At 35.5% G+C, this 288,358-nt stretch overlaps 1 protein-coding gene and 1 pseudogene across 1 annotated transcript; one reads left to right on the plus strand and one right to left on the minus strand.

Moving 5' to 3' along the window:
- Positions 1–83,450: 83,450 nt before the first annotated feature.
- LOC149560882 (protein Dr1 homolog) lies at positions 83,451–229,176 on the plus strand. The gene is made up of 5 exons (XM_089824868.1): positions 83,451–83,879; positions 158,746–158,835; positions 178,679–178,773; positions 228,569–228,637; positions 228,756–229,176. The coding sequence occupies exons 1-5, from the start codon at positions 83,834–83,836 to the stop codon at positions 228,903–228,905; spliced, it is 450 nt and encodes a 149-aa protein (XP_089680994.1). The 5' UTR covers positions 83,451–83,833; the 3' UTR covers positions 228,906–229,176.
- On the minus strand, positions 117,210–135,250 carry LOC149560883 (uncharacterized; annotated as a pseudogene).
- Positions 229,177–288,358: the final 59,182 nt, after the last annotated feature.

Genomic DNA, 288,358 nt, shown 5'->3' on the forward strand with positions numbered 1-288,358 from the left:
TGTTGGAATTCTTTAGAATAACTAAGGTTGGGGGTGCAAGGGAGGGGGGGCAATGTGGGTGAATTAGTTATTCAAGGTCTAGATATATAAATAAAATATTTATCATCATGCATACATCTATAAGATTATGTAATCACTTAAAATTTGTAGGTTACTATCAAATCAACTTGCACAAATGTAAACATGAAACATAAAAAATTCAGCAACACATTTGACACAATGATTTATGTGGAAACCCAATTTGGGAAAAGCCACCAATAACATGCTACTCTTTTTCACTCTTTTGAAGTGATGCCCTGTGAAAGGCCAACCCTATTAAAGGTTACAATACACACTATTAAATGTGACCCTGTTAAAGTATTTCAATCGCCCTAGTAAGAGTGAGCCTTGTTAGAGGACTTTAGACCATTCACTTAGAATGTCAATCGGTTAAAGGATTTACAAATGACTATTATGTCAACATCCAAAGGATTTACCCTAGACTAATACAATTATCAAAGAGTAACAGTAAGGCTTGGTCTAATAACAAATTACAACTCCATTTGCAAATTACATATCTCTATTTCAATCCTCCATTATGCTTGGATTTCACATATTTTAGTTCTGATAGCATGTTCACCCTTCAAGCATTCATACCCTTAAGCCTTCTTGCTTAACATGTCCATGTAGAGTCTTCACTTAGGTCACTTGATAAAGCAATACCCCTTGACTCGTTCTCTTCCTTAGGTTCTCACACATGACAACCCTTGCTTCTAACTAGCCATCCTTATAAATAGAGAATTAAGATCTTCTATCATTCATTCTCCATCATCCAATTTAGGGTTAGGACAGATTAGATAGGATTCAATGAATGTACCCCTATTTCCACATCACCTGTAGAAACTTCTTCTTCAATCCTCTTTGAATTTTCCTCAAAATGGTTTACCATGAATTCTATGCCACCAGCTCATCAATCTTATATTCCACCTAGTTCACACAATCCAAGAAAACAAACTTTTTGACTTAGATCCATCAAATTCATGATATAATTTCTAATAATGTTGGCACTTGGCATTAACTTGCTTCTGATGCTTGGTATATACAGCATTGCTCGGCATCCACTAAAAAATCACTCGGCATGAACTAAAGTTTACTGATGCTCAACATAAACTAAACTTTACTCGGCATCCACTATTTTTCTTGGCATACACTAAGATTAACTTTTACTCAGCTCCAACTAATTTTTTGCTCAGCTTGCACTGGATTTTCTCAACACTGAATATTCATTCAATCAAGCTTGGTAGACAAACTTAGTTTAACTTGTTTTTCTAAACTTTCTTAGTGTAGCCAACCTTTATAGCCTTAATTAGATTATCAATGCACTATGATATCACTATCTTAGCTGATTCTTGTAATCCTTTGCATATCATTACTCAACCTTTCCTCTAGGTGCTTTTGTTACATCTTTTTTATCAAATAATCTTCATTAATCAAACAAGTGATAGTACTTAAATCGTATAAGCAATTGTCTTACTAGCAAATAGTAGGTTTGACATCAGTGACAAAACAATGATTGAAACACATTTATCATGCTTGTATCAATCTATTTTAAACACTTAACCATTATAGTTTTTCTAGAATGTGAACTATTTGATAGTTCTTTATCCTTGTAAAAATCCAATTAAGCATAGATTTTCCTTATGATTTCATGGAATGACCCTCTCTTTCCATTAGCAATTATTTTGGTGGTCAAACCTCCTATACTTATCTCACTCCAAAAAACATCCTTGTTTTTATAATTAGTTACACCTACCCAGTGAGTTCATTTTGAATTTTGTTTTTACCTAGGAATACCTTAGAAAAATTTTAACTATACATGAATTGCCTAGTGTATCTGCAAATATACTAGCTTGGTAAGTACAGATAGCTAGTTTGTGATTACACCATTAATATTAATTTTCTCTTTACTAAATCATAATTTCGATTATCACAATTATTTTCTTTACTAGATCACAATAAATTAGACTTCCCCCCAAGCTCAAATAGGAAGATTAATACTAAAAAAAAAAATGCAAATGAACTATAACATCAATAATCTATGAAGAGAGTCAACATTGAAAGATGATAGTCATCATAACCTTTGAGATAAACTACTCAAATGCTAGAAATGTGGCATCTCTCAGCTATGCATTGCCATGTGTGCTGAAAAATAACACAAGCTCTGAGTCCACAACATAAATTTAGATTATTTAGATGATACACCCAAGGTGACTAAGAGAAATAAGATACTCACTCACCAATATGATTGTAGCCATTTGAGAATGACCATAGAGTTCTCTTTGACACGCAAAAGAAATAAACTTGCATGTCATGAAAAAAGCCTCAAGCCAACTATACACAACATGCTAATATGTCAAAATGTTTATTATAGGTTAAACATAGGTACTTGTTAATATTACAAAATGATTATAAATTATGTTGAACAATCACTTTGACTTGATGAAATCTTCTCTCCGAAAAAGATATCAAAGTATTTGTCTTAGTGCTTATGTAGATACTAGCTATCAACATAGAAGGGATTAATGAACTAAAAATTCAATTGAAAATATTCCAACATTATGGTGTAGTTGTGAAGGGGGAAGAAAAATCCACTACCAAAAAGGATCTTAGACCTACTAGATGTACACAATATTCAAAATTCAAACACCATATTTACTTTCTTTCAATCAATAATATTGTACTATTTTGGAAAGTACACTAAACTATTTGGTTTTAAGATGTTAACCAAGAATGGCCAAGGTTCACAAAGATTGAGGAAAGACATTAAGATACATAGGTTTGGTACTTTTTGTTGGCATATAAGAGATTAGAAAACATCAAAAGAGTGGGGATAAGAAAACCTTACAAAGACAAGGAGCCCAAGCTAGTGACAACGAGAAAAAAATCCCACAAAATGTAACAGTGTCATGGTTATGGTCAATAAGGATGATTGAAAGCCTCAAATTATTATTTGGGTTGTGAGGAGAAGGGAAACCTAATAGTACCATAAAAAGAAAATATGAGATGGAAACGATGATAGTGGCTCCAATAAGGGAAATGGAAAATGTCATTTCATGACTACATGGGTTATTGCAAGTTAGCTCCAATGGTCATGTACCAAAATTAAAAGCACTCGACGATATTATAGGTTAGCTCCCAAGAGAGGCTAAAATCCTAGAACATTTTCATGTCATCTATGTAAATATTCCAAAGAGCAGCCCATGGAAGGATTAAGTAGAGTTCAAATATCATAATAGGAATCCAATAAGGAATGGAATAGAAAAAAATCTCTTGTTTTCTTTGATTTCAAAACAAGAGGCCAAGTAGATCAAGAGTATTAATATAATAGTCCACATTCATTTTATGGATCAAATAATCATTTCTTGGTAAGGTGTTGGATAAACAAATTCAAAATTATAAAGTGCTTATACTGAAATTTTGTTCCAAATGTATTAGTGATAGGGTCTCAACCAAGGATAACTTTAAGAAACCCCCCTTTGGAAAAAAGTATAAAATCTTGGTGAATCCAACATTATTTTAACTTTTTCACCCTTCAAGCATTCATCTTCTTAAGTCTTCTTACTTTGCATGCCAATTGCAAACTCTATAGTTTAGCCTCTATATGAAGCAATACCCTAGACTCATTGTCTTCCTTAGGTTTTTTGCAATAGCCAACTATCTAACCAGCCAACTTTTCTTCATGCCTTGTATTCCCTTATAAAGAGAATTTAGATCTTTTTTCGCTTCATCTCAATTGTCCATTCTAGGGTTAGGTAGGATTCATTGAATCTAACTATCTTTCTATTTTAGCTCCCTCTAAAAACTTCCTTCTTTAATCCTCCTTGAATTTGACTTAAAATAGTTTACCTTGAATTCTATGTCATGAACTCATCAAGCTTATCTTCCACATGGTTCACACAATCCAAGAAATCAACCTTGTCAACTTAGATTCATTGAATTCACAATCTTTCTCATAATGCTATCACTTAGCATTTAAATTACTTCTGATGCTTGGCACATACTGTGTTGCTCGACATCCACTAACAATTCACTCAGCACACACTAAATTTTATTGATACTCAACACCAACTAAACTTCACTTGGCTTACACTATGTTTAATTGAGACACACTGAAACTTCACTTTGCTTGGCTTCAAATAGATTTATGCTTGTCTTGCACTAACTTTTCTCAGCACCTATTGTGCACTTGGTCAAGCTTGGAAAACTCAATTCTTCTTACTTGTTCTTCTAGACTTAATCAATGTATCCATCCTTTACAGCCTTAAGTAGATAATCAATACATTATATCATCACTATCTCAACTGATCTTTATACTCCTTTTTCATATCATAACTCAACCTTTCCTCTAAGTGCTCTTGTTATCACATTTGGTCAAATCCTCTTCATCAATTAAACAAATGATAGTACTTAAATCAACTAAACAGTTGTCTTACCAACAAGTAGCAGGTTTGGCATCAATGACAAAACAATGATTGAAACACATTCTCATACGTGTATAAATATTTTCTCAATAATCTCCCTCTTTGACATTGATGGCAAACCAATACCAACAACAATACCAAAAAGAAAATAATCCCTTGTATTGATTTATCTCCCTTTATCAGTAGCTTCAATCTTTTGTATAGGCCACAAAACTCTATTTTGATTAACAAAAATCATTTTTTCCTTATGAATCCCATCAACTTTTATCTTGTAAGGCTTCTCCCTCTAACTTTCTTTGATTACTCCCTCTTTCTAATATTCAATTATCTATCTCTTTGTATTTACTTGTTCTCTGAGTAGATATATCATATTTTTGCCTTGAAGTATTTCTCCCTCTGAGTGTTGTTCTTCAGATTTTTGCCTTGAATTATTTCTCCCTCTGAGTTGGTATTCTTCACAATATCTCCCTCTAAGTATATCTCCCTCTTTTAAGATATTTCCAAAGACTTGTCATCTTAACATGTAGATGTTAACAATTTTAAGTTCTTCCTATGTCACCTAACTTGTGACTGATCTTTTGTTCCAGCTCTTGATTACTTTAGGCAGCTCCTAAAGTAAAGTCCATTGCATCAATGTGTAACATATTTCATTCATCTTAGTTGATGCAAGGCACAACTCTATATTTTTAAACAGCCTTGGATAGGGGTATGACTCCTAGTTTACCTCTTAGATATTCATGAGCATCCTTAGGAAAAGATTTTGTGAATATATCTGCAACTTGTTCTTTGGTATTCACATATTCCATCTTTATTTCTTTATCTTGAACCAACTCTCTCAATAATTATACTTGATAGCTAAATGTTTTTTCTTTATGTGGATCACAGGGCTCTTTGATATATTTATAGCATTTGTGTTATCACAGTAAAGAACAATAGGTTCTGTGATTTTCTCCTTCATTCCTTTGAGTAGTTGTTTGATCCATACAATGTTTTTATAATTTACTATAGCAACAACATATTCAGCTTCAGCAATAGATTGAGCTATGCAATTTTATTTCTTACCAGTCCAAGTGACTAGTCTCTTCCCTAAGAAAAATGCTCTGCCACTTATCTTTTTTCCGTCATCAACATTTTCAACCCAATTAGCATCTATATAGGCTCTCAATTCAAATTTCTCATTTTTCTTGTAGTATAGACCAAAGTCCTCTATTCCTTTTAGATATCTCATTATTCTCTTAACAACCATCAAATGATTCTGCTTAGGATTTGTAGAGAATCTTGCAACAATTCCAATAGCTAATACAATGTCGGGTTTGCTATGCACTACATATTACAATTTTCCAATCATAGACCTGTACAAAGTTTGGTTTACATTAGTAGAATCATCATTCTTTGAAAGTTTATGTCATATGACCATAGGTGTTTAAGAGGCTTTGAATTTCTAATCTAAAAGTTCTCAGTATTTCTTTCACATACTTAGACTGAGTGATGTAAATACCATATTGCATTTAATGTACTTGCAAGCCAACAAAGAATTTAATTTCTCCAAACATGGATATCTCAAATTCTTGCTTCATTTGATCAAAAAATTTCTTGCAAAGTACATTTTGTCCTCCAAATATGATATCATCAACAAAATTTTCAGCTAGTAAAATACCTTTACCACCTTTAGTCTTCAAGTATAAATTGTTGTTATGATCAGTTCTCTCAAAACCAATTTTCACAAGATAAGTAATATGAATTATCTCATACCATGCTCTAGGTGCTTTCTTTAAACCATATAAAGCTTTGTGCAATCTACATACCATGTTCTTATTGTTAGCATCAATAAATCCTGTAGGTTTTTCAATGTAAACCTCTTCCTCTAATATACCATTTAGAAATTCAGATTTCATATCCATTTTGTAAACTTTGAAACCTTTGTATGCAGAGTAAGCAAGCAGAGTTCTTACTCCTTCCTATCTTGCAACAGGGGAAAATGTTACTCCATAGTCTATTCCTTCTTCTTGAGCATACCCTTTGCAAACTAGTCTTGCCTTGTTTCTTGCGACTTCGCCATTTTCATCTAGCTTATTTCTGAAAACCCACTTGGTACCAATAACATTCTTGTTCTCTAGTCTAGGTACAAGTGACCAAGTTTTGTTTTTCTCTATTTGCTCAATTTCTTCTGTCATGCCTTTACTCTAGTCATCATTCTCCAATGCATCCCTGACTATTTTAGGTTCATGCATGCTCAGCAAACAAGTATCATTTCTCAATTTATTTCTTTCCATAGGTCTGGCCTCTTTATCTCCAATAATATGTATTGTGAGGTGATGTCTCTTAAAATATTTTGACAATGTTGGTTCTACTCTATTTTCTTCAATAGGTCTTTCAACTTCAAAATCATTATGTGCTTCTCTATCAGATAATTCAGCATCTATTTCATGTATATTGATCTCATTATCAAAATGTATCTTTGTTTCATTCTGCAACTCAGCTCCTGACTATAACTTAGTTCCTAAATGTAGCTCGGCATTCACTATTTGTAACTTGGCTGTCACTGAGACTTATTGTTCTTGATTTCCAACTTGATTCATAGAAAAATCCTCAATCATTTCATCATAGAAATGTACAAAATATTTGTAATACTTGAAACCAAATGCATGAAATGTATAGAAATAAACTCATAAATCACCTAACAGACAAGAACTATCTGCATAAAACATAAAATGTTTCTCAATACAACAGAGAAATGATGGGTGTGTGGCTTTCACAGCCTGAGCAGAGCTCCAAGAACTGGAAATAGAAAACCAACCAACAACCTTTTATTAGAGAAGAAGAAAGAATAAATATGGAGAAGACAATTCTTGGATTTAATTTGCAATTGACATGTGTCCCTTTAGAAATCCTTCCCAAGAAGATCAAAAACCTCTTTCTAACTTCTCTGTCTAACTGAAAATCAAACCCCCATCATTTTACCTCTCAAAGGCATCAAAATATCTCAGAAATCTGATGATGAAAGGATGTAACTAATTTTGGTGTTGAAATGAACTCGGTTTAAAAAGTGAAAATCAGTTCAAAGTGACCTCCAAAATGCAAGAAAACTGTTTAGAGTTTATTTTCTCCACATTCAGATCCCAACAAGCTTTTAGAACTATCCTCTAACCAATTTTGATGCTCCATGATCAAAAATGCATGTTCTGTTACCAATGCCCCAAAAATCACAAACTGGCTTATAGCTCAAACTAGTGAACACCTATGTAAAAACTGACTTGAAAAATGGAATATTTGGATTCTCCCAGTTCCAACGGTATATTGAAGTGCCCATTTTTGACAAAAATGCCCCAGATATGTCCTTTTGAAAATCAGGTCTTCATTCTTAATTTCCATTGTATTTGAAAATTTCAAAAATTTATTCCTTTATATAGTTTGAACTATATAAATAATTTCCAGTTTTATTTAAAAACTAACCTGTGCATGTGATCTTGAGGAGAAACATTTAAAAAATTAAAATTTTAAAAACTTTAAAAATTCCCTCATATGTTCCATTCAGGTCAAACTTGGTTTGACCATGCTTGATACGTGTCATCTTTTGATTGGCTCAAACTTGAGCAGCGCCACGTGTTACATTCTGACTGGACATCCTCATCAGCACCACGTGTTGTCTTCTCACTACTTTGCCATATTATCTTCCCTGCATCTTTCTTATAGCGAGTTAATGAGAACCCTCAGATCTGCCACGTGGCATGATCTGGTGCATCTCTAGACCTGCTCACCATATCACAACCTGCCTCAGAATCTATGCCATGTGGCACCTTGTGGGTGGTTTGGAACTCCACATTACCACCATGTCATCCCTGCCACATCAGTGTTGCTATCTCGCTATGGCTAACTAGTGAGCATCTTCACTTGACGAGATAGTGACATCCACACAATTCGCCACATGTCACGATCTTGTTGCAACTAGTCTGAACTCGCCATATCACCTCCTGCTCGCTACCACTTGGCATGATCTGATTCGTTGCTCATATTGCAAGCAGGACCCACTTAACATTTTGAATCTCACTAGATTTCAGAGTTTTTCGACAACCTCGCTATGTCGCTAGCCGAACTTTCTAAGATTTCCCAGCTAGCGAAGTAGCAAGGCACCAGATATTTGAATTTTTTGGTCGCCTTCATTCTGCTGACATCATCATCTTAGTCTGCATGTCTGGTCAAAATTTTGGTCCTCTTTCCTCCAGTCGGCTGGGACCCATGCACATGGCTAAGGCTTCAAAAGCCTTTGTCTTTGAGACACTTTACTTCAATGTGCTTTAGTATTTAAATAACAAAAACTCCCCTTGTACAAGCGATGTCGGACAATTCGTTTTAATTTTCCCTCTGCCCTGTAGATGTTGATTTCTTCTGGTGCATATGTGTGAGTTGTTCCAGCTCCTTTGGCATGAGTTGCTCATTCTTACATGGAGCTCTGGCCTTGTGATTGGTAGCTCCACAATGGAGCTTCATTTTTATATAAATATCCCTACTTGTTGGTCATTTTTTGCCATGAATCCACAGACTCTTCATAGTGATGGTCATTTCTTATGCATATCGTCATTTAAAATGAAGCTCCCCCCTTCTAAAAAATGTGATACTGTTGCTGGAGGAAGTCATGGGCTTCAAAAATGTGGATACATGCTTCCTTGAGCTTTGTTTCACCAACAAATCTGTACATTCTACTAAAAACGTGGATTGCTCCTTCCTCTGTGGATGCTTGTTGTTGTACTCTTTATGATTGGTCTGAGTTGCTTTGAACTTTTTTTTGGTCTACTCTTGCTGCAACCTAATTTATCTGCCTCATGTATTTAAGAAAAATGAAAAACTTAGCAAACTTATAATACAATCTTACTCCCACTATATTCTAATTAGCAGCCAAATCATTTGTCATGGAATGCTCTGCCTTATTAGCTAGTTACAACATTCTCCTCCATTTTCTGCCTTATTTTCATATGGCATCTCCCTTACAATTGTTTAAACAATTTCCCAAGGTCAAACTTTTAGCCATTCTCTAGTGCTCTCTTGTATCCATGGAACATCTAATTCTTGATTAAAAGATCTTGACACTCTGCCTGCTATTCGAGCATAAGAAGAAGAATAGCTCTATATGCTTTGATTTTCCTTTTTCAAATTTAGCATGAGCTTTTTAATCAATTTGCCTCTTATCATTCATAATGTAATAAAATTTATCAAGAATGTTTTGCCTTCCTTGATTCATATTTCCTTCATGATGTGTCTCCATTTACCCCAATTTTTCTTCATTTGAATCCCTCTCTGTATTTGAGAATTTTTTAATCAAATCTAAAAATTGTAAATGTGTTTGGAGGCCTTCCAGTTGGCCTTAAAAACTGACTCAATCCAGTAAACAGACTACAAAAATTGGCATGAGTGTTCAACCCTACACACTCTACCATATTGCAAATTCTCAACCCATGAGGAATGCCCAGTCAAAAGATTTTAACTACCGAACATCCATACTTCAAATATCCTGCAGGCAAACAATGTTAGAAAACATAAATTGGGCTCCAGTTTGGCATTATAAAATTGGGTTATTGATCGCTTGGGGTTCTGAAAACTAGGATATAAGTTCTTTGCCATGAAGAGAATATAATTCTATGGTTTGGGCTCATGACGAATCGCAGGATGCATTTGACAAATTTTCGAAAATAGGCACTTGGAAATTTTAACTGGGAAATGTGACAAAAAGTTGTTTTTGGCAAATGTACAGACATATGAAAGTATGCAAATGGATTTGTCATGACTTGGGAACTGGCATACTTCAAGGATTTTTAGGAGACAACACAATGATATAATCCATTTATGCTCACCAATCACAACATCAAAGTTATAATGTGTCGAACAGGGGTACGGATCAATCAGGATACCTTAGCTGTAACAAAACAATATAAACTGGGTTTTTGATCATGTTAGCAAACTGATCAAATGGATTCATTATGATCTCAAAATTGGAACATATGAAGTGTCTAACCCCTGGAACACAATGCAAAAAGAATTTTTTCATTTGGGTTAACTGGGTCAAAGATATGATTGGTCGAACAGGGCTTCCCAGAATTGTGAACAACTAGACAAATGCACAAAACAGTAAATGACCAACATTGGGGGGTGCAAAACCTAGTCAAACATATTCAAAATGACTTGAAAATTGAAACATAGGCTCTTTGTTATAGACACTAAACACTCCCAAAGTGGCTAGTCATGACACATTCCTGGGTAAAAGATATTCAAATGCAAACTGGGCCTCTGCTTGCTATTTGACACAAGTAGAATTGCAAATTTGGACACTAGCTCAAAATGGGACTTCACAGAATGATTCGAGGTGGCAAAATAACATTGTGGATCACATGCATATGTCAAATAAAAGGTGTTAAGCCACTCAAACACCATCTAGGCCTCAAACCGACAATCAACTACAAATGCATAAAAAGGCACTTTAGGGCATGATTCTTCAAGATTCACAATATGTGACTCAAAATTGACCATGCAATTTTCAGTCCCAATAGTTTACATATTACATTTTTGTCATGTCCCCTTTTCAAATAATTAAAAAAATAATAATCTTTGCTAAGGCAGGCAGGCCCAAGAAAGTGAAGTTTCAGAAAAAGGGGGTTAATCTTTGGAAACCGTTGGACTAATAAATGAAAATTATTATTAAAATATGTTTCATTAACCTCTCTTGGACGTGAGTTACAGTTATGCCCTCTTTTAAGGGGTTTTGGAGGCATTTTGGGCTCATTCTAGAACTTGATTTTGCTGATTTCTTTGTTATTCTTCGGAGGTTGCCAAACCTGTGGAGGAGACCCAAGAACGGGAGTTTGCAGGTTTCCAGGGAGACCCAAGAACAGGAGTTTGCAGGTTTCCAGGAAGGCTAAGGATGGGATTTTGAAGCCATTCCATGTGCATGCTCATACAGAGTTTTCCTTTGTGCTGAACAGTGTAGATTTGTGGGTTTTCGGTTGTGTTTTTTGCATGAGTTTGGTGTTTTCAGTTGAGCATTTCATATCAGTTTTGGTTGCTGCTGTATTTCAGACTTTAAGCTATTAAAATAGAGCTGAATATATGTATTGGGACGTGATTAAACTTCTGAGATAGTTTATTAGTGTTGTGTGGTGTTTCCGGGCGTTTTTGTGATAATTTCGGGAGCCTGATGAGCATAGTTTTTGTCCTACATTTGAGAACTATTGTGTAAAGGTTATATAGATCTGGAAATGTCATTTTGTAGGCTGTTATGCTGCTAAAATTTCTATAAAAATGGCCACTTTCAGATTTATTAATAATTGGTGAAGCTGTGAAGCTTTTGGCACAATTTCTGGCATACCCGATTTGGGGTTTCTTGAGAAATTTGGAGGATCTTTGTGATATCAGTTGTTTGATTTTGAAAATCTGATTAGAGGCATGAAATACCATATCAAATCAGAAAAGGGGACATTTCAATTTTCTAGTTTCTTCTATTTTGGCAAACCTCTGACTCTCTTTATCTTATTAATACTAGCCAAATTTTCTATGTTAACATGACATAGTCTTTTGTGTCATAGCCACACATCATCAAACTATACCTCTAGACAATTAGCATCATTCATATCAAGAAAGAAAAGATTACCTCTAGTCTGATCACCATTGCCAATTAGATCTCCATTAGCATCATAAATCTTAGCTTTCTATTTCCAAATTCAACCTTATAACCAATACTATTCAATTGTGATACACTCAAAAAAAATTAATTCAGTCCTTCCACATAATAAGCATTATCATAAATGATCTTATATGTCAACTTAATTTATCCTTTTCCTTTGATAAGACATGTTGCATCATTTTCAAATCTAACACTATTTCCATCATAATGCACAAAGGAATTGAACTTACTTTTATCTATAGTCATGATTGGAACATCCACTATCAATGATCCATCTATCACTCTTATTCACATAAGATACAAGTGCAGTTGTCTCATCTTGATTAGATTCATCCTTCATAGCAAAATAGAAAACTTCATCCTCATGATCATTGGATTCTTCTTCAGCAATATAGCAGGACTTCTTTCCTTTGTCTTTTTAATCTTTGTTGTTCTTATCTCTTTTGCTTTTGAATTTGTCTCCACTTTCATTTTTCTTCTTCTCTAGACATCTAGCAACAATATGACCAACTTCATTGCAATTAAAACATATGATAGGCATTTTACCTTTGTATTTCCCTTTGCCTCTATGAAATCTGCTAGCCAATAGCACTTTAAGCTAATCAAGATCTTCCTCATTTATATCACTGTCACTAGAAACATGTTTTCTTCTTTTCTTTTTCTTTTCAATAGGTCATTTCAATGAAAACTTAGCTTTAAAAGAAGATTCAACATTCTTAGATTTGAAGTTATCATAACTAGAGAGTTCAAAAGTAGTAAACCTACCTACCAAACCTTCAAGAGTCAGATCATTGCCAGGTATACATCTCAGCTCTTGTATGGAAGAAACTCTAATAGCATAGATGGGCAAAAGTGTCCTCAATACTTTTCTCAATACATCATCATCGTCAATCTTATGAGTACATCCTCTTATGTCATTTACAACTTCTTTTATTCTAAAGCAACATTGAACAATGTTCTCACCTTCTTCCATTCTCATATCATCGAACTTACCTTTGAGACTTTCAAATTTAGCACCCAAAACATTTTTGTCTCCTCCATAGATGGTCTAAAGAGCATCCCACATCTTCTTTGCAGTGTCACAACCCTTGATGTCATCAAACTCTAAGTAACTTAGGGCAGATGCAATCTCCAACATTGTCTGGCTGTGTTTTTTCTTCTTTTTTAGATCTTCAGTAGTGAGGGCTCCAGTAGGGTCAACATGTCCAACAAAAATGGTAGTTTGTGCATGATGTCTAGGTTCTCCTAGGTGTAGCTTCATGAAACTTTTCCATGCAGGATAGTTCTCCTTATTAAGCTTGGGTACCTCTCTCTTAGGCATTTTTATCTTTGACTTATAGTACCTTGAAACTATCTCTCACAACAAACCACTGCTCTCATACCAATTTTTGGAATAGTTTAGAATAACTAAGGGTGAGGAGGGGGTGAATTATTTATCCAAGGTCCAAAACTCCTAATTAAACCTTTTAGTGCTTAACACAACTCATACATATAACTCCTTATCATATATCTTACATGCATCCATAATATGAATCAAAAATTAAACTTGCAATTTTGTCCTAAGTCAAAATCATTTTGCTGAAATGTAAACATGAAACGTAATATAATCATTCACACATATGACACAAGGATTTTACACAGAAATCCAATTTGGGAAAAACCACCTATAACATGCTACTAATTCTCACTCTTATGAAGTGATGCCCTATGAAAGGCCAACCTTGTTAAAGGTTACAATAGGCATTGTTAAATGTGACCTGGTTAAAGGATTTTAATCACCTTGTTAGGAGTGAGCCTTGTTAGAGGACTTTAGGTCATTCCATTAGAATGCCACCCAGTTAAAGGATTTACAAAGGATTGTTATTTCAACCTTAATCCAAAGAATTTTACCTAAACTGATATAATTATTAGAGAGAAATAGTAAGGCTTGATCTAATAACAAAATACAACTCACTTTATTGATTACATATCTCTGTTCAGTCCTCCATTCTGCTTGGCTTCATTCACTTTAGCTCTGATAGCTTGTTTACCCTTCAAGCATTCATCTTCTTAAGTCTTCTTACTTTGTATGCTAATTCAAAATTCTATGTGTTGGCCTCCATATGAAGCAATACCCTAGACTCCTTGTCTTCCTTGGGTTTTTTGCACATAGCCAACTATCTAACCAGTCAACTTTGCTTCAAGTCTTGTACCCCCTTATAAAGAGAATTTAGATCTTTTTCCACTTCATCTCAATTGTCTATTCTAGGATTAGGTAGGATTCATTGAATCTAACCATCTTTCTATTTTAGCTCCCTCTAGAAACTTCCTTCTCAATTCTCCTTGAATTTGACTCAAAATAGTTTACCTTTAATTCTATGCCACCAGCTTATCAAGCTTATCCTCTACATAGTTCACACAATTCAAGAAATCAACCTTGTTGTCTTAGATTCATTGAATTTATGACCTTTCTTATAATGATGTCACTGGGCATTTAACTTACTTCTGATGCTTGTCACATACTGTGTTACTCAACATCCATAGAAAATTCACTCGACACACACTAAAGTTTATTAATGCTCGACAACAACCAAACTTTACTCGGCTTACACTATGTTCACTCGGCATACACTGAAACTTCACTTTTCTCAGCTTCAACTAAATTTTTTCTCGGCTTGCACTAACTTTTCTCGACACCTACTATGCACTCGGTCAAACTTGGTAGACTCAATTCTTCTTACTTATTCTTCTAGACTTAATCAGTGTATCCATCCTTTGCAGCCTTAAGTAGATAATCTCCTACTTATCAATTGATGAGCTTAAGGGGCTTTCTAATAAATGGTTCATAAGGCACAACACTTGGTGAAGGTTTTTCAAATCAGGTTGCAAGCTTTGGGTTTAACCATAGAGGAAACTCTGTAGTTAAGCATGCTCAAGCTAGAGTAGTACTAGGATGGGTGACCTCTCGAGAAGTCCCAGTGCTTCACCCCTGTGAGCATCACCTAGATCCAATGAGTGATAGGTGTTCCATTTATTCTCATGAGAGATGGATTCATGTTGAATCACTACTCATGAAACATGGGTCAATGAGTTTGACTCAAAAATCACACAATTAAATCCTTATAGCAATATCACAATTTGACTAGCTGTGGAATTATCTCCTACTTATCAATTGATGAGCTTAAGGGGCTTTCTAATAAATGGTTCATAAGTCACAACACTTGGTGAAGGTTTTTCAAATGGAGTTGCAAGCTTTAGGTTTAACCATAGAGGAAACTATGTAGTTAAGCACACTCAGGCTAGAGTAGTACTGAGATGGGTGACCTCATGAGAAGTCTCGGTGCTTAAACCCTGTGAGCATCACCTAGATCTAATGAGTGCTCAGTGTTCCATTTATTCTCATGAGAGATAGATCCATGTTGAATCACTACTCATGAAATGTGGGTCAATGAGTTTGACTCAAAAATCACACAGTTAAATCCTGATAGCAATATCACAATAATAACATTACTATAATTGTAGCAATTTTTATGTTGTCATTGATGTTAAATATTATTGGTGAGACAATTTTCTATCTTATCTAACTCTCATATCTATATGACTGATGAAGAGTATTTGAGAAAATGGTCATAAAAAAAATTACCTAGAGGAAAGGTTGAGTTATGAAAAGGAAACTACAAATGGAGACTTGATTAGTTAGACTTTGACAAGATAAAGTGATTATTTAAATCATGTAACAAGTGGAGAAGATAGTTGTACTAAAGTTGTGAAGAAGTGATCAAAGATAGATTAAATGTGTAGGCTTGACTAAGCAATAGAGCTAAAGATTGAGGAACTTGAAGTATATGTTGAGTGATTCTAGTGTTGACCAAGCCATAGTATAAAGCAAGAAGAAATAGTGTCAGAACATAGTTCTAGCCAAGCGATGGCATTATGATAGTTTATGAGAGATTGTAATTTCTAGCTAACAGAGTTGATTTCTTGAAATATGGAAAGCATTTTGAAGATAAGGATGGATGATCTAGAAGATTTAAAATAAGAGAAATTGTTTTTGTGTGTTTCTATGTAAGGATTCGTGAAGAAGTTTCTAGAAAAGAAGAGGATGGAGAAGAAGGTGGACAGATTCATTTTATGTGTTGAATATAATTATAACCCTAAGATCTAAGGTGGTGTTTGAGAGAAAAAATATTAGAATTACCTATTTAATGAGGTTATACAAGGGCTAACCTTATAAATTTGTTGAAGGTTGGAGTAATAGTTGATGTCATTGACTATTGAACTTAAGCAAAAGGCTGAGAAGAGTTAATAAGAGGAGAAGTGCAATTGCTTGAGGGATTTCCAAGTAAATCAGAGACTAAGATGACAATGAATGTCTGTCAATGGATCAACTTGTGAGCCAAACTAAGATTTGTATTTGCAAAGTGAGTTGTATTTTTTGGATCAAAACCTGTTGTTACTTTATAACCATTGTATTAGTTTGAAATCCTTTTATCAAGGTTGACATAATATTCATATGTAAATCCTTTAATCAAGGTGGCATTCTAATGAAATTTTCTAAAGTTCTCTAACAAGGCCACTCCTAACAGGGTGATTAAATCCTTTAACAAGGTCATAATTAATATTGTGTTTTGTAACCTTTAACAGGGTTGGCTCCTAATAGAGCTCAATTCAGAAGAGTGAAAAGATTGGTAACATGTTACTAGTGGTTTTTCTCAAATTGGGTTTCTACATTAAATCCTAGTGTCAAACTTGTGTGGATGTTATTTGTGGTGATTTAATGTTAATGTTTACATTTAGAAGTTTTGTTATATTTAGGACAGTCGACGACTAGTTGATGTTACTAAAATTCGACTATAGAGACTAAGATATTGAATTTTAAGATTTGAAGTTGTTTAAGTGTTTGTTAATTCAATTGGGACATATCCCCCCACCTTGCCCCTCTCAGTTATTCTAAACATTATAACAATTAGTATTAGATCATTGGTGCTTGTAGAGAAAAGTTTGAGGGTACTTAAAGCTAAAGATCATGATGTATAAAAAGGAGGTGCCAAGGTTGAACAAAGAGAACTTCCCTACATGGAAAATTTTGATGAGGCTACATCTAGTCGGAATTGGAGAAGGTGCAATAAATTTTTTGGAGATAACAATATTTCCTCTAAAAACTCAGCAACTAAAAGAGAAGCGAGAGCACAACCAGGATATGTTGGAGATTGCATCAGCTCTGAGCTATGTTGAGTTTGATGACATTAAAACCTGAAAGAATGAAAAAACAATGTGGGATACACTGTAGACCATCTTCGGAGGAGACAAGAATATCCTGAGAGAAAAATCAGAGAGCTTGAGAGGTAAGTTTGATAAATGAGAATGGCAGAAGGTGAAAATATAGTCTAGTATTGGGTCAAAACCAAAGAAGTTGTTAATGTTATATGAGGACCCAATGGAAATATTGATGATGACACTATAATCAGCAAGGTATTGATAACTCTACTTCCTATTTATGCTATTAGGGTTTGTGCAATACAAGAACTAAGATGTACTCTAGGTAATGACCTAACTGTGGAAGGTGTGATTGGCGGGCTTACTAATTTTGATATGTCAACTTTTGATAATTTCACTCCTATTTTGGTTGAATCTACTTTTAAGTTACAATTGGTTCTTAGTAAGAAAGGAAAGAAAAATATGTGAAAAGTGATCATGATACTTCTGATGAACTCGATGAGCTTGAAGCATTGATGGCTAGAAGACTTGAAAGAGGCAAAGGGAAATACAAAAGTAAACTTCCCATAATCTATTTTTCATGCATCAAGGTTGGTCATATTTCTGCAAGATGTCTTGACAAAGAGAACAACGATGATAAGAGTGAAAGAAAGTACAAAGGGAGAATACATGACTGAGACAACAAGAGAAACAAGAACTAAAAGGACAAAGGTAAGATATCTTGTTACATTGCTAAAGAAGAATTTGATAATGAATTTGAAAGTAATGATGAAGAACTAGTGTATGTTGCTATGAAAGAATATTTTGATGTAGATGAGAAAACTACATTAATTGCATATGTGAATAAGAGTGATAGGTGGATAATTGATAGTGGTTGTTCAAATCACATGAAAGGTGATAAAAGTAAATTTAAGAACATTGGACCATACAAGGGTGGTTTTGTCAAATTTGGTAATGATGCTCTATGTCTTGTAAAAGGTAAAGGATCAATACAATTGATTGACAAGATCAAATGTGACAATGTTTATTGAGTTAAAGGTCTTAATTATAATTTTTTGAGTGTTTCATAGTTGAACAAATTAGGTTGAATTCCATCATAGAAAGGAAAAGATAATATTTGATGTTGATGGTGAACTAATTGGAAGTGGTGATCAAACAAGAGGTAACTTGATCTATCTAGATTTATCTAGTGAGGCATGTTTGTTTGTACAATATGAAGATATTTAGTTATGGCACAAGAGGTTATGTCATGTAAATTTTGACAATTTGGTTATCATTTGTAAAATGAAAAGAGTAAGAGGTTTTCCAAAACTAAAGAAACCTAATATAATATGTGTAAACAATGTCAATTGGGAAAAAATGACAAAGTCTAGTTTCAAGAGAAAGACATATTCATCTGATGTTATTTTGGAATTGGTTCATATTGACTTATTTGGACCTATTGGTGTTCAAAGCTATTGTGGAGACAAATATTTCATTCTGTTTAATGATGACTATGATATTTCTTGACAAAAAATCTAATTCTTTTTAGTTATTTAAGCGATATTTGGCCATAGCTGAAAAGAAGACAAGAAAGAGTTTGAAGTGCTTGAGATCTAATAGAGGTGGTGAGTTCATTGTAAGAGTTCATGAAATCCAACTCCATAGTTCACCAAGCTCACCTGAATGCAAATAACCTGTCGAAGGGAAACCAAGAAGGAAGAGGTGGAGCTTGAAAAAACCCTAAACGGACATGAGAGAGAACATATTGCAAAACAAAGAAAATGTATTTACAATGAAAATGGAATGAGAAAATATAATGAGAGAGCCTAAAAATAAAGGCCTCATGGAAGCTTGTAGAACAAGCTGGAAAGAGGTAGAAGATAAGGTGACAACTAAGCACACTTCCACAAAAAGGTGGAACATGCTAGAAGGGAACAAATTCTCGTGTTGTCAACAACTCATCACTATAACTATTAACTACATGCATTAACCTAAGTAAGCTTAAGTAATAGAATAAAAAATTAATAAATAATTAATTATTTACTCTAACACCTCCCCTTAAGTGCAACATAAGGGAATGCCTTAAGCTCACAAAACTAAGATGAAATGCAGAATGGGTTCCAAAAACAAGGCCATGTTAGGTACCCATGTACAATGCAAAGAAATGCAACCTCTAAAAATGGGGAAAGAGGGAAAACCTCATGGGAAATACCCTCCCCCAAAAAGAGGTAAGAAAGATGTTGAAAAAACATGAAGGAAGGAACGAAGGCCTCAACAAGACCCCCCATGGACAACTTCCACTGAAAATGGCTCAGAGACTCTCTCAAAACCATAAGTACAACCAACCTCCCCATGAGATATACTAAAGCCCCCCCCCCAACAAATAATGGAGCCCCTAAAGTAAGGATCAAACCAATGCAACTCCAATGTGGAAGAAACAAGGGAACCCTTGAATGAGAGGTGAAACTAGAAGGCCGAGTTGATGCCCAAAAGAGAAAGTATGAGGATCCTAAAAGGGAATCCCCAAGGTAGGTGTGATGACACTATCATGAATGTCCTCTTAGTATCTACAACAAGTGCACCTGGAGACTTGATAAATGGAGCTAGAGGATCAGGCACAGTAGAAGAAGAATCTTGTAGAAGAGAAAAGCCCTCAACTAAGGGATCTCAGGAACAATACAAAGGTTCAAGTATCCTCACTGCACCACATGATGCTCCTATGAAACAGAAGAAGTATGCTCCAAAAATGGAGATGGTCGACCAAAGTGTAAAAAGGTATAGAGACAAGTGGAAGAATTAACTATCCTTGTAGCAATAATGCCTCATGTTACACGGTCCTGAATGAAGACTAAATCAGCACTGAACTCAACTGTCTTCCCTGATCCACTACATGTAATATGAGAAATTAAAAGAAGGTTGGAAGACAAAGATGGAACATAGAATGCATCATTGAATATACAATTGTTAGTACCCAAGGTGGTCACAGTTTTAAAACTTCAAGTGTGGAGTTTGAACCACTTCGAACTGAAGTTCGAAGTAGTTCAAAGTGGTTCAATGGTACAAATGATCCATTCTACACAGGAAAAGTTTGGAAATCCAATAGTCTAGAGATCAAAGTTTCAAAATTCAAGTCTTGGGTTACAAATTCAAGGTTCTGTAATTGGGGCAAACTGGCGGTCTTCTCTCCAAATTATCAGGAAAGTTTTAACTGCAAATTGCCTGTTTGATAACATCTCTCATGAACACAATATCAAAATTATATAGATCATAAGGGGGATGATTTTCATAGGGGCTCATCATTCCTCATTACCTTTTCAAGAGGTGGAAGTCATGCATTTGCAAATATTGCTGGAAGAAGTTGTTGTAATTTCTATGACAACAAATTTGTAGGAAGCCAGAATAATAGTCTTAGTACGGGGGTATAAATTTCAATATAACCATTGGATCATTCTCATTTTCAGATATGTTTTAGTAAAACTAGTTTTCTAAATCCTATCCAAAGAGTTGTTTCAGATTATTTATGGATCAAAATTTACAGGTTTGTGAGTGCGACACTATTGGATCAGCAATGACAGTGACAATATCCATATCATAGTAAAATAGTCATATTACAGGGGTTTTATCTCACAATCTAACCATTGGATTGATCTAAATATTGGATATGTGTTGTAAATTCTAGTTCTAAAAATCTTCTCCAAAGGGTTTGGTAAGATTCATTTTAGATCAAAAGTTATGGGTTCCTGTTTGCACCTATATCAGATCAGTAATGATAGTAACAAATATAGATGACAGGAAAATAAGTCTTTTTTCGGGGGCTATATCTTCTAATCCAACCATTGGATCAAGGTAAATTTTGGATATGTTTCAAAAATCTTAATCATATAAAATATATCCAAACGGTTTTTTTTTATTATGTATGGATCAAAAGTTACAGGTGTTTTAGTGCACTACTGTCGGATCAGCACTCTATCACCAGCAAATGCCACTTGTCAGCATGCATATATTATAGGGGCCCCATATTATCAAAAAATATAAGATAATGTTAATAATGATATAAAAACATTGAGAAAGGAGATATTGAAAATATTAAAAGTAAATGGGAAGTCATAAGGTTTTTCAAGATTCAATTAGAAAAATTGAAGAGTTTTCACGGGAAAATGAGAAGATAATAAATATGCCAATAGCAAAGGTTGAGAGGGTTCCATTCTTTCTGGCTTCTGGACTGCAGACTGTGTGCTACAGCAAGGGAGGAAAATTTCTAGATTTATTCCATTTCTTGTGAGAGAGAGTGGGCAAAGCTTATTTGCTAAACTTTGTGTTAGAGATAGGAGAACTTTTGATTTGTTAATGTAATGTTAAAGAAAAGAGTTTCAGCTTTCCTTTAGATAGTGATTTTTGGATTGTAAATGTATAAGAAGATCTTTGTGTCTTTTTCATTTAGAGAAGGGAGGTTGGAGGATAATTTTATTAGAACTTTGATTATGATGCAGTTTCCTTTCACTGATCACAATCTTTGTGTTGTTTTCAGTTTTCTCTTAAATACATTTCATGGTCACTGTTTTCATATTATTGTTATCATTTCAAGATATCTCCTAAAGCTCTGATTCCTCATTTTCTCAAAAGGATGGAAAATACTTCTTTGATCTCATTTACTTTGTAATGCAACATTTGGGCATGTGAACTTTGTGTCATCTAATTTTCTTTGTTGTTCTTTCTTTTCAATAATCCTAGTTTCCGCATCTACTTTGTACATACAGGTAGATGTTTGTAATCCTTTGTGCTTTCAAGTTAAAAGAATCCATATTTTAATTCATTATAAATCATATACGAGGAGCTGGACCCAATAAAATTTAGAGAAAAGTTATCAATCCAATGATAACTTGTCCAACTATTAGTGCTGATTAGTCTTCTCATTTGGGCATTCAGGGTTATATTTGTATATATTTTCTTGGAGGACAATCTGTTCACTAACAAATTTTTGGTGACTCTGCTAGGGAAGAAGCGAAGATTTAAGTGCCTAACAATGGCTTCCTCAATTTTGTGATTCTCTTTGTGTGCAAGAGATTGGCGACTCTATATTTTGAACCTGTTGAATCTTTGTTGTTGGAATTCCAACATGTGTTATGGCGGCAGTTGCAATACAGCCATGGGGGGCTTAGATTGGACCATTTTCCCTGGCTCGTTATTCAGCTTTACCTAAAAGGTCATGGGAATATCTTCCCAAGTTTGATGGAGACAAAGCACAATATCCAACAGATCACACCAAAGCAGTTATTATCGCATGTGGGATTCTTGGTGTGCAGGATGAAGATGTGTTCATCAGGTTATTTGTTCAAAGCCTCATGGGAAAAGTAGTGGAATGGTTTCAGCATTTGCAAGATGGATGTATTACAACTTGGGATGATCTTAAGCAGAGATTTCTGGAAAGATTTCAGCCCACAATTAATTCCCATCAATTATTGGTGAACCTTCTTCAAATTTAGATGAAAGATGATGAATCTGTAAGGGAGTTCATTGATAGGTTTAATCAGACTATTGGTAAAATTCCTCTAGCCAACCAACCAAATGAAAGAAATTAGGTATGCTTCTTTATTGATGCTATGGATGTTGAAGTCAAGTTTTGGTTACAACGCTTTGGAATGCAAAATTTGGTAAATGTGCAGAAAGAAGCAACCAAATTAGATGATGCTTTAATCCTTAGTGGTATGAAATCTATAAAGACTCCCCCAATGAAAGAATATCTTTGCAGAAAGCAACATTAAATTGATAAGAAAGTTACAAAAAGGAAGCATGTAATAAAAGAAGCCAAACGTATTCCCAATGTTTCTCATTTTCAGAATCTGACAATTTTTAATGATGGAGATTTCAAAAAACCCTTGTTGGCTGAAGATGGTGCTTTAAAGATGTCAGGATTCTATAGCATGCATATCAAAAATGATGAGGAGGAGCAAAGCAATGCTGAAGAACTTGTAAATTCAGGTAACAATGAATTATCGCAATATTTCTTTAGCCTAGAGGCTAGATCTCTCAAATCTACAGGTATGGAATGTTATCTAATTTCAAATGGTCTAGATAGTAAAGATTTTCATAATGGTATTCAGAAGTTTAGTCACACTGAAACAATGAACATTGATGATTCTTTGCATTCTGAAAATTGTAATCAGCAAATTAAAGAATCTATCATAGGTGCTAACGAAGCCATGTCATATTCTCCTATGAGAACTTGTACTAATATTAAGGTGACATATGCTGATAAGAATTTATCTTACTCTGAAAATTCTTTCTACCATGATGAAGTAAGATGGGAGAATGAGAATGCTTAGGGTGAAAATGATAATCCTTGCACCAATGACCAAAAAGGCGAAGAAAAGGCTGAAAATCAAGAAGGTAAAATTGTCTAGAGTAACCTCAATCCACTTTTCATACCAATGGGGTTTGATGAGAATACTACTATCATAGAAAATCCTCTTTTCCAATTTCAAGATTCACACTTGAAAAATGAAAATCTGTTCAATAGTCCCCGACCAGGTGAAAACTCTGCTAAAACACCATGTGAAAATCTCATCTATGAGGAAGAAGAAACCATAGGTATGTCTCTGCCATCACTTAAGTTGGATCATTTTCCTGATCATACCTTAGGTACCTATTCAAATCAATTCCAGAATGAAGAATATATTGAAAAATTTCGTTCTCATTCATTTGTGCATAATGTTGTTGATTTGGAATGTAAAAGAAATGCTGAGATATGTGATGACATTCTGAAAAGAGAGAGGGATGGGATTTGTGGTATGAATGATGATAGTTGGTTACTTGAAAGAAGTGAAGGAGATATATATCTGAGAGCTGATCCTATGCTAAAGGAGGCATCATTATGGCTACAAACTAGTCATGGCCATGAACAAGAGTTGAACTTGCATGACGATATTTCTGCGGATTACACATCATCTTTTGGTGAGGCTTTTCCATTTCATATTTTTCAGCCTGAAGTGGAATCAGATCCTGCCAATGTGAAGGATCAATTCTTCAATGGAGATGAGTACTATGATGAGTCATAGCTTTTTGGAAAAGAGAATTGGTTCAGCATATGCATGCATCTTTTCATTTTAAAGTTCGGTATTAAAAGAGTCATCATCGAGCAATGCTTTGGAGCTGTTCCATTGAGGTATGCTTTGCTAATTCAAAAAGGCTCCTACTTCCCTAAGCTGGTAAATGGATTTACATAGCTTCTTCTTTCTTCTGATTCTCTTGGTAGGTTCTTTTCCTACCTTTGTAAATATTGTAAATAAATTTTTTTTGTGCGTAGTGGTAGTTGGAATAATGTGCAAGCCTCGTGCTTGCTGGTAGTCTAGGTGTTTTCTTTTGGTTTTGTTTGCTTGTGTTGCCCTACTCCCCTCCACCCTCTCTGCAAGCAGCTCCCGGTCTTCTCTTCTTGTTGAATCTATTTTCCCATGGATAATGCACTATTCTTTTCCCAGAGATTGCTGGAGTTCTCTGATTTTGCATCAAAATCAGTCCCGCAGTTAGAGCCCCTGTTAGTACCCAAGGTGGTCATAGTTTTAAAACTTCAAGTGTAGAGTTTGAACCACTTCGAGCTAAAGTTTGAAGTAGTTCAAAGTGGTTCAATGGTAAAAATGATCCATTCTACGCAAGCAAATTTTGGAAATCCAATAGTCCAGAGATCAAAGTTTCAAAATTCAAGTCTTGGGTTACAAATTCAAAGTTTTGTAATTGGGGCAAACTTGCGGTCTTCTCTCCAAATTATCAGGAAAGTTTTAGCTGCAAATTGCCTATTTGATAACATCTCTCATGAACACAATATCAAAATTATATAGATCATAAGGGGGATGATTTTCATACGGGCTCATCATTCCTCATTACCTTTTCAAGAGGTGGAAGTCATGCATTTGCAAATATTGCTGGAAGAAGTTGTTCTAATTTCTATGACAACAAATTTGCAGGAAGCTAGAATAATAGTCTTAGTGCGGGGGGTATAAATCTCAATTTAACCATTGGATCATTCTCATTTTCAGATATGTTTGAATAAAAATAGTTTTCTAAATCCAATCCAAAGATTTTTGTGAGATTATTTATGGATCAAAATTTACAGGTTTGTGAGTGCGACACTATTGGATCAGCAATGATAGTGACAATATCAAGATCATAGTAAAATAGTCATATTACGGGGGTTGTACCTCACAATCTAACCATTGGATTGATCTAAATATTGGATATGTGTTATAAATTCTAGTTCTACAAATCGTCTCCAAAGGGTTTGGTAATATTCATTGTGGATCAAAATTTATGGGTTCCTATTTGCACCTATATCAGATCAGTAATGATAGTAACAAATACAGATGACAGGAAAATAAATCTTTTTTCGGGGGCTATATCTTCTAATCCAACCATTGGATCAAGGTAAATTTTGGATATGTTTCAAAAATCGTAATCGTATAAAATCTCTCCAAGCGATTTTTTTTTATTATATATGGATCAAAAGTTACAAGTATTTTAGTGCACTACTGTTGGATCAGCACTCTGTCACCAGCAAATGCCACTTGTCAGCATGCATATATTATAGGGGCCTCATATTATCAAAAAATATAAGACAATGTTTATAATGATATAAAAACATTGAGAAAGGAGATATTGAAAATATTAAAAGGAAATGGGAAGTCATAAGGTTTTTCAAGATTCAGTTAGGAAAATTGAAGAGTTTTCACGAAAAAATGAGAAGATAATAAATATGCCAATAGCAAAGGTTGAGAGGGTTCCATTCTTTCTGGCTTCTGGACTGCAGACTATGTGCTACAGTAAGGGAGGAAAATTTTTAGATTGTAGAGCTTATTTCCTAAACTTTGTGTTAGAGATAGGAGAACTTTTGATTTGTTAATGTAATGTTAAAGAAAAGAGTTTCAGCTTTCCTTTAGATAGTGATTTTTGGATTGTAAATGTGTAAGAAGATCTTTGTGTCTTTTTCATTTAGAGAAGGGAGGTTGGAGGATAATTGTATCAGAACTTTGATTATGATGCATTTTCCTTCCACTGATCACAATCTTTGTGTTGTTTTCAGTTTTCTCTAAAATACATTTCATGATCACTGTTTTCAGATTATTGCTATCATTTCAAGATATCTCCTAAAGCTCTGATTCCTCATTTTCTCAAAAGGATGAAAAATACTTCTTTGATCTCATTTACTTTGTAATGCAACATTTGGGCATGTGAACTTTGTGTCATCTAATGTTCTTTGATGTTCTTTCTTTTCAATAATCCTAGTTTCCGCATCTACTTTGTACATACAGGTAGATGCTTGTAATCCTTTGTGCTTTCAGGTTAAAAGCATCCATATTTTAATTCATTGTAAATCATATATGGGGAGCTATACCCAATATAATTCAGAGGAAAGTTATCAATCCAATGATAACTTGTCCAACTGTTAGTGTTGATTAGTCTTCTCATTTAGGCATTCAGGGTTATATTTGTATATATTTTCTTGGAGGACAATCTGTTCACTAACAACCATCTTGGATGCAAACTGAACCTTTCCTATAGACTGGTAGGGCAATGTTATTCCCCATGAAAATATGAGTAATAGGAGAAGCCTCAAGAGTAGAGAAGACACCTTGAGAAGATGTCATATGGTGAGAAGCACCTAAATCCAGTATCCAAGGAACCTATGAAGGAGATGCAACGGAAGCCTGTAATGCATGAGCCTTCCCAAGATTCGATGTAGATGGTGAAGATGTGGAAGAATACTGAAAGGAAAAACCCTATGAGGTAGAAGAGGATGGAAAAGAAATAGTTTTCTTCTGAAGAAGAGCTTGCAAATCTACAATTTGTTTCTCATAGCCATCAAATCTCTTCTGAAAACAATGTGCCTCATCATGAGATCCTTTCTGACAATAGGAACAGGGAGGAGTCTCAGTCTTCTTTTTTTCCTTCTTCTTCGAAGAAGATGATGAACCAGTAGAAGAGGAATCTGATATCTGCTTCAATTTCAGTTTTTGCTCCTATGTATCCTTGACAAGCAATGCCCGCAACTGTGAACCTGAAATTGAATCCATATGATTGATCTTGGATTGTTCATGAGTTAATTGATCACAAAATATCTCAAATGAAGGAATCCTATGTCTGTCACCCAAGGCATCCATAGTGGAGTAGAAAGTAGAAGAGAAGATCTGATACTATCCCCTCAACTTTTAGAGTATCAAAAAGATATAATCATCGTATGTCTTGGTTTTCCCACATCCCTGCAAAAGTGTACACAAAGATTTGAATTTCATCAAGAAGTATTCAATGGTGGGAAAGCTATTAGGTGTCAAGGAAGTCAACTCTACAACAAGTTGAAGTGTCTGGTACTCATTCACTGTGCCAAACAAAGCCTAAAATTTGAGTCAATAAGCCCATGGAGTGGTCAAACCATCCAAGTGAAATAGTAGATTGTCTAAAATATTCAGTGCAATCAATTCCATGGCCTCATCCATTTTATTCATGTGATGAAGAACCTCAAAAGGGCACATTAGAGTAGGTCAGTTCTCATCCAAACATGACCATAAGCCTCTTAACATGAGAAGCCTAGTCATTTGTGCTTTCCAGGTGTGATAGTTGTGTGACATTAGCTGGGTCACAGAAGGATCTGACATTGAGAGAAGAAGACAGAAGCAGAAGGATCTATTCTGAAGTAAATTATAGAAAAGAAAATGCTCCCCCCACAATGTATAAATTGGGCACTCTTTACTTAGTGTGATTACAATAGCCAATTTAGGGCCTATTTTTGAAATTAGTATTTCTATCTACACTTTCAAAAAAAATAGAACCTGATTATGTGTCCAGATGAGCCCGTACTAAGTATTTGAAGTGGTAAAATTTGAGAATTGCAAGTTGTAGAAAAATTCAAGAATAGATATCTCAAACCACCTACACCAATGTGTAGATCATGAAATCCTACCCCAAAACAAAAAAAAATTGCTCGAAAAAATGAGTCCATATGAGGGAGATATCGATGTTTGAAAAACACCTCTATAGTTATTTTTCCTAAATCATCATCGTCGCACCTCCAAAAAATAAAGAAAAAAACCCAAAAAATATTAGATCTATTATGTCAAACCCTCTTTCTCCTTTTTTTCCAAATACTGAAAAAATGCTCTTCCTCCCGATTGAAGAAAAAATCACAAACAAACTAGGGTTTGTGTCTCCAAATTGCAGCTTAAAAAAATTCTTCAAACAAGAAGCAGTAGAGAGGCTCTGACACCATATACAAGTTGATGAAATGCAACTCCACAGCTCACCAAGATCACTTGCATGCAAATAACTTGTCGAAGGGAAACCAAAAAGGAAGAGGTGGAGCTTGGAAAAACCCTAAACGGACATGAGAGAGAACATATTGCAAAACAAAGAAAATGTATTTACAATGAAAATAGAATGAGAAAATACAATGAGAGAGCCTGAATATAAAGGCCTCATGGAAGCTTGTAGAAAAATCTGGAAAGAGGTAGAAGATAAGGTGACAACTAAGCACACTTTCACAAAAAGGTGGAACATGCTAGAAGGGAACAAACTCTCGTGTTGTCAACAAATCATCACTACAACTATTAACTATATGCACTAACCTAAGTAAACTTAAGTAATAGAATAAATAATTAATAATTAATTAATTATTTACTCTAACATTCATCTCCAATGAATTTAACATATTCTGCAATGATAGAGGAACCAAAAGATAGATGTCAGCACCTAGGACCCCTCCTCAAAATGGAATAGCTGAAAGGAGAAATAGATCAATCATTGAATGTACTAGAACATTGACGATGGAGAAAAATGTGTCTCAAAAATATTGGAGAGAATTTGTACGTGTGGGAGTTTATACTTTGAACATAGTGCAAGTAAAGAAAGATACAAATACTACACCATTTAAATTATGGTATGGCTATGCACCTAATGTAAAATATATTTTTAGGATGAGAATACTATATACTTAAGGATAATAGAAATGAAAAACTTGATGCTAAAAATAATGAAGGCATATTCCTAGGTTATTCTACTAAGAGAAAATCTTATAAGTGTTTGAACTCTAACACTAACAAAGTTGTGGAAAATGCAAATGTGAAAGTTGATGAATATGTAGAAAAGAATGAAGTTGAATGCAAGATACAACCTAAAGACTATATTACATTCATATATGTGAGTGATAATATAACTAATTAAAACACTATAAACTCTATATGAGAATAGTCTTGACTCTAAGCTCTACAAAATGGTGTTTATATGTTACTAAAAATATATCATAAAAAATAGTATGAGTTATTGAAATGCCACTTTTCTAAAATAATTTAATTTCTTTAGTAATTGGATACAAACTAGTATAAAACATGCATTTAATAAACATTTCCAATTGGAAAAGTATGAGACCATATATAACTTAGCTAAAATGAATTTATCTTGATCATAGGTTTGAAAAAAAATTATTGTTAGATAGAAATACATAAATTTAGTCATTTTGATAAATCAGCCTGAAATGTGATACAACTTTGTACTTTTACCCCTGAGTCATGCAGTGTCACCAAGTGATTCAGTCACTATTGAGTTTCTCAGTGTAGCACACAGTGTTCACCAAGTTCTAGCTACTTGAAAGTGATCAGTATGAACCAAGATCCAACATCAACCGAGTGCTAGAGGTTTTTGAGCATTAGCAGTGGTTGTCGAGTGTCAGAACATCACCAAGTCTATTATTGGAACTTAAGTTAAAATAGTTGGGCCAACTTTGTGAGTTATGATTAGTCTGGTATTGTAGTCAACTCTAGTGAGTAGCTAATTTTATATATATATATATATATATATATATATATATATAATGTATTGTATCACATCCATGGAATAGAAGTTGTAATGAATTAAGCATATGAAGTATATGAGTGTGAATTGAAGGCTACAAATAGTATAAGGGACAACAAAGACTTATATACCACAGTCAAGTGATCATTTCATTACAAGAAATCTCAACCAACAAACCAATTTGCAGATCAAATATCAGCCACTGATTCATCCTAGTAGGTGCACCAATCAAATCCTTTAATAGGGTAGACTTAATAGTCTTGTGCCAAATCTCCTAATAGAGTTCATATTTATTGTATGTTTGCAAATCCTTTTACAAGGTGGACCTAGCAGTCCTTATTGCTCCTAATAGGGTAGATCATCAGAAGTGGTCAATTATAATTATTAGCAGGCCAACTTTATATTATAGTACTAAATCTTGTGGGTATCATCCACACTCCAGTTTTACTTTCTATTTGGAAGGTTTCTGGGTCACCATATCTTGTATCAAAGTGTTATGAATGTTGTATTTCTTTCATTCTTTTATGCATGCAATTAGATCATAATAACATAAAGGATTAATTGGTGAAGGAAGTTAAAGTTTTATTGGTTCCTGATTTACCCCTCCCCTCTCAGTAACCTAGTCTATCTTATTTTCCAGCAATTAGTATCAGAGCATTTGGTTCTCACAGAAGAAGTTTAACAACTTGAGAAAAGATCAAAGGCAATGGAGGTATACAATCTAGAAAAGGCTATTGAGAATGATAAGTTTTATTTGAAATTGGCTATTGGAAATCTCAAGAAAGAAAAGGAGCACCTCTCTCAATCTCTGCAAAGAAGGAAGGAACTAGCATCACAATTGAATGACAATCTCTACATTGAAGAAAGAATTGAAGACTTATGTACAAAAAGAAATTCAGATGAAGCTAATGCAACAATCAAAGATCTACTTGAGAAGAATCTTACTCTCCAAGAAGTCAAAAAGATGAAAAGAGATCAAGAAATCCATTCAGTCAGATTATGTGAAGTCATGGAACAAAAGGACAAAGCCAAAGAAGAGATAGAAGGAAAGAACAAATGAAATCAATCAACTATCCCTTCAACAAGTAGATTTTTATTGATCAACTCACTGGTGCAAATGAAGACCTCATGAATCTAAGATCAGAGGATGAAAGACTGCAGAATGATCTCAATATTGAAAAGCAAACCAATGAGAGGATGATGAAATCACAAGAAAGCATGAATCAGTTAAATGAGAAAAATTAGTATAAACACAAAGGAAAAGTAGGATTAGGTTATACAATAGAAGGTGAATCATCTAAGCAAGGATCTCAAAAGAATAAAAGGCCTACATTTAATCATTATGGTAAGATAGGTCATACATCAAATAGATGTTGGAGCAATGGTAAACCTAAATTCAATGAAAAGTGCTACAATTGCAATAAACATGGACATAGAGCAAGTGAATGCAAAGAGAAATCTAAGTTTGAAGGAAAATTCTATAGTTGCAATAAACAAGGACATAAATATTTTGAATGTAAGACTAAGAAATTGAACCTAGCATAATAGATTGTGAAAGCAATATTTGGATGGGACTACAACACATGGTGCAGATGCTACTATTGTGGTGAGTATGGGCAAATTGGAGAAAATTGTGTGAAACATCATATGAGGAAAAGAGATACTACAAAGAGATATCTTATTTGTACAAAACTTGGTCATCTTGCCAAGAACTACATGAACACAAGAAGAATTGAAGATGAAAAGAAGGCCAAAGCTTACAACATTAGAAATAAAATGAGGCAGCAGTGGGTACCAAAATCTCCTAAGAATGCAAGCCAAATTCATGAAGTGAATGACACCAAAGTCAATGAGTTGGGTGACTCAAACATTTTGACTTAATTCCCTATGAAGATCACTAGAACTGAGATTCAGAAGTAGACATCCTTCATCAGTTCTAGCTAGTTAGCAAAAAAATCCATATTAGCTTTCAAGATGCATAAAGATCAATGAGTGATTGTAGAAGTTCAAGACCTTACCGAGCAAGGTCAGGTTACTCATCATTTCGTAATGCAAATGATGAGTTCGTGACTCTATCGAGTACCAAGTTGAGACCAAGTGATAATGACCTTACTAAGTTCAAATTTTTCCTCCAAGCATTAAAGACTAAATTGAGTGGAGAATAGCCTATCACCAAATGAGTATACCTATGAAGCATTAATGGCGATTGAAAAGAGGAAATTTGTTAAAAGGAAAAAATCAAACACATTTCTTCACTGTAAATTTTTAGAGCACAAAGTGAATAGTGAATTTAGAGCCCCCAAGTGATTTGAGCATTCATTGTTGAATATTTATCACACTTGCAAAGACCCTACCAAGCTATGACATCATCGAGCAACAAAGCTAAGAAAGGCTCTGAAATGTTGATTGGTGGAGTGGACTACAAGTTTCATGCATTCAAGTTGAGTCTAGTGATCGCAAAGACACTCGAACTAGTTGATGCATAGTCTCAAATTCCAGCTAAGGTATTACTCATGCATGACATCCACTCATTTTACCATTGTTCTATCCAAGATCTCAAAACCCTAGAGATGAATGAGGTGTTGAAGGAATTGTGTGTAAATGGTGTACTAAAACCTGAGCATCAACATTTGAAAACCAAGGGTTCGATGCATGTTTCACATATGCCAAGGGACTTTCAAGTCAAATGGATTAGATTCATTCTAAGTCATGTACATAATGGACACTTTTTTTTGGATCAATCTATTTAGATTACTAAGAAAATGATTCATAGAATCACTAGTCTACCAATGCTTAACAAAACCAAGATGACCAAAACCCTAGGTCAAGTTCAATTGGCCAAGCAAACTCTTGCCAAATGGGATGGAAGAGGTATGAAGATAAATGGTGTGGTAGATATGGAGCTGAAATTTGCAATCCATGTAATTGCTCATAATATTTACAACTCACGTCGGTTGAACAACGTATCATGTGAAGTTGTGAAGAATAACCTATCCTTTGACCTTGTCAAGATGTTGTTGAACCAATTCAACAAAAACATGGAGAGCATCAAGGTATCGAAGAATAACCCATGTAACTTTGGTTCACTTTTGACATGCTTATTTTTCTTTGTTCAAAAAGTTTTTCCCTTCCAAAGGATCTATTGTTTGGAGAAAAGATGTTCCTATATTATGTCAAATAAATGAATATATAGCATAAATAGATGAAAATTTTTGATAGCATCATGGATAACTATTTTGAAATATTCAAACAAAAGATGAAAAATAGGTATAGAATACCTAAGAAGCTTGTAGAAGACTATGATCAGGGTATATGTTTCATGGTTGAATTTAACAAAGTGTATATACAAGTAGTCAGACCAATAGTGGCATGGGTTAAGCCTCTAGAATGTGAGGTTAACATTGATGATACTAAGGACATCATAGAGGCTCTACTAAATGAGCCTATGGATCCTTAAGCCACCTACTTTGGAACATATGATGAGGCAAAGGAAAGAATTGAGTGTGGGATCAAGCTACCTCAAGTAATAAATAGAAGAAAGAAAAGGATAGAAAAGATAATGAAAAACACAAATCATCAAGTTCCCCTCTAATGCTTACCGAGCGAAAAGGAGATGATTTTGAGGATGAAGAAGAAGAAGTGGAGGAAGTAGAGTCAGAGGATGAAGAGCCTCCAAAGAAAAAGGGAAAGGCTATTATAACCAAACCCACTAAAGCTTCCACTATTGTATTCACCAGAAGGTCAACCAAGACTATGAGAAAGTTGAAGATGGGAGAAGGAGAAGAAGATGAGAAAATTATCTTTTAGAAGATAGCTCCCACTCTTTAGGACAAGCTAAAAAGAAGGGTCTAGTATGAATAGTTTCAAGCCACTCAAATATGAAACCAAGAATCTTGAGGAGAAGAAGCAGATTGAAGACATTGTTCTATCAAAGTCGAGTAAGTGGAAGTACTCACTTGATGAGATTTTGCAGTAAGTTACTGATGTTCTCCTAAAAGAAATTAAGCCACAATGGGATAGTGCAATGAAAACTACCAATGACATTATTGAATAGACCCTAAGACAACTTATTTTGAGTCTCAATAACAAAGAGGTGAAAGAAGCATTGAAAAAGAATGAAAAGAAGATCACACCCAAGTTTAATACATGTGTAGTATTGATGAAAGACATTGAATCTGTGGTAAAGTCAACCACTACCACTTGGGAAAAAAATTATCAATTGTACAATCCCAGTGACTTCATCATTCAAGTTCATGACAAACATAATGAAGAAGATGATGACAAGGAAGAAGTGGAAATCAAAGATGATGAGATTGACAATGATGAAGAGGAAGAGTATGAATAAATTGGAGGAAGCCTTTTAGAAATTTAGAGCATTGAGGAAATTGATGCAAAGAAAATTGTAGCACAAGTCATGGCTTCATTTCCTCTCTCGCCAAGAAAAGCCTTAGTGTAATTAGGCTCAACTTCTACCAATTTGGTTGTGGCAATCACTAGATCTCCAACCACCAAGTCAATATTTGGATCCATACTATCAATTATTTCACTAACTAAAGTGTCTAGCACTTCATCTACCGAGCAGTTAGTCCCTTCATCATCAGGCTTGACCAAGAAAAATCAAGGTATTTCCATTGTTATTGTTATTTCTACATTTGTTGCTATTTCATCTATTTCCACTATTGTTTCTATTCCAAGTGTATCATTAGCCAATGAAATGACAATTGAGAATCAACCTCGACCGAGCACTAAAGGTCTCAATAAAGGAAAATATATTTTATCATCAATATTTTCAGCAAAAAAGGGTTTTGATGAAGTTGATCTAGATCAGGATATTGTTATCCCGAATTGGGATATCTCTAACCTTACTCCTGATCAAATGGATACCCTAGGAGAAATCTTGAAAAAAAGAGCTAAGCAAAAAAAGCTTAGAGAAGAAAGAAACAGGAAAACTCAGGTTCTTGAAGATATAAAAGGCATATTTATAGATGCTCTGAGTATTGAGGTCGATGTAAAACAACCCATTTTGGATCAATTAGCTAATATTGTCCAAAAGTATACTGATGAACTAGATGGTCAAGAAAAACTAGAAAAGAGAGATGAGAAGAAATTTGAAAACAAAGTGTTGGAGCAAGTTGCTTAGAAAATTGCAATAAATCAAGTAGAACTCTCCAACAGTGTTGCTTCATTAGAAACATTTATCAATAATGTTGTTTCATTGTTTGTAAAATTGTGTGACACATCTATCTTCACAAAGGAGATAAAGGATAAATTATCCAAGATAGATGAGGATATGAAGGCAAGTGAACACAAGTTGTCACTTGACCCAAGCTATAGCTTTGGAAACTACACCAAGATTAGATATCTGACAAATCTATAGGTAGAACTATTAAGGGAAGAAGCCATAATTAGGGCCACACTTACAAAAATTTAGGGCATGATTATTCCACACATGGATGTACTACAAAAACACATTGCACATGCAAAAACTCTCATCCATGAAAATAACTTCTCCATAGCTGACCACATAATGGAACTATCAACAAAAGTTTAGATAGCCTTGCATGCTAGTAGGTATTGCAAGAAAATTGGAACAAGGCAATGGCATTAATTTTGAAGGTACATTCTAAATTCTTATCACATTTTTGTATTAACGTATAGATATTATACACCTTCGGCATTTATGTCAAAAAGGGGGAGAGAAAGTATGAAATAAATGTATATCTATGAAGGGGGAGAACATTATTGATAAAAAGGGGAAAGAAGTATATGTGTGTGTATAGACAAAGAAGAATACTATACTCAAAATATATGTGTATAGGAGAGATATATGTATAGGGAGTAGTATAGTATTATGTAGATACATGGATAAATAAGTAGATAAGAAGATACAATGTTTACAAAAGCAATTTTGAAAAATCAGAAAAATAGAGTATTATAGTGTGCTAAAGCAATAGGAAGTCTAAATCGAGTTGAAGATACTAAATGTTGATAAAGAAGGTTTTGACTTATAATTTTGTGTATTCATATTTTTTTGGCTTGATAAGTGTTTTTGTCACTAATGCCAAAGGAGGAGATTGTTGACATTAAGGTCAATTTGTCTATCAATGACTCAATACTTAGTCAAATGGTTACATTCCTACCAAGCTCTACAGTTGCTACTAAGCTTATCATTCATCCAGAAGTGTTGACCAAGTGTTGCAATTGCTATTGAGCTAAACAGATAATGTGCAGTTCATGTCAATCTACATAGTATCCATCGAGCATCAGAGATAGTTTGCAGTATAGCCCAAGCATAGCAATGTCTACCAAACTATCTAGTGAAAGTGATGGAGACTCTAGTGCCAACTGAGCTTTGTAGTGTTAACCAAGTTCTACAGTGTCTACTGAGCTTGCATTATTAACAATGTGAATCTAGTGTTGACCAAGTCATGCAGTGCATGTCAACTGAGTGATTCAATCACTATCGAGTTTCTTAGTTTTCACCAAGTCACATAGTGTTGACTGAGTTCTAGCTACTTGAAAGTGATCAGTATGGACCAATCTCCAATGTTAACTAAGTGCCTAAGGTTGTCAAGCATTAATAGTGGTTTCTAAGTGTTAGCATATCACCACATCTTTTGTTGGAACCTGAGTTATAGTAGTTGGGCCAAATTTGTGAAGTATTATTAATTGGGTATTATAGCCAACTCTAGTGAGTAGTTAATTATATATATATATATATAAATAATGTATTATATCACATCCATGGAATAGAAGTTGTAATGAATTAAGCATATGAAGTATATGAGTGTGAATTGAAGTCTACAAATAGTATAAGGGACAATAAAGACTTATCTATAATATTTAGCTGATCATTACATTACAAGGAATCTCAACTAGCAAACCAAGTTGCAAATCAGAGATCAACCATTGATTTATCCTAACAGGTGCATCAATCAAATCCTTTAACAGGGTAGACTTAATAGTCTTGTACCAAATCTCCTAACAGAGCACATACTTTATTGTATGTTTGTAAATCCTTTTATAAGGTGGACCTAGTAGTCCTTTTTTCTCCTAATAGGACAAATCACCAGAAGTGGTCAATTGTAAGTCTTAACATGAAGACTTTATACTACAGTACTAAAGGTTGTGGGTATCATCCCACCTAAGTTTTACTTTCTATTTGGAAGGTTTCTAAGTCACCATATCTTGTGTCAAAGTGTTATGAATGTTTTATTGCTTTTATTCTTTCATGCATGCAATTAGATTAGAATAACATAAAGGATTAATTGGTGAAGTAAGTTAAAGTTTTATTGGTTCTTGCTTCACCCCTCCCCTCTCAGTAACCTAGCCTATCTTATATTTCCAACACCAACATCTTGTAGGAAGGGAGTTTAGACCTAATGCAATAATTGAAGGTAATTGGATGAATTGCATAGGTGACTATGATGTTCAAATCAAAAATTATTGTAGGACGAGTCTATAACTTGCAGAGAAGGCACTTAATTTGATTATACCCCTAAAGGTGTGGAATAAGAAAAACCCTGATGTATTGGATGTTAGCATGAATGTTGGTGGTTTTCCTTTGGGGGAGTATCTTAAGCATTAGACAGCATGGATCATGATTGGAATTTTTCATTTATGACTATATTTGTCATTGATGATAACATAGTATGGTTTATGTGAAGATTGGCAGAGTAGTAGATAGAGATGATGGTTGTATGGATAGAGTTCTGATGTCCATATGACATGTGGTTAAGGATGTGTGCTACACTATGTCCTGATGATGAGGTTAAGTGTGTATCACGTAAGTTGAAGATATACATAAGATATCTTTGATTTACAAAGAGCAATATAGAGACAGAGTACCTAAGAAGTAGTTTTTGATGATCAGATTATTTCTTCTAATAGAGATATAATCATGACATGCAAAGTTACACAAAGTTAGAGGATAGTCTAATGATGATGTCAATAAGTGTGAAAGTCCTAGAGTCGCATGTGTGAGAAGTTATAAATAGTGTGAGCCAACAGTGTTGTATGTTTGTGAAATAATTAATTATCTTAATGTGGTCCTATTATAATTAATTGGGAAAGCCTCAAGGCTAACTCAAGGAAATTTTTTGAGGACTTCGTATAAAGGAAAATAATTTCCTTGGTTGTAAAGGGTGAATGATGTGTTAAAGAAGTGTGAAATGTGCGAACAAGAGCGGAGTATTTGGAAAATGCGAGTAAATGATCCAAGGGATTGTTGGATGCAAAGTTAGTGATTTGGTATCAAGATCAGAAGGAGAAAAAGTTATGTTGATAGGATAGAGGAAGAGGACGTACAATTATAGTTCAATTCTATTATTTTACAAGGAATAATACAAAAATCATTTGGATAGTGGGTTCATTCCTCTTACCCTTGAAGTTGTTTGGCTAGTGGGTCCATTTGTGTTCTACAACTCCTAAAAGGGTTGGAATCTCCTAATAGGGATTCAAAATCTCCTAATAGGGACTGATATGTACTAAATATTTTCATAGACTCCTAATATGGTCTATCCTCTAATAAGAAATATTTATATTAGAAGATAATCTTGTGGGTACCATCCCGACTGAGGTTTTCCCTAGTTAATATATCTAGTGTTATTGTGTATGGATATATTGTTATGTTTGTTGATTATATTGCTCATATGGTTAAGATTTAATAAGGTAATTTTGATAATAGTTGGATAAATGATTCACACCCCTCCCCCACACACACACACTCTTAGTTATATTGGTTGACTTTAGATTCTAACAATTAGTATCACAATCTCATGTCCTTGAAGAGAAAACTTAACAACTTTGGGAGATCAAAGTCCTAAGTCAGATCAAGGAATTTTTGACCCTAAGAAGATGATAGAGCTTCTTGGTGAGATATCACAACTATGTATAGAACTGAGCATATAGTTTCCTAACCCAGAATCTTTTTGTTGCATAAAAAAGAATAAAAGCACAAGTAAAGACAAATCCAGATCTAAAGAAGATAAGAAGATCAAGGAAGGTATGAAATTTTTTGTTTGTTGAACATGTAAAGAGTTTGGTCATTTTTTCATCCATATTTCCTAAGAGAATAAGAAAATCTAGAAAGAATTTGTTGTCAGGTGAAGATGAAGAATATAACGCAAGTATGGAAAGATTCTTGAATGATAATGAGTCTAAAATGGTTAAGAAATATGAAATAATTGAAGAGATGGCTTTAGTAACTCTTGTTGATAATGAGGAAGAAGAAAATCCTAGAATAGTTTGAGATAATGCATAAGTTTTCTTTGAGACTAACAATGACCTATAGAATGATGTGCAAATTATTGAGCAAAGAGGAGAATAGAGATCTAAATGAAGAGAAGAGATAAAATTTGAGTTAGAAACTCCTACTTCTAACAAGAACCCAACAAAGAATCACCCTCCAAAGCAGATAATTGGAAGCCATGACAAAGGAATCATGATAAGGAATAGAGTAAATGAGGAATTATGTTTGATTTCTCAAGTTGAACCTAAGAGTGCAGATGAGGCATGCAAAGATGATCATTGGATTCAAGCAATGAAGGAAGAGCTAGTTTAAATTGTGAAGAATGACACATGGGAATTGATTCCTAGGCCTAAAGACAAGAATATTATAGGAACTAAATGAGTATTCAAAAACAAGATGAATGAACAAGGTGAAGTTGTAAGAAAAAAATCATGATTGGTATGCAAAGGTTATTCATAGTAAGAAGGATTAGATTATGACGAAACATATGCCCTTGTAGCTAGAATGGAAATAGTAAGAACATTTTTGGCTTATGCAAAAAATAAGAAGTTCAAAGTGTATCAGATGGATGTCAAATCAACCTTTCTGAATGGAGAACTTGAAGAAGAGGTATACATTGAGAAGCCTAAAGGATTTCCTTTGATAGAAGATAGGGATATGGTATGCAAATTGAAGAAATCCCTATATGGTCTAAAGAAAGCACCTAGAACCTAGTATGCAAGGTTGGACAAGCATTTGTCAAAGCTTGTATTTGCCAAAGGTATGACAGATAGTAACTTTTAATTAAAATAAATTGAGAATGGTTTGCTGATAATAGTGATATTTGGTGATGAGATAATCTTTGGAGGCAATGATGAAGCAACTGATAAGTTTTTTAAAGAAATGAAGAATGAGTTTGAGATAAACATGATTGGTGAGATGAAGTTCTTTCTAGGTTTGTAGATTATGCAAAACAATGATGGCATTTTCAATTCACAAGCTAAGTATTTGAAAGACTTGTTGAAAAAATTTGGCTTGGAAAATTGTAAACTTGTTGGTACACCAATGATAACCGGTCATAAGTTACCTTAGCAAGGATGAGACACCTACAATTGAGTAGAAGAAGTACAAATCCATGATTAGATGTTTGTAATAGTTGACTCACTCTAAACCAAATATAGAAAATTCAGTTAGGATTGTAGCTAGATTTCAAGCTTATCCTAAAGAGTATCATTATGTAGTAGTAAAAAGGATGTTTAGATATTTGAAAGGAACATCTAATTATGGGATATGGTATGACAGATCGAGCAATTTCACTTTATGTGCTTATACTGATACAGATTAGACGAGCAGTGTGGATGAAAGAAAAAGCACTAGTGCTAGAGTATTTTTTTCTTGGAGGAATATTGGTTTCTTAGCTAAGAAAGAAACAAATTGCATTTCATACAGTACAACTGAAGTTGAGTATGTAGCAATAGCAAATAATTGTAATTAGGTCATGTGGGTGAAGCAGATGTTGAAGGACATTAGGATAGAATTTTCAAAACTTTTTATTATATATTGTGATAACATGTGTACAATACATATGTCTAAGAATCATGTATTTCATTCTAAGACTAAGCATATATCGATTAAGTATCATCTTTTGAGATAGAAGGTTGCAAAGAAAGAGATCATATTAGTGTATGTTAGTACTAAAGATCAGATTAAAAATATCTTTACGAAGCCCTTGCCTAAAGATACATTAGGGTACTTAAGAGGAATGCTTGGGGTTAAGCCCATTCCTACATCAAAGTAGATGATGTAGAGATTGCATCAGTCCAATGGTAGAGAGCACTATTGTCTAATAGGATTGAATGTTGATGCTTCTTGTATGGGGGAGTATCTATGATGAGTCGAGTCATTGAGGACTCTTGGTAATTGGTCTTGAATAGTGCCTTTAGACACTTGAGTTGGTTGAAGACTTGGAGTAGATGGTTGGAATAATAAGGTCTTTTTCATTGATTTCAATGGGGGAGATGTGTACATGAAAAAAATCTCTTCTTTATTAGGGATATTTAGAAAGATTCATGTAAGTACAAGGAATATCTCTATGAGGGAGATACACAACATGAAGAGTTATTAATGCCTAAAGGGGAAGATAAGTACAAATTGATGCATAGGGAAGAAGTTGAGAATTGTTTATCATGTGAACAACTGATCCCAATCCTAAGAGATGCAAAATAGATTATTGTTCTAGAGGATTTTAGATTTGATTGATGAAGGGGATTTGAAGAGGTGACTATAGTAGTAGTTGCAATAGAGTATTGTTCGGTATTCTCAGAGCTTAGATATTTTTCATCTATGTTGTCATCAATTCCAAAGAGAGAGATTGCTAGCATGATTTTTTATGGTATTCCTTTGGGGGAGTATCCTAAGCATCGAAGATCATGGAGCATGATTGAAATGTTGCATTCATGACTATATTTGTCATTGATGACAATATAGTATGGTTTTTGTGAAGACTGGCAGAGTAGCAGACAAAGATCATGGTTGTAGGGAAAAAGTTTTGATGTTCAGATGATGCATGGTTAAGGATGTTTTCTATAGTGTGTCTTGATGATGAGGTTAAGTGTGCATGATGTAAGTCAAATATATGTAAAAGATATGTTTGATTTACAAAGAGTAGTATAGAGACAAAGTACCTAAGAAGCATTTTCTAATGATTAGATTGTATCTTCTAATAGATATATAATCATGACATGAAAAGTTACACAGAGACTTGATGATGATGTTAGTGAGTGCATAAGTCGTAGATTTGTACATGTGAGAAGCTATAAATACAATGAGCCGATAGTGTTGTATGATTACAAAATAATTAATTATCTTAATTGTGGTCCTATTATAATTAATTACGAAAGCCTCAAGGCTAACTCAAGGAATTTTTTTGAGGACTTTGTCTAAAGGAAAATAATTTCCTTGGTTGTAAAGGGTGAACGATGTGTTGAAGAAGTGCAAAGTGTATGAACAAGAGCAGAGTGTTTGGTAAATGTAAGTAAGTGATCCAAGGGATTATTGGATGTAAAGTTGGTGATCTAGTATCGAGATTAGAAGGAGAAGAGGTCTGGTTAACATGTTAGAGGAAGAGGAAGTACAAGTACAATTTAATTCTATTATTCCACAAGGAATAAATCAAAGATCATTTGGACAGTGGGTTCATTGGTCTTTCTCGTGAAGTTGTTTGGGCAGTGGGTCTATCTGCCTTCTACAACTCCTAACAGGGTTGGCACAACCCCTAATAGCGTTGGAATCTCCTAATAGGGACTAATATGTATTGAATGTTTTCATAGACTCCTAATAGGGTCCATCTTCTAAATAGGAATATTTATATTAGTACATCATCTTGTGGGTACCATCCCCACTGGGGTTTCCCTAGTTAACATATCTAGTCTTATTATGTATGAATATTTTGTTATGGTTGATGAATATATTGCTCATATGGTTAAGGTTTAACAAGGTTGATAATTTTGATAATAGTTGCATAACTTATTTACACTCCCCCCCCCCCCCCAGTTACATTGGTGGACTTTATATTCTAACATAGGACCCCCTCTATAATAGGGAAAAGATCTTTAAGTGACCCATAATGAATACAAAAATTGGACAAGAGAAGAATGATGATATTCAAAATAGGGCAAAGAATTTCATCCAACTGAAAAAGGAATGGGTTAAGGAGTCATTCTATTTAGAGTCAGTCCCAAATATGTCGACCTTATAGGGACCTACAAGGCTAAACAACGGTAAAGGGACTAAGGTCGCAATTCCAACATACCAGGAGAAGTCCTTGGTCATGCTAGAGACTGTGTATAAGTGCGTGCAGGAAGTGGCATACTTCCACAATGATAGAGTAAAGGGGAAGAATAAGAGGAAGACTACTTAGGAAGAAGAAGCCTAGCCAAAAGAGACTCAACTTGAAGAAGCCCCAAATAGAGGAATCCCCAATAGTGCCGAAGAAGGCCAAGATTGAAATGGTGGTGGTAGGCATGAAGAAGAGAAAATTGAAGAAGAAAGGCACTCCTTCACCCTAGATTCTTGAAACTATAACTGAAGTAGATGATGAAGAGAAATAAGAAGAAATATAATATCTCCCTCAAATAGGAGGGCTCATTCAGCAAGGACTACTAAAGAAGAGAGAAGGAGAAATGGGAATAAAATACCCACGTCCATTCAAGAGCAACCAATTTAGGTTGGAGAGTGCATTGAGTAGGAGTGGGAAGGGTGGACCAAGTCAATAGAGGGAGATGATTCAAATGTGTTTGATCTTTCAGAGTTTTATTTTATACCCATTGGGACTCATTTGGAATGATGGGTAATAACGGATACCCCTCAACAGAGAATCATTGGGTAAGGATTGGAACTAACTACCTCCACTCCTACAAGGGAAATTAGGTGTACCACCTCCACCTCCAAAATATCCACCATCTCCACCTCCTCCTCTTCCACAATAGGACACCACTCTAGTACTACTTCTAATAAGAGAGTTTGAAATCCAGATGGTAGAAGGGGATGAATATGTCCAACTACACATAGATGAACTCTCAAAACATGAGTAAATTTCCAAAGAAATGTCATCCCAGCAGAGTTGAGACCTTCCCCTCTGAAAACCATAGTGGATACCCTAGTAGTGGAGTCACCAAGAGCATAAAAGGCCTCAGAGAGGAGTGATAGAGGTAAAGGGTCGGCAGTGAAGATAAACTCACCATCTGGTCAATATATCCCTCTTATGGGTACTATTCTAGCATGGCTAAAACAAGAAGTACTAACTCATCAAAAGAGGTATGTGGAGTATACCAAGAAAGAAGGATGAAAGTTCTTGACGAAGGCAGTAAGAACACCAGTACCCATCTAGGGTGATCCTAAGAAACTAGCCTTCATCATGAAGAATCAAAGTGACAATTTGATGGTGCATATTGCTATTTCCCCCTCCCCACCATGCATATGCAGAAGATATCCTTCTTAAGGATTACTAGATGAAGGAAGTGGTATTAGGGAAGACTGCAAAAGATATCGTAAAAAATTTTACTACCATGGGCCTAAGGAAAATGTTCAACAACTAGATCAAGATGAGGTAGAAATTTTGACATTAAGAAAGCAAAATGGTCTATTGTGAGAATATGTAAAGGAGATAGTAGGTCCCTTGGAGCTTGATCACCATGAGATCACTTTAGCAGTTGCCCTCAATAAATAAGCTCCAGCCTTGGTAGTGAGTGATTCCTTTTTGGACATATCTAAGAGATGGTGTCACAGTTTTGTAGATAGAGGTGTATAGATAGTTGAAGGAAACCTAAACTTGTTGCATAATATCCATAATTATAATGACAAGTTAGTTATAGTGGTAGACAAATATTTTGGGTTGATGGATGAAGTAGCCACTCAGACCAATGACTTGGAAGCATTCAAGACCATCAAGGTTTAAAGGCACTTGATGATGTTAGATGTATATTTGATAAAGGAATTGGATAAAGTAGATAGTTGGATAGAAAAGATAGTGACTAGTAATAGGGTTATGATTGGATTGTATGAAGATATCCATGATGTGAAGAAGAGGGCTCTTGATCAATTTTTGGAGGTGGATAAATATTATATCATTGCTAGCTTGGAGATTTTTGGAGATGATTCTAAGATAGAATTGTGCCCAGTTGAAATAGTTGTGCAATAATTTTGAGCATTATTTGAAGCAACATCCTCTAAAGATGATGTTAGGCTCATTTTCAAGACTGATGAGAAACTAAAAGAATTGGACTCTAATTTGGAAGAATTTATAGAAATTAGGCAAGAGGTCAACCGGTACAGTTAGGAAATGAGAGCTAAGTATGAGTCCCTAGACCTCTCAGGTACTAAAGAGATCACCACCATTAACCAAAATTTTAAAGAAACACATCCAAACATCATTTTGGTATAAGGGTCAGAAAACCCAAATGCTGGAAATTAAAATTTTGATACTTAGACAAAATTTTCTAGTTTTGGTTGTCATCTCTAAAGGTGTGCAAGTGTGCTAGTTTTGCAAGTGCGCTTGTAACGCCCCGCCAATGGATCTAAAAGAATTAATCTAAATTTTTACTAAGTTTTCCAAAGAATTTTTTTTTACATGAAAGATAAACCATTTACATCGAACACCTAGTAGTAGAAGCAATAACACACATTCAACTAAAAGTATACATAACAGGTTACATTCCTTAAGGATCCCAAGACATTCAGTCACATTTAATTTAATTAACATTAGGTCTAACAACCACCACAATCCACATGCAAGAATAATTAAAAAGTCCAATGTCCATATTATACATTTGCTCCAAATGCGTCTTGGCAATTAAATTCAAAATGCTCAATCATCCACAGTACATGTCACAGGGTATGAAAATCTTAAAAGATTAAATATATGTAAAAATAAAAATACATCATACTCATCGAATCTATGATGGAAGTGCAATAAAGTAAATGAAACTATTAACATACATGATACATCCATCCATCAATAATGATATAACAACAATTGTAAAAGATAACCATCCATCATAAAACACAACTAACTAAGTGCATGGTTCCTCCCAACTATCAATAGCATCATTAGACCATCGTGGGCCCTAGCCATCCCTTTGCGCGTAACATCCCAAGCCATCAAAGAGATCATCGACATTATCATAGTAGGGATGTCACTCCTAAAACATACTACAACATATGCAGAAGGATATCTAGCATGCTACAACATATGCATAAAGAAATCTAACATGCAAGACTAAAGCATAAGATAATCCTACAAAGCAGATAACATCATCTATCACATGCTAATCATCAATATAAGGAAACATGTCAGTAAATAACATCCATCATAGGATCCAAGAATAGAATGAAGATAAATGCCAACAAAGAATGCTCCAGCCACAGTGTCTACAGACGGATCTCAAATGGTAAGAGCGAAAAAGTACTACCACCCAACCACGTGGAACTTAAATGGCCCACTCCCACTACACTGAGGAGATAGTCTCAAGTCCCAAATAGAATATCAAATCACATAACACTAGATAACAAAGCACACAACACAAGTACTCTCTAAGTCCAAGAAATCCTAAAAGTATACTAACTCAAAGGTTCCAAAATAAAGGGTTGACACCTATACCCAGAGGCACACAAGACATGTAGGAAACCTACTATGTAAGCGAGAAAGTGTCATCGCACGGATCACGCTAGAGTTATCCTGGTAGTCTCTCAATAGACCCCGACCCCCTAGTGATCCCTATGCGGCCACTAGTATCCTCTCGTACTGACAAGGCATACTACAGAATGCAAGGTCGCAACCAAGCATTCTCTTTACTCCCATCCTAGTCTGTACTAGCACTCAAGGCATGGGCGAGAATATACAATTATCTTATTAGGTTGATTTTAATCCCCATTTAGTGTAATGTTTTCACTTATTAATACAACTTACAATGAGTTACCCTGGCAACCACTTAGGGCCCCGACCCCCATTGTAAGCCACTTCCTGACACTACAAGTAGATAACCTACCCTAGGCTCAATAAAAGTACAAATCCATAATCACATAAAATCACCTCAGTCCTGAACAAGCAACTAGAAAGCATCAAAAGATAATCCATAATAATCACATCACTTCTCCACGAGCAACTTAAAAACATCAAAGATAAATCACAATATCCAACGGTTCTCAATGAGCAACCGAAAAGTATCTCAAAGTAAAATTGATCGAAGACCCCAAAATGGTCAAGTCAAGCATGTCACGACATGACATCATCAAGAACAAATCAAACACTTCAATCTCATCAGGGCAACTAGAAAGTAATCCAAGTATAACTGAACAATGACTCAAAAATGGTTAAGTCAAGTATCTCAAATACATACACCTCAACTTCACACAAGAAGACTGGAAAGCAATAACAATCAGTAAATACAAACATCTCATAGAGCATACCATCACATAACCATGGTTGGGTTATAAAAAGATCGAGACCAAATAACATCAACATGCCATCACATCTCATAAACCCCCGAGCCTTTGGTAGACGTCCTATAATTGGTCAACACTCTAGGACCACCCAAACCCCAAACATATCGCATAAAGAAAACAAGATGCAAACACATGATTCTGGTTTGCCTTTAGCATTCACATGGTTAAGCCAAATATTAGGTTTCAGTTTTCATTTCAAGTATATTTCAAGAGTATAAGATTCTTCATTTAATCTCCAAGTCAACCCATTTATCTCTTCAAATTAGACAATTTTCTAAAATAATCAGAAGATAATTATTTACTTATTAAAAACATTAAACTAACTCCCATTGACTTTTAGATAAAATCATTCACAATATTTTACTAAAATCCATGTTACTAATAATTCCAAGAAGCGTCTCCCATTATTCAAATTATTAGAATAATACTTATCAACCTTCAAATAATTAGTTTACAATTTCCTTAAAACACTTCAAGGACAATCATTTATTTAAAATAATCTTCATTGATTTTAAGTAAAATCAATCTTATTAATAATTCAATTATTTAATTCCACTAAACACTTATTAATATCTCTTTTCTTTTAATTTTCCCTCATTTAAAAATCCATTTACTAAAATTGACTAATAATTAATTATACCCTTTCTACTATTAACTAATCTTAATTAAATTTAATTTAATTAGATTAGTTAATAAATCATATAAAACTAATGCATGATAATAAGATTCTATTTTAATTTGAATCCAAACCCAAATCAATTTCCAAATCTTGATTCTACTAAGGGAAGATTACAATAATATTTTTAATTCCCATAACTGGATGAAACAATATGCATGCCCGAATTCCAAATTGTAAAATCGAAAACTCATTCATAGAAAATTATTCAGACACACATAACAGACACGATGAAGACAAGAAGAGAAAGAACATAATAAAATATGTGAAATAATCATGAGTGCTTACCTGGACATTGATGTTAATTCGCTACGCCTCATAAAATTGTAGAGAAGCTCCTCCTCTTAGAACCTTCTCCTTTCTAAAAATTCCTTCCTTCTCCAACATTGGCAATTCCTCCAAGAACTGAACCCCCCCCCCCCCCCCCCCCCCAAGTGACTAGGAGTGCTTGTAGAAGCATATAAGGATGTAGAAGCATATGAGCTTGTCGAAGCATACGAGCTTGTCCATACACACTAGGAGAGCCTATATATAAAGGCCTCTAAGATGCATCTAGAATGTGTCTAGAAAGAACTAGGAGATAAGCATGACAACTAAGCACATAACTTCCATGATAAGAAGATAAACATGATGAGGTGTCTAGAATGTTGTAGACACCATGTGCTCAAATAATGTGCTAACTCCTAAGTGTAGACAACACGTGCATAATTAGAGTGCAAACTCCTATATTGTCAATATGACAACTCATAAGAGTTTGCATATTCCTATGTGAATGAATATTAAAATAATGCACATTAATTTATTTAATTAAATTTCTTTATTTAATATTCTCTTGACTCCTTTTAAAATTAATTTATTAATTTTAAATCTCATGTACTCACTTTATTAAATCCACTTGTTTTATCTTAATATATTTTAATCACAAGCAAGCACGCATCATGTGATCTAGAATCTTTTAATAATTTAATATCTTTTCCACTTTTAAATTTATTTTTGAAAATTAATTGATAAAATATATATTAACTTAAATAATAATATTATTTAGCATTTATTTAAAAATGTACTCTAAATATATTAGTATTAAATTAAATAAATATTATCACATTCCAAATCTAAACTTATAACTTTTATCTTCAAATTTAATTCTTTTTATTTTATTAATTTACCAATTAATAAAATAAAATAAAATATTAAAATATTATTTTAATTTTCATTTAATTAATTAATTAATTAAATCTTCTCATCATACTTAATTAATAGAAAAATACACCAAAGACCCATAAAATAAAATATGAAAACCCATCATAGCAAAACACATACAAAATCATACCAATGGTTAATATCATGAATTACGTCATCCAACGCATTCGAAGGGTACTCGACTTAGATACTTGTCCTAATTTTCAATTAGGACAAATGGCTTAAAGGGTTGGGATTTGGACTTGAGAATTTATCTCCCCTCTCTTACCATTGAGATAATGCGATAGGGTACGCTCATCCTGACAATTCAGAGAAGTCAATACCTAGTACCTGCAACCTGCATAAAATTCATGCATGTACATACACAATATATACTAAGCTAAATAGGCGATGGCAGGAAGTGGTGCATCGTGTAGATCCCAACTAGTAGGTGACTACGACTCCCTTCCTTAACCACATCAGAAACACCATACATAAAGAAAACAAAAAATGTACACCATACACATGTAGAATGGGGTAAGTATCCATAAGAAAACACATTGAATAAACCATCTATCTAATCATCATCAATAACTGAAATCACTTGAATAATCATCACACATACATGAAATATAGAGTACCAAATGATCTCATCATATAATAAACTAAATCTAAAAAAATATCTGATAATCTCAAAATAATGTCACTAATAATAATCAACATAAAACTGTCCTAAAAGAGTTCGGCAACAATAGCAAAATGCAAACTAGGGCAGGCACTACAACACTAGTATGAAGGTGCACAAATGTGCCAACAGTTTTGGATCAATTGTGGTGGCACCAGAAGTTAACTACCAATTCAAATTTTTGAGTGTTTCATGAACTAAAAATACATTTTGGTGGTAGTTTAACTGATAGCGACACATAGTGGAGCCTAAGTTTGCATCTAAAGAAGTACCAAAAACTCCTAGAGCATCTAAAGTTTTCTCTCTTCTCAGCATCTTCTTTATGACTTATTGAGTCATGTAAAGGTCCATAAACCATGTAATTAATAAAATAAAGAGTGCAGGCCTACTTAACACCTAGTTAGGAGTATGTTTGTACATAATTTTTTTTAAATTAGTGATTTTAGCAGGCTTTTTGCAAGGAAAAATCTCTAGATCCAAAAATTGCATTAAGCATGGGGTTTCCTATAAATACATGGATGTAATATGTATTCACGGCCAATATTTTGATGCAATAAAGTATTTTATTTGTTCTCTCATTATGTGTGTAATGTTTCTTGTTGGAATGTGCATTTCCTTTATGAGTTTATCTTCATGAATAGTGATGGAGCCAATGGTTTTAATTGTGTTTAAATTCTTGTGCAATCTTTTAGTTTTGATGTTTTTCATTTGCTAACAAATTCCTTTGTTGTGATGAATTGGAAAAACGACCACCTTCAAGCTCTTGTATAGTAATTTATCTTGAGAACGTGCACTTTTCATTGCTATACAATTTGATGAATTGTGAAACATCCTTTAGTTTACATTAGCTCCCTTTGACAACTGCATTATTGGAGTTGAACATGTGTTGCTTCTAATTTCATTGGTTTCTACTCGATTCTTTTGAATATTTAATTTGTATACACGTTGTTTCTATGACTTATGTCCATTAGAAATTTCATTTTCAGAAATTTCCTTTAATTTCTTGTTACCCTAGCTCTATTATTTACTTTTGAACATGTGGTTAGAATAGGAATTCATATAGTTGCATTATTAGAACTTGCATTCATCATTAAAATCATAAAATACAAAAATGCATTGGTTTGTGCTTTCATTTCTTTAGAGTTTTGTAGATTAAAGATACTAGCAAAGGCCTCCTTGTGAACATTCACATTTATCTTCAATTTAGCTACCTATTAGGTTAAAAAAAACCATCCAAAACCTTGGAGTTGGTTATCTCAATCAACTTTTAAAGAGAGGAATTCGTAAGGATTTATGTGGTTGGCATTGTGCAAAATGACCACTCAACAATACAAAGGTATTGTTAAGTATTTTAGAATCTTTGGAAGCAAATGATATATCAAAAGAGATGATGGAATATGGAATTTTGATCTTAGAAGCTATTGGAACTCAAAATTAAAGGACTGATTTTGAGTACCATTCCAAAAATTGAGCCCCTATAAGAGATTTTCATGCATATGTAACCATCCGTCATTTTGAGGCCTAGGATGTGTTTCAAGTGTTTAACACCTTTCATTTAATAAATGCATGTGTCCCATAGTGATAACTTGTCATTTTGAGTCATTCTGTGAAGTGTCATTTTGAGTCATTCTCCAAATCTGCATTTTTGCCTAAGTGTCAAATGGCAGGAAGCGTAGTTTGTAATCGAATATCTTGCACTTGATAAAGTTTCATGACTTGCCACTTTAGGCATATGTAGTATGCATATTAGAGAACCTATACTTTAGATTCCAAGTCATTTCAATATGCTTTCACCAGGTTTTGAATTCCCCAAAGTGGATTGTTTATTGTTGTTGTTGAAATGTTCAAATGGGAAGAGTACTTCTGAGAGGGGGGTTGAATCAGGAGTAACCAATTTTTTTATCCTTTCAAAACCTTATTAACACATATCTAAAAAATAATTTGCATGCATGTAAACATATAAACAAAAATCAAATGGAAGCATGCATCAACACATAACACAAAGATTTGGTAACCCGGAAACCCTCTAGGAATAAGAAGGTAAAACTGGGGTCGGGATGACACCCACAAAAATCACTATAGCAATCAATGTTCAACCACTTCTGATGGTATGCCCTGTGAAAGGCCTACCCTATTAAAGGCTTTACACTATGTCAATAGTGACCTAGTTAGAGGATTTACAAACACTCACATCAAGTGTCACCTTGTCAAAGGATTTACAATAGGTTGTTAAACCCACCTAATACATAGGATGTTCAATCACCTTCTCCAAAGGTTCTCCTACCTAGCTGTTAAGCTAACCTATCAACATAGGATTTCAACCTCTAATACAATTGTGAGAGAGTATTAGAACATTATACCTAATTGAATGCAATCTCAAATTGCTGGATTTAGGTACTAGATCTGCTCTTCTCATTCTAATCCTTGCTTGATCTGATCTCTATATGTGTTCCTTGTCCCTTGTGCTATTCTGATCAACTTGATATGAAACTATTGTTCTATTCCTCTAAGTCTTTTCTCTTCACACTGAAATTTCACTATAATCTCCCCTTATATTGTTTTCTTCCACACATGCAATGGTGCATTCATTCTCCTTATAAAGAATGTGAAGAGTTAGGTATGGATCTACGATCCATATTGAATCTCAAATTCCCATTCATACTTTGCATTTTTCTTATTGATTGCATGCCTTCACCATTTTTTTGATTGGTTGCATGTAGATTGCATAAGGAATGTAAATGATTCATCCTTATCCTTTTTCTCCTTCAAAATTTCTCTAAGTCGGCTCTAAAAATGGTTCACATCTTAGTTTGTGCAAATACAAACTCTTATGTTGATCCTGAGTTACTCGACACACATTACATTACTAATGCTTGGCATGAACTGATTCCTAGATTTCTCAGCATCTATTACTTTCCTGGTTTGCTCGGCACCTATTAAACACTATATTGCTTAGTGCTTGTATATTATGTATTGCTCGGCATCTGAACATTTTTGGATTACTCAACACATGAACATTTCCTGGATCACTCAGCACATACTACATTCTAACTTGCTCGGCACCAATTGGAATTTTGGCTCAGCATCTATTGTGTACTCGACATGTATGATGAAAATGATTAAGTGTGTTGACACTCAATTGTCAAGACTATTCTTCTAACCAACAATCTCTCCCTTTGACATGAGTGTCAAAAACACTTAACTAAGCATTTATGAACTTAACCTCATTGAATACATCCTTTATTCGCTTGGCATTCATGCAAAATTTCAAAAATATTGTAAGTAACAATATACCTTATTACTCCCCCTGGGTTGATTATGCCTTGAGACTGAAATCCTGTGCTAATGTGCCTGATCCTCTCTTGTCCTTTGCCCTATTTCAGCATTCTAAGCCTGTGTGTTGTATCTGATCTGTATGAAGTTCAAAAAAATTTGCATCTCCCCCTTTCTTCTTTATTACATGACTTCCCCTTTTTGGCTATTTACAAACTTTCCACTATCATTCTCAAAAATGAATGAAAGAATGTACATCAAAAATGGTTCAAAATTTGGTATCTCTCATAGTATCTGCATATATCTCCCCTTACTTTATTATCTCCCCCTTTTTGACACTGATGTCAAAGGGTTCTATGGAGTAATACCATGCTTAGCAAAAAATGTGTTGTTTACCTCTAGAAGTATCTTCAGAGCTACATCCAAATTTGCTAGTGCAATGTCCAATGACTTATGTTGGATGGTAACTTCTGCTACTAAATGTACAAGTCCATCAGAGGTAGAAAGATTTGAATCTTTCTTGAAGACTATCTCTGCATACATCTGCTCCTTATGGAGTACCTCTAAGTGAGGGGTTATAAAGGACTAGATTTGCATCAACTTTACTTTTTTATTTGCCTCCTCTGCTGTTAATACAGCTAATTCTCTTTGTATGTGAAGCGTTTGAGTAAAATGCTTCTCACTCTAAGCTAGATTGGTTGGGAGTTGCATACTAGAAATCTTTAGATTTCTCTCCAAGCTCATTATTCTCTGGCTAGTCTCTTGTGTGAAGTTGGAAAAATTACATAACTTGTTGTACAAGGAGAATATATTTCCAAGTACAATTTTGACTTTATTTATTTTCTTGGCCAATTCAACTTTTGATAGTACTATATCACCAGATATTTTCTCATTTACCTTTCCTTGGAATTTCCTTTCTGACCACTCCATTAATTTTGCATTTGCATCATGGTCCTCATTTGTCACCTGATCAACTATGTTGGATAGTTGTTCTAATATTAGCCTTGACTCATCAAGTGTTTGCAAGCTGAAGGCATCCATTAAGATGTCCTTGATCTCATTCAGTGCTTTCCTATATTTGTATTCTTTTCTCAATACCTCTTGTCTTCTTCTATCCAGTGCATTATGAATTTCATTTATCTTCTCCTCATTGAGAGTGTTGGATTCATAGTAAGGTATTGTGATCTCCTCATCAAGCTCAAGAATTCCATAATGAAGTTTCCTGGCTACTTTTTTTGAGCTCGAGCCTGGTGCCCTAATTTTTAATGCTAACATTTCAGTGCTTGGCTTCTGAAGAGTTTGAGTGAGAGTACCTATTTTGGGTAGTTCAACCAAATTTTGGATTGTAGATTGCTCGTCATCTCTTGTCTCTTCCTTCTCTTCAACTGGTTTCTCCTTTTCACTATCACTGGCTAGGGGTGCACTTGTTGGTTGTTTAGTTCTCTCTTTGTCTTCCGTTGCTATTGCACTTGGCACTTGAAGTGCATCTGTAACTTCTTTTGGTGGAGATGGTGGAGGAAGGAATAGGATTCAAGTAGTTTGTATGATTGAAGGTGGTTCTTGTGTTTGCACCTTGACTTCCTTTGATTTCACTACTACATTTTGCAACTCATCAAAACTAACCAGTATTGGACTTGAACATAGTCTAGCTATTTGTGTTGATTGGTCAAGGATCTTTGCTAGATCCTCTATAGTTAATGGATTAATGTTTTGACCATAAGTGTCAATAACATCTTTGATCTTGATAATCTCTGCAAGTGTGATGGTGGCATGAGGAGGGCTAGGAGGCGATAGTTGTGTGTCTTGCAAACTTTTTTCTTGCTGCTCTTCTGCACCCTTTTCTTCCTTTGTCTCCCTGTTATTCTCCTCTTCATCTTTCTTCTCTTCCTCATTCTTCTTCTCTTCTACCTTCTTTTCCTCCTCCTTCTTCCTTGTTTCTTTCATTTCCTTTTTCTTGGCACTTGCTTCTACCTTACATTCTTCATCAAACACATCATCAAATTTCTTGTATATTATTTTCCACAATCTTGTGGATTTGCTGACTACATCTTCAATTTTATTTTGCAAAATACTGAATGCCCTATATTTTGGAGTAAATCTATTATTGTGCCTCTTAATTGCATTAGCTATTTGACCTTTAGCCAAACTAGGCAACAATCTTACTAAAGTAGATTATCTTATTTCCTTCTCCATCTATAGGCAAAAATACCATTTGTCTTCTACTATTTTGTATAATTCCTTGGGCATTGAGCCATCTAGCTGTAGAGGTGTGTGCTTGCATTCAGCCATCGTAGCATACACAGATTCCTCTAATTTATTTTGATCTTCTTTTGTGAGCTTATTAAAATCTAAATTCTTTAAATCTTTCAAGTCATCATTTCTAATCTTTGTACATAATTTATCAATTGAAGACTTTGGTGGATGACTTACCACTTTAAATAGACTGTTATCATCTATTTTAGTCGTTTCTTCATTAGATTCAGGTTGAGCCACATATTTTCTTCTCTTTCTCAGCTCTTCATCAGTCTTCTCAGTGGCTTTCTTCTTCTTATCTACCTCTTCTCTTGCCTTTTGTGTTGTGGCCCTAGTGGTAGCTTTGGTAGTGGGCTTCTTTGGTGCAGGTTTTGCCACTTTCTTAGCTTTGGGTTGAGGAGCAGGTGGAGCTTTTTCCTTCCTCTTGGTGACTTTAGTTCTGATAGGTGCATCCTTGGCTTCTTCTTCCTCAGCACCTTCGTCTTTATCCTCACCTAAGCCTTGTATCAATTGTAGAGGCTCTTGCTCAGGCTCATCTCCTTCATTTTCATTGTCTTCCTCTTCTTCATCTCCTTCCTCTTCCTCTAATGTGCCTGCCTCTTCAACACCAAATTTCTTTTTGATCTTCTTGACCAATTTATCCTTCTTCTTTACTACTATCGTAGTTTTGAGGCCTATTACCACCCTTGATTTAACAATGTCATAGGTTACAAAATGTTTTGCAGTTTTATCAATTTCCTCTGCAAGTAGAGTTAATTATTTCAACTAAGGCTTGATCAATATCAAGTTCATAACCTAGTGGCCTAAGCCATCTTACTCTAGGTATGACTGCCTGTATGTAAGTGCAATCAATGTCCACAAGAAAAAAAATGTCCTTTTCATGCTTCTCAACTAGTGAGACTGGTATCCTCATTCTTTGTTTCATGGACTTCTTGAAGTCCTCAAGATAGCTAGTCATTTGGGCATCAAAATTATCACCCATTTGATCAATGAATCTATTTATTTGGTCAACAATGGTCTTATTTGGATCCCATCTCACCTTGCCTACTGAAGGGAATTCAATTATAATGTAGAAAAACATGCAAACCAAAACTAAGCCAAATTTGCATTGAGCTCCCTTAGACTTCCTTGTAGCTCCCAGATTTCCATTGATCTATTGTAACATGAGCTCTATGAGATCATATGTATGATCTTTCTTCATCAATTTATAAGCAACATCCACTGCTATACGTGGTACACTATTTAGTATGCTTGACTGGTAGAATTTGTGTGATATCTCATAGCAAAATCTAGTAGGGGTTCTGTGATGGTTTCTATTGTCATTCCCCTATTATTCCATTTTGCCCCTGTATTCTTCTTTATGGCTTCCTTTTTGTCACTTCTTAGGGTCTTTGGCCAATCTAGGGTTGGAATACTAGTAACCCTATGTATAGTTTTCTTTGTAAACTTTAATGGCCCTATTTCTAACCAAAAAGCTCCATCATGGATTCTAATCAACACAATGCATATCCATTCCATTTTGAAGACAATAGGGAAAAATAGGGCTTTGGTTAGACCCTTTTTCTCAACTATGGAGAATTCATCTTTAAGTTTCCCATTTTCATAGAGTTTATCAAATGCATTAAAAATCTCCAAATCTCCTATGGCTCCAACTTTACAATTATAACATTTTCAAATATCTTGGACCATAACAACTTTATCAGAAAATTAAGGATAGGGCACCAGTGAGATCATTTTTATAAGTGACTTCATGGATGGGTCTAAACTCTGGTTGTCTGACTTCATTACTAACTAGTTGTATTTCATGAATTTCCTCCCCTTTGGTAGGTTTTGACCTAGATGCCATCTTTTCCAAACTAGGGTTTAAAATTAAATAGACTTTCAAATTCTGTGTAGCTCGGCACTTGGATGAAATACTTGTGAATCAATGGACTAGAGTTGAATCATGGTTGAAATCACTACAAATTGTTGTTTGATCACTGTAGAATCACCTCTTCATTCTGCTTGACTTCGCTTTGTGTTCAAATGATTCAAAAATGAACAATTTTTACCTTTATTAGGTTCAAAAATCTAGCATTTATTGCACTTGTGATTATAGTTATACACTCGGGTTCCAAAGATTTTATCAACTTGGCTTCCACTAAAGTTCATTTGCTTGGCATCTACTATCTTATTTCACTCATCATCAATTGAACCCTTTTTTAATCACTCGGCATCCACTATGTTGTCTGACCTGGCATATATTGGAGTTTTACTTGGTAACCAAAGGTAGCTTGACATCATCTTCTAACTTTTAACTAGGCATCCTTTCTCATGCATACTTCTTCTTTGCAGTACTTCTATGTTTTCTTGGGCTGATGTATGATACATCTTTGTATGTATCAGCCCCATTCATCTATCTTGTGCTTAATTAGATGAGGTGTGATCACTTGACCTTTTGGGTGAAGTGATCTCTCCATTTGATGTGTTGCATTCACCTTTCTTCTTCCAAGTCTTGTTCATTTCTCCTCTTATTTGTTCAAAATCAATCTTCTTTTTTCCTTTGTTGACTTCAGTCTTTGATGCTTTTGACTTTGTAGGATAGTTTCTATTGATATGACCAATCTTCAAACAACTAAAACATGTAGTTTGGTTTAGCCACCTACTGTAACTTCCATTGAAATGTGTCCTTATGCAATTTTCAAGAATGTGTCCATACTCTTGACAATAGTGACAGCTATACCTGGTATTGTAGTCCCAATTGTAGTGATGTGCATGATTGATTCCTCTTGCAGGCTGATTAGGTGTCCACATAGGCTATGATCTACATTCAAATGCTCTATTTCCATATTTTTTATAGTTGTAGCAGTGACCCTCAAATCTTGGTGTCCTCATGGTCTTGGTTCTACAGTCTTGTGTTAAATGTTCTTGCTTTTTGCACATGTGACATAAATTTGCATTTGTAGGCTTATCATGCTAATGACTATTCTTGCTTCTGCACACATTAACGGTATGCCCCTTTTTACCACAAAAATGAAAAGTAGCTTTAGTGTTCTTACCTTTGTTTCTTCTTTCTTCTGTAGCCTTGGATGATTCTCCTTGTTCAGTGCTGATGTAGCCAAGTCTTGTAGTGTCATTACTAGCCCTTGGTGATTTCAACAATTTCTCAAAGTACTTGATGGCCTCATTGGGTTTGTTGTAACTTTTTTCTATTTCCTTTTCTCTCTTCAATTTATTCTACAATTGTTCATTCTATATCTTCAAGGTGGAGATCTCAATATCCTCATATTTAGCTCATGATGAGCATTCATCATCTAGCTTGAGGTGTCTAACTACATGTTTGAAATCTTTTCAAATTCAATTTTCTTCTCTTCTAGCCTATTGGTGAGATTTCTCTTATCATCTTCTACCATGGCCTTGTCTTCAATAGCTCTTTTCTTTTGTTCAGTCACTTTAGAAAGCATTATGGCTTGTGATTCTTGTTCAAGCTTGAGTAATCTAATTTCTTTAGCTTGTGCTATGTTTTTCTCCATTAATTCTATTATTGCTACATCAAATTCCTTGGAGTCTCTATTGGAAAACACTTGTGAGGTGTCAATCTCCTTGTAGTGTATGTCATTTTCAGCTATGGCTATCTCCTTTCTTCTTTTCAAAGATTTTCTCAATTTCTCCCTGGCTTCCTCTACTTTGTGTAGAGCTAATTACACATCAATCACCTGATTGTCAATGATCTTCCCAAGTTTGAAGACTTCCATGACCTTTTTCTCCATTTTTTTAGGCTTCCCCTTGTCAGAACTAAGATTTGATACTAATTGTTGGAATGTTCAAATGGGAAGAGTACTTCTGAGAGGGGGGGTGGATCAGAAGTAACCAATATTTTTATCCTTTCAAACCCTTATTAACACATATTTGAAAAAAAAATTGCATGCATGTAAACATATAAAGAAACATGAAATAAAAGCATGCAACAACACATAACACAAATATTTGGTAACCCAGAAACCCTCCAGGAATAAGAAGGTAAAACTGGGGTGGGGATGACACCCACAAAAATCACTGCAACAATCAATGTTCAACCACTTCTGATGGTATGCCCTGTAAAAGGCTTGCCCAATTAAAGGCTTTACACTATGTTAATAGTGACTAGGTTAGAGGATTTACAAACACTTACATGAAGTGTCACCCTATTAAAAGATTTAAAATAGGTTGTTAAACCCACCTAATACATAGGATTTTCAATCACCTTCTCCAAAGGTTCTCCTACCTAGTTGTTAAGCTAACCTATCAACATAGGATTTCAACCTCTAATACAATTGTGAGAGAGTATTAGAACATTTTACCTAATTGAATGCAATCTCAAATTACTAGATTCAGGTACTAGATTTTCTCTTCTCATTCTGATCCTTGCTTGATCCGATCTCTGTATGTGTTCCTTGTCCCTTGTGATGTTCTAATCAACTTGATATGAAACTGCTACTCTATTCCTCTAAGTCTTTTCTCTTCACACTGAAATTTTGATATAATCTCCCCTTATACTATTTTCTTCCACATATGCAATGGTCCATTCATTCTCCTTATAAAGAATGTGAAGAGTTAGGTATGGATCTACGATCCATATTGAATCTCAAATTCCTGAACATACTTTGCATTTTTCTTATTGCTTGCATGCCTTCACCATTTTTTTGATATGTTGCATGCAAATTGCATAGGGGATGTAAATGATTCATCCTTATCCTTTTTCTCCTTCAAAATTCCTCTAAGTTGGCTCCAAAAATGGTTCACATCTTAGTTTGTGCAAATACAAACTCTTAGGCTAATCCTGAGTTACTCGGCACTCATTACATTACTGATGGTCAACATGAACTGATTCCTGGATTGCTCGGCATCTATTACTTTCCTGGTTTGCTCAGCACCTATTAAAAACTATATTGCTCGGCACCTGTATATTATGTATTGCTTGGCATCTAAACATTTTTGGATTACTCGACACATGAACATTTCCTGGATCACTCGGCACATACTACATTCTGACTTGCTCAGCACCAACTGTGACTCGACACCTATTGGAATTCTGGCTTAGCATCTATTGTGTACTCAACATGTATGATGAAAATGATTAAGTGTGTTGACAATCAATTGTCAAGACTATTCTTTTGAGCAATAGTTGTCATGTTGATGCATATTGCTCAGAATTTTGGGGAGCCCTATTTGACCAGTCATAATTTTGATCTAGTTTACCCTATTGAGAAAATTCTTTTTGCATTGCATTCCAGGGTTTAGACATATTCTATGTTCCATATTTGAGCCTATAAAAAATTTATTTCACTAATTTTCAAATGTGATTCCAAATGTAATTTTTGAAGTTTCACTGGTATCTAAAGGTGCAGATTGATTAATAGCCCTGTTCTAGATGTTATAACTTCAAAAATATGATAGACAAGACCAAATTGATTGTATTAGTATGTTCTTGACTAAAAATACTTCAAGTGTACCATTTTTCAAGTCTTGATGAATCCATCCACACTTTTCCCAAGTCCATTCCATTTACAAAAAAATGTTATTATGCTAGTGTTCCTAGTTATGCAATTCCAAGTAGCCAACTTCATGCACTTTCTGAATCTATCCTGATATTTGTCATGAACTTGAATCATAGATTTATATTCTCCACGTCACAGTGAATCAATACCCTAGATCTCTTTTCCCCAAGTGTTTGTTTGACCAATTTTCAAAGCCAAAATCAGAATGCAATTTATTGTTTCTAACATGGTTGTTTGCAGGACAATTTGAAGTCAGCAACTTTGACGGTCAATATCTTTTGACCCAGATATCATCAAAGGAAAGATTTTGTAGACTAAAAGAGTATATACTAGAGAACATAAATAATAGGTTTCAGATCTTAATGGTTGGATTTTGTCAAATTTTAAGGCCAACTCAGAGGCCTCCTGGCACAAAAGTCATAGTGTGCAAAAAGATGAAAATTGTGTTTTGACAGATCAATTGATGATTACATGTTTGAATCCAATCAATGCATTGAATAAGATATTTTGGTTTGACAAAGTCAGTAGTTTGAAATGCTTTTTTTTTTTAGCTGGACCCACTTTGGGGCCTGTCTAAATTCATCAGATGGATAAGACATTGGGATAATTTTTTTTGAACTATTATAATGATTCTAATCATTATAATTTCTTGGTATGTGCATATTATCTTTTGAAGTCAAATGACTATAGGACTTTGTACACATGATGATTGTTTCTTTGAGGGCCTATGCTAGTTTAAACATTTATACATCATGGAGAAACCACAAAAGAGGGAGAATGAATATATCAAAGAGGCCCTGAGGTTCAAAATTGATGGGATCCGCATTGTATAAAAAATTCATGAGAACATATTTTGCTCTCTTTATTAAAAGGATGAAATTTGAGTCCAGAGATATTTGTGCATTACCATTATCATGATTATATTTTAAAGTGAAAAGCCTACTATCGTTAACTCTCATTCTAATATCCTCACATGAATTTGAGATCATCCTTATGGAGCTTCTCATGAGAGCTAATTCATCAAATGTCTTCCATCAAGGAATGAAACCTGAGGTTAAGAGGATATGCACATCACTGTGAATTAGAACTGCTGAACAAGCCAATTGAATTTTTCAGATACCTTCATAAGTTTTTCATAGAAGTTATGGATAAGGGGAGATATTGTATTTATTAGTTGGAGGATTTCCAAATCGAAGATACTAAAATGGAGCTTTGATTATGGTGGAGGATATACATTCCTTTTCCTACCCACCAAGTTAAGAGTCTCCAAGTAAAATTCATTTTACATCTATTCACACATCGATCAAGTAGGAGTCTCAATGTTCCTTGTACGAGTGTAAATGGGATTCCCCATATTGTTTCCACGTTGGAAGACACAATATCAGTGGGCATAAACCTCTTTTTTTTGGTATAAACAAGTGATGGTTCATCATTTTAAATGGGAGATGTGTGAAGATGATGCATTTTGAGCTCTTTGTTAGTAGATGGAGTGATGCCTAGGAAGCTATAACCAAGCTCCATTTTTGAGTTCTTTGCTAAGTATTCATCGGTCAAGGAAATGATTTGAATACACATGGAGCATTGCCTATAATAAGAAAGGAGTTGTTTTAGCTAGTTGGCTTTCTTTATTTGTGTCTCTCATTGCTAATACATTCTTGAATCGATCTTCAAGACTAGTGGTCATTGTTGTACTCTGGGCATGAGAGTAGTGATGATTTTCAAGATATTTCTCATTGTTGGAAGAAGAGATTTTGCTCATGCCATTTAAAAGAAATCACATCTAATTATTTAAAAATGTGATTAATGTAAGGGGAATGAATGGTAGTGGAGAGTACCAATATTTCTCATATTTTTTGAACCCTACTTTGGCATCAGAGTCTCCCTAATAGGTTTTTTGTTTGAAGCGTAACTTGAGACACTATGATGAAAGCTCTCTAGGAATAGATAGCACTCTAGAGAAGTAACAAAGCAAAGACAAATAGGGAATAAATGAGAAAGGTTATGAGCATACATATGTGGCTCGTGTCCTATGAATGTGATCCTATTTGCTTGCATGAGGAATGTGATCAAGTTGGATGTTGTCCATATTTATTATTGATGGTTGTTAGAATAGAGTTACCTACAGATTTGCAATGACAAAATCTTCTCAATTGGTGCTTTGATATAAATATCAAGTTTCTTCTTTTATCCCACATTGGTTGTGGGTTGGTGTACTTTAATATCTTTATACACCAATGTATTGTATGTAAGTGTCTTAAAGACCTAAGCCTTTTGAGGAAAACCATGTGCACATGGGGCACAACTACATGGACCAATAAGATAATTTTGACTAAACATGATGACATGGTAGATAGAGGAATGAGCAAGTGACACGTGGCCCAGATTATGAGATGAGTTGACTAGGTAGTAAGGACACATGGTAAAATCTTACATTGTCACAAACTAGGTGGCAAATGATGACTCTAAGCGTGAGAATGTGATGGGTCACTATATGGAAGAGTGTTGAGGTGGTGTTGAAGATATGGCACATACTTTGAGGTGGGTGACGTGGCAAAAGTGGACACATGTCACATCATCACATTCTCATGATGACAAGGCTTAAAGTTGATTATGTATGTGAGAATAAGACAATGCGATACATAGTAGAGGCGATGACATGATAGGTTTTCAGATGGATGCACTAGATTGCACCACGTGGTGGAAATCAACAGTTGTTGTAAAGTCACTATGGGAAGATGCTAGGAAGTTAAGAAATGCAACAATGCAACAACCAATTAGATGGTGACACGTGACAGTGTATCATAGGCAAGGAGACAATTTGGGAGTGACTTAGATGTCTCCATGTGGCTCCTAGGTGGCAATTATGATGGTGTGGCAACTGACAGCATGTGACTATGTAGGGGCCAATGAATAGGATTGTGACACATGTCACAGGCTGGTCAACTCAAGATAGACCCAAAGAGAAAAGAGGGGGAAAATTCAAAGATTTCAAAAAAATAAATTTATTATTATTTTCCTATCTGAATGTGCAAATAATTTAAATTGAAACAGGTTTTAAAATAAAGTTTCAACTTTGATAAAAGATAAATATTTGCAAAAAAGAAAATGGAAGATGAATCAATTTTGAACCTAGTTTTCAAGTGGTTGCCCTAGGCATTTTTCTTAAGAAAGTATAGGCCTATCATATATTGAAGGAAAGCTCTTAGAGTCTAATTTACATATTTTTCATTCAATTTTGCATATGTATCAATGGTTAGAGATCATATTGGGTTTTTCCTAAGGTGCTTCTTATGCACCTGCATTCTGGTATAGGTAGTTCAAAATTAGTTTCTAGAAAAATGGTGAAATGGGTATTCACCAAATTTGGAGAGGGTCTTAGCAACAATATTATTTCACCTCCAAAATATTCTAGTGTCAATTTTGGAAACATTTTATAGAAGATCTGATAGTTTATCAAAAATGAGGTTTTCTCATCTTTCTTGGAGATATTTCCAGAGTTTCTTGGGCAGAATGATGGATTTGATCTGGTTTTTAGTTCTAGAGAGAAGATAGAGGCTTTGCAACAACATTAGAGGGATATTCAAGTGGACAAGTGTTGATTTCAGATCAGCTATGGGATTCCTTCCTCATCTATATCTTTCTTTCTTCTTTCTTTGTATAGGGTTGGTTCCCAAAGTTTTGAGCAAGTTCTCAACTGGGTTTCCACCATTCTTTCAATATTTCTCTCTTGTATGAACAATAATAATAAAGCATAGAATATAGTTCTAGTGTATGGTGTGTTTTATGAGTCTTTTGTGCATCTTGAATGTATTTGTTTCAAAGAAATGAATGCAAAGAGCAACAAATTTTAGTTTCATTTTGAGACTTGTCTCCTAGCTCTATTGTTTGCAAACTTTTGTAATTTGTGGACAAAGAACATAGGTCCAATTGCATCCCATTTTGAGCTATACATCTTGATGTGTTTTGCTTTTGGTTCAAAGAATCAAGTAAATGCTTGATATATTTTGATAGGGTTGCAGATTTCATGAGAAGGATGTTTGATAAGTATGAGGTTTAGATTGAATATAGATGTCTGATTCACAAAGTGATAGGATAGATCACCAATACTCGATGCAAGTTGTGATTTGTGGAACACCCAATGTATAGGGCACTGATCAGGTACATGATCAATTTAGTTTGTTGTTGCATATAGAGTTTTGTTGATTCAAAATCAAATATCAATTATCCATTTTCCTTTTCTATTTAGGAATTGAAAGTATACCCTCACTCATCTTGTGGATTTCATAGGTTTTGTAACTTTCTATCGCATGCCTTTGTCATTACATAAGTATAGGAGAAATAAGGGTTTAATCTACTTTGTATAGGTTTAGATGTATGCTTTAAACTAGTACCATATGAACAAATATAAAGGTCTACCCGCCTAGGTTTTGCAGAGCTTGAAGTAGAAGGAGTCCAACCTTATAGTTGGCTTGAGTTCTTGACAATTGTGTCCAGCATAGGAGATATCTTCCCTTAGATGTGATCTTTTCTTGGCTACCTGGTAGTTAAAATCACTATTAAATTAGGAGTGATGAAGGTATATTTATTGGATATTCTACTAAAAGAAAGGCTTATAGGTGCTATACATTGAGGTTAAAGAAAATGGTTCAAAGTGAAAATATAAGAATTAATGAAAGATTTCAAGTACAAGAGAGAACTTTTGAGTATGATTTAGATGATGATAAAAATTAAGTATAAGTTTCATATCTATTCAAAATCATAATTTAGAATATGAACTATTCTTTGAGTTTGATAATGAAATTCATGTTCAAATTGATGAATCTAGAGAAGAATAGAGAACGCCAAGGTATGTTTTTACAAATCATCTTAAAAATTAGATTAGCAGTAGCATTTGTAGTGGGGTGATGACAAGAAGAGGAATGAGAAATGACATTTGTTTCATAAATTGAACCTAAGAATATTAATGAAGCATGCAAAGATGATTCTTGGAATAATGCTATAAGGAAGAACTTGACAAATTGAAAAGAACAATACTTGGGAATTAGTCCCTAGGCCTAAAGACAAGAATGTTATAGGAACTAAGTGGGTATTTAGAAATAAAATGAATAAGTCAGAAAAAGTGGTAAAAACAAATCAAGATTAATATGTAAAGGCTATTCATAATAAGAAGGTATTGATTTTGAAGAAACCGTTGTCCACATAAAAAAGATTATAAGCAGTTATATTGTTTTGTCTAACACATCTAACAAGAATTTTAAAGTGTATCAAATGGATGTCAAATCAACTTGCTTGAATGGAAAATTAGAAGAAGTATACATTGAGCAACCTGATGGATTTCCATTGACATAGAAATAAGATAAGTTGAAGAAAAACACTTTATAGATTAAAGCAAACACCTAAAGCTTGGTATGTGAGGTTAGGTAAACACTTGCTAAACTTAGGATTTAATTAAGGTAATGCATATAATAATCTGTACATAAGAGTTAATTCAAATGGTCCACTAATTCTTTAGGCATTTGTGGATGACATCATTTTTGGAGGAAATGATGAAGTGAACAATATTTTTTTTGATAAAATGAAAGGAGAATTCGAGATTTCTATGAATTGGATAAATGAAGTACTTATTAGGATAATAAAAAACTCAACCAAAAGATGGTGTTTTTATATCTCAAACTAAGTACTTTATTGAGTTGTTAGTAAGATTTGGTATGTAAAATTATAAACCACTTGGAACATTTATGGTTAGAAGATGTAAGCTGACTAATTTAATAATAGTTTTCATAGAATTATATAAACAAGATATAGATCAACGATTGATGGATTATAATATTTGACTCATACTAGGCCTGACATAGCTAGTAGAGTTTGTATTGAGGCAAGGTATCAAGTAGATCCTTAGGAATCACATCTAGTAGTAGTAAAAATAATATTCAGATATTTGAAGGGAACTTTGGATTTTGTCTAGTGGTATGACAAATCAAATAACTTTATATTATATGCTTATACTAATGCTAATTGGATAGGAAATTTAAATGAAAGGGAAAGTAATAGTGGATGAGCATTTTTTATTGGAGGAAGACTAGTATCATGGTTAGCCCAGAAACAAGATTGCATTTCTTAATCTACATCAGGAGCAAAATATGTAGCTACAAAAAACAATTATAATCAGATAATGAGGATGAAACATATGCTAAAGGAAATTGGTATAACATTCTTTTAACCTATTATTATGCATTGTGAAAATATAGGCATAATTAATATGTCTAAGAATCTAACTCTACATTCAAAGATTAAGCACATTGCAACTAAGTATGATTTTTTGGGAGAGCAACTTCATTGAGAAGGAAATTAGATTGGAATATGAGCACAAAAGAGCAAGTAGCAGACATACTCATTAAATCTTTGGCTAAAAATACTATGAGTACCTTATATGTATGCTTAGGGTAATAGCCTCAACTTGTGCAGAGTAATTGATGTAGATATGGATCAAAGTACATTTGCTCATCCAAACATGATACATAGTACTACTCCTTTGGGGGAGTGGTAACATGGTGCAAAGATAATCTTAGAGCTCTTATGTAATGATTCTTTTGGCATAACAAGGTTTGTTGGCACTTGACTTTTTTGGTTGCAGATAGGCTTGATCCAATGTAGGTACTTTGATGAAGATCACCAAGAAAGGGGGAGAAAACTTTTAAAAAGGAGAAAATCTTGTTATTTGGCATATTGGCACATTTTCATCAATGTCAAAGGGGGAGATTAGTGAAAAACCTTTCGCCAGGCAAGGTATATGTAGAGAAGTATCAAAGATATCAAGGAAGGTATATGAATAGTGTTAGAGTAATAAAGTGTTCTGTTATTAATTAAATCATATTGATTTAATTATTAAATCACTTATTATCTCTAGTTTACTTAAGCTAAACTTTAGGCATATAATAATCAATTCTTTTATTAATTATTATCATGCAACCTAGGTTAGTTACTTGTTGGAGTTTTGATCTCCTTTTATAAGGATTGGTATCTTTATAATACATTCATTCACTTTTGATTATAGAAATTTCATTCATATGTGGATTTGGGAATTCCAGCCTCCATAACTTTATGCTTCTCTCTTTTTGTGACAGGTGTTTGCATGCAAGTGATTTTTTGGGAGTTGTGGGGTTGATATTTCATCAACTTTAACATGGTACCAGAGCTCCAGATCTCCATGCCCCTATTTTGTTTATGAGAGGTTTGGCTTGGATTTCAGATATGTGTTTTTCTTTTAGAGGGCTTCATTTTTTAGAGTTATTTTGTATTGAATCTGTGGGTCACTGATTTTTAGGTCACTTTGAGCCCAAACAGACATCATCGTTGAGCTTAGAGCGCCCAAAAACCTCTAGTTTCATATAAAATTTGTCCAATTTGGACACAGTTGGAATTTGATGCAAAACTATATTGCTCCTAGATTGGGCATGTTTCTTGAGGCAGTGATTTTGTGATTTCCAGCAAAAAAATGAAGATTTTTTTCTCAAAAATTGAGATTTTGGCATGAAAATCAAGAATTGTTTACATGAAAATCGAGGTTTTCTAGCATGCAAATTGAGATTTTTTGGCATGCAAATTGAAAATTTTTAACATGAAAATTAATATTTTTGAACGCAGATCAAGATTTATTGGTACACAATTTGAGATTTTTGGTGCATAAATCAAGGCACTTTTGCATAAAAATCAATGTAGTTTGGCATGAATCCTAAGGTAATTTCTGGTACTGTTGTCATGCTTCCCGATGCATTCTAGCATAGATCTTGAGGCAATGTTTTTTTTGCCCTTTATAGTTTTTTTCAACCCACCTATAGTTTTTTGGCCATAACTTGCTCATCCAGACTCTGTTTTAGCAAATGAGATATCATCAAAAATCTGGTTCCAAGCCCATTCAAATGGTGCGATTTATTTGGACTTTTAATGTTTTTTGGTTGGTAGTTTATGCAATCAAAGTCAGAGGTTATATTTTGCACTTCACAAGACATATTTTGAGACATTCCATTTTCTAGATTCTGCTTCAGGAACATCTTATTTAATTTTTTGCTTTTTTGCATTCTAGTGGATATCTTGGTTGTTTCAAGTCCAGGGATCAATTTCATTTCTTAAGATGATTTTTCATGGGTTGTACTATCTCTTGTATCAACCTTATGTATCTTTTTATCTTTATTGACATCCTATTGTAGTATTTTTGCAAACACACTGAGATAAGGTGCCACTCTATTGCATTTCAGGATCTTACACATATTTGTATTTTGTTATACTCACACTATATTATAAAGTGCCTTAGGGGGTTTCATGTTGGCCATATTCGCCATCTTCCTTTGTCCAGTGAGTGTTCCTTCCATGACATTAGCCTCATGATGTGTCGATGACATGTGCCATTATAGGTGTTTGTACTTTTTTTGCACTCTAGATGTTCCTGGTTCTTCTTTCTACCTAAGATATTGCATTTAGTTTCAGTGTTCATGTCTTACCTCTTAGCATTGTGGGGGGGTTATGTTGATTCTATTGCTTTCTTGGTTCGATGGTGTGAGCTATGTATTCAATATTTGATCCTATGTACTAGGCAATTGTAGTGGTTGGATACTTATGCATTTCGGTGAGATGGATCATTTACCATATAGACATTCTTTCATTCCCATTTTTGGAGGCCATAAAGATACCTTCCATCTTTGATTGATCACCTCTTCAGAATTAGTCTTCTCTACCTAGTCATGTTCTATACATTGGAGGTTCTTCATATCAACAATTTGATAGTGTTTGCAACTTCATGCTTCAGTGGTGTTCCTCAAGATCATCTTTTGTTCCTATCTTCTAGGACATTCCCTAGTTTGGAGGCTTCTTTAGTCCTTCACTAGTTCTTTTTAGCATTATTTCCATCTCTTTTTGGAGTAGGGTTTTTCCCATGTGATTTTCTCTATTTATCCTCTTTTAGAGATTTGATTGTGCTTGGGTACCTCATCAGGCCTAGTTGTCAGGACTCAAATTTCCTTTGAGTAGTAGTTTCCAGGTTTTTAGCTACTCCCTAAGGTTATCTTAATGGGGGGTGTTAGAATAATAAAGTATTTTTTTATTAATTAAATCATATTGATTTAATTATTAAATCACTTACTATCTTTATTTTACTTAAGCTAAACTTTAGACATATAATAATTAATTCTTTTATTAATTATTATCATGCAACCTAGGTTAGTTACCTATTAGTGTTTTGATCTCCTTTTATAAGAATTGATCTCTTTGTAATACATTCATTCACTTTTAATTATAGAAATTTCTCTTTTTTCTTATCAAGAATGTCTCATCTATGGATCTGAGAATTCCAACCTCCATAACTTTTTGCTCCTCTCTTTTTGTGACAAGTGTTTGCATGCAAGTGATATTTTGGAGCTATCGGGTTGACATTTCATCATCTTCAACACATAGGTGGAGACTAGACATGTTGAGGATATTCAAAAAATTGTATTATGTTATATTCATATGGATTGATGGTTTTTCACCATAGGTTTCCTTAAATGCCAAAGGGAGAGATTATTAGCAAGTAAGGCTTTTGTTGGCACTTGGATGAGTTGTAGGGATGTTTTATTGATGACAACATATATTCTTATATTCATGACATACACGAAATATGTATATTGTAGGTTATTTATCTATTCAAGAAAGTTGGTGACAAAATAATTCATGTGAGGTTAAATATACAATATACATAATTCGTGTATGTCATAGATAAATAACCTAGATATGATATTGAATAGATATGATATTGACATACATAGATATCATATCTATGTTCTTTATGCTTCATGTGATGATTTTGTTAAGTTACATGTGTTGGAAATCTGATTGAAAAGATCATTATTGAAGAACAAAGAAGGAGATTGATTACAAAGAGGGAGATTGTTGATAAATAATATTTTCAATAATTGTTTTGTCATTGATGTCAAACTTGCTATTTGTTGGAATGATAATTGCTTATAAGATCCAAGCACTATCAGTTAGTTAATTGATGAAGAGGATTTGATCAACAAGATGTAACAAAAGCACCTAAGGGAAAGGTTGAGTTATGATTTTGTAATGAAGTACAAGGATCAGTTAAGACAATAGTAAAATGATTTATTGACAATATACTTGAAGATATAGATGTTGGCCACACTTAGAAGAATAAGTTGTAACAAGGTTGTTTGCAAAGCTTAACTAAGTTCATTAATGAGTGCCGAGCAAGCTAGTTCATGCCGAGCAAATTTTTAGTTAGTGTCGAGCAAATGAAAAATCTAGTGTGTGTCGAGTGATACATAAGGAGCCAAGCAAGTTTAGGTGCCAAGAAAAGTAATAGGTGTTGAGCATCAAAAAACTTAGTCGATGCCAAGTGAATCTATAGTAAGTGTTGAGCATTAGTAAAATGCAGTTGGTGCCAAGTAACACAGTATGTGTCGAGCACTAGAATTTCAATAGTGTTGAGCTGCTGCATTATTTGAAAAGTCAAAGATTCACCAAATCTAAGACGACAAGGTTGTTACTTTGAATTTTATGAACCAGATGGAGGATAAGGATGATGAGCTAGAGGCACATAATTTTAGATAAATCATTTTTGGGTGAATTCAGGAGGATTCTTCATGATGTTTCTAGAAGGAACAAGATATGGGTTATATTCATTGAATCCTACCTAATCCATTTGAACTAAAATTAAAGGAGGGAAGAATTGAGCAGGAAAAAGCAATTCCAAACTTCTATTCAAGAAGTCACAACCAAGAAGCAAGAGTTACTGGTGTGCCAAATTGCAAAGTGGTTGAAGGGTGTCAAGGAGAAGAAAGAACATAGCATAGAAACCCCACTTTGATAAGTGGTCACATAGAAGATTATACTGGTATATCGAGCATGAAGACTCAAGGAGACAAAGCTTGAAAGGAGGACAAGTTGTCAGAGTTGCTGAGACTAAAGGCTAGGCAATGTTATGAGCTGAATAGAGATCTAAAATCTACAAGTTAAGTTGTAAGTTGTATCAAGTCAAAAGCCCTTGTTATTACTCTCTAACAATTATGTCAGTTAGGGTAAAATCCTATGGACTTAGGTTTCTTTAATAGCCATTTGTAAATCTTTTAATAGGGTGGTATTCCAAGTGAATGTTCTAAAGTCCTCTAACTAGGCCCACTTCTAACAGGGTGGTTAAATCCTTTAATCAAGTCACATTTAATAGTGTGTTGTAGCCTTTAATAGGGTAGGCCTTTCACAGGGCATCACTTCAGAAGAGTGAGAATTGAGTAACTTGTTACTGGTGGTTTTTCCCAAATTGGGTTTCCACATAAATCACTGTGTTATGTGTTGATTCTTCATGTGTTATTCTTACATGTTGATTTTTAGTAACTTGCTAAGTAGGATAGTTTAAGCTTGGATGAATGAATAGTTTGATGGGCTCACTTTACTTGATTACAAAGTTTTATTAGGATATTTGGACCTTGAATAACTAATTCACCCACTCTCAATTATTCTAAATCATTTCTAACAATTAGTATTAGAGCCATCTGCTGAATTAGTTTCAAGGTGCTAGAAGCAGGAAGATCAAGATGTCCAAGAGAGAAGTTCCCAAGCTTAACAAAGATAACTTCACTGTATGGAAAAGTCTAATGAAGTTGCACCTTGGATCAATAAGTGATCATACACAAACCTCAATTGAAGTAGAACATGTTGACCTAGATGTATCCATTGCAGAAGATATGAAGAAAAAGAAGGAGCACAAAAAAGCAATGTTGGAGATTGCCTCTGCCCTCAACTATGCTGAATTTGATAACATCAAGGGATGTAATTCTGCATTCAAATTGTGAAAAGCCTTGACTGATATTTATGGAGGAGATAAGAATGTTCAAAGAGCAAAGAGAGAAAGCCTCAGAGGAAAGTTTGATGATATGAAAATGGAGGAAGGTGAGAATGCTGCTCAATATGCCTCTAGAATGAAAGAAGTAGTAAGTGTAATAAGAAGTTTGGGTGGTCATCTAGAGGATGAAACTGTTAATAGAAAATTATTAAGAACCTTGCTCCCCATCTATGCTATTAGAGTTTCAGCCATCTAGGAGTTAAGATGTGTACCAGGAAATGCACTAACTTTTGAAGGGATAGTAGGAAGATTCACTGCATTTGAGTTGTCCAATTTTGATAACTATAGACCTAAGAATCGTGAATCTACTTTCAAGGCCAAGCTAACATTAAAAGACAATAAGGAGATGAAACCAAAGAAGAAGAAGAAAAAGACAAAGTATGCATCTAGTGATAGCAGCACAAACAAAGAAGATGTGGAACAATTGGAAGCACTACTGGCCAGAAGATTTCACAGAGGCAAAGGTAAATTCAAAGGTAAGTTGCCTATCATGTGTTTTAATTGCAATGAAGTAGGACATATTGCTACAAGATGTACTTAGTAGAAGAACTACAAAGAAGGAAACTAGTACAAAAACAAAAGAGAAGATGATAATAGAGATTACAAGGACAAAGGCAAAAAGTGCTACATTGCTGAAGAAAAAGATTCTGATGATAATGATGATGAGGTAGTCTATGTAGCCATGAACAATGAATCAGATGAAGATGAGGCAATAGCACTGGTAACATATGTGAACAAAAATGACAAATGGATCATACATAGTGGATGCTCACATCACATGACAGGAGACAAAAGTAAGTTTATTACCTTTACTCAATATGATGGAAATAGTGTTAGATTTGGAAATGATGCTCCATGCCAAATCAAAGGAAAAGGTTCTATTAAACTTATAGAGAAAATTTCATGTGATAATGCATATTATGTTGAAGGACTAAACTACAATCTGCTGAGTGTGTCACAACTAGGCAATATAGGTTGCAAAGTAGAATTTGGAAACAAAACTGCCAAAACCTATGACACTGATGGAAATCTGAAAGGAAAAGGTGAACAAAATAGGAGTAATTTGTTTTACCTAGATATGAAAGATGCAACTTGTCTCATTGTAAACTTGTTGATGTGTGGTTATGGCATAAAATGTTATATCATGTTAATTTTGATAATCTGATTAGTATCATCAAAATGAAAAAAGTTAGAGGTTTGCCAAAATTGAAAAAGCCTGAAAATACAATGTGCAAACAATGTCAATTAGGGAAGATGACCAAGTCAAGTTTCAAAAGCAAAACCAACATCTCCAAAGAAGTATTAGAGTTAGTCCATACAGACTTATGTGGCCCAATAGAAGTGCAAAGCTACCAAGGAGATAGATACATAATGTTGTTTGTAGATGACTACTCTAGGATGATGACTGCCATGTTCTTAAAACAAAAATCTGATGCATATCAAATGTTCAAGTGGTATTTTTCTAGAGTTGAGAAAGAAGTAGGAAAGAGTCTAAAGTGCCTAAGATCAGACAGAGGAGGAGAGTTCACATCAAAAGAGTTTGAAACATTTTGCAATGACAAAGGAATTAAAAGACAAACATCAGCACCAAGAACTCCCCCACAAAATGGCATTGTAGAGAGGAGGAATAGATCAGTGATAGGTTGTGCCAGAACATTAATGATGGAGAAGAATGTTGCACTGAAGTACTGGAGAGAAGTTGTTAGCACTGTAGTCTACACTCTAAATCGAGTTCAAGTCAAGAAAGGTGCAAATGCAACACCTTTTGAATTATGGTATGGTTACTCACTCAATGTAAAACATTTCAAAGGAATTGGTTGTAAATGCTATATTCTTAAAGATACTAGAAATGACAAGTTTGATTCAAAGAGTGATGAAGACATATTCCTTGGATACTCCACTAGAAGCAAAGCATATAAGTGTTTAAATACTAACACTAACAAGATTGTGGAGAGTGAAAATATAAATTGTGATGAGCATGCAGAAAATCAAGTTGATGAAATCAAGAAACTAGAAGAGTATAGATCCTTTGTATATTTCTATGAAGGAATGCCTACTGAAGAAGAAGCTGCCAATTAGGTTGGGATTCAACAACAAGTTTCAGTATCAGCCGAGTCACAACTAGTGAATGTCAAGTTGCATTCAAAAGTCAAGTTGCAAAATGAAAATAATGCACATTCTGACTCTAAAGTTAGTACACATGAGAGAGATGATGAAATACCAGAAGGAGATGTGCACAGTGACTCTGAAGCCGAAAGATCAAACATGGACAGAAGGATAGAACCAAGACTATCCAAGTATGTGAGAAGACATCACCCTGTAGAACAAATCATTGGTAACAAGGAAGCCAGACCAATGACAAGGAATAGACTAAGAAATGAATCATGTTTGATGAGCAAGATTGAACTTAAAACAGTGAAAGATGCACTACAACATGATGACTGGTATAAAGCTATGGAAGTAGAAATAGATTAGATTAAGAAGAACAAAACCTAGGCTTTAGTTCCAAGACTAGCTGATAAGAATGTGATTAGTACCAAATGGGTGTTTAGGAACAAGCTTGATGAGAATGGTGAGATCACAAGAAATAAGGCTAGATTAGTTTGCAAAGGTTATGCACAAGAAGAAGGATTGGATTATGGGGAAACATTTGCCCCTATTGCAAGAATGGAAGGAGTGAGAACACTACTTGCATATGTTGCTTACAAAGGTTTCAAATTCTACCAAATGGATGTAAAGTTTGTTTTTCTGAATGGTATACTGGAAGAGGAAGTCTATATAGAACAACCAGAGGGATTTGTTGATGACAACAAGGATATGGTTAGCAAACTGCACAAACCACTCTATGGTTTGAAGCAAGCACATACCACTCTATGGTTTGAAGCAAGCACATACCACTCTATGGTTTGAAGCAAGCACATAGAGCGTGGTATGAGAGACTGCATAAATATCTTGTGAAGATAGGATTTGAGAGAACAGATGACAACAATAACTTGTATATCACTGCAAAAAAAGGTAAAGAGATTATGATATCTGAGATCTTTGTTGATGACATAATATTTGGAGGAAAAGATATCCTATGCAAAGATTTTGTTGATTAGATGAAACACGAGTTTGAGATGTCAATGTTTGGAGAAATCAAATTCTTTGTTAGATTGCAAGTACATCAACTGAAACATGGCATATTTGTGACCCAATCAAAATATATCAAGCAGATACTCAAAACATTTGGCCTAGAAGATTCAAAACTAATCAATACACCAATGGTAATAGGACATAAGCTATCCAAAAATGATGAATCAACTAAAGTGAATCAGACATTGTATAGATCAATGATTGGAAAGTTGCAGTATGTTGTGCAAAATAGACCAAACATTGCATTAGTAGTTGGAATAGTGGCCGGATTTTCTACAAACCCAAGAGAAAATCATCTTATGGCAGTGAAAAGAATATTGAGGTACTTAAAAGGAACTGATGACTTTGGCTTATACTACAAGAGGAGTGAAAAGTTTGAATTGAAAGCCTACATTGATGCAGATTGGGGAGGTAATATTGATGACAAAAAGAGCACTAGTGGAGGAGCACTTTTCTTAGGCAAAAGATTGGTTACTTGGACCAACAAAAAGCAAAGTTGTACCTCACAGTTCATAGTAGAAGCTAAGTATGTTGCTGCTACTATCAACTGCACCAATATTGTATGGATCAAACATCTACTGCAATGTATGAAGGAAGAGGTAACTGAACTTGTGATACTCTATTGTGATAACACAAGTGCCATCAACATATCAAAGAATCCTGTGATGCATGCCAAAACAAAGCATATTGCAATTAAGTATCACTATGTAAGAGAATTGGTGGAAGACAAGCAAGTGAGAATGAAATATGTTAGTTCAAAGGAACAAATTGCTGACATTTTCAAAAAAGCATTACACAAAGATGCATTTGAATATCTTAGAGGTAAGTTAGTACCCCTAGCCAAGGCTACTTAAGTAAAAACAAAGATTGCCCTGCATCAAATGAGTTGATTGTTAAAATGATACAAATTGATGTAGAGGATATTTACTTTAGGATTTTGCCTAAAGTAATCAAAGTGCTGAAGTTCCAAAACAGTCACAAGGAAAGGTAACTAAGGGAGAAATTGGAGTACCTACAAATGCTACAATTGCATGTTAAGATGGGGAAACAATATTTCTTTGGCATTGTTGTCAAAGAGGGAGAAGTAGCAAGAAATTGATCAAATCTACAGGATCAAATGGATAGAGGGAGAAATAATGAAAGAGGAGTCAAAAGTAGTACAAGATCAAAGTGAAGAGTGGTAAACCATAGAAAAGAGGGAGAAAAAAGGATCTTCAGGAAGATATAGCAAAAAGGAAAGAGAAAGGAAACAATAGCTAAGAGGGAGAAGCAGAAGCAAAGTAATCAGGATAGTAGATCTTATGTAAAAATTGATGGTAACACAATTTCTTTTGGCATTTGATTTACTATTTTAACCTTGTTAGCATTTTGATAACTTGGTTGATCATTTTGGTTTGCCATCAATGCCAAAGAGGGAGATTGTTGGAAATCTGATTGAAAAGGTCATTGTTGAAGAACAAAGAAGGAGATTGATTGCAAAGAGGTAGATTGTTGATAAATAATATTTTCAATCATTATTTTGTCACTGATGTCAAACCTGCTATTTGCTAGAATGATAATTGCTTATAAGATCCAAGAACTATCAATTAGTTGATTGATGAAGAGGATTTAATCAACAAGATGTAACAAAAGCACCTAAGGGAAAGGTTGAGTTATGATTTTGTAATGAGGTATAAGGATCAGTTAAGACAATGGTAAAATGATGTATTGACAATATACTTGAAGATACAAATGTTGGCCACACTTAGAAGAATAATTTGTAACAAGGTTGTCTGAAAAGCTTAACTAAACTTGTTCATTAGTGAGTGCCGAGCAAGCTAGTTCATGCCGAGCAGATTTTTAGTTAGTGCCAAGCAAATGAAAAATCTAGTGTGTGCTGAGTGATACAGAAGGAGCCGGGCAAGTTTAGGTTCCAAGAAAAGCAATAGCTGCCGAGCATCAAAAAACTTAGTAGATGCCGAGTGAATCCATAGTAAGTTTCGAGCATTAGTAAAATGTAGTTGGTGCCGAGTAAAACAGTATGTGTTGAGCACTAGAATTTCAATAGTGTCGAGCTGCTGCATTATTTGAAAAGTCAAAGATTTTCCAAATCTAAGCCAACAAGGTTGTTACCTTGAATTTTGTGAACCAAATGGAGGATAAGGATGATGAGCTGGAGGCACAAAATTTTAGATAAATTATTTTTGAGCAAATTCAAGAGGATTCTTCGTGATGTTTCTAGAAGGAACAAGATATGGGTTAGATTCATTGAATCCTACCTAATCCATTTGAACTAAAATTAAAGGAGGGAAGAATCGAGCAGGAAAAAGCAATTCTAGACTTCTATTTAAGAAGTCACAGGCCAAGAAGCAAGAGTTGTTGGTGTGCCAAATTGTGAAGTGGTTGAAGGGTGTCAAGGAGAAGGCATCAAGGAGAAGAAAGAACATAGCACATAAACTCTGCTTCGATAAGTGGTCATATAGGAGATTGCACTGGTATATTGAGCATGAAAACTCAAAGAGACAAAGCTTGAAAGGAGGACAAGTTGTTAGAGCTATAAAGACTGAAAGCCAAGCAATGTTATGAGTTTAACAGAGATATGAAATTTGCAAGTTAAGTTGTAAGTTGTACCAGGTCAAAAGCTCTTGTTGTTACTCTCTAACAATTGTGTTAGCTAGGGTAAAATCCTATGGACTTAGGTTGGTTTAATAGCCATTTGTAAATCCTTTAATAGGTGGGCATTCCTAGTGAATGTGCTAAAGTCCTCTAATCAGACCCACTTCTAATAGGGTGGTTAAATCCTTTAACCAGGTCACATTTAACAGTTTGTTGTAGCCTTTAATAAGGCAGGCCTTTCATAGGGCATCACTTCAGAAGAGTGAGAATTGAGTAGCATGTTACTAGTGGTTTTTCCCAAATTGAGTTTCTACGTAAATCACTATGTTATGTGTTGATTCTTCATGTGTTATTCTTACATGTTGATTTTTAGTAACTTGCTAAGTAGGAAAGTTTAAGCTTGGATGAATGAATAGTTTGATGGGCTCAATTTACTTGATTAAAAAGTTTTATTAGGATAGTTGGAATAGTGGCCGGATTTTCTACAAACCCAAGAGAAAATCATCTTATGGCAGTGAAAAGAATATTGAGGTACTTAAAAGGAACTGATGACTTTGGCTTATACTACAAGAGGAGTGGAAAGTTTGAATTGAAAGCCTACATTGATGCAGATTGGGGAGGTAATATTGATGACAAAAAGAGCACTAGTGGAGGAGCACTTTTTTTAGGCAAAAGATTGGTTACTTGGACCAACAAAAAGCAAAGTTGTACCTCACAGTTCATAGCAGAAGCTAAGTATGTTGCTCCTACTATCAACTGCACCAATATTGTATGGATCAAACATCTGCTGCAATGTATGAAGGAAGAGGTAACTGAACTTGTGATACTCTATTGTGATAACACAAGTGCCATCAACATATCAAAGAATCCTGTGATGCATGCCAAAACAAAGCATATTGCAATTAAGTATCACTATGTAAGAGAATTGGTGGAAGACAAGCAAGTGAGAATGAAATATGTTAGTTCAAAGGAACAAATTGCTGACATTTTCACAAAAGCATTACGCAAAGATGCATTTGAATATCTTAAAGGTAAGTTAGTACCCCTAGCCAAGGCTACTTAAGTAAAAACAAAGATTGCCCTGCATCAAATGAGTTGATTGTTAAAATGATACAAATTGATGCAGAGGATATTTACTTTAGGATTTTGCCTGAAGTAATCAAAGTGCTGAAGTTCCAAAACAGTCACAAGGCAAGGTAACTAAGGGAGAAATTGGAGTACCTACAAATGCTACACTTGCATGTTAAGATGCTGAAACAATATGTCTTTGGCATTGTTGTCAAAGAGGGAGAAGTAGCAAGAAATTGATCAAATCTACAGGATCAAATGGATAGAGGGAGAAATAATGAAAGAGGAGTCAGAAGTAGTACAAGATCAAAGTGAAGAGTGGTAAACCATAGAAAAGAGGGAGAAAAAAGGATCTCCAGGAAGATATAGCAAAAAGGAAAGAGAAAGGAAACAATAGCTAAGAGGGAGAAGCAGAAGCAAAGTAATCAGGATAGTAGATCTTATGTAAAAATTGATGGTAACACAATTTCTTTTGGCATTTGATTTACTATTTTAACCTTGTTAGCATTTTGATAACTTGGTTGATCATTTGGGTTTGCCATCAATGCCAAAGAGGGAGATTGTTGGAAATCTGATTGAAAAGGTCATTGTTGAAGAACAAAGAAGGAGATTGATTGCAAAGAGGGAGATTGTTGATAAAGAATATTTTCAATCATTATTTTGTCACTGATGTCAAACCTGCTATTTTCTAGAATGATAATTGCTTATAAGATCCAAGAACTATCAATTAGTTGATTGATGAAGAGGATTTAATCAACAAGATGTAACAAAAGCACCTAAGGGAAAGGTTGAGTTATGATTTTGTAATGAGGTACAAGGATCAATTAAGACAATGGTAAAATGATGTATTGACAATATACTTGAAGATACAAATGTTGGCCACACTTAGAACAATAATTTGTAACAAGGTTGTCTGAAAAGCTTAACTAAGTTCATTAGTGAGTGCCGAGCAAGCTAGTTCATGCCGAGCAGATTTTTAGTTAGTGCCAAGCAAATGAAAAATCTAGTGTGTGCTGAGTGATACAAAAGGAGCCGGGCAAGTTTAGGTGCCAAGAAAAGTAATAGGTGCCGAGCATTAGAAAACTTAGTAGATGCCGAGTGAATCCATAGTAAGTGTCGAGCATTAGTAAAATGTAGTTGGTGCCGAGTAAAACAGTATGTGTTGAGCACTAGAATTTCAATAGTGTCGAGCAGCTGCATTATTTGAAAAGTCAAAGATTTTCCAAATCTAAGCCAACAAGGTTGTTACCTTGAATTTTGTGAACCAAATGGAGGATAAGGATGATGAGCTGGAGGCACAAAATTTTAGATAAATTATTTCTGAGCAAATTCAAGAGGATTCTTCGTGATGTTTCTAGAAGGAACAAGATATGGGTTAGATTCATTGAATCCTACCTAATCCATTCGAACTAAAATTAAAGGAGGGAAGAATCGAGTGGGAAAAAGCAATTCTAGACTTCTATTTAAGAAGTCACAGGCTAAGAAGCAAGAGTTGCTAGTGTGCCAAATTGTGAAGTGGTTGAAGGGTGTCAAGGAGAAGGCATCAAGGAGAAGAAAGAACATAGCACATAAACTCTGCTTCGATAAGTGGTCATATAGGAGATTGCACTGGTATATTGAGCATGAAAACTCAAGGAGACAAAGCTTGAAAGGAGGACAAGTTGTCAGAGCTATAAAGACTGAAAGCCAAGCAATGTTATGAGTTGAACAGAGATATGAAATCTGCAAGTTAAGTTGTAAGTTGTATCAGGTCAAAAGCCCTTGTTGTTACTCTCTAACAATTGTGTTAGCTAAGGTAAAATCCTATGGACTTAGGTTGGTTTAATAGCCATTTGTAAATCCTTTAATAGGTGGGCATTCCTAGTGAATGTGCTAAAGTCCTCTAATCAGACCCACTTCTAATAGGGTAGTTAAATCCTTTAACCAGGTCATATTTAACAGTTTGTTGTAGCCTTTAATAAGGTAGGCCTTTCATAGGGCATCACTTCAGAAGAGTGAGAATTGAGTAGCATGTTACTAGTGGTTTTTCCCAAATTGAGTTTCTACGTAAATCACTATGTTATGTGTTGATTCTTCATGTGTTATTCTTACATGTTGATTTTTAGTAACTTGCTAAGTAGGAAAGTTTAAGCTTGCATGAATGAATAGTTTGATGGGCTCAATTTACTTGATTAAAAAGTTTTATTGGGATATTTGGAACTTGAATAACTGATTCCCTCCCCCCCCCTCAGTTATTCTAAAGCATTTCTAACAACATGTTGTTTGGTGAAGAGTAACAACAAACTAGTGTATAAGAAATAATAACAAAGATAGTTGCAAGTATTTTGGCTATATCTTATTGGCAAATATGAATTAACTAAGGTGAGCATGAAAGGTGGTAGAAGACTTGTTTGTGCACATATGATCGAAAGTGGAAATGATTTGGATTATTCTAGAAAAGTCGCTAGTGTGTAACACATGGTATCTTTTGTTGGAAGCCAAATGCATTGTACAAGTGTGTGATTTATCGTTGAACCTTAATGTAATGGTTGTAATAATGCTTATGAAGTCGTACATGTCTTAGCATAGTCATATGCGATTATTTGTACATTGGGAAAGCTCTAACATGCCAATCCAATTAATTATATGTGAGGGTAACAAAAGTTGTTTTCCTTGCATAGGTATGGATCGTGAATAATGTAGCATAGGATGCAATATGGTATGTCTAGATACATATGATGCAAGCTTTTAGGCTAGATGATTAGAGCAGAGTAGAGTTGATATTGGTTGATTGAAGTGAACTTCAAAGGAACTGTTTTGGCAAGTAAGTTTCATATTATTTGGATATGTTATCCTAAAAGTATTGTCTTTCATATTTTTTGGAGTATTTAGACATTATGTCTATTTTTTCAAGGTCTTCCAACATGGATCTATCCTTTAACAAGGACTACTGTACTAAATGAGTTGTATTTGACTCCAATTAGGGTCACATCCTTTTACAATGAATATATATATCAGTACATTATCTTGTGGGTAACATCTTTTCCCTCTGATCAAGAGTTTCCATATTCAACAAATCATTGTGTTATGGTCTATGGTTTCTTGTTATTTTGCATCATTATTTTAGTTATCGGAGATCGGATTTATAAGTTTGAATGTAATTATATTTGTTCACATATGATTCACTCCCCTCTCAACTATTTGTGGACTTTACTTCTTAACAAATCATTTGTGAATTTAATTTGAATATATGTCATCCATGTGGAACTATGAATGATAGAATACAAAATGGTGCACAAGGGACATTTTACACCCATATTAGGAAGAAGTGAATAAAACTTCAAGGCATGAAAAAACTATCACTTTTTTTGCATGAATACACTAATTCAACACTGTGATGCACATGATCCAAAATACTCATAAGTAGAGCACATGGTATTAGGCATAGTAATGACTACCATTTGCTGACCAGAATACAATCAAATGAAAAAAAAAATTTTATGACTAAGAATACACCACTTAGAAAAATAAAATGAATACAATTATATACAAAAGACCTTTGTTACAAATCAAACATATTTTTGCAAAATAAACTAGATCAGTTATCTTGACCACAATAACCATAAATAATTCACTTTACACCAAATAAACACCAAATAATATATATTAAAAAAATACATTATACTTACAAATTAAGAACATACCATTTACATCACCCAAACCGAAGCCACAAGATTAGGAAGACAAAGGAGCAACACAATCGCACATTCAACAACACAACATATAACAACAACAAAATAGTGCTTAAAACATGAGGTAGTCCCTTTGAATTGTCCAATCTTATCTTGCAAATAAAAAGTGTAAATAAACCCTCCAAAAGGAAAATATAACAACGTTGCCTAGATAAGATCGCCTCCGACAATCCAACAGTAATAAAAATACTAGCTCGTGTTAACTTTTCTGTCGTAAAACCGTATCACATGATAATAATAATAATAATAATGATAATATTAAGAACACCATTCTTCAAATTGTAACATGGCTTAACAAATTTGAAATCCTATTTAATTTCATTTGCAGCCGTTGTTTTTCCAATGACGAATGCGGTAAGAATCCGTAAATGCAATTTTATGGTAAAGAAGCTGGCGAGTTCTAGCGAATAGAAATTTTCCTTCGTGTTTTGTGTAAGGCCGAGAAAGAGACGCAATTCTCCAGTTCAATGGAGATTGTGGGGAAGGCCAAGGAAGATGTTTCCCTCCCAAAAGGTAATATAATTTGTCCGTTTTTCTTTTTTTTGAATAAAAAGGTTGAATAAATATCAGGTTATCGGAGAAGGGTTTTTATTCACAGCCGTTGAATTGGGTTTACTTTTCGGGATTGTTGGCACAAATTGGTTTAGTAGTCAGGTAACATGAATTTAAGGATTTTCGGTAGAAATTTCAGAATTTCCTATTAAAATATTGAGATGAATTACAGAATAAAAAAAATAAAAAATTTGCACTGTTAGTACTACCAAGTTTTTTCAATCTGTTACATAGTCTCTGACAACAATAACTTGTTTTGTTATTAAATCAGTTGTTTAATATTTTGAAATTGAAAACTGAGGATTTAGATTTCAATTTTTGAAGATGATGTTTTGTTTTTCGTTTAAGAATGTAAGGATTTTCTGTTAATTTTTGAGAATTCGGTACAGAATGATTTTATTGTTTTTGTAATTCAATAGCCAAGGAACTGCATCATTTATTTTCTCATAATTTTTAGGTGTTATTGATTGCCATATTTTAGTTAGCGGTTAAAATTGAAGGATGTTCATTTGGCGGAGTTGGGTTTAAGACTCTAAATTTTGCAGAGTTGCCTGTAGGACTTATTGTCTTCATTGTAATTGTTATATTTTGAATGGAACTCTTTGTTATATTGTCTTCATTGTAATTGTAATTGTCTTAAAGTCACGACCATGAGCATTTCTTCTGTCAAATATATGGAGAAGTTTAACTTAGCCCTGTTCATTGAGAGTGCATCACAGTTCACACCCACCGATATAATATTTAATTTATTATGAACAAATTATTAGACCCCTTGAAGATTTGAATTTGGAGCTGCTGGACACACGGCAGGACTGAGGGAGGGAGGGGGGTGTCGGAGTGAATCAGTCTGGTCACCAATCAAAACTTCAATCCAAATTACCGTATTCTATGCTTTAGCGGGAGTAACTAACTTGAAAGAAATTATGAAACGTAAATCAGTAATAACACATATAGACCAGATTTACTTGGACTACCCCAAGATGGGAAAAACCATGGCGAGAATTTAACTCACTATAGGAATAGTTTGAATTACAATGATCAGGTCAATAGTTCCTGATGAATTCACACTTGTTATGTTTTAGCCCAAAAAATAATGATAAACAGCAATACAGAAGAGAATATACAATACACAAGGACTCAAGACATTTATCCTGGGAAAACCCTCCAACTAGAGGGAAAAACCAGCCACACCAGCAAATATGACTTTTATTCATAAAGAAATGTTCAAGTACAAGGCTTTCACTTGATTGTTTTAGAATATACCAAGCAATCACATAAATAGATTGCATTTAGACTCTTCAACTTACATATGAAGGTCTCTTCAAATTTCAAATACACAAAACTTCACATTTCCAAATATTCAACACTTCATATTTCCCTACGAATGCCTCTTCACATGATGTTTGACGTGTGTCTTTTTATATAATATTAATTTAAATAATACCACAAATGTCTCTTTCAGCTGTAAATGACCATAATGGTCATAACAAACATATTTCCATTTCATAAGATCAGACATAACGATCTCTATCGCAGCTACCATCTTCAACACTCCTTCTTAGCTAGAGAGAGATCTTTAATGAGGCAGGGACAATAGTTGCAACAAAAGAAGTCAATGATATATTCTCATCACATGTTATCTCAGCATAACATAATTGATCATAGTCACTTCATAGGAACATAAAATTAGAGTCATGGAGTCGTACACATGACTTTCACCATACCTACTTGCAGAGGGTGGAACAAATGTTTAAAACTTCTCCCAGAGAAAAATACATTTCCACCATGCCTATCAGTAGAGGGTGGTCCACCATACCTACTTGTAGAGGGTGGAATGAGGGCTTTCACCTCAAACTTCTTCTAGAGAAGAATTCATTTCCACCATGCCTACCAATAGAGGGTGGTCCACTGTACCTACTTGTAGAGGCTGGAACAAGGGCTTTCATCTCAAACTTCTCCTAGAGAAGAATGCATTTCCACCACGCCTTCTCGTAGAGGGTGGTCCACTATACCTACTCACAGAGGGTGGAATGAGGGCTTTCACCTCAGACCTCTCCCAAAGAAGAATGTATTAATAACTGAGATTTTTCTCTTAACAGAGACCCTCTCAATAAGTACAACTTTGATTCCCAAAATAAGATAGCTGATTCCAATTGTTTTCAATCACATAAACTTGCAAGGGTTTAGACATCTTCTTCTATACATAACTTCCCTTTGAAGCTAAAGCAACATTCATCTCATTACTTCTTTGTTGCACCCTGCAATCATGAGAGATATTAATAACTCATAACTATCAATGCTAAAAGCAATCACTATTTATAATCAATACCCACGAGATATAATCATAAATACTTATCACTTTGTGGTCTATAGCCAATGTAATGCTCATGGGGTCAATATAATTTTTCCTATAAAAGTTCTAACACTAACATTGTAAAATTAGAATAATACTTATCATCTAATCTTCCTCAAAATCCACCTGTTGGCTTGTTCACAACACGTATGTATAGCTTCTAAAGCAACATCACAGGGTTCCAATGCTGTGGTTAATCTCTTTGCATCAAGGCATGGTTAGAAATGAATTGATTTACAAAACTGAGTTAGCACTTCTATGTGTGCTGGCACCTCTAGCCATTTCTAAGCACTCACACAAATTCGGACGAACGTTACTTCACTTTCATAGTTTAGACATTAAACAACCATAACTTGAGAAATCTGTTGAGAGCTTTTAGCCACTATAAAATCCCTTTCATAAATGCATGATAGTTGCAACAGATTGTTGTAAGGACATCAAGAGCTATGTAGGCACACAAACAAATTGCTTGAACAGATGACCATACACAATAATACAGCCTCTTGCTAAATGAATGCAACCACACACAAACTGAAGATTCTCACAAAAAACCGAGTGACATATTCAAGTACAGCTGAATGTGCATCCATGACTCCACAACATCCTTAGGAATGGATGACATGATAAAATGACACCCAAAAAAACATCTTATGCATGGTTGTCCATGCAACTGTGTAATGTTCTGACTAGCTTCAAACTAAACGAGTTACAGAAACCCCATAATAGCCATACGGAAATGAACAAAATGCACAGGCTAGGAGGATGTACGAGATTGAATTGGAAGGGAAAAACAAATCCATACGGTGGTATCAGTATCAAACAATGGTATGGCCGTACAAACACTTAGAATGAAGGTCGTATAGTGGGAAATTGGGAAGGCGTATGGTGGCAATTGCGAAGGCGTACGGTGCAAACTAGTTAGGCCGTACGGTGGTGATTTCCAGGACTTACAATGAAGATGGATGTCATACGGTATACACTGGTGACAGGACAATGAAATGTGTAGGTGGTGCAAGGAAACAGGGGGTGGTACGGTGGGTGTGAAGCCTTATGCCTGAGTTAGAAGTCCGTACGAGGAAGGTAGCTAGCCGTACGACAGGATAAAGTGTAGTACAGTGAAGGATGGGTGATGGCCGTACCTAATATGGGCCGTATGGCGTCAGGGAAAGGCAAAGCGTGGAGTGTAGGCCAAGTACGGATGGAGGGGAGAATGCGTAGGAGAGTGAGAGACGTTGCCAGAATGGGAGACCCTTCAGATGAGGATGTAATGTTCCCTTTGGAACATTAGAAAATATTGAAATTTTATTTCATGCAATATTAAATTGACTTTGAGACTTGGGCTCAAAATATTAAAAGGGGTTGATTTAATGTTATATTAAGGACAAAGGGACAAGGAGGAACAAGACGAAATGCTTTGGAGAAGTTGAAGAGCCACCAGGGAATAAGACGTAACCAGAAAGGAGGTGAAGAGTCTTGGTTAGTGTTTTAAAAGGAGAAAATGGCTCATCGTCGGATATGCTTGATTTATTATTCAGATTTCCAGTTCTCTCTTGTGAGAGTTTTCAGAAAGCTTTAGCTTTCAGCCAGTGTGAGGACGTAGCCCCTCGTGCCGGCAGACAGTGGACGAAAACCCATTGTCAGGGGAGATATCACTTCAGGTGTCTCAGTTGTGCTTACAGGTTCTTCTCTTTAGTTTTCCAATCTGACTGTAATAATCTGTGTTTAAGATTGGATTTTTAGTGTTGGTTATTGTATTGCTGTTGTATAATACAATAACGTCTTAAGAATTGTTGGAAGTTACTGGATATTATTCTGTTTTTGTATAAGGCAAACATGCTACCGTTTTGTTAGGTTGCTGGTTCAATGCTTCGATTTGTGATGTATTTTCTTATGCTTGCATCTTTAATATCATTTTGGAAGACAAATTTAGTGGTGAAAGTTTGGGTTTACTATGCTGCTCATATTTTCATCTGCATGCGGGTATTTTCCTGAAGGTGTTATTTAATGAGTTTGAACAAGTATCTTTCTGGAATATTATCTTTCATCCATATTGTTTGGTTATTTGTTAACCAAATTCATACTCTAAGGGTCACTTAAAAAGGGGGGGAAACACGAAATTGGGTTCAGGACATATTGTTCATAGAGAAACTAGGAAATATCCGGCCCAGGATATTACAGAGCAGTGAGCAGCACGGGAGAACACACACAGTTAGGTATCTGAGATTGATACGAAACACAATCTTGTTTATACACAAACACAGAAAATGTTGACAAATCCACATAATAATAGAGACTCAAATGCGAATAATAATTTCCAGAAGATACTGTTTCGATTTGCCAAATCTGAACAAGGTATTACATGCAACAACGGGATAGGGTGAGGGCTGAATCCCACTGAAACCGCACGAGCCAAATAGGGAAGATCTTTCACTTCCTAAATGGCGAATTACAGAGAACTCCAACAGGAATTTGTAGTACAGAGAAATATATTCCAAAGCATACCTACAAACTTCCTACAAGCCGTGCTTAAATACCTGTCGGGAAACCCTTCTAAGGGTGTACAAAGATAGCCGACGGCGACACAGACTTCGAAGACAAAAAAAAAAATGGGTCCGAGACACATTAAATCAATCGGCCCGTTACAAAAGTTTAATCTATTATTTATTTTATAATGGGAACATTACAGTCCTCCTGTCCCAAAGTTTACTTGTCCTCAAGCAAATGCAATGCAGGGTGCTAGAGAATGTGCTCGCCTTCCCACGTTGCGTCATCCAACAATAGGTGCGCCAACATACCAAGTATTCCTTCACAGTGCGGTTCCATAGGGTCTTTTCACGTACTTTGAGGATCTCGACAGGTTCCAAAATGAGCTTTCCTTCTTCATTGAGTGGGGGAAGGTCGGTAGCAACTGTGACGTTTTGCCTTATGGCTTTCTTCAGGCAAGAAACATGGAAGACATTATGAATGTAGCTCCCCTCTAGAAGTTCCAATTCGTACGCTACTTCACCAACGCGACAGACCACGCAATAAGGACCATAAAATTGTGGCTTCAATTTTTCCTTTCGTATTCCCTTTAATGAAGACTGTCGGTATGGCTGGAGCTGGAGATAGACTAGATCCCTCACTTCGAAACTCCTCTCTATCCGGTGTCTGTTGGTGTACATCTTCTGTTGATTTTGTGCCCGATGTAGGTTTTCTTTCAGGCACCTCAGTATGTCTTGTCCCTCTTGAAGCCAATCCCTCGCCCTTGGAGCGCGACTATCACCCAGGACTGTGTCGATGAAGGAGAGGGGTTCGTAATCGTACATAGCTATGAATGGTGCCATCCCAATAGACATGTGATACGTGGTATTGTAGCAATATTCCCCTAGATGGATCCATTTTGCCCACGCTCATTGTTGTGTCAAGACGTAGTTCCGAAGGTAGCCTTCGAGCCATTTGTTCGCAATCTCGGTTTGTCCATCCGTTTGCAGGTGTTAACTCGTACTTGGTGATAATTCTGTCCCTGCCATCCGAAACAGTTCGCTCTAGAAGATACTAATGAATCATCCATCCCGATCATTGACGATGTTTCGGGGTAACCTGTGCAGATGAAAGATTTTTCTAAAAAATAGATCGACAACTTGTGCAACCTGAAGGTCCGAGGGGATGGCGAAGAAATGTGCATACTTTGTCAATCTGTCAACCACCACAAAGATACAATCCTTTCCGTTCACCTTGGGAAGACCTGTTATGAAGTCCATTGATATACTTTTCCACTTATGTTCAAGAATTGGCAAAGGTTGTAGCAACCCGACAGGAAGAGTATGTTTGGACTTGTTCTGTTGGCAGACTGTACACTCTCTTACATACTGCAACACTTCCCCTTTAAGTCCTTTCCATGAAAACCTCTCCTGAAGACTTCTGTAAGTTTTGAGGAAACTTGGGTGTCCAGCCAGAGGTGAGTCGTGTACTTCCTTCAAAATTTTCTGCTTCAATTTGGATTCTGGCACCAGGTATATCCGGTCTTTATAGTAGATGATGTCATCCACCACTCTGTACCAATCATCATGAGTGTGGCCATCCATTATTTCATAGGCAAATGTATTCTTGGAATATTCGACTAACAGATGTGCCTTCCAGTCAGCTGAAATTTGGTCTAGTGAGCAGATGGTGGGTTTCCTAGAGAAGGCATCTGCAACTACATTGTTCTTCCCTTTCACATACTCAATGTCAAAATCAAAAGCTTGAACTTTGCTTACCCATTTTTGTTGCCGTTCGTTCAAGTCTCGTTGCTCCAGAAAATATCTCAGACTGTTGTGATCCGTACGGACAACAAACTTGGCACCTACCAGATATTGCCGAAACTTGGTTAGTGCATGTACAATGGCCAACATTTCTTTGTTGTAGATGGAATATAGGCATTCTGCTAGTTTAAGCTTCCCGCTCTCATAAGCGATGGGGTGTCTATCTTGCATCAGTACCACTCCAATGCCTTCCTTGGACGCGTCGTACTCCAAAATGAACGGTCAAGTGAAATCAAGTAGGGCAAGTACGGGACAAGTGCTCATGGCCTCTTTTAGCTTATCAAAGGTGAGCTGTGCCTTTTCGTTCGACTAGAACGACCCCTTCTTCGTCAGATCCGTTAAAGGTCCGTTGAGCTGAGAGAATCCTTTAACGAACCTCTTGTAGTAACTGCACAGTCTGAAGAACCCTCGCAAATCCGTGAGTGATTTTGGGGGAGGCCAGTCAAGGATAGCCTGAATCTTCTCCTGAAGCACTTGAACTCTGTATTTACTGACAACATGCCCCAAGTACAATATTTCTGTCACACCAAATTCACATTTGGACTGCTTGGCGAACAAGGATTGTTCCTCCATGATACTTAGAACTTCATTCAGATGCTTCAGGTGCTCCTCCCATGTCCTGCTATAAATAAGAAGATCATCAAAGAATACCAAAATACTTACACAATTGCTTGTTGAAGATGTGGTTCATGCATGACTGAATGTAGCAGTTGCATTGGTCAATCCGAACGGCATGACCAGAAACTCATAATGTTCGTAGTGACAACGAAAAGCCGTTTTCTCCACATCTTCTTCCCTCATGTGGATCTGATGGTATCTGAAACGAAGATCTATTTTTGAAGAGTAGATCGCACCATGCAGTTCATCCAGCAGTTCATCTATCCTTGGAATGGGATATCTGTTCTTTATCGTTTTTTTGTTCAACGCGTGGTAGTTCACACACATGCGCATCGTCCTGTCCTTCTTTTTGACCAACACCACAGATGATGCGAATGGGCTAGAACTCGGATAGATCCATCCTCTTTCTAGCAATTCCTGAATCTTCCTTTCGATCTCATCTTTGAATTTCTTAGGGTGGCAGTACGGTGTGATTATGACTGGGTTTGCTCCTGATTCCAACTTGATAGTGTGTTCAAACCCTCGATGAGGTGGTATGCCAGGAGGAATATCCATGAAAACTTTATCATGTCTATTTAAATATCCTGAAGTTCATCATCATGTGGAGGTGTTTGACTCCTCTTTATAGGTTCCGCCAAGATAAAACAATGCGTAGCCCACGCCACGTCATCGTGCCGAAAGATTGCCTCCATCTGATGCGCAAAAACTTCCTTCGGACCTTCATTTGCCATTCCTTGGAGGACAACCTTCTCGTCAACCATAAAAGTGAAGTCCATCTGTTTGAAATTTTGAGTGTATTCATCAAGGGTCTCCATCCACTGTATGCCAAAAATAACTTCCATGTCAATCAGGTCCACTATGAAGAAGTCCTCAGTCACCGTGTGATTCGCCATTGTGATACTCAGCTAAGGAACAAGGTGCGTGCAGGGCAGGAAAGTCCCTCCGGCTACCTTGACCTTAAAGCCTGCGTGCACTTCCATAGGGAGACTTCTTCGTTTTATTGAGGATGAGTTTATGAAATTTAGAGTAGCTTCGCTATCCATCATCACTGTAACCCTTTGTCCTTGAAGGGTACCCCGTACACGAAAAATTGTGCACCTCGGGCTGCTGACCAAGGAAATGGTTCCTCTGCGTTGTACCAAAGTGGCAATTCTCTCCGCACGGTTTAAACTGACCATGTTGGTGTCATTGTGGGGTTGGTTATCTTCGACCGACATTTCTTCCTGTTTGTCCTCATCATTAGATACGACCTCAATGTAATGGATCTTCCCCTTCCGGAGGCATTAGTGGCTAGGCTCCCAAGATCCCTTGCAATTGAAACACAATTTCTTCCTTCGGAGTTCCTGTCTGGTAGCTTCATCCAATGATGGCTTCTTGGGCGGAGGTTTGTCCCTCGGAAGCGTCGGCGGTTTAGAATGTAACTTCGAGAGGATAATGACACCGATGATGATGCCATACTCTGTGCTTTATTGATTGCTTCCGACAAGGTGGCAGTATTGAACCCCTTCACCCAACCTTTCAAAGGTTCTGTTAGTCCATCCATGAAGAGCACTACCCGCCTTCTTTCAGAAATGCCCATGACCAAAACAGAGAGTTTTTGAAATTCTACAATGAATTGATCTACCGATCTAGTTTGTCTCAGTTGCGCCAAATCCTTGAAATTGAGCTCTGGATCTTTACCATCAAATCGTTCTATCAATCTCTTTGTGAATTCTGCATAAATAATTATTTGATCATGCCCTAATGTGATGGTGCCGTGGTGCCACTATTCATGCGCAACTCCCTCCAAGTGCAACGCGAAAAATTTGATTTCTTCTTCTTTTGGCATAGGATTCAGCTGGAAGTAGGTATCGGCTTTCATTACCCATGCTTGCGTAGATATGGAACCTCATCCGTCAAATGGAGACAAATTTACCTTACTCAACTTTCTTCTAAGATCATTGTTAGAGTATCCTCTGTTTCCTCCTCCCGAATATCTCATTCTCAGATTTGCGTAATCTTTGTAAGATATATCTTCTTCAAAGTTTGCATTCTTCCAGTCTTCTCTCATCTCTTTGAAGGTTGGTTGTCTCCCTCCATGTTCTGCCTCCGTACGTGGTGGAAAAGTTGGCAAGGAAGGTCGAGAGCATGCTGGCTGAGGGTTTGTTTTACCCGACACCGAGTCCGTGTTGTGACCATTTTGTTCTCCGGATATTTTGTTCTCCGCCAACTTCTTGAGAGTTTCTTCCACGAGTCGCTGCATATCAGTGATTTGTGCTTGATTCCTGGCAAGTTCCCTCAGAAGTGCCACAAGTTCGGCAGCGGTCGGTTCTCATTCATCAACCATTTGATCAACGGGATGTGTCCTCTTCCGGCTATAAACTTTCATTCACTGTCCATAGGTTGGCAGGATTGAAGCACTCTGATACCACTGTAATGTTCTGACTAGCTTCAAACTAAACAAGTTATAGAAACCCCATAATAGCCGTACGAAAATGAACAAAATGCACAGGCTAGGAGGATGTACGAGATTGAATTGGAAGGGAAAAACAGATCCGTATGGTGGTATCAGTATCAAACAATGGTATGGCCGTACAAACACGTAGAATGAAGGCCATACAGTGGGAAATAGTGGCCGTATGGAGGCAATTGGGAAGCTGTACGGTGGCAATTGGGAAGCCGTACAATGGCAATTGGGAACCTCTCAGATTATATTCTTCTTTCAAACACTTCAAAGATCTAATATTGACAACAACTTTCTGATATTGCTTAAGTAATCTTCAAGTTTCTTGAAGCTTTTCTTAGAACGTATATCTTGAGCAGCAAGAGCAATCTTGAGATCTATTAGATTTCCACAATCCATGCTAATGCACTTTCAATTTCTAGATTTGATTGTGTAATGTTTTTTTATCATCAATGTTTCAGATCATACTACATGATCCATCATTAGGGATGCTTCTCCTCCAGATCTATAATGTCCCCCTCTTCAAGTGTGCACCCATGACTAGAATAATGATTGATGATGATAAACAAAAAGGAGTTCTTCAAAAACATAAGAAAAGCTGTAACAGTGAATTTAAAGCATTAAAGGAGATAAGATGAGAAAGCTCTAGTTCTAGAAACTCAAGAAAGACAACACTTCCAATTTTTGGATTTGATTGTGTAATGTTTTTTTATCATCAATGTTTCGGATCATACTACATGATCCATCATCAGGAATGCTTCTCCTCTAGATCTATAATGTCCCCCTCTTCAAGTGTGCAACCATGACTAGAATAATGATTGATGATGATAAACAAAAAGGGGTAATTCTTCAAAAACATAAGAAAAGCTGTAACAGTGAATTTAAAGCATTAAAGGAGATAAGAGGACAAAGCTCTAGTTCTAGAAACTCAAGAAAGATGCTCAAATTCAAAATTCTAGTACCAACATCAAAGACATCTAGGTAGCAAGTAATCTAGTCCCAAGAATTCAATTTTCAAAGATCAAAGTTCAAATCCAAAAATCCAAGAACATAGTGAAGGAAGTTCAATATGAGGAAATTCTAAAGAGACAAAATCATCAACAATGGATTCCAATCCATTACAGGGAGATAAATTTTTTGAGTAGGTACATGAAAGATGGGATGTTCAAGGAGAGATTTTCAGAAAAGTCAGTCAAAGTTGGATCTTAGTTAAGAAATGATGCAATTAGAAAGGAATCAAGCTTGTGTCCTCCATCATGATTTTGTGGCACCCGGTTATCTTTACTGATGAGTTGAGATCTCTAAGTCAGACTTCTATGCATTCTGGGAATGAAATCAAGAATAATCTATTCAAGGAAGATTGATCATTTATTGAGGAATGGGCATGCGTAGTGGATATTTATTGCACCCCACTCTCTTTTTATGCAAGCATGCATAGTGGGAATTTATTACACAATATGGTTGTGGATTTCTTATTGCATTAATGTAGATTCCTTTGCTTTGCCCTAACCCTAATTAGGGCTGATGTGGCATGATCTAGGCCATCGGTTGTTGTGATCATCTGGGCCATCTGTTGTAATCGAGAACCTATATAAAGGCCTCACTCCTCATTTGTAAAGGGAGGATTGTTGCTATGAGCTATTGAGATAATAGAGTTTTCATTGGAGCTCGGTGAATATTTAATGTGTCTTAGTGCGTGCTTGCTTGTTCTCTTTAATTCCCTCATTTAGATTAAGTTACCTTAGTTAAAGTGTTGCGATTGCAATCAAGAATATGATGGTGTATTGATGGATTCCTTTGGTTCATACTTTTGACATTTTAGTGATTCTAAATCGTCATGCAAAGTTAGCCTGAACCCATTTTATGCATATGTTTAACTTCTATCATTCACATACATTGTTCTTTATGATGGTGTATTTGGTGGTTTGAAAGTCTTTCAGCATAACCCTTGAAGATTGCACCAGTTCACACGTAGTTGTAGTATAACTTGGCAAAGCAGAGCTCGATAAATTGAGGAGTTTGTCCACGAGAGTACCATTTTTTTCTTGGCAAAACTTAAATATTTATATATTATTTATAAAATTCAATTACATTTTTTTCAGGTTCAAAAAATAGATTCATGGAGGAAAGAACTCGTAAGAAAACCTCCACTTCGGCCCTAAAATGAGTAAACATACCTAGATACCTAAAAAACCCATCCCCCCATCCAAGGCTATTAATAAACCATTACAGATTAGAACTGCTAAGGAGCCATTAGATAACAAGATCCCAAAACCCAATACATTGAAGACATTCATGATAACCACAACCCTCAACAAAAAAAGACCCCTAAAACAACAAAGAAGACCCATCGTGAACATATGCCACTCTGTCAACCAAAAGATCCATCTCGAGCAATTGCCTTGCTAGCAACCAAAAAACTCATACATCCAATTCGAGTCATGTGGGAAGTAGTAAAGCCCGGACCAAACAAAGAGATGTGAGGCCAAAACAAAATAGTCGAGCCATAGCATCCAAGCACTAAAATCCCCTGACAGTGAACCAATGGAGCCGAAGAGCAGTGCGAGCGGAGCGTTAGATTGACCAAGTAGGATGCAGAAAAACCAGAGCCGAAGTTATCAAATTTAGAATGCCGCCCAAAGGGAACATATATGCAACTGCCAAAAGGGAGTATGGCAATCCTGCATCAGATTATTAATACCAAAAAAGCAAAACTGCAAGTAGGGCACATAAGCATTAGGAGCTAGCTTGCAGACCATCATCCCCAAGTTGAGTAGGTGGAGCAAGGAACAACAAGCTCCATAACCTATTTGCTTCATTTTGAATGAAGGAATCAAGAATAGCACCGTCCATCGTTTGTGCAAGGGAAGATGAAGACTCACCCTCACAAGGAATTGAGGGTCTCATAGAGTCACCCTGTAGATCACATGGTGTATTGGAAGAAGCAATACCGCCAACAGAAGATGCTGTCGAGCATGGGAAGGTGTTGGCCAGAACAACCGCATGTGAGTGAGCTAATAATCCCAGTGTAGCCTATGCTTTGGCAAAGGCCTTACCCTGATACCCAGCCTCAAAAAGAATTCTGTTGAGGGCAATGTCCAGAGACACAATGCTAGAAGAGGCAAGGCAATCTTTAATTGCTGCTAGCATTATGACAAACTTATTAGAATTGCACAAAAAATGCCATAGAAAATTCCCCCAACAAATGCCTCCCCCTACCACAAATGATAACTTTGTACAACTAGGAGTAAATTATCACAATGTAAAAATTGGGGCAGCAAAACCCAGTTAGCAACATGAAATAACAGTGACTAGGATTGAGACAAGTCAAGAAAGTTAGAAAAAAAATCGACACAATTTGAGAAGGGAAGATAACCCTTTTGAAATGCAGTGTGAGAATTGATTCCCCAATAACTCGCTGGATGCACCTTTCAACATTTAGGGCAGTGGATGAAAAACATAGCAGCCAACATATCATTTGTGATTACTCCTTCAAATGGGAGCTCAAGATCAGCGGGCGATAGCAACACTCTAAGGTTAAAAGGATGAAATTCATTTGCATACCTGGAAACAACCATAACTAATAACAAACAAAGGGCATATACCAGAAGTAGAAATAATGATACCAAAATAGATAAACATAAGTAGGGTATAAATAGACAGTTTGAATGTAGGAAGAAAAAACACTCGTGTTGAAAAACATCCACCCACTATTAGCAATGAGTAAGCAATTAAATCCATCATTCGTCATAGTACGAAGCATGAGTAACGATTAACTCTTAAAGAAATTTGATAGATAACCCACACGAGTACAAGCAGAAGAAATCCTTGGAAATTGATAAGCAATCCTTGCTAGCCTGCAAAAACAATTAATTGATAAGCCAAAAGGAAGTGCTTGAGACTAAAGTAATTATGATAACACATGCAAGAAATTCTCCATAAAGGTTCATCAAATATGGAGTACAATAAGTGGCAAAAGATGGGGGCTCTGTAGTAGTACTAAGTAAGAAAAAGACAAGTGCAAATATACGTGCCACATATGTTTTAAAAGAAGCCCACTTCAGGATCGGTAGAGCCACCAAATTAATGCTGGGCAAAAAAGAACTGAGTTCGGTAGAGAGTGAGGGAAATAGCGCACAAGGGATAAATAGCCAATTATACACAAACCTCGGAATTAATTGGATTGAAAATAGTTGGATGGGAGAGAGGGGAGACGTTTGGAGAGGGGAAACGTAGGAAACAATTCTCAGCACCCATAATTACCAGTGAATCCGCTATACAATTTCCTTCTCTATAAACATGGGTTAGGCAACATTCACTAAATGAATCAAGTAACAATCAGATCTGCATGAGTACACAATGTATTTGCCGTGAGTAGGAACGTCTATTCATACATGCATTGATAACCACAAAAGAATCACCCTCAACATGAAGGGATTTAATGTTTAAACGTTTAGTAGTAGTCAGACCGTGCAGTAAAGAACAAGATTCTGCCATAATATTAGTCCCCAGAGGAATGGGAAAAGCTGTAAAAGCAAATAGCACCACAACAACTATTACACAAAATTAAATCAATGCCAGATTTGCTTGGATTAACTTTCGAGGAACCATCAAAATTAAGTTTGACATAACCTTCTTGAGGTGGAGTCCATTTGATGTGGGATCTAGATTGCAGTCTATCTTTAGGTTAAAGAGGGAAAGATAGAGAAGGAAAGACAAGTCCCTCCCAATTTTTAGAGATAAGGTTATCCCACAATGAAAAAAATATGATTCCCCTTAAATTTCCTAATATAAGCATTGGAAACCTCAACAATAGATTTTTCTAACTTAGCCAGACAAGATAGAAAAGAAGGGGAATAGTTCCTGCAAGATCGTAAGTTATAGGTCAGATTTTTAATCTGCCACCCTACAACCAAATCCAACAAGGTTCTCCACGATCCAAGCCTCAAGAACGAACTCTGCTTTGATGCCACCTGACGCAATGCTAAGGTATCTCAAGGAGAAACTCCAAGCTACCCTTGCTAAGAGTTACACACGAAAACTTAATCAAATACACAACAAGGAACAAGAGGCCATACACAACCTTTTATTAGGTGTAATTATTTATCTTTGCATATAAAGACAACAACATGCTTGACTGTGAGGCCTTTCGGGTTGCGGCCTTATACAGAGTAATAATTACAATTTAGAGTCTTAGCTCGCATCTTCTATCGTCTACTACTACTGATCTATCTTTCCTACATCTAACCAAGCTTTTTATATAGCCAGTGATGCCACAAGTCGGCTAGTCACATTACATTATTGGTTCATTTTTGGAAGAGTAAATCAGAACCCAAGAAAAGGACGACACAAGATCGCACGCACAAGAGTTAGGAGTCAGCTCCCAACTACGCAAGATGCCATGTCATCATTGGAAACTGTGCGAACATAAACACCATGCCTTGCTTGATGAAAGCTGCAAAAAACAGAGATCGCAAAGAATGACACAAAACTCGAAGAATATGAAAGATCAGAATGTGCACATAGGGCAAAGATCTAGAATAGGTCCTCGACATGATGTCAATTGCGCTCAACTTGAAACCAAAAGGAACAATGGCTACTTCGCGAACAGCAGAATGGCACAAAAAATAAGAAATATTTTTGTTTGATGCAAGATTGCTCATTAACCCAAGATGCTCTTACATCAAATTCATGTGTCTTCCTCCTGAGGGGCTGCGTTAATATATCATGCTCACATCTTCACGCACAATACAAAATTCATCAATTGCTATGTTCTGAAGACACACAAAATTCTCCGATACAAAGGACAAAATAGGGAGCAATTACAAAATCCCGACGACATTCTCTTAGTATGATCTAATGATTGCAATACTTGAACCACCAACATCTACATAATATGAATCGACGAAAGCTAATAATGACTAGACGACATGTCCATGATGCCAAGTCATCTTCAAAGGTGCCATGTCATCATATTCATAGCAATTACAAAGATGAATATAGAAGGAATTAAATATAGACGAGAACTGTCGAAGGCATTTATACAGAGAACTCAGATAAAGCTTCTAGCTCGACACCGTTACATATAATTGGGCAGCAATAGATAATAAAGGTGATTCTACACCACTCGACAATACCAGGCCATAAGAAATGAACTGCAACATGAACTTGGAAGTCTTTTCTACTTAGTGATACAAAAAAATTAGAAAACCGAGGATTTTGATTGACATCCAAACAAGTGCTCGAACAAAAGAGAAGAAGACCACGATCAACATATATATCTTGACAAGGCTGAAAATACCAACTCAGGTATGGGTGATCTCACAAAACTTTAACACCTTGATTGAGATTGCCCATACCTTTGCCTAGGTGAAGGAGATTTGAATATGATTGGTTACTCATGACCATTCCAATATGATGCATATGAATTGAAAAATGTTTCAAAAAAGAATTGGCCTCTTCCTTCTCCTCCATCATGCAACTTAGAACAATACTGACATTAGTCACGACAAAACTGTCATTAAAGTAGCATCCTTCCACTAACCTTTGATGAGAACCCATGCATAGAAATCTCATAGGAGCACAAAAATGAAAGAGTCATCTTATTGTGAATAGAATCAAACACGACCACCAAAGGTGAACTAATATTTTCTCACAGCAACACAAATTCACACTTCTAGATTGCTATTATCTAAACCTGGCTCTGATACCATGCTTAGTTTTTAGTCCAGAAAATAATGATAAACTACAATGCAAAAGAGAATATTCAATACATAGTTAATGACATCTACCCCAAAATGAGAGGTATTCAATGTCCACACAGTTTGGAACTTTGGACAATTATTTGGGAGATTTTCAGAGATCCACGCGTTCCTGTATTCCCAAATGATCTTGCTTCAAATTGCCTTATTCCACTTGATGATGCAAATAATATTCCCTTTGATGATTATACATTGGAGGAGACTGAAGAATTTGCATATATTGAGAGCAAGGATGATCAGTGACTCCTACTAATCCTACTTCTCTAGTTGAGATCACACATTCATCTCTTGTTGGTGGCTCAAAATATTCATTTCAAGAGCTAGCTATTTGTCTTCTTGATTGGGATTCCTATTTGCTAGATATTGGATCCATTATTTATGGAGTTTTAGATTGCTGATTTGGGAGACATTTCAAGGTGTTTCGCTACTCTTTGATGACAACATCATAGTTGGAGATACTTCTTCACCTTCTTTGGAGATTGGATTTCCTAACTCTTCAACTTCACTTGGTTTGTCACATCTCCTAGGTCAGCTCGATGTTGTGATGTAGTCTATGAGCTTGGAGATACCTTTTCAATCTTTAGAAATTCTTACTTGGAGACCTTCCGCATTCTTCCATTTTCACATGGATTGGCTTTTTCATCATTTGATATATTTATTTCTTCCTAATGGGAGATATGTTGCTTGTACGCATTGGATTCTCTTTTGTTTGTAGGTGCACTTCATCAACATTGGAGTTTTAGTACACTTCATCAACATTGGAGTTTTGATTCACTTCATCAACACTGGAGTTTCTTCATTATGGGGGGATATCATGTCTCTTGTCATCCTTCCAATGGGGGGATCATTCTTTTTATATACATGATATATGTAGTTCTTGGCGGTCTTGAGTACTCCATCCATCCATACATTGTGTGTTTTCATCACTATTTTTAAAGGAGGGTTTTTCCCATGAAGTTTTCTCTCTTCTCCACTATATGAGAGATTGCATTTCATATATTGCATTGAATATTGTACATGGGTACGTAAAATGGCCTAGTAGTCAAGACCCATCTTGCATTGGGAGTTTAAGTGCATTCCCCTAAGTTGTGCTTAAGGGGGGTGTTGGTGTAATTAAATACTCACTAATTACACATAGTTAATCTTACTTAGGATAATGCATTGCATAGTAGTTTGTCATCGAGACAACTAGGAGTCTGCACCTCAATTAAGCACATTGTGTAGGAGAAATTCACTCTAAGCGGTGATAGTTGTTAGCTCAATATACCTTTAGTGCACATATCACATTATCATCCTCATCATTGCACATACTTCATTGCATAATGGAGGATGATCCACCTTTGGTGGACGTGATTCCACCTTGTGTAGGTGATAGGTTATCTTCTCCTTACCTTTGTGTCTTATCGCCTTTCCTATATAAGGAAGCCTATTATGTACATTTAAATAATGTCCAGGAATGTCTATGTAATCTATTGATGTTTATTATCAATAATATCATTCTTGCATCTCAATGCAATTATCTTGCCAATCTCTCGTGAAAGTTATCTTTGTCTTTCATTTGATTTTGGGGGTATTGTAGAGTCACCTAAAACTCTAACAATAGGAATAAACACCTGGAACTAAGAAAATATGCCTGAAACGCCTTTACAGAGACCTCAACAAAGTTTGTAAGTTCCACGAATCATATCAAGAGAACAAAATCAGAGAAGGCAGGCCCATATTGAAGCCAAAATGAAGGGAAAACCTGGAATGCATAGAAAAATCATAAGAAAATTAAAATTTATTGAAGGAAAATCTTTTTGATTGTGTAGGATCACATGAACCCTATGTTATCAATTGGCTAATAGTGATATGTATTTGTTGTCATTAATGGCAACACATGATGTACATGTTGACATGAAACTTCGGAAATAAAGATACTTAGTGTTTGGTAATCAGAAAATTGTCTAAGTATAGATTTTGGTTTACATCAGTGTATTGTTTTTTTTATAACATGTTGTAGACGTCATATTATGACAAGCGAAGTTACATGGAGATAGTATACATGTTGATGATGACATGTATAACCTTGGAAGTTTGTACGGACTGTACGAAATAGAGATAAGCGTGTTTTGATGAAGCAAGACAACAAAATTGAAGGAAAGAATTGTTTTGGTTGCAAAACAATTACTTGTCCAATTAGGGCCGACATCCTAGATGTTTACTCTAACTTGGAAAAGTGAATTGTGGTCTTAGCCGACCCAGCAGTAATTTGTGTAAAGGCATGGTATTTATGCAAAGGATTTCTTGCGATAAGAAGTGTGCTGTTTTGTGTAACATTGTGTAAGCGGAGTGAGTGAACTTTTGTGAAAGCGATATATGCAAAGTTTTATCTGGTAATCCGAGATTGAGCTGAAGATCAGAGATCAGACAAGGAAGGAAAATAATAGTAAATTACTTGTTTGAGTAGTGAGCTCTTCTTGTAGTTGAAATTGCATGTTTGGGTAGTGGGCTTTTCTTGCACACATTATACTACAACTCCTAACAGGTTTGGAATCTCCTATCAGGGATTCAAAGTCTCCTAATAGGGACTCCTTATACTGAATTTGCTCATTGACTCCTAACAAGGTCCATCCTCTAACATGGAACTTATATATCAGTATATTATCTAGTGGGTATCATCCCCACCGGGGTTTTCCCTTGGCCAAGATTTCCCTAGTCAACAAAATAAGGGGTTATGAGTTATCTTTGTGCATTGTTATTGTTACTGTTCAACATTACTTTATTGCTTTGTTATGCATGGTTTAAAGTAAGTAATAATATCCAGTTGGCGACTAAAGTTTGTAGATTACTGATTCACCCCCCCTCTCAGTAATCCCTATTTCTAACACCCTAGAATGGTCCTCCATCACATTATCATTCTAACTTAAAAAATATCTACTGACATTACTTTACACTATGTGGTGCAACTATTGTTTATTCTAGCACAAGTTGCTTAGCCTTAATAGGAATATTGTCTATGTTATTACCAACTCTGCACTGATGCCTATTGAGAAGATCCCTAGAAATTATCCTAATATATTTACTTATGTACATTGTAAACCTTATCCTTGGATAGAACTTCTTGAGAAACGATGAGAAATACAACTTCTCAATCCATATTCAACTATAGACAATGAATGTGAAATCTAATGACCATGTTTTAGTCATGCCAATCTTGTGTTACCTTCTAGTTTCCTCGGTGCAGTGTTCCTGAAAGTTTTAGAGTTTGCCTCTTTAGCTTGTTAGCTCTCTCACATTTTCATCTCAATATCATCAATTTCAGGTTCTTGAATTAGATTTTCCCTGCCATTAAGTTTTCTGAGATGTTTCATTATTGTGCCATCCTTTCTTATGCTGATGAGATCTTGGTTTTATCACAAATTCTTCCTCCCTCCATAATATCTGTGTACGCTATGCCAATTTTCGAAATAATGTTTTCATTTCTAATCACTGTCAAGTTGTAGTCTTTTGGCTTTAGAAGGTAGTCAAGGTTGTAAAACAAGTAGAGAATTTTCTGAAGCACCACAGAGGTGGAAATCAAAATCTGATCATTTTAGTTTTAACTTTCAACATCCTTTATTGGTACTTGCCTGACCTACCCGGTTATGAAGGCAGCCTTGTCAAGATTGAAATTTCAAATGAGGCACTTCAATCTGGTCTATTTTTTTTATACAGTTTTCTGGTACCGAGCATAATAATTGTGGGTGGCAATGTTCTTACACCCATAGTTAATGTCAGATATATAAAGTTAAAGCTTGCAATTATACTTTCATCTTAGCTGAATTTTTGATATGTTGAAGTTGATTAGGATAACCCAATTGGTAATCAGAAAAGATGACTTATTGAATACCTATGTAGAAAGTTCCACATGACCAAATGGTTCATTTCAAGTACATGCAATAGGAAATTGATGATAATGGTGGCAATTAAATAGGGTAGACCAAAAAATTCCTAAATTACTATGCTCTGAAATCAAGATTGCAGATCTTAGTGTTTATGACCATTCATTTAGTCGATCCAAGGTGCATAATGAGAAAAGCGTTCTTGAAGCATACAAAGTGACGATGTTGGGGCTTACAAGGAAGGTGCATCTGATCTATTCTAAATCCTCATTTAAAAATCTGTTTACTAGGGAGCCCATTATTAAGCTCTTGCCCCCTTCTTTGTTGGACTTGACCCACTTAAAATTAGCATTATCCAAATATGCCTTTCCACCGGAATCCCTAGCATTTTGAAAATGGGTACTGCTATGGGGATGATGGGAAATGTTTCCTAGCTTGGACATTCAAAAAAACAGGGGATATTTCTGAAGCGTGGAAAGTGCAAGTACAAGGTTCAGAATCAGAAGATTTTCCCTAGGATAGATGACCGTCCCTAGTGGTGGGAAAGAAGTAAGTGCCCAACTTTTTTATTTTGCATTATTTTAATGGTGGCCCTACACTTATAAGCAACACTATTTTCCTTATTCTCGTTCATTTCATTCTCATTTTGAAGGGAAAGGAAATAGATGTCAATAAGAAAAATTTATGCCTTGTTTATCCAATAGATGTTAAGAAGAAAAATTTAGGAGAATAGGGTGTATATGTGTCATATATGCCAAAGTGAAATTAGGCGGAGCTACACAAAATTTTGGTCTCATTTCTTGGCTGTTTTTGGCAAGGGAGTAGTTTATGTTGGTTCCTTTTTTGTACCCCTTAGAGATCAACCTTGGCAGAGCACATTCTAGTGAGTTTGGTGATGGACATGAGCTGTACTTGGATGACTATAGGTTGTTCTATTGTGATGGATGACTATAGGTTGCTCATCAACATCATATTCACATGCACAATTGGCTCTTATTTTCTTGGAGCCTTTGATTGTTCAGGAAAATGCAAGAAGACATAATTTTAATTTGGCATTTTGAGAGAGGCCATAGAGGAGGTTGGCCCCTCAAATATTGTTCGGGTGATCACTGATTTAACATCTGTATGCAAATCGATTGGCTTGATAGTAGAGGGTGCTTACAACCACAAATTTTTGACTCTATGGTGTTCATGCATTAAACAATGCATTGAAAGACAGGAAAAATAGATTGGGTAAAGGAATTGGTGACTAATCTAAAAATATCCAAATGTTCAATTGAAAGCACCACACCTTGTTCTCCTTAGAACCTTTTCAAAGAAAGAATTTCTCAAACCTATAGAGATAAGCTCTGCCATTTACTTCATTTTGTTAGAGAGGGTGGTTGATTGGCATGATGTTCTACAGAGGATGGTGGTTAATTTAGAGTGAAGTATATGGCTTAATGCAAACAATCTTGAAGGAAAAGCCATCAAACAAAAGATCCTTGATGAAGGTTGGTGTTCCACTATGAGGTAAGACATTGCTGACTTTTGAATTTAATTAAAAAGATTCTAATTTTGCGATTGGATTAAAAAAATTCTGATTTTGTTCTTATACTTATTTGAATTATTTTCGCACGTTTGCAGATATGTCCTCTCTGTCATTTGTGCAGTTCTAGATGCTATCAAATATGCTGATACAAATTTTCATTGTCTTGGACAGATATGCGAGACTTTTGACAACATTTATCAAAAGATAAAGTAATTTTGGCTAAGAATAATATTTGAATTTATATTAGGAGTATATTAGGCCCGTAGTCATGCTGAGGCGGAACACTTTGAACAATCCACTTCAAGTGGCAACCTTTGTACTAAATCCAAAATGGTATGACCTTAAGCTTGGAAGGTCCCCTTTTTGTGATAATTCCAAAATGAGACATGGGTTTATACTGAAGCAGCTCACCACTTCATTTAAATTCAGTGTTAGGGCCCAATCAGACATACTGTCTGCTTCTTTGTTTCCCATCTTTTTGATTTGTGAAATTTTGATGTCCTCTAATTATAAAACCTTTGCCTGATGGACCTAGATTACCTTTCGAGGTGCCATCAAAGTTGCATTTCCACCATCCATTATGTGGTTTTTTTCTAGACCACTAGCTCCCTAGGAGCAAAAGTGAGATCAACCTTACCAAGCCCATTCACAGGCCCAATAGTTGCTTGCAATTTTGTAAGTAACTGGAAATGGGGAGACTATCAACTGAGGATCTACTTGTGTTTGTTTTGGAGAATTCAATGCGAGATTAGAAGGGGCTGTGGTTAATACCCGTGGCAACGAATTGGACTCCTATTACTCACATGGGACCAATATTTGAGGGCCAATGTTCTGTTGGTTCCTGTTTTGACAGGGTTTTAATCACCTTTTGAGATGACAGACAAAACCTAGGAATTAGCTAAAAACCATGACAAACATTCCCACACAAGTCAAAAGAACCAATTAACAAGACTAAAAGTCTTCTCCCCTTTGAATTCTATAAAATTTAGGTGGGTGTACCTTGGAATTTATTAAATCATTTATTGACAACAGCGAATATTGTAAATTCTACATTAAGAAAACATTTCTAACTTTCACACCCTAGACAGCTCCAAATCAAGCACAAGCTTTTTCCTAATTAGTAACAAAAATATAAGACATTTGATATTGATTTTTTATATTTTTTTTATGCAAGCTCTAAAATTACTCAAATAGTACTTTGACCAGTGCTTTATCCATTGGGGAATTTTCCTCATAAACTTGACACCCACACCCTATGATCTACTTATTTACCTTGTAAATAAGATCAATATCCATCAGAATCCTATACTTATCACAATGTTTTGTTTATATCCAATGACCTTCCTAGATTATATTAAACATTTACATAATCCATTAGATTACCAGTAAAACATAATGTGAAAACTAATTCAAAAGAACTACAACTGAAATTCAACTCACTTTGTTATTGAGTTCCAGGAAATCACAGGAGAAAACTAAAGAGACAAGATCCAAATAGTATAACTTCCAGTATTTGCATTTTGCATTAATTTCTTTGAAAACAATACATATAAAGTATCAGACATTGACTCAATGAACCCCAGATAGACTCAGAACTTCTACACCTTCTGAGACTCTTCATTATTGAGTATATGAAACGAAATACAATTAGACCGACTACAAATTTGCGCTTAGCAGAAAAATATTTTCAGACCCTTCTTCCAAGCCTTGAAAATCCTTTTATTTTTATAGAACGAGGATTGCAACAAGCTTCAGGCTGGAAGGAAGAAACACATGTAACATTTTCAATTGACTAATAAACTTGTATCTGTTACTTAATTTTAACTCATGTTAAAATTCAGTTCTGAAAATTCAAATTTTGTATTTAAATTTGCTGAAAAACACTTTTCATTTGATATTTACAAAGGAATAGAAATGTCCTTGTATTATTCATTTTTTAAATATACAATTGATAATTACAGAAGAATGAAATGAATTGAAATGCTGAAAGTGAAACATCTCACACAAGCCGTGAGTTTAACTACTACCTTTCATACATATTCAGCATATGAAAAAAATAAGACATATGAAGGTAAGGTTAGAGGTACCAGTCATTGCCTTTTCAGCTTTTGACTGGTTAAGTGATCTATGATGCTGCTTCTGGTCCAATTTCTCATCTGCCAAGTTCCGGTCTTCATTTCCTTGCATGGAGAAAAAGAGTGGGGTTAGATCTTGAAAGATCTAAGCAATGATTGAATACCTATAACTAGTCATCCCATACATGTACTGTCTTTTCCTATTCTGAATACATATCAAAGATAGTAAAGTTAAAGACTGCAAGATCAAATAGAAAAATATAATGTTAAAGGGACGTATTATCTTTGATACGAAACCTTTCATTATAATCAAGTATAAGCCTGTTAATTTCACAAGGAACAAATGCTAAAAAAAATGAATGCAAAGTCATAGAAAGTGGTTTATGGGTGTCATGAGCCCGTGCTCGAATCTCATAAATAATCTTTATTTGCCAGGGTTGCATCTTTTTATGATACATATGCTGTATTTTTGCGGTATTAATCAACCAGAAAGAATGACATTAAGTATCAAGCAGACAAGACATCCAGATTTCTTCAGACTTGGCTATTAAGGTTAAACAGCAGCAAATTCCAATTAGATTTTTTTCCAAAAGAAAGACATATGCAAAACAATGAATACTTCACCCTAGCTGCAATCAAAGACCCAGAAAGAATACATCTGCAGGAGATCATCAATTGTGTACATATATTAGAAGCACATGAAACAATTTGTCTTTAAGAGAACAGGAATTAAAAGGGAATCACGTATATCAAAACTGTGATAAATTTTGGAAAGTAGCTTATAATACAGCAGAAAATGCACTTTTGTCAAAAAATGAAAGACAAAGGAAATAAGATGTGTTTGTAACTACAACATGAGTAACAGGTTCAGCAGTGATTAAGATAATCAAACCGAGTTGTTAAAGGCTGAGTATTTGCAAGAATATGAAGCAAATCACGAGGGTGTTTGTGACAGTGGTCTAGAAGGGTATTAATGATATCGTTAAAAGCAATTAACAGCAAGGAAAATGAGAAACTAGTCATTCTTATCAGCATATGTGAAGTTCATAAGAGATTTTCATGACATATTAGTGCTCAGAAAGCAGTGATACAAGAGAATTTATGCAATGGTTGCAAGACAGAAGCTAACATAAACTATAGCTATTTTCCTTTCTAATATGACGGCTTTAAAAAACAAAAATGTTCTATTTTGAAATGTTGCTTTTCAAATATGGCAACTTCCAGTCATGGCAGCTTCAAAAGGTAGCTACGTGGTAGTCCAAAATTCCAAAATATTGCAGCTTGAAAACCTTATTCAAAGTCCTAGCTTACATAATGACAAAAAAATGCAAACAAAAAGCCCATATCTGATTAGACAGAGATGCCTACAATAGGAAAGAAAGCGACAACAATTGAAAAGTATGATGAGGGTTTCGACATAAGACTATAAGATAAAGACTCAACTTCAGCAAATACGATGTCAACCCAATAAGCACGTATTTACGGCTTGCAGAGAACAAGGTAGTAAATCACCGCAAACGGACAACAGAGTTTAAAATCTTGTAGTGAACTACTCTTCATGAACAGCAGCATATTTATTGAATAAAAAATGCAAAGAAATGTACAAGGTTTTCACCTTTTGAAGGTAATAGCAGCCTCAAAAAATGCACAGGAACTCGTGTAATGGCGGCCTTCAAAGAAAAACTCCAAATTTTCACTCAAACAACAGGTGGAAGTCAACAAAAGACAACAGGAGTTTTTCATACACTCAAAATCATCAAGTATAACCTTCAAAACCCAATAAGCATGTATTTACGGCTGCAAATGAAGGCAGATTTCTGCTACGGTACCTGAAGAGGGCATTTAAAAATGCCAGAATCCTGATATGTAGCAAAGATTTATTATCAAATAACTGAGCTGTGTCCAAGAACAAAAATGGTGGCTAAATAAAGTGCTCTAGACACCGATAATCTCCAGATTTCCCAGGGATCCACGACAAACAAAGGAGTCATGGTTGAAAGAAGAAGGCTCAAATCGCCAAAAAGAGTTTTCATAGAAAAACCGCAACAAGTAGGACATAGACTTCAAATGGCGGCTCAAAATGAACTACCAGCAAGTCAAATAACAACAATACCTTTCTAATATGGTTGCTAATGCTTCGTAGAAGGTAGCTTCACAGGAGAAGAATTCCAAAAGAATCATAGCGTCTGTCATTTTTCTTGAAACTCTTATTTACTCCTTGCTCTCGAAAGTTCCTAATTTGCAAAATGAATGAATTTTAGGGTTGTGATGAGAAATGCATATTGCCCCAAATTAGGTTTCAGAAGTTTTGAAGTCCGGGAGATTTAAGATGGGATTTTTATTTGCCAAGTTCAAATTGAAGGTATGTTGTTGGGTTTTGAAGTAATGACTTAGGTTCTAAGTGTTTTAACACTTGTTTTTGCTAATGTTAAAATATTTGCATTTTATATTGTAAAAGAATTATTAAATGGTATTTTTATGAGCCATTTTCTAATTTGATTAATTAAGTGCAAATATTTCAACGTCCTCCAAGTCTTATCCTATATTCAACCTTGTGCTTATAAGTTTTGATGACTTTCAAGTCAAATTCGACATGTGTCAAAATGTTTCAGTTTGAGGAAGTCAAAAGGACTTGGTATCATGAGTTGTTGAGTCTTTTGGGGGATTCAGTTTGAGTCTTTTTAGGGACTATAAGGGTCAAATTTAGACTTTGACCAGGTGTTTGAGTGTCTTTATGACCCTTTATGACCATTTTTAGGGCAGTTAAACATGAGTCATTGGTTTCATTATGACCTAGTGGAGTTTATGGGGCAGTGAATCATCATTTTCATTGGTTATGACTCCTATTTTAGAGGCACTTTTCATGGATTCGACCCTAAGGGGTTTGTATTTAGTATTTTGAACTCTGATTTTGGAGGGAGTTCTAATTAGGTAGAGGAGGCTTATGAGACATTTTTGTCCTTAGCATTTTGTGTAGATATTTGTAACTCATTTTGGAAGATCAAATACAAGTAACAATAGCTGAGTTTATGTTACTAGATCTATCTTTGAGCCTTCTTTTCTTTCTGTAATTGTGTGTTTTTTCAGGTGATTTGATAAAGACAACTAGTGAATTGACATTTTCCATGTTGTTTTGTCTCACCCAAACACCTAGTTGCAGAAAAGTATGTTTGTTTGTAGGTTGTAGTTCATGTTTTAAGAAGTAAAGTTCATAAGAGAGGCATTTGTTTTCCTCCTTATTCTCATTTTTCAGACTTTATTACAAAATATTTATGCAAGCCTATACAGAAAGGAAGTGTTTTGTATTCATTTAGATAGTTTACTAATCCCTCCTAGTTACCAGTATTTAAACTTTCGTATCATATTTTGGTGTATCACCTGGTTCTCTAGTTTAGAGTTTAAGATCTTAGGTTCATTTCAGTAACTTCTATCCCTTTTCCCCACCAGTTCATGTTAGTTTTTTGGAGTCATCAGTAATTATCCAATAGGAACCGACCTAGAATCTGGAGGTTTCATTTCTATGTAAGTAGTTTCCACATGCAGAAATGAATCCCATGTTAGGCAAGATTGTTAAACTTGTTTAGTTTAATAGGGTGCAAAATTTTAGCCTTAATAGTATCATAGAAGACAAAATAACAATATGAAATCATCAGGGATACTTCAAATTTGAACAAGTGGCATCACGAATGTTCAGGATCAATTCTCAGTTTACAATGTGAGAATACCCATAGTGGGTGAACCACAAAAGTAAGGTATCTCATTCTGATGATTGTCCTCCATCTGTTTGTTTTCATAACTGCTCCACTCTGTTTATTCGCAATCTTCATTTGGCAGTTCCTTGATTTCTACTATAACCTCCCAGATGGTAATATCAATATCATCATCTGGCCAGGTGTCATCTCTAATTTGATTCAAGTCACTCAGGCACTTATTCCATCTTGCATTAGTTATAGCCTTTATAGCCTTCACATCTACAACTACTTTATTCATATCCATCTCAATTTTATACAAAACATCAACTAATTCATACACACTTGACACATCAACTTTATCATTATAGTAGGTCACATATTTTTCATGATTCAATATATTTTCAAAAGATGTGGTCCGCTCTTGCCATTCTTTCAAACCTCCATCATTATCAACAATCTCGGGAATAAGACCAGGTATGCCATCTGCAATGATTTTCATCTTATTTTGTATCATTTGCATCCTTCTAGAAAAGTGACCGTCCAACTCTTTAACCTTGCCAATCATTTTCCTCGTAGGAATAATAATTTCCTTGGCAATTCTTTCTTTTGAGTCAGCATTGGAACCAGTCTATCAAAGAATTGGCTTAATAGGCCCCACCTTTTGAACATAAGAGATAATAATGACTTATGTTCCCCTGAGTTTCTGGGACGGGGACAGTAGGGGACACTGGGACGACAATTTTTTTTGCCGATTTTGGGGACGAGGGGGACGATAAATGAGGACGACAAAAGTGACATTTTTCTTTATTTAAAAAAAATTTTATGTTAAAAAATTGTTGATGTATGCAAGTCCATAATGAAGTCCTCGGGACAGGCACGTCCCCGTCCTTGAAACATTGGCTTTTTTGGGGGGGACGTGTTCTCGGGGAACATAGATAATGAATGTGCTTCAACTCATTGATGTTCTGCACCTTGCAATGAAATATAAACACTATGAATATTCTGTGGCCCTTGCTTCAACACATTAATCCTATGGGAAGTGACACCCTTCATTGTATTGACTTCAATTTCCTTATTAACATCTCTTGCATCAGTGTCTATGCCCTCAGGTTGATAACTAATAACAATAGGAGTAGGATTACCGCCCTCTCTTTGCACTTTTTTGTCACTTACCTCAATGATTGGCCTAGTAACACTCCTTATTGTTGCAATTTTTGTTTCCAACTCCTTGATCCTTTGTTCCATCATATAACTCCTTTTTAATTCCTCATATTGTCCTCGAGTGGCAACATAATTTCTAAAGGTCTGAGCTAACTGATCCTCAATCTGGTTGATCTTGTCTTTGCTCAAAGATGTGACTGCACTTAGCAAACCAGAGACCTCTCCACCAGACGTGGACTGCACACTCCAAAATATTGCACTACCTTGGGCTGTATCTTTGACCTCCATCAATCATGGCTTGTTTGATTCAAGAGCAATGTTCATACAACCATGCTTTGTGTATCGATGTTGTAACCAGATCCCCTTTGCAATCCTCCTTGGCCAAAAGCCCCAAAAGATATAGACCTCTCTTGCCTCCTAATTTGGTCCAACATGAATGCGGAGCTCATGTCCCACTCAGGCAATGTAACATCCCACTTCTCCATACCAACTCCTTGGCCTCCTCAATACTTCAGTATCATAGGCTTGTAACTTTTCAACCGTCTCTGCGATCTTTTCATCAGAGTCTCCTGGTTGCATTGTTAGGGTTAATTGGTTTTGCTTTAATTTGAATAAGAATCTCTTGTGCTTGGATGACCCTATCATCAAGCATCCTAGTACCCATTTCCAATTTCTTGGGAGCCTTGTCATTCTCAGTTGCCTGTTTGATCCAGAAATTTTGTCTAATCTCTACAAAGTACTGGCTAGTCTCGAGCAATATTTGTGATGCTTTATTCCCTAATCCTCTAAGGCATCTCTATTAACTTCTTTTTCCTTTTTCCTCCGGTCCATGTAGATGTCTCTGGTGGAACTTCTTTTACATCCTCCTCCTCTTCAACAAAGCACATTTGGCTCAGGGGATGTAGGATTTACCATTTCTTCTCCCTGCCTATTAGCCACCTCAGACATTTTTTGCCATGATCTCATCATAATTCTTTATGTAGGCATCAAACCTATCTAAATACTTCTCCTCATGATAGAAACATAGGAAAGCAGGGTCAACTTTCCTCATCTCATCCTCAAGTCTCGTAATATCTCTCCATTTTCACATCCTCTTAGTACACACATTCTTAAATTTTTTAATTCTAATAACATCTTCTTCCCATAGATGCTTGTTGGCAGACATGTTATATCCCCTCATGTTTCTTAGGGCTACCCTTACTACATTTTCTAGATCATATATCCTAGCAAATGCAGGTGGAAATTTATATTGGCTAAGGATGGCATCAATTTCATTAGTGGCCTACTTGCCAATAGTGAATTCTTCAATCTTATAACTCTGACACATAAATTTTCCTTTTCTTACACTCCTCCCTAGATGCTCACTATCCATCAGAACAATCTGCCAGAGGAATTCTAGTATTCCTATCCTTACTGGGACAAACCTAGGAAGGCTAAGGGGTGGAGGCATTAATATACTCTCATAATAGTACAGTCTCCCAGCAAGAAAATCTCCCCCAATTGTGGCTCAACTTGACATCATCAAAACATAGGATTGGCCTAAGTAACTTGCTGATTATCCTAAGGATCCTCTTGAAATCGGGTACTAGCATTTTCATAATGGGAAAAACAAAATCAATATAAATATAGATAGTTGGCATACGCGTAGAACATGTACCAAACTCTTCTCTACATCTTCACAGGGAGTGCCTCTCCCATCTCCTCAGTTTGCTCAATGAAATCTGGATTGAAATGCCCAATATTTTTGTATAACAACAAGTGCATTAATAATGAATAATGATAGAACTTAAAATTACTCGAATCTGCTTGTTGTGTAGCTACCATCTCATTATGTATCACATTGATTATGTGCTTTACAAATTCATATCCCACATTGGTGTACTGGTCATGTATGTTCATAGCCATCACATATGAGGCTCCTGATGCATTCATTGTCCCATCAACGCCTAACACTTTGGTCAGACCAAAGTTTGTGTTTTGAAGATACCTGTAAAAATACTCTAGGGGCATGAGCTTATTTATCTTCTTGGGGATTTCTCCCATCTCTTTCTTGCTCCTATGTATGTGAATTAGCATTACTTTCCTTGTAAAGAAACTCTTTTGAGATTGAAAAGTATTTTCCAGTTTATCTAAGTCAATCTCAAGACCCATTGGTCCTTTGAGTCCGAAAGCTTCAATAGATGTATTCCTATTTAGCTTGCATAGTATGCTACGATCTACCTTATGGAAAGATTGAGAAGCAGGGTTGTAAGCTTTAATGTGGGCCTTGATCAAATCTACATCAATGAACACTTTTGGTACTATCAGGTTTCCCAATTTGCTCTCTCATGGGTTTGAGGGTCTTTTACTCCATTGTTGCAGGAAAACCAAAATAATCCATTTCCATTGGTGTTTGGTACTAACACGTCTCTGCAGAATGCATATATGTATGCAGTTCATGAGAATTTGATGAACTTGGAAGAAAAGCTAGCCATTCGTCAATGAAAGTGTTGGTTATCAAAATCGTTGATTAGAAACCTATGAGCCTTGCCTACTCGATGCTGGGATATCTAATCGATTTTGGCCAACTTGACAAGATCAATCAAATTGATTTAAATCCCCCGCATTTTTGGCTCCGCAAAACCAAGGCTTGTACACCTGATCTTGGACAACAAAACTTGAATCCAAGATGTTTTATAGCGAATAGATTATAATTCAAAGACAATTTCCTCAAGTGGCAAGATTTTAAGGAAAGTTTCTAGATTGCAATTGGTGAATATTATTCTTCAAAATTTGATTACTTTAATAGAGTTGTAAATGCTGAAATAAGATTAAAATGAATTACTAAAACAAATAGATATTAAACCCTTAACACGAAAAGAAAAATATTGCTAGCAAACAAATATAGAAAAATGAGCGATTAAAGATCAGTATTGAAGTTCAGATGGGCGATAGAGGCAAGTTTATAAGTTTTACATACAACTTTATGATATTATAATATTAAATCTATAAACAATTTAATTATTGGGATGCGTCAAATTATTTCGTCTTATGCATATTAAAACTAGTCTATAATGTTTTAACCTTTAAAAGGATAAAATAGATACAAATACGGAAACAATTTTAATATCCTACAATATTTGTATTTATTAGGTCTAAATAGCAACAAATAATTTAATCCACTTATCCCAATAATAAATTATTAATAGAAAACAAATAAATCATAAAGGACGAACTATATAATATTTAACTCTAAAACAAATAAAAACCTTACTGATTATATTGCAGAAAAATTTGTGTTGAAGTCATTCAATCGTAGATGCTTGACTCAACACGATTTTACATTACACAATATTAAAAATATGCCCAATAATCTCAAGTTCCTGTAGCTTAGATCAAATTTGATTTCTTCCAGCAAAGGAATTGTAAAAATTTGTATGTCTCAGGAATGCAAAGAAAAAATGTTTTTTGTTGAATGCCTCAATTGTCATGGTTTTGGTTTTCCATCATATATTTATAGACAATCAAAAGGCATCGGTTGCCTTCCAAATGTTGCATCCTTTAATTAGCCATTTGTAACGACTTCAATTCTTAAACAAGTATAAGCGACAGTTTAATAAGTAAACGCCCTTGTGCATAAAGTCCATATAAATATTTGAACATTTGAATGCGTGCCTTCCTTTGTGCATTTATTTGCTATTTGATGCCTTTTTCTTTTATTTTTTAAAGGGTAATCAACATGCAAACAAGAGAAGGTTGCGTTTCACGGGAACCATCCCGACCATTAACGACAAGCCTGCAATGTTCGGTTTTATCAAACCGATGCTCCGGGATATGAAGACACAATTATCTTTATTCTGCATCTGGCGCTCATCACGTCCATTCGACCGTGTTAGTATTTTGGCAACCCTCATATATCTTTTATTTGGCGTTGAAGATATCCTGTGCATTCTGTGGGTTTATTATTTTCTTTCACTAGTGCTGCGTCCTCTTCCAACCATCTCCTTGGATATTATTAAACTTGTAACAAACATAAAACAATATAAGATATAAAACACCAAAAAATAGTTGATAATTGAAGATCACCCGCTTAGAAGGCCTTGCCAGACAAAATCGGGCTTCAATGATTTTCAAGATTTGATATCGTGCTGCTACAGGAATGCCATGTAGAGATCTGTTATAGACAACAGAGATTGGTAAACAATTTCCCACTTATTTGGATCCTATGTCCAGCTTCAATCAGCACTTCACAAGCCTGTTTCATCAATTTATATATTGCAATGACAACCATATCCTCACCCTGCATGAGACAAAATTCCTTTGGCATTTTCCCAAGACAACAAGCTTTGATAACATTCAATATTTGACTAAACAGTTCTTCGAATAATAATAGGCAGCTTTTGGAAAGATTTGAGTTGCAAGACAAAATTCCTCCATGTTGTAGGTCATAACATAAGATTTGATACCACATACAATTTGTGTCCATTTAATAAGCAATTTCCTTTGAGTTCCATTCTTTCCCCATTGCTTTATATTTGCCTATCTATATCGCGATCTTGAATTTGGGAATCACAATACTGTGGAAATCTTAGCTGTAGGGGCCAAATCGAACCTTACGAAACGTAAATGATACCCTCCTCAAACTTCTAGAGATCCTTTCTCCATTAACAATATCCTCCTTGTGATAGTGTGCCTCCTCGGACAATAGAAGTAGAGACCTTGGAGATAGGAAAAGGGCCATTCCTTCAAACTTTAGATACTTTATCGAGCCTTGATTGCCAACATTATCTTTTGTATGATCATATCAACATCTAATTGTCCATGATCGGAATCATTTTCTTTTGAAGAAAACCAACATCTAGTACTGTACTTTCTAAACTCCATGGTGCAATGACCAGCCAAAGAAAGAGAAACTTTGCATCCATCAAATGCAGAATGTGCGTCTATATGTGGAGACAAACCAACTCCAGGAGGGTATTCATTTACCGTTAACTGATCAAGAGGCAGATAATTCTCTCCCTGATAAACCTCTGGAAGAGATGAGATCCTGTTTAAAAAATATGATAAAAACAATGGAAGCTGGCCCAACTTTAGCTCCCCATCAATATTTCGTATCTCAAATCTTCTAAAGCACTTTTAGAACACATCCATCCATTGCTGATACAATGCAAACAAGCACTTCTCTTTTCTTGATGCTCTCCCATGCTTTACACAAAAGCTCTGTTTCCATACCGGAGGAGAGAAAAATAATAGAAATATTGAACCAAGCTGCACATCCTACTGCTCCAATGATTGCAATGCACAGAGAAGGCCCTATAGCTTCTATCAAAACCTAGGAAACATTTTCTTGCAAAAGCAAATCATGGTCTGTAGCAACAAGAAGCACTCCAACATCACTTAAAAGATTCACAACACTAGTTTCCATTTCATTTTTTCCTCCTATCAATATTTAATTGTCATTGCTCATAGCTATAGCCTGTTGTTGATACACATATACTCCATTTGGTAAGGTTGACATCAAATAAGGGACTTCCTAAATGGGATAGACTCAATAATTATGATCAACAAGTCAGTATGTCTTCATGTTGTCATAGGCAGCCCGCCCTTTCATGTAACAACTCGCATACTAGATGAAATATATTTACCGGTCCATAATGAAAAACGTGCACAATTGGAAGCAAAAAAAACTTTGAACTCCATCAGAAAGGACTTGGTTTCTTCTGTTTTGATTGGCTAGTGGATATTGACACTTCTTCCGCCTCTGTTTCAACCCTTTGTGATCATTTCGCCATCTTGAGCACCTTACTTGTGAATTCCACTGAAAATCAACTATCTGTAAATCCTTCAAGCTCTGCAACTTCTGTGTTATTACAATCGTTGCAATGCACCTTTAATAATACCTTTAAAGTAAAATCAACATTAATGACATTAACTTCTGCATGCACTAACTTCCTTCTCAAAAACCTTAAGGAAAACTCAAATCGAAGATTTTGGCGGTGTTTTAGACAACTGGATATTGGTTTAACATTCTGTCAATTAATGGTGCTTAATGATTGGCTAGACCTACCTCACCTTTTATTTTATTTTTGACTTGTGTTGACCTTTCATGTCAATGGTTGCGATGTCGTGCTTGCCTTACCATCTTGACCCTCCTCATGCCTTTGCAATAGTCTATTCTTCTACGCCTTCAAGCCTTGTGAGATTACGACAAACAAATTTTAAGTTGTATAGCAGCTCTGCAACTTTTTACCTCAACATCTTATTAATTGCTGCAAGGTTGCGTTTAACTAGCTTCTTACCTCATCTCCACTTCACGACCAATTAACCATTTCACATTTTGACAACCACAATTACACGATGAACTGTCCCCTTTTTATCATCATAAGCCTTTTCACAACCTCGCCATCGTTCTCCTAACCGTGTAAATCGCCCTGTGATGTTGTGATCATAGTGTATCTCCACTTTGCAACTTTACATTCCCGCTTAAGTCTTAACCCTGCAAAGCAATGATCATCACATGATAACCTTCGTTGCAACATCGTGACCCATATTCCTAATTGTGAACTCTGATCTGCAAGGCTGTGAACATAGTTTCACTTTCCCCTTAATCCCTACTTCGCAACATCAAATCTTACTAGGGTTATAATACTGTGAATACATATGGTTATTAAGATGACTGGCCCACATGATTTGACGAGCACCATATCTTTAGTTGATCTTCAAGTTTTACCCCATCTGATATTTTCACGTGGCACCATTCTTATGCCTCCGTAGCCCTTGCGATCATGCGGTGATCAGTTTATTGCAACCCCTCTACCTTAAGCATCTAGTTTATGCTAGCCATGGAGATGTTGTGAAAACCGTCACATGTCGCGTTGCACCATCGTAACCATTATCTTCACCATCTTACTAACTGCAGAGATGTTGCGATTAAGAACAAAGATCATTCACTACATTGCAACACAATCTTGCATCAACCATAGATCTCTTGTGAAGTTACGAATACAGATGGTTATTAAGGAGACGTAAAACAAGGGTCGGGAAAATAAGACATTTGAGGAAAAAGAAAAACATGGTCGAAACTTAGGGTTTTTGACTTAGGGAAAAAAGGATTTAAAACAAATAAAATCCTTTCTAAAGAAATGGTAGGCATGACTTAAAAAGTACAAAAATAATACGTAGCCTATCAAAGATAGGGCCAACACGTTCATCAATTATAAGTTGCGATTCATCCCTGAGACCTGTAGTCATTGTCTAGTGGCCTGTGAACATAAATCTGAGGCTGTATTTACATTTGGAGGCCTATACATCATTTCTAGCAACTTGCGATCTCAAATATTATGATTCATCTAGTCCCATGACCTGTATATATGTTTTGTTACCATCAGTAAGGGTCGACTTTCATGAAGTTGGGGTCTTGTAGTCACAATCAGATGCATGTGATCAATAATTGAAGACTTATGTGTGGAATAGGAGCCCTGCGATTTCTATTCTGAGGGTTGTGATTAAGTTCGGAAGCCTTGCATAAAGAGCTGGGAGGTGTCATTAAAAAAAGGTCATATATCTGATTTGATGTTTGTAATCACGCATTTGCATATACAAACCAACGCAACAAATGGTTTTTTTTGCATTCAATTGATTATGAACAAATTCAATACAATTGTTCCATTAATTAAAATTGTGGCAGTAGAAGTTGCTATTGTATTTCATTACCACAACTCAACATTTGGTATCCATTGTTCAGTTAGCATTTACTTTTAGCATCAAGCTTTGAATGTATATACTTGGCAAAAATCATACATACCCACAAAAAAAAAAGCATATACATGCCAAAACATCATATATAGTTATAACAAAGTTGTGTGCTAAGTGTTTGAGGAAATGTTAAACCATTGACTTGTGAAGAAAATTCATGTGGTTGAGTGTTATTACAGGAGATTTTGGACATTTAACCCTAGTTATTTGCTATCAACCCTCTAAAAAGGATAAATTGATGTACGACCTTGCTGAAGGTGAAATTTGGATGAATTCCAATTTTTGTTGCTGCCTAGGTGCCCGATTTACTTGGTAGTGAGTGAAACTACGTTCTAAACTCCAAGTTGGAACTCATTAATGAATCCAAACCCCACCAAGCTGTTGTATGGGTAATCTTCCAAACTACACTTGCTCATGGATACACCAAATCTAAAGGATGGTACAATGTTTGTATAGGTGAGGCTAATGGTATAGCGTACGGTGGCTGCAATTATTCATATGGAATGGGATGTTTGGGAGAGCTGAATGTTCGTAAGGTAGGCCTATAGCCATACAGTGTAAGGTTGACGTGAGGGATACTGGAGGAAGGTGAACGGAGTGAGATTTTGGTGGAGGAGGAAAGATAGCGTATGGACAGAGAAGGGGACATATGTTAGGTGTTGGGATGGAGTATGGTAGTGACCTATACGGTGATGACTACAAATCATATAGATGAGAAATGAAGTATGTCGTATGGTGGTGGACATATAGTCTTTTGACGGTACTTGAGATGTAAGTTTGTATGGTGATATGGGGCAATCTATATGGTGGGGATTGGGTTGGCCATACGGTAGGGCTGAACAAGTCGTATAGAAGGCAGAAGTGACACATGGGTGACTGTGTACGAATGCATGGATATGATTGAAGGGATTTGTATGGTATTGCAAACTTGATCAATGTTGTTGCTATAAACACAGATATTGTAATTACCTTCTAATTGCCAAATGAACACTGAATGCATAGAAAACATTGAACAAAGATTACAGTTGCAAATAAATGATGGTTCTCCGATTTGCTAGATCCAAGCCAAGTAATACCAAAACAAAATAGGGTGAGGGTTGAATCCCACCGAAACTGGAAATAGCCACGTAGGGAAGATCTTTCACTTCCGAAATGGCGGACAATACAAAACTCCAACAAGAATTCACAGTACAATGAAATAATCTAAATCGCATACATAAAAGCTTCTTACTTGCTGCAATTAAATACCCCTTCGGAGAAAACTCTTGAGGGTTTACAAAAGAATGCTGAGATGACAAACACCTAGGATACTTAAAGAAAATTGGGCCCCTTTATTGATTAAATCAATTAATAAAATAAGTCCTTGTGATATTATTTAATTTTTAAGACCATTTAATTTACTAACCTAATTAAAATGTTTTATTAAAAATTGGGGACATTACAATAATCAGATCTACCTAGGAATTCCCAAAATGCACAATACAAACCAACCTACACTTTAATGCTTCTATCTACTTTCTCAAGACCCTCAAAACTTGCAATCAATTTCAGGTTCACCAACTTTGGAGGAACATCTAGGTTGATAAGAGTTAAGGGTTTTCAATCATGAGCCTACCAATTATTAAAAACCCTAATCAAACGCTCTCCACAAATGTGTAGGTGTGAATTCTAAATTTGGATATCACAAAATGAGCTCCCAAAACACTTTTAGCATCTCCTCGAAGCCATCTGAACCCTAATAGGGTTGACCCACTTCATTTTAAATTGACGACATTTAAAAAGTCACCTTATTGTTTTATTACTATATTAAATTATTTTATTGTAATTACCCAAGCTTAAGAAATATAATTTATTTTCCTCATTTGTTCATAGAATGCAAACTAGGGTTCAAATCCAAATTTTATCTGAAGCTCTATGATCCTTGATTCAGTTTGAATACCATAGGCTAATTGGAACCTCACTCAAAACAATCTGAAACCACACAAGAAGCCAAAAGTTCCCCCCTATCAACTCATTGGCCTACAAGAACTTAGGTGACAAACCAACCTTTGGATAATTGCTTGCTATGAGGTTTTCACACCATCTCCCTATTACAAATAGGGATTCCCTATTTTCACTAGTACTTGTTAGGGTTGTTAGGTTTTGGCAGCTATGTTGGTAGTTCAAAGCTTAAAAGATTAAGGGGTGACCGAGAAATTGAGTAGTCAACTTGCGATCTTAAAGTTGTAAAGGTGCAATTCAAGTTCTTCTAGGTCAAGTTGTAAGGGGTTGAGCAAAACATCCTAAGCATATTTAAATTATGGACATTATAAAGGCATATTTTGTGCACAAGGGCCTTAAAATCTAAATAGGAGGATTTTCCATACTTAAAAATTACCAAAATCCTAAGGTAAAACATTTTTTCTTTATAAAAAGAACACAAAATCTGGACTTACTATGAATTATCCCACTTTATTTGATCAAAATGTGGATTTAGATGAATTTCCCCACTTTATTTGATCAAAATCCATGCCTAGCATGAATTTCCCCGCTTTGGATAGCATTTACTCAAAAGTTTTTCAAGTGTTGGGCATAAATTGAGACAGGGTTCGATTTTCCCCACTTGGAATTTGGAGACAAAGAATAATGATGAAGAATCACATTGGAAGGCAAGTTTCCCTTCTGGTTTTATACTTAATCAAATTTTGGAATGCGAGGTACGGTTTTGTCCTGAGATGGGTCATTTTTTTCTTTGGATATGATTGTGAAGGTGATTTTTTTTGAAGTGTGGAAACTACTTGTCCACTTATGGATTGAAATTCTCCCATTTATGAGAAAACAAAGACAAAATAATTTCTAAGTATGGGAGGTGAAGTTATCCTTGCACAAGTCATTTTCCCCACTTCGGACGAGAGAAAACATGTGCTTATCGTTTTTCAAAACCATGGATGCCTTGTCTCAAATTACAAAATAGGCTTAGTCAAATTTTTGGAGTCCATACATAGATCGATTTTCCATTTTATGGCTTTTTTAATCAATAAAGCAATTAAATAATGGGAATTTAATTAATAAAAGTGGTGAAGCTTCTAGGACGGTGGAAATCTTTTGTCCCACATTGCTTGTTGGAGGTAAATGACAAGATAAATCACCTTTAAAAGGACTGGCAGCTGCAATAAAGAGCTATGAAGGAGTTGGCAGCAAAGTCAAGTGATCAAAAAGAAGGAAATGAAGGCTGGAGTGGAGATCGATCATGCCTAGGAAGGCTGAAACTTGAGCAAGAAGGAAGGTAGGCACCATATTCTTAAGTCTGATGTAGCTGATGACTGAGACTAAATCTGAAAATGCCCTCCATGAAGATCGGTTTCACTCAAAATTTTCATAATTTTACCAACTTTTTAAGCTGTCCATGAATGATTGCAGACTTAAAAGGGTTATTTTTCTGAGCTTTTGAAGACCAGCCCAATTTTGAAGACTTTCTCAGACTGGGCAATTTTTTTTTGAAAAATCATATAAATTCTAAAGTGCCCAAAACCCCCATCACTTGTTTGTAGGCTAATCTCCATTCCAAAACACATCTTTTGCACTTAATGAGAGGCATTAAGAGGCTGAAGTGAGTTAATTACATGCAAAACTTTAAGAACATCAGCTAAAATTTGATTTTTTCCACTTAATTCTAAGTTGGCTCTATGATAACAATCTGATCGAGAACTTGTTGCATATATTTGGCTCTATTTTGGGACTCATCTTGAGCCATTAAAGGACCTAAAATCTAAGTTGCAGACCTAGGTCTGCAGACAACTAACAGCAGGGGAGATTTTTGACAAATTCCCCATAAATTCTTAACTTCACCAATACATCAACAGTTTTACTTGATAGTGCCAAGTCTTCTCAAGGTCTCTGGGCATCAAAATCACTAACTTTTCCATTTACCTTAATCCACAAAGGTGCAGTTGCAAGTATGTCTTCAGACTTGACATGATTGATAGAGTGAGTTTTTGGTGCTTAATGAAGTCTCGGCTTTGATTCATGCTTCACAAACAGAACCATGAACTTGATGAGAGGTAAATTTCATAGATTGATAGGAATAATACCAATGCATAGTTAGTTTTCAGACGTGTCCAATCTTGTCCTCAGAAAATCAGATTTGAGTGAAAGACTAATTTTGTCATTTTGTGGCTAAGTATTGATAAATTTCTACTGTCTTCGGATTCTAATCCAAGTATTTTCTTAGCTCTCAAAGAATAGAATCACTAATTTAAAGTGTGGATTAGATAGATTAATTCAAAGGTTTTAAGTTTGAAAATTATCATTATTTTGTTGTTAAGTCCATGAATACCTTACTAATTTTGAGCTTTCTATCAGGAATCATGTTTGGATCAAAGGCAATGTTAGTTGTAAGGAAGTGAACGAAGGAAGGTGCAAGACAAATTTAAGCTTAGAGCAAGGATAACAATGAAAGAGGATTACTCAAGCGGTCAAGATCAAAGGAAGACAACGCTTTAAGCAAATGCACTTCAAAGCTGGGATAAAGGGGACAAAATTCAAGGATCAAGCTGAAGGAATTATTTCAAGTTCAAGCCTTCATCAAGAAAGGACATAAAGATTGAGGAAGATTTGATATGCCAAGGAAGATGCTAATATGTTCAAGGGATTGCATCAAGGATCAAGTCCCGAGATGAAAAAGACAAAGAAGAATTCCAAGTAATGAAGGTGGAAATACAAAGGGTTCAATTTTTATGAAGTCAAGACATTCAAGGGAAAGAATTCCAAGAATGATGAAGAATTCCTAAGAGGAAGTGGAATTAAGATAAATATTGCAAGACAGAGGAGGCATACATGTTCATAATGATGAGTAGACAATTTCCCTTCTTCCCATTGGTTATCAATCCTTCAAATTTTCTTATTGGCTATTTTTATGTGGTGTTTCATTTATATCGCCTATTTTTGGTTGCCCTAATAGGATTTGTAATTGATTTAATCTAAGCGATTGATTTCAAATCAATCTTTGCCATTCATTGTAATTAGATCTCCTATATAAACCCCATGCCTCCCATTTGTAAAGTAGGACTTGTTGAAATTGTTGGTATGATACCACCTAATTGTTCTTAATTTATTGTTGATCTCCATGGTGAATTGTTTGTATCATTTTGGAGTATTGCATGGTTTCTTTATTTTCCTCAATTAGAATAGGATTTGATTTCATGTTAATTAGAAGTAGAAATAGATGGTTGAAGATATTGTTGAATGGTGAAGCTAGTGTCTATACCTCTTGATACTTGTTGATTGTAAGTAAAGGTATAAGGTTAGTATGGGTGTAAAGTGTTTAACTTCGTTTGGAGATGTGCATTTAGATTGTGCCTTCATAAGGTATTTGGACGAGCATTGAGAGTATGGAAATCATTCCTATATCTATTGAAGATAGCACCCTCCTACGCCTAGTTAGTTTGGCAAAGCAAGGATTGGTTAAGAGGCCCGACTTATCATCAACATTGTCTTACATTCTTAGAGTTAGTTAGATTTTATTTCCTTGCAATTTATTTTATTGGAAGTGTTTGAAGAATTTAAAGTCAAGTTGGTATCCATTGAATGGATATTGTAATTCCCTCTATGATAACCAACATATCTTATCATAAAAAATTAAGTAGATGTCCACAATTAAGAATGAATTTGGAGGTTGTCTCATTTGACCACACAAACTAGACATTATTTAGCATATAAACATCCTTATTCAATCGATAGTTGGGAGATTTGGTGTTTCATTTTGGATTATTAAGTATTTGATTTTGTATGTTGTACTGGAATAAAACTCACGTCAATACTATTGGGCATTCTAATGAGGGGACATGATAGTCCTCCTTTCGCAGAGTTGCTTGCCCATAAGCAACTATAAAGCTTGGAGCTGTAATATAGCCTTATCTTTGCAGGTGGCATCCTCTATGGGTAAATCCCTCTAGCAAACCAAGTACTCCTCGATAACTTTTCTCGTCAACCTCTTGTTTCTCATGTCTAGACTCTCAACAGGTACCATAATCAATCTGCCTTCCTTGTCCAGTGAAGAAACTTAGGTGAAGGTGTAATGTGCTGCCCTAAAGCCTTCTTGAAGCCTAATACATGGAATACATTATGTATCATTCTCTTAGAAGGTAACTTGAGCTTTTAGCCCACCTCTTTGACCCTCCTTAGTACTGTATATGGCTCATAGGAACTTGGCTCGAGTTTCTTGCTCCACTCCACAAGTGTTCTTTGCTTCCACCTCAAATGACCTCTCTATCCTATGATGGTTTGCGTACATCTTTTTTTGAGTCTATGTGTGCTGAATATTATCCTTAGGTTCCTTAAGGATAGGCAATCCTGTAGTATATGATGAGCTCTAGGAGCTCTAGTGTCACCCAAGGCCAAATCTGCAAATGAAGTGTACCATAACCATACAAGGATTTGAAGGGTGTTATACCAATGGGCATATGGTATGTAGTGTTATAGAAGTACTCACCTAAATAAAGCCAACGTACCCATGGTGTTTTCTGCCCACAGACATAATTATATAGCTAACCCTCAGGCCACTTATTAACAATTTGCATCTACTTGTCTATCTAAGGGTGGTAAGTAGTAATAGGTGTCAACATTGTCTGGGTCACTAACAAGGGTCCTAGGAAGTTTGTGCAATTTGAACACCCCTTGGAAAACAACTTTTCAATCCGTGATGTTGTGAAATCTGCTGCGATAGGAAAGAAGTATTCATATTTTTTCAGCCTATTCACAAACACACACACACACACACACACAGTCTCCACCCAAGACCCACAAAAGCCTTGTAATAAAGTCCATAGAAATAGTCTTACTTTTTCTCAAGTATGGGCAAGGGCCATAGAAGGCCATCTGGAAATGTGTACTTTGACTTGTTTTGGTGACAAGTTATGCACTCACGCACATACTGCAAGACATTCCTCAAGGCTTGTAGAATCTGCCCCTTAAGTTTTGATTTAGGAACCAAGTAGATTCTGATTTTATAATACATAACATCATGAATAGCTTATAGAATCTGCCCCTTAAGTATTGAGTACTTGTCATCCTGAACCAATTTTGTCATGATCTCACAAGAAAATTGATTTTTGGAATACTCAACCAATAGTTGAGATTTCTAATCCGATGTGATCACACACAAGAAACACAGGGAAGCAACTATAGGCCTCTTGGAAAGTGCATGAATATCCACATCTTTCTTTCCCATTACACTCTATATCGATATCATAAGCCTATTTTTCTGTTCACCTACCTTTGTTAATGCTTATTAAGATCTTTTTGTTCCAAGTATTTTAGACTATTGTGGTCTGTCCTCACCACAAACTTACACCCACAAAATGCTATCAAAATTTTGCTAATGTATGTATGATTACAAACATCTCCTTATTATAGGTCGAATAAGTCTCCCATTACCTTTTAGCTTCCTACTCTTGTAGGCCATAGGATGGCAATTTAGTGTAAGAACCACGCCAATATTCTCCCTTGATGCATTACACAATAATGCATAGTGCTAAGAAAAATCTAAAAGGGCTAAATTTGGGCAATTGCTCTTAGCTTGCTTAAGTCTGTCAAACATAACTTGCCTCCTTTGTCCACCAAAAAGCCCCCTTCTGAGTGAGATCCGTCAATGGAGTTGTTCCTTGTGAATACCCCTTAAGAAACCTCCTATAAAGGCACATCAACCAAGGATTCCAGATGCTTTTGTAATGTTCTTGGGTGGTGGTCGATCATGAATTGCCTGAATCTTCTCCTCATGAATGTGTACACAACTTTGCCCAATCACATGTCTGAAGTATAGCAGCGGAGGATTAGAATGTCTTGGAAGGAAAGAGTAATAAGGATCAATGGATCCATTTGTTGTAATGTGATAACCCATTTGTAAAGCCACATGGTACAAGGTGTTTCTATAAACCTTGGGTAAAAGGTTAGTCAAAGGGGATATTTTGGTGAATCTCATAGTATTAGATATCCTACGATGATTAGGATAGGTTAGAGTTAGTTTAGGTCCCTTTTAAGTCATAAATGAAAAGTTCCTCTTCAAAACACAAAAAGTTGTAAATGTTGTCAATGTTGCTTAAGCAACATTGACCACTTTTATTGAAAAGTTGCAAAAACTTTCCCAACGGCCCATTTTTATTCAAAAGGTGGCTCTGACCATTGGGACAAGTGTATATAGCCTTGTCATGGCTGAAGACAGGTAGGTTGGTGATTGGCAAATGGTTGGGAGAAGTTTTGATAATAACAATAGTTAGTTTTGTGCAATTTTCTATGTGTTTTTGTATTGTGCAACTTTATGTGGATTGGTGTATTGCATCAATTGACATGGTTGAATAGGGATCTCTTATACCTTTCTGTTGGACTTGGTTTCAAATCATAAGGTGAAATAATAAGGGAGATATATCAGTTTCATTGAAAGTTGATCTAAAACCCTCCCAAGATCAGGGTTTCATCAAAATGGGGCTCTAATTTGCTTTGCTACCGTGAGATTTCAACGACCTTTGGGGTGAAGCAAATAGGGTCCATGTACATTATGATTTCAAAGATTTAGACCCATAAAACACTGTCTGCTTTTTTTCCAAGCGAGCCCTAACCAAGCATTCCTTATGTTCTTGGTTGTAGAATGATGCATTTGATCCTATAGTGAAGGATTGGTGAGTGCGGGACTCAAACAAACTTTGTATTTGATGTTAGTAGAGACGTGTGAAGCTGTCGAAACCATTGGCCAAGTTTGAATGTTCCATTCCTTGGTACTTGCTTTGTAATTCTAACCTAATTAGTGCCATTAGGCCTAGTAGCATAGTAAGGGTTGGAAGTTGCTTTGATAGGTTGGAGATCCAATCTCTTGGGATTTGATAGATCTTCCAAAAGGGTATCTGAAAAACCCATCTGATTGGGAGGTTGTGTGAGAAGTTTAAAAGTTAACCCTTGAAAACTGACCGAGCAAACCTGATTGCAATTAGGCTTGCCCATTAGTCCAGTTTAAACAACTAACTTTTTGGGTATTTGTTGATTAGTTGGATAATTGATTTTGAGTTCCTAGGCCTATTTAAACATGTTCCATTCGCTCCCTTGATTAGGTTTGAAGTTTTGAGTCCTTTCCTATATTTTGTCCAAAATAGGGAAATTGGCCCTAAACCCAAAGTTAGGCCAATTTGGTCTTTGTGTAGAATGGTCAGTGGTGATCTTGTAGCTTGTTATAAGACTTAAATATGTTATTGGAGTTCCCAAGAAGGGTGTGAGAGTTTGTGGAAGTTTGGAGGTGATCAAAAGAGAGGAGTAGAGGCTTGTGGGGCTTCATCACACTTTTTGTAGTGCTCTCTGCATTATATAGAATCTTTGTAAGACCAAACTCACATTTGAATATCTTGCAAATAGAGGCTGAGCCTACACAATACTAGGGACCTCATCCAAATGTCCCATATGATCCTTCCATGACATGTTGTATATCAAGATGTCATAAGAAAGCACTAGTACAAACTTCTGCAACTACCTATTTAAGATATGGTTCATGCATGATTGGAAAGTGGCAGATGCATTATGATGAATGTATTTCATTAATGTCAAAGGATTTCATGAGAATGAATAAAACTACCAGTGTTAGCACCAACAGTGTCAAAGGAAAATTAAAGATAGAAATTAAACTGTTTGTGTCTGTGATATAATAACTAGATGGAAGGATATAAACAATTATAAGAAGCCATTTCTAGAAGAGTCTTGGATCTATTATGAGAGGTAGCATACCATTGATTAGGAGTTGACCATTATGAAAGCACAAAAATGCAAAGTTGCACGGATACGGATACATATAAATATGGGAACGGTATTGGGTATGGATACAACCATTTATTTAGAAACCCAATATGGATACGGCTGGACACAACATTAATAAATAATACATATACATATATTTAACATAGTTTTCTAAGTTATTGTAGGAGATTTTCATTACTTCAAAAGTAATATTGACACATAAATTCTACATAAATATTTATAAGTTAATTTAATGCTTTACAATTTGCAAACACAATAGAGTTGCATTAGAAGATAACCAAAAAACGGGTTGCTGAAATAGAAAAAATATTTTATTTGTCTTTCTCATCTAGTGGAGGTTTTTTTTAATACTATTTAAAAAAAAAAAAATTGCTTTAATATATATTTTTTTAACATTAAAGGGAAGATCTACATCAAATCTTAAAAAAAAAAAAAATCCCATAGAATTTGGTACGGTTGGAAAATCAAGTTTATTAGGCGGACATGGGTACAATATTCGATGTGTATCCGAGCAGTATTGGATACGTTTCCAAATTGGATACGGGGATATGCATGCCCAAGGAGGCACAAAGGAGTTTCTGGCAACTCTGAAAAAATGAATACATAAGAGAGACCAACCTATTTCAGGACACCAGGAGAAGGATATGATTAAACAAAAAAAGTTACACGTGTCAAGTCTGAGAAAAATCTATAAATGTAAAGTCTAAGAGCCTATAGTAACAAAAGTATTTGAGAATTTGCAAGTGTATATGACACGTCAGAAAGCCAAGCATACGATATATACTCTCCAGTATAAAGAGCCATGAGAAATCATAGAACACTTCTGTAAATGGTGAAGACAATAATGATGAAAAAGCAACGAGTTGATATGGACACAAAATGAGCATCACTAAGTGCTAATATTCTATTATCCCTAAGTTTGATGATGGCATATTACTGTGATAGTTTGCAGTAGATAGATACAGAAAGTAATGGTGAAGACAAAAGATCAACACTATAAAGGAGATTGTGAAGTATGGAAGACCAAGCGGCATCAACATCATTCATCAATGGCATAGTTTCATCAAACATCAACAATGAAGTAATTGATGAAAATAAAAGAGTTAACGAGAGATTGGTGACTAATAAATTTCCTATGGAAGCAATATTTAATTGTTTGGAACTATTGATAAAGATACAAATAAAACAATAATATTGAATAACATACGCATATGAAGTCATGTAGCAATAATTTATATACATAGACACCATAAAGGTGATTTGAAGCCAATATTAAGCGGTTTATAAAATACAACGATGGAGAGCATAGAGACAAGGCATATATTATTGAGTATACAAACAATCTCAAACTCACATAATTTCATAAACAAATGAGGCAGAGGTTATAATAATAGCAATAATTAATTTTGAAGACAATGAAAAAATGAATGAGCATAATGGCAATGATAAATAAGTTATGAACCGAGAGAATTCTGAAAGATAACATTCCACACAAAGCAAACAATGATATTTAAATCCATGACATAAGAAAGAGGGCCAAGTTGTTTCATGAAGACAGCTAGCCGCAAAAAATAGACGAATATGATGTAAGACAAAGGTCACAATCAATAAAGTAACAAGGCATAGTATCGATGCTATTGAATCTGCAATAACAAGTTTGAAGGAGGCATCAACGATATGCTGAGACACGTCAGTTAAAAGATCTCCACCATGGCAAGAGAATACAAAGATAAATGAATTCTATATTTCAGAATTGACAATATTTGAATGATTCCAACAGAGGAACAATGCTCAATATAATAATAATAATATGCAGCAGTCCTGTATTTTTCAGCGATTGATTTAGTGTTAATAGGAAGCAGTGATGCTAGACATTCAAATCAATAGAGGGGATGAATATGTTCAGAAGTTTATAGAGACAATGATTTCTATGATTATGTAGAGACAATCATGTGCAAAAATAAATATTAATAAGGCGGTGACAAGATACTGGGATTAACAATCAAAAGATGCGATTGAAGTATAGAAAGAGTGATTCAAATGATGACAAGAATTCATCGCATTCAGCAGATTAAAGAAATGGTGATCAATATAAACAACAATGAAGTCTATATGGTAGTGGCAGTTTGGGGATAAATATTGCTTGCAAAGAATGAAGCATATCATACATTTGCTGCCCAATCAGCAATGAGTCTTAAATGAAATTTCATGACAACTGCAAACTTAATATAAAAATTATCAATAACATAGAGTAATTATGAAGAGAATAATTAGCATATAGATTCATTGAAAGGGTAGGACTATTCAATATATGGAGGTCTATCTATATATAGATTCCTTTGATTGCAGAAATGGAGTGTGTGGGCTGTGTGATAAGAAGTGGAATGCAAAGAAAAAGAAGTGCAGAAGAAAGGGATAAATAACATACAAATACAAAGAGAGAATAAGAAGTGGGGAAAAGAAGAGAAGATTCTTAAAATGAATATATAAATTTAAAAGATAAAGAAAAATAAAGAAGCGTGCAGATAAAGAAGAAAAACTATAAAAAGAGGATGTAAAGAAATGACACATGTGGTGTAATAGAAAAGGGTTTATGAAGAAGGGATTCAAAGCAGATTGGAAGTATTTAAATAAAAAATAGCAGATTCAAGTATGCATAAGTAGGGTTGTGTAGAATCATTTGAAGAGAGTAATCTAAATGTCCATCATCTCTTGAAGACAATATAAAGAAGGATATTAATAGAAGAGAACGTGGAAATAAAAAAGATTTACTTATCAATTTGAAGAGAAGAAGTGCTAAGAAAATGTCCATCATTAGTTGAGAAAGAAACAATGTTAATGTGGAAAAGCAATTTGCATGTAGTGGGCTGGTGCTCACAAAGACAGAAGCAGGAGTTGGTGCTTCCAGTAGGTCAGAGCCTGCGAAGTGTGGGAGTTGGAGCTTACAATTAGTCGGTGCTCATAAACACAAGGTTTGGAGCCTCTAGTAGGTTGGAACCTAGAAAACATTGTAAAAGAACAAGTTTATATATAAAACAATTATTTGCTGTGGCTTTCCCCTGCTTTGGGTTTCCACATTAAACATTGTGTCCTTGTGTTTATGTTCATAATTGTTCATTTCAGCATTTGAAGTCAATTGTTTGGATAAAAGTTTTAAATTGGCAAATTTCTTATTATACTGATTCACTCCCCCTCTTATTATAATCGTGTGCTCTTCACATTAGTGCAGCCAAATGACATCATCAAAAACTCATAATGATCAAAATGACATTTGAAGGTAGTCTTGTTTATATCTTTTCTCTAGCCCCGATCTGATGATATCTTGAACGAAGATCAATCTTCAAAAAGAAGATTGTGCCATGTAACTCATCTAAGAACTCATTTATGCACGAGATTGTATACCTATTCTTGATTGTTTTCTTATTAAGGGTACAAGAGTCAATGCACATGTGCATAGTATTTCAGAATATTGTGGTCTGTCCTCACCACAAACTTATAAACCACAAAATTGCTGTCGAAATTTCGCTAATGCATGCATGATTGCAAGCATCTCCTTATCATAGGTGGAGTAAAATCTCTCATTATCTCTTAGTTTCCTACTCTTGTAGGCCATAGAATGTTGATTCTGCATTAGAACCATACCACTACCCTTTCCTGATGCATCATACTCCAGTGCAAAGGGTTGAGAAAAATACGAAAGGGCTAAAAATGGGCAATTGCTCTTAACCTGCTTAGGAATGTCAAACACAACTTGCGCCTTCTTTGTCCACCTGAAAGCCCCCTTTTGAGTGAGATCTGTCAATGGAGCTGTTAGCTGTAAATACCACTTAATAAACCTCCTATAATATGCACATGAACCAGGAATCCACACAACTTTGTAATGATCTCTGCTGGCTCACTCCCAAACTATGTTGAAGAATGGTTCTTTTATTTGCAAGTTTTATTTTTTCTTGTGTTTTAAGATATATATTTTTCGCATTTTCCAGAATATATTAATGCTCATGAAAAGTAACACAATTTGAAACTACAAACAATGCCAAGATAAATTTATTTACTTACAATTATAAAACTTGCAAATTATTGCAAACAATTCACATGAAACCTAAATATTTTCTGGCATCCAATATATATTGCAGCTAAGTCTCAGAAAACTCCATTGCAAATTTGTTTGCAGCAGCCCTATGCAAACATTGCTTAGTAGAGGCAAATCACAACTCTGTATGTGTAGACGCAACTCCTAGAAACCCACACTATCTTCACTAAATCTGGCCACCCAAGATAGATAAATAATTGCAGACCATAAACGCCCATTTGCAGCTACCAATTGTTCTCCTAGCAACAATTTGCAACATGAATCAAGAGATGGCTCCAATCTTTGACTCCAAACTATTGGTTGGGTAGGATCTTGGGTAACCCTCTCAGCAAACCCAACCGCAAAATCCATGTGGGGAAGCATTGTAGCCAAAGTTTCTACAATCTTTCCCACCAAACGTCAAATACCACGGAAACCCCAAGGGATAGTACCCTCAGATTCTCTATATGATCCCTCTCACAATTTTGGACTCTCCAGAAGATACTCTATTAATGACTCTATGTAGTAGAAATTATATGAAGCATCAACCTACTCCCCTACAATCCACAACTGATATCTCTAAAAGTGTGGCACTATCGTCTATGACTATCAACTAGATGAGATGAAGTATTAGGATTGTTTCCAGAGGGAAACATCCCAACATAAGAATGAACCCCCCAACTAGAGAATACTTGACATGTGTCTAGTGAAGATGAGGGAGTGCTATCATAAATTGTCACACAATTCACAACTAAATCCTCCTCTACGTTACAATGACTATCAAAAATCTGCCGTACATCATTTGTCAATGGACTAACCTCTGGAGAACCAAATACAACAAGAAGCTCTCTGCAATTTGCCACTGATGCACTCATCTTCAAAAATCTGCCGTACATCATTTGTCAATGGACTAACCTCTGGAGAACCAAATACAACAAGAAGCTCTCTGCAATTTGCCACTGATGCACTCATCTCATCTCTAGCTATTGTACTTATCTCAAGGATGGATGTAACCGCATCCTCATCACATCCATTATCCCTATCGGTGAAAGTCAACTCACCACCATCCACTACTATACATAGCTGAACTGGATTTTGGGTTGGTGTAGATTATACACGCTCCAACTCGACAGTAACCTGATCCAAACCTGAGTGTGACTTGTGGAGGGCCAATTGAGTACACTGCAAAGAGTCCACAATCATGTCAAGCTTATGGGTGAGCTCATCAACCTCCTCCTCCTTTCCCTTCAAGGCAACATGACAAATATAGGCTCGCTTGAGTAGGAAATCCAAAACTACTAACAATGTAAATAAATATGTCCCATAATCATGATAGCCTCTCGAAGAGCATGAAACTCCTCAAGGGAAAGACCACCAATATAGTGCTCATTTGTCACAAGAGCTCTCCATCCATAGGTAGTCAACATCTTCAACATCTTATGAGAAACATCAAAATTCTCTAAAGCTGTGGCAATCATGCTATTTCTAACCTTCAACTGCCCAAGCAAATGATAAGGAACCTATAATAGTTGACTCCTATACATGTCCTCTAACCCAAACTCGACACTATGACAAGAGACTGTATCCTCATTGCTTCTCTCATGATCACTCTCTTCATGTGCATTAACAACCTTGTACACGTCCAGCAATGAGGTAGTGCTATTGGGTACCTCTATCAATACCTCCTCTAAAGAAGTGGAAGCTACTGTTGTATCAAACTTTTCGCATGTCTCTACTTCACCTTCATCTGTAAGTCCTTGTAAATCATGATGATGGGGCCTATCATCATTTGATAAATACTCTAAGTCATCACCCAATATCTAATATGATATACCAAACTCCCTGATGAAGGGTGCTCCCCTCCATATTACAAATGTATAATAGTATTAGAAATACAACAACAATATGTAAAAATGAAATATGGGCTTATTATCTCCAAAAGTATGGAATTACAAATTTCAGAAATACAATATGCAAATCTACACGAGCACTTTCTTTACAATATTCTACAAGATAGAGCTTCGAACTACCACCCAAAATCACCCTAGACAATCCTATGGGCCTTCCTTATATAGGCAATTTTTCACCGCTTGCGAGGGTTCTAGACATTTAGCCCTAACTCTTGCATATTTATTACATATAGTTGGCTCAAAACAATTAAATTATAATTTTAGGTAGCCCGAATTCCGAGGCCATAACTTTTGAACCGTAGCTCTAATTGACTATTATAACCACTTTTTGGAAATGACAACTATTGATCTACAATGTCCCAAGTGTCTTTTGATGCAGTTTGACCTCGTTTCAGATTCGTTTAAGCCTTCAAATTTGAGCTCAGATTTTGTACCCAAAAACATCAATAACTTCAACAATACATATGGTATGATAATGAAGTTCAATTGGCAAGCTGATATAACTAAGATGAACCTCCTACTGTGAAACTGAAACATTTTGAGCTTGTATGACCAACTTACTAAAAATAGTAAGTTCCCATAAATAGTAACTCTGTCCCTTATTGAAAATGATATAAGTAGAAATATTTTTGGCTGATACAAGACTGCCCTTACATCCAAAATGCTCTTGCATCAGACACTTGTGGTAATTTGAGAAGTGACCCTGTCACATCTTAGGTGTTCAAAGGAAAAATAAGACGGTTAACCTACTGCCTTGTCAACCATGTTTAATCTTCTATAGGTCATCCTTTCCATTTGACTAGATATTCTTCATATGTCATGTTCTTTGTGCTTTTACCAACACGACTGTACAATATGTCCTCAATCTCTTTTTTAGCTGAAGTAGTTGCTCTAATATTTCACCGCATGTCTGTGACCTCATCTTCAACACCTCCTTCATGATACTCTGTCAGATCTAAAATGTTATATATTGTTGAAATATTCAGCTTAGTGGGCAACTCAACTTCATAGAGATTTTTTGAAACGTGCTTCTTCGGTGTCTTATATGGCCCAAACTTCTTTTTCAACTTGTTATATGCACCTGCTGAAAATCACCCCTTAAATGAACTATGACTTTTTCCCCAACTTGAAATTGCTTATGCTTCCTTTTCTTTGAAATGTGTTTCCTCACCTTGTCATGGATGTTCAATTTTTTGGCAAAAACCTTAGCTTCAACACTACTTATCTCTCCTTTGTCTAACTTTCTCAATTGTGAAGCATTTTTGGGACTACTTCCATATATAATCTAGAATGGTGATTTACTAGTACTCGTGTTGGGAGAATTATTGTATACAAATTCTACCCATGGTAAAATCAAATATCATCCTTTTGGCTTATCTACAACCAAACATCTCAGCAAATTCCCCAAACTCCTATTCACATCCTCTGTTTGTCCATTAGTCTATGGATGATGTATTAAGCTGAAGTTCAAATCTGTCTTCAACTTCTTCCATAATGTGTGCCAGAAATACCCAACAAACTTGTTGTCCCTATCTCAAAGTATGCTCTTTGGTATACTATGCAGTCTCACCACTTCTCTGAGAAACAATTCTGCCACATAAACAACATCACTAGTCTTCTTGTAGGGAATGAATTGTACCATCTTTAAAAACTTGTCAACCACCACAAAAATTGAATCATGCCCTCGTTGGGTCCTTAGTAAACCAAAAAGAAAATCCATGCTGACATCCTCCCACGACTTCTCTGGTACAGGTAATGGCTGATATAACCTTGTATTGTGCTTTGCTCCTTTTGCCATTTGACATACTTTGCAACTCTGTACAAACTCCTTTGCATCTTGCTGCAACTGTGGCCAGTAATAATTCTCACCTATTAGAGCAATAGTTTTATCTTGACCAAAATGTCCAACCAATCCTCCATTATGCTTCTCCTTGATGAGATTCTTTGTCATAGAACTCCTTGGAATGCACAACTGACTCCCTCTGAATGGCATACCATCTTGGATGATGAAATCCAACCACTTGGTTCTATCTAGAGTAACAAGCTCTGTACTGTTTTTCCGAGCTTCACCAAAATTAGGATCCTCTGGATATAAACTCTTGAATTTCTTGAACCCAACAACCTCAATATGTGGCTCCTGGTAAGAGCATATGCAACCCTGCTAGACTTCTTGCTCTTGTGTTTCAAAACACGTGTACCTCTAAAAAAACTCAACCCATTTCAAATGTCTTTAATTCAACTTTCCTTGGCTTTTCAAATATTGCAAAGCTTCATAATCAGTATTTAGTGTCTCCACTTCTTCAATGCCTGAACTATAACATAAAATTCCTAATCATAAACAAGATATTTCCTCTTAACATCATTTAACTTCTTATTGAAATAAGCAACATGTCTACCTTCTTGGCTCAAAACAACTCCTATTGTAGTACCACTAGCATTATAGTCTACTTGAAACACCTTATTAAAATTCACAAGTGCTAAAATGAGCTGTTCTATAACTTTCTGTTTCAACAAATTAAAATTCTTATCCGCTCTTGTAGTCCACTTAAACTCTTTCCTATCCCCTCTCATTGTTTCAATCAAGTGTCCACAGAGACTGCTAAAAACTCATGATGAGCTTTCTGTGAAAGCTAGCCAAACCGTGAAAAAATCTTACCTCAGTAGCACTCATTGGAGTAGGCCATTCAATGATAGCCTTCACTTTCTCTAAGTCCATTACTAGACCTTCTATTGAAACTACGAATCCCAGATACGCTAACTCTTTCACAATGCTACACTTCTTCAAATTAATCAACAATTTTTCCTCCCTCAACTTCTCAAATACCCTACAAATCTTCATTATATGCTCCTTTAATATCTTACAGAATATCAAAATATCATCTAGGTAAACAATGACAAACTTACCTCAAAATTCTTTTAGTACCTCATTTACGAGCCACATAAAAATGCTTGGTGCATTAGTTAGCCCAAAAGGAATGACTAATCACTCATATAATCCTTTTGTTTTGAAAGAAGTCTTCCATTCATCTCCTTTTTTGATCCGAATCTGATGATATCTACTCTTTGTATCTATCTTTCTGAAATACACTACTTTGCTCTTCTCAATCCATAATATCATCCATCTGTGGCAATGGAAATATGTGTGTGATTGCGATCTTGCTGATAGCCCTAGAATCTTAAGTATGTACACATCCTCCATTCTTTTCTCTTCTTTGGTGCTAATTCTATTGGTACAACACATGGACTCAAACTCTCTTGATTCAACCCCTTCTACAACAACTTTTGTACTTGTTTGTTGAACACTTCACTGTTTTTTGGTGTCATTTTGTGTGTTGCCTTATTTGGAAAATTGGTTCTTGGAATCAAGTCCATCTGATGACTGATCTTCCTTACTGGTGGCAATCCATCAAGCACATTATTAGATGCATTATCCTGAAAGTCATCCAACAAATCTACAACTTTTATAGGTACATTTTCTACTTCTTCACCATCTTTTGGAATTATAGAAAAACACATATGCTCATGTCTCATATCCTTTAGGAACTTTCTTCCATCAGGAAAACTTATTCTAGCAGTACTACATACCTTTTCTTCTATGTCTTTCAATGGCTTTAGCTTATGTCTCACTCCATCCTTTGTTAGGGAATAGGTTTTCATTCAACCATCATGTACAACACGCTTGTCAAACTGCCATGACCTACCCAACAACATATGACATGCATCCATAGGTATGATATCATAGAGTACCTCATCATGGTAGCCCCTAATCTTGAACTTCACTAGGAACTATTCATTGACCATGACCTTGTGGTCATCTTGCACCCAAGCGATCCGATATGGATGTGGGTGTTTGCACCTCTTGAGCTTTAACTTTATGACCATCTCCTTTGACACCAAATTGTTAGTGCTTCCACCATTGATAATCACATCACAACACTTATCCTCACACTTGCACCTGGTGCCAAACAAGCTCCTCGTCTGTTTAGGTTCATTTTCACCAATCAACAGGATTCTTTTGTTAACTGCAACTTCTTTTTCAACGTCTTCAGAATGCGATGACATCTTCATCCACACGTGCAACTTTGGTTTGGCCTGCAGTTCTTGTATTTGTCCTTCCTTGGCGTTGAGGATAGTCATATGCTCTATGACCTTTGCCGCAGGGAAAACATGTTCCATGGAAGCCTCCTCTTCACGATCCTTGTCCTCTTCCTCTTCCTTTGTGATCTCTATTACTCCAATTCATGGAAACGATTATTTCAACTTTTAATTTGATTGCTACTGGCCTCATCCTTCTTTCCTGATCTTCATTTCGGTCTCCATAAACCCCTCCATTGGATCTTCCACCATGACCTCTTCCGCTTTACCTGCTCTCAAACTTTTTGTTCAACTTTTCCTCTATTCTTAGGGGAAACTTGTAGGCCTCTTCAATACTGCTCATTCGGACCAGACTCGACAACTTTCTCCATGTCAGCTTCCACAAGTCCTATTATGATGAGGACTTGATAGAACTCATCTATATTCTCTTCAATAGATCTTCTTGCTTGCTTCAACCCTTGCATTTTCTTCAGTAAATCAAGCTTATAAACAATGGGAATGAATTGTTGCTTCAATTTATCTACCATCCGACCCCATCTTGTGATTTTTTCCTTTCTCTTCTATATCACTCTAATTGAATCTCTTGCCACTAGATCTTTGTGTGACCCTTCAGTTTGGCCTTTGTAAACTTCACCCGATCAGAATCCTCAATATCTTTGTATTCAATGTATTCTTCTAATTCATTGATCCAATCGATCAATTCCTTTGGGTTAAGATTTCGCGAAATGTGGGAACCTTAATCTTAGGTCTCTTTCCCAAGCTTGGAAATGGTTCTAAAATACATTTCTTCTTCTTGGTTCAGAACTTCACCTTCTCCTTCCTGATCAACATTTCCTTCTTCTCTTTCATCCTTACTTTCATCTCTTACGGCAATATTCATCCCTTTGGAATCTGTTCTTGCAATGCTGCAATGGTTGCATTTGTCTCTAGAGGGTTCTAAACTCAGCTCTGGCTCTTGTTGAAAATATTGTCATTGATGTCAAAGGAGACTAAAGCTGATTATACAAGAAGTTATTAAAGACCATATTATAGGAGTTATGATTAGAATATCCACACACAATCATGGTATGGATATACGAAGAATTTTGTGAAGCATGCACGGCTTGACACAAAGAAATAAGGATAATCTGTGTACCTTACTGCAGACTTACTTGTTTACACAGATTATTTTATACACAGTGCTTAATACAGAATATGCGAGTGGAGTATATTAAACCTTCAGAATATATATATACACACACACACACACACAGATTTGTTTATCTGTTAGATATTAAATTGGAAATATAAGATTTGAAGGATGTAATGTATACAATAAAAATACTGTAGCAAGACAATTATCCTAGTCAGCATATCATGAAGTATTATTGGAGAACTTGTAATACAGTAGAATCATTATATCACTTGAGAGTCAAACTCTCTAGAGGCATATACTATATCTCTTACTGGTTATGGGACTCTGTAATTCAGTCTTATTGTTTACTGTGTAATTCAGTAAATAAGAAGAGGCATGGAAGAGTAGTCACTTAATTATTTGGGTGGCTTGATAAGCTGTGGAGAAAACATTACAAAGTTATGATTGGAAGCTTCACCATTAAATCAAGCAAACTATAGAGGTGAAGATAGAATAATAAACACAAGTATTGATTATGTGTTATACATCCAGAAATGGATTTCATAGAAGAGAAAACTTGTCTTTGTTCTATTTGTATTATTCAACTTGTTCATTCAAAGGAGGATTCAGCGATAATGTTTTAGAATATAAGAAGTCATATTGCCACATCAACTGAGAACAGGAATATATGAATGCGATGGAGAAGCTTGGAAGTTTCTGGGCTGTTAGATTAAGCATCAGCAATAAAGGAAAAATAAATGGCTAAGCACGACACATATGCCGTTAGAAGAGTGCAAATGAAATAATCTTCACAACATGTAAAGAAGGGCATTGAACTGAACACAACGACTTTCCCTTTCAGCATCTGAAAGAGCTACGTATATGCAGTGCTCACATATTTAAGATGACTATTTCTAATAAACTACATAAGGAGAATATGGATGGCTTGCAACTATAGAGGAAAATAATGAAATAATTTAATCAACAAGCAGCCTTGATGATATTAAACAATGGTATTGGCAATAATAAAATTCAGTCATTGTTTCCTAAGGAATATACATATGCATATTTATTACTGAGTAAATATCTTTCAAACTGGGGGGTGCCGTTTGTGAAAGTCAATGATAAAGATTTTGAAAGCTTGAAATTAATTGATGACAGAGCAAAAATACATGCTGTATCAGGCATATCAGTCAGCAGTGAATCAACAGTGGGAGCCTTTAAAGTCGAAGACAAGATATATATTATCCATGTACTTCGTAAACAGAAAGGTGCAACATCATCAAAGAGGTAATGAAGAAATCGAGCACTATGATATATGTAAACCATAAAAGAAAATTGACATGAATCACAAATGATAGAAAATTATCTCATTAAAGTAAGAAACAAATTTATGGTCACCGCAATTGCAATAAAAATTGACTGTGATTGATTCAACAAGAGCATGAACCACTAATATCAAAGATGTTATATAATCAATCAGGCAATGAAGACATTATATTTACCATTCTTGAACATCATTGAAAATATTGGTTTGAAGTATTAGTCATGCAAAAAAACGATGGAGGAATGAAACAACAATCACAAACACGGTGAAGGAAGCCATGTTGAACACAAAGACTTAACATATGTAAGAACAGCACGGCACAATAAGATCGATTTTATTACAGGGGTTTTGAATGAACATATAAAAGTGTATATAGAGCCAACATCAGAATGAAGAGCGAGACTCAGAAACATAAACTACAGATGGTGTTGTGAATCTTGGAAGAACAACGAAATGATGGGTTAGCAGCTATGGAACCCACATCATACAATTTGCAGAGAACTATATGGATAAGTGAGCAATGATGACAGGGCAATAACAAGATTAAATAATATAATCGATTTGGAGCATGTAGATGTTTGTAAAGACTAGTGATATACTGCAATTTAAGTCAGGATAAGTGGTGGTTTATTAGAAATAAAAATAATAACATTAAGGAAATTAAAATTGAACTAATAGTTATGATAGTCATTAGTTTAAAAAGACACAACTCTCCCATGAAGAAATTTGAAAAGGCATATATAATATAGTGAAAAATCATTTTGAAGTAATGTGAAATATGGAATGAAATAAGACAGATATAAGAAGAAGAAGAATAGAATATATGTCAAGAGAGTAAAAAGCAGAGTGGTGAAGTATGCAAGAAATATATGAACAAAATATAAAAGATTATTGAGTAAAAAAATGACGAGTTTATTGCATATCTGAAAAAGATTACAAAGGGATATTCTATGAAAGACATTTATGTAAGCAAAGAAATATATGCAGATACAGATTATAAAAAGGAGAATAAAAGGATGATTTAATTGTCCATCCTTTGTTGGGTAAGCAACATTGCAAAGGTGGAAAAGAAGTTTGTATCTAGTCGGTTGGTGCCGATAGAGACAAGCAGAGGGAGTTGGAGCTTCTAGTAGGTCGGTGCCTGCAAAGTGTGGGAGTTGGAGCTTCTAGTGAGTCCGTGCTCATAAACATAGGGGTTGGAGCTTATAGAACCTTGTAAAAGAACAGTTTATATAACAAATCATTTATATTCTGTGGTTTTTTCTCGCATTGGGTTTCCACATAAAACATTGTGTCATTGTGTTTATGTGCATAATTGTTGATTTCAGAATTTAATGTAATTAAAGCAATTGTTTGGATAAAAAGTTATAAATCGGCAAAGTTGTTATTATACTGATTCAGCCTCCCTCTTAGTATAATTGTGTGCTCTTCACTTCTGCCATGTTAGCTTCGTGGAGGCATTTTTGCGCTTATCACTAAAACCATAAACCACGGTCCTGGTGCGAACTACCTCTCAATCGGTGACCTGTCTACACACTTAGCTCAAATCACAGTCTAGGTGCAAACTGCCTCATAGTCGGCAATTTGTCTCCACACTTAGGGACTCATTGCTTTGATACCACTTGATGAAGGGTGCTTCATTAATACCACAAATGCATAATAGAAATAGAAACACAACAACAATTTGCAAGAACAAAATTTGGGCTTCTTGTTATCTCCAAAAGTATGGAATTGGATTTCAAAAATACATTATGCAAGGCCACATAGGCACTTTCTTTACAATATTCTACAAGACAGAGTTGCCAACTACCACCCAGAACTACCCACCTAGAACTGCCCTAGACAATTCCACGAGCTTGCCTTATATAGGCAATTTTCCATGCTTGAGAGTGTTGTTGACATTTAGCCCTAACTCTTGAGGCCAACTGACCTCCAAATAATTATTAATTTCATATTAATTATATAGTCGTCTAAAAATATTTACAAATTATAATTTTAGTTATCCCAACTTCTAGAGGCCATAACTTTCAAATTGTATCATTGATTGGCTGTTATAACCACTTTGTGGAAACGACAATTCTTCATCTATAGCGCCTTGGCTGTGTAAGAGTTGTCAGCTGGGGTTCGACCTCGTTTCAAAACCTTTAAGCCTTCAAAATTGAGCTCAAAGATTCTGTCACCAAAAACCTTAATAACTTCAGAAATACATATGGTATGACAATGAAACTCAACTGGCAAGCTGATATAACTAAGATGAACCCTCTGTGAAATTGGAACATTTTGAGCTCGTATGGCCAAGTTACTAAAAATAGTAAGTTTCCATAAATAGCAACATTGCATTGAAATAACCCTTATTGTAAATGACAGAATAAGAAATATTTTTGGGTAATGCAAGATTGCGTTTACACCTAGGATGCTATTGCATCACTTGCTACAACATGAATCATCATCGTGTGAAACATTAGAGGTCCCCACATTACTGGTATCAACACTGTTCAATTGAGACCCCTTTGCTATCGTCTGTAGTGACATACATGATTCAATGTCATCACGTGAATCAACAATGCTAGGGCTTTAATCTATATTACTTGGCTCCTCTATAACACTCAAATTATGAGTGTCATAACTGGGTAATTGGATGACCTCATCTGTCCCACTTGAAAAGACTGATGTCTCTTGCACTATTTGAACACTATTACAACTGTCATAAAAATCAGAATTGTCAGTGCTCATATCCTCCACACATTTTTCAAAAACAACACCCTCATCAAGAGAGTCTAAACTAATAGCGATAACAATTACATGTGGTGCACTCACACTATCCGCAACATCTTCAACATACTCACATAAGGGACTACAATCCTGAAAATCAGATCCTACTACGAAGTGATGTAAGAATGCCATCAAAGGTTGTTAGCATTTTTGGAAGCACTAACTCTAGAATCCTCACATTGGTGGAACTCAAAGCTGCTGTCATCTAATGAAATAGACACATCCACATGCCCCTGTGTAGAATCTCCCACATCATAATTGCAAATAGGACTAGTGCCTACCCCACTAAGCATAGGATCATCTTCACCATGATCATCAGCTGCTGGAAACTCTTGGTGAAGGCTTCTAGATGTCTCAACTATGAAAAAGCTCTAGTTTATCTTCTTGCATTCTTGGTGAAGACCTTTTAAAAATGGAAACCATATGCTTAGCTGCCTGTTAACTGTTGCTAGATCTGTAAGTCTTGCTTCCATCCTTTTTTGATGTTGTCCAAGCTTTTCCATACTTTCCATTAGAGCATTTGTGTGCTTCCTGTTATTCAATCGGTTTCCATATTTATTAGATTTCCTGTATTTGTACATAAATGAAATAAGTGCGAGAGTGCTAGTTACTCAAATATCAACAGTGGAACCAAATTAATTATTTTTTTCCTTTCCACACAGGATGGCAAAAAAATTTGCTCTAATGTAACGGGTAAAAGCACAAACCTGTGTCACCTTTTATAAAGAAACGGGATATCAAAATGTGACAGTTCAACATTAATGACAAAAAAAATGGTATTTGTGTTTCGAATTTGAAGATGATGTAAATTGATGAAATGTGTAAAATTGGATGAGTTTTATGCCTATAATTTTTATAACTTTTTTGAGTGAGAATTTATTCATTTTTGTTTATTTTGAAGTCCCTTTTTTAATTGTAAAAAATATAGGGTGTAGTTCCCATCAAACAAGTATATGCAAATCATCTTTTTTTGTTTTGATTTGAAAATATCTTATAGATGGCATATATAGCTAGGGAACCAAAAAAAAATCATTATTTTTGATGTATATTTTCTTTGTTATAAGTGCTCAAGCTTGACCTTATCAGAATCCAACAGTTTTTTCCTCTCGTCAAAACTTCCTTATCAAATCTACACCTTGGAAAACAATTACATATTCATGAAGAAGACTCCTCTAGACATAAATATAATTAAATTTTTTTTTTTGATATGATTTACTATTTTTTTTGCTTTTTTGAGGGAGCATTTTCTGAAATGTTTAAATATCGACTTATAATATTTTTAAATTATAACATATTATAACTAATCAAAACACTCAAAAATTTATATAATGATGATCTTGAATCTGAGATCTATAAAAGAGTATTTTTAGTTTTTGAAAAAACTTGAGTTTTGATAGAGAAATGACATTTGACCAAAATAGGTTTTGGTATCTTAAATGGTGACACAGATTTGTGCTTTTACCAACCACTTTAAGAACCCTAGTCGGTTCTAATTTTAAATTCTAACGGTTGAACATTTTGTCAAACACTTATCATACAAACTCTAATACCACTGTAATGAGTCTTGTTGGCTCACTCCCAGACTCTGTTGAAGAATGGTTCTTTTACTTTGCTAGATTTATTTTTTCTTATGTTTTGAAATATGACTTTTTTGCAATTTCTAGAATAGCCAGGATACATTTAATAGTTTACAATTATAAAAGTTGCGAATTGTTAAAATAAGGAACCAGTTTAAATAAGGAACTTGAATATCTGTTGGCATCTAATATATATTGGAACTAAGTCTTTGAAAACTCCACACCAAACTTGTTTGCAGCAGCCCCATGCAAACATTACTTAGCAGAAGCAAATCATAGCTCTGTATGGGTAGCCATAGCTTCTAGATTCCCATGCTATGTTTACTAAATTTGGCCACCACACACTTTTCACTTAAATCCCCTTTGCTTTATACTTAGGCACATATTTGAATAATATAAGTTATTAACTCCCCTTGGCTCCAAAAGTGACCTTTTCATTAGTATCATATTCTGACACATAAGGTCATTGTTTCCTGTGTCCAAGATTTCAAACTTTTCAATCCGGTTTCAACGAGCTATGACACCAAAGTGGCCAATATATAATACCAGCAAAAAATAGCAACCTTCGTGTTTTAAATCAAATAATAATTATAATTCACCCATCTTATAAAATGAATGAAGATGCATCAGAATCAAAATTTGACAACATGAGTGATCTTGATGAAGAAAGACAATGAATTCTCTTGATGTGGTGACTTACTAAAAATAGATGCCCCCTCCATGATTCTTGGAGCTCAAAGCAAAATCTAGAAATAAAAAATTGTGAGCATTAGTCAACTCCTATAATTCATTTGAGTTATTCGGAATCAACTACTGACTTACTTTAAATAGCGAGTCCCTCAAAATGGAGCCAAAAATCACCATGGGCCACAACAAGGTCCTCTAAACACCATTATTAGCCTACAAGGATCCAATGATAGATTGAATCCATCATCTTTGCCACAACTCAAAATTGAGGACATTACAATACCCCTTAATAAACGTATAATATGCACATCAACCAAGGAATCTAATCAACTTTGTAATATTCTTGGGTGGTGGCCAATCATGAATCACTCGAATCTTCTCATGCACATGTACATCATTCTGCCTAGTCACATGTTCAAAGTATAGAATCTCTGTGAACCCAAACTTACATTTGGATATCTTGGCAAATAGAGACTAAGCCTAGATAATACCAAGCACCTCATCCAAATATCCCATGTGACCCTTCTATGACTGTTTGTATATCAAGATGTCATAAGAAAGCACTAGTACAAACTTTAGCAACTACCTCTTGAAGATATGATTCATGTACGACTGGAAAGTTGGAGGTGCATTAGTAAGGCTAAATGACATCACCAAAAACTCATAATGATCATACTAGCATTTGAATGTAGTCTTTTGTGTGTCCTCTCTAAGCCTGATCTGATGATATCCTCAATGAAGATCAATCTTCAAAAAGAAGACCATGTCATGTATCTCATTAACGACTCATCTATGCAGGGGATTGGATACCTATTTTTGATTGTTTTCTTATTTAGAGCGCAGTAGTCAATGCACATTCACATAGTACCATCCCTCTTCACTAACACCACGAAAGAAGCAAAGGGGTTAGAACTAGGCCCAATATGCTCCATATCCAATAACTCTTAGATGGTATTCTTTATCTCATCCTTCAATTTCATAGGATGATGGTAGGGTCTGGTGATCATGGGCTTGGTGCCCTCCTCAAGCTTTATCACATGCTCAAAACCACAATCCAGTGGTACCCCAAAAGGAATGTCACCAAAAACAAGGTTGTACATATCTAATATCCTTTCAACATCAACATGAACAAATCATTCATCTCATGAGGTGGGCTACTTAGATGTAATGAAGTATTGTGTCATTATTATGTTTGAAATTAGTCCACATTTTGCGAGTTGAAACTACCCAAGGTCCTCCATCTGAGAGTGTCTTAAGAACAACCTTACTACCATTTGCCATAAACGCAAGCAACATCCTTCTAAAGTCCTGCACATATCTCCACAAGGGTTGTGACCATTTGATACGTAAAATTGTATCCATCTCCCCATGTCACACAACATAAAAGTCATTTGTCAATGAATAGTCTCCCACCTGCATACTCAACTATGGAACTCTTCTAATGCATTGTAAATTAAATCTATCTGCCACTTTCACACTAAATCCTAAAAAGTCCACTCACTACAACCCTCATCTAGCCATCAATTCCTCATCTATAAAATTATATATAGCTCCACTGTTTACCAAACAGGTCAACTACCATCCCTTAATCACACCCTTAAGGCAGAAATAATTGATCATGGGAATTCTTGACATAATGGCAATAACACTCGGTTTCATAGTTGCATTGTCATCATCACTAGGTTCTACCTATATTCAGTAGGTGCACATTATCCACAACAAAGGTGAGCTTAATAAGGCACGCCTTACGTTTCACATGGCATTTGTGGCTAGTCTCCTAGGGCTTCTTACAAGTAAAACATAACCTCCTCCTTAACTCGTTCCGTATCTCTCGATCTAATCTGGGAGGTGGAGGTGGTGCACCTTGCATTAAGTAGAAGCCTTTTAGAAAGGCTTGAAGCTCCTGAATGGCTTGTTATCCAGATGATAAAAAAATGAGCTTGGTGATGTATCAAGTTTGAGTATAGTCTTAATGGCCTCATTAAGGGTCCCTAACCTAAATGCTCATACCAAACCCTTAAGTCTCTCCTGCAGCCCCTCTATAAAGAACATCACAATACGCCTCAGGTTCTATTTTGAGTATCATAATTGCCCAATGCTGAAACTCATTAATATGTGTCCACATGATTTGTTTACCTCATTAGAGCTACATAACTATAGTAAAACTCCACATCATTCATCTCAAATCTAGAGATGAGGCTCTCTAGGAATTATGCATATGAGTGTACAAGGCCATGGTTTCTAAATCACTAAACCATTGTGCCACGAGTTAGAGGCAACCCCTCTAAATGTAGTATTGCAAACTAAATCGCCTCTCTCGCTGATAGAGGCATAAGTGATAAGTAGATGTCCAGCTAGTGCACCCAAGCTTTTGTACTAATACTCTACCATCAAATGGGGGGCCATAGTGAGCTTGCTTATAAAACCCTTGTCTCCTCGAAATCTCATACTATTCTTGCACTAAGCGCAATAGAGATGCCTCTCTAACCTTCAGGGGAAGAGCCCTCCACTCATCTTTGGCTAGTAATATGGCCTCAAAAAATCTCACTTGCTCTAATGGGTTTGTTTGCACTTTCTCTTCTCTAATAGGGAAGTGCACCTACAAAGGCTTGTCTGTAGTATGGGTGTGTGTTTGTTCCCGTCTAGGGGAACCAGATGAATTCTCATCTGATGATAGGGATCTACTGCTTCTGTGACTATCGACAATTGATATTGACCTACTCTCTATCATGGCCACCATGCTTGTCCTTGCGTTTACCCAACTCTAATCAATCAATCATGTCTTGTAGCTTGTACTATCTGTGGGTTAGTGTCAACAAGGGTTTTGAACATCTTTTGGTCAACCTCATCTTGCTAGTTCTACCTAGTGCTATCATATAAAGCACCCACATTTGTTGGAACCTTTGTACCTATCCGTTTCACGCAGATGCATAGAAGTGTACGCCAATCCAACATGCTGCTAGAATCAATGCTCTGATACCATTGAAAAATACCAACTTGAATCTTGGCTGAAAATACACAGTTTTGTTGCAAATGAGTCTAGCTGGTGAATGGTATATTTTTAATTTTTTCTATTTCAGATAGTTTTTTAATTTTTTGAGATCTTTCTAGATTTGAGAGATGCAAGAAATAATGTCTAGACTGCACTAAATATTGCTAGCAAATAACATAAATCTAGAAATACCTAAGTTATCGTATTCGTTCCTTAACATGCAAAGTCAAAATTTGATTCGCAGAAAAATTGAAGTCAATCCCGATTCTATTCAAATTTGCCAAATGTTTGCCAAATTCCCTGCAAATTTGTCATTTCGCACCCTGGACGATTCAACGAATTTTGATTGAATTTGAGAGTCAATGACAGAGCCTGGGTGGAATGACATTGACTTTGGACCAAATTTGGGCATAGGACAAAAACTATTTGACTTCTTAATGTTTTCGAAAGGCGTTTCTTAGTCTATCATAATCGGTTTTATCTCACATTTGCACCAAACCCTAAAACGACGCCTTCACACTTTTCATTACACCCATGTTCGCACTCTCATTACACTCGAATTTTCTTACTTCCTCATTCGACGGTGGTTTTTTTGCATTTCATCTTGTGGTTGAAACAAACAAAGGAAAAGGTGTAGTGTCCCCTCTAGTATTTTGGGATAAATACTTGAATTCTCTATTCTTATTATGAATTAAACTAATGATTAAACTTTGCAAACAATCTTGAATCCCTTGTATAATAGTTGTTCTTGCTAATATCAATGCCACTACTATCTCTGATTAAATGATTAGATATATGCTGAGTGAATTGATCTTCAATATTTATATTTCATTCAACAAGATGACTCTTGAGAGGGTTGTTTGAAGATGCATGAGGGATCTCTGATTTTATAGTTATAGATGTGCCATAATATTGTTCTATAATCACTTCTAGGGATTTAAGTGCCAACTTTCAATATACAAATAATTTTCACTTATTTCCTATAGCACCACTTTTTGTGCCAATATGTCAATGTGCTTTGAGTTTCTTAGTGAGCTATTATATAGTTGATTCCTCCTTGCGGTGTTATTACTGATCTTATATATATTTTTAATATGTATTCAATCAGAAAAATACGAATGTTTGATGCTCCACAAGAAAGTCCAGAATGAGTAAGGAGAAAAAAAAAAGTCTTTCTCAACCTGAATGTGTATAGTTTGTGATATCTTCCTTCTCGGATTTGGTATCCGATATCTAGCAATGCTGTGGATGCCTCCTCCTTCAAAACCATGTCTTTCCTCTTTATACTTGTTTCGATGAAGGGATGCTGCCCCAAGTGACACATCTGTGTCTTTGCCCTTAACCCGTCTCTTTATTCATGATCTCACTTAATTAGCCTTGTTTATCCTTAATGATGTCTCAACCAGCTCGAAGATAATATCGTGTCGCTAATGGTCAATGAATCTCAATGCAGAGTTCACAACGGAGTAATTTCCTATATTTGCAGTTGACTAATGGTAAAGAGTGATGAATGTCAAAGCAGTGAACCCACACATAGATTGGTTCGATATAAAAGGCAAAGGTTATCATACATACATACATACATACATACATACATATATATACTAAATAAATCATATATGACTGGGATAAACATAAAAGTCAAATAGAGCAACGATATGGAATATTTTTTGGAGCAGAAAAACATTTATCTCATAATCAATGTATTTATAAATATCCGATTCCATGGGTTTAGAATTATTCGCAAGTGATTGCTCCATTCATAATCTTTCATTGTGGAAGAACATATAGGTAAGGTAGAGATCGATTTGCTTATCCTATATGGAAGCAATCAAAACCTCCATCGATTATTGACTCAAGAATATATGCCTTTTATTTATAGTTATTATGTTCTCTTTATTTATTAATCTATTATATCACCTATAAATATATAATATTAGTAATAATAATTTTTAGTTCTCAACTATTATTATTTTTTATGATTTCTTGATATGACAATATTTAAAATAAATATATTATAAATATGTATATTTATAAATATTTATATTTATTACTTATTATATTTGTCATTTCTAATTACATTAATTTATTCTATTGTTTGTTTATTTTATTATAAAAAATAATAAAATATGGGGACATGACAAAAAGTTTGAGATGTGACTACTGCAACAATGGGTTTGATGTAGAAAACTTACCTTCATTTGCGTGCATTTGTTCCTGGAACCAAAACTTGACTCCAAAGGCAACCTTTACTCCTGAGTCCTAAGGCAGCAATTACTCCTTGAAATATCCCTAACCGGGTATTTACTAAATTTCCTTTCCCTCAATATATTCAAAACTTAACATAGGTTCATGTATCTCGAAACACCATAGAAACTAGAAGAGTTACCAATGTATATAAACCCGTTCTTTATTAAAATAAGATTTAGTATTCAAGCATGTGGAAAGGCGTTACAAATCAACAGAATGAAACCATCAACCTCTCATTAAACTCCTCAGAAAACACGTTATTGCATTATACAACAGCAATACAATAACCAACATTCAAAATCCAATCCTAAAAACAACTTTACAGTCAGATTGGAAAACTAGAATAAAAGAACCTATAAGCAAATGTGAGGCACCTAATGTGACAGCTCTGAGGACAATGGGTTTGCGTCCACTGTTTGCCGACACGAGGGGCTACGTTCTCATACTAGCTAAAAGTTAAAACTTTCCAAATACTCTCGCAAGAGAGAACTAAAGTCTGAAATAATAAATCAAGCATATCCAGGAATGAGCCTCTTTCCCTTTTTAATACACAAACTAAGACTCTTCAACTCCTCTTTGGCTTTTTTCCTATTCCCTTGTGACTCTTCAACTTCCCCCTGGCATTTCATCTTATTCTTCCTTGACCGTTTGCCCACTTTATATCATTAAATTGACTTTTTATAATTTGAGTCTACACTCTCCTAGTCAATTTTAATATTATATATAATAAGACTTCAGTATTTTTGATGTCCCAAAAAGCGGACATTATACTCCTGAGGTTGAGGAAACAGTTTTTGTTTGATAGCTTCATAGAAGATAACAGAGGCAACAATATCCTCTCCAACTCTAGAGATAAAAAAAGAGGTAGGGAAAAATTGCATGCAACTTGTCTTTTATGCATTATAGTTTGATAGTAGATACCTTTATTAGATTCTAATTTCTTTAATTAATTTGAGATCACACTGGTAATTGAGTTAGATTTGAATTGTTCTTAGTATTTTGAACTTACTAATATATGTGTATCCATCATAGTTTGACAATTTGAGTGCATAAATGAGCTTTTTTCATTTTAATTTTTTAATGTAATTTTTTTGTAGATTCTATCATGGCTGCAAGTGCTTCTGTTGCCAATAATCCCCACTTCAAAATTGATAGATGTTCCCCACTTTGGAAACATGTGCAAATGATTTGACCAATGCCGGGTGGAGGAGGTTATGTGTGGATTTGTAACCATTACAAGGAGGAATTTAGTAGCTCTTATAGTAGAGTAAAAGCACATTTGTGCTTTATTCCTCAAAAAGGCATCAAATTTTGCACCAAGAAACCAAGAGTAAACGGAGTGCTATCTTAAACCTTCCTTCCAAATCACATCGTAAACAAAGACATTCAAGAATAGAAGCAAGTAGAGGAAGCTGCCGGGAGGGCAAATTCTTCACATCCATTGGAAAGTGGTAGGCCTCTAAAGAAAGGAAAAACATCATCTATGTCTTCAACTACCACTCCTAGTGAGCCACTTGGAGAGGGCCATCCATTCTTGCATCCTCCTCAACAACAAATTGTAAGTAAGAGGGCGGTGGGACCCTTGGAATCATCATTCCAAAATAAAGCTAGAGACATTACTGATCAAGCCATAGCCAGATGTGTTTATGCAAATGGATTGTCATTTAATGTTGTTCGCTCACCGTATTGGCGATACATGATGATGGTAGTTAATGAGGCTCCATCAGGATTCATTGGCCTTGGTTATGAGAAGATACACACCACTTTATTAGATGATGAGGTGGATCGTGTAGAGAATGCCATGTTGTCCATCAAGGATTCATGGGTTCAAACAGGTGTGACAATAGTATCAAATGGATGGAAAGATGCAAGGAACCGTCTTTGGTGAATGTTATTACAGTGTCTAGAAGAAGTGCAATGTTTTTGAGAGCTGTGGATTGTGAAGGAGATGTAAAGAATGGTCCTTTCATTGCAAACATTCTCATCCAATCTATCGAGCAAGTTGGCCCTCAGAATGTTGTTCAAGTAATAACTGACAATGTGAAGAATTGTAAGGCTGCTGGCTTATTGGTTGAGGAGCAGTATGATCACATTTTTTGGACACCTTGTGCTATGCACTCACTTAACATAATGCTGCAAAAAAATTGGCACTAAGGTTGAGTGGATAAAAAATATATATGAAGAGGCACGAAAGATCCAAATGTTTGTCATGAACCACCATATGATGCAAGCCATATTTAGAAAATTCTCGAAATTGGAGCTCTTGAAGGTAAGTTGAATTGTTTAAAATTTAGACATTGTTTTGATATCTAGTCCCTTTAGTGAACTTTCAATGTTTTCAAAATATTAATCTATTATTGTTTTGATTTTAAAATAGCTTGCCAAGACCCGCTTTGCCTCCAACACTCTTGTGTTGAGACGCCTTGTCAAACACATTGACTAGAAGGGTAACTAGTGCTAATTGGAGCGTATAAAGGCAATCTAATAGTGCCAAGGCAGCTGCCATAAGGGGATTGATACTAGATGAACCTTGGTGGGATCTTGTTGAGTACTTTCTGAAGATCACCGAGCCTATATTGAGCATGATCTGATACATTGACATGGATAGGCCTTGCTTGGGTGAGGTATATGATGGCATTGATTGCATGATTGAGGACGTTAGAAATATAATAAATGAGAAAGAGCAAGATCCTAATGAAATGTTCTTCAAGGAGCTACAACTAATCATGATAGAGAGATGGAACAAAATGACTACCCCTTTGCATCTACTTGCCTTTGCATTAAGCCCCAGGTTCTATGGCCAATCAGTCCTCAAGGGGAGTACCACTAGAGTTGCTCCATATAGAGATCTTGAAGTTGCTCAAGGGTACAAAGAAGCCCTTTGAAGACTCTTTCCTAAGCACCTACGACCTGAAGTGAGGTCCGAATTTAAGAGTTTTGCGAGCATCGATGATTGTGGTCTTGACGCTCTTGAAGATAAGATCAATGCGGATGCTCATAAATGGTGGTACTTCCATGGACAAAGATACCAACACTGGCAGCCCATTGCCATCAAAATTTTATCACAGGTAAGTTCTTTAATCTTAAGATTCTAATTTCTAGTTTCTTGTTGGTAAATTCACAAATTTTGATAGGTTGCTAGTTCATCATCATCCGAGAGGAATTGGAGCACATACTCCTTCATCCACTCAATAAAACACAACCGACTAAACTCCAAGAAAGTAGATAACTTGGTGCTTGTGCATGCAAACTTGAGGTTCACAACACACAAAGAGAGTACCTACAAAAAAGGGGGAGGCAAAACAATGGGATGTCGACCCTAGAAGCTTCGGAGTTGGATGCACTTGCGATTGAAGATGGTAATCCTGAGATACATAGTATTGATGGAGCTGAACTTGAGGCTACGATTGAGACTACGATTGAGATTGCGGATGCTAGTGGCACTAATTGTGCTTCTAATCAGCAACTGCCTAATAATGATGAATTCTTTGATTATTTTTGATGATACATTGATATTTGATCACATATTAGTCTATGATTGATTACTGATTAGTAATGTTGACATTGCTGTTTTAAAGTTTTTGAACTGAAACATTCATATGGTGGTATATTTTGACATTTTGTCGTGCCATTTAAACAAAATCATTAATATATGTGGTGGTGTAATTTGCTAAATTGCTTTAGATTAGCATAGTGGTGTATGAACTTGTTTGGTGCAGCATATTTTTACATATATATAAAATAAAAATCTTGTACGGACAAATGCAAAACGAACTTGAACCCAACCCAAATTTTCTTTGATCGAATTTCAAACCCAAATGTCGAACCCGCATCCAAATCCGAATCCAAACAGGCAACTTAGGGAAATACATTTGAATCTTTATTTTTGTTAAAAATATACATCAATAGAAAATTAATTTCCATTAATCCAAATTGCTTCTACAACTAGTATTGGAGATTCACGACATTCAAACCCTAGTTATTTGCTACCAATCCTTCAAAAAAGTTGAGGTCATTGTGGCTAAGAGCATGTTTGACCTTGTTGTAGGTGAAATAGGCTGAAATCCAATTTGTGCTGCTGGTTGGGTACTTGATCTGCCTGGTTGTGACTGAAACTACCTTCTAAACTCCAAGTTCGAACCCCTAAATGAATCCAAAACCCTCCAAGCTGCTGTAAGTCTGTAGCAAATCCACCTGGTAATTCCTAAAATGCTGAATACAAACCAACCTGCATTCTAGTACTTCTGATTTACTTTCTTAGGCCCTTTCCTTTGTATGATCTTGCTTGAAACCTCCTAGAACCTTCAAAAATTGGAATGAATTCTAACTTGACTAGCTCTGAAGGAACTTCTAGGCTGATAAGAATCAAGGGATTTTGTCCCCAAGCTTTACAATTAATGGAAACCCCAATCTGAAGCTCTCCACAAACTTGTAGGTGTAAATTCTAAAATGCAAGATATACAAAATGAGCTGCCAAAACACTTTTATCATCTCCTTCAAGCCATTTAAACCCTTATTAGGGTTGGCCTACCCCATGTTATTTTATTTTAATCACTTATTTAAAAACTCGCTCTCTTGTTTTATTACTACATTATATTATTTATTATAATTTACTTATTACAAATTATAATATCACTTTTTAATATTACTTTATTATAACCTAAACTTAGGAAATATTAATTTATTTCCTCATTTATTTCCAAAATGCAACCCAGAGCTCGGATCCAAATTCTGTCTGAATCTATATGGTTCCTAATACTAATAGAGTCTCGTAGGTTGATTAGAATCTCGCCCAAAACAACCTGAACATGCACAAGAAGCCCAAAGTGAGTCCCCTTATCAATCTATTGGCCTACGAGAACTTAGGTGATAAGCTAACCTCCTAATAACTGCTGAGTTTTCTAATGAGGGGACATGACATTGAACATGCCACCTAGCTTGATAAAGACAATATACTAGAGAGTTTGGTTGGATTTCGTTGACTGATGCAACATTTGAGGCTCAGGTGACAACGGCAGTGGCATTGATATGGGTAAAGATTAGGGGCTGCAACATACTATCTTTGTTTTACTTTTTAGTTTTGACTTTGAGATTTTGAGTCTTTGGAGACTATTGACATTATATGATATTTCGATGCAGTGATATATGATATGTTAGTTTTCATTTTGTTAAAACTTGCTGCCTTTGGGCATTTTGACTCCATATTCAATGAATATATCAATGATTAGGAAACTATGAATTGATCAAATTGAAATTTGAGCTCTCATTTCAAGTTTCAACTTAATTGTTATGTTCTATGATGAGTGGATTTTATATATATTGATGTTATATCATATGATTATATTTGAAATTTATAATTGCCCAACATATTTTAAAATTTCCCTATTTTTTATATAGCTATTTCCATTGTTGCTCTCGCTGTGCCCTATTATGGGAAAAAAGAATATCCATCCAGAAACTTGTTTCCCCATCCCCTATTCCGGGGTAAAGAAATCGATATAGAAACTGTCCCCTTGTACACTTGTCCCAGAATCTCAAGGTAACTTAGATGGATTGTTCAATAAAGTTTTCAGCTGTTTTATTTAAGTAACTGTGGCTTGAAATTTGGATTTCTATTATGAGACAGGAAATCAACAGATACATTAGTTGACATAGCATAGCTAGATTGCACCTTAGGAAGCTTATAGTTAAATCAAAAGTTCATGTGTTAATTTACTCACATATCTGGTTTTATTATTTTCAGCAACAATGACCAAGATCATCAAGGAGATGTTACCTGCACATGTCCGTGTAACAAAAGACGCCCAGGATCTTTTAATCGAGTGCTGTGTTGGTATGTTTCCTATGTAACTGACATGTACAAAATCTATTGCAGATCATTGCTATTTGAAACAGAAGTTTTAACAGAAGTCATTAATTTTTAAGGTCACTGCTGAAGCATGTTTTGAATTTGCAAAAGAAATAGATTTTATGTTTCCTTATACTATACATTCCTCAATTTGACAAAGAGAATGTGTGATAACATGACTGTGATCAATAAAAGAACAGAGAAATACCTGGATTGATATTCTCAATTATCCGTGTTATACAAGCACTTTTATACTCATAAATGGATATTTGCAAAAATAAATGTGTATACATGATAGACAAACAGATATAACAAAATTGCTGAACTTCCACCAACATTTAATGAATTGCTACATCGTGTAATGGTTTCTAACTAGGGACTAGTGATACAAATTTTAGTGTTTAGTTCCAGGAAGCACAAAACTAAACAATGCAATTTTATTGTTTAGCGCCAGGAAGCACCAAACAAAATAACGTGAATGGCAGAATTGTTCTTCAAAGTAAGGGGAAGCTCCACAAGGTCTAATAAAACCTATGATAGAATATACAAGAATGCACATTGTACAAGTTTTCTATTAAAATATTATTTATAATATTTAGTTTATAATGATCAATTTAGTCTCTAGGATAAAGGATATTCTTTATTCTTTAGCTTTATTAGTTTAATGCTTATCATACTAGTTGCCATTCTTTATCTTATTTGAATAAAGCATTTTGCAATCTTATTTAGGGAGACTTTTACTCGTTTAATATCTAATATCTTGGTAATCATTTTGAGTTATATATTTTGTAAATGGTATCAGAGCCCAAGTGGAGTTTCTTGGGATTGGCAAAAATAGGAAGATCTACATACTGCTTCCAACAGTGATGAATCACTTTCTTGTGACATAGAACATATCAAAAAGATGTCATATGCAATAGAACTATGTTGTTCGGAATGTGCAAGGGGTTTCTTTGTAGGACATTTCAGCTTTTGAAAGAAAATTTGCAGGCTTAAAATTGCTTACAGTTTTCAGTCAAATCATCCGTAGGCTTTCTACTAAAAAAAATGTAATATCCCCACTTTCACTGTTCTACAAGCAATGGCAAGTTGGATTTTTCTGAAGGTTTCCAAGTGAGTTTGGAGAGTTCCAGCATTCTTGGAGAGCTTAGACTAGGGTTTTGTTGGCATTTGGTGGTGGTTTGGAGATGAGTTGGATTTTAGGTTAAAGGCATTGCTCTTTGTTGTGTTCTGGGCCTTTTTGGTTGTTCTCATGTTCAATTTCAATTCTTGGTCCCTTTCAGTTGTCTTTGTAAAGTGGCATAGATTATTTTAATATTTGCAGTAACTTATAAAGAAAGATTCCAATTTTTTTTAATATTCACTTCAGTGTTTAATATTATAATGTCCCAAAGTTTTATACCTAGGGAAATGTAAAGATGGGGACTTAAAACTGTTTAAGAGTGTTAAAGGCTTTTTTGAGGGGAAATAATTTAATTTGAAAACTTAAATTGCCCTCATTTCCTCGAACTCTATATAAAGGGATATAGGTTTTCAGTCTTATAGAGAAGTTCTCCAAAAGTTTATTGAGGATGGAAACCTTTGTCAATATTCGCTGGTTTGGATGATGAAAAATCCATCCTATCTGGTTTGGGTTTTCCTTCAGGAAACACATTGATTTTCATTAAAGTTTATAAAATCTAGGCTCACAAAAGAAGGTATATAAGGTATTTTCATGAACTTTGTAATGGAGTTTTGGTGGCTTTTGTTGGTGTTTTGAGTGCAATAATAGCTTGGCCCTACTACTGCGAGGTTGTCACATCATCACCCCATCGCAAATGGGGACCGGGCCTCTTTTCGCTTCAGAATGAGTGGCAGCCCTAGTGAGTCTTAGCTCCTAGGATAATTGTCATTTGTGTTGAAATTCTATCTTGATGGTAATAGAGTTTGGTGGAGGTCTTTGGCATCCAAGTGTGAAGGGATGAAAGGAAATGATGGAGAAATCTGAGGAAAGTGCCAATCCAAAAATGAAGAGAGATCTGAATATGGCAGATTAAAAACCTCAACGAAGGGTAAATTCTGCCCTCCCATGAGGGTTAGTCCCTCTCCCAAACCATATCAAAATCCTGCCATTCTAGTAAGGCTTGGCCAAATGACAAGCAGCCATTTATTAAGGGGGTAATTAATTGTTTAGAACTATCATCTTATCTCAACCTTGTAAGCCTTAGTCGATGATAAATAGTTGAAACAAAATGATTTCATGGGCTTATACTAGTCATGTCGGCCTGTATAGAGGATGACAACTTTTCCAACTTCAATTGCCTATATAAGGAAAGAGATAGGTGTTCATTCTCAACATCAAATACACATTAAAGTATCTCTGCTAATTATCGGCAAATTCCCTCCAAGGGAGCGAGCTATCTAGTGATGACAACAAGTCCATATTGGGAGACTTAAGAAGCAGCAATTTTGCACATAGGGGCAGATTTTTTTTCCCAAAATCAGAAGTTATTATGGGGTAATAAATGAAATCTGGGCATGTTATTGAAGCCAAAAACTCATTTTAAGTCCAGATTTTGAAGGAATTCATTTCAGATTGCAAGAATAAAATCGATTTGCCAAAAATATGAACTTGAGATTTGCAAGAAAGTAGAAGAATTTGGTTTTTAGAACTTGATGGAATCCTTGAAAAATCCATTTTTTTGCTTGATATAATATGATTTCATTTCATGAAGTTTTCGGACTTCTTTCATCCTTTCACGAACTTAATGCAATTTCTTTCTTGGTTTTGCAAGTTTACTTGTAAAGAAGGAAAAGCTAGGAAGGTGAGGAGATGATTGTCATGTTTGAGGATCAAGATCAAGATAGAATCCATGAAAGCAAAGATACAATTAAAAGAAGAAATTTTCACAAACTTCAACTTCCTCTGGAAATCCAAGTTTTCTTTGAAGGAATGCAAGCCACATGAAGACTTCACCACTTTAGGTAGAATCGAAGGTGATATCAAGTTTACAAGTGCATTCAAGTTCAAGACATGGCAATAAGAAAATTTCCAGGAAAGAAGATGGTGAAAATTTGCAAGGATGAAGGATTTTGAGAAGATGAAGCAATTTGAGAATATGCCATTGCAATTGAAGGCTTGGCAATGTTGAGTATCGAGAGATATTTTCTCATCATTTAGAGATTCATCAAGTCTACAAGATAAGGATGCTGAGGTGGCATCCACTTGTCTTCTATCAATTAGAAATTCTAGCTACACATTTTTCAATAAGATTATGCCAACTGTACACTTTTCTCATTGGCTCTCAAAAGCATTGTAATGTTCTTATTGGCCCACTGTAATGCCCTCACTTCTAGTTCACAGAATAAATGTTGGAACTTGCAACAGATCATTAGTATATGATAGAAAAAATATATTAAAGTCTGAAATATGTTAGAAATGATAAATGAATCAATCTAAATACTAACCCTTGACTAAACGTCCTAATCCTTCGAAAGGAACTCTTCTCAAATAACCCAATCCTCTAATGAGAATTTAATTCTTGATTAGGCAATTGTCATATGAAGAGTGCCTCTCTAAGGCCTCTGCGATCTCTGGTAATGATTATGCTCATTACAACATTACTTGGTAGAGATCCCACCTCTAAGAAAGTCTCATTTCTCTAACATATGCATATGATTAACCACTACAATCTATATTGTATCTAAGAGATTCTCCATAAATATCTCTCCGGGTTTCAATTTGGAATCTCGACATTCATAGAGAATGCCCTATAATCTCTGAGTTTCCCCTTTGGAGAAACTCGACGTTCCAAATGAATGTCCTCTTAGTCTTTGAGTTATCAATATGAGAAACTCATCCTTCTCATAAATTTTTTCTATCAAAATCCCAAATCAGCAATTACATTTGCATTTAACATCACTATTATTAATGTCTCAAACATACTTCATTATCGGTGTTTTACTTTTCTGATGTTTGTGTGAATATTTTGACCTTTCTTACCAGCTTCCGATTAATCACTGATGACGGTTTACTGTCCTTGCTCTTTTTATTTGTGTTATTGTCGTTTTTGAATGTTCTTCCTATAGACCCTGAGCCGTCGGTTCTTATTGCCTCTTTCTTCTGTTTATCATAAGTCTTACATTCTTCTCTTTTTGTAAAGTGCAATCTGCCTGTCTAGATACGACTGTTGCATATCTCTTCTTATTGTTGTTGTCTTTGTTCTTTGTTTCACTTGTTTTATTGCTTTTGTGTTTCTTCCAAATTCTTCTATGGAGTATTGTTCTTATTTGCTTGATCTTCTTCCTTGATCCCTGCTTCAGCTATTATAATTGTTTTGCAGTCGGCCATTCCTTATTACTGTTTTTTCCAATACTATTACACTCTTATTATATTCTGAAATTTTCTCTAAAAATAATTGTAATTTCATTATTATTAACAATATATTTATCTACAATCTACGCTTGACGATGTAGTAGTACCTCCATACTTATATTCATTTATTCTTACCAGCCATGCCAATCATTTATTATCTAGTAAATCCCTCTCTCCCTGTTCCTTGGTTTGAAGACCCTATACTTATATTTGTATTTCTTTAGGGCATGTCCCTTAGACTAGCTTGTGACTTTTCATTTGTTTAGATTTGTTCTATTAATTATGTCCTATTATATAACTATGAATGATTATATCTCAATATGGTTTTCTATCTTTGGTAATACAATTGCAAGGAATTATCGTGGGTCTAATATTAAGCTTAGTGTCTTTACAAATGTAATTGCTGATTATGTTTAGCAAGACTGTTATGAAAAAGGTATATTGGTAAAAATATTGTTATTATCTTAAATACTAAAACATATAATTGTTGAGTATTTGTATAGAATGAATGTCTCTTTTAATCAATAATTATACTATATTAAAATTTTTATTCTCTGATGTACATATTAATAATGTATATATTTTATTAAATTAAATTTCAGATGTATGTAATATGAGAATGTTTAATTAATATACACATGGTGTATGCTATAATATATTATAGATTATATTTTGCTATAATTTAGTACATTATATGGATAGTTATATGTATAAAGTAATAGTATATTCATATCTTTTCTTAATCATAATATTTGATATATTGACATTTAATATATTATACTAATTTATTATTGATTTATATTGATTATATTTTCTTATTTTTACAACCTTAATTGATTCTTCTTTACTTGCCACCTTTTCAATTTTGTCTCCCAAAAGCTTTACAAAATTGATGTGATAGATGAAAGTATCCCAATACGGCTTCAACTAGGGGACATGAGTTCCATTGTGTGGTGGCTTCATTTTAAATTGTTGATATTATGGCAACCCTCATTATGGTTTGTAGGGATAAATCTTGGTAACCCTTCTCACTTGTAAATTTTTAGATTAGAGTAGGAGACTTGACGAGATTCTTGCCACAATGCTATCAAAGTGATTGATGATTCATTATTTGTCCTCATGGTGGATTAATTAATGTTATTTTGAAATGTTGCATGGTTTCTTCAATTCCTTATTTAGAGTAGATTTCAGTTACAAGTTTTTAAGATAGAACAAAATTTTCTTAAGCAGTGTAGTTGAATGCAATAAATTGTAGATTTTTACTTGCTTGATTTGAACATAAACTAGTCTATTAACCTCTTGCTAATTGTAGGAGTGCTTTGTGTGCTTAGCTAGTGAATTTATTGTACTTTAATTGATATTTAATCTATAGTTTGCATCCATTGACAGGATTGAAGAAGAGATATTAATTTTAAGAGTATATCTTAGAAGCTTGCACTAGGTGGGTGAAGTCGTTGACAAGATTGTATCTAGTAAAGTCCAAGTTCATCCATGCTTCCTTGCATTCATAGTTAGAAGTAGAAGTCGAAGAAGGTAAGCTCAAGTTGAATGTTGAAGATTTGGAAGAAAAAATTATATTTTCATTGCACGTTGTGAATCCAAATCTGAAGTAGCAAGTTGATAAGTATTGAGGAAAACTGTAAGTCCCCTTGGTGATTCAAACAAATCACATTAACTCACTGGGTAAGTATCCACAATTGAAGGAACCTTGAAGTCATTTCATGATCTTCCATGGGAAGCTTAGATTGAGCATTTCGTGTTTCATTTCAAAGCATTGAGTGTTTGAGTCTGCATGTTGTGGTGGAATAAAACTCAAATGAACAAAAATTGGTGCTAGGAGGGCTCGAACAAAGTTCATTCGTAAAGATATAAATAATAGTGATATTTGAAAGTCATATTTTTTTTGTGAGGGATCTCTTTTAAAAGAAAAAAACCCGAAAAGTGAAAAATCCAAAAAAGTGAAAAATAAAAATAGTTTGGGTTGGTACTCAAATCAGATATTGCATTTCAATAACTTAAGGAGATATCTGAGGGAGAAATCAGAAAAGATTCCTTGATTTTCAAGGATGTACTTAAAGATATTCACAAGAATACATGGTTCATGTTCTACAAGGACAAGCCACCAAAATCAATATTCCAAGGGCTTGATTTAAAAACCGATCCTACAGATGGAGCCCCAATTTCACAAAAATTTTGTCGATTCCATTTGAGCACCTTTTCTGATTTTCTTACCATTTCTATATTCATAGTAGTATTGTAACATTAGAAAGCTATGTATTATTGCCTCAAATTGATTATGTTGCATGTGAAGAAGTTTGTGACCCCATTACACATGAATCAAGAGATCATTTGAAAGTAAACAGAAGTGGAGGACACTGATCATTTAATACAGAAAATACTGATCATTTGCAGACATAAAATTTGGAAATCATTCTGCTGTGCAAGGTTATATGCTAAACATGCTATATCTTGATCAAATTGATAAAATAGAGTCACAACCATGATGAATATACTCAACAGTAACAACAGAACTTTCATATGGCTCAAGAGTCTTCATTGCTGCTACCGTCAATTCCACATAGTGCCTTCCTTCAGTTCTTTATCACAACTGCCACCAACTCATATGCCTCCATCACAGTTAATGTTATTTCGAAAGGAACGGAAAAATAGTGAGTTTTCTTGGTCTTTTCATATTCCCGTGGTAGTGTTGATCCTCAAGTGGTGCATATTTTGGATATTCGATTGTGGTGTTTTGTGCATTCATTCTACCTTGAACAGAGACTTGAATATGAATATTGAAGGGTCAACAATATGGTAGAACGTAAAATAGAAGAAAAGAAATTGGACTAGAAGTGCATATGTAGTCACATAATTCAACGCATGGGAGAGCCTGAAACAAATAGTAAGAACCAGATGCAAATGAATCGCTCTGTAATTATGTCTCCTAGACAGTCGAAGAACTCTATTCCTCTCAGCCAAGGAAGCATAACATGTGTAAACTAGAAGTGGAAATTATTATCATTGAATCCTGATGAATCCATACAACTTACCTCTCTGTCATAGACTCTCCAGGCTTCCATAATTTTCCATATTATTTTGTTCTTGAGGCAATAAAGTAAGGCCATTGCAATTGCAATCGCTATAAACACAGGCTGTGAAGAGAAAAGCCCACCAGAAGCTGTTGATTTTATTCTGTGGTTGTTGAAGGTTTATGCCAAGCTACAAATAGAGTCTTGATTGTTAGTTGTATTTGTGCTTTGATACAAATTGCGTTGAAGCTGTCACACTTCATTCCCTTGGAAGATTTGGAGGAACTTATCAAACCGTCCCAATTTACGAGTATGGAATGATAGGTTTGTTTGGAACAATTGATAAATATATTACTTTGTGTGCTCCTTCTGGATAAGGCTATGAGTGCATTAGATGTAGGGAGCAACTATTTGGTTTAGGATGCTATGGAATACTTGATGAAAGGGGGCAACTTTGCGGTTTGCGGTGCCATCGATTATTACTTTGGGTGAGAAAAAATATGTGAACCGTGACTATCCTCTGCGTTTTAAATCTCCAGGGTCAATGTTTTGCAAAGATTAATGATACCATTCTAATATTGAACATCAAATGAATAGAGCTTGTTAATAGACAGGCCATATGCTTGACGAAGTTTTGAATGATTAATTGGAGTGGATTCCAATTGTCTCGAAAGAAAATGGCAATTATTAATGCATGGAAGTCGGGAGGTGATACAAAGGAAGATGAACAAAATGTCATTTATATTAAATGAAATCTTCATAACAATGCCCTTAATGTTGAGATTTCTGAAGACTAATTTATTAGGCAAGAAGTCGATAAAGTAACCCGATGATTATAATGGTAGATGAATGCGTCCATAAAGGATACAATTATAGTTAAGAAGATACATAAATTGAAGAGACACAACTTTTGGTTTCCAAAAAGTCATATTTCTTCATTTCAGCATTATTAATGTATTTAGTGAACACTCGTACTAATATTTGTTATGCCCCAAATGCACTAAGTCAGTTTATGTGTGAACCTAAGAAGGTTGACCTCATGGCAGCAAAACACATTTTGAGGTACGTACGAGCCATTATTGGACTTGGTCTGAAATATGACAAAGTTGAGTTACAGCTCCATGGATATTCAGATTCTGATTGGGCCGGATGTTCTACTGATTGGAAAAGCACTATAGGATGTTGTTTTTCAGTCTTGGATCTGCAATTATATCCTAGTTTAGTAAGAAGAAATCTTTTGTTGCTCTAAGTTCCATCGAAGTAGAATACATAGTTGCATCCATGGGAGCACGAGACGCAGTATGGTTAAGGAAGTTGCTTGTTGGGCTATTTGGGAAGCCTTCGAAACCTACATTTATTCATTGTGATAATCATAGTTGTATCAAACTCTCCACAAATCTAGTCTTCCATAAAAGGTCAAAACACATAGAGATACTCGTCCACTACATTAGAGATATGGTAGATAGATGTGTCATCAAGTTAGAATACATTAGCATTGAAGAGCAGTCTGCCGACATATTCACCAAACCTCTTACAAAGTTGAAAGTTGAATACTTCAGATGAAAACTTGGTATGAAAAAACTATAATTGTAACTCTTGAGATAAACTCTTAGTTTTGTGTAATATATATATATATATAGTTTTTTCAAAGAGTTACTATTGTGCACATGTGTTTGTTTATGAAAGGTGACAATCTTTCACTCTATGAGATGTTAGGTCTCTATTGTGAGGTGATGATTTGAACAATAGATTGACTTGTTATCATAGACTTCATTAAATTATTGTCCCAGGATGTGCTGGATAGTATGATAACAAAAGTATCATGATTGACTTCTATTTTTGTCTTGGAATGAGCCAGAAGTCATGATACTACTTGATTTTTTGAATTCTTGATTGATTGTCATGATAAGACCGTGTGAACCTGCTATCTTGGCCTTTGCAATTTCATGACAATGAAATGAATTATGATGGCTTACCTTAGTCCCAGAATGAACTAGAGAACATGATTTTATGTTATCTTAAGATCAAGATGAACATTTGATAGACTATACGCAATTATTGTCCCGAAATGTGTCGAAGATCTAACATCTTTCTAGGATATGTATGTTGATGAACATTTTATCTAAGATTGATAAAACCTAGATCATCATTTATGAGATAGTCATATCTTCCCTCGCTAAGAGGGAGTGTTGAATTTGTAGCATCTGTTTGATATGTAATATTTGATTGTTTCTTAGAGAGAAATTCACATACACATACATATACATATACATATACATATACATATACATGTGTATATACACACACACATGTGTATATATATATATATAGAAAGTCTCTATTTTGACTGTACAAATGATTCAATTTGGTTCAATCTCCATTATAATGCAGTGATCCTATTGTGATAACATCACAATCTATGTTAATCATGGAGGTGATTCATGTGGGTCCGTATTGATCGTGTCACCAATAGAGAGATTTCTTTATTGCTGTTTGTTATTTCCCGCCAGCTTTCTCACATTATGCTATCCATGGTACTGAGGATGGAGACCCTTTTGTTGACCTCAGTGAGAGTATCTCTCAGTTTGCTGCTTTAGGTGACATCATCATTCTCAGGGATTTCAATGTGAGGACCAGAGAACTCCAGACTTCGATCTATGACCGTGGCTCTGATTCCATCTATTCTATTGAGATTGATCTGACTGCTATGGGACTTTAGCGTGTTTCTGGGATGTTCTTGGACTAGTGTCCTGTTATGGTTGCCATCTTTTGCAGCTTTGTGAGTCCTTTGGACTTGTGATCTTAAACGGTCTCTCCTGCTTTCCTGGTTTTGAGCTCTTTACTTGTTGGCCTCATTGTGGGGGTGTTAGTTTTGTTGACTATGCCCTCACCTCTTCCTCCATCTCCTTCATACACAGCTTCACCATCTTGCGCCTTCCTCTTGCTGACCATGCTCTCTTAGTATTCATATTCGTGTTTCTCTGTATTCTTCACCTTCTCTTCTGTCGCCTCATCTCTTCTCCTCCATTGCCCCTAACCTCGCTTACTTCTCCTTCCTTAACGGTGACAGTGAACTCTTTTCCTTTCATCTTTCTAGACTCCTTATTCTCGAGTGTTTTGCTGATTCCTGTGAGGCCTCCTCCATGTTAATGCTTGCTTCGGCCATTTGGAAATCTGCCATCCTTTCCATACCTCACCATCCTTCACTCTCCCTCCGTTGCAAGTGCCATAACACTTGCTTTATGAACCAATAGTTCGATGATGATTGTAAAGATTTTCATTGCTCAGTGTGTGTCGCTTTTGAGGTTCACTCCCTCGTGCTAGTTTGTGGTGACTGATTAGGGAAGTACTGTACCTACTTCATAAATTCTTTGGATCTATGTCAAATGACAACTGGGATCTTTTGGACAGAAAGACACTTGGAAGCATTCGATTATGCTTGACACCGTCGATGGCATTTAATATTACAAAAGCGAAGACGATAAAAGAGTTGATACAAACCCTAGCGAAACTATATGAAAAACCCTCCACTTCAAACAAGGTATTTCTCATGAAGCGTTTATTTAATATGAAAATGGCAGAAGGTGGATCTGTTGCGAATCATTTAAATGAGTTTAATACTATTACTAGTCAGTTTTCTTCTGTGGGTATCAATTTTGATGAAGAAATTAGGGCTCTCTTAATTTTGTGTTCTTTGCCTGAAAGTTGGAATGGCTTGGTAATGTCTGTGAGTAATTTTGTTCCTGGATCTAGTACTCTAAAATATGATGATGTGATAGGTGTTATTTTGAGTGAGGAAACTCGTAGGAAATTCTTAGGTGGATCTACATTAGGAAGTGCTTTGAATGCACAAAGAAAAGATAGAATAACTGAGAGAGGAAGTAATTTCGAAAATTGTGGGAAATCAAGAGGAAAGTCAAACGGGAGGTCTCAATCGAGAGGACCGAATGACTGCTGGTACAGTGGAAAACCAGGGCATAAAAAGAAAGATTGTTGGAGTTGAAAGAAAAATGAAGGAGATAAACCAGATGGAGACAAGGAGGCAAATGTGGTAAGTAACAAATCCGGAGAGGATGCTTTGCTTCTATCTTTAGAAAGTGTTGAAGTTGAAAGAAAAATGAAGGAGATAAACCAGATGGAGATAAGGAGGCAAATGTGGCAATTAAAAAATCCGAAGAGGATGCTTTGCTGCCTTTAGAAAGTGTTGATGATTCATGGGTTTTAGATTCTGGTGCTTCATTTCATGCTACACCTCATAGAGGTTATTTCATTGATTATGTCCAAGGGGATTTTGGGCTTGTATATTTTGGGGATAATGAACCCTATCAGATTGTTGGAAAGGGAAAAGTTAAGATTAAGTTGCAGAATGAGAATCATTGGCTACTACATGAGAAAAGACATGTTCCAAGGCTGAGTAGGAATTTAATTTCTGCAGGGCAACTCGGTGATGAGGGTTGTCTAGTTACTTTTAATGACAAAAATTGGAATCCTTTGTAGTAGCAAAATGTGTGAAAGTAGGCAGTTTATATCTTTGTACAGGTCATATTGTTCCTTCTACTTTAATTGTTTTAGATAAAAATGAATGTTTAGGAACAGGTGCTGCAGTTGAGTAGGGAAACAAATAGTTGTTGTAGATTCTGATACAACGTTGTGGCACAATAGACTTGGGCACATGAGTGATAAAGGTATGAAAGTACTTCATTCAAAGAATGCTTTACCAGGTCTGAAATGTGTTAATATGGATTTCTGTGAAACTTGTGTGTATGGAAAACAAAAGAGAGTGAGTTTTGTGAAAACTAGGAAGGAAAATAAAAAGGAGAAATTAGAGCTTGTGCATATAGATGTATGGGGACTGGCTCAGCTATCTTCCCTTGGTGGATCTCATTATTATGTTACATTTATTGATGATGCAACTAGAAAAGTATGAATTTATTTCCTTAGGCAGAAATCTGATGTATTTCAAACTTTGAAGAAATGGAAATGCTTGGTTGAAAATGAGATTAGTAAAAAATTAAAATGTCTCAGATCTGATATTGGTGGTGAGTATTGTATTCATGAATTTGAAGATTATTGCTTCACTAATGGTATTCGTAGACAGAAAACTGTTCCAAGGACTCCATAGGAAAATGGAGTGGCTGAATGCATGAACAAGACTATAATGGAGCGTGCAAGGAGCATGAGGTTGCATGTTGGCTTGCCCTTACACATGTGGGTACAGGCTGTCAATACTACTGTATATTTTATTAATAGAGGTCCCTCTACTCCTTTGGGTTGTGGTATTCCAAAGGAAGCATGGATTGGTAAGAAGGTGAGTTATTCTTTTCTCAAAACCTTCGGTTGTGAAGCATTTGCTCACACAGATTCTGAAAATAGAACCAAGTTGGAAGCTAAGTCAAAGAAATGTGTATTTGTTGGATATGGCATTAATGAATTTGGTTATAGGCTTTGAGATTTTGAAAATCATAAAATTGTAACAAGTAGGGATGTCATATTCAATGAGATAGTGTTGTACAAAGATCTATTGCAGCAACATGAGAAGAAAGAAGATGATTATTATTGCGGGATGATACTCCAAAAGATGATGTTCTAGCCACTCCTCATGATGTGCAACAACCACAACATCAAATACCACACGCACTAGTGAATGTTAGACAGTCAACAAGGCAAATTAGACCTCCAGAAAGATTTTTTCCCTCTTTGTATTCTATTTTATTAACAGATGCTGGTGAACCTGAATGTTGTGATGAAGTTGTGCAAGTGGATACTGAGATTCAGTGGGAGTCTATAATGAAAGACGAAATGGGCTCTTTTTTGAAGAATAAGACATGGGATTTATGCAAGTTGCCTGTAGGTAAAAGAGCTTTATTGAATAAGTGGGTTTATAGGTTAAAGGAAGAGGATGGAGGTAAGAAAACATTTAAAACTAGGTTAGTTGTAAAAGGTTTTGCACAGAAAAAGGGCATTGATTTTTGATGAGATATTTTCTCCTGTTGTTAAAATGATTTCTATCCGTATTGTTTTAAGTATTGTGGCTACTGAAGATTTGCATTTAGAGTAGCTTGATGTTAAAACAACCTTCCTTCATGGTGATTTGGATGAAGAGATATATATGGCTCAACCACAGGGATTTGAGGTCAAAGGTAAGGAGAACTTAGTGTGCAAATTGAAGAAAAGTTTATGTGGCTTGAAGCAAGCACCTCGACAATGGTATCTGAAATTTGATAGTTTTGTGCATGAGCATGGATACAACAGGTGTCATTCAAATCATTGTGTTTATTTTAAGAGGTTGGATGGTGACAGCTACGCTATTTTATGTTTATATGTTGATGATATGCTTGTAGTTGGGTCTAACATGGATCATATTAAGGGGCTGAAACGCTAGTTAGCACATGCATTTTCTATGAAGGATTTGGGGCAGCAAAACAAATCATTGGTATGGAGATTTGCAGAGATAGGAAGAACAAAAAATTGACGCTATCTCAGGCTAATTATGCTGAGAAGGTGTTGGAACGTTTCTCTATAGAGAGTGCTAAAGCTATCAGCACACCTTTACCTGGTCATTTGAAGTTGATTAAGGAGATGTGTCCCAAGACACAAGAAGAGGAGGATAAATGTCCAAGGTACCTTATGCTTCAGTTGTAGGAAGCTTGATGTATGCTATGGTATGTACAAAGCCAAATATAGCACATGCAGTGGAAGTCGTTAGCAGGTATATGAGTCATCCAGGAATTGAGCATTGGAATGCTGTCAAATGGATTCTCAGATATTTGAGAGGATCATCCAATAAGTGTTTACATTTTGGGGGCTCTCCTACTGATTTACACGGCTATGTTGACTCAGATTTGGTAGGGGATATTGATATTAGGCGGAGTACTACAGGTTATGTATTTATTGTTGGTGGGGCAGCCGTGGGCTGGGTTTCTAGGTTACAGAAGGTTAATGCTTTATCCACTACAGAGGCAGAGTATGTTGCTGCTACAAAGTCAGCCAAGGAGATGATATAGCTTCAGTTCTTCTTGGAAGAATTGGGACACCCTCAGAGGGATAATTATTTGTTTATAGATAGTCAGAGTGCCATTCATCTTGCAAAGTATTCAGTTCTGCATTCAAAGACAAAACACATTCAGTTGCGGTACCATTTCATTCAGTTAGTTTTGGATGATGGACAGTTAAAACTAGATAAGATACATACAGATGACAATCCAGCGGATATGTTTACAAAGATAGTGACAAGGGAGAAGGTGAATTCATCTTCATCTTTGGTTGGTCTTCTAGATTGAATAGGAATAAAAGAACAATAGAGTCCAGGGTGGTTTGATCTAGTGGGAGCCTCATGGAGTAGCGGCATAGCTACAGGATCAGTCTCCAAGTGGGAGATTGTTGTCTCGTGTGGAGTCTGATCAGTCACCAAGTGGGAGATTGTTAGTTTGTGGTGACCGATCAGGGAAGTATTATACATAATAAATTTTTTTGGTACTATTTGCCAATTCACCACTAAAGTTTGGGCCTAGCATTTGCCAATTTATGGCTGACATGTAACCATAAAGTAGCGAAAATACTTGTATAGAAGGGCTTAGGGTTAGGGATTGTTTCATTGTGAGTGATGCAAAAATTGGTTCTTGCGGCGGTATTGAGCTGTAAGGGATTACAGATTGTAATTAGGTTGTAATCATTGGATCGTAATAATATCGGACTTGTTTGGTGGTTGTAGCCCAGGGATTGGGTGAACCACGATAAATCTTGGTGTCTTGTGTTCTTTTCTATGATCTATTATTTTTTGATATTGTTTATATTTGCATGTAATTGTTATTTCTGTTTGAGGTTTAATCCTAACACCCTGACTTTGCTCACCTTCGGTTGTCTTATCTTCATCTTCTTTGCTGCAAGAAATGTTTCTTTACTGCTTCTTAGTGTAAATCCCTTTGCTCTATGTAGATCCACAATCCCTAGCTTTTCTGGCGTACCCTTTCCCCTCGCAGTATTCCTCCATCGTCCATTCTTGACTTTCACTCCCTAACCTCTCACACCACTGCTCTTTATGACATTCTTGGGCAACCTTCTATTCATCCCATCCTGCCTCCTTTCTCTCACTTGTTCACCCTCTCTCACATTTACAAGGCCATCAGATCTATGAGATGTAGCAGAGTAGCAAATGGGGAGGGGTTCCAGGCTAAACTCTTCAAGTTTGGTGCCTCTATTCTGGGCTCCTATCTCTCTATTCTCTTTAATAAGGTGCTTTGTACTAGGTTTCCAGTTTCTTGGTCTAGGCATCTGATCTACCTTATCCATAAGGCCGATTGTTTCTGATACTGGGAATTATAGGACCATTATGATCGGACACATTTGCCAAATTGTATGCCACAACCCTCAATGCTATGTTATCCGGAGAGCTTGACAGGAAAGATTGCAGAGCTAGAGGTTAGGCTACTTTCCAAGCTGATTATTAGACCATGGATCATATTTTCACTTTACGGGCTATTATTGAGGAGGCTAGACACAGATCGAAGAAAGTTTACTACTGCTTTGTTGATTTTCGCAAGGCCTTTGTCTCTGTTCCCAGGATTGCTTTATTTTAGAGACTTTGGGAGATTGGGATTTCTGAGATGTTACTAACTGCTATCATGAGATTATATGATTCAGGACTCTTGATGGTTTTTCAGTTCCGATCCACAGCACCATTAGAGTTAAGCAAAAATGTTCTCTCTCACCCACTTTGTTCGGTTTGTACATTGATGAGCTTGAGGATTTCCTTTAAAAATCTTTGCTCCTTGGTGAAGGTTGCTACTTACACCAGGTCTTGATCTCCATTCTTCTTTTCGTAGATGATGTGATTCTTCTTGCTTCTTCTCCAGAGAGTTTACATAGACTTTTGGATGGTTTGGCTTCTTTTTGTGTTCAGAGACAACTTGCAATTAACCTGGGTAAGACTCGTGTTATGGTCTTTACTTGCCTAAAGACTTCTCATCTTCATTTCTCTTTTCAAGGACAAGAGATTGAGATCACTTCGTATTATATGTATCTTTGGAGTGAAGTTTTCCGGGCCCCGCCTTAGTATGAGGCTAACGATTCAATCTAGAGTTAGTAAGGGTATGGGTTCTCTTGCTATGCTTGAGAAACAGTGTTCAAACACCATTTCCAGGACACCTCGTCCAAGCTTTCCCTCTTGGACTCCCTTGTTTGGCCAACAGTTATTTATGTTTCTGTGGTTTGGGGGCCTTCTCTCCTTGGTTCCGATTGGGCCTCGATTGAGCGGGTTCAGACTTTGCTTCTTCGACGCATCAACAGATGTCATAGGTTCACTCCTCATAGTAATATTTTTGCCGAGTTTGGTGCTCATCCTTTCAGTCTTGTGGCCATATTTGATCTGATTTGGTTCATTCATTGCCTACGTGGTTTTGTGGATTTAGTTGGTGAACATGATAGATACTCCTATCTGGCATATTGCTCTTCTGTTGCTACTGCGAGTTTTGATACTAGCTCTTGGGCTTGTTGTTGGTATGCTCAGGCATCTTCTCTGTTGAGCTTGATTGGAATTGATATTGATCATCTTCCTTATCAGTTCTCGTTGAATGCTTCTGCTTCTCTCCTCCCATCTTGGCAGGAGTTGAATGAGAATGTTAGAATTGATATTTACAGATAGTATATTACCACTATCTAGACTAATGCTCATGGTGGTTTGCATCCAATGATGACCTTCTATGCGGAGCATTTTCAAGAGATTAGTGATGGGATTATTGTTCGTCCTAGTTATCTTTCTCGATAGTGGTGTCATGCCTTGCGTATCTCTCTGGGGTCTTTTAGAGTTGGTTCTCACCTTTGTGCTCAGACCGATCATCATATTGAGAGAGGGGAATGTATCTGTAAGTTGTGTACTCTTGATGATATTGAGAGGGAGACTCACTTTATCTTTTGATGTCTTGTCTTTTATGACATCAGAGGAAGATCTTATTGTTTGTTCTATGACTGTTGTTCTCTCTCAACCTTCTTCCATTATTGTGACCAGCAATGTCTTGCTTTTATCTTCAGGAGGCCACTTTGCTCCATGCTAGTACTTTACAGTCACTACTTCCTCAACGGCATACCTTTGATCAGCTTATTATTGCCTTTTTTCACACCTTTATCTCCTTTATAGGGTGTGAAAAGACCATCTAGTTTTACTAGTTCTACTTGCCATTCTAGATTTTTTTAGGCCCTTAGCAGTTATTTACGTCAGCGACATTTTTCCACGAGTTCACTGCGCAGTCCAGGGCTCCTATCTACTCACAGCCTTGTCCTTTCTGTGACTGATTTCTTTTTACCAAGGAAGGACTCCTACTCTTTGCCTTGGCCTCTCGCTTTTTTCTTGTTTCTTGTTTCTCTTTTCTCCAACACCGTTTGGTGCTCTTGCTGTTGTCAACTTCATGGTTGTAACTCTCAGTCCCATAGACCCTTTGTGGTCTTTTGTTGGACATTAATAATCTTATCTTATCTTATCTCATGTTTCTTTCAAACCTTGTGTTCTTGGATAACATTGACTAATTTATCACTAAGGAGTGCCAATTTTTTTCAATTCAATCAACGGGGCCTAGCACACCATTGCCCACTTTTGAGTTTTGGGAACTTTGTACATAGTTTATAAGTTGACTTTGTACAAAATGACAAACTATATTATTGTGTTTTGCTAACAGAACATCCATCATCAGTAAGCAACATTGTTAGAATAGTTTGTGTAGTGGGTTGGTGCTCACGAAGAAAAAAGTGGGTGTTGGTGCTTCCAATAGGTCAGAACCTACGAAGTGTGGGAGTTGGAGCTTCCAATGAGTCGGTGCTCATAAACATAGAGGTCGGAGCCCCTAGTAGGTTGTAGCCTACAAAATATTGTAAAAGATCAAAGTTATATAAAAGCAATTAATTTGTCATGGTTTTCTCCTGCATTGGGTTTCCACTTAAATCTTATGTTATTGTGTTCATGTGCATAATTGTTCATTTCAACTTTCGAAGTTAATTGTTTGGATTAAAGTTTTAAGTTGGCAAATTTGTTATTATACTGATTCACGCGCCCCCCCCCCCCCCCCCCCCAAGTATAATGGTGTGCTCTTCAATAACATTGTTAAGGTGGAAGAATAGTTTGTGTGCAGTGGCTTAGTGCTCATGAAGACAGAAGTGGGGGTTGGTGCTCACGAAGACAGAAGTGAGGGTTGGTGCTTCCAGTAGGTCGGAGCTTGCAAAGTGTGGGAGTTGGAGCTTGTAGTGAGTTGGTGCTCATAAACATAGAGGTTGGAGCCTCTAGTAGGTTGTAGCCTATAAAATGTTGTAAAAGATCAAAGTAATTTAAAAGCAATTAATTTGTTGTGGTTTTCTCTAGCATTGGGTTTCCACGTAAATCTTGTGTTATTGTGTTCATATGCATAATTGTTCATTTCAGCATCTGGAGTTAATTGTTTGGATAAAAGTTTTAAATTGGCAAATTTGTTATTATATTGATTCACTCCCCCTCTGAATATAATCGTGTGCTCTTCATTCAGTTCTATTTTAACAACCCTAGTTCGACAGAATCTTTCTTTGTTGAATTTGTAGCATTTATTTTATAGATTATTTTAGACTTCCTCTTGCAGCTGTCATTAGATTTAGTGTTGTGTTCAGCTGACATGCTTTGCTCATCCGTTGACATAAACATGTTTCATTTACTCTCTTTGAAATGCAATGGTCATTTGCACCCACCCTTGGCAATGATTTGTCGGTCTTTTTAAGTTAATGATTATCAAATATTCTAGCATGAATTAGTGGTTGAATCTGCTGCATAAGTTGATGTAAGGCAAGTAGTGCAGCATGTAAATGGGAGTCATGTATTTCTATGTATTAATTTGATGATTTTGATTTGATTATTTTCTGAACAAGACAATTTGAGGGTATTAAGGATTTAGCTGCATGTATCTTCATCCCACATCTCCAATAATCATATAATGGTGAGTGTATTCTAAATATTAGTTGGTTCTATTTTTGTGCTGATTCCTTCTAGGATGATAAACAATATGAGTCTAGTTTCTCAGTAGATTTTATTTTACGTGGTATGGCACTTCCCAATATACCATGCCGAGACCATCATTTGGGACTGTCTTTCTTGTTTATAATCACTTCCGTGTTATGCATAGTGCATATTAGATTTAATCAAAGAAAAAGAGTAAGAAAGTGTGCTGTTGTGTCATTTTATAAAACTAGCCTTGTGTCCATTTTTAGTCCAGTTGCCTTCAAATATGCTTAATTAAGTAGTCATATGACTTAAAATTAATTCTACTAGCAATTGACACATTAATACATTGTGTATAGACAATTTTAATAGTATTCCAACTGCCATGCCTTGATATTATGACAGATTTGGTCTTCTTAAATTCAATATTAATGCTCACTAAGAGGAGTAATATTTCTTGACACAATTACTTGTCTCAGACACTTGTTTTGTCTACAGAGTTTATCAATTTAATCTCTTCTGAGTCCAATGAAATATGCTACAAAGAGGAGAAGCGAACTATTGCTCCAGAGCATGTTCTAGAATCCCTCGAGGTTGGTTGACAGTTCTCTTGTAACTTTATATAGCACTGAAGTAATGAAGGGAACCTTCAAATATTTTACTTTGCTTTGTAGTTGCTTGGCTTGTAGGTAAGTAGTGTTCTTGTTCTCTGAGAATGTTACATTTTGCCCCATGTTCTCTTAAATGAGAATTGGTATTCTATTTGCACTCAAAGTTGGGTCTTGCTTTGTATATTGCATACTAATGTTTTATCCAGTCACCAGTGGGAAATTTTAAATTATTTTTTGTTTGATTCATGGGTACACTCCTTTGTTATTTACACAGCAGCACTGCACTTAGCATTAAAATAGTTTCACTTGTACATTTTTCTCCAAGTAAAATAATAATGATAAAATTGCATATTGATTTCTGGGAAAGATTGTGTAAGAATTTTTTTCATCAACGTTTCGGATCATACTACATGATCCATCATCAGGATGCCAAAGAGTCAATGAGAGCAAAAATTGTAGTATGATCCATCATCATATTTTTGCTCTCATTGACTCTTTGGCATCTTGATGATGGATCATGTAGTATGATCCGAAACGTTGATGAAAAAAATTCTTACACAATCTTTCCCAGAAATCAATATGCAATATTCATGGATTGTGGAAATCTGATAGCTTTGAATGATAAAATTGTGAAGCCATGTGTCATTGAAAATGAAATATATTCCTGCTAGATATTTATGAAACTCTGTAGGTCTTGGTAGGTAGTTTGCTTATATAAAATTGTTGAATAAATGCAGGAAATGTGATAGATTCTATATAAAAAAAAAAATTTGATCTGTTATCGATTTTTACAATAAAAATTCACACTGCTATCAAGTTAGATAGGGTCAGAATCGAATCTTACTGCTGTTAATTTGGGAATCAGATCTTGACTACAATACTAGAGTCAGTTTTAGTTCCATTTTGGTATGGATAACTGCATCAAGGATCTGTATGCAGGGTTATTGAAAACTAAGGATGATCAGGAGTGTGCATGTAGGATTGAAAAATATAAGTGTTTTTCAATTCTGGCTAGATTTCAATTTGCAACAGGTGGCAAAACATGTACTTGAAAAATCAGCAAACAGCTGTTGCAAATGTTTTGATACTATCTTGAACAGCCACTCACCCTGGTAAAATAGTCAGTAGAGGTACACCATTTCTCTAAGAAAAAAGAGAACTTTTTTTTATGTGTGCAAAACATGCAGCACAAAGTGTTATATCTGTTTGTTCGCACTTCAAAGCATTGGGATGTATGCCTTGATCATCAGGGAATATACAGTTTATAAAAACCAGCTTTGGTCATTACACGTTGGTTGAAGGAAAGAGGTGTTGAAGGCACCACGTAATGTCTCATTTTTGGCAGGAATGAAAAATAACTAAATAAGTAATCATTTACTATATTGTTTTAAATTATTTAATTCAAGTAATAATTAGTTAATAACTATTTAAAACAAATCGATTGTCAATAAATTGTTCTATGACTCAAACGTTAATTAAAAAACAGTTTCCAATTTTATATTATAAAAAAGGTGGCCGGAAGGAATATTATTCATTTGGTAAGATTTGAAATTATTCTAGCAGGAGAACTTGTTTACAGGTTCACAAACTCAAGGATGGAGACCTGTGGGCTCTCTTAGGGAATGGACAAAACTCTAGCCCCAACTGTTGGTTCCAGACAGGGATCCCATAGAAAGATTGACATATAAGTTTTATCAAATTGGTTATGTCTCTTTCACAGACGAATCTGTAGGATTTGGATCTTTAATATTGCTCTAAGTTTTTGGATGCCATTCTATATGTTTCTTATTATTCTGAGCTCTGAGGAATAAGAAATAATTGTTTATATTCATTGATTGAAGATTAGTGATTTCTTGAAGGCTTGGTATTGATGAGTTTGGAACTCACATAATGGGTGGTTAAATACTTTTGCAAGATTAAAGTTGAGCAGTAAACTTTATGGAATATGTATTTGAATAATAGGGTATTGCTTGCATATGTTTAGTGCAGTTGAGTATTTGGTTGGACAGGAATTTATTAAATGAGTCAACAACTTGTATTTCTATGACAGTCTTGAGGGTATGCATCGTGTGTTTCCTCCTAGTATTGTAACACTTATATTTCTTGTTGGCAGCAATAAAATCTGTTGTGAACCTTGTCATGAACACCTTTTGAGTCTGGGTTTTTTTTTAATGTGAGGAGTTCCTTAGAAGCTCATGGGATTGCAAAACAGCAATTTTAACTACACCAAGGGGTGCTTCATTTCTAGCTTCCTTCCATTCTGTCATGAGTACCCTTAGAATGACATGAATAGCAACTTCTGGAGGAATTACATTAATTACTTTTTCATTATTCCAGCATGAGAAGTCATATCTGAGCATTGGTTGATTATTTGATGGTGAAAATCATACAATCTAATGCCATAATAATAATATTATCAGTGGCTTGGCTCTGAATGGCGACACCTGATAGTCATCCAGAGACAAGGAGGCTTGAAAACTTTCAAGGCTAGTACTAGTACTGGTATGGCTACTCTTTAAAGTAGGAGATAGAGGTACTTGGAGACACCATTTTTTTGTGACAAAATTTAATGATTTCCTATATATCACAAACATAGAACTCTGAAAACAAAAACTATGGAAAAGTTAAGTTTGACCATTGACGATTAACTAAAAGTGTATAAAGTACTGTTGTGAGGTTTTCGCACCATCGCCCCATTGCAAACGGGGACCCCCTCTTTTTGCTTTAGCAATACTAGTCATTTTAGGTGGTCTTAATCGGTGGCTATTTTTTGGTCCTGAAGTCTTAGAGATGAGTTGGGGCAACTTTGACTTGTGGTTAGTCAAGTTAGTCAATGGGTATGAGAAATAGTTGAGTTAAGCTAGTTAAGGATATGGAGATGAGATCAACGGATTTTTGATGAAATTGTTGGAAAGAGTGATAAGTTGTGCATGGTAAGTTGTCATTGATGGCAACTGCTTTTCATCTACTCTTGGTGTTATTGCAGACTAGAGACTTACCAGAGGTTTTGATACTATGAGTTATCTGTTTACTGGAAGCAGTGTATAAGACAGACAGTCAGATCAATATGGATTGAGCATATTTCGAAGAGTGTGTGATTTCTTAGCATGAATGAAGACATATGATTATGTCTAATCCGATCATCGTAGAGCTTAATGTGATCATATGAAACAGATATTCACTATTGAATATTAAGTTGATAGTATTTCTGCGGAGAACATAGCAGTTCAGTAAAAATTTATTGGTATGGATGATTAATCGCAATTAAATTTCAGTAAATGATATATTCTGGTTAAGCAATATCAAAGTTGCTTACTCTTGGCTAGCAAGCTTTGTTTTGTGATTTGGTTACACATTTCATTTGGTGAGCCGACAAACTTATGTTTTTGAGTTGACTTCATGTATGTAGTAGAGTTTTGAATGTGATGAGCATGCATGATTTGTGGATAGCGAATGTGATGTTGATATGCAAATTATGTGTTGTATTTGTTGCAAATACTTGTTAGAACTTCATCGAAATTGTACAAGCATTGTTAATGCTACCAATCAATTTGGTCAATGACAATAGGTCCAATTTTGTTTATGTAATTTGATCAGAGAACTTTGTTAGAAATAGACAATACTAAGAGGGGGGTGGGGTGAATCAGTATTCTACAAACTTTTGCCCACAACTGAATATTGTTAATTACTTTATAACTTGCATATGAAAGTGAACCAACAATGCTGAATAGTAACTATATAACCATATGCATAGAGAACTCATAACACCATTATTTGTTAACTAGGGAAACCCTGGCCAAGGGAAAACCCTAGTGGGAATGATATCCACTAGATGATTCACTAAACAATAGGATCCTGTTAAGGATATTAACCTGTTAGGAGTCTATGAAGTACATATAGTGTCTTGAGTCCTTGTTGGAAGACTCATTCCTATTAGGAGTTGCTTCAACCTTGTTAAGAGTTAGTGGATCAAATACAATGGATGCAAGAAGAGCCCACTGCCCTAACATGCAATTGTACAATTTAGCTCTTCACAAGAATAGGCATACATACATTACTTTCTGTCTTTTGTATTTCCCACTTTCTCTAATCATACATCAGATGTAGTTCCCATATCATCTCATCAATCACAAATCTTACATAGATCATATATATGTCGCATAGTTCATCATATATCTCACACACTTATCTTCACAAGATAAGATCTTTGCTTATACCTCGCACAATTATAATTCACTGCTTAGTTGGCCTTCATGCTTTCATACACTTGACATAATATAAAATAACTTATGGTGTTCTTTCTCTCGCTCTTTTCTCTTGTGATTGCTCAGGCTTCGGACTAGTCTTTTCCGTTTGGGTTTTCTTTGGACGGATTACGGGCATTGGTTTATGCTTGAACGACTGTGTATTCCGACCCTGCTTCCATCTACGATAGGTCCTGGTTTCTCTATCTGCCGGCTGTGTTGCACACGGGTTTCTTTCTCAGTCTGCTTACTTGCTGCGTCTGCTCTTCATGGGGATTTCTATTGTTCACGGGACCTTTCCTTGGTCTATCCGATGGCTTTGCTTTCACAGCAAATTACTTGTATATGTGCTAGGGCTTTTCTTAGCTCGTTTTTACAATGACCACGGGAGATAACTGCCCTCCCCAGATTCAAACTCTGACGTATCAAAGGCTGTGTGATAGAGTGGTCAAATTGGAGAATGACAATACCTTGTTGAGAGACAGGTCATGACTCCGACAGTGGAACTTTCTGACCTCAAACAGTTAACTGATTTAAGTATCAAACGTTTCTTAGACACCTTCATCTCTAAAATGATAGGGCTGAAATCCAATATTGAGGTTGTTATTGAACAATTAGACGGGCTGGACAAAATCAAGGAACAACAAACCGAAATGGCTACAATACACTCTTCTTTGATTACAAAAACTGAATAGAAAGTGAAATCATGGGCTTCGATTTGTACTAACACAGATACTACTACACCTAGGCTGAGTATAGACAAAATTGTCTAGGGTAAGATTGATAATGAACGTGTGCGGCGTGCATGTGAGCTGAATCTACGGGTTCGAGGTCTCTTACCCACTCCCGATCCTATGGCTGCGGGGCATTCTTTTCTCTCAAATCATCTTGGTATCTCTAATATTACCTTGGACAGGTGTTGGTTTGGTACAGGTGGTATTCTTTTCATTAGATTCTTTTCTTTTTCCAATAGGCTTTGTGCACTCAGAGCGAAGAGAAAGTTGTTTTCTCTACCCTCCAAAATTTATCTGGATGAAGATCTCACTAAGGCACAAATTACAGAACTCAAACATGCTGGGGGAATTGTGGCTGATTCTAGGCGTGCTGGGAAATGGGCTATTATTAGGAATCTTAGAGCTGTGGTTCGTGATTCTCCTCCTATCGATTGGGTAGAGAGGACAACCTCCAAATCGACATGACGGTTCTGACAGCAGTCTGACGAGAGGAAGCCCCATTTTCTTCTTGTTAACCGTTGGAATGGTAATGGATCTTTATGGTCATTACCCGGTCTTCTTCATGATGCGATAAGGTCCTCAGATATTTTGGTTGTTACTGAGGTTATTAGTGGTTGTCAGTTTGCAAAGATGAGGTCCGGACTTCTGGTGGGCTCCGTGGGTCTAGGGGTCTGGCTTGCTTGGTACGTGATGATTTTTTCAGCTTCACTTCAAATTGTTCACTCTGATGCCTTTGCTAGATATATGTGGGTCCAGATTGGTTGGCGGAAATACCGATAGATATTTTTATTGCTGTTTGTTATTTTCCATCGACCTCCTCTCCTTATGCTATTAATGACCAGGAGAATGGAGATCCTTTCTGTGACCTTTAGGAGAGTATTTCACAGTTTGTGGCTTTGGGTGATATTATTATTCTTGGAGATTTCAACGCTCGAACTAGGGATCTTCAGACTCCTTTGCATGATCGTGAAACTGATTCGAACTGCACTTTTGAGCTAGACCTGACTAGTATGGGACTTTAGCGCACCTTGGAGGATGTTCTTGGACTGCTCTCAAGATATGGCTGTCACCTTCTCTAGCTTTGTGAGTCTTCTAGTTTGTTGATTCTGAATGGTTTATCCTTCCTTCCTAGATTGGACCTGTTTACCTATTGGTCGCATTGTGGTGGTGCGAGTCTTGTTGACTATGTCATTTCCTCTCCTTCATTTCTTCCATTCACAGTTTCACCATTTCGCGTCTCCCCTTGGCTAATCATGCTCTTCTTAGCATTTCTGCTTGTAGTTCACCCCACTCGTCGTGCTCTTTCTCGCCTTCTTACTGCCCAACTGATACTGTCTCCTTTCCTACTCGCTTTCATTACCCTGAGAGTGATGGTGAGCTCTTTATTTTTCACCTTAGGAGACTTCTGACACTTGCAAGTTTTGGTGAGTCACTTGTGACCTCTAACATGTATGATTTCAGAATACTTGTCCTATGAATAAATGGTTTGATACTGATTGCAAAGCTTTCCATCGCTCTATTCACGTTGCCTTTGAGACTCAGTCCCCTGCCTTTACCCATCTACGCCTTTCGTACCTCCGTTTTCTTCGCCACAAGAAACGTTCTTTTGCTTCTTTGCAGTGCAAAACCCTTTGCTCCACGCTTATTCAGAATCCCAGATCTTTTGGCGTACCCTTTTTCCTCGATGCTCCCCCCCGTCCTCCACTCTTGACTACTAGTCTCTGACCTCCCATATCATTACGCTCTATGACATTCTTGTGTAGCCATCTCTTCAGTCCACTCCACCCCCATACGGCCATTTGTTCACCTACTCTAGTATTATCGAGGTCATTAGATTGTTGAGATGCAATAGAGTAGTGGATGAGGATGGTTTCCAGGCAGAACTTTTCAAACTTGGTGCTTCGGTTCTCGGATCTTACCTTTCTACACTCTTTAATTTAGTGGTTTGCACTGGATTTCCTGATTCCTGGTCTAGACATGGGGTTTACCCTATTCACAAATCTGGACCTGCTTCCGATCCGGGTAACTACAGGACTATTATAATCGGACATACATTTGCCAAACTTTATGCCACTGCTCTGAATACCATGTTATTTAGTGAGCTTGATAGAAGAAGCTGTAGAGCTAAAGGGCAGGCTGGTTTTCGGGCAAATTATCAGACTATGGATCATGTTTTGACACTGTGGGCTATCATTGAGGAGGCTAGGCACCACTCCCAGAAGGTATATTGTTGTTTTGTGGACTTCTGTAAGGCTTTCGATTTTGTACCTAGGTTGGCCTTATTTTAGAGACTTCACGAGATTGGGATCTTAGATATGTTGCAGACTGCTATTATGAGGTTCTATGAGAAGGTAACTGGGAGGCTCAGGACTCCAGAAGGCTTTTCTGTTCCGATTTAGAGCACTATTGGAGTGAAATAGGGTTGTTCTCTTTCTCCTACTCCGTTTGGCTTATATATTGATGAGTTGGAGGATTTCCTTGTGAACTCCTGCCAATTGGATGATGGGTGCTATTTGCATCAGGTTTTGATCTCCATTCTCCTTTTTGTTGATGATGTGGTTCTCTTGGCCTCTTCTCTCGACAACTTGTAGAGACTCCTTGATGGTTTGGCTTCTTTTTGTAATCAACGGTAGCTTGTGGTCAATTTGTCTAAAACCCGGGTTATGGTCTTTAACTGTTTAAAGACATCTCATCTTCATTTCTTCTTACAGGGTAAGGAGGTTGAGATTACCCCCTCTTATATGTATCTCGATGTGAAATTCTCAGGGCCGTGCTTCAGCTTGAGAACAACTATTCAGTCTAGAGTTAGTAAGGGCATGGGTTCCCTGGCTTTGCTGGAAAGACAATGCTTTAGGCATCACTTCTAGGATATTTCATCCAAGTTGTCCCTTTTTGATTCCCTGGTCCGTTCGACTGTTCTCTATGGCTCGGTGGTTTGGGGACCTTCTCTTATTGCTTCTGATTGGGCTTCTATAGAGCGGGTTCAGACGTTGATGTTACGACGTATCATAAGATGTCACAAACTCACCCCTCACAACATTGTTTTAGCTGATTTTGGAGCTCATCCTCTCAAACTTGCCACCATTTTTGACTTGATTTGGTTTCTTCATCAGCTTCGTGGTTTTATGGATTCGAGTGTTGACCGACATAGATACTCTCATCTGGCATATTGTTCTTCTGTTGAGATTATGAGATCTGTCACTTCTACTAGGTCTCGTTGTTGGTACTCCCAGGCCACTTCCCTGTTGGGTTCGATTGGTATTGAGATAGATCGTCTTCCTCCTTACCAGTTTTCACTTGACGCTCCTGCTCATCTTCTCCCCTCATGTCAGTAGTTGAATGAGCATGTCAGACAGGATATTTATAGACAATACATTACCACTACCTAGAGTAATCCCCCGGGAGGGTTGCGACCTAAGATGGCCTTCTATGCTGAGCATTTTGTTCAGATTCAGGATGGTATTATTGTTCGCCCTGCTTATCTCTATCGACGTTGGAATCATGTAATGTCCCCTTTCTAGCATTCATAGCATGGTGTGTCGTTAGCCTATTTTCGCATGGTCCCATAGGCTAATCAGAACATCAAAGTGACTTAGAGGCCATTTGACCTAGACAGTTTCAGTTGTAGGTGTCTCTGAGGGGTTTTGAGGTAGTTTTGGGCATACTTACTATTTATAGTAAGTCATTCTGGATATGATTGGACATCCTATGGCAGCAACATATCGATGGTAAATGAATCAACAAAAAGATTCATTTATTATTGATATGATTTATTTTGCATTAATAAAGTCATTTTATAAAGTTAAAGTCAAATATTTAACTTTGTTAATGCTTAGATTATAGTTGGTGGGAAATATTTAAACAAAAGAGTCCCCTTTATTTTATAATACATTGGAGACATAAGTTACATAAGGGAGTTATGTTTTATCCCACATTGACAAGACGAAGGCGTGGGTTTTGTGAGAACAAAATAAAAGAGGTGGAAGAGCTTCCATTGAGGCATGCTTTGGTTGATTGAAAAAATTACTTGTTTAGATTGGAGATAATCTTCTTGGGGCTTTGAGGACGAAATCCCTCTCAGCTATCAATCTCCACACTGTTGCAATATACAGTCTAGGGGTTTATTTGGTGCCTGCGAATCAGAAACTAATATGCAAAGTGAATGGTGAACAGTGACAGCGCTACAGTGTTGAGCTACAGTGCCGAGCTATAGTGACAGTGCTATAGTGCCGAGCTACAGTGACAGCGCTACAGTGCCGAGCTACAGTGACACGGCTACAATAATTGCTATCTTGTTGGAAATTAGATTGTTAGGTATTTGATATTTTATTTGAAGGAGGTCGTTAGTTCCTTGGGAGTTCGATTTTATGCATTTGGGAGGCTAGGATATAACCCCAGGTGATTCTGAACATAGCATTTTCGGCAGCCAAAACAGTTGCAAAAAGATTACTATAGCTGCCGTAAATGTCTGTATTGTACGGCCAGGTTCAGCAGCAGGGTACAGTGCAGTTTTTTCTGGACCAGTTTGGGGAGTAGTTCGAGTGTCTCTTCATCAGCACTCGTCAACAATAACTTGCATCAATTTCCAGGTTCCAATTTAATGTGTTCAGCAATAAGAGTCTGTTATTTATTAATTAGGAAAAAATAGTACAAACTGTAACAATCCAGCATATGTATTAAAATCAGTCACTGTTATTCATTGGAATCATATATATATGTATTTGGAATGTCGTAGTGAATGTTAAGTGCATTGATGAGGTCTTGACATTGCAAAAGTTTCATTGTTCATGTATTGGAGTTGTAACATCTGAATGTTATAATTGGCAACCCTCCTAAAATACATCATTGTTTGGTACTGTTCTTACATCACTACATCTTATGCATATTGGCACTGTAATTACATTGGTTTACTTTGGGATTGTTGCACAACAAATTCTTGAGTACGATATTAAACCTTAACGGTACAAATCAGTTTTCTTGCCAAGTGTTTGACGAAATTTCCATAGTACATATTCAGTTCCATTCTACAACACTACAGGTCAGATTTTGCCAAGTGTTCGACAAAATTCTGTACTCCAACATTAGTAGTTGTTAGTAGTCTTTTAGCAAGGATCATTAGTAGTTGTTAGTAGTCTTTTAGCAAGGATCATTACAAATCATGCCTTACGGTTTTCTTTAGGCTCTTTCAAAGTTGGCTCTCACTGCCCCAGGGTGGGCCGATCGGGTATGTCAGTTATATACTTTGGCAGAGACTAAGATCCACTTCATTTTCTGATGTCCTCTTTACTATGAGATCAGAGGGAGATTTTACTGCCTTTTCAGAGATTGTTCTTCTCTGTCAATGTTCTTCAGCTATACTGATTAGCGGTGTCTTGCACTTTATCTTCAGGAGGCCACCCACCTTCAGGAGATTACCCTGTAGTCTTTTATACCTTAGGGGTGTACTTTAGATCAACTCTTGTTTCCTTTACGGGGTTTGAAAAGGCCTCCCAGTATTTCTCATTCCAGATCGGTTAGACATCGCACCAGTCTCTCTAGGCAACGACAGTCCTACAATGGTTCTACACAACATTCTAAGACTTTGGATTGATCATGGGTTTACCTCTCTATTACTGATTTCTTTGTGACAAGAAAGGACCCTTAGTCCTTATCTTGTCTTATCTCTTATTTTGTTTCTTGCTTTTGTTTCTTCTCAGTCACTATTTGGTGCTTCTGTTTTGGCCGACTCTTCTGTTTGTATGCTCAGTCCCATAAACCTTATTGATTTTTCGTGGACATTAATATTAATATTATTTATCTTATCTTATCTATGGAATAATATCCACATAGTCGGCTCATCATGATTTAGTAATTATTTTGTCACCAAAATGATTCCTCAAGTTGTACAATCCAATTCTCTGCTATGCTCTGTTATGCTCTTTTAAATACCCGTACTAGTATTATAATCATAACTTGTGCCTTACTGTCTATACACACCTGCGCAGTAGTATACATCATTATGACATTGTCATAGAACTATCCTTAACTGCGCATAAGCTAACTCTCAATGGGTTGTCCGTACACTTCACATCTGCTCTTTGTACTGCTACAAACTGTCTAATACTTAAACAATTTTCTATCTCTAAATGGATAAATGAAATGCTGAACACATGTTACTATAAATGATGACAATCAAAACATCTATCTGACCATATTGCCAACAATCTCCCCCTTTGGCTTTGATGGGAACATTTGGGAAAATTGGCCAAGTCCCAAAATGATGTCATACATAACAAAAACAGATAAAAGTAACTAAACAAAATTGCCTTCAAAATATAATAATTTTATTCATGTTTTGATGGATCATTACATTCCTTATATTTCGTTTACATTGATACATAAGTGCATAAGTGTACTCCCTCTTACATATACAATACATACAATTTTCCTTCTACATATTACTCCCCCTTTGACATCAATGGCAAAGGTGTCAAAAACTGTATCTAAAACTGGGTAGCTTGCTGCTGAACAACTTGTTAACCTGGAAAAGCAATTTGCATAAACAAGTTTTAGCCTGTCTACTTGCTTCTTCTAGTTCTCCTTTACAAAATCAGAAATACTGATTAGTGCGCATAGTGCATAGGATGCCATTTCAATTGTGCTCAAGTCAGTATATGCAAACTTGTCATAAGAAGTCTTTGCTGCCAAACATTCCTCTAGCTGCCTCTGCAAAGTACTGATCTTAGGTGACAATTTGTCTAAGACTAGAGATCTCTTTGCTGCCTTCTCCTTGTCTGATTCAAAGCCTCTGATCACACTATGGATCTTCTCCACTTCTATTCCACACTCTTTAATGCTGGTTTCTGGGAGTTGTAAATTCGCAGTGAGTGATTCATATTCATTCATCTTACCCTTAATTTGACTCTAAAGATCAGCTATGTATTTGTGTGACAACGCGCACTGTCCATACAATTTCTTCCCTTCATCAGTGTGTTTTCTTAGTTTTTTGATGCTTTCATCAAGTGCCTTTACATCATTCCTAACATTAGTGCATATTGTATCACTCCTCTTCTTCTTGCCTCTTTACCTCTACTATCCTCTCTGTTTTTTTCTTCTTCTCTTGTTCTTCATCTTCATTAGAGAGAGAGTAAGCTGTTATATTGCTAATATTGCCAACAATATTTGTTCGATATTCTGCAAAAGGATACTCCTTTGCATCTAGAGTTATGTGCGTACTATCCACTTGCGTGGGTTCAGTACCCATAACAATATGCGATGGTGAGGGTGCCTGCTGTTTCTCTTTTGCTTCTCCCTCATCATTGGGTGGTGTGTGTGCTTCCACATACATTGGGCTATTAGGCTTTGACTGTACACTCACCTTAGGCATTGTAGTCATGAATTTAACAATGGCCTCCTCTGTCTCCTTCCTGACATCCTCATAATTGCCTCCCATTAGAAGAATTGCTCTTCTTTTGTTCCTCAACAAGGGCTCAATACCATTCAAAATTCTGTTTGAGTCCTCCTTAGAGTCAACTTCACATAGTTTATTTATCATAGTGATCCTCAAATTCAAATCTTCTTGCAATGCTCTCTTCTTCCTGTTTATTAACCTATTAAATAGGTCTTCAAGTATCTTATTTTGAATGTTCTCAAACTTCTTATTCCTCAAAATCATGTTTCTTACAATATCATTTTCTAATTGCCTTCTATCCATATTACTATACAGATTGTAATACTTATTTAACTATACAAAATTGTCATCATTAATTATTTGCATGTTTAGGTTCTCTACCGTTGGTTTCCATTCTCTCTTTCCAGCTGTTGTTTTGCCTTCCTGCGCATCTTGCACTACTGGTCTATCTCCAGCTTCATCCTCAGAATTTTTAGATTCACTAATTTGTATTGGTTTCCTTCTCTTGCTTGGTCCGCTGGTGGTCTGCTTGAACCTTTTCTTTGATGATGGTGTAGGTTCTTGCTTAATTTTCACCAATCTCTTAGATTTCCTTTGTGTTTTAGGTGCTTCCACCTCTTGCTGCCTCATTGGCTGATCACTTCTTGTTCTCAAAGGTTGCACTTGCGCAACTGCTGCATATGGTACAATAGGGGCCTGCGCGCATGGTTGTGCTACTGTCACACCTTCTGAAGGTCCTGCAACAGCAATAGGAGTTGCTACTAACACTTTAGACCGTCTGCTGGCTTTCATTTCCATCGCAATGCCTTTTACTTCATTGAATTCCTCTTTGGTCATGCCTGATTCCTTGAGGATGGAATCTATCACCTTCTCCACTTTTTTCTTTCTTTCTTTGCTGTGTAGTTCTGATTGAACTATTATCATTTTCTCCTCATAGGTTCCCCATCTACGACACTCTGTGTCCTTTGATTGGAGTATGATCTGTGCATCCCCTTCTCTCTACACTCATCTCATATCCCATGGGTTCAATAAACTTGACCCTTGGTACCAAAACTTCCATACAAGTGTTGTCTGTCTCCACCATGAAGCATATCTCTTCCCTGTACTTTTTTACCATTGAGGGAGGTATTCTATACCTCTGTCTCATCTCTGACTTGGAAACTTTTCATCACTCTGTCAATGTCATCATCTCTGACATTCTCCAACTTAGATCTGTAGCATTGAGTCATCATGTTCATTGTGCGCTCATTTCTATCCCAATTTGTTACTCCAGGAAAGTTCCTTGTAGCATGGAAAAATAAATGAGTCAGTAGGGACGTAAATCTAACAATTGCACTCTTTGATCTCTTCACTTTAGCAATGTTATCCAACAATTGCAGTCAGTAGGGACTCAAATCTAAAAATTGCACTCTTTGATTTCTTCACTTTAGCAATGTTACCCAACAATTGCAGTCTGATAATCTCACATAGATTAACTTTTCTCCCTTGAACTGCCATTACATAAGCTGCATGTAAAAATCCAGCTGGTACTGAGTTAACCCTTAATCCATGGTTAAACTTGTATCCTAATACTGATGGAATGTTGTCATTGATGTCAAGACGTCATTAGTATGAGGTGCCTTGAAGGAAAACTATATGTGAATACAGAAGCTCTTGAAGGCAAAGATGCACAAAGGACCGAACAGAGATATACATTGTCTTATATAGATTTAATAGATTCACAGTCTTTGATCATAATACACTACAGCAATCGGTAAACTAGAATACTAGTTCATACAATATTCACAAGAATATATAGATAGATAGATAGATAAATTTCAGGGATGTTATGTTACATACAGCAGCAGTAATTAAATTGTTCCAACAGAATGAGTGATGGTACAAACATTGGTGATGACCTTGAGCACAATAACAGCAAGTCCGAGAAAAGGAAGTAGTCTACAGGAGGTCTCCATTGCAAGATGCATCAACTATGTAAGATAGAGATATTAATGAAGAATAGTGCATGAGTATGACCGTAATATTTAATGATTGTCACAGTAACACGATACCAAGTTACCAAATAGCTTGTAGTTAAACAAGTTGGACCAATAGTTGAAATGAAGTTTACATCATCCTAAAGAAGACAACTTCTATTTTTAAAGTGACATATATCCAGACACAGGTATAGGTAACAAATCTGCATATGCAATTTTATAAATTGTGAATCTATGGCAGCTGTTTTGAAATCCGACTGAAGTCATGAAGTTATTAATAAAGAGTAAATGAAAATATATGCATCCTATGTGATTGTGAATAAGGAAATTGTACGCATAGGGCCTGATGTATTATCCTGAAGATTTAGTGCGTATTCATCTGGAATAGACAGACCCAACCGAGAAGACTTACAAAATCGCAGAGGTTCCATTTGATCATACACCTTGTCATCGGGAGTCATTCAGAAACTACTTGTAAACAATAGGAGCCCGAATGATTATTGTCTTGAGAGTGATTACCGAGAACATAAATACCATTCTTGGAATTAATATTATCGATAAGAATAATGACTCTGGAATAAACAAAGATCAATGGGAAGGGCACTGATATTTCAAATATTAATATATCGGGTAATATGCATTATCAAGTGCCCGACAAATAGCAAGTGTAAGAAACGGTGAAAAGTCACATTAAATTTGGAGTGTATATCCAATGCGTTCATTACACATACAAAAAGAAATTGTGGAAATAGTGTCAGATAAGAATGAAGTTGTTCAGCCGAAGAAGTGTTGGTGATGACGTATAGGTGGCTTGAATATTTTTTAAAAAATAAAGGGGGTTTGTGTAAAAGTATTATTGTGTGTGTTCGGGCATGAAGATTTTTTTAATGATTAAAAGCATTAAAAACTATTGTGTAAAAAGCAGTTTTAATGTTAAATGTTAAGAATACAATTGTAAGGAGTCATTTATTCTAAAGAAATATGACTCTTCAAAATGTAAAGTCACATCCTCCATTTGAAAGAAGTAACTTTTCATGTGAAAGGTCACATCTTCATAATGAAGAATATATAAATAATTTAAGTATTATGAACAAAAAGAATGAAGTCAGTAACTTGAGTAGCTTGGAAGAGAGGAGCAAAAAGAAAGGAGATATATTCAGATATTATAAATCTGATATATCTTTAATCAGAACTTTAAGAGCAGTGTGAGGAGAGCAAAAATATATATATATAAAATATTTTGAAGAAAAATTGGCTGACTTCAAGGCAAAAGAAATTACATAGTTCCATCATCAGTTGTAAAAGCAACAAAGAATAGAGGTGGAGTTTCAGATTTATTATCAGAAGTGGGAGTAGGTGCTTCCAGTGGGTTGAAGCCTACGAATTGTGGGAGTTGTAGCTTCCAGCGGGTTGGTGCTTGTAAAATTGAGGTTGGAACCTCTCGGAGGTCAGAGCCTACAAACATATTGTTAAAAAAGGATTCAAAGCTACATAGAAGAAATTATTTGCCATGGTTTTCTCCCGCATTGGGTTTCCACGTAAAATTGTATTTTTGTGTTCAAGTGCATAATTGTTGATATTTGTATCTAAAACAAATATTTGGATAAAAGTTTTAAAATTGGCAAAAAATATTAATATACTACACCCCTCGCTCTCAGTATATTCAATGCTCTTCAATTAGCATCAGAGCTACTGCCTTCTATAAAGCCTAACGGCTTGAAGGTTGATCTAAAAGGAGCACAATGGGTGAGATTTTTCAGAACAAAACACCAATGTCTGGTGGGATGAACTATGCCTATTAAAGCATCAAAATAGAAACTTACCTCACGACTATCAGCTTTGATGTCTGGCAATCAGTTGTAGATGGATATACACCACCACAAAAGATACAAACGGATACGGCCGGAAATAGAAAATGTGAATGCCAAAGCAAAACATGCAATTTTATGCAATCTTACCGAAACAATATTCTCAAAAGTTATGCATTATAAATCGGCCAAGGACATTTGGGATGAAAAATATTTATGAAGGAACCAAAATTGTAAAGAAACTCAAACTACAAACTCATCGGAAAGTGTTTGAAAGTCTCCACATGAAGGAAGATGAAAATATAGCCACTTTTCTTGATCGTGTTGATGATGTTAATTCTATGCAAGCTCTTGGTGAGGAAGTAAAAGAAAGTCTTGTAGTTGAAAAGATTTTAAGATTGCTACCTATGAAATTCAATTCCAAAATATTTGCAATTGAAGAAAGAAAAGATTTAGATAAATTGACAAAAGATGAATTGCATGGAATTCTTACTGCTTATGAAATGATAATCGGAAGCAACAAGTCGAAGAAAGAAATAGCATTTAAAGCATCTAAGAAAAATAAAAGTAAAAAGCAAATTTCAAGTGAGAGCTCGGATAGTCAATCAAATAAGGAAGAAGCATACTTCATGAGAAAGCAAAAAGGAAAGAATGGTAAAAGCACAGGAAAGTTCAAATGCTTTAGCTGCGGAAAGCCAAGCCACTACTCATCTAAATTTCCTTTTAACAATAGTGACTCTAGCAAAGATGAAAAGGAAGCTTTCAAAAATAAGAAATGGATAAAGAACAACAAATTTAATAAAAAGAAACAATTTTAAAGGAAGAGTAAATAGAGTTTTTACTCCAAAAAGGATAGTAGCTCTTCAGATGAAGATAGTGAGGAATGGCCAAGTGATGAGGAGGATGAAGTTCTCTTTATGGCTGAAGCTGACCTAAGCGACATTCACGAGGATGAAGAAAATGAATCATGTAATGAAGAAGACGAATCTTGTGATGAAGAAAATGATGTTGATCTTTAAGAACTCAGTTATGCATATAATAAAAATATCAAATTAAAGAAGAAAATAACTAGGTACAAAGATGAATCCGAGAAAGCACTAGAAGCATTAAAAACTCTTGAAGAAGAAAAGTAACAAATTAAAGTCAAGTTGAAGTCCAAAATAGAAGAGTGCGCTAAATTAGAAATAGAAGTTGAAAATTTGAAAAAAGCAATTGGAGGAAAGCACTATCAAATTGAAGGAAAATATTAAGTTTGGGAAAAGTTTAGAAATCCTAACTGAAATCGTAGATAGTCAAAAACCCTCTTCTAGCAAAACAGGAGTTGGTTTGAAAAGAAATTCAAATAGTAATAATTCTTTCAAAGGGTTCATCAAAGAAGGTGACGAAGGTACTGAAAACAATATATCAAAAGAAGAAGACAAACTTAAGGATGTGCACAAATCTCATTATACATTTTATGGTTACTATTATTCATGCAATCTTTATGGGCACAAAGCAATAGAATCTAGAACATCAAAACAGCAGATGAATGATTGGAAAAGGCCATATGATAGACAATATTTCTCCTACGGCTTCAATGGATATTGTTTCTCCTACAACAAGTTTGGTAATAAAGCACTAAATTGTAGAAGTAAAGAAAATAAGACTTCTAATTTCAGGAATCAAAATTCCTTAGCTCCATTGGTTGATCTTGATATCCTATGTTCAAATTGTAATAATTTTGGACATGCTGCCCATCAATGTAGAACAACTTTTCCTACAAATTCAACAAAGAAAGAAAGTTATGCTAATAAGAAGTTTTGGAAAAAGAAAGAAAAGTCTCTATTTGTTCAAATAGCCTTACATGCGCAGAATAAGAAAGATAGATGGTATGTTGATAGTGGGTGTTCAAGACATATGACAGGGGACAAGAGAAAATTCATTTCATTTAAACCAATTAGTGATGGATCCGTAAAATTTGGTGATAGCACAAAACGAAAAATAAAAGGAAAAGGAACTCTTAGTCTAGATCATGGAAAATCCAAAACAAAGGATGTCCTATACGTAAAATGATTAAAAGAAAACCTACTAAGTGTAAGTCAGCTTTGTGATCAAGACCATAATGTAATATTTGATCCTAAAGGTTGTGAAATTAGGAAGGACAGAAAATTGATAGCTAATGCAAATAGAACAGCAAATAACTTATACATTTTACAAGAGATGAAAAATGAGACTTGTTTCCTAGCTCAACAAGATGAAAATTGGCTATGGCACAAAAGATTGGGGCATTTAAACTTTGACAACTTGGTCAAAATCAATCGTAAAGGAGCTGTAAGAGATATACCAAAATTATCAAAACCTTCAAACACCATTTGCAAACAGTGTCAACTAGGAAAGCAAACAAGATGCACATTGAAAACTACGAAGTATTCTACATCAAAGCCACTTGGACTTGTGCATTCCGATTTATGTGGACCGACTAGGACAAAAGGTCTTCAAGGAGAAAGATATTTCATGTTATTTATTGATGACTACTCTAGAATGACTTGGGTAGCCTTCCTCAAAGAAAAATCAGAAGCATTTGACAAGTTCAAAGCCTTTAAAGAACTAGTTGAAAATGAAATGGATACAAAAATAAAATGCCTTAGAGCCGATAGAGGAGGAGAATTTTATCACATGAATTTGATATGTATTGTGAAAAGAATGGAATAAAAAGGCAACTTTCAGCACCTAGAACTCCTCAACAAAATGGAGTGGTTGAAAGAAAGAACTTAAAGGTTCAGGAAATGTCAAGGGGAATGCTTAATGAATCTAATCTGGCTGATACATTTTGGAAAGAAGTATTACATACAACAGTCTACATTTTGAATCATGCAAAACTAAGAGTAAATCATGACAAGACACCCTACGAATTATGTAAAGGAAGACAGACATTAGTCAAATATTTCAGAATCTTTGGTAATACATGCTATATAAGAAGAGATGAAGATGACTTAGGTAAATTTGAAGCTAGAGCAGATGAAGGAATCTTTCTTGGATATTCATCTAAAAGTAAAGCATGTAGATGTTACAATAAAAGACTTCACAAGATTGTTGAAAGTGCAAATGTAAAAATTGATGAAGGTTTTGAAAAGATAAAAGAAAATGGAGAAATACCATGTGCATGCCAAGAACAAGAAGATCCAAAAGATGAAGAAGAAAATGAACAAGCAACTTTGAAGACACCAGCAAAAACCCCTGTAAAGACACTGGCAAAAACTTATTTAAGACACCACAAAAAACACTATCAAATTTTTTCCAAAGAAATCATCTTGAAGAGTTGGTAATAGGAGATCTAGAAAAAGAAGTTCAAACACGAAGAAGATCAGAAAACAATGATGAGCATGCACACCTTTGTCTTTTATCAAAAATGGAACCAAAGAACTTCAAAGAAGCCAATGAAGATCAGCATTGGGTAAAAGCTATGGAGGAAGAATTGAACCAAATCGAAAAGAACAACACTTGGGAAATTGTTCCAAGGCCAAAGGATAAAACTGTCATAGGGACCAAATGGGTGTTTTGGAATAAAATGAATGAAAATGGAGAAGTCTCCAGAAACAAAGCAAGACTTGTTTGTAAAGGTTATGCTCAAGTTGAAGGAGTGAATTTTGAAGAGACTTTTGCTCCAGTTGCAAGAATGGAAGCAATCCGGATGTTCCTAGCATTTGCAAGCCATAAAGCATTCAAAGTTTACCAAATGGATGTAAAATCAGCTTTCCTAAATGAAGACTTTGAAGAGGAAGTATATGTTGAATTTTTTGAAGGATTTACATTGTCATGAAAAGGAGATCAAGTATGTAGATTGAGAAAAGCACTTTACGGGCTAAAACAAGCTCCAAGAGCTTGGTATTCTAGATTGGATAAGTATCTTCAATATCAATGTTTCAAAAGAGGTATGGCTGATAGTAATCTACACATCAAATTTGAAAGTGACAAACTTTTGATAGTAGTTGTTTATGTAGATGACATAATATTTGGAGGAGGAAGTGATTAAATGTGTAAAGAATTTTCCATGAACATGCACCAAAAATTTGAGATGTCCATGCTTGGAGAATTATCCTTCTTTCTTGGATTGCAAATAGAGCAAACAAATAAAGGAATATTTGTTATTCAAGGTAAATATATAAAAGAGATGTTGAAAAAATTCGGAATGGAAGATTGTACTCCAGTTGGCACCCCTATGATTACTGGATGCAAACTTAGTAAAGAAGATGACTCCCCAAGTGTAAATCAATCCCAATATAGATCCATGATTGGAAGTTTATTATGTCTAACAGCTACATGCCCTGATATTTTGCAAGCTGTTACAGTTGTGGCCCGATTTCAAGCACTGCCAAAAGAAACTCATGTCTTAGTAATTAAAAGAATATTTAAGTACCTAAAAGGTACTATGGATCTTGGCTTATGGTATCCAAGAGGAAAAGATTTTTCACTCATAACTTATACAAATGCAGATTTGGGAGACAATATTGATGATAGGAGAAGTACAAGCGGAGGTGCATTCTTCCTTGGTAACAGTCTAGTATCATGGTTAAGAAAGAAGCAAGGATCAATAACTTTATCTACCGCAGAAGCTGAGTACGTTGCAACAGTAGCTAGTTGTACGCAAGTGCTTTGGATGAAGCAAACTTTAAAAGATGTAATGGTTGAATTTGAGCATCCTATTCCTATCTTTTGTGACAACACAAGTGTGATCAGCATCTCAAAGAATCCAATCATGTACTCCAAAACAAAGCATATTTCAATCAAATACCACTTTCTAAGGGAACAAGTACTTGAGAAGCAAATCAAATTGGAATACGTCAACACAAAGGAGCAAATTGCGAATATCTTTACAAAACCCCTTCCAAAGGAGACTTTTGAGTACCCAAGGAAGAAACTGGGAGTAATATCACTTTGATCCACTCACTAGAGGTTTCATAAGAAGCATAAGTTCAGGGTGAGCTAGTCTTTATCCATGGAGACCCTTTGCTATTGATGACAAAGGGGGAGAGATTAGAGAAAAGGGGAGCAACAAACTGAGGGGGAGCCTTGCATAATAAAGATCATATATTTGAAGTTGGCATCAATAACAAAGGGGGAGATTGATGGAATGTTGTTGTTGATGTCAAGACGTCATTAGTATGAGGTGTCTTGAAGGCAAACTATATGTGAATGCACAAGCTGGTGAAGGAAAAGATGCGCAAAGGACCAAACAGAGATATACATTGTCTTATATAAATTTAATAGATTCACAGTCTTTGATCAAGGCATTGGTCCAAAAGTTTCAACAACTAAGAAGTCATTTGAACACATTTTACATTCATTTCTCCACTTCGAAAAAGTTTGAAATCTTTAAATAGAAGCAAGCCATTTTCTTGCCAATTTATAACTCCACAAAAACCCCTAGCTTCACTATCTTAGTTACACCTGTTGCTTTCTTATTATGGTCTAGCAAGCCCACATAGTACAACCAACCACGTCTCACCTCTGGTGTCCTCAATAAATGAATTACAGTAATGGCTATGTCGCACTGTCAAACAAGTGGAATAATGCTTATGAAACCCTTATACTTGAAATGAAGATTGTATAGCCTAACACATCTGATTTGTATGGCAAATGTAATGGCCAACAAGATGATAAACCTCCAAATTCAACAAGGAAAAACTTTAGAATCTGGAACTCAACTAGTTAAGAATTTGCAATATCAAACATCACAAATATTTTCATTCTTTTAATAGAATGGTGGTCATTGAATGAAATCATAGTAGCCTAGCTAGGGATCATCTTATACTTGAAATTAAAAATGTTCATCTGCAAATGAATGTGGAACCCCAAGTTCAATTCATCGACACAACAATATCATTCATCAATGTATCTCCAAAATGAGCACCTGTACCTCTCCTTAGATTGCTCTTTTTCTGGGGAATATACAATTAAAAAATATAATCATTTATTTTATTTCTCTTGCAAAGACCAGTTTAAAATCATAATAACATTTTATGTGCAAAGGTCTCCTTACCTAGGCATCCAACTTTAAAAAAATTAAAACTCTTAATAACATTTCCATTTGGATTTTAAACTAATTTGTCTTTTTTATTATTGCTCAAGTTTGGATAACATTAGTTAAATATTAATTAATAACTCAATAATACACGAAAGTTAGGGAAGCACTGAAAGTGCATCGAGAAAAAACTTTGATCATACTAGCATGATTTTGATGAAGACTTGGGATAATAATTGGAGTCAATTGAGTACTTATAAAACATAGACTAACACAACAAGAAGTTTAGAGAGTACAAAAAAGGTCAAAAAGTAATTCGAAAAAATCACTATATTCACCATGGTCAATTGAACTCATTGTTGTAAACCAAAGTTGTTGATTATCAATTCTAACTACTCAAAGAAGTTTGAAGTTTTTTTCAACACACCAAAAGATAATGTCCCTATTTTTATGCCATCCTATTCTTCAAGCATTTGCTAGTTTTAGCGTTTCTTGGAGGTTTCCAGCTTTGTTACGAGTTTTCCAACATTCTTGGTGAGCTCAAGTCTCATGTTTCAGTGGGTTTCAATAATAATAAGGTATCTATAGTAACCACTTGCATGGCGCCAACAACTTTAGTGTGTTTTTGGGTTGTTCCCTTCAGTTTGTATAGAAAATTGCTATTTATAGTAAGTGCTTGCATGGTCTTAATCTTTGTAGGTGTTTATGGGTTTTTCTTTTTGGTTTATAGAGAACATTGCCATATGTAGTAAGTGCTCGCATGGTGTTCTTTCTAGATCTTTTTAGGTTTGTTCTCTTTGGTTCCTAGTGAATATCGTTGTTTATAGTTAACACTTGCATGACACAAATCTCTCTGTTTTTTCGTCCTAGATATCACCTTACAGATTTAGTTGGTCTCACAATTTTACTCTTTTGGGATAGCCAATTATTGCAATGTTGATCTTGGTGACTTATGATCCTTGAAGAACACTTATATTTATAGTATGAGCTCATGTTGGCATCAATTATTGTCTGGCTTCTTGATTTGGTTCTGGTAGTGTTAATATTTTAGGGTAGTTGGTGATTACATTGTTAATGATATCTTGACAACATATGGTTTTTTGATGTATTATTTAAATAACATTAAAGTAATAAAGTCAAATTGTATATTTAGCTTAGCATTAGTTAAATTTAATAAAGTGACTTTATGTTGGTGCCAAGCGAGTTATAAGGTTTACATTATTTAATAAAGTTCTTTTTCGAAGTGGGTGCCAACGTAGGGAGACATGAGTTAATAAAGTTAAATATAAAAAATTGCACAGCCCTACTTAGGGCTTTGAGCTTGGAGCTCATTTGCACTATGCTGAAGACTATTATTTCTGATGTTTCTCTTTGAGTGAAAATAAGAAACCTTGTGTAGTTTTACAGTTCAATGTGGTTCACTCCAAACCTTTGTTGGATGAAAAACCTCTTTCGGAAATCAGTTTTGGTGGTAGAGTATATACCTTATATGGTATTTGTTGAAGATATTGTTCATGTATTTCATAGCACATTCAAAGATCAAGATTTTCTAATTCATGAGATGTTGTCTTGAAGAAGTTATAGGCAAATTTAAGATTATTGAAGGGTTTGAAAGTCAGTTTTAATGAGATTGAATTTGGGCAGGCCATCATTCCTTTGCTTGGTGTATAGTTTGCAGACTTGGACTCAGAGTACATGACAAGCCCTAAAACTTTGACTCGATAAATATAGATTATTAAAACTTGGCAAAAATTCAACAGCTTAGAGTTCTAAATATTAAGATTTCTAAAAAATATATATGTTTTGCAAAGTTCAATTACAAAATGTATTTAAGTAAAATACTGACATCTCTAAGGAGGAAATGCACATGCATGGTTTTATGGCCTAAAAAATGTGAAAATTATGTTTTAACCAGTGTTTTATCTGCACTCATGTTTTTATCAATGTTTTTCCCGTGGCTATAAAAAATCGTTAGTTACATTTGTAAAAACTTGCAGAGGGAAAAAACAGTGTTTGACAACTTCTTCAGTACTAGCAGAGTTCACAAACAATGGCTGTAGGTATCTTTTCCAAGAGAATGATGGCTTGAAATATGCACAATTCTTGAATGTGGAAGAGTTTTGAAAGAGAGGACATGGAATAGTTTGAGGTTGATTATTTCCTGCTGCAAATTGGAGTATTTACCTAGCTTAATTGGGTTTACTCCCAAGGTTTTTGAAGTTGATTGGAGGCCATGAGTTTGTCAAATATATCAGCTTGGACATGGCCCAAGTCTCATCTAGTTTGGAGTATACTACCTATGTTTAATTGCATACAAAATCAGTTTGCGTTAATGTTTGCTAGGAACATTGAGGATTGAAGACTTGTAGTACATCGGCTTGAACTAAGAAAATTATTACCAACAATATTTTAATCCGTGTTAAAGATCTCATTGTTTGTAGCTATAACTTGTAGTAGCACTTTTATTATTATTTCCATATGTTTCAAGTTACCTTCTCAATGGATATGTATATAATACTTAAGAGACATGTCACTTTAACTCTCATTAGTTATTAAATAATACTTGCTTAAGGTATTATCATGATTAAAATATGTAATATATATATATCTACTTCATTATCAATAATACTAATGCTGCATGATAATAATAGTTTAGCATTGATATCAAATGTTTAAGGCTGATATGCCTATCAAACATTTGATTTCATTGATAAGGAATCATCTGATCAAAGCTACAATTATAACACCCACTCTTAGCAAGGGAGGTGATTTGTATCCAAATAAAACAACACAATACAACTGCTATCTCAGAGTAATATTAGGAGTATGGTATGCCCAAGAATATCAACTATATGATGTTCACCATATTCATATCTTTTCTTTGTATGCACACTGACATCATGCCTCATGATGTCTACTAGAGAAAATATTTGTACATGGTGTCTCCATATACTAGGTCTCATAGCATATACCATGCCATATCTCTGTGACCTAGATACATGAGATATGCACTATCGGATTGTATGGGATTGTTCACGAATATCTTGACTTGGAGATATCCACCATAATGATATTTTTCTCATGATATCAGCAGTAATGGCCTACGAATAACAAGTCTCATGATATTTACCAAGTATTCAAGATGTCCATAAGGTATGTGCACGCATATCACCCATGTGATACTTCCTTTAGGGATACTAAAATCATGGTTTGTTCATTGATATTAATCCCCTATGATATATCTTAGAATACAACTTGTAGATATCTATGTGACAATATCTATCTCTTAGTTGATATTGATTTACAAGATATAAACTATCATTATCTACTTAGATATCAACCATATGATATCCGTCATGATAGAAGGTTAGACTATTGTAAGATCGTCACCTTACCATAGTAACCACAAAAAAACATCAATGAAAGACGTCACCTTACATGATGTTTCCACAAAGTCATTTAGTAACTCACATGACATCTATCGTGAACATTTCCAAAGGGTGGAACAAAGGCTTTCACTTCAAAACTTTTCTCACAGAAATTCTCTCTCACAGAGCAAAGAAAACTCATTTAAAGTACATCTTTGGTAATCACTGATGTTGAGTCTCCCTCTCAATAAGTGCTCCGGTCAATAACTCCAAACTTGTCTTCAATAATGTATAAAATTCTCTTTGGCACACAGCTTGGAGAAAATTTTGGTTGTCAAAACTTTAGTGATAATGCATACTCTAAATGAATAACATTCAAAGTATCCATCTATGGTTTTGGCATTTGCATAAAGGCCTTTTTGGTTTACATACACGAAACTTCATCTTATGAATCATAGTCCTCTAACTGATATAGTTTATTAATCACTATAAAATCCATCTCGATATGGTCTACTCCCTCTGAATCAAAATCAATTGAAGCATATCCTCTATCAGCTCCTTCTGTCACATAAGCATACTTTGATTCATAGTAATAAGAGTGAATGTACTGAACTATGGCTTTATCCCCAAGTTTGGTTACATTAGACATTCATCTTAAAGTGGCTTCCTTTTGAAGTTCCAAGTTCATGCATCAACCTCTTGACTTCTAAGTTTACCTCTGACGGATGTGCTAGACTCCCTCTTGTTATAGAAGGATACTCATAATTTTGACCATAGGAGATATCTTGCTCCAATAGCCTCGCTTTATCTAGCATGAACTTCAGATGACTAATGAATCCTAGATCAAAATTTATTTGGAGCTACTGTCATAAGATTGAGTCTTGCACATTATTTGGTAGCATGTCTAATGTACCATTCTTCTTTTCCTGCAAGAACTTCTCCGGAGACAAAGGAAAAGATCAAGGTAAATAGCTCTCATGGTATGCATAGAAATACAAATAAGAGAGAGATTACAATGATTAGATAAATGTAATATTTAAGGATAATAAATACTTATTTGTACATCAACATTCTTGATACAAGTTGTTCCAATGCATCAAATTAGAAAATGTCTCCAAAGAAGCATTTGTCAAACAATTTGAGTACATTGTTCATGCTCCCATTTGTCATTGTGAAGGTTTCTAAAAGATTTTATTTGTGAAGTAAATACTCTCATATTGTTTTAGAGACATCTCCGCTTTGAATCATCTCCCCTTTAAGGATGATTCAAATTTGAACTTTCATAGTGTCTCTTCTTTGACATCTCCGTTTAAGTATGGTTCAAATGGGTATAGAACATTGGTTATTATTCGCCCACAATGTAAAATTCCAATGTAACACTAGTATTGGGGTATGTCAAGACAAGTTTCCGGGACTGGGGGACAAAGGACCCCAATTTCAGGATGATAGGGGGACGGCAACATGGTGTGTTGTATACTATATATGTAGAACTTGTAATGGTAGTTATAAAATGGTGTTTTAGTATGGCATACCAAATTGAAATACTTAATACTAGCGAATCTGCAAGACTAACAAAAACTATTGAACATTTAACATACTAACATAGTACATATGCAATAATAGCATTCAAAAATCAAAATTCAAATATAAATTCAAGTACGCCTCCTGGCTACGGCGTGGTTGTAGAATGGTGGAGGTTGGGGTACTCGAGTACTCTAAGTACCTGATACTGAGACATTTCAGGGACGGGTACTTCAAGGATTGGGGGGGTGGGTGCGAGTCCCTGTGTTTCACTGTAAAATTCCCTCTTATTCCATTGTTTATAGAGGTTTTCAATGACTATCAATTCCAATGAGAGACAATCACCTCCTTGCCATTATCATTTTCTCCAATCTATAAGCCAAGTCTGAGTGCTTATGATAAATAAAAAATACCACGCTAAAATTTTGGCTTCAACCATCTTTCCTGGTTACCTTGTCGTAACTAAATCACGTGTCATTTTACATATTGGCCCATATTAATTATAATTCACTCAAGATAATAAATGTTCACTTCATTCATATCTCAGCCTTATTTATTCTCTATAAAAGAAATAAAACTCCAACTATAGAAGAAGAAGGGTAGTTGGAATGTTGCACGTAGCCGTATAAGCTAGATGCTCTAAATGCTAAAGCTCAATGATTAACATTCCTAGCACTTTCACAGCATGTCCTTGGGATTCAACCCAAATGTGTATACAAACATCTTCAGGCCTTTCACAACATACAATTTTACTCATAGTAATGAGACTCGCCGTGAGTCATCTGAGTTGGCTAGTCAAGTTGCCTCAGCCGGGTCAAAATGACCCATGACCTTGGCTTGGTGGGTCAACTGAGCCGACTCGCCTAACTCGCCTGACTCGGCAAGGTGACTTGGCTGACTCGCCTAGGTGACTCAGCTAACTCATCTGACTCGGCTGATTTTTTTTTTTTTTTGCCTTTGTAGTTACATAATTGATATATGTTATGTATGTGATCAAATTACCTTCTATTTTATGATGTTATTGTGTCTTTAATCTTTATTCAATAATGGGTGCATGGAATTAATTTAAATCCAAAAAAATCTCTAAATTTCAAGGGTTTTATCACTTTGCCTAGTCACTGCCAAGTCATACGCAAGTCTGAGCCGGGTCACAAGTTGAGTTACCCTTGCTGATTTCGAGTCTTGTTACTTTGATTATACTAACACCCAGCAATGGGTAAGTATGAATCATTTCACACTGAGAAGTAACTCATGCACGAAAGGTTACCAATTGTGATCTCTGTTGTAAATCCATCGCTTCGATGGATCCTTTGCCTTTCTAAGAAGTCCTTTGGCGTGTGCAAAATGATGCAAAGGTTGTGGATTTTGAATCAACACCTGCCAATAACATCTGCTTGAAAATTTCTAAACTTACCATTGTGCATATATGTCATAGCATTGCCAATGGTAACATTTGATAAATAAAATTGCCTTCTCTCTTCGCAAATTGTGTAATGTCTCCCGTCATAACACTAATTTAATAATTCAAATTTCTCCATTCCGACTGACTATAAATTGGTTTAATATATATGTCTTCCATACTTCTCTAGATCTGAAAAATTTGATTGATTTCACAATGTTAATATTATATATATATATATATATTAGTTTCCCATTCTTAGAGTCTTGTCCTCTCAAAAAAATAATTATATTATATTTCTTATTAATATATAGTATTATTAATATTATATTATTGTAAATACTATTACATTATATATATGTGTGTGTGTGTGTATGTATATGTATATATATATTATATATACATATGTATGTATATATGTATATATATATATACATATGTATGTATATATGTATATTAATATATATATACATATATACATACATATGTATATATATACATATATACGTACACACACACACACATATATTGGCCGAAGGCTAGATTACTTTTTTAATTATTATTATTATTTGTTGAGATTTATTATTATTGTATGTTAAGTTTCAGTAGATTGGAACTCAAGACCTCCTAGATAAGAGACTCACAATTTACCGTTGTGTTGTAGACTCTTGCCTCTATTGCATAATATATTTGCTTTATATACTATTAATAATATATTTAATTTTCATCTTTTAAATGTAATATATTATGCAATATTTAGTATGATTATAATAAATCATAACTATTTTATTATTTTATTGATTTATTAAATATCAATATTTGATTTGATTTGAATGAACTCTGCTCATCAGGGCTTTCTTGACTAATGAGACATTCAATGTGGCAAGGAGAAGTGAATTGAAATGTATGTTAGAAAATGTCCTCTCTACTGATTTCCAATTTTGTTATAGTATCAAACATGGTTGTTTGCCAGACATTATCAGGTGAAAACTTACACAAAGAACGCAGAAGCAAATAATTGACACAAATCGTAATTTTTATTTCCACTAAATGAACAGTGGGAGTGATAATTTATTGACCTTGCTTTCAGACTGAGATGTACATTTTCAGGCCACTCAATAGTAATGCTAGGCTCATTGATTTCATTGTCCCATGATTTGCTCAAACTTTCACTGTCTGCTCTACAGCAGTAAATCACACCATCAATGCTTCATTCTGATTTGACAGCGCTATTGCTATGATTTGTGCAATGATTGGTTCACATCCAAACAAGGAAATAGTCAAATAACACTCATCTCCTTGAGGTTGAGCAGTTATTCTTGCACCTTTGGGTATTATTTTTCAGATTCCTAGTGCACAAGATCAACCACATGAGCAAGAAATATTCCCAAATCAAAGGAAATTCATATATTTTTGGAGTATCATAAATCAATTAATTGTAGATACGTAGGGGAACCAAACTGTCAATCTTTGTATTTATTGATTATAGAGCAAGAACTGTTTTGAAATTCAAATCTTCACAACATTAGTCATTAGTACTCAGAGTACTCGAGTACCCCAACCTCATTAGTACTCGAGTACTGGAGGCTGAAGAAAGTGGAAGGGTACGAAAAACAGAAAAGAGAAATTAGGGCCTTATGTCAGTACATCAATAACTTGCCTCATCTAGTAAGTTAGGAAGGTCCATCATTTGTTCCTCTAATAGGTGTTTTCATTGAAGTGGCAGGTGATATTGACAGAATCAAGCGGACTGCTCAAGGTGCAAAGGTTTGGGTCAAAGGAGTTTAGGAGGTAGCCTTCAAACATTCAGAAGAATTAGTGCAAGTGCACAATAGGGCATTAGCTGCACTCTCCAGGATCTAGTGCATGGAGGAATCATGGGTGGATGAGCATATTTACCAAGAAGAGGTGATTGCCGACATTCAAAGTCTGATGGAGACCTCAAAGCAAGAATTGATCGATGGTCAAGTTATCAGCGAAGGAGATGTCTATGATTTTATTTGATGGTACAGTGCAGTGATCATAGCTAAGGAAATGTTTGAGAGCTTCACCAAGGAATCTACTCGATGGAAGAAGATTGTTGACAACATCAACCAAGGAATATAAAACGCAATTGCATCCTTGTTATCGCAGAGATTGGTGGAAGAAGAGATGACAATTGATAATTTGAAAGTCAAGTTAGAGAAATTCTTTCAACTAAATGTCTATGAAAGAGATGATTTTGAGAACTTCTCCATCTTCTCGAATACAATGCACACTACTAAGGACTTATTACAAGATTGGGATGAAAGCTTGGGAAAAGTAGAAAGAGCAATTGCAGTTCTAGAATTCAAGCAAAAATCTGCACCAAGCATTAGTACAGAGGAATTGGAAACAATTTTAGATCGATTTCGCTCCTTCAGGTGGGGAAATCAAGGATAGATGCATTTAATGCATAGTGGGCATTCTTAGGGCTCATTTATTACACCCCACTCCTTCCTAAATGAGCATGCATAGTGGGCATTTATTACCCACTCCAGTAGTGGATTCCTTGTTGCATTAGTGTAGATTCCTTTCCTTTGCCCTAACCCTAATTAGGGCTGATGTGGCATGATCTTGGCCATTGGTTACTGTGATCATCCGAGCCACTTGTTGTAATCGAGGACCTATATAAAGGCCTCATTTCTCATTTGTAAGGCAAGATTTTTATGAGATTGTTGCTATGAGCTACTGAGATAATAAAGTTTTCATTGGAGCTTGGTGAATACTTGATGTGTCTTAGTGCTTGCTTGTTCTCTTAAATTTCTTCAATTAGATTAAGTTTAGCCTAGTCAATGTGTGGTGATTACAATGAAGAATATGATGGTGTATTGATGAATTCCTCTGGTTCATACTTTTGACGTTTTAGTGATTCTAACTCATTGTGTAAAGTTAGCCTGAATCCCTTTCATGCATATGCTTAACTTCTATCATTCGCATACATTGTTCTTTATGATGGCGTATGCGGTGATATGAAAATCTTTGGCATAACCCTTGAAGATTGCACCAGTTCATGCATAGTTGCAGTATAACTTAGCGAAGCGGAATTCGGTAAATTGAGGAATTTGTCCACTAGAGTACTATTTGTTGTTATCACTACCCTTAGGATTATAATAGAATTCCTGAACCCTATCTTATTGAATTTTTGCATATTTTGTGAAAACTCCAAAAAGTACTTCATTGCAAAACCTTAAGATAGCTCCCACATCCAGTATGGCTTGAAATGAATCTGAATTAACACGTAAGGCCTCTTGTGATCATTAGCAAATCACATCAACCATCAATCTTATCCACAGTCAAGACCTGGCATTAAAGGAACCTTGAAGTCATTGTATGATCTTCTAGCAATCTTAGCATACACGAGACTTTATTCAAGAGAGGATAAGATATTTTGGTATTTTGTTCTACTGTTTGGTGGGTCATAAAACACACATCAACAGGTTTATACGCAAAAAGTCTTTGAAGAATTTAGAAACTGGCTAAATGTTCACAATTTAATATTGCTAGAACTTTAGACATTATAAGGTTTTTATAAAATAGCCCTAAGGATGTACATGAGAACAAAAATGCAGCTTGTGTAAAATATTAGATGAAGTAATGAAATGATCAAACAACCATTTAAAGAATTACAAAAGCGATGTTTCTATAATGAAACAATCATAAAATAGAAACTAACTAATATTTACATTGTCACAATATTGACCATTAATAATAAATAGTCATGATGCTAGTCTAATACCCTTCATTAATGGTCAATCTATAAACTACACAAAGTTGCCCCCTAAATTTTACAAACTTGTTCGGGCTTAGAGACGTGAGAATATCTTCTATTTGATCCCCAGTCAGAATATACAACAAACAACAACTGAATTGATCTGTCTTCAACCAACTTCCAAATGAAGTGACAATGAAGCTCAACATGCTTGGTTCTGTCATGGAAGACTCGATTCTTGGCAATCTTTAGCACCCCTTGATTGTCACAGTAAAGGGGAATATGATTTTCTTATGACATCAACATGTCTAAAAGCATCCTCTAAAGCCAAATTGCCTTAATTGTTAAGAGATACTCAAATTTTTTTGAGGAAAGAGCCACTGATTGTTGCTTCTTGCTAGTCCATGTGACTACACCAAATGCCGAACTGGAAACATACCTAGATGTTGATTTTGTGTCATCAACGAATCCCTTCGCGATTAGAGTTTGTAAATCCCAAATTTCTAGGGTCCAAATTTGTGCCACACAAAAGGTTGAATTTGGAAGCACCCTTCAGAAAATGCAACACTAGCTTTGTTGCTAGCCAATGATCACCTTTGGGGGTTGTCATGAAGCACGAAATGTAGCTCATTGCAAAATTGAAATTAGGCCTAGTAGTAAGGTAGATGAGACTGCCCACCAATTGCTTAAATGCCAATTCATTCAACACAACTGAATTTAATTTGGTTGTTAGCTTTAACCGTTTCTCCATAGGTGTGGATGCAGGTTTGCAATCTTGCATCCCTGATGGCTAGCAGATTGTGAACATACATAGACCGAGATAAGAAGATACTACCTTCAGTCTGCTAAACTTTAACACCTAAACAATAATGCAGAAGTTCCAAGTCTTTTGTGTCAAAGAATTGACATAGAATTTGTTTATGATCAATTAATAGTGCTAATCTACTAGAGATAATTTGGTCACTAACATAGACAACAAGAGGAACATCACTACTAGTGTTTTTGACAGACATATTATAATCATATAGACTCCTCTAAAAGTCATAATTTGTAAGATACTTGTCAATTTTGATGTACCAAGCCCGAGGAGCCTATTTCAAGCTATAGAATGCTTTCACTAGTCTGCACACCTGATGTTCTTTTCTAGCAACCTTGTACCTTAGATGCTTGTACTTCTTGCAACTCATCGTTGATGGTACTCCATGTTGATAGTTTGGCTAGGTGATAGGATATGATGTTGTTATTTATGGCAACATATAATTGAGTTTAAGTCACTAGACTTTGAAAATAAAGTTTTGAGATGTAAACTTAGAAAATTGTCTAAGTGTCACAGAGTACATCTGTCAAGACAGGAACCTTTTTGGTCAGCATAGTTCATGGATGCATTTCTAGTACGTGCACACTTACTTGGAGGAAAGACATTATGTTAGGTTGATGTGTTCAATAGTGCAGGATAGTACAAACAAAGATATTTCAGTTTTACAGTGATAGTGTTGAGCCAACATAACTAAGGAAAGATGAAGAGTTAAGTATTTTGGGTTAAGGAATTATTTTGTTTACCAAAATAATTTCTCAACTAATTAGGGACGACATCTTAGATGTTAACCTTAAGTTAGCAAGAATCAATATTGTATTTTGGCAAACGCATAAAGGTATGAAGGCCGACAGCTAAAGAAATAAGGTATAAAGGACAATTTTGAAATGTGAAGTTTTGTGTGGTATCAATGATATGAAAGCTATTGTATGTGATTCGAATTATGATGTATGATCATAGCACTGCAAATTGAGATCCAGTTTTTTGAAGAGCAGCAAAGACAAATATAAGATATTGAAGATATCAATAGTTTGTGAAGAGGTTTTTGAATTTACTCTTTGTATACTGAATTTCATTGTATATTGCATGTTTGGGTAGTGGGCTTATCTTGCATACATTGTAAATTGTAATAACAACTCCTAATAGGGTTGAGGCTTCTAACAAGGCCTAAGTTCTCTAATAGGGTCGATAGCTTTCACAAGATACTTTTGATTAGTGGATTATTTTGTGGGTAGCATCCCCACCAGGGTATTCCCTTGGCCAGGGTTTCCCTAGATAAAAAAAATGGTGTTATGAGTTTCATTATTTAATGGTTGTGTTTATTGTTCAGCATAATTAGTTTACTTTCACATGCAAGTTATAAGTTAATTGAAGATATCCAGTTTTGGTCAAATGTTTGTTAATTAAATATTTCAGCATTGATCTTGCAACACCAAACTGACACCAAACACAACCCTTATTATAGCCGCTGCCCTAGCAAACAAATCACAGCTTTAGACAGGGTTTGGCTGCTCCAAATTCTTCAACGCCACCTTCAAATTTGGCCACCCAGGCAATACTAAGTTTGCAGATTAAAAATGCCAATTTCCAGCTTCTTTCAATGCCTTCATACCACAGTTTGCAACAGAAATGAAGGGCATAGATAGTAGCGTCCAATAGTGTCTTCCTTGAAGACAAATCACTGCAAAATGATGGATAATCAACTAGACAACAACACTCAATTATCGAGCCTTATTGCAGAATTAACCTCAGAAATCAAAGCACAATTTACCATGTATTTGAATGGCTCAAAGTGCAAACAGTTGGAGGAATCAGTCCTCTCGAACCCAAATGAAGAAACCCTTCATGAAACTCTCCAAAATCATAAAAAAACAATGGCAAATAGAATGAACAATCTTCATAAGGAAGTACTTTTTATAACAATAAATCAAGTGTAGCTTCATCCATACACCAAATGGCTAAGAGCTCCATGAATACATTTTTTCCTTAAATCCCTTTTGGTTTATACTTAGGCACATATTAGAATAATATAATTTATTAACTCTTGGCTCTGAAATTGACCTTTTCATCAATCTCATGATATTCTGACACACAAGGTCATTGTTTCTTGTGCCCAAGATTTAAAACCTTCAAACCTGATCTCAACAAGCTATGGCAATAAGGTAGCCAATATACAATACTAGCAAAAAATAGGAACCTTAGCATATTTAATTAAATAAAAACTATAGTTCACTCGTCTAATGAAAATGACTGAAGAGGCATCAGAATCGAAATCTGACAACACAAGTGATTTTGATGGAGAAAGACAACGAATGAACTTGATGGGGTGACTTACTAAAAATAGATGGTCCCTCCAAGATTCTAGGAACCCAAACTAAAAGCTAGGACTAAAAACTGAGAGCATTACTCAACTCCTTTAACTCCTTTCAGCTCATCAAAACCAAATGCTGATTTACTATAAGTAGTAAGTCCCTCAAAACGGAGCCAAAATTCACTGTAGGCATTGGAGAGCCTAATAAATCCACAACAAGGTCCTCTAAACACTAATATCAGCCTACAAGGACCAAATGATAGACTGAATATATCAAATCTGCCACAACTCAAATATGGGCACATTACGCCATCCCATCAAATGAACCAAATGGAAGACACACACCCAAGTTAGAAGCCTTCAAAGGCTGATCTGCAAAATTTTGCACAAACGAGGAAAGAAAAAGAGGTCCTCATTCTTCGTCAAAGATAACATCATGATTGAAGATAGGATGATTAGTGTGTAGATCAATCAACCAATAAGCCTTACAATTGTCATTGTATCTTGTGAACATTTCTGACTCTTTGAGTCCAACTTGGAGCAATTGGCATCTAGAATCCAAATATATGCTAATTAGACAAAGACTTTAAGATCACCAATCTTAGGTTTGTGACTAGTCTAGGATTTCTTAGGAATCTTCCTCCTAACAACCTATTTGGGAGATCGATTAAGGAGATATAATGTAGTGACTATCGCTTGTACCCAAAATTTCTTAGGAATATTCTTGTGTTCCAACATTGACTTGACCATTTCAGTTATAGTGTGGTTTCAACATTCAATAAGACAGGAGTGTATTGTGTGATTTTACTCGTTTTTGGTGTTGCATGTTTCACAAAGGTGGGAGAAAGCAGTAGAACAAACCCTCCCCCTCAATAGTTGACCTAAGAGCCATTATGGGACAACTTGATTCTTTTTCTGCTAAGGCCTCAAACTAATGAAATACAGTAAACACATGAATTTTGTTTAAGAAAGTTTACCCACATTTTATGATGAAGATAGATCATCAACAAAAAGAAAGAAATACTTTGAATCAATTACAAAAGATGTATTCATTTGTCGACATACATCAGTGATGACCAACTGTGGTACTTTTGAGGCATGCCAAGAGTCACCATCCTTGAATGGTGTCCTATGCTTCTCCCCATCCTAACAAGCTCCACAAACTCAGTGATTCTGAGTTTGTATCTCAAGTAAGCCAAGAACTAGATCCTCTCAAACAAGTTCTAGAAGATAGCAATGATTTAATGACCATAGTGTTGATGCTAGAGACTATTGATGGAAGGCATGCTTAAGAAAATCACCCATATCCATACATTTGTACAAACCACGATCCTCAATACCAACAACTAGAGCAGTGCGAGTTACATAATCAGCAATTACACACTTGTGTGAACTGATACCACATTAAGCTGAGTGGAATGCCACATAATTTGGCTCATGGATAGAAGGTTTAGTTCCATGCTAGGATTGTAGTGTACATTAAGGAATTTGAGATTTCTCCCACCAAATTGTACCTGCACATTTCCCTTGCCAACAAAAGAATACTCTTCTCCACCTCCAAAAATGACTGAATTGGTTAAAGGTGAGAATTCTGCGAACCAATCACGCTGATGAGTGAAGTGTCGAGAAACACCACAGTCTATGTGTCAATTTCACATGATTTGTAGGGTGTTTTTCCATGAAAGCATAAAAGGAAGATCACAACACACACCCCATTTTCACATAGAGAATGGGGACCCCCTAGTTAAAATTTTTATGCTAGGCTTTTAGTCTGGAGCACTGATCATTTTGGACCCTCCCATGGGTCTAGGACAAACCCCAGTGTTTGATTGGGGAGGTTCGGGTAAGAAACTGGATAAAATGAGTTTTTGTACTCTAATGTGCTTGAAGTGTGGACTTGTGCACATGTGCTAAGTGCGCATTGCATCCCAATACGGGGATGTGTACCTGCGAGGGTGTGCACTGACGTTCGGGGTCTATATAAGACCTCGACCCCTACACCTCATCTCATTTGCATCTCCGCTCCCTCTAAAACACACACCTTCGCATCCCAGTACATTGCACAATTGTGCCATCAGCTCCTTGCCCTGGACACAACAAAGAACAAGGTTAGAAACTCCTTTGAAGGTGTATACATGCGCACCTCCATAAGGTGTGCAAGTGTGTACCTCCACACTCAAAAAAAAAGGGAACCCTAATAAAAAAAAAGCTTAAAAACTACTAAGTCTTCATGAAGGTACACATGTGCCCATGAGGTGAGCATGTGCGCACTTCTGTGCAAGTGAAAAGACAAATAAATGCAAACCTTCAAGGCACCTCCGCTTTCAAAGGAGAAGCTATAGTTAGATTTCTCCCTCCTATGCACTACGCACTGTGCATGTGTGTAGTTGCGCACATGCGCACCTCATTAAGTTGCGCACTTGCAAGTGTGCAACTGTGCAATTAGCCTATTCTTGGGCTAATTCAGCGCACTAGCGCACTTGTAAGGGTGCACCAAATGTGCTGAAATGCATAACATGGCATTTTGAGGGGGGGACTTCTTTTTCATGTATTTTGAATGGTTTTGATCTATTCGGGAGTCAGTTGGAGTCTTTTTAGGTCAAGTTTTGCATTCTCATTGATGTTTATCTTTTTTGTTCGGATCTGATGGCATCTTCCTCATCTTCCATGGTGGAGAAAATGACTCCAAAACCTGCCACATTCAAGTATCAAGGAGCGCTGAAAAAGTCAAGGTTCCAAGATGGACACACAGAGATCAAAGACATGGAGTTGGGACACATAATGGAACACATTCCTCACAATCTACAATAAACCAAATGAAAGGTCGGCAATGTTTTTTGCACTCATCAAATCAGGGCTTGTAAATCACCCGAAATTAGTTCAATCTTCAGAACTAATAATGAACTTAGCTGAACAATATGTGGCCGAAGAGAAGGTATAAAGAGTGTCACAAGAGAGAGTCTTGGACCTCCGGCCCCGAAACATAGAAAAAGTGTTTCACCTCCCAAGGGCGGACCAATACCTGCAAATCTCCTATGACGGGTTAGAGAGATGGTATAGGGAGAACGAGAAAGAGGTAAAGGTAAAATTGTGCAATCCTCTTTCCTAATTGATAGGACACCTGTAGGCTGCAGAGTGGGCAAAGCCGATATGGCAAGGGGATACATGAAATATGATATTGGATATGAAATTGTCCTTTTGAGCAGAGTCATGGGTCTATCCGAGTAGCAGGTCACCTTCAGACTTAGATGGTTCATTTCATTGAAACCATCAGAATGACAAAGATGCCCATTGATTGGGCTACCATCCTAAGTGACAACTTGGATGAGCAAGTAGTAGTGGTCAAAGTCGACCCGCGCTTCTATATGACATCATACATGGTGTATTTACTGGCGGCCAGAACCATGGATTACCTAGGCCTATATAGAAAGGGAAGCATGCAAGATGCAAATGCTTGGCCCTATGTGGTATACCCACAGTTGGTAAAGAAGAAGCTACCACTGTAGAGTACTGAATATAGAGTGGTGAATGACAGGTTTATCTTTGCAATCATTAGGTTCATTGAAGGTGATTATGCAAAGAGAATGTCAGTAGAGGCAGCAGCCAGAATCATAGAGATCGACACCTACTACATTTAATTCAAGACCTTCACATATCTTTGAGTAGCACGTAGCTTGCTATGCCCAAAGAAGCTCCCAAGATACCCATCAGACAGGCTCATACTATTGGAGATTGCCCGCCAATTCACTTCTGCATATGACAGAGTGAGAAAACAGCATAAGAAGACATGGGTCTGGCCCATCAAGGAATGGATGAAGAAGCCATTTAGAATGGATCCAGTTCCTCGAGCCATACCCTTACAAGCCACAACTAGGCCAATCAAAGGAAAAGGTGCAAAGGTCATCGTACCAACCTTTCTCACTCAGTCCCTAGTAAGGCTGGAAATTGTTTATTAACACGAGTGAGAGGTTGAGTACATTGAGGCTGATAAGGGAAGAAAAGGAGAAGGGGTACCTCCAAGGGCAAAGAGACAAGCGACTCAAGCACCTCCACAACAGGTTCAACTTGAACAGGCAAAAGTTGAGCCTCAAGAAGAGTTAGCACAAGAGCCACAAGAGTAGGCACAACTAGAACAGCTAGAGCGAGAACAAGTAGAAGAGAAGAGGGTTTCACTAGTGACAACTGCAGAGGAACAAGCCTACCCCTCCGCTCCAAAGAGAGGAAGAATTGGAACATCTGTGGTGGGTGATGAAGGAGGAAATTAAAGAAGAAAAATACTCCGTCCCCATCGGTTCTTGAGACCATCCCAAAAGATGGGGATGAGGAAGAAGGGGAACAAATAGAATTTTACCCTTGAGCCAAAGAACCTGCTCGACCAAAGTTGCAGAGTAAGAGAGGAGAAGAAGCTCTATAGCGACACCTCCATCCACTCCAAGAGAGCCTATCCACGTATCAAGTTAAGAGGATGAATAATGGAAATGGATAGCAGAGATGGAGAGTGAAGGAACTGATATCTTTGACCTCTCGAACTTTGACTTTGTGCCAGTGGGCATTGAGATAGTGGGAGTGAAAATTAGCGATACTCCCACAAGCGAGCTTTTAGGAGAGGATTGGAATCAATTGCCTCCTCTGCCTCGAAGACCTCTGGGCATTCCACCACACCAACTTAGGATTTGGCCGTATTGGATAAAGGGTCGGTAACTCCACTTCCTCTGGTTACCCAAGCAGAAGAAGAACAAGCAATCGAGGAAGGGGAGTTCCAGTAGCATGTCGATGAAGTATCCGAGGAAGTACAAATACTAGAAGAAATTAAACAAACTCCTCAGGATACAAAGGTTGGGACCTTAGCCCAACAAGAGACAAAGACTCCTACTGAAGATCTTCGACTTGAGAAGACTCCAGAGAGGAGTGATAAGGGAAAGGAGACTGCTTGAGAACCAACCTCTTCAGCCAAGTATATGTCACCCATGGGTACTACACTAGCATGGCTGAAGAGGGAGGTTATGTTTCGTCAGAAAAAGTAGCTAGACATGACAGCAGAGGAAGGAATGAAGGAATTGATTAAAGTAGTAAAGAAGCCTGAGCCACCTAAGGGTGATGCAAGAACATTGGCCTTCATAATGAAGAACTAAGATCAAGACTACTTGCACATATTGCCATTCCTCCTTATGTCGACACCGAAGAACTAACTTTGAAAGATTACCAAATCAAGGAGGTCATGTAGGAAAGGCCCACAGTGAACACGGCTAAAGTGAAAATCACCACAGTCATGAAAGAGGTGTTCAGGCACATGGATCAAGATGAATCAGAGCTAATAATGCTACAGAAGAAGAATGAGCTACTGAGAGGCTACTTGAACGAAGTTGTGGGCCCTATCCACTTGGAGAATTTAGAGATTGCTCGTGGAGCAACATTAGGGAAGAAAAGGAGCAGGAAAATAGTTGGATTCGTTTTTGGAGGCATGTCAGCAATGGTGTGATAGTTTTGAAGAGAAAGGTGTACTAATAATACAGGGTAATTTGAACCTGTTACACCACATCCAGTCGAGTGCTGACAAGTTGATTTCCATTATGAACTATGATTTTGGGTTGATGGATGTAGTACATGCTTGGGCCAAGGACCTACAGGCGTTGAAATTAATAAAAGGTCAAAGGTATTAGATGCTTATGGAGGTGTATACTGCAGAGGAGCTAGATAAGCTTGACGACTGGATAAAGAAGATATCAACAGGGAATAAAGTAGTGGAGGGATTGCACGAAGAGATCTAGCGAATTAAGGATAAAACTCAAGAGTAGTTTTTGGAAGCAGAGAGGTACTACAACACCGCTTGCCTTGAGATTTTTGAGGATGAGTCTAAGACCAAGCTTTTTTCTGTGCAATCAGTTGTCCAACAATTTAGAGCAACATTTGAAGATGTTTCATCAGATGATGACATAAGACAAGAATTAAAGACTGAAGAGTTATTGTTGGAGTTGGACACCAAGCTTGTGGATTTTGCTAGTACTTGGATAGGATAGAAGTCAGTAATTACCGACAGCTAATAAAGCATAACTATGGAGCTTTGGATTTATTGGAGGCTAGCCTAGTGGATGAGATCATAGAGAAGTTTAAGAGTAAACATCTAGACATGTTTTGATGAAAAGAGGGAAAAAGCCCAGATGTTGGAAATTTAGTTTTGGACACTTAGAAGAAATTTTGAATTTTTGGAACCTGCCACCAAGGTGCGTAGGTGCGCTTTTCACAGAGTTGTGCTGACATTTTTGAAGAAGCAGCAGTGCGCCGACAGTTAACTGCCAGTTCCTATTTTAGAGCATTCCATGCACTGGAAACACATTTTGACGGCAATTCAACTCCTTGAAATGCCTAGAGAAGGCCAAGCTTCCATTTTTAGAGCTTTCAGACACTAGCAAATCATCTAACAGCTTCTTTCTTTTTATATTCTTGTTCTTTCATTCTTTTGTGTCATGTAAAGGCTCATGCACCCATTAATAAAGATAAACAAGGGTGGAGACCTACTTAGCACCATTTACAGAGTCAAATTGTATATAATTAGATTTGTTTTATTAGTTTTTAACGTGCATTTGCATTTGAAGAATGCTCACTCCTAACATAAAGGGAGGAGATGATTTCTTTTAAATACATGGATGTAATATGTACTCCAAGCCGTTATTTTGGTGCAATAATATATGCTATTGGTGCTGTCATTCTGAGTGTAGTTATTCTTGCCAGAGTGTTATTTCTATGAATGCATGTTCATGAGTAATAATGGAGCCAATGGTTTTATTGTGTTGTTATGATTGTGTGATCTTTTAGTTCTGGTGTTTGCCTTGTGTTAATGAATTCCATTGATGTAACGAGTTGGAGAAAGAATCACCTTGTTCTTGCACAGTGTTTTATCTCCCATGAGCGCACTTTCCATAGCCTTGCAATTTGATGAAACATGAAAAATTGTGATGTCCCCAATTATAGAATAGATTTTAATAAGAGTTCAATAATAATAATACAAGATTAATATAGATAGATAAATATATTATATAAAATCATTTAATACATATATTTTGATATATTTAAATATAATATATATATATAATAATCTATGAGATAGATAAGAATTATAACAAATAAAATTTTTGATTATAAATAATATCAAATTTTATAATGTACCTACATGGGTTATATTATGAAATGGACATATTCGAGGATAATATTATTATAAATAATATATAAAGCAAATATACTATGTAATAGTATTAAGAATAATGATATTGCTAATATTATTATTAATATAATATATGATATGTTATCAATATTTATAAATTAAACTCATATAATTGATATAATCTATATATGAATATAATATATGTTGTTATTAATATAATTACATAATCCAATATAATATAATTATTATATAATGAAAATACATGTCTCTATATAATACCATATATATATATTGAATATTAATTGCTGAGAAGGGATATATATATATATGGATTTTTATGAAAACTTATAGAAATGGGAAACGAATAAGAAAATGCCCTAAACAAGACATTACAAGTGGTATTAGTGCATCGAACCTGCTAGCCTGTGGCATTCAGAAACAACAAGTTTGATAATGTTTCATTAATAAAATTATTTGTAAAAATTGAGAGGTCAACAATCGGAGGGAATCGAAAGCAATGAAAGGCAGGAATAACAATAAGAAGTAAAGGAAGTCGTGGTGACAACACAGTCCACCGTGAACTAGAAAACTTTGCACCAAGATGCCACAGTCGTACTCCACATTAAGACCAAGTCACCATAGCTCGTACCTCATAGCAGCACCAAGTTTGGGCCATTGGTGGGCTACCTTTGTCACGTCATACCAAATAGCAACAGTTAATGGATAGGAGCAAATTGTAACAAAACACCATTGGAAGGGATCTTTCTAAAACCATTGACATCTGCACGGACAATTTCATTTTAGCGCTCACTGCTAAAGGAATTCTTCACATTGCAAAGCAATCCTTAAATCGGAACTGTGGAGCGTTGTATGAAGCATCAACCCTGTAACAACATTGCCCCCATTGCTCCTTCTACATGATCAAAAAAGTCTCCATTGTCGACCACTTTTTTTGTCACCCTTGTGAGATTTAACTTAAATTATAGCACATACAGAGTATCTTCTTCATCTAACAACTCCTCGCTCCACCAGTCATCTATTATTGGCACCAAAAATAACAAGAGAAGCAGTACGCAGCCATTTTGGAGTGAGGTAGAGGCGTATCACACACTAGCATAGAAGGAAAATAAGATGGAAAAGATCAACGGTCATGCTCTTTTCACCCCTATTAGGATAGGAAAAAGTAGAAGATGGTAGCAATTAAAAAAGTAGAATAGAACCGCTAAGAAAGGAAGCAAACCTATATTTATGATAATATGTTTACCTCATAGATGCATGTGGAAGGTACGCTGACCAAGGTAAATAGGAATCTCTGCCATGAGACATTAAAATAGAAGACTATAACCGTATGCAACTTTAAATCCCAAAGTTATAGGGAGTCCATTATGTGAGGTATGTGATTTTCAAAAGTAATATGTTTTATTAAATAAGAAAGAAAACTTTTCTTATAGAAGATATTATTAAAAAAATATTATAAGATATTTCCATGTAAAGATTCTAACACAGAATTGAAAATGTTATTTTGTTATTGACTTGGATATACATACAAATTATTTTATATTTATTTTGAATATAATTTGACATTATAAGAATATGATGTTTAAATATTTTTTAATATATTAATATTGAAAATTATAAATTAGTGAATCAAATTACCTCCTAAGTAGACCACCTTGATGGATGCCAAGGTGCTGCTATCAAGGCCAAGGGGGCCAAAGTTTTGCTCTTGGGCTGAGGTAGGATACTTATGAAGAATAAGATTTTCATCTAAGTAGATCGCCTTGATGATGTCGAAGTGCTACAAGGCCAAGAGGGCCAAAGTTTCGCTCTTGGGCTTAGATTGGGAAAAGAATGTTAAGATGGACAACTAAGTAGACCACCTTGATGGAATGGTAGAATATCTTCATCGGGGCCAAGAGGGCCAAAGTTTCACTCTTGGGCTTAGATTGGTCAAGATAAGAATCATTGACATCATTCAGCTAAGAATCTTCCTAGTAGACCACCTCATTGGATGACTGATGTCTTCCATTGAGGCCAAGAGGGCCAAAGTTTCTTTCTTGGGCTTGCTAGGATATTGATTTAGAACTAATTTATCATGATTCATCTTTCTTTGGAGCTATTATATGCTAATAATTATTTGTGTTTGCAGGATGCATGATCAAAAGGCATATTGGCAAAGTATATTTTATAAATCATTTCCTTTACTTCACTGTGAAAAATAAATTATAGAGAATCAATAAAGAATGTATGATGTGTCTGCATCGTGTATGCTTTGTGTCTTCATGCATCATCTGTCTACATCGTGTATGCTTTGTGTTTTCATGCATTCACGTGTCTACTTTGTGCTTGCTTTGTGTATTTATGCATCAATATTTATATTCAATATATGCTTATATTTTCTTACATCATATTTTTAAGGATATTAACATTACATGTAGATAGTCTTATAAGTTGTCTTTGCTTGAGGACAAGCAAATTTTGAGAGGTGTGGACTGTGATGTCGCTAATTATAGAGTAGATTTTAATAATAGTTAAATAATAATAATATGAGATTAATATAGATAAATAAATATATGATATAAAATCATTTAATACATATATTTTGATATATTTAAATATAATATGTATAATAATCTATGAGATATATAAGAATTATAACAAATAAAGATTTTGATTATAAATAATATCAAATTTTATAATGTACCTACACGGGTTATATTATGAAATGGACATATTTAAGGATAATATTATAATATAATTGAGAATTAAATATTATTATAAATAATATACAAAGCAAATATACTATGTAATAGTATTAAGAATAATGATATTACTAATATTATTATTAATATAATATATGATATGTTATCAATATTTATAAATTAAACTCATATAATTGATATAATATATGTTGTTATTAAGATAATTACATACTCAATATAATATAATTATTATATTATGAAAAGACATGTCTCTATATAATACCATATATATATATTGAATATTAACTGCTGAGAAGGGATATATATATATGGATTATTATGAAAACTTATAGAAATGGGAAGTGAATAAGAAAATGCCCTAAATGGGACATTACAAATATCTTTTGGTTTATATTGAGTTCCCATTGACGATTACATCGGTGGAGTTGAGGAAGCGTTGCTCCTAATTTCGTTGGTTTCCTACCTGATCTTTTTGACGATTTAATTTGTAGACGTGTTGTTACTATGGTTTATGTCCGTTAGTCATTTCCCTTTCAAGTTATTTTCTTTAATCTGTCGTTACTCTATCTTTGTTATTTGCTTTTCTAACAGTTGGTTAAAATAGAAATTCATATAGATGCATCGATAAATTGCATTCATCATAAAACAAAAAATACATAAAATATATTTCTTTTGTGGTTACTTTTCAAACAACAACAGATGAAACAGATTATCTGAAATTGGTTCGAACCAGCAAAGGCCTCCTCATAAAAACACACATTTACCTTCAATTGAGCGGATTTCAGTAGTTTGTAATACCTCCCAGAACCTTGGAGTTGATCCTTGATTAGCTTTTCAAGAGAGGGATTTGAAAGGATCTCTGTCGTCAACATCGTTCAAAATGACAACTCAACACTTCTCTGAGTACTCTGTAACATTAGTCTTCGTTTAAGACAGTCCTCTTTTCTGCTTTTTAGAGGTAATCAAATCCCAATATTTCTTTATCAAGTGACCAAATTTGTGGCAATATCTACATTGAACTTTGCACTTCTTTGAGCTATCTTGAGATTGATTGAAGCCTTTTTATCGCAGCGATTGAGATTTTTCCTTCATCCTTGTGAAAGGACTTGGCTGCAAAGGCTTGTTATGTGGGAGACGAAGTGGTTCTGCCACCAAACTATTTTATCCAATGATCTTGCTGTGGAAGTTTAGTGCATAAGTCTAAAAACTTTAAGCCAACATTCATTTCATGTTTGTTGAGTGTTTCGATGAAGTACTCATAAAATTTAGATGCACTCTTCAACGTTATTAATACCATTTCCTTTTCCTCCATGTTTTGACCAATGACTTCTAGTTGGTCTTAGATGTCCTCAATCTTTGTTAGATGCTTGTGTAAGGACATGCACTCATCCATTATGATAGAAATAGCTGGTTCTTTATGACCCTTCTGCAATGTCTCATGGAGATCCTTCAAAAATTCCAAATCTTTGTAGTTGTCTTGCCAAATGACACTTGTGATAGTTAATCATTCGTAACTGAAAGTTTGATAAGTATAATCGCTTCTGGGTTGTGCTCGTCAAATTTACCCTGATCTTGTCCAACTCTAGTAGGACGAGTCTCAAACACCCATTATAATCTCATCAAGGTGATGATATTTGAAGATTTTTATCATCCATTTCTTCCGTGTGTTGTAATTTTTGTCGTTGAATCATTGACTACCTTCCAACATTGTATTGGTCAAAGAGGCTATTGTGCATGCTTTTTTAGGCATGGAAAAGGCAAAAGTATGAAGAGGCAAAAAATGGATTACATCCTCTGAGGGCGACATCCCAATGCAAAAAAGAGGCAAATGTAGGTGCATACTTCAGGAAGTATGAAGTACAATTAACACAAATCACAAGGTACAGATTTTTGACATACTCACAAAGTATTGATAAACCCAAAAATCTGAAAAAAAACCCACAAAGTACCTAGGTTTGAATTTATTCCAACTAAAAAATCATAGGATTTTTAGAAGCCCTAGTTTTTTGAAAGTTAAAAACCTAGGTCATTGTAGAAGATTGAAAATGGCATGCAAAAAATACAAGCTATCGCATAACTCGTGCGAGTAGAAATATAGAGAGCCTTGTGAAAATTTTAAAGAAAATTGTGTATTTATAAAACATGAGCTTTGTAGGAGGAAGCACGCGATCAAAGGTCGTCATAAATCAATTGGAAGAAAATTTATGAGCAAATAAGCATAGATGTGTGGAGTTGCAGAGCCTAAGACAGAGAAAACATGCACTATAAATGGATTTGGGTTGAGGGGAAACAAGCAAGGAAGAAGACAAAGGATGTGCAAACCCTTTGTGTGCAGTTGCAAGCAACCACAATTGAAAAAACATGATTAAAATTTGCTTGAAGTCATGCGAATATATTCACTTTGTGCTGGAAAATGAAGAAAAATTACCGGAACCTTTTGGGTTAGAAACTAATCATTCAAAAAGCTTGAAAAAACTTAATTTGAATTTGTTTTTGGAAAAAGAAATTCTAGCTTCCTGCTCTAATCCATGTTTATGTAAAATTTTCAATGAACTAATGAAATGATTAGTTAAAGTATTACAAAAGCGATGTTTCTATAACAAAATAATCATAAAATAGAAACTAACTAATGTATACATTAAGTTACAATGCTGACCATTAATAATAAATAATCAAGATATTATCTTAATAGAGGCTAACTCACTTATATGCCAGACCCATTGAGGGAGATGGGTGACACAAAAGGATGGTGTCAGACTTCTATTTCCTAGCTTTTTCATCTCACCAGAATTTTTACATTAATTTGATTGTTCGGTCATCAAACTTAACATGAGTCCATCTGGGCCATTAAACCACAGCCTGGCAGATCAGCAAGTGTCCTTGTACATTCATTCCTATAAAATACCTTTCACTATAGTCGAGCTTATGGTATTTACTTATTCAAGAAGCTCAAAATCGGTTTGTCCAACTTTTCTTTTAGAATGCAACCTTTTCTCCTTTGATCAAAATCTATTGATTGTTATGGTTTGCCTTACAACCAATTCATTTCCTTTCATATGTGATCTGTCTCAAGGATAGAAGCCTCCTTGCTGGAGAATGCTGTATTGAGCTACAAGCCTATAAAGCTGTGAGGAGTTTGAGAGTTTCCTTGGCTAAAGGTTGCTTCTTAGTTGTAATATCCTCTTTCTAGAGTTCAGAATACAATGTTGTCATTAGCCTATTTTCCCTTGGTCTTGTATCCTATCAAGGACATAGAAGGACATAAAAGGGACTTTGAGGCCATTTGGCCTAAGCAGCTTGAGGTATAGTTCATTCCGGGGTCGTCTGAGGTAGTTTTAGGCACACTTACTATTTGTAGTAAGTCATTATGGTTATATTTTGACTTCAAGTGCAGTGGTATGTCAATAGTAAATTGCTCCATATTGATTTGTATCATTTATCTATCATTGATCTAATTTATTATGCATTAATAAAGTCTTTTATAAAGTTAAATTAAAAAAATTAACTTTATTAGTGCATAATCTATAGTTTGTCGGAAATATTTAAATTAAATGGTTCCCCTTCATTTATAACACATTGGAGATATATAAGGTAAAGGGGGAAATATTTAAGGAAAAAACAGATGCGGAAAAATAGGAGCCGCGAGAATATAGGGAGGCACGAAGAAATAGGAGCTGTGAGAAAATTGGAGGAACAAGCAATGTTATGTTTTTCATCACACATTAATGAAACAAGAAGTCCATGAGAAAGTGCATAAAAATGGATGAATTGCTCTCTTTTTGGCATGCTTGGATATTTTATGCATTTGATAGTATTGTGGTGAATTTTCATCTAGGCCTTGGAGGACACAAACCCTTTTGGCTAATGATCTTGATGTTGTTGAAACATACAGTCTTGAGATCCAAATCAGTCTTAGAGTAGCTTCTGTTAAGGAGTTGCCACAGCAGAGCCAAAATATCCATTTGGGGGTTGTATTTCATTGAGAATACTGGAATTGAAAGACATGCCGGAGTATCACTATCATCAGCAATTATTAGAGACATCTGGGCTGCAAATCTAAAGGTGAAGTCATTGTCAAAGACCAGACTTGAGTCAAGTCTTGAAGAGAGATCATATAACACTTTTGGAAACAAGAGGACTTTACTTCTTACTGTATGTAATGCTGCTGCCAGCTATTGGAAAAATGAAAAAAATCAGTGAAAGGGAACCTACTTCTTAGAAAGTCCATGGCATAAAGGTTGTCTGTTATAAGTAGTATATTCTTCTTGAATTATTATATTCAAAAATGTTAAACACTTCGTTGGAAAATGTAATTTGTGCTTTTGATTTGATAAAATTTTCAAAAGAATTAGATAAGACCATTTTGCTTAAAAATTATCAGCATACTTTTATGCTACATGATGTATTATTTATTGAAGTATTATGCTGAAATTTTATAGTCTCAATGTCCCAGAAGTTTACCATTATTAAAAGTGGTCACTGTAGCATCATTGCTTTTTTTGGCTTATAAGTTGTTTTCAACCCTAATTGCAACTCAAGTTCTTGTCTCTTTAGGAAACCATCCTCTTTCTCCACATTATCTCTATTTTTTATTTTCAGATTCTTGGCTTTGGGAGCTATATTAGGGAGGTTAATGCTGCATATGAGCAGCATAGAATTGAAGCTTGGGTATGCACTTTCTCTTTGCCTTGCTAACTCATGTTGACTTGGATAAGACAGATTATTGTGAATTTGATTTATGATTAGGCTTTGCTTGCCTTACGAAATTTGAAAATATATGCAATAGGATTCTCCAAAAGCAGGAACTAAATGGTCTAAAGAGAAACTAGAAATGACAGAAGAGGAAGCCTTGGTTGAACAGCAGAGAATGTTTGCTGAGGCTCGTGCGCGCATGAACAGTGGAAATAATGTTCACATGCAATCTCAATCGGAGTGAATAAAAAGTGATTCTGCTATCTCAGCCATTTTAAGGTTTTTTAGCAATTCTGATTATTAATCTGAAGTTTCTTAAGTCTGTGGCTGCTAGGAATCTTCTTCTTTCCTAGAGAATTGTCACATGGGCTTTTCATTGTCTTATTTCTTTATTTAATGTTCTACCTATTTTAAGTCTTGGCATCCTTTAACAATCACCATGATTAAGAAAGTAGGATGCAATATAAATTGTACCTTTTTCTATTGGATGATATTATGTATCTATTTTTAACCTAGTAGTTTTGCTTATTCTTTCTATCATGATTAGCTTACTCTGTTGCTTTCTTTGAGAAATTCCTCTATCGCCTGGCTTCCATGAAATGTGGTATCAAATATGATGCCCAGAGATAAATTTTGTAGGATTAGAATTTCCAAACTACTAAAGATCCTCCAAGCTACTCTTCCATCCAATGCCAAATTATAGAAAATGATCGATGTAAGTTTGACCCCCATAAAACATGTAAATATAAAATTGTTCTGGTCTATAATTCAGATATTGAATAATAGCTAATAATTGCAAGGGCAATGTATTATAGGTTTAATAGATCTTGTTTTTAATTTTGAAGGTAGAGATCGATGAATCTGAATTTTTGTGTATAATATGTTTCTATCACTTTTTGAACAAATATTCAAGATGGCTGCCACTTTTTTTTGTTATTTCATGTAGAGTTGCTTTGGTAGTTTACCTCCAGGCAGAGGCTTCTTTCAACTGTGAGGCTTTTTAGATTATCTCCTTCCAAATTATTTCAGCTGTAAGATGCAGCAATTGCTCAATGAGATTATTGAATCCTATGTAGCCATTGGGGTACCTCCATCCTCTTTCTTCTTGCAGTCAGATCAGAACATACCACTATCCTCAAGAAATCAGAAAGATAATTCAGTTCAAAAAATTTCATTTGAAAACAGATATGCCACGCAACATAACCATCTGAATTACTAGTCTTCTTGTAAAATAGATGAGCATTAAGTGAACTCTCCATAAACATTATTGCATTGATTTTCAGATATGGAATAACATGTAACAGGTCTGAAAATCAGATTCTTAATAGGAAACTTGACTATGGCTTCACACATCAAACTTCTGTATCCATATCACCAAAACTATGACATAAACATCCAAATTACTAGTCTTCTTGTAAAATAGATGAGCATTAAGTGCACTCTCCATAAACATTATTGCATTGATTTTCTGATATGGAATAACATATAACAGGTCTGAAAATCAGATTCTTAATAGAAAACCTGACTATGGCTTCACACATCAAACTTCTATATCCATATCACCAAAACTACGCCAATACAATGCTACCGACCTATTCTGAACTTCTCCAACTGAAATAGTTTGCTCATCAAATGAAAATAACAATACATAGGACTAATACCAGAATCAATAAAAGCAGTATGCTGCTGTAAGTTGTAACATGTTTATAAGCCTCGCACAATAGAACAAATATGAAACTATGCTTGAAAAGCAATCTAGATAACACTCAAGGTAAAGTTGCAAACAGGAAAAGAAGTAACCAAAATCCACCAAATATTCTGCAGCCCAAATGCAATGTCCGGGCAAGAATACCCTCTATGAACAAGGGTTTCTGTCCTATGCTTAGACAATGCACATAGTTTCCATGCACAAGCCACCTCCTTTAATGAGGTTTTGAGCACTAAAGAAGCTTCCTACAAATTTGTAAATGCACAGTGTTGATTTTATAGATAGTTTTCTGAAAATGTAATAACAGTCCCATTTACTTCTATGGGTTCCAAATGCAGATTTGAATGACTTATAAATATGAGAGGAGACATGTATCACTTCTTTATGGTTAATCATCATTATATATATATATATATATTTGTCTAAATGATGATTGACTGATAACCATAAAAAATTGCCTCTAGGTTAGTTCAATCCAGTTGAATCTACAAGCTTAACACTCCCTCTTAGCTAGGGAGGATTGTTGTAGAACACATTATGCTCTCAGAATAGGAGAGATATCATCTCAATATGACATTCTTGGAATGACATAGTTAAGGATATCAACATATATCCACCAAATCAAATATAATCTGACTAATGCTATTTCATCAATACTCCCTCTTAGCGAGGAGGATTTAAGCAACACAACCATCTCAAAAAATGGTGATCTGATTTCGAACAATCTTATCAATCTCAAATTCTTTTGATATGAGTACTAGCATCAAGACCAAGATGCCTATCAACAAGAATATCATATCCTAAAAAGATGAGTTATCTGATTTCGGACACACTAAGGGACACCAAAGTAGTCTCCATTATGACACATATTACGACCTTTGACACACTCTAGGACATTAATTTAGTATAGTCTATTGTAATATGTTCGTTATCATGATCTTTGATGCATTCCATAACAAGAAGTAAATAAAAGTCTATCATGATAATAAATCAAGAATTCAAGAAGAACAAATGTAGTATCATGATCTCTAGCACATTTCGGGACAACAACATAATATAATTTATCATGATACATTCATCATGATATTCGACACTCCAGGACAACAACGTAATGTAGTCAGTCATGATAACAGGTCAAGCTATTGTTAAGATCATCACCTTACAATAGTGACCTCACAAATACATGAATGAAATATCATCACCTTTCATGACATAATCCACATATGCAAAACAGTAACCTCCATGAACCATGTCAGAGGGTGGAACAAGGGCTTTCACCTCACTTCTTACTTATAGAGAAGAATGCATTACAAGGAATTTCACCTCAAACTTTTCTTTCATAGAGGAGAACTCATTAACAAGGAATTGTACCTCAAAATTCTCCCTTTGAATGAAGATTTTGGGAATTCAAATCCTCTAGTTGCTCCCTTAGAAACTCTCTTTGTCCATGGATGCGTTAGATAAAATGTCAAACTCCCTTTGAAGGTGATGCCAATCTTTCGACTTTTTGGTGACAAGTCCTTGCTTCCTCATGATGTATATAGGGGTAGGCCCATCAGAATTATGTTGTCATATAGATGTATCTTTATACTCCCTCTTAACATAGAAGGATACTCATAATCTCAATTATCAAAGATATTATCTTCAAGAGCCTCACTTTATCCAACTTGATCATCAAATGAATTCTAGAGCACAACTTCTTAGAAGCTATTATCATAAGATTGAGTCTACACAATATTTGATAGCATGTGCAAAGTACCAACCTTCTTTTCTTTATTTGCGCATGAAGGTTCATAGATATTAAATTAAATTTTTCTTCTTAGATTATTTGAGCATGGAACATCTCCCTTCTAAAGATGGCTCAAGTGGGAATGGAACATTGATTATTATTCCCCCCATAATGTAAAATTCCCACTCTTATATGTTGAACATTTTTTGTTTTCTAGCTCATCGAATATGGAAAACTTCTTTTTATCTCAAGACACTATTAACATCCTTCCTTAATTGTGTCAAGATTACAATTTTGCAAAACTCTTGTCTTCTCCTAATACATGATGCTTCCAATGGTTCACTAACTAATCTATCACCAATTATTTGGAGTCCTTGTTGGCTGTACTACATTTAGACCTTGCAATGGCTCCAGGATTGGCTTCCACATAACTACAATCGGCATTTCCTATGCATTCAAGAGAGTCCAAAATGTATTTCTAAGAATCCCACAATAATGTCTTCTACCACAATTGTAATAGTGTGTCTATCGTGCGGGTTTTTGAAACCAATATTATTCAAAGAAAACTCAAAAGCTTTTTGTCAATGTCTTCAGTTCTCAATGACGATTGATTGCCCAAAAAATTATTGGATGCGAGACCAGGGAAGAAGGGGGGCAATTCTCATATTGCACACGATTTCTTTAAATTTCATAATTGGAACATCGTAATTGTTTTCTCTACACAACCACTTCTATTTAGTAGATTCCTATATAGAAGTTGAAAAAATAATCAGGAAGTGATTTCATTTCAGAAGTGCTCTACTGTGTTGAAATATTTGATTTGAGGTCACTGACTTGAGACACATGTTTCTAGTCACGTTGATGGATGATAATGATTTAGATTGATCATTGGAATACATAATCTATCGAAACAAGCAGACATGGCATGTGATAGATCGCCACAGAATAAAAGCTTATAGTAGTGTAATGAACTTTGATTTGGAACCCATGGAGATCTTATCTTTTTATCAGTTCTCTCCCTTTCACTCATAGAGATGCAAAGCACGAGAAGAGAAACTTTTTCTCGTTGGTCCATCCAAATGTAGACAACTTGCGCATTGATTCTCGACTTCTCTTGACAATAATATCCACCATTCTATTGACATATTCTATTGTACAATTAAATTGTTTTATTTTATATTCGATTCCTATCCCCATCTTTTTATCAATAAACTTTGGGTGTAATTCTTGTGAGATTTGAACCATGTACTTATGTTGAATGGTGTTTCCTTTTGACTCCGGTGCCCATCATTACAAGGGCTTGCAATAATTGTTGCATTATGAGCTCATTCTTCATAGTGTAGTTTCTTTATTACCACTATTAGGGTAGGCTTTTTTTGAATTCAATAAAGTGGTATTGGAAAATTTCTTTTTGTCTAAAACGAGATATGACAACAATTATACCATAAAGTACAAACTCATTGGCTACTAGAAGCCCTCCAAAATGGGGAAATGGTAGAATGAGATTATTGACATCGATATTGGCCATATGGACCTAGACGAGTTCCTTCTTTGAATGGTAAACCCGAACAATATACCCTAGATGCTTATTCCTTATTCCATTTTAGGCTTATCAATGCAACATAGCATTGGGTATCAATTTAATCTCCATGCTTGATAATGACCATTTCCAAGATTTACAAGCTCGATGAAAGGAGAGTCTTTAGAGCCTTGACACAAGGCATCACAATATTGAGGAAGTTTTCCACATCCCAACGTGTGATGAGTATTCAAATATTTCAAGGAACATGTAAAGAGATATTATAAGGATGATCTAGACATCGAGCTCAACATCAATCAGAACTATCTTGAGAGACCTCAAAAGTTGACGAAATGAACCTCCAAAGAGCCCATCTGACAAAAGATGTTTAAAAATTATGTCACATTGTTAATGTCTTCAACTTACTAGAGCCTAGAGAAGTAGAGCATTGGATAGTGCTTTATATTCATACCATTTGTAGGAGAAAGAATAAAATAGAGTAAGGATATAGAACATTAGTAATCTAGACAAGTAATTGTGGAATGTCAAAATTGACCCGAGGTTCTACATGTTTTCTTATCGTATATTTACTTGTCGCTCAAGCATCCTACCTATGGTTGGTAATGAAGGGTTAATTGCGAAACCCAAAATCTTATGTGTAGAGGTGCTACCCACAATTGGTAGATAAGGAAGCACTAGAATCACTTGGCCCTGATTATAGAAAAGTCAATGATGCACAATCATTAAATTTAGTGAAGGAGATTTCACAAGGAGGATGTCTATACAAAAACCCACCCAAATTAGGAAGGCGGGATCCTCTTATATTCAATATAGGACATTCACCTAAATTAGGGTAGTAGACTGCACTTTGCAACCTAAGAAGCTTCCAAGGTATCAATCAGGTGAGGTTATTATTATGGAAATATTGACAAATAGTAGATGCTCACAAGTTGATTGTTTCTAAACACAAGTCTTGTATTTAATTTCCTATAGGGATTTGTGCTTACTCGGTTCAAAATGTGAAAGTACCTAAGTTTGTATGCGTATAGTGAGTTGAATGCCTACTGGAGACTCCCAATAACTTGGGGAAAATTTGACACCACAAGCACTTTAAATCAGGTAGTGGGAGCTAATTTCAAACATAAGCCTCATATTGAAGCTCATTGGGCCAATTATATAGATGATTAAAAAGTAAAAATTCAAGATTATTGCATAATGAACTTGGATTTGACCAAAGATATGGATAACATTTATGTATCAAGAAAGCACATGGAATTGGGTTGAAAGGATTCTTTCCTTCCAATGTATAACGAGAATATGACTTTTGATTAACCTATCCTCAATGTAGAGATGCTTGTTAATGAATCATATGACATACCCTTTAGGGAAATACACATAATTGCATGTACTCGGGAATGGTTGAATAAGTCACATACAAGATGGAACTTGTGCTAGTGGCAATAAAAATAAACAAGCCCCTAAGAGTTGATACTAGTAAAAGGAAGGAAACTCAAGAGCCTATATTCAAAAGGGCTTCAAGAGAAGTCTCTAGCCTTGTTAGAGAAGCAACAACTGAAGTGCTTGTGCAAATTTAGAAACAACAAAAGGCTAAAAAGTGCACCAAGAGGATCCTTCTATAGATGCAAGACTTGTTATTGCTCCCACTCATCTTCTCTACTAGTAGCTAATGCTATTGTTTGTACCTAATGACGATGAATGTTCCATCATCCTTTGAGCCCGTAATCAAACCTTTCAAAATCAAGACCAAGGAGAGGACTCAACATCCATTTGTTCTCACACACAAGGTTTTACATAAGGTTGCAAAAGAAGCCTCTATGAATGGAGTTTGTTGTTTAGGTACCAAGGGAAGAAGGAAACCTACACTCCATTGATCAAAAGAGCAAGGTGTACAACAACAATTGCATGTTGGTTTGATTTGGGGTAGCCTTCTTCAAAAAAGTGTTAGAAGATATTCAAGTAGATACATCAAAAGTGGGGTAGCCTAAAGAGAAGGAATTGTTCCTTAAATACAAATACATAACATTGAGTTCAATTTTTCTATCGAGTGAGAGAAACAAATGGAGGATCCTTTGGGCCTTGATGAGTTTTATAATTTTGATTTTAAGTTTAAATGAACTGTGCATGAACATCAAAGAGAACAACAAGATGAAACACAATCTTTATTGTAGGATGCTCAGAGAAAAATTACTTCGCATGATGAGAAGGCTCAAACAGGGATATCAAATCAGAGAGTTTACTCGAGAAGGGAGATGGGTCACAATAGTTTCCTACTAAGACTAAGCAAAACACATCTAGAGAGGAAGCTTGAGATGTAAGCGAAGATGCAAATAAATAACAAGGATAGAAGGATAATTCAACCAAGCAAGGTGAGGAGCAAGAATCATCTTCTCTATCTAATAGAGCATGTACAACTCTGCTACAACAAGTTTCATCAACGTGACAACTAGAAAGGTGTTAGTCTCAAAATGGTTTTGACATTTGAGCGCCACCACAGTTAACCATTTTCTACATTGGAGTCGAGCACACTATGTATGCCGAGACACAACATGAGCCAAGTCAGGAAATGCAATAGGTGTCGAGTGATCTTCAGGTGCCGAGCAACCTTCAGGTGCCGAGCAGCCTTCAGGTGCTGAGTGAAGATCAGGTGCCTAGTGAAGATCAAGTGCCGAATGACTTCAGGTGCCGAGCATGGTACAAGTGCCGAGTGATATTTGAGTGCCGAGTCACAGACGATGCCGAGAAATACGGAAATGCAACAGAAGCCGAGTAAGCCAGTTTGTTACATGTGCCGAGCATCTGGAATCAGTAAGTGCCGAGTAACACAGAATACACATAAGAGTTTGTAACTTCACTAATTCAGATGTAAACCATTTTTCATGGCCGACATATGACGAATCTCGAAGGATTAAAATGATAAGATCAAATCTTTTGTATTTCCTATGCAATCTACATACAACCAATAAGAAAAATGGAGAAGGCATGCAACTAACAATAAAAGTGTAAGGAGTGAGCGGGAAACAGAAATTCAATATGGATCATAGATCCACATCTAACCCTAAGTCTTCGAATGTCTTTATAAGGAAGACTAAGACTCATTGTATATGTGAATGGACGAGGGTGTGTAAGGAAAACTATTTTCAGAGTGAAGAGTATTAGATCTCAGAGGATCAAGATCAGAGTAAGCAGATCAAGTGCTTGTATTCAGCAATCAAAGGATTGTAAACTATCAGGTTTATTATACCTAATACTCTCTAGCAATTGTATTAGAAAGGAAACCCTATGGTGATAGGTTAGCTTAACAGCTATTTTGTAGATCCTTTAAATAGGTGATTAAATCCTTTAACAGGGTAACACTTAATGTAAAGTGTTTGTAAATCCTCTAACAAGGTCACATTTAAAAATGTGTTGTAGCCTTTAACATGGCAGGCCTTTAACAGGGAAAATCATCAGAAGTGGTCAAACATTATTGCTACAGTAATTTTGTGGGTATCATCCCCATCCCAGTTTTACCTTCTTATTCTTGGAGGGTTTTTGGGTTACCAAAATTTCAAGTGTTATGTGGTGATGCACATGTGTTTTTCATAATTGCTTAATGTTGATATGCATGCATGTACATTTCAATATTATGTTATTAAGGATTTGTGAAAAATATGTTAAAAGCTAGTACTTCTGATTCACCCCCCCCCTGTCAGAAGCATTCTTTCTATTAAGATATTCCAACAATTGGTATCAGAGCAGCAAGGTTCTCACAAGGAGAAGTCTAACAGCTTGGAGAAAAGGTCTAAGTATGGAAGTCTTCAAACTTGGAAAGATTATTGACAATCAAGTGATTCATATGCAACTAGCTCTATACAAAGTAGAGGAAGCAAGGGAGGAACTGAGAAAATCCTTGAAAAGAAGGAAGGATATAGCCATAGCTGAAAATGATATAAACTATAAGGAGATAGATACCACAAAATTGTTTGTCATTGAAGACACTAAAGAGTTTGATGCAGCAATAGCAGAACTGATGGAGAAAAACAAAGTTCAAGTAGAAGAGATAAGATCTCTCAAGATGGAACATGAATTACAGGCCATAATGTTATGTGAAATCATTGAACAAAAGAAAAGAGCAGTTGAGGATAGAGTCATGACGGAAGATGACGAAAGAAATCTTGCAAACAGACTTGAAGAAAAATGTACTGAATTAACAAGGATCTCAAACATGCAGATGGATACACTTACCCAAATGGTGAACCTTCATCATGAACTCAATATGAAAGATATTGAGATCTCTACTTTGAAGATGCAAAATGAACAACTGGTGAATGAATTGAACAGAGAAAAAGAGGTAGCAGAGAATCTAAACAAGTCAAGTGAAGCCATCAAATACTTTGAACAATTGATGAAATTTCCAAGATCAGCCCATGATAGATCAGGACTTGGATACAACAACACTGAAATTGGAGAATCATCAAAGAATGTTGAGCATAAAGTTGACAAAGGTAAGGATTCTAAACCCACTTGTCATTACTGTAATAAAAAGGGGCATAATGCTAATATTTGCAGGAGCAGAAGATTTAATCAGCTAAACACACCCAAGAGCAAGAGTTACTGTCACAAGTGCAACATGCAAGGACATATGACCCAAGATTGCAGGTCCAAAGTCACAAGGACACAAAGATTTGATGGACATTGTCATAATTGTAAGAAGTATGGACATAGAGCATTTGAATGTAGATCAAAGCTTATGTGGGCATCAAATCAACCAACAAAAACAAAAGGAAATGAAAGTCAGTACCATTGGGATTACAACACCAGGTATAGCTGTCATTATTGTTAGGAATATGGACATATACCCCAGAACTGCATAAGAACACATTTCAAAGGGAACTATAAAAGATGGTTGAACGAAACCACATGTTTTAGTTGCTTGAAAACTGATCATATCAACAGAAACTGTCCTACAAGGTCCAAAGCACCAAAAACTGAATCCAACAAAGAAAATAAGGGCAAAGAAAAGATTGATGTCGAGAAAATAAGAAGACAAATGAATAAGACTTGGAAGAAGAAAGATGAGTGCGGCACATCAAGTGGAGGGATCACTTCATCCAATGGGTCAAGTGATCACACTTTATCAAACTAAGCATAAGAGAAGTGTATGTGACTGGTATACAAAGTTACATCATACATCAGTCCCAAGATAAAGAAGTACTGAAAAGTAGAAATAAGCATGAAACAAGATGCCAAAACAAAATTTTAAATGATGATGTCGAGCTGTCTTTGGATGCCGAGTAAAACTCCAATACATGCCGAGTTTCTAACAGCGATCGAGTTGATAGCTGATTCAAGTTAATTAACTCCAATGGAAGCCGAGTGAAGTAGAAATGTAGTGCAAGCCGAGTAATGTCAAAAATCCTTCAGAGGCCGAGTTTGCAGTTGAGCATTTAATGCGATGGAAATAGGGTATATTATCACTATTTTAATCATTCTTCCTCATCACGATCAAGAAGCAAAGAAGAGAAAGAGAGCGGAGTGACTTCATAACAATGAATCTAGCATTCCAAGCAAATTGCAACCTCTTACAACACGTTTTCATCGATCTTGAGCTATTTTTATTTGTGTCGAGCTACGCAGTTTCATATTTTTGTGTAAAGGAAACCCTAGTTTGCATAAATGGCTTCGAGTTCTAAGACAACCCAGGACAAAGAATCGTTTGAAGTCCAACTAGTATCTAATGAGGTTAGGTAACCTGATTTTCGCCCTATCCCTAAAGTTGCATACAAGAACGATCCCGCCGAAGCCCTTTCTTGCATACCCCCAAACGTTGTTATGGATCAGGATGTAAGGAGATGCTATAATTGTAAGATAGGAGCCATAGGAAACATGGGAATAAGAGAAGCCTTTGCGAAGCTGTGTGTCGATGGAGTCTTGAAAGATGAATACAAAATTGCTGAAAGGAAGGGATTAACACGAGTTTTGAGTTTTTGACCGTATTTAAAACAAAATGGATCAGACTTGTGTTGAGCAGAATTCATGATGGTAGTCTGTGGTTAGAAGATGTCCCTGTCAAAATCACAAAAAGAATCATTCATAGGGTAATTGGATATCCTAGCCTAGATCGGTTCAAGACCTTGAGAAGTGAATCCAAGGAGGTTATTGAAAAGAACACAGGTGCTCAATGGAACAAAAGAGGAATGACAATTCACACCATTCAGGACCCTCTAGTTGAGTTTGCTGTTAGAGTTATTGCCCAATCCAGTAGACTCAATAGTGTGCCATGTATTGCAGTAGATGTAGGCTACAAACTGGTGAAAAAGGATTAAACTTATGATCTTGCAGAACTGCAACTACAACAGATTAATGAAAACCTAGTAGCCATAAGAAGGACAAAGGGTGCTCAATGCAAATTTGGAGCAATTCTGGTTTGTGTATTCTTTTATGTTCAAAATGAATTTCCCTCTTTTGGCAAAGTTACATGGAGAAATGATAGAACTATCATATCCCAAATTAATGAATATATAGAACAAAAGGGAGACAATTTTGATACCTTGATGACAAGCTATTTTGAGGATTTTAAGAAATCCATGAAGCAAAGGGTGAGAATACCAGTTTCCTTAGTGGAAAAACATATTAATGATATATGCTTCTTAGTTGATATTGACTTCACCTGTATCCAAGCAGCAATTCCAAGGGTGAGATGGCTAAGGGCATTTGGTTATGAGATCAACATAGATGAAGCATCTGCAGCAATAACCGCATTATTGGTAGAAGAGACAGATAAGAGTGCCCCACAGTTTGGCACTTATGATGTGGTAAGGTCAAAGATAAATATGGAGTTAAAAACTGCCTGCACATTGAAGAAGAAAGATAAATTGATGAAGAAAATTAAGAAGAAATTTGGTGAAGGAATAGAGGCAAGAGCAAGAGCAAGGCCCAATGGAATTAACTCAAGGCCTAGGTGATGACAAGGAGGAAGGTGGTGAGGAAGAAGAAGCCAAGGAAGCACCAACCCAAGCCGAGCCAAAGAAGAGAAATGCAACAGAATAGCCTCCAACTCAGCCCAAACCAAAGAAAATTGCCATGCCAGCACCCCAAAAGCCAACAACTAGAGCTGCAACAAGGGCCTCCACACAAAAAGCTAAAGAGGAAGCCACAAAGAAGAAAACAATCAAGAAGACACAGGAAGAGCCAAGGAAAAGAAGAAAATATGTGCCTCAACCTAATATTGATGAAGAAGATCAATCTGAAAAGGTAAGCCATTTTTCAGTTGATACATTATGTTAAAAAGATTGGAAATGGAGACTTACGCAACATAAATAAAGTTGATTTCAATAAGTTCACTAAAGATGAACAAAATAGAATAGAAGAATCAGTTTATGGAATGATGGCACAGTTCAAGTAGACTCCTCTTGAACTAGATGGACAATTGCCAAATGAACTGTCTAAAATTGTAGAAGACAGATGACATTTTTGTTTGAAAATGGAGAAGGAGATGAGAGAATCAACCCTAGCAAGCATACTGCCTGATTTGATTAAGGAGCAAATAGAGAAAGCAGTCAAAAGGCATAATACTAGGTTTACACCTAAGTACATGGCATTCTTCATTCTCCAAAACAAAATGGAAGAAATAGTACAAAGAACAACAAAATCATGGAAGAACTTGTACAAAAAGGTTGAAGATTTTCTTGAAGAAGAATACAAGGAAGAAGCTACTGCTCCACTAGAAGAAAGAAGAAAAAGGAGAGAAGAGAAGACATAAGTAGAGCAAGGAAAAGAAGAAAAGAAGGAAGAAGAAAAGAAACAAGAAGAAGAGAAGAAGGAAGAAGAAAAGGAGGAGACACAAAAGCAAGATGAAACGGCAACAGCTGAGCAAGAGCAGCAACAAGACTAGAGTGTGAAAGACACACAATTGCCACCTACTAGCCCTCCTCATGTACACATCACACCTGTAGAAACTGTAACAGTACAAGATGTTCCTAACACTTTTCTCAGAACATCAATCCATTAACTACAGAGGATCTCAAAAGAATCCTTGACCAATCCACACAACAAGCAAAATTATGTACAGATCGAGTATTGGTCAGTGTGGATGAATTACAAAAATTAGTAGAAAACACAGTTAGAGATAAGGTGAATCCACAAGAACCACCTTCCTTCATCTCTACAGCCACTAGTGGTCAACTTCAAATGCCAACAGTTGTTTCATTAGGCATAGCTGACACCACAATACAAAAGTCGACTAAAGTAGGAGACAAAGAAGTAAAACAAACATGATAGACTATTACATCTGATCCTACAACACAAACACAAGGTGCACTTCCTAATTGATCAAGGTAGACAGTAGGAGGAGAAAACAGAAGAAACCCCTAAAGAGCAGGAGACAATACAAACATTGATAAATTTGCCTACCTCGGGGACTCCTTCACAACAACCACTGCAAATATTAGCACCACAATCAAGTTCTACAAAAGTTGCAAGGGTACTTCACTATGGAGACCTTGAACTAGATGAGGAGATAGTCATACCAAGCTATGAATCAAAAACAATAAGCATTGATCAAATGAACGAGGTGTAGGAAGCATTAAATAGAAGAAAGAGGCAAGAGATACTCAGGAAGGAGTATAAACAAAAACAAACACTGCATGAGATTAAAGACATCTTTATGGATGCCTTCAGTATTCAGTCACTAGATGAGTCCAAGCATATAATGGAACAATTGATAGATATTGTTGACCAGGTGACAAATGCAGACCAAGAGACAAATGCAAAACTTATGGAATGGTTTGAAAGAAAATTTCAAGGGAAAGTTAATGAGAAAATATCTAGTGAAATAGCACTTTCATAGGTTGAATTGGCAAAGGTAATAGACAAAGTAAAAAAGGTACTTGAGAATATATTCTCATTGTACAAAAAGTCGTGTGACTTTTCATACTTCACATAGGAGACAAGCCAAAAGATAATGAGCATGGAGAGGAATTTGAATATTTCAAGCATGCAACTACCCAAAGATCCAGCCCAAAGTGAGAAGCATTTTGCTCAAATGCTTCACACTCAGAAAGAAATAGTTGTATTAACAGCAGAAGAGGCCACCATCAAGGCAAAACTGATACAACTCCAATCCTCCATTACTCCACATTTGGAAGTACTCCATAAAGAACAGGTCTATGTTGAAGTTGTTCTCAAGAAAGATCCTAATCTTTCTACTTCAGAAGGACTTATTCACCTTGCTGCAGAGACTGCCATCCAACACAAGTCATTGAAAATTGCTTTGCATAATTGGGATGCATCTCTCAGGATGATTATGGAGGTAAACAACACATTTTTGGCGAAATATGGTCTTAACCCTTAAAACGCTTTGACATAAGTATCAAAAAGGGGGAGACAAGATGAATGGGGAAGACAAGATGAATGAGGGAGACAAAGAGACAAGTTAATAGGGGAAGACAAGATAAAAGGGGAGCATGATATACAACATAAAATTTTGGTTACTAATATAGCGCAGATAATGGCACAATCGACTCAGGGGGAGTTACAATAATTTTGAGGTATATATTGTAAGTTACAAAATTTTGATCAAGGTTTTAAAACCGATGTATGTATACCGAGCAGATTAGTGAATGTACTCATAAGGTCAGTTAAGTGTTTTTTGTCACTCATGTCAAAGGGGGAGATTGTTAGTCTCAAAATGGTTTTGAGATTTGAGTGCCACCACACTTAACCATTTTCTACATTGGAGCTAAGCACACTATGTATACCGAGCCACAACATGAGCCGAGTCAGGAAATCCAACAGGTGTCGAGTGATCTTCAGGTGCCGAGCAGTCTTCAGGTGCCAAGCAGCCTTCAGGTGCCGAGTGAAGATCACGTGTCGAGTGAAGATCAAGTGTTGAATGACTTTAGGTTCCAAGCATGATACAAGTGCCAAGTGATATTTGAGTGCCGAGTCATAGACGATGCTGAGCAATACAGAAATGCAATAGAAGCCGAGTAAGCCAGTTTGTTACATGTGCCGAGCATCTGGAATCAGTAAGTTCCGAGTAACACAGAATACACATAAGAGTTTGTAACTTCACTAATTCAGATGTAAACTGTTTTTCATGGCCGACATATGACGAATCTCGAAGGATTAAAATGATAAGATCAAATCTTTTGTATTTCCTATGCAATCTACATACAACCAATAAGAAAAATGGAGAAGGCATGCAACCAATAATAAAAGTGCAAGGAATGAGCGGGAAACAGAAATTCAATATGGATCGTAGATCCACATCTAACCCTAAGTCTTTGAATGTCTTTATAAGGAAGACTAAGTCTCATTGTATATGTGAATGGACAAGGGCGTGTAAGGGAAACTATTTTCAGAGTGAAGAGTATTAGATCTCAGAGAATCAAGATCAGAGTAAGCAGATCAAGTGCTTGTATTCAGCAATCAAAGGATTGTAAACTATCAGGTTTATTATACCTAATACTCTCTAGCAATTGTATTAGAAAGGAAACCCTATTGTGATAGGTTAGCTTAACAACGATTTTGTAGATGCTTTAAATAGGTGATTAAATCCTTTAACAGGGTAACACTTCATGTAAAGTGTTTGTAAATCCTCTAACAAGGTCACATTTAAAAATGTGTTGTAGCCTTTAATAGGGCAGGCCTTTAACAATGCAGATCATCAGAAGTGGTCAAACATTATTGCTGCAGTAATTTTGTGGGTATCATCCCCACCCCAGTTTTACCTTCTTATTCTTGGAGGGTTTCTGGGTTACCAAAATTTCAAGTGTTATGTGGTGATGCACATGTGTTTTTCATAATTGCTTAATGTTGATATGCATGCATGTACATTTTAATATTATGTTATTAAGGATTTGTGAAAAATAGGTTAAAAGCTAGTACTTCTGATTCACCCCCCCCCAGCCTCTCAGAAGCATTCTTTCCATTAAGATATTCCAACAGAAGGGGTAGTGAATAAAGGAAGTCTATTCCAAATAGAAGCATATTAGCCTCTCTTTTAACACTCAAACCTACTTGGTTTGGCAAGGAACAAAACCTATCATGATAGGAAACTAAACATGTGATCTTACAACAACGGGACAAGTGTTTCATAAAGGAGAACCTAGACAAAGAAGCTCAAAGATTGCTATGACAACCATTGAACTCTATTAGAGTATATGAAAGTCCTTATAATTATTGATATCAATACACCATTTTGTTCTTTCAATCAAGCATTTCCTTAATCTTGTGACACACTTGTAAACTAGCGAGCTACATCAGAAATAATTATTTGTAGTTTTTTTGAGTTACCTAGTTGTATAGTGGACAATGGTGATCAGTGGTACATCACCACTTTGATGCTATGCTTTTGGAAAAGAAGACAAGGAGATCCTAAAATATAGACTCCTTTTAGATGAAGATCAAATTATCACTACTGAGATAGATGTAGTGGTGGTAACACAAGATTCAAGTCTAAGAGGAAATGCTAATTCTAAGATCTCTGTGTTCCCTTTTCTATTTAGTCTAAAGATATGTATGATTTGAATGTAAGGAAAGTAGAAAAAAGAATTATGTAATGACAAACTACAACATATATATCATCTAGTGCATCAAAATAGGTTCTATGAAGAAGAGAGAAAGATAAATAACTTATCTTGAGGGTTAGTAGATGTTACACTTTCAGATCTAAACAAATTTTCTAAACCATGGTAGAACTTGCAATAAACTAAGATGTGGAATCTAGAGACTTGTAACTCAAGGGTGCATAAATCTCATACTTCCAAGAATAACTCACTTTTTGGTAGCCTATACCTTGTATCAATTCCTTTTGGGTGCTTTATGGTTGAGAGTGCTAGAAACAGGGGTCTTGAATATGTAACAAACTATTTCTTTGGATCCATAGCTTGAATAACTTGTGCTTGCACACAAGAAACAAAGGGAATGTATTTGTTGAAAATTTCTTTCTTTGAGCCCCTGTCTAGAAATCAACCTTGAAATGAATAAAGTAAAGCATGTAAAACAAGATAAATGATAATTTTTTACCTTGCTTGTCACTCCTTCATTGATGGATTCTAATCCACTATCCACAAAGATGCCCACTGACTTCCATGTATGTTGAAATGTAGAAGTAGAATGTAGAATGTTTTCACTTATGTAATAGGTCAACTATTTTCATGAATCATGGATCATAAAAGAAGGAAGAATAAATGAATGCCATAGATCTCCTCCCCTGATGGCTAACTCATTCACTTCCTATAGTGAAAGGAACTAGATCTATGGAAGGAAATACTTCTACACTTGATGGATGAAAATGCTTGCTCGCTTCAACTCATTGAATGTACCATGTCTTGAAGACTTTAGAGCTTGTAGGTGTCTTGCAATAGATGGATGTGGTTGCATAATAATGTGATGGAGAAATGAAAGGAGAAGGTTCCCTTTTATAGTGATTTTGGGGAACCTACCCCACAAGGCAAGCAGGGATATATAATTATGCAACAAGCTCATAACCCCCTAAAGAGGCCTTTAGAGTATAGGTCGCTCCTAGGTGCACCATTTTTAAGGTATGAATCTGGCAAGCAATAAATTTTAAAGGGGATTGTGGTGATTCAAAATCATGCATGATGAAAACTATTAAAAATGTATTTGAATCTTGAATTAACCAAGATATGACTTAGAGGAATAGTGAATTTTATGATTGGAGGGAAACATAGATGATGATGCAAAGGGATTAGATCTTACCTCTATTTTTTGCACAAATTAAAGAGGGAAAAGTAAATGAGGATGTATTAATTTAAATCCTACCTAGACTTTTACAACAATGAGAGGTGGGAATTAATATTAGGTAAATGGATGAATAAATGAGAATTGTGCATATGAATTAGAAAAGTCATAGAGTTTTGAGCAAGATCAGAGAAGAATAAATTGTGACTTAAGTGTTATATGCAATAAAATGTAATGCACGATCTCTATGAGAATTAAGGTGAGATAAAACTATTTAAAAAGGGAAACAAAAGCAAGTGCTTACTTTTCAAGATGACAGATTTAGCTCCTACTTTAGTAGGAGTATGATACAAAACCATGCTCATGGCAAAGTACACCAATGCATAAGAGTCTTATTAAAGCAAAAGAGACAAGGACACATAAATCCCCAAAGTGACTCAAGTCCTTATCAAATCCAATACTAAGTTGAGGTAGACATCACTAATAAAAGAAATAGAGAGATAACGGGTGGGTGATTACTTATCCCAATAAGATTGTATATCTTATTGTGAATCACACAAACAAAAGAAAAGTGTGACCACCATGTCCAGTAAGGTTGTATGTCTTACTATGGACCATACAAAGAAAAATGTCAAAAAAAATGACATTCATTATCTAGATGGGTGTGTATGACATGTTAGTCAATCCATTCGGGACCCACCGTTACAAATTGTATGTCCAAAAAGGGGCCAAACAAGAGTGATATGTTCTTAAGGATTGTATATCCATAATCGATTGACAAAAAATGTGGGAATCAATCCTTAAGGTTTTGTGTGGCCATTATGGATCCAAATGTCAAGGAACATTAGTAATAGTACGCATGTGCAAAAAACCTGAGTAGGCAATATTCCTCCTTGTTAAAGCTATTGCAAGCACCTTAATTGGAGTAGTGACAACATAGTGTACATGCATCCACTAGAGACATTATTACTATGACACGTCACAAAGAAAGAACAACTCAAGGGAAATAAGTGCATGATACAAAGAGAACATGAGAGAGACCTACCAACTTTGGAGTCAGTATATTCATATGATAATAAATGTAAAATTATGTTAAAATGAAATATCATTACTCTCCAAAGGAAGTAGAACTACGAAAAAATGGAGGAAAGGTATGTAAGAGTTGCAAAGAAGACTACTTTTTTGCCACATCAAGGAAACCAAAAACAATAGGTGGTACTATTTTGCATTATCCCAAGTAGAAAATCACAAAAGACACATTTAACACAATGATACATGTAGAACATATCATGTAAGAACATATAGAAAAAGTGAGATACAAATCGAAGAATGATTACAACCATTTCGATTCCTTTGTCACCTTGCACCAATAGACCAACAATGGTCATATAAAGAAATCTAAATGAGACATAAAACAAGAAAAACATTATGAGTGAAGTACATTACAGTAGGCAAACACATAAAATCCATCGTACAAAAGAAGCTAATCAAGCACATCACCTACCCTCCCATCTAGGTCTATAGTGTGTTAGGAAGGTGGGCAACATGCAAGAGGAGCAACATCAAAGAATGACATAAGGAACATTAGCCAGTTTCAAACAAGGATCATGTTGTGAAGGTAGGTCAATGTGTTCTAACTAAGAGTCATAGATAATAGTTGTGAAAATTATATTAGTAAATCATGATCAATATTAATCGTTTCATACATATCATTAGAATCACCAGAATGACTATCATTTTTAGTATCAATAAGAACAACATCAAGAGCATCTTCTTCCCATCTTTATAAGCACAATAGGTATTTCTATTTTTTCAATATTTAAAGTAATCAATAGACTTCTGAGGAAGCAATATATTTGATAAAACATTAATTAGTTTTACTCCTTGAATATCTGGAGGGATTTTCTCTTTCCTTCCCATTTTTTTTGATGAGAAGTGACTTAGTCAAGTGAATAATTTCTGGAATATCTTTGATAATTTGACAATGTTATTTTAATGTCGAATTTTGTTAATTGCTGCAAGAGTTGTGAATCTATGATATTATTGTTAGAGTAATAAGATATTTTCTTATTAAATAAACCATTTTGATATTAATTATTAAGTCACATATTATCTCTAGTTTACTTTTAGGCTAAATTTTATTTATATAATAATTAATTTTTTAAATAATTATTATCACGTAGCCTAGGTTTTACCCTATTAGGATTTTGATCTCCTTTTATAAAGATTGATTTCTTTGTAATTTTATTCATTCACTTTTGATAATAACAATCTCTCTTTTTGGCTCATCAAAAATGTCTCATTTATGGATCTAGGAATTACAGCCTCCATAGCTTTTGCTTCTTGCTTCTCTCTTTCTATGACAAGTGTTTGCATGCAAGTGATTCTTGGGAGCTGTGGGGTTGATTTTTTATCAACTTCTATATGGTATCAGAGCTCCAGATCTTCATGCCCCTATTTTGTTTATGAGAAGTTTGGTTTGACTTTCAGATCTATGTTTATTCTTTCAAAGGGTTTCCATTTTTCAGAGTTATTTTGTATTGAATTTGGGGGTCATTGATTTTTTGGTCACTTTGAGCCTAAACAGACATCACCATTTAGCTTAGAGCGTCCAAAACCCCCTATTTTCATATAAATTTTGTCCACTTTGTACATAGTTGGAATTTGAGGCTAAAAAATATTGCAAGCAGATTGGTCACGTTTCACGATGTGGCAATACTCTTTTTTAGGGCACATTTTTCGAGATGACAATTTTCTAATTTTTGGCACACAAATCTTAATTTTTGTCATGTTTATTGAGGTAGAGATTTTAAAAAATATGACGTGTAAATTGAGATTTTTTGAAAATCATATATTTTGGCATGTTTCCCAAGGCAATGATTTTGTGATATTTAAATATAAAAAATGAGATTTTATTGGCATGCAAATCGAGATAGTTTTGGTGCAAAATTTTTACGCTTCTTGAGGTGATTTTTAGTACTAGTGGATACATTTTTCGAGACATTTTGACACGGATCTTGAGATGGTAAAAAAATGTTTTGCCCTTCCAACACTTTTTTGACCTACACATGGTTTTTTGGCCATAACTTGTTCATTCGAGCTTCGTTTTTCGATCCAAAGGAAGCATTGTAAAGATGATTTTGAGCCCGTTGTGATGGTGTAGTTTATTTGGATTTTTGATGTTGTTTGATGAGTTGTTTTGGCTTTCTAATTCAAAAGTTCTATTTTTCACTCCAAGAGACATATTTTGAGACATTCTATTTTGCAAATTTTGCTCCAGGCACATCCCGTTCAATTTTTTGTTTTTTTTGCATTCTAATAGATATCTTGGTTGTTTTGGGTCGAGGGATTGATTTTTTTTTTTTTGTATTTTTTTTCAGATGATTTTTCATGGGTTGTACTATCTCTTGTATCAACCTTATGTCTCTTTGGATATTTGTTGACATCCTTTTGTAGCTTTTTTGCAAACGCACTGAGATAAAGTGTCACTCTATTGCATTTTGAGATTTTGCACATCTTTGTGTTTTGTTGTACTTGCACTACATTATAAAGTGCCTTGGGGGGTTTCATATTGGCCATATTTTCCATCTTCCTTTGTCAAGTGAGTGTTCCTTCCACGACATTAGCCTCATGAAGTGTCGATGACATGTGCCATTATAGGGGTTTGTACTTTTTTTCCACTCTCGAGGTTCCTTCTACGAGAGATATTGCATTCAGTTTCAGTGTTCACGTCTTACTTCTCAACATTATAAGGGGTTATGTTGGTTCTATTGTTTTCTTGTTTCTATGGAGTGAGCTATGTATTTATTATTTGAGCCTATGTACTAGGCGATTATAGTGGCTGGATACCTATGCATTTCGGTGATCTGGATCATTTACCATATAAACCATATAAACATTCTTTTATTCCTGTTTTTGGAGGCCATGAAGACACCTTCCATCTTTGATTGATCATCTCATCAAACTTAGTCTTCTCTACTTGGTCATGTTCTATCCAATGAAGGTTCTTCAGATAGTAGTTTGGTAGTGTTTGCAGTTTCATGCTTCAGTGGTGTTCTTTATGATCATCATTTGGTTCTTATCTTTTGGAACACTTTATTTCCATTCCTTCTTGGAGTAGGGTTTTTCCCATGTGGTTTTCTCTATTTCTCCTCTTTATAGAGATTTGGCTGTGCTTGGGTACCTCATCAGGCCTTGTTTCTAAGACCCAATTTTCTTTCAGCAGTAGTTTCCAGGTTTTTAGCTACTCACTAAGTAAATCATTTTGATTTTATTATTAAATCACTTATTATCTCTAGTTTACTTATGCTAAACTTTAGACATATAATAATTAATTCTTTTATTAATTATTAACATGCAACCTAGGTTTTACCTTGTTAGGGTTTTGATCTCCTTTTATAAGGATTGATCTCTTTGTAGTTTTATTCATTCACTTTTGATAATAGCAATCTCTATTTTTGCTCACCAAGAATGTCTCATCTATGGATCTAGGAATTCTAGCCTCTATAGCTTTTGCTTCTCTCTTTCTGTGACAGGTGTTTGCATGCAAATGATTCTTGGGAGCTATGGGTTTGATCTTTCATCAACTTCTACAATTATAATGATCTCTCTTGAAAATATCAACAGCTTTTTGATCCTTCTTAATTGCTCTAAAAATAGTGCTTTATTATTTACATGTTTAGTTTCATTATGATTTAAGTCTATTATGGAATTTCTCTTCTTTTCCTTCTTGACCTTTGACATCTGGTTCAGAGGGAACATTGTAGTTTCACAAATAGATACCATTTATGATGTAGGGAGAAGGAGAAGAGCATGAAACATGTGCAATAATCTCAACTTAAAAGCTTCCAATATCCCCTGTCAGAGTCACTCACATAATTGTTACACAAAACTCAAGTAATCAACATAGAACATAAGGCGAAATGCAACATATTAGTTGGTGTAATTATTTAACTTCGCATACAAAACAACATGCTCAATTGTGAGGCCTTTTGGGTTGCGGTCTTATATAGAATTAAGAATCACAATTCAAAGTCCAAGCTCGCATAATCTATCTTCTATCCCTCTAAGAATGCTATTATCTTACATCTAATCAAGCTTCTTTTATAGCTAGCTAACTCTCAAGCGGGCTAGTCAAGCATTTAATTACAATATAGGTCCTGTCTTGGAAGAGTAAACCAAAATCCAAGCAAAGGACAACGTTAAGTTATGTGTAAATAGAGATAGGTCCACACGTGTGTTACGAGTCAACACGAAATTGTGCAAGACGCGACATAAGCATAAGAAACTGCACCAATCGAAACAACACACCTCGCTAGATGAAAACAACAAGAAATAGAGACTGCAAAGAATGACCCAAAACTCAAGAAATATGAAACATTAGAACTTGCCGACTTAGGACAAGGATCTAGGATAGGTGACAAGGTCTATAGGATATGTCCCCAACATGATATCAACTACACACAAAGAGAATCCAAAAGCAACAATGACTACTTCATGAATAATAGACTAATACAAAAAAATAAATAAATAAATTTGGTTGATGAAAGATTGCTTAAGACCCTAGATGCTCTTGCAGTAGACACCTAGGTAAGAAGAGAACTGGTGTCCACATTAGGACTCATAACATTCTGACTTGAATCATATAAATTCAGGTCAACCTATGATATCCATGAACTGTCTTCAACTGAGTTTCCTTTGCACTAAACAAGGTATTCCATGTAATCCTCCCCTCTGGTGCTTCTTATTTTGGTATTCTAATTTGTTCAATGGCTTCCTCTTTCTTCTTCATATAATCTAGGTTATCAATCAACTCACTTTCCGGCTCATGGTACTTGAAGATATCGAAAATGTCAAATATGGGTGAAATATCCATATTTTAGGTAACTCCACTTCAAAGGCATTTCCACTGTCAAATTTTCTTAGAATTTTACCAAGTCCAAACTTTTTCATTTTCAATTTGTTGTAGGTTCGAACTAGTAATCATTTTTCTTCAAATGAACCATTACTTGATCACTTTCATTGAAAGATTTATGTCTTCTCTAATCAGCTTGATGTTTATGTTTCTAAGTACTATTTTGCACAGTGTCTCTTACATCATCATGTGAGTCTTTTATGAAACTTACAAAATCTTCATCATGAGCACTACTCTTTCATTCCTTACTCAAGTTTCTTAGTTCTATAGTTCCATTAGGGTGTAGTTGATATATGATTTCAAAAGGTGTCTTCTTAGTACTTATCTTCATAGAGTTTTTGTATGCAAATTCAGCTTGTGTAAAGACCAAATCCCAATTTGTAGGCTTACTTCCAACCAAACATCTCAACAAATTATGCAAGATTCTATTCACAACTTCAACTTGTCCATTAGTTTGACGGAGAAATATAAAACTAAACTTAAGCTTAGTATTCAACTTCTTCTAAAGTGTCTAGTGAGCTTAGTCTCTATTTGAAACAATTATCTTTAAAAATCCATACAGCCTCATTATTTCTTTGAAAAATAGTTCTACTATATGTATTGCACCAAATGTTTTCTTGCAAGGTATGAAACATGCCATTTTAGAACGACAAAGATAGAATCAAAACTTCTATGAGTTTTTGGCAATCCAAGTACAAAATCCATGCTTGTGTCCTCCCAAGGTCTACTATGAAGAGGAAAAGATGAATACAAACCCAAATTCTAATTAGTTTCTTCCATTATTTGACAAACTCCACAAGTTCTCACAAATTTTTGAACATCCTTATACAACTATGGCTAATAGTATCTTTCAACAATCAAGTTCAATGTCTTATCAATCCTAAAATGTGCAACAAGTCCACCACTATGTTTCTCTTTAATGTTGTTACCTCTCGTAGATCCTCTAGGTATGCAAACCTGAATTACTTTTAATAACATGTCATCTTGAATGAAATAATCAATCCACTTATCTTGTTCAACTATTAAACAATACACATAAGCTTTCCAAGGTTTTGCATAATTAAGATCAGTTTCATACAAAGTGTACAAATCATCAAAACCAAGCACTTCAAACTCCTCCTACTCAAAGTATCAACAACTTTGTTTGATTGTCCACTTCTATGTTTCAACATAAAGGTGAAATTATTGGAATATTCTACCCATTTCATGTCTCTGGTTTAGTTTTTTCTTGCTTCTAATGTACTGCGAGGCCTTTTGATCTATATATAAGGAAAATTCCTTAGGCATCAAATAGTATATCCATTTCTTTAAAGCTTGAGCTGTTAAGTAAAATGGATTGGTGTGTGTGTGTGTGTGTGTGTATCAACATTGTATGTTAAGACTAAATCAATCTGACTGTAGCTATAATCTTAACACCCCCTCATATAGTTAGGGAGGATTTATATAGAGCATATTATGCTCTTAAGTATATGAAGAGATATCATCTTAGTAAGATATTCATGGAATAGTATATTTAAGGATATCAGCATAAATTCATCAACACACACATTTTAACCAAAAGTGTGTGTGTGTGTGTATATATATATATATATATATATATATATATATATATATATATATATATAGTAGCTATAATCTTAACACTCCCTATTATAGTTAGGGAGGATTAATATAGAACACATTATGCTCTTAAGTATATGAAGAGACATCATCTCAATATGATATTCTTGGAATAATATATTTGAGGATATCAACATAAATGCATCAACACACACACACACACACACACACACACACACACACACACACACACACACACACACACATTTTAAGCAAAAGTGGACTAGCCACTTTATACATTTTATTAATAAAACTTGATTCAAAGTCTTAACCACGAAAGAATCAGGAAAGAAAACCCAATAGCATTGATGTTACATAAAAAGAGTTAGAAAGTATTCACCTATTACAATATTGGTTGCAAGAAAGCCAACAACAACATCTCAAAACAAATTGCCCAGATCTATGCACTATAAGAACTCACGTCACATAAAATCTGTAACCAACAACGAATATATTAACATTTATTACATATGGAATTTGCTTCAATTTACGAGGAGGCTAAATTTCTCAACACTCCCTCTTTAGCAAACAGAGAATTAAAAAAATTATATTACAAGAATTGAACAACACCTTAAGTGTTGTCTATGGTAGATTTAATTTATGGTATTTGACAAGATCTCGCCTGAAGAACCATAACAAATTGATTTTTTTGGTGTCCGATAAAATCCAACCCAAAGAACCATGATGAGTTGATTATCAAGGTGTCTAACAAAATTCAACCCAAAGAACCATGATAGGTTGGTTATTGAGGTGTCTGGCAAAATCTGGCCTAAAAAACCATGGCAGTAGTTGCTGCAACACATTTTGGTGTTAGGAGATAGATCAACTATTGATAAGATTGTCATCTTACAATAGTGACCTCACACATATGAAAGATTGTCACCTTTCATAACACATAATTGTAAAACTTCAAATTTTCTACGACAACAACTTAATGAACTATGTTATGATACATTCGTTATCATGAAAAACACACTGGGACAACTTAATGAATTATGTCATGATAACATGTCTACCATTTATAAGATTGTCATCTTATAATGATTACCTTCTGTTAAAATATGTCAATGAAAGATTGTCACCTTCATTACATATCATATGTGAAATAGTAACCACCATGAATCAAGTTAGAGGGTGGTGCAAAATCTTTCACCTTAATCTTCTCACAGAGAAGAATGCATTACAATAAGTTTCACTTAGAGCTTCTCCTCATACATAAGATATGATCTTTCTGATAATGAAGTCCGTCGGCATTAACTTGCTTTTGATGCTTGACACAAATTTTTTTACTTGACATTCACTATCAAATCACTCAAGACAAACTAAAGTTTACTGATGCTCAACATCAACTAAACTTTACTCAACTTACATTGTATCACTTGACATACATTGAAATTTGACTTTTCTCGTCTCCAATTGATTTTATGCTTGACTTATGTTAACTTTACTTGGCACCTGTTGTGCAGATTGTTAAGTTTGGCAGACTCAATTCATTTTACTTGTTCTTCTAAACTTAATTAGCATATTGATCCTTTGCAACCTTAAGTAGATAATCAATGCACTATAACATCATTGCCTTAACTAATCCTTGTACTCCTTTTCCATATCATAACTCAACCTTTCCTCTAGGTGCTATTGTTACCTCATTTGATCAAATCCTCTTTATCAATCAAACAAATGATATTACTCAAATCAACTAAGAAGTTGTCATATGAGAAAGTAGTAGGTTTGACATCAGTGACAAAGCAATGATTGAAACACATTCTCATACTTGTATTAATTTATTTTCAACACTCCCTCCTATATAAGTTTTACACGTACAAAGACATATCTATTCCCTCTCCCAACAACATAGCATCCTTAGATACCTTTTCTTGGATTTGGTTAAGCCTTCCATACACCTTCATTGGTGCTCTACATTTGATGTACTCCTTGCATCACAGAGTGAGTATACCGTAGCTTTGATAGTAACTTATTCCTTTCTAACTTTCATCAAGCTAGAGTGGTGGTATTTAAACCGTTGAAATTTCCTTCCAAGGATCAAGACTGAGAGGTTATGGACACAATGGTTGTGGGGTTTAGCTTTACATATGCATATCACACTTGGTAGAAAGTTTTGCTTTAATTCTTTACAACAACTAAGGGCGGGGTGGCGGGGAGGAGGGAGAAGATGAATCAATTATCCAAGGTTCAGATGTACAAATAAAACTTTTCATTGCTTAGTAGACTCATATCAATAAAACTTTATTATGCATGCATCCATTAGATCATACAATACTTAAAATTTGTAGGTTATTGTCTTAGGTCAAAACAACTTTATAGAAATGTAAAGATGAAACATAACGGATTCAATAACACATTTGACATAAGGATTTTACGTGGAAACCCAATTTGGGAAAAACCACCAGTAACATGCTACTAATTCTCACTCTTCTGAAGTGATACCCTGTGAAAGGCCAACTTTATTAAAGGTTACAATACACATTGTTAAATATGACCTGGTTAAAGGATTTCAATCATCCTATTAGGAGTGAGCCTTGATAGAGGACTTTAGATCATTCCATTAGAATGTCACCCAATTTAAGGATTTACAAATGACTATTAGGTCAACCTTAATCTAAAGGATTTACCTTAGATTGATACAATGATTAGAAGGTAACAAATAAGACTTGATTTGATAACAAATTACAACTCATTTGCAAATAACAAATCTCTATTTCAATCCTCCATTTTGCTTGGCTTTTGCACACTTCAACTTTGATAGCTTGTTCACCCTTCAAGCATTCATGCTCTTAAGCCTTCTTGCTTTGTATGCCAATTGCAGTCTCTTCTGTTCGGCCATTGAATGAAACAACACCCTAGATTCGTTGTCGATTCTCGCACATACCTACCTTTTCTTCTGACCAACTCTCTTTATAAATAGAGAATTAAGATCGTTTTACGCTTATCCACAATCATCCATTTTAGGGTTAGGTAGGATTAGGTAGGATACAAATGAATCTACCTAGTTTTCCATTAGGTTCCTTTAAAAACTTCTACAATCTTTCTTGAACTCGCCACAAAATGGGTTACCTTGAATTTTGTGCCAACAATTCATCATAGTTATCTTCCACATGCGTCACACAATTCAAGAAAATAAAATAGTCGACTCAAATTCATAATATCTTCGATTTAACATAAATACTATCACTCAGCATCAATATGTTGTCACTCGGCTTCTATACTGTTCTTCCACTTGGCCAACACTAAAGTTTACTGATGCTCGACATTAATTAAACTTTACTCGGCATATATTGACAATCACTCAACTTGCATTGTTTTTCATCTTTGCTTAATACCTCTTATTTTTCACTCAACTTCCATTGTTTTTCTTCTTTGCTCGACACTACTTGATTTTCACTCTGGTTCCACTGATTTTTTCTCGGCTTGCACTAACTATTCAACAAGGCTTGACAAACACTTTTCATACTTGACCTTCTTTCAGTCTTAACTCGAGTAATCTTTCATTTCAAACTTTAAATAGATAAATAATACACTATAATATCAATGCCTTGCTTGGTCTTAGTGCTTCTTTTACGTACCAAATAACTCAACCTTTCTCTAGGTGTTATTGTTATCTCCTCTTCTCAAATCCTCTTCATTAATCAACTAAATGATAGCTTTCAGAAATTTTCTTTTGTCTCACTAGCAGGTAGCAGGTTTGACATCATTGACAAAATAATGATTTTTCCGTTATAGGTTCTTCACTTCAAAACAATCTTATATCAACAAGTTTTCTATTTGATGATATCCATACTTTTGGAATGCATTTTGTTCAGTATCAACATGAATCTCTCTTTACCTATCTTGACACATTCCTTGGTCTTCATTTAATAACATGCAATTGTTGCTTGATTTCTACTTTTGTGTATATTGATACACTTATTCAAAAGATCCCCATCTGTAATGAATATGTAAATAAATAAATACCAAAAGTTTATTTGATTTGATATATGTTGAGTGGCGTTGTATTATATCTCTGCCATGTGGCTACATGGGGTGGTGGTTGTCGAATATCTTCCAATCCACGTCACCTTTTGTATGAACATATTGCAAAAGGTGTTCAATGCCTGTCTTTTCAAACATTTTTAAATTCCTTTCTTGATAGTTGCATTTATGCAGAGAGAGGTAGTCTCATTGGTTTCATGACCTAGTGTACAATGGTCCTTTATCTGCCACGTAGATGTCCTTATGCACTCCATCAATTGGCATATTCCTTCATTTGTCTCATTTTTATACTTTGCACCATCTTACTAATTGTACCCAAATTCTTCATCACTTCTCTCCTTGTATTTTGTTCATAATCCTTAAGTTGTGATGACATTTCATGTGCATAATAAGTATAAATTGGCTTTTATGGTTGGCAACCTGTATAGTATGAATTGATAAATGTGGTGCATATGTTTTTTGCATCTCGTTCATAAAATAGGATGACATTTGAAATTATTCTTAACAATATCTCAAGGACTTGAATGCGTCTATCTCTATGATCTTTGTTAGTGCATTGATACATCTCTTTAGATAAGATAAGATAAGATAAGATAAAATTATTAATATCCACGAAAAACCAAAATGGTTTATGGGATTGAGCATACAAATAGAAGAGCCAGCCAAGCAAAAGCAACAAACAGTGACTGAAAAGGAACAAAGCAACAAGAAGAAAGAAAGACAAGGTAAGGACTAAGGGTCCTTCATTTTCATAAAGAAATCAGTAATAGAGAGGTACATCCGTGGACAATCCATAGTTTTCGGATGCCGTGAAGAACCCCTATAGGACTGATGCTGCCTGTAGAGACTGGTACAATGTCTGACAGATCTGGAATGTGAAGTAGTGGAAGGCCTTTTCAAACCACACGGAGGAGACAAGGGAGAGAAAAAGGTGGTAAGTGGCCTCCTGAAGATAAAGTGCTAAACATTGCTGATCAATATAAGTGAAGAACATCAAGAGAGAAGAACAATCTCTGAAAAGGCAATAGAATCTCCCTCTGATCTCATAGTAATGAGGACAACAAAATATTAAGTGAGTCTTGTTCTCAACCTCCATCAGAGTGCAAAACTGGCATAATCGATTAGCCTGATCCATATGGTGATCTGTCCGAGCCCTGAGACGATGAGAACCAACCCTAAAAGAGCCCAAAGAGAATCGTAATGCATGATTTCAATGCTGGTAAAGATAGGCAGGGCGAACAACAATACCCTCATGAATAACAAGAAAATGCTCAGCATAGAAGGCCATCTTAGGTTGCAAACCACCCAGGGGATGACACCAAGTAGTGGTAATATAATGCCTATAGATATCTTGTCTGACATGCTCATTCAACTCCTGACAAGAGGGAAGAAGATGAGCTGGGGCATCTAGCAAAAACTGATAGGGAGGAAGACAATCAATCTCAATCTTGATCGAGCCCAACAAAGAGGTGGCCTGAGCGTACCAGCATCTTGATCTAGCAAAAGTGTTAGATCTCATAATCTCCATCGATGAACAATATGCCAAAAAAGATTATCTATGTCGGTCAACACCTGTCTCCATAAAACCACGAAGCCGATGAAGAAACCAAATCAAGTCAAAAATAATGGCAAGTTTGAGAGGATGAGCACCAAACTCCACTAAAACAATGCTGTAAGGGGTGAATCTGTGACACCTGATGATATGATGGGGACACAACCCAAGAACAGAATGGACACAACAAAAAGGTGAAATTGTATTAACTGAGAAAATAAGCTAGTACAAACAGTACAGAGAAAATAAACTTCAAAACATGCCCTAAGGGCTTACAATAGCATAAATCTGGAGATAATCTCTCCTTTCAGTACCTCCTCTCAAACTCCACTCCGAGCTGCCTTTTACAATGCTAGAAATCTCCTTAAATAGACCCCAAAGGGTTAAGGACTAGGAGTACATTCTAGAAAGTGCTAGTAGGCATCCACCGACCAAATAGAAGGTTCGAAAAGCTACGTTAGAAGTCGGTGCAAATCTAGAAGAATCCAAAAACGGTAATCGAACTTTCGAGAGGCATAACTTTTGAACCGTAGCTCCGATTGACGAACCGTTTACATTTTCGAAAAGCTCTCAAAGCGCTGTATAGCCCTATGGATGAGCTTAGCTCGTCCCCCATTTTTCGGCCCTTTTCGAGGTCATTTAATGCCCCTAACCTGACTTTGAAGCATTCTTAGGAGGTCTCAAAAACTCAAAAAACTGCAATAACTTTCAAACCGTGGGGCATTTTGACCTGATTCTTTTTTTGGAATACTCTAAATCACAATTACATTCATTTGGCCATTTCACACCTTCTAAGTCATCAAAATGATGGCCAAATTGCATGCTCCTATTTTTTCGGGATTTTCTAGCACACTAATAGTTGAACTGTGAGAGTTGGAACCTTTATTTGACCCAAATGGGTGTCCAAAAATGAAAACATATGAAACAAAAACTAAGGCTAAGTACATTTTTTTTTGGGTGACACAGGATTGCCCTTTTATACCCCTGGATGCTCCTGCATCAGACACCCAGGGTAGATTGAAAAGTGACCTTGTCACTTTATGAATGGTAGAGGAAATCCCAAATGGGAAACCTCAGCTGCTGAAATCCAAGTTGAGTCCTCGATCGGCCGTCCTTTCCACTTCACCAAATACTCTTCATACTGCCTATTTCTGGTACTCCTACCCACACGATGATCTAGAATGTCTTGTATCTCCTCCTTCTTAGAAGCAGGAATCAGACATGGCTCTAACACCAGCTCCTCATCTGCACCATCATCATGATACTCTGTTAAATCTGCAATGTTGAAAATGGGAGAAATGTGAATACCATCTGGTAGCTCCACCTCATATGCATTTCCTGAGTCATGTTTCTTCAAAACTTTGCAGGGGCCAAATTTCTTCATTTTCAGCTTGTGAGTACCGGCTGGAAATCTTTCTTTTCGTAAGTGCACCATGACTAGATCCCCTACTTGGAATTCCTTATGTCTTCTCCTTTGATCAAACCTAGCTTTATACTCTTGATTCATCTTGGTAATGTGTGCCTGAATCTCCTCATGTAGACGCTTGATATGTTCAACAAATTCTTCAGCTTCAACACTTGTCCTCTACCCTTGTTCTATCTTCCTCAGCTTTGGTGCAGTCCTCGGGCTACTCCCATATACAATTTGGAATGATGCTTTTCCAATACTCCTATTTACAGAGTTATTATAAGAAAACTCTGCCTGTGGTAGAATCAAATCCCATCCCTTGGGCTTATCCCCAACTAAACATCTCAGCAAATTGCCCAGACTTCTGTTTACTACTTCTGTTTGGCCGTCAGTTTGTGGGTGATGCGTGGAACTGAATTTCAAGTCTGTTCTCAACTTTTTCCACAATGTCCTCCAGAAATACCCCACAAATTTAGTTTCTCTGTCAGAAACTATACTCCTTGGAAGACCATGTAGTCTTACCACCTCTTTGAAAAACAAGTTTGCAATATGAACAACATCATGAGTTTTGTGGCATGGAATGAAATGTGCCATTTTGGAGAACCTATCAACCACCACGAATACTTAGTCATTACCCCTTTGTGTCCTTGGCAATCCAAGAACAAAATCCATACTTATGTCCTCCCATGGCCTTGATGGAATAGGCAATGGCTGATATAGGCCAGTATTGTGACTAAACCCCTTGGCAACTTGACAAACCTAACAACTCTATACAAACTTCTTCACATCCTGTGAAATTTGAGGCCAAAAATAATGTTCTCTAAGAATGGCAATGGTCTTATCTTGACCAAAATGTCCTGCCATCCCTCCACTGTGTTTCTCCTTAATCAGATTTTCCCTCATGGAACTCCTTGGAATGCACAATTGACTACCTTTGAACAACATGCCATCCTGAATCAAATAGTCTAACCACTTGGTTCTATCTACAACAACAGGTTCTTTACAAGCTTTCCATGCTTCAGCAAAATCAGGATCCTCGGGGTACAAATTCTTGAGTTCATCAAACCCAACTACTTCAACCTGCATTGTTGTAAGCAACAACTGTTTCCTACTTAGTGCATCTGCAACCCTGTTAGATTTTCCACTTCTATGCTTCAACACAAATGTATAGCTCTACAAGAACTCTACCCACTTCATATGCCTCTAATTCAATTTACCTTGACTATTTAGGTACTGTAATGCCTGATGATCAGTATACAAAACAAATTCCTTTGGCAATAAATAATGCCTCCATTTCTTTAAGGCCTGAACTATTGCATAGAACTCTTGATCATAAACATAATACTTCTTCTTTGCATCATTCAATTTTTCACTAAAATATGCAATAGGCTTACCTTCTTGGCTTAATACAGCCCCAATAGTGCTGCCACTGGCATCACAATCTACCTGGAAAACCTTTCTAAAATATGGAAGTGCCAACCCAGGCTGTTCTGTTACCTTCTTCTTCAGCAATTCAAAACTTCTCGCAGCTGCTACAGTCCATTTGAACTCTTTTCTATCCCCTCTTATTGTATCAGTTAGGGGTGCACATATGCCATTGAAATTATTAATAAACTTCCTATAAAAACTAACCAGACCATGAAATGATCTTACCTCAGTAGCAAACCTTGGACTAGGCCATTCCAAGATGGCTTTTACCTTCTTTGGATCCATTTTGAGACCTTCGGGTGATATAACAAACCCCAAATAGACTAACTCCCTTTTTGCAAAGATACATTTCTTCAGATTAATTAATAGTTTCTCTTCCCTTAGCCTTTCAAGGACACTACGAATATGCAGTAAATGTTCTTCCAAAATCTTGCTGAAAATTAAAATATCATCCAAATAAACAATAACAAATTTTCCCAAGAACTTCTTAAGTTCCTCATTCATGAGCCGCATGAAGGTTCTTGGGGCGTTTGTCAATCCAAAGGGCATGACTAACCACTCATAAAGACCCTCCTTGGTCTTGAAGGCTGTTTTCCACTCATCTCCTTCTCGAATCCGTATCTGATGATAACCACTCTTCAGATCTATCTTTGTGAAGTACTAAGCTCCAGTCAAGCAGTCCATAAGATCATCCATCCTTGGCAAAGGAAACCAGTACTTGATGGTTATCCTATTTATAGCTCGAGAATCTGTACACGTCCTCCACTCTCCATCCTTCTTTGGTGCGAGTATTGCAGGTATTGCACATGGACTCAGGCTCTCTCGAATCAAACCCTTCCTCAATAGCTCCTGAACCTGTCTATTTAGCTCCTCTGTTTCAGTAGGAGTCATCCTGTGAGCAGCCTTGTTAGGAAAACTAGCTCCTGGAATCAGATCTATCTGATGACTGATTTTCCTTATTGGTGTCAATCCATCTGGAATATTATCAGAGATAATATCTCCAAACTCCCTTAGTAAATCTGAAACTTCAAGTGGTATTTCACTACTACTTTCTTTATCTTTCCTAGGAATCAAAGCATAGCACATATGTTGATGTTTCATGCCATCTAAAAACTTCCTTCCATCAACAAGACAAATCCTAGCACTGCTACATACCTTTTCACCTTCCTTTTTCATGGGCTTCAGTTTGTGGCGAACTCCATCCTTTGTCAGAGAGTATGTGTTTGCATGTCCATCATGCACTGCATGTCTATCAAACTGCCATGGTCTACCCAACAATAGATGGCAAACATCGATCGAAATAACATCACAGAGAACTTCATCATGGTAACTCCCAATTTTGAATTTTACTAAACATTGTTCACTTACCAGGACCTTATGATCATCTTTTGCCCAAGCAATTCGATAGGGCCGGGGATGTTTCTCCCTCTTGAGCTTTAGCTTAGAGACCATCTCTTTTGATACCAAGTTATCAGTGCTACCACCATCAATGATCACGTCACAACATTTATCCTCACACTAGCATCTGGTACAGAACAAACTCCTCCGTTGTACTGGTTCAATCTCACCACTTAGTAGGAATCTTTCATTTACCAAGGTCTCTCCTCTTTCTGCATCCTCTGAATGTGATGATTGTGCATCCTCATCCACATGAGCAGCCCTAGCTTGGCCCTCAACTCTCCTATCTGTCCTTCCTTTACGTTGAGGGCATTCAAAGGCACAATGACCTTCTTCATTGCAATGGAAACAGGTGCCACAGAAGCCTCCTCTTCCTTGTCCACATCCTCTACCTCTTCCTCTCTGATTTCCAAAGTCTTGGTCACGGGAGCGGTTGAAACCCTCATTCCTCTGGTTCCTGCTAGTACCCTCATCTTCATTTTTCTTTTGAGTTTCATTGTGTCCTCCAGATGACCTACCGCTTCCCCTTCCTCCTTGACCGCGCCCTCTTTGTCTTCCTTCAAACCTTTTATTTAGCATCTCTTCAACTCGTAGGGCAAACTGGTATGCCTCTTCAACGCTGGTCATTCTTACCAGACTTAATTCCTCCTGGATGCTAGGTCGCAACCCACTGATATAATGAGCAATCTTCTCCTTATTTTCTTCTGCATGCCCCACTCTAATCAAGAGTCGGTAAAATTCCTCTGTATATTCTTGGACTGATCTTCCTGCTTGCTTTGACCCATGCATCTTCTTAAACAAATCAAGCTCGTAGTCCACAGGAATGAACTGCTTCTTCAATTTGTCCACCATGCGATCCCATCTTGTGATCTTCTCCTTTCCTCTTCTATTTCTTTCCAATTGAACCTCTTGCCACCAGATTTTGGCATGGCCTTTCAGTTTGGCCTTTGCAAACTTAACCCTATCTGGGTCCTTTATATCCTCATACTCAAAGTATTCTTCCAGTTCATTGATCCAATCGATCAACTCATCTGGTTTCAAATTTCTTGAAAATACACCCACTTCAATTGTAGGTATTTTACCAAACTTAGTAATGGCCCTAAAAAGCCTTTCCTCTGCATGATTCAAAACTTCCCCGTCAAATTCCCCTTCAGGTTCCATTACTTCTTCTTCATTGTCATCCTCACTGTCGTCACCTGTGGCAACATTTTCTCCTCTACGGAGCTCCTCTTGCAATGCTTGTACCTGCCTTTGGAGGGCTCTAACCTCCTTAGGATTAATAGCTCTAGCCCTTCCGCCATGCTCTCTTCGTGGAGGGATCTTCCAACTCGAACCCACAACCACACAGTCCTGGTGCAAACTGTCTCACAGTCGGCGCTCTGTCTACACACTTAGGAAAACTTGCTCTGATACCACTTGATGGGGACACAACTCAAGAACAGAATGGACACAACAGAAATGAGAAATTGTATTAACTGAGAAAATAAGCTAGTACAAACAGTACAGAGAAAATAAACTTCAAAACATGCCCTAAGGGCTTACAATAGCATAAATCTAGAGATAATTTCTCCGTTCAGTACCTCCTCTCAAACTCCACTCCGAACTGCCTTTTACAATGCCAGAAATCTCCTTAAATAGACCCCAGAGGGTTAAGGACTAGGAGTACATTCTAGAAAGTGCTAGTAGGCATCCACCGACCAAATAGAAGGTTCCAGAAGCTGCGTTAGAAGTTGGTGCAAATCTAGAAGAATCCAGAAATGGCAGCTGAACTTTCGGGAGGTATAACTTTTGAACCGTAGCTCCGATTGATGGACCGTTTACATTTTCGGAAAGCTCTCAAAGCGCTCTATTGTCCTATGGAAAAGCTTCATCGTCCCCCATTTTTTTGCCCTTTTCGAGGTCATTTTATGCCCCTAACCTGACTTTGAAGCATTCTTAGGAGGTCTCCAAAACTCAAAAAATTGCAATAACTTTCAAACCATGGGGCCTTTTGACCTGATTCTTTTTCTGGAATGCTCTAAATCACAATTACATTCATCTGGCCATTTCACACCTTCTAGGTCACCAAAATGATGGCCAAATTGCATGCTCCTATTTTTTTGGGATTTTCTAGCACATTGATAGTTGAACTATGAGAGTTGGAACCTTTATTTGACCCAAATGGGTGTCGAAAAATGAAAACATATGAAACAAAAACTAAGTCTAAGTACATTTTTTTTTGGTTGACACAGGATTGCTCTTATACCTCTGGATGCTCCTGCATCATGATACAACTCAACAACAGTGTTTGGACCCGCTCACTAGAAGCCCAATCAGAAGTAATAAGAGAAGGTCCCCAAACCACTGAACCATAGAGGATTGTCGGACAAACCAAGGAGTAAAAAAGGGACAACTTGGACGAAATATGTTTCTGAGTTTACATACAAAGCCACTGGTGCTTTGACAAACGTATGCGCATTGTGCTTAAACTATAATTTTTGACAAAATTTCATCCTATATGCTTTGATGGATGTTTCTTATCCCTTCCAAAAATATCTTCTTAAAATGCAAGTACAAAGGACATGAGTAAAGGATAATGAATTGAGTTCAATGACTCACAATTACATTTTCTTGAATATATCTTCTTAAAGTTGGCATGGAAATAATCTTCAATTTCTCTTCCCTCATGTTGAACTGACACTTCTTTGTTTGATGAATGTCGCAAAGGGAACATACTTTAGACTTCTGTAGTTTTTGATTTCCAAATATAAATTTGCCTTTGTATGTCATCTTGAAGTATATAGTTGAGTATTCATTATGTCGTCATAGTTTGAGCACTAATAGTTAGTTTTCTTCACTCATGATAAGTTCCAATGACAATTTCAGCAGTCATATATATGATGTTTTGAATATCTTCTTCTTCTCTCTTACATTGGTAGTTGGCTCTAATACCATGTTAAGTAACATAGACCCATTTCTGCAAATGTAATTACACTACCATTGTTATAGGTGTGTTCCAAATGCAAATCCCAATTTCTTATAAATATGAGAGTAGGAGACATGTCTCTATGATTAATCATTATTAGTTAACAATATAAATCACAATGTAACATATGTATTGTATATAGTATATACATATAATATAATATATATATTATATATAATATAATATATTTATAATACATACATATACTTATATATGTATATATGTATAGTATAATTATATAATATATTATATCAACATTGTATGTTAACATTAAATCAATTTGATTGTAGCCGTAATCTTAACATTCCCTTGTTAGGGAGCATTGATATAGAACACATTATGCTCTTAAGTAAATGAAGAGATATCATCTCAGGATGATATTCTTGGAATGATATATTTAAGGATATCAACATAAATCCATCAACACACACATATATATTAACATATATTACATATGAAATTTGTTTCAGTTTACTATGAGGCTAAATTTCTCAACATGAACAATATCATAAATTTTTTTATTATAAACTGAGTATTTTTTTCTATCATCATTTATCTCACAAAAGAAAGCTATAGATCTTCCTTCTTGATTCAATACAACTCCAATCACATTCTCACTAGTATCACAATCTACTTGAAAAACCTTAGTGAAATAAGGAAAAAAAAGTGTAGGTAACTCTACAACCTTTTGTTTTGATGTTTCAAAACTCTTATTTGGTCATTGTGTCTATTTGAAATCATTTTTATCACCTCTCATAGTTTCTGTCATAGCATTACATATTGAATTGAATTTTTTGATAAACTCTCTATAAAAACTTGCCAACCCATGAATGATTTAACTTCTCCAATAGTCGCAGGTGTAAGCCATTCCAATATAGCTTTTAACTTCTCAGGATCTATCTTCAAACCTTCAGCTGAAATCACAAAACTGAGATATACTAGTTCCTCTTTCATGAAAAACATCTCGTCAAGTTAATCAAAAAAATTTCCTCCTTCATTCTCTGTAACACTTGTTTGATATGCTCATGATGTTCCTCTTTTCTCTTACTAAAAATCAATTTGTCATCAAGGTATACAATCAGAAATTTGCCCAAAAATCTCTTTAATACTTCATTCATTAATCTCATGAAAGTACTAGGTTCTTTTAGTTAAACCAAAAGGCATAACCAACCATTCATACAAGCCTTCATTAGTCTTAAAAGGATTTTTTCATTCATCTCCTTCTTTAATTATAATATGATGATACCCACCTTTCAAACTAATATTGTTAAAGTGTGCAACTCCACTCAAACAATCCATAATGTCATCAATCCTAGGAAAAGGAAACCTATATTTTACTCAAACATTCTCTTATCAACTCTCTTTCAAGAAACTCTTGCACTTGCATATTCAATTCAACATTCTTTGCAAGGGCTAGATTATGTTTTGCTTTATTTGACAAGCTAGCTCTAGGATTCAAATCCATACAATGACTAATACTTACATGAGACAATCCCTCAAGTACATCCTTAGAAACAACATTTTGATATTCATGTTGTTTTTTAGTCTTCCTAGGAATTAAGGCAAGGCATATGTTATGTTCCCATATATCTTTAACAAATTGATTTCCATTTACCAAACAAACTCTTAGTGTAGTACAATGTTTCTAATCAAGTTTCTCAATCAAAGGTAACAAAATTTGCTTCTTTCCATTTTCTTAAATATTATATTGATTCAATCTAGCATCATGCAATTCTTGTCTATCATACTACCAAGGTTTACCCAACAAAATATGACAACAATCAATAGGGATAATATCACACAAGACTTCATCGTAGTAATTTACTAATTTTGAATTTCACAAGGCATTGCTCACTTACCAATAATTTATGTTCATCTTGAATCAAAGCAACATGATAAGGGTTTGGATGTCTCAACCTTTGCAACTTCAACTAGTTTACTAGTTCTTAAGAAGCAAAATTGTCTGAACTGCCATTGCTAATGATCACTTTACAACATTTCCTATCAATTTTACATCTTGTTTTAAATGGAACTCAAGATAGGTCCTTCATTTGAATTTTCATTCCACAAGACCCTTCTTATCATTAGATTCTCAGCATTCTTAGGTCCATTAGGTGTTTCAACAACTTTACAAGTACCCTTAAACCAAGATCTTTCAATCCTTTAACCATTTTTACTATTCCTAGAGTAAGCAATATAACTACCTCTAGTGTAATTACCTCTCTTTCCATAATTGTCATCTTTCCAATCAATTTTTCTTTTCTCTTGTACTTTAGATCTGCTAGTTTTTCCAAAGGTTCCACTTCTATTTCTTTCAAATCTGCTACCTCTTCCTCTCTGTCTTTGATCATGTTTCTTTGCCAATCTTTCTTCAACCTTTAGAGCATATTGATATGCATCTTCTACATTATCCATCTTCCCATATCTTATCTCATCTTGAATTGATGTCTGCAATCCATTCAAGTATCTAGCCACTTTCTCAACTTCATGATCCACATGTTTAGATCTGATATCCAATTTGTAGAATTCCTCAATATATTCCTTCATACTCATGTCTTTTTACCTCAAATTTTGCATTTTCCTCATTAAAATCACTTGGTAATCAGTAGGAAGAAACTTATTTTTCTTCTTTACAATCATCTACACTCATGTCTTGATCTTTCTTTTCCCTTTTCCATCTCTCAATTTGCAAATGACCCCACCATAGTGAAGCATGACCCTAGAACTTTGTGACTGCTATCTTAACTTTCTTATTATTAAGAGTACCTTCATACTCAAAGTATTTATCTATCTCAAAGATCCATTCCAATACAGCATTTTTCTCAAGTCTTCCATCATAGAAAATAACTTCAACAACAAGTCTAGCATTTTCTTTAGAAAAAACTCTTAGAAGCCTTTCCTCATCTTTCTCAACCTCAAGTTTAGGGTTAGGGTTAGTTGTTTCCTCTTCATCATCACTAATATTTTCAAGACATACACCTCTTTGAGCTGCCTTGTCTCAACATTTTCAAGTCTTTTTGCAATCTTCCTTAACATGTCCATAATAGAATTATCATCATTTCCTCTACCACAAACCATCTTGACAATAGTTCTTGCAAGATCATAACTTTTTGTGAGTTATAGGCTAGATTTAAGATTTGCCACCCTACAACCAAATTCAACAAGGTTCTTTACGATCCAAGTGTTGAGATTATGCGTGTTGCACACATTGCATAAAATTATTATATTATATTATTTTATTTTAGTATGTAATTTTGCACTTAGGAGCACCTAGATGGATGTGCACAATGAAAAGATTCCCATGAGATATACTTGATGAGTTATATTGTAACATTGTGATAATATTTATGTAATTATTTAATATTTGGAAAAATAATTAAATGTTCAATATTAAATGTGAGGTCAATGAGTTAGGTAGCACATAGTTTTAACATATGGTTTTAGTACATAGTTTATGTAATGCTTGGTGGTTTTGTGGGACTTGCTACTATATAATAAGCCACAAGGATAGTTGTATAAAAAAGGAAAAAGACAAACAAAAGGAAAGTCAAGCAAGACAAGGCTTGATAGGTTAGCTAATGGAGCATTTTTTAAAGTTGGAAACATGACATGAGGTGTGGATTTATGATTGTTCATATGGATTCTTTGGTTGTGGCTATGACTTTAAAAGCTTTCATGGTTGTATTGCAATGATATTTTTGTTGAATAATATATGGAGATGGATGGTTTTGAATGCTGAATTTTTTTCCCTTAATGAGGGTTTTCAAAGTATATCTTGTCACATTTTTTTGAGTATGTTGTCTATTCTCTTGCATGTGGATTTCAATTACATGTTTATTTTAGATCTATTATGGGTTATGTGGAAACAATTATATTTTTTCTTGCAATTTTTCTTACTAGTGGTATCAGAGCCAGGTTTTATTGTTGTAACATTAGATTGAATCTATGACAATGTATGAGAGGATAAAAGAAATGACAAGATATATGGATTTTATAGATTGTTTATTACAGATCTAAGGATTTTGGGTTTGATGTAATGATGAGATGTTGACAGATTTTGAGCATGTGGAAATGTTGGTCAAAAGGGTTTTTCAGATTATTTTATTTAAATGAGGGTTTTAGGGGGACCTTGCAGAAATGACCTCTTGGGCAAAAATAGAGCTCACCATTATATCCGAGTTGGTTTTTTCATAAATTTTGATATATAATATGCTCTAGTTTGACTATGTTGATAGAAAATGCAAAGGGTTTTTGTTATAGCTTGTGATGATCGTCAAATTTAATCTTGTCAAAAATTTTGTTACAAAAAAAAAAAAAAAATTGCAGGAAAATTTTCAAAAAGACTATCTTGTTAAAATAACCATAACTTTCTTTTAAGAAATCTGATTTTTTACTTCTTATAATCATTGGAAAACTAATTCAAAGTACTACATCATAGTGGCAGTTTGATTTTATGATTAAATTTTTTTGCCATCTTTTAAGAGCCCAAAAATTAGATGTTATTTATTTTTAGCATAGATTTGGGCATAACCTGGGCATGTAGAGTCAAGTTTTGGACTTCAAATAGTCAACAACAAGCCCTTGAAGATCTCTACACATTGGTTTTGATTTGGGGCAGGTTTGACATGATTTATTTCGTGATATATTAATCTGAATGGTTTATGATATCTATTGACTCTGGTAACATTGTGAGTTGATGGCATTGTATATTTTGGAGATTCATATTCAATTCCATTGTATACATAGTTCATATTTCAGATTGGTCTCATTATAATATGATTATCAATGTTTGGTTTGGATATATATGATGATTTGTTGGGTCTACAAATTATGCAGTGTTGTAAGCGGTCGATACTTACAAGTTGCATTTATGACGGCTATGGCTTGTCTTTTCCCACTAATATTTCATTAATGATGCATATTTAGATTGGCGTCTTGAATTTGGGTTGTCTATGCCTTAAATCACATGATTCACTGATTTATTTTTATGTAGAGAGGATGAGATGTTGCTAGGTACAATTATAATGAATGATTATGATTAATTTTTTTATATTGATAGGTTGGAAACTTTGAGAGTTAGTTGTTTGGTTTATTTATGTGATCATGGTGCCATGGATTTTGGCATGACATGGTTGGATATAGAGGTACATCTTTGATGTTCATTAGTTTGGATTCCTGATTTAGTTATGGTGGTATATCTTCTTAGTTGAGGTTTATGGTTATTTGGTTTCTTTTGAGGAGTTCATGATGTATACTTTGAGTTCTTTGATGGTTTCATTACTTAGTTTATTCTTATGGTTAGAAGATGGTTTTTCATCATGATGTCATGGATAACTTAGATACATAGTTTAGTGAGAGTTTGTGCCTGGTTAGGTTCGTATCTTCTTGGTTTGGAGATCTAAGTTTCACTTTGTATTGATAGTTTGGTTGTGTGTGTAGACCTAGAGGATCTTCATGTAGGATTTTATGATGTCATGAGTCACTTGATACCATAGTTGAGTGGGAGTTTTTGATTTTAATATATTTATTGAGTATTTGTAAATGTTTGAGGTTTGTCTTAGATCATGTAGAGATGGTTCTTCATGGTATGTGGAGATGGTTTTTCTTTATGGTGTGTAGAGATGCTTGCATCTTGAGGACTCGTGAGATTCTTGGTAAAGGTGTGGTTTATTCTTTTATTTGACATGTTTTTTCTTTTTATTACGATGATTTCATTATTATGTCATAGTATACTCTTTGACATATTATGGTATGTTCATATGGACTATGTTGTATCTTTGGTTGAGATGGTTAGATCACGTTGTCTTGTTTATGTTCCCGAGGCCATGGTTGAAACTTTGACAATGATCTTGGTTTAGTTTCTTAGTATTGAGTACATTGATTATCTATTGGATACTTCATGACATTTCTATGTTACATTTGGAGTTGGCATGGATTGATTGGCTATAGGTTCTCATGAATACTTAGAGACATCGATGATGCTGATTTCTCTTGGATTAGAGAAGTATTTGTTGGGATAGTTGTTAGTTTTAGCAGGAAGTTTGAGGGGCATTCACCTGATGAGAGGAGATTGTTCTTAGATGAGTCTTGGTTGGAGACTTTGATATCTTGATGAGCATTCTCATTTCCCACTATTGGTCTACTCGACGATTTTCTACTTGAGAGGTATAGCCCATTATTTCTCTCAGGTGCATTATATTTATGTTTTCCTTTTTTGGATATGGATCGTGAGCTATGGTACATGAGTTAGTTCTGAAGGGTTCATTTGAGAGATGGTTTAGCATTGGTTATCTCCATATATATGTTGTTATACTAGTTAATTTCGGAGATGGTTTTATATTGGGCATATTCTTTAGATTAGGAATGGTTTATGAGTTTGATCTTATTGTGAGAGGCTTACATCCATGATTGGACCTTATATGGTATTGTTTGAGTGTTGTTTTTGCTTCTTGGTTGGGGTTTTATGGAGATCTTACTTGGTACAATTTACATCTAGAGGTGTGTGTAGAAAGACATGATACACATTATCACTTGTATGGTTTCCCTTTGGTCTTGGTTATCTTCCTAGACATTCAATTTTACTTACATTGGATTTGAGATTGGTTAGAGATCATGATCACTGGTTTGTGTTCATGTATGTCATATGAGAGATGACATAGTTATTCCTTTATCTCTTTCCTTTTGTTGGTTGTGGAGAACTTATGAGAGTGTTGGAGACTTGTTACGAGAGCTATTCTTGTAGGATATTGATTTATATTTTGTGGATGTCTTTGATACTACATGGATTCACTTCTTTGAGATGTGAGTGAATTGGTCATATATTTGACATTATCTTTTATAGTGGGAGCTTTTTGGTATATATGTAGAAGGTATTGCTCTTGAGGCTTGTGATTGTAGATTACATATTGAATATGTTGATGATTTGGGATTCACTTGGTATGTACCTTTGGAGGTATGGGTAATTGGATGAGTTAGCACTTGTTGTGGGTGTTATTTCAGTTATGGATATTTGACAACTACAAATACATGTGATAGCCTTTGGATCAGGTATTTGTGCTTGGAATTTCAGTTGGTATAGGATTTTATGATTCTTATGTGACACATTGGGTGACTTTCTTTTTGGATGGCTTCTATGTATGTCCTATGACAGTGACATAATAGAAGGTGGGATCATTCATGTTCGAGAAGTTGGATACTTTGATTTTGTTGCGGGTACCAAGATGTAGCACTTAGTGTACTTTGATCCATGATGGTGGATGTGTTAGAAAGAATTATTTCCTTGTTCATTTATGTGGCTATGGATTGACCCTATGCAATGTATACAACAAGTAGGAGATTGTTGAGATTATATGTTGCCCACATTGCATAATATTATTATATTGTATTATTTTATTTTATTATGTAATGTTGCACCTAGGAGCACTTAGATAGATGTACAACATGAAAATATTTCCATGAGATATACTTGATGAGTTGTTTTGTAACATTGTGATAATATTTGATGTAATTATTTAATATTGGAGAAAATAATTAGGGTTAGTGGGATAGGTAGCACATAGTTTTAGGACATGGTTTTAACACATGATTTTATGTAATATGATTTGGGGGTTTTGTGAGACTTGCTACTATATAAGAAATCACAAGGTTATTTTTTGTATAAGATGAAAAAAAGGAAAGTTGAGAAAGATGAGGCTTGATAGGTTAGCCAAGAGAGCATTTGTGAAAGTTGGAAGTATGTCATGGGATGTGTGGATTCATGATTGGTCACATGGATTGCTTGGTTGTAGTTATGGCTTTAAAGGCTTCCATGATTGTATTGCAATGATATTTTTGTTGAATAATACATGAAGATGGATGCTTTTGGAGGCTGAGTTTTTTCACACAATGAGAATTTTTCATGGCATATCTCATGTCACATTTTTGGGTATGTTGTCTATTGCATAAGGATTTCAATTACATGTTTATTTTAGATCTATTATGAGTTATGTGTAAACAATTATATTTTCGGGCAAGGTTAATGTTGTGACAAATTGAATCATTTAATCAATATTTCATTTGTTAAATTGCTCATGTCTAAAGGTTGTATGTGATAAGAAATAGTACTAGTTTGGGTTTTGCACTTTAAAATAGTGATGGATTCTTAGATCACACTATTTTAGGAGCTTTGGGGAGGTCTCTCTCTCTTGTCTACTTAGAACAACTAGGAAAAATTTGTGGTTTTAATCTCCACTTTTGAATTCCATTAAACTTCTAACTAAATGCATTGAAACATATACTCGATTTATCAAAGCTAGATCGGCAAAGCATATAAAGCACATGGAACTAAGAATTATTGTGGAATTTTGCACAAAATACAATAATTGAACGTGTAACAATAATGATCTAGTAAAATAAATCTTAATTAAAATTAACTCAAACATAAACTAATGCTTTTGAAATCAAATATAGTGACACTTGTAGCAATTGGAAATTTGTTCATCTAGGCCTACTCCTAAATTCTACATTCCAATTAGCCACTTCTATTCTAAATGTTTTACAACCATAATTCTTCATTATTCTAATTGAATGATTATAGTGATTTATATTAAAACAATCTTCTAATCAAACTATGATGATACGTCTGAAATGAAACTAACTTAAATAATTAGTGCATCAACTAAAAGACCAATTAGCATACCATAAGCCATATTCAATACCTAGTTTAATTGAATCAAGGGTTGGATTTCAATAAAATGAAAAATAAAGCACTAAAAACAAATAAAGAGGATCACCTCCCTTTGGGTAAGTAGGTTTTTCTATTCCTCTGATTAGGATCTGAACAAATTCCTTAATCGACCATCTTGATAATTTCATTAAATCACACCACCATAAGGAAGTGAAACCATTTTTTTTATTACAATGACAAAATGAAAAGAAATCTTATGATAATTACCAACTAATTAACTAGAACTATATCTAGTTATTGATATATATATATAGGCTTATCTTTTATTTGAATTCAAACCTAAGGTGACTCCATCTAATCAAATAATAGTTGCAAAAGGTCAAAAATAGATGAAGGTTCTATTTAAACAAGGACATTATTTACAGGAGGAATTTAGGAGCCACCATATGTCAACAATAATTTTACAATAATCATCTTCATGAATGATGAAACTTTATAGAGCTCCAATTTTATAACAAGTTCAAATAATTTATTGTTCACTACATTTCAAATCCACAAATAGAGCATCATCAATGCAATGAAGAGCATGCTTCATTAATGCAACACATATTCAAATTTATGGAATAAGAACTTCATTAAATACTATATATGACCCCTCCTCTAATGCACTTAATAAAACCTTAACTTTACAAATATGACCCTTGATAGAGAGAAAGGTTAAATATGTAAGATTAGATGTTCTTAGATGATAGGAAAATATATAACCTTTTGTGAGAAATTGGATCCGTATTATGCATTTTCTCCATGTGGTAATTTGTTGTAAATGGATTTTATGAATGGATGCTAACATCAGTTGATGTATTTTTTGACCCATACAGGGATGATATACAAATTCACTTCCTTTCATCTAATGTCTTGTATTTAGTTGTATTAAGTTAATATGTGTGGAATCCAATGATCATGGGCTTGATATAATGTTGCTTTAGCTTTAGAACCTTTGTTCATGACATCATGATATTTCATGCTTTATTAGGGATAATTGATTTAGGTAGTTATTATGGTAGTATAATTCAATATTTACCTTTGTGAGAATCATTAGGAATTGTAGAAGAAATTTGCAGTAGGATGTGAAGTGTGAAAATGGTAAATTAATGTATCATGCTAATTGTGTCAAGTGAATCATTGCACAAGTAGAGTTAGGAGAATATTACATGGTGGGATTTTAAATTAGTATGTTGATCTTTAATGGATTTAAACTATATTCATGGGGATTGATAGCATAAGGTGTAGTTATTTTCTTTGATTATTAATTATCCGACTTATGGTGATATCATTATGCATGCACCCTGATTAGCGGACTTGACTAAGTTTATGGTTATGCATGTTACCTTATTATGTTTGATCTCATAATGATAATTGGGTAATTTTATTAGTTGCATTAGTAGTAATCGATTTGAATACGTGATGAACATGTTCTATATGAAATGATTCTATATGTGGCAATTAAGTTTTTTGAGATGTGATTATGGTAACAAAGGATATTAGGGTTCTAATGTTAATTTCATATGTTGATATTTTTATATATTAAAATATGGTGAATTGATTGATTTCGTTGCATTATGGATTGATAATGTGGATGATGTTATTTCTTTATAGCATATATGTATATGTTTTCTTGGACTACTAATATTTGAATTCAGATGTGCGAGAAATCCCATGAAAATAATTCAGAATACTAGGACCAAACCAATGTGAAATAGTTAAGCCAAGTCTGCATCTAATGAAGATAAAAAATTCTCATGCATAATCATAATTTTTTTAAAAAAAATGTGAAAGCTTGCATTTATTTTTAATTATAAGTTATAAATTGTAATTGTCTAATGTGATGTACCTTTGTGGTCTCACTTGACATGTGTTGTGTATATGTGGCAATGACATGTTCACTTAGAAATACGTGTAATCTAATCTTACTATAGTACTACTTTGGAATCCCTAGTTGACTCACTTGATTAGAGAGCCTTGGGTTGGGGAGAATCACTTGGAACCCATATGTAAATGCTAGTTAGATACTTTAGGGGTTAAATGGACATCTAGGAGTGAGTCTAGGTCTTTTTTAGCAAGTCCACTTTATATACCTATGACTAAGGGCCATTTTTTGCCCTAGGATAACTCATAATTGACTTTATAGGCCTCTCAAAAGTTATTTTTTCAATGAAAACAACTTTTGGGAGCAAGGTCTTGCATAGACAACCATCTATTTAGATGAAGGAGACTTCTTACCTCTTTATATGACACTTTTTTAGCTTGTATTTTTAGTTACTTGTAAGAGGTTGGGAAAATCAACCAATGAGGACCCATTCTTTTCCCAAGAGAGTTGTAGGAAGTATGTAGGGCCTTTTTAGAGGATTTCTCTATTGTTGGATGGTTCACCCACTCTCCATCTTTTGAGATGAGTTCTAAGTGCTACGAAGATTTTTAAGGATATTTTAAATAGGGAGCTCTTCTAGAACTTTCCATTTCCATAGCTTAGAGTGAGGTTGGTGCTTTTCTCACGTTGGTATATTTTTCATTAACTAATAAATGCAAATGTATGTTGTTAATTTGATTTTAGAAAATGGTGGTGGTGTTTTTCTTGGTTATAAATTTTTTTTTTTTTTTTGTGTGCGTGTGTGTGTGTGTGTGTATTTATGAATTTTTAAATGGGAGTTCAAGGAAATTCTCACGTTTAGGAGGGAAGAGTGGCCTTGGGGTGAAAGTAATGGGGACACCATAGTGAGTCTAAAGTCTCTTGTTATAGAGGAGAGGGCTAAAGTGAGGAGTATGGACTCATTGTGCCATTGTTTTTATTGACAACATAAGGGAAGTTTGGCTAGCAAACCATTTGGGGGGCATAAAGATTTGTTGATGCTATGTGATACCAAGATGGTATTTTTTTTTGTTTCCCTTGTGAAGGCATGTGTGAGGTTTCTTTCCCGATTTTCTCTTTATATGGTTAGTCCACCTTCACCCCATTTTTAGACCATTGTAGTATTTTTTTTAAGCCTTGGGTTGGGTGTTTATATGTGTAAAAATGTAGGTTTGTGTGTGAGTGTTATGTGGTTATGGTTCTATCCATTTGGCATACAGTTCTTCTACCTTTGTGCTGGCCTTGTAAAGGCTTTGATTGGTGTTGGACTTAGTGAGTCCATAGGGCATGATGATCGACAATGGTGATGAATAATCCCTAACATCATGAGACTATGAATTTTGTCAATGATTGGCAACCAGTTGGAGAAGTTGAAGAGGTTGTGATTCAATGCAACCATCAATAGAAGCATGCATCAATTAACATGTGCAAGGTGACTTAGTCAAAGTCATGAGAAACAAACATACAAAAGTGTGTAATGAGTTGAAGATCGAGTATGGAGGATCCTAAGTGATGCTACAAAAAAAAAAGATAGTCAGAAGAAGTGATGTTGCAACATTCCCAATGAAAACAATTGTAGGACAAAATGATGGAGGCTAGTCATCCATTGATTGGTAAAAATACAAGCCTATAAGGTTGTGTGGCTATGTATTGGTGTCATGGGTATTCTATGACATGCTCATCTACGGGATTCAAATTTTGAATTCATTGTTTGAGCATGATTTTTCGATTGAGTATTGGCCTCTAGAAGCAATAAAAATAAAAGATTCAAAGACTTTGGTGTTTGTTTGAGGTAACCTAAGAAGGATGTACTATTTCGAGAGATCAAAGGAGAATATTAGATGCAAAGAATAGAGTCATGAAAAAATATGGTTTCTTGTGAAAGAGTGTCATAGAAAGTGTGAATAATGATACATAGGGATCAAGGGGAAAGCCACCATAGATAGAGAGAAGATTGGAGAATCTTTAAGGTATTCACAAGAGATCTACAAAGAAAGGTGTCATACATTTTACATCTAAACTTTATTTTGTGTTCTTATCATTGCAACTATTGTAAGCCTTTAACTAGGCAAACTTGAATATGCATTGTGGTAAATCCTTTGGCAAGGTTTTTCTCAAAAAGAGATAATAATTCCTCTAACAAGGTAGATTTAATGAGCTTGTGTAATCCTATCATATTATGTACATTCCTAAAACAATTTCTTCTTAGAAAGACCAATTGTATCCTCTAACGTGGTACTCTTTACTTGCAAGGAATGGCTAGTGGGTATATTACTTCAATTGTGGCTTTTATCCTCTCATCAAGCGTTTCCATGTACAAAAATCCATGTGTTATTGATGTATGTGTTGTGTGAGTATGTATGCTTTTGTCTTAGTGCATTTACCATTGTGTTCTTGCTAAATCAACTGGTGGTTAGAATATTATGTGTGAAATCTTAGTAGACCGGTAGAAAAGTTTGTATTGATTCACCTCCCCTCTCAATACTGGTTTGGGACAACAATTGGTATCAGAGCCTTGACCCAAATAGAGAAGCACTTAACAATTAAAGGAAGGTCAATTGAAATCCTTCAAACTAAAAAATCAACTTGATGAAGCCTTTGACATTATTGAGGATTTGGAGGAGAAGTTGAGAGTCACTAAGAAAGAGAAAGAAACTCATGAAGAAACTTACTAAGAGTTAGGAGATCATTCAAAAACTCGACAAACAAAGTGAGTCTAATAAATTTGAAGAAACAATATGTGATCTCATGGTTGACAACACAATTCTAATCCAAAGAACAACCTTGATGGAGCATAAGCAAACAACACTAAGAATGAGTATAGCTTAGGATGAGAAAGGTACTACCATTTTGGAAATAGATGAAGTAGTTGAGGCACTAAGAGTAGTCCAAGAAGCTAGGAAACAAGATGAAGAAGCATTGAGGAAAAAGGAAGATTAGATGGCTTTTATGGAAGAAGAATATCACCTAATTAGATAAGAAAAAAATGTGCTCTTGAGCATGATCATAATAGAAGAATGGATTGAAGTGGTGACTGATGAAAACAAGGTACTAGCGAAACAAGTGCACCAAGTAACTAAAGAACACACATGAAAAGAATGAGAGATTGAAAAAGTCTAAAGAACGCTTTAGAATGTTAGATGATGAACTCAAGTCTTAGAGGAAGATTGTTAAGACAATCGGTCTATGATTGAAAGGATTTAGCAAAATTGAGAAAGGTGAGTCCTTTGGAATAATTGGCCCAGACTTCAACTAGCAAGAGAGAACATTACCAATGGGTAATAACCTTAACAAACGTACTTGTTATTATTGTGGTAAAGAAGGACACACTGAAAATGTATGTTGGCATAAAAATGTAGGACTTGACACTTAGTATACCTTTAATGGCTGCTCCAACAACTACCACTAGTATGGACATGATACACAAGAGTGCAAGGTATGTCACTTTGAGAAAATGATAGGATATTGTTACTATTTTAACACATATGGACAAAAAGCCAGAGGTTGTAGATCAAAGGCTCAATCGAATCAACCATCTCTAAGGAATAGATGACACACTTGAAGGAAGAGTGTAATAAAGGTTTGATCCACTTATACGAATGATAGTCATCTTGCATCACAATGCAAGTTGAGGATGAGTCAAAGAAACAACACTTGACCATGGAAGAGTATCAATATGACTTGCTATAAATGTCATAATATTAGACATCTTTGTAGAGATTGCTTGTCAAGAAAAATGTCAAATTTGCTATCCTTAGATAAGAAGGGGAAGGTGAAGATCATTGACAAAGAATAAGTCAACAAGCAATTTGTGCAAATTTGGACCAAGAAGAGTGTGAAAGTTGAAGAAGTCAAACTTGAAGAGGTTTTGAGCTCACCGATGAATGGTGAGACTTTTAAATTTAACTAAGCTATCATAGCCTCAAGGGGTTATGCGAGCAAGACAAATATGATATCGATCCTTGCATCTAAACCAATAAATCACATTTTTTGATCATGCCAAAGGAAATTGAGACATGGTCACCCGAAAAATATGCTTTCCTTATGATAATACAAATTTTCATCAAAATCATGATTGTTGGACTGTGTGAAGAAAGCATTAATTGCACCATTTGAGGGGTAGGGAAAAAGTTTATTTACCATTGTAACCCTAATGCTACTATTTTACCATATAAATAGCCATGTCACAAGATTATTATCACCTTGCAAACTTTAAATTTCTTGATTTTTCATATCTTCTTAACTTTAGCTAACAAGTTTGATATCTACATGAGAATGTGACTCTATGAAAGAGAAGAAAGGTAAAATAAGAACAAAGTCAAAGAAATCTAGTGCGTGAAGTTAGAAAAATAGATTAGCAAGGTTATAATGGCTGAAGAATTTTATTAATTTTGAGTTGATTGATAGAAAGAAATATGAGGCACCATAATACACACCCATCATGATGAATGGTAATGAAAAGGATATGTCTGGAACCCTATTTTCGCTCCTAGGAAATGTTCTCGTCACTGAGAATGTGAGTGCATTTGTAAAGGTGAAGATTAATGAGTTGGGTGATAGAGAAATTTGTGAACTAGACAAAAGATTCTATCACAAGGGATTCTTGAAGCTACAATTCAAGAATTTAGAGATAACTACTCTAGATTGTGTTGTGGACATTCCCATTTTCTTTTGTGATGGCTAAACCAAACTTGTGTTAGCAAGATGCAAAATCAACACATATGGCTAGATAAACCCCACAAAATCATGAAGGATGTGATCTAGAGGGATATAAGGTTCAGTGGAATTGAAATGGAGTTGACTGCAAAGATATTCTCACCAGCAGAAGTGCAACAACTAACTGGATGTTACCATGATGGGTGAATCTTCTTTATAAAGAATATCAACAATGTAGAGACAAGGTTTGTGGTTATGGTGATTGCATAAAAAATTTTCTACTTAAGTATAATCAATAGTGTACCAAGTGGAGCTTTGTATGGAGCACACCAGATCTTCAACAATCTTGCAACACATCACTTGAGTGAATGACTACCAATTTAAATATTGGAACATCTACAAAAAATTAAAAGGGATTATTGTAAGCATAGTTTTCCATATGGTGCTCTACTCTTTCATATTTTCTTTTATTTTATGGAAGAATTCCCTTGGTTCAAGAAGTTTGAGTGATGAAGGGTGCTCCTTTTAATACCACAATACAAAATAAGAAAAGAAACACAAATTGAGAGAAAAAAAATATGGGCTTCTTATTACATCCACATTTATAGGATTACAAAATTACAATATGCAAACCCACATTGGCACCTTCGTTACAATTGGCTACATGACAAAGCTATGAATATCACCCAGAACTACCCTAAACAACCTACAAGCCTTCCTTATATAGGAAATTTTTACCACCTAAGAAGGTTCTAGACACTAAGCCATAACCCTTGAGGCTGACCAATATCATATTATATCATTTCATTAAAATTTATTACATAGGATTGACTCATGATAATTTACAAATTATATTTTCAAATGGGTCCACTTCTATTTGGAGACCATTACTAGAAAATCATTCAATTAATTGGCTATTATAACCCCATTTTAGAATCCTCGGCTAGTGATCTACAACAATGAATTGTGTAAGCATACATCAACCAAGGTTTCTCGTCATTTCAAATCCATTTAAGCCTTCGTCGATGGACCTAAAGTTTGAATAGCCAATATTCATACCAAAAATCTACAACAACTACACTAATACATATGATATGATGATAAAACTCATCTCACAAGTTGATATGTCAAATATTAACCTCCACATATGAGATCAGAAAAAACTGAGCTCATAATACCAACTTACTAAAATTAGCAAGCTCCCTCAAATAGAAACTTTGCACAAGAATATCCCTTATTGGAAAAAAACTCAAAAACTGGGAATAGAAATATTTTTGGGTGATGCAAGATTGTTCTTACACCTAGGATGTTGTTGCATCAGACACCTAGGGTAATTTGAGAAGTGACCCTATCATGTCTCATGTATTTAGAGGAAAACCAAGATGATCAACCTCCTCCAATACTAGCCATGATGAGTCCTCCACTAGCCTTTTTTTATATTTGACCAGATACTCTTCATATATTGTGTTCCTTGTGCTTCTTCCCACATGACTGTCCAATTTCTCCACAATCTCCTTTGTAGCTGAAGTAGATGCTAGAGTACTCCACCACATTTTTGAATCTTCATCCCCATCACTTCCTTGATAATATTTTGTCAAATTGGAAATATTAGTTTCAACTAGAAACTTTACTTCATAGTTATTTCCAAAATTATGCCTTCTCACTATCTTGCATTGTCTAAACTTCTTCATTTTCAACTTATAATATGTACCCACAAGAAATCTCTCCTTCCTTGAATGAACCATAACTTCATCTCTAATATGAAATTCTTATTCCCCCTTTTCACATCTTCCTTAGCCTTATATTGTGTATTCATCTATACAATGTTCTTTCTCACGTCCTCATGGATGTTCTTCAAATGTTCAACAAAATCATTTGCTTCAGTACTACTTATTCCTTCTTTATCCAAGTGCCTCAATTTAGACTCATTTCTAGGATTGCTCCCATATACAATGTGGAATGGTGATCTACCAGTACTACCGTTGATAGAATTATTGTATCCAAAGTCTTCTTGTGATAAGATAAGACCCCATCCTTTTGGCTTATCTCTAACTAAACATCTCACCAAAATCCCCAAACTTTGATTTACAACTTATGTTTGTTCATCAGTCTCTAGATGATGTGGTGAACTGAACTTCAAATCTATCTTCAATTTTGTCCACAATGTATGCCATAAATACCTAATAAACTTGGTATCTTGATTATAAAGTATGTTCTTTGGAAGACCATTTAGTCTTACCATTTCTCTACAAAAAAACTCTGCCACATGAACAACATCTCTAGTCTTCTTACAAGGAATTAAATGTGCCATTTTTGAAAATTTATCAACCACCACAAATATATAATCATGCCTTTTCCATGTTCTTGGTAAACCAATAACAAAATCCATGTTGACATCTTTCCATGGCTTCTTAGGTATAGGTAATCGTTGATATAACATCATATTTTTCTTCACTCCTTTTTCCATCTAACATACTCTACAACTCTTCCCAAACTTCTTGACATCTTGCTACAAGTGTGGCTGGTAATAATTTTCAACAATGAAAGAAATTGTGTTATCTCTACCAAAGTGTCCAACCAATCCTCATTATGATTCTCCTTAATGAGATTCTCTCTCATATAACTTTTGGGAATGCACAAATGACTTCCCTTTAACAATATACCATTTCTATTATCAAACTGTTGGTTAATAATTTGTCTCCCTTATCTTTTTGGTTTATACCTTGACTCTTAAACTGCTCAATGGCTTGTGGAGGAAAGGGAAGTTAATAACATAATGGGTTAGTGTAGTAATCTATCAAAGACCCCTGAATTGAAAGGTACAAATCCCTTTTGAACGTAGGATTTGCAATCAATTTTATTTTTTAGATTTTGGGGGTTTGCTCTTAACTGGAGTATAAAAGAGGCAAATACCAGATTGCTCAACACTTAAAACAACCTAGGCAAGTAAAAATGGGGACTAACTCACAAAATGAAATCTATTATAATTTAAATGCAAGATATGGAAACATGCATGGCTAACTATGATAACAAGAAGGTAGGAAGAATGGAAGAATGGGTAATTCCCAGATTGCAAAGTTAACTGATATTTTGACAATATCTAAATTTTCTATCTTTTAGCTACTCCATCAAATCAATGTCTAGCCCTCTCATGCAATGAACTACACCACACACAAAATACAATGTATAGTAGGAAGAACAAAGAGATACTTATGCTAAAGAAAGTAAGGCATACAATCTGCTGAAGGGAGGAAATAAAACCAAGTTCATTTGCATTCATTATATTTCCAACAATAACACATTCATTCCACATACTATACTGAAACTAAATGAACAATAGAATTAAAAATGGACTGAGAGTCACACGAAGTAGTCCCAACTATAAGGGTTCTCTCAAAAGTAATTTTTCCGATCTTATTAACTTCCTAAAGAGTTACATATATAGGCCTTCTCAAAATGGCTAGTTACATTAGATGATTGAAGTGGAGAGCATCTCTGAAAAAAATAAGCTAAAAATAGGACAAGATTGAATCATTGTCTATTACAAAGACTTAAAAATACCATGAATGGCTATAAAGAAAAAGAAGAGAGAGAATGAAAGATTGTGGAAGAACATCATAACATCATGCCTTCTTAGGAGTAATTTCTTTGGCTGTATAAGCTTTCATAGCTTCAGTTACTTTGTCTAGTTCCTCAACATTTGGAATGATGACATTGTTAGCTCGGATCATCTAGTAGTCTTGCATCTTAGTCAATTCATCAATTCTGGCAACCTTTGATTGAAACTTGTTTGATACTCACCTTATGATTGAGTCTATTGATGAGAGTTCTTAGATCTTTGACATTTGGTAGTTGAGTGGATCAACAACTTCACTAATAAATGCCAAGAACTTTGACTTCATCCTCTCAATATCCACAAGCTTACCATTAGTAGACACAAAGGACTCTATATGCAGTATCTTCAGATATTCAAATGCTTACTCAATAATCATCTACAACAAGTCATGCACATATTTAACCTCATTCGTGGACCTTGTAGAGCTTTCCAATATTAAATCCAAATATTGTTTCCAATGAGATAATGATTTGTTACCTATTTTAATGATCCCATGGGAGATGACAACATTGATCTTCATAATGACCACTTCCTACAATAGTGCCAATTGCTTTGTTAGTTTATCTCCTATGTTTTGCATTATGGTTTGATCATTAGAAGCCACCTCCTTCAACTTGTGAGCATCCAACAGAAGATTTCTCAAGTTTTCTATCAATGGGGTACCTTGAGTTTTCATTTGATCTATCCATGTTCAGCCAATCTACTTGAATTACCTCTCTTGTTGTAGCTTTAGGAGTAGATTTTTTTTCCTCTACATTTAGGTTGAATTTCCTGGCTGATGTACTCCTAAGTGCATATTTGATATATTCCATCAATTCTTTTTTTGAGGCCTTAAGGCCCTCCTTTACTAGTCTGATATCTTCAAAGCCTATCTTCAATCTTTTCATTAGTAGACTTCCATATGTTCATCATGGAGTCATGAACAAGGATACCAAGATGCATTGCTCTAATTTGGAAATCATCTATGGAAAGATCATGAAAATTTCCCTCCTTTTGTGTCTCTACAATCTCTACCAACATGTGAAAAGTCATGGGATCTGTGGCCAATCCTGTAATAGATTTCTACTTCTTAGTCTTCTTGGAGCGTGGCTAAAAAGAAATGGCTCATGTGATCAAATCTTTTGATGGAGTGGCCTCTTTATACCTTCTTCACTTTCTATTAATGGTCTACTCAATTCATGTTTCATTAGAGAGTACATTGATAGCAGACTATAGGGTAGTGTGATCGAATCACTTGCTAGGTACTAGGGGAGTTTGCTTGCTCTAGGAAGCAACGGGGAAGGTAGTGAACTTAGTCACTGAGAAGGCAAATATGTTCCCTTTTTGAGATGTGTCTTGTCCAAACATGGGGTTATTGTCACCATCTAGGTTGATGATTTGTGTTAGAAATGCTTTAGAATAATTGAGAGTGGGGGGGGGGGGGGGGGGGGGTGAATCAGTTATTCAAAGTCCAAATGTCCTAATAAAACTTTTCCACTAAGTATAGTGAGCTCATCCAAACTAACCATGCATCCAAGCTACTTAGTTATTTTAGCAAGTTACTAAAAAATCAACATGCAAGAATGAGACATGAAAGATCAACACATAACATAGTGATTTATGTGAAAAACCAATTTGGGAAAAACCACCAGTAACATGCTACTCCTTTCTCACTCTTCTGAAGTGATGCCTTGTGAAAGGCTTGCCCTATTAAATGCTACAAGAAACTATTAAAGGTGACTTGGTTAAAGGATTTCAACCACCCTATTAGAAGTGGGCCTGGTTAAAGAACTTTAGAACATTAACTTGGAATGTCACCCTGTTAAAAGATTTACAAATGGTTGTTAAACCACCTAAGTCCATAGGATTTTCCCTAATTGATACAATTTCTAGAGAGTAACAATAAGGGCTTTTGATCTGATACAACTCACAACATAACTTGCAGATTTTAGATCTCAATTCAGCTCATGAATTTTCGTGGCTTTTAGTCTCTGCAACTCTGACAACTTTTTTTCCTTTTAAGCTTTGTCTCCTCGAGTCTCCACGCTCATTGTGCCAATGCTATCAATTTTGTGGTCACCTATTGAAGCAGAGTCTCTGTACTCTATTCCTCCCTCTTGATGCCTTCTCCTTAACACCACACACTCTCTCCAAAGACTCTTGCTTCTTGACCTATAACTCCTCAAATAGAAGTCTGGAATACTTTTCCCGCTCAAATATTCTGCTCTTATTTTTGGTTTGAATGGATTAGGTAAGATTCAATGAATCTACCCCTTATCTTGTTTCTTCTAAAAACATCATGTAGAATCCACCTATATTTTCCCAAAAATTCTATGCCACCAGCTCAACATCCTTATCTTCCATCTGGTTCACAAAATTCAAGGTAACAAACTTGTCAGCTCAGATCTAGCGAATCTTTGACTTTTCAAATAATGCAATAGCTTGACACTTAAATTTTTGATGCTTGACACATACTATGTTACTCGACATCAACTAAGTTTTTTTGATGCTTGACACCTACTATGGATTCACTCGACATCAACTAAATTTTAGTGATGCTCGACACCTGAATTTTCTCAACACCTTCTATCACACTCAACACACACTTGATTTTACATTTTCTCAGCACTTACTGATAATCTACTCGGTATGAACTAACTTGCTTGACACCCGCTAATGAATTTAGTCAAGCTTTACAGACAACTTTGTTACAACTTATTCTTCTAGAGTTTCTAAGTGTAGCCAACCTCTATATCTTTAAGTGTATTATCAATACATCATTTTACAATTGTCTTAACTGATCCTTGTACTTCATTACAAAATCATAACTCAACCTTTCCCTTATGTGCTTTTGTTACATCTTATTGATTAAATCCTCCTCAGCAATCAACCAAGTGATAGTACTTGGATCTTATTTGCAATTTTTATTCCAACAAATA

This window comes from Cupressus sempervirens, chromosome 4 (assembly GCF_028749045.1).
Source record: "Cupressus sempervirens isolate cs-2001-9-10 chromosome 4, ASM2874904v1, whole genome shotgun sequence".
Classification (NCBI taxonomy): domain Eukaryota; kingdom Viridiplantae; phylum Streptophyta; class Pinopsida; order Cupressales; family Cupressaceae; genus Cupressus; species Cupressus sempervirens.

What these genes read in the sequence shown, in the direction of transcription:
- LOC149560882 (XM_089824868.1), top strand. Translation starts at nt 83,834, where the DNA reads ATGGAGATTGTGGGGAAGGCCAAGGAAGATGTTTCCCTCCCAAAAG. An exon ending in AGATGTTTCCCTCCCAAAAG is followed by an intron (nt 83,880 to 158,745) that starts GTAATATAATTT and finishes TATTATTTTCAG; the next exon opens with CAACAATGACCAAGATCATC. An exon ending in AGCATAGAATTGAAGCTTGG is followed by an intron (nt 228,638 to 228,755) that starts GTATGCACTTTC and finishes TATATGCAATAG; the next exon opens with GATTCTCCAAAAGCAGGAAC.